We start from the raw sequence: 243,793 nt of genomic DNA, 5'->3' as shown, positions 1-243,793 counted from the left end.
CTAGATTCGATCCAAACACCCACTTCAACTACTACATGGCTGTAAACTAGACCAATTACAATACATTAAATAAAAACACCACAAAACTAATCTAGTACCTCAGGATACTCTGTGGGAAATACCTTTAACACCAACAGAATCTTTCTCATGTCTTTATTGATTTCAAGAAAACTTTCGACATAGTATGGATTGGGGGCACTCTGGGCGACGATGGAAAAGTACAATGTAAATAAAAAACATAATAAAAGTAATCCAGAAGCAGGCCATTAGTGCCATGTACTTCAACACCGATTGGAAACTGCTTTAAAACCACAGTTGGAGTGAGACAAGGCTGCCTACTCTCACCAACTCTTTTCAATATCTTTCTTGAAAGGATAATGGAATATGCTCTGGCGGGCTACGAAAATTTAGAGGAAGAAGAATTACTTACTTGCGCTTTGCGGACGAAATGCGGACAGAAGAAGAATTAGCTGACTTGGTGATATGCGTAGACAAGACTTCCGCAGCATATGGTATGCAAATCAATGCCACGGCTTTAAAAAGGAAATCAGTATTGGAGGTGAAAAGCTGACAAGTGTCTGTAGTTTTCAATACCTCGGAGCTATCGTCTCAGATGAAGGAACCAAATCTGAAGTACTGGCCAGAATTGCACAATGGACAGTAGCACTTTGCAAAACTAATAATAATCTAAAAGATAAAGACAAAGCCCTCGACACTAAAATCAGACTGATGCGCTCCCTGGTCAAGGCCACATTCTTACATGCTTGCGAAGGAGGATCCTAGCATTGAAATTGCACTGCTACAGAAGATCCAAGGTATCACTTACAAAGACCGCAAAACAAATGAAGAGATTAGAAAGCAGGATAAATGTGATGATCTGCTAACTACAGTCAAAAAACGCAAAGGTTAAGTCTATGGCGATATCACAAGGTCCTCAGGGATCGCAAAAATCTTCCTTCAGGGAACAGTACCAGGAAAAAGAAGAGGCGGAAAAAGCTATTGTAAAATATAAAAGAATAGACAGGCCTGTAATTGAAAGAAATTCTATTCTTTTGCCTTAAAAGACAGAGAGAGGTATGTGGGAAGACGGTCAACAGATCTTGAGTGGTGCCCCAACGGTTCAACAGACTAAGGGATAGGCGAAGGTGATATATATAATAAATTCACACATTACGATTTTTATTTAATATATATATATATTTTTTTTGGCTTTAGACTTTTGGACCCTGGGGGCCAAAACAGTTGAAATTTAATACTCCCCATCAGCATGACCTCTGCCATCACACCCCTCTGCCATCACACCCCTCTGCCATCACACCCCTCCCCTCACACTAAAAACTCTGTTATCAACAGAGACATAAAAATGCGTCCAGAAATCGTATCTCTTAATCTTCACTCGCGATGGAGAAATTACATCGCAATGCGTATCACTCTCAAGTTTCCGGCAATATCCCGGAGTAGCGTCCAGCGTTATCTGTGTCGCGAGCGATGAGCGAGGGGCCAGGCGAGACAAAGCCCAATGTCTACTGTGGGAAATGAAAGATCGATGCGACGTTAAGAAACGGACAAAACGCGCGCACACGCACAAATCAACATAAACATCCAGACCAAATTTGAAAGACATTTGAAATGAGTTTTTTTCAATACTAAACTTTGTGGTTGTTGAATCATGTTTTGCAATTAGATGTACAGTACTTAACGACTGTGGTAAGTAATAAACTACTATATATTCTTATTGAAATTCAATGCTGTTTCATATTATAGGAGACGCCTATTATAAACTATTTTGTTTCAAGATTTAAACATGTGGAGTAATACATTTTCAGCTGGTCAACTATAAGATGCATATTTTAATATTTACAAAGCATTTTGAAATAAAAAAAAAGGCCGCGCTGCTAGTGTAGATATATATGTCAGATGTAAATTCTGATTCAAATGTCCCACATTGAAATGACCCTGCTCATTTACCTATATACTATATTTGTATGCGGAGGCTGAAATGGAAACTTTCCTTTTGACTTTGCCATATTTGTAAGCATAAGATAATCATTAATCCCTTTGCGACTGAAGGCGGCAGTAAATCTAATTAATAGTCTAGTAAAAAAACAACACCAATTTCATTATTTTATTTGTACAGATATATCTTTGCAGGATTATAACTCAACTAGTCTTGATCAGGGGCGGACTGGCTATATGGGCATTCGGGCCTATGCCCGTTGGGACGGTACCCGATTGGGTTGGTAGTGCCACCGAGAGGGCCGCATGAATGCCAGTAACTTGTTTTAACATTTTATAATATTATTTTGAAAAGCAACACTTTGAGCGTCGTGTTTAAAAAAACAACAACAAAATTTTATACACTTTAAAGTCTAATAAAAATCTAAAACATTGTTGTAAATACCTTACATATGTATATAGTGCTTCTATTACAAGTCAATTGCTTATACATAGTAAACGATAAACAAGAAACTTAAATCTTTTATTTCTTATAGTGATCGACTTTAGTGTGAATGAATGAATGGATGGAAGCCTGATCGTGCGGTTTGCGCTCTGGACTGTCGTTTGGATTTATCGATGGTCCTGGGTTCAAACCCTGCCCGCTCCCATCCCCCGTCGTCCTGCAGGATGTTTGGACTAGGAAGTAAATTATCTTCAACTCGGAAACATGTCAAACATTTGAAAAACACGAATCTCTAAAGAGATCAACAAAAACGATTCAAGTCCTAGAGATGTCCGGTCACATACGGATTCTTATTGGCTTAGGGGAGTTGTCGCGTGATCTTGAGTTGGTCCCGCTACAAAGTCCTATAGATGACATGTCCAGTCACATACGGATTCTTATTGGCTTAGGGGAGTTGTCGCGTGATCTTGAGTTGGTCCCGCTACAAAGTCCTATAGATGACATGTCCAGTCACATACGGATTCTTATTGGCTTAGGGGAGTTGTCGCATGATCTTGAGTTGGTCCCGCTACAAAGTCCTTCATAGATCACAATTTGCCTCAATTTTTCAACATCTCCAAGACTGTTCTATTGCTACGAGATGAATTAAAAAAAAAAAGGAATGATTATAGTTTGTAATTGTATTTAATTCAAATTGTGTTTTTCTAAATATGGGGAAAATCTTTAAAAAAAAAAAGATATTTCGTTCTCAATTGGAATTAAAGAAAAAGTGTTAATATAAATTGTTGAAACCGTCAAAGACATTGTGCTCTATGCGCTGGAAATAAAACTTTTCTCTACCTTGATCTGCTTTTAGTTTTTGACGAGCTTTGGGTTAGTTGAATCACAGCTGAATGTCAAATAGTTCTATTGTTTTGTAACACCTTAAACTTTTTTTGTTGAACCACACAGCACCCTTCCCTTTCTACAATAACAACAACTACAACCCGAAAAAAAAAGGCAAAAAAAAAAAAAAGAAAAGCTACAGCAGCAACAAAAAGGAATTACGAAATGACTAGACTTAACTAGACTACATCAACAACTAGCTACAACATCATTAACAGCAAAACAAAAAACAACAAAATAATATCAACTCCAACAACTATCATCAACTACAAAATATCAGCAACAAAAAACAACAAAGCAATATCTCTATTAAAACTTCTAATACAAAATATACGTTTTGAGGAAACTATTTGCACCAGATTTCTTGTTACTTTTGGCGTTTCATTGTGAGGTTCATTTCATCTACAGCCGTATCATCAATCAATCATCAGATTTGCATCCCGTCTGCTGACACGCTGGTGTTACATGAAATCTGAATGCAATCGTTCATCTTTCCCATCATGCACGTCGCTAAGGTTTCGCAGGAAGTGAACGAAATGGCTAAGAAGAACAGTAAAATGTCTCTTTCTCTCTGCGCTGGCTCACGTGCATAAATAATGAAGTTATGGATATCCACTTTGCTGAACTAGAGAAGAAGGGCTTATAAGAGTCCGCTATTTTCTTTCCAACAGATGAGACTTTATTTAGCATGGATATATATCCTTACATGTAATTAAAAGAATAGTTTTGTACCTTTTATAAAAACAACATTATTTACATTATCGCTAGGGTTACCAGACGTCCGGCAAAAGGAGGCAATGTCCTAAAGTGTCATGAATTGTGGTCTTTTCACTGCTGCGTAATGACATAGGCCTACAATTTCGCAATTGAATTTATGGTTGATATCTTGTGGTTAAAATAAAAAAACACTCTAACATAAAAAGATTAAAAGATATAAAGCTTCACCTCAAGACGCAGTGTTCATTGTTTTGTTTTGTATATATAACCTCTCTATAAATGTCTAATCAGAATAATATGTCCAGTTTAGTTTGTCTTTTTTTGTGTGTGCTCCTTTGTAAGGCTTTGTCCTCCTTTTTGTCCCCCTTTGGACATGCAGGTGTCTTGTAACACCTAACTCTAGGGCTGTCTATAAACATTCACCATTCTGTTGGAATGTTAATTCCATTCATTTGTCTTCACTAATGTAAATAGAAACATATTTGCCAGTGAGAAAGTATATCGGAAATGATCTTTCTGTAAATCAGAAGTAGGTTAAGGTCACTTATTTAAGTTCTCAAGCCAGTAAGGAACACATTAATTAGATGCAAGCCAATTCATTTATCCTAAGCACGACCGGATTTAGATTTCAAAATGCATAAGCTATTTGAGATATGGTGCCCTTTAGATTCAGTCAATTCTTCTTTGTTCTTTCTTCAAAAAGATTAGAAATATATATGCAAACATTTTAAGTGGGCCCCAAATAAGTGGGTTACATCAGCTATAGCTTGTGCTGCCTAAGGGTCAATCTGTTACTGACTGTAAGCAAATGTATCGTTTTTTAGTTTTCACACTGAGAACTTTGCTCTCAATAAGTCCTCAATCTGGAATTGGTTAATCGTATAGAGTAAAAGAATAAAAGTATGCAATAATAAACAAGACTGTGTGTGGAATAATAAACAATACTCTATGTGCAAATATAATTGTAGAATGAAGGTTCATCTTTTTTTTGTATATTTTTGATCAGATCTTTTAAAGTTAATCAATGTGTTTATATCTTTCCAATGTCTAATAATAGTGGATGTTCAGCATACAAATTAATTTGTGAAAATATAAAAAACATACAGTGATGTTAGATCCGGGGCTTATTCGTACAGCAAAGAGAACTTAACGAAAATGACTTCTTCATTTATGACACGAAACAACGAAAAGTTTCTAGATCAAGCGGGAACTTCAATTCAATCAAATGACCACAAATTATATCTGTTCCTCAGTGTTTTGTTTTTTTTGGACATTCAAACACACAAGAGTTGTCTCTTCATTGTATGAAGGTTCGCAACTCTTATACCAAATCTTCATTGCTCTTTAATTTCCTTTTTTTTTCTTTGACTTATCCTCTCTCTTTTATTACTGTCTCTTTCCGTATATTTCTTCATTCTTTCTTTCTCTCGCTCTCTCTCTCTCTCATTCTCTTTGTCTATCTCTCTCACACACTCACACATTTCGTTTTTTAGCTCTAAATTCTTTGCATTTAGTCCATTCTCCTGTCACGCCATTAAATTTTAATATGGTCATAAATCAGTGGAGGGAAAAAAGCATCGTTCAACAAAATTATTGATTATCAAATTCTTTTTTTTTTTGGGTTTGATGTTTATAAACCGCATGCAAAACAATTTAAGTGTCTTAAAAATATGTCAGGTAGATGTCATAAAGGTGTCATATTGGCGTCAATGCCATTCGACGTTGTAAAGGCATTGAAATTTTGACATTTTCAATTTAATCAGTTTTATCTAGACAACAAAGTTACGTAGGAAAAAATCTCTGCCCTCTCTCAGTTGATTCTTGTATTAACTGACAAGTACTATACAGTAGACAGGAAATAGACTTATCATTGTTAAGTATCAGGATTAAAAAAACTTTTCTTAGACTGTACTGGAGCTATTCGGAGTTGGCAGCATGTCGTGCCGCGCAGGATTTGTTTCGCTGCCACTTTACTTGATTTCTTTCTAAACACACAACGAGTCACATTCAAAGCCCATGGTGCTCTATAATGTCCGATTTTTTCTTTCTTGCAGTGCTTCGATATTGCAATGAGTCTTTCCGGTGGGCTTGATCAAGCAAGTTCTATTACAGTCTAGCTCATTTCTGCATAAGACAGTGGGCTAAATGTTCATGAAAGTTGACATAGGTGCCTAAAATGTTCATGAAAGTCTACATGGGTTTTCAAAATGTTCTTGAAAGTCTACATAGGTTTTCAAAATGTTCCTGAAAGTCTTCATATGTTTTCAAAATGTTCGTGAAAGTCGATATAGGTGATTAGAATGTTCATGTAAGTCTACATAGGGGCGCAAAATATTTCTGAAAGTCCAGATATGTCTCAACACTACTGAGTACAAAGAAACATTGAGTCATTTGCAGAGATAAATACCGAAAGCTTATTTATAATAGTTATTTAATTGTAACTATAACGGTCAAACCAGAGTTTTCACTATGTTGCCAGTTAGGTAGTAATTGTTTTCCTAAAGAGAAAAATAAACTGTCAAATTTCAATGAAAATCGATCGTTTTCGAAATCTGTATCCAACCCTCCACGAAGAGTTCACAAACTAAGAAGAGGAATTATAAATATCAATTTATTCATTAATTAGTTGCCTAATCTGGGCAGAAAATCTTGCCCACTTTAAATCAGTAAACAGCAAGAGCCACTATTTGTTAATGTGAATCGAATTATGAAAACATTTATAGATTTAAATGCCTAATAAACAGGCGCAGAAGACGGAAAGAAAACATAAATAGACCGCCAGTGGACAACGGCTTTGTCTGCACGAGATGCGGAAAAATATGTAGGTCGCAACTCGTTACTATGTTTGCTTAGTCATGTGAAACACTGCACTCATCCTTAACCTTTGGCATTGAAGACATTGCCATTGTTATTATTATTATTATTATTATTATTAAACAGTGCCTTGAATTCAAAAGTCAAGACTAACGTTCCAGAAGCTATAAAAATGGTCTAAAATACATAATGTGATGTCATGACTATTTTTGGTACTCAGCCGCATTAGCACGTAGTCACTACCCGATGATATAACCCACTTGCGCTATAGCATATGAATACTTTATTCGCTCCAGTAGATGGCTATCCAATATATGTGTTAATGAGTGCTGGCCTCAGAGGACCTGCAGTGATCAAGTCTGAACCCATAGTTGACTCGAGCATTGTTATTACAGAAATCAAAAGATGGTAAAATATAGACTATCTAAATGATGCTATAATGAGACCATCGTTTTGAGGACTCTGTGGCCCCGTGTGACCTGCAGATATTTAGCACAAGAGAAAGTAATCCAATCGTTTCTTTTTTAAATTAGTTGAAAAGATATTAAACATTGACTGTCACTAAACTATCTTTAAAGGGATTTGAACCCTAGCACTAACCTTACATGACATTGGTTATCCTGTTATCCTTAGATGTACACAGTTGTATTGAATAGATTTTGTATGTTTCGGAGATTCGATATAAGGAATCCGTTTCTCTAAAATTTCTTCTAAGCAAAAAAAAAAAAAAAAAAACAACAAAAGACAAAACGTGTAGTCTGTCCACGAAACTACTTCAAACCAATGTGTTCAGACAGAGCTGAAAAACGGTAGAAAATGTCCAACTGACGGTCTAGCTTATATAAATAACTAACTAGAGGTCATGAATACGTTTTCTTGATTATTAGCAGAATTATTTGATTGTTTCAACACTTCTTAAAATATGCCCAAACAGCTTAGGCTGAAATTTGATTTCTTTTTAATTGCTTTCTTTTTAAATTCTTTGCCCAAGGCAAGTAACCACTTGGTCTTTCTGTTACTAGAGCTCCACTCTATAGCTCCATTTTATAGCTCCATTCTATAGCTCCATTCTATAGCTCCATTCTATACCTCCATTCTATAGCTCCATTCTATAGCTCCATTCTATAGCTCCACTCTATATCTCCATTCTATAGCTCCACTCTATAGCTCCATTCTATAGCTCCACTCTATAGCTCCATTGTATAGTTCCATTCTATAGCTCCACTCTATAGCTCCACTCTATATCTCCATTCTATAGCTCCATTCTATAGCTCCATTCTATAGCTCCACTCTATATCTCCATTCTATAGCTCCACTCTATAGCTCCATTCTATAGCTCCACTCTATAGCTCCATTGTATAGTTCCATTCTATAGCTCCACTCTATATCTCCATTCTATAGCTCCAGTCTATAGCTCCATTTTATAGCTCCACTCTATATCTCCATTCTATAGCTCCATTCTATAGCTCCATTCTATAGCTCCACTCTATATCTCCATTCTATAGCTCCATTCTATAGCTCCACTCTATAGCTCCACTCTATAGCTCCACTCTATATCCTAATTCTATAGCTCCACTCTGTATCTCCTTTCTATATCTCCATTCTATAGCTCCACTCTATATCTCCATTCTATAGCTCCATTCTATAGCTCCACTCTATAGCTCCATTCTATATCTCCATTCTATAGCTCCACTCTATAGCTCCATTCTATAGCTCCACTCTATATCTCCATTCTATAGCTTCATTCTATAGCTCCATTCTATAGCTCCACTCTATATCTCCATTCTATAGCTCCATTCTATAGCTCCACTCTATAGCTCCACTCTATAGCTCCACTCTATATCTCCATTCTATAGCTCCACTCTGTATCTCCATTCTATAGCTCCATTCTATAGCTCCACTCTAGAGCTCCACTCTATATCTCCATTCTATAGCTCCGCTATATATCTCCATTCTATAGCTCCATTGTATAGATCCACTCTATATCTCCATTCTATAGCTCCACTCTATATCTCCATTCTATAGCTCCACTCTATATCTCCATTCTATAGCTCCATTCTATAGCTCCATTCTATAGCTCCACTCTATATCTCCATTCTTTAGCTCCATTCTATAGCTCCACTCTATAGCTCCACTCTATAGCTCCATTCTATATCTCCATTCTATAGCTCCACTCTATATCTCCACTCTATATCTCCACTCTATAGCGCCATTCTATAGCTCCACTCTATAGCTCCACTCTATATCTCCATTCTATAGCTCCATTCTATAGCTCCATTCTATAGCTCCATTCTATAGCTCCACTCTATAGCTCCATTCTATAGCTCCATTCTATAGCTCCATTCTATAGCTCCACTCTATATCTCCATTCTATAGCTCCACTCTATAGCTCCATTCTATAGCTCCATTCTATAGCTCCACTCTATATCTCCATTCTATAGCTCCACTCTATATCTCCATTCTATATCTCCATTCTATAGCTCCACTCTATACTTCTATTCTATAGCTCCAGTCACTCTATATTTCCACCCATTCTAAAGTTCAATGTACTCTATAACTTCACTCACCACAAATTATATACCCCTCACACACACTTTTTCCTCCTTGTAACCCTAATCTCTGTATTTTATTTCTAGGCGTTCGTGATTTCAGAAACTCGCGTCTCATCACACACACACACACACAAAACTTCTCACGCTATTCGATTCTTTAATTCATGGGTTAGATTTAAAAAAAAAAAAAATTTACCTTATCCGTTTCCGTTAATAAATTTTTTTTGGTTTCAAATTTGTGATAATAAATCGAAACTTTTAGCACAAATACTCACATAATTGAGTTGAGCCGTTTCTTTTTAACAAATAATTGGCCTTTTGAAAAGTAAATTAACTTTTGCTATTAGTTATAGCTTTTTATATAGCTCTACTTTCATGCTTTCATAGCATGCTTAGAGTGCATTGGTCCTATCTCATTTGTGCATCAGTGGGCTATCTGGGAGAAAGCTTTTCAGTGCTGCCTTTAGGCGATCAGTAAACACAACTCTGCTCGTGTCGGGTGTCGAACCTCGAGCCCCCATCATAGCCAAGCCAAGTTGAATTGTGTATAGCCTCTCGATCAGGCATCGCACATTGTTGCTTTGTAACATTGTTGTCTCAATATTCAAAGGTCTGATGTGTGGAATGTACTTTCAGCTAATAGCTCAGATTTATGATTTTATACATTGGATATTGAAGAGGCCTCCTTAAATTGAATTAAAACAAGGTTACAAAGACAGTGGAAACACAAACTCAAAATCGGCCCCCGAAGTGGTCTACCTAGAGTCTTCACCAGGATTCGAATACGAGACTTCCGGTTCCAAGTGCTTTACCACTCAGCCACAACATCTCCATATATTCACTTAGCGAACACTTACATTTTTTAAAATAATAATTATTAACCTTATCCATACATTGAAAATTAATAACATGTTACATGTAATAAAGAGAAACTAAAAAAAGATTTATTCTTCTAACAAAATTAGATAAATTGGCAACACGAAAAACAATTCTTGACCTACTTTAGTTAGATAGTGAGCTAGTTAGAAATTACTTGAAAGACTTGCAGTAGATCTACTTGGACCAGAAATTCCCCTCGCAAAATAAAAATTAATATCTCCATTATCATTTGTCATACAAACTAGACATATTGCCATAATAATTAAAATTTGGTTCAAATTATTTATACATTTATTATAAATATATATCTAGATCTGGGCTCTATTTAGTCTTATTTAGACTGTCAAGTGTAGGCCCCTATAATAAGGATATGTCAAAACTGCGCGCTATAAAAGTAGTTCGTTATTTTTTAACCTTATAACTAAAACGAAGTTCGTATCAAATTGTTTTTTAAAAACAAAAAAAGAATCAGTATTCTATTCAATGAGTTAGTTAATAAATGGAAAATATATTTTATAATGAACCATTGACACTTTTACCATTGTGAACTTATATGCAAATTTTTTTTTACTAATGCGCGAATATATGAATGAAGCTTTAGTTATTAATGAAGAAGTCCATGACCTATTAAAAAAAAGTTACCTCCCCTGAAGTTTTTCATTGCAAAGTGATGTAATTTTTTGAAAAATCTGGTTGCATATATAATTTTAAAAATTAGATGGTTTACTTTCGGAAAAGAAGAAAGTAGCCGTTGCATCAGAACTTTGAATGATCTAAAATATCGTGATATCCGATTTTCATTTTCTCTTCTAGTTTCTGAGATATTAACGGGACGGTCGAACAGACAGGCCACACAAAACTAATAGCGTCTTTTTCACTTTCGGTGGCCGCTAAAATCATTGAGAGGTAGATGATGTGTTAATGTGTCAGACAAAAAACTTGAGACAAAACATAGGTGGCGATAAATCTGTTGCATCAGCGTCCTCCCTCTCTATCTATTGGCTCTCCTCTCTCTCTCTCTCTATATATATATATATATCTATATCTGTCTTTATTTCCATTGCCCCCTCTAGCTCTCTTCCTTCTATTTGTTTTTTTTACCACTTCCCCCCCCCCTCTCTTTTTAAAAGCATTTCTATCCCCTTGCATCTCTTCTGTCACTCTTTCTCTACATCTTCTTTCTCTTCACCCATCGTCACTCTTATCTTCACATTTCTCCACTCTCTCTGTCTCTCTATACTGAATTGCTGTGCTCTCTCAGAGTCTCTCTCTCTCTCTCTCTCTCTCTACCACGTTTTTATGTACATCTCTCGTTTCCTACTCGCCTTCTCTGTCTGCCTGTCTATCTGTCCATCTGCCTCTCTTCAGTTAAAAAAAATTAATGAAGCGTCTTACACTGATACATCACTTAACATTAATCTTACATTTGATATTGGTTGACTATTTCAGGGAAATCGTATCGAGTTGCTCATGTCAAACTTCTTGTTGAACGATGGATATCATACTAGTTCTATTTAATCTCAAGTCTCCGAGAGAAAATTTATTTTTTTGTATTTGTTGTCTTGGTCATACAATCCCCGTGTTATCTTTAGTTTCTTGTGTCAAAGAAAAAAAAGTTTCATTTTACTTACATCAGCCAGACATTTTTTTTTTGGTTTCTTTTCATCTTAATGCTATAGAGGCTTCGTAATAGTTTGAACTCCGAAGTTTTTTTTTTTTAAAGTAGTGAGAGTTATTGTGAACGTTTAAACTAGGAATGAAGAAATAGGAATAAAGAAATAGGACTGAAGAAATAGGAAGGAATAAATAGGAAGGAAGAAATAGGAAGGAAGAAATAGAAATGAAGAAATAGGAAGGAAGAAAAAGGACTGAAGAACTAGGAATGAATAAATAGGAAGGAATAAATAGGAAGGAAGAAATAGGAAGGAAGAAATAGGAATGAAGAAATAGGAATAAAGAAATAGGACTGAAGAAATAGGAAGGAATAAATAGGAAGGAAGAAATAGGAAGGAAGAAATAGAAATGAAGAAATAGGACTGAAGAAATAGGAAGGAATAAATAGGAAGGAAGAAATAGAAATGAAGAAATAGGAAGGAATAAATAGGACTGAAGAAATAGGAAGGAAGAAATAGAAATGAAGAAATAGGACTGAAGAAATATGACTGAAGAAATAGGAAGGAAGAAATAGGACTGAAGAAATAGGACTGAAGAAATAGGAAGGAAGAAATAGGACTGAAGAAATAGGACTGAAGAAATATGACTGAAGAAATAGGACTGAAGAAATAGGAAGGAAGAAATAGAAATGAAGAAATAGGACTGAAGAAGTAGGAATTCGTTCCTATTTATTATCATTAACTGTTGTTACAGAGTGTTGCGCTACGCTCAAACCATTTGTTAAAATATATTCATTTGTTAACCATTCAAGATGGACTTGTTTACATAGATCAGTGCTTAAACTAGATGCCGTGGGGTATATCCGGTCCAGGACGAGGTGATCTTCGGTGCCTCAAAACGTTTGTCCACACAATGAATAAAAAGAGGACAATATCCGCAAACATATTTTCAAAACGGGACAATACCTGCAAACAGTTTCAAAACAGGACAATACCTGCAAACAGTTTCAAAACAGGACAATACCTGCAAACATAGTTTCAAAACGGGACAATACCTGCAAACAGTTTCAAAACAGGACAATATCCGCAAACGTAGTTTCAAAACAGGACAATTCCTGCAAACACAGTTTCAAAACAGGACGATTCCTGCAAACAGTTTCAAAACAGGACGATTCCTGCAAACACAGTTTCAAAACAGGACAATTCCTGCAAACACAGTTTCAAAACAGGACGATTCCTGCAAACACAGTTTCAAAACAGGACGATTCCTGCAAATACAGTTTTAAAACAGGACAATTCAAAACTGGATAATACCTGCTACTGACGTGAAAGATTAAGCAAATCTCATGTCATAAACATTATGTCACTGAGCTAATAATTACACCTCTATTGAAGACCTTTTACAATATGGCCCTAAACTCAGTGAGATAATACTTACAAAGTCCATTTAAAATCTATGTATCTATGTATCTATGTATCTATGTATCTATGTATCTATGTATCTATCTATCTATCTATCTATCTATCTATCTATCTGTCTGTCTGTCTGTCTGTCTGTCTGTCTATTATCTAAATAAAAAGTAACATTGAGAAAGAAATAGAGTGACAAAGAAGAAAAAAGATCAAGACAAAAGTTTGTTATTTCGTAACACTTGGTTAACACAGAGGCTAGATAACCAAAGTCTGTAAGAGTACTGGGTAACCTCACACCCCGCAAAACAACAGACATCTCCTAGTCTCTCTATAATACACAGAGGACTGTTCATGAGTTTCTTGATGAGGAAATTACGTCACATCCGTCTGTCACAGCGGACAATGTCAGATAGATTTAAGATTATTGCACTCGTCAAGTACAGCTTGAGGAAAAATGTATCTAGACCTGGGGGTCAAACATATTTATTTTTGTGTGAATTTTTTCCAACAATAAAACAAATCTTTTTTTTAAATTGTCCACGCAATTATAGTAAAAAAATTTTTTTATTCATTTCGCATATTTACAAAACCATTTAAATGAGGTATTTCCTTTTTAGACATGATCTTTCTAGCCCACTTCTTGTAGTATAAAACTTCAGTTAAATTATAAATCTCTCACTTCCCTAAATCAATATCGCAAAACGCTTGGATGGATTGATAGGCTCTTTTTGAACGTGTATTCTCTGTCTGTTGATCCTGAGATTTTCTGTCTAATATTGTCTGTTGGCTGTAAATGTCCTCATGTAGACGTCTCATTGTGTTGAGCATTGCTCCAAAGAAAGATACTACTAAAGAAAAGAGTGTTGGAGTAAACACACATCATGCCATACTAATATTAAAGAGAGGATTGTAACTGAGCTTCTTTATGCAGATTGTTGCGCCCTTTAAGCGCGCACCGTGGAGGAGCTTCAGCTTACCATTAATGAGGCTGCTGCCTCTTGTGGTCTGTCTGTCAAACATATAAAAACGGAGGTCATGCTCCAGATTTCAGAAGTCCTTAAACTGAACTAATTCGGCTTAAAAAAACAGTGTGTACGGCCAAATTCTCAAGGCTGTCAACAACTTTAGTACGATGGGCAGCGCAATGTTCAAAGATGCCTCACTGCCAAAAGAAAGGGACAACTGGCAAAGACTTACATTACTTTTGATCGACTCCAAATGAGATTTTAGCGGAAAGGTTTCTTGGCTGAGACCTACATGAGGCATTTAGGGCTCCTATAACGATTCCTTCTAAGGTGTCTTTGATTTATAATGGGCATACGCTGGTAAGACTACCTCACAAATAACCAGGTTCTGCTGGACTCTGGTGTGGACAGTATAGAAGGACTAATTACCATTCATCAGCTGCGTTGGGTCAGACACTTCTATGGGGAACGAGCGCATACTAAAGGCGATCTTTTTGGTCGAGTTTAAAGGAGGACGGCGTAACAGACCTGTCCCCCGAAGTGCTATAAAGATCAAAACAGGTGTCATATTGCTCTAAATGGCATAGAGAAAAGCAGCTGGCAGCGGATGGCCCCTGAAACGGACGGCTGGAGAGGTCTCACTAAGATCGCGGGGCACATATTTGAGACTCATGGAAGGCTCCTTGCTGGAGACTTGGCGCAAACGATGAACAGACACTTCAAGTAGATCCCTCATAAAGACGACTGTATTGTTTGCATTAGATGTGGCAAAATATGCAGGTCGCAACTGGTTTCGTATGGTCATTTGACCATCCTTAATCCTCGGAATCAAAGACAATGCCTGTATTTTTGTTTACCTGTAATACTCCTTTTTCCCTACACATTAATATAAGCTTGGTTTTTTTTTTTTTTAAGTATATTTTTTAGTGTTTGTAATTTGCTTGTTTAAATTTTTAGGTCCCTCCGGTTGTAGAACATACACTACGGTCTCCGCCATGCTCTAAGGAACATTTATGCCAAATTTTATCAAGATTCGTCAAACGATTTAGATTCTTATTCGGGACCTACATACTTACCGCTTTATATATATATATATATATGGTGGAAAATTGGTCATGTATATTTTCTGATTGCTTTCATTATGTTTCCAGTGTAAACATTTCATTGAATTGTTAAGTTGTTTGCTATTAACAAATCAAAATGAACTTTTAATTTTATGCACTTTTACTATTAGAAAGGGTGTCACGAACAATAACAAGAAATATAAATGTCACACGGTGAAATGTCTTTGAAATATGACATTAACATTAATGTAATCAGACACTGACATTTATAAATGAGACAATCTGATGAAACATAAAAGAAGATGTTTCTCAAATCTTGAAGTCGAAATTCGCGCTTGGCTTTTTGTCTAACTCTAAAGTGTGAGCGGCCACACATCTTAGGTCATGATGAACGGAGTAGAGAGAAGAGACCAAAAGTGTAGGAACCAAAACAAAAGTCTCATCTCTACTTAATATCTCCAGTTTGTTCATAAACTTTTTAGTTTGATCATATAGTTCGAGTTTGAATCTATATTTTAAATTTGTTCCTGGTGGCTGAGTGGTAAAGTGCTTGGCTTCCGAACTGGTAGGTTCGAATTTTGTGAGGACTGGATGTTGAACTTTGAAAACTTGAGAACTCCTCTGAGTCCATCCAATTCTAATTGGTACCAGCCACTAGTTGAGAAAAATAAAGGCGGGCGGTCTTTGTGCTGGTCACATGACACCCTCGTTAACCGACGGACACAGAATCAGATGACATTTACGTCAAAGGCACTATAGATTGAAAATTGTTAAGTTGTTCCTATATTTTTAGTCTTTTTTTCAAATATTTTTAGATTTATCAATTTTTAAGAATTGTTCCAATGTGACGGGTCCGGTCTTACTAATTGCGGGGCCCAATGAAATGGATACTTGCGAGGCTCCTATTCTAAATAAAAAAAAAGAAACTATTACTATTAATGAGATCATTATACCAACATTTGCTATACAACAGCAACTCTAACGCAATAAGCGCCAGTGGAGTAATGAAAGTTATGTCCAACGTACGATAGGCCTACCACTAAATATGTTAACCCTTTAAGTCCTACAATTTTAAAAGCCTGTGACAAGAGCCATGACTGATAGTGATATGCTAAATGTAAATTGCGAGGCCCTGTCAGGCACGGGGCCCAGTTGGAGCAATCGGTTGAATAGGCCTAAAGCCGGCCTTGCAATGTGATGTACGCTTTCAGTTGGATTGATCTAGTGGAACTACAGCTTTGTAGAAGTATTTCTTGATTAAAATTCAGAACATTAAATAAGACTTGAAAAACGTTATTTTATGAACTTAATTTGTATTAATAATATATTACATATTTCAACTTCAATGTTGATGTATAGATAAACTCAAATGCAATAATAAGATATTAAACAATTTAGGAATATTTCAAGTCAATCCAAAACTACAATCAACACCTGTCCTATAATGCGTGTCAGACTTTAGAGTCCTAGTTCAACTGAATTTCATCATTCATTCATCCTCCTTATATCCACTCAAATGTGATAGTCTTACTCATGGTTGCATCAGAACCTATTCAGCCAATACAAACATGTACATGCATCAGAACTTATTCAGCCAATACAAACATGTACATGCATCAGAACCTATTCAGCCAATACAAACATGTACAAACATCAGAACCTATTCAGCCAATACAAACATGTACATGTATCAGAACCATTCAGCCAATACAAACATGTACATGCATCAAAACATATTCAGTCAATACAAACATGAACATGCATCAGAACCTATTCAGCCAATACAAACATGAACATGCATCAGAACCTATTCAGCCAATACAAACATGTACAAACAATCTATAACATCCTAGTTCAAAGAAAAATAATCCTGCTACGTTCAGAGAGTACGTGTTCGTAAATATTCAATAATTCATGAGCTAAATATAATGGTTGTATTGCAACGTATTTCAATAACATACACATTTATAAAGAGCCAGAACATATGTAATACTTAGTCTAGTTGTAATATTTTAAGATTCTTGCTTTTTAAGAATAACAATCGCTGTATGGTAACTTTATATCGGTGAAATGTATTTACTTAAGTCAAATAGAGTAAAACTTGTATTGCCTAAGTAATTCATATATTTGTCTTTAGGGCTGTATCTAATGGAGACACATGATCCTGAAGACCTAGCACACTGCTGTACGTGTCTGGACATACCAGTTCTATTATTGGCTGGCATCACGAAAGTCATTTAGACATCCATTAGTTCTGTCTCAGAGCGTCCACCAGTCGTTTTTTTTTGTCTCCTGTTGTCCGTAATCTCTGTTTATTTACAATGTTCGCCCTCGTGACTGTCTCGCTGGGAGTCTCTTGTGAAAACACACACAAGAAATTGAATGTTTCGTAGAGACCTGACACACAAATAGAAAGTCTTAGTGGAACTAGTGAGACACATAGTTGGGTAGATTGACACGGACATAGACAGCATAGACAGAGAGATCACGCTAAAGTCAGATGGATAGATAGGGATAGAGCATAGAGGATAGGTAAGTAGATAGATAGATGATAGATAGATAGATAGATAGATAGATAGATAGATAGATAGATAGATAGATAGATAGATAGATAGATAGATAGATAGATAGATTCAAATTAAATGATGGACACGAGGAAAAAAAAACTCAGGAAAGAAAGATAATAATTGTAGAATGAAATTGAGACATAGTGCGTGTGTGTGTCTGTGAGTGTGTGTGTGTGTGGGTGAGAGAGAGAGAGAGAGAGATGGGTAAAGAAAACGTTGGAAACACTCCTGATCAGATTAACAGAGAGGCGACTTGAAAACACAGAAAGAATGTGGGACCGAGGGAAACATTTTAAAAATACATAAACATGTCAAACGTAAACATTTTATGGCCAGCTGTGAGACTGGTTTTTTTTTCTAGAAGAATATAATGTAGCTGGATAAACAATGTAGCAGGATAAACAATGTAGCTGGATAAACAATGTAGCAGGATAAACAATGTAGCAGGATAAACAATGTAGCAGGATAAACAATGTAGCTGGATAAACAATGTAGCAGGATAAACAATGCAGTAAGTTAGTCTAAAGTTGGTCCTAAAGAGGCTGTCGCCTGCCTCAGATGATGATGAAGTGTGACTTAGAAGAGAGACTACAAGGCTTAGAGGCACTAGGTGCCGTGTTGAAATGTTTTGATTAAATGCTTTGCTTATACTTTGATAAGTTTGATCGTTTTTGCTTGTGTATTTGTTGTTGTTTTTTTGTGTGCACCCCAACCGAAATTCTATAAATTCTACATTTCCAACATACTAAGATATTAATGGTTTTTACAAAGCTTATATCAACTCCCTCTATCTGTTTGTCTGTCTGTCTGGTACAAATTTTGAACAAGTTATTTCTCCCACTTCCCATACGCTGATCAAAGTTGAGGTTTATCAGAATTTTTCATAATCCATCAAAAAAACAAAAACAAACATTAATCGATTAGTTGTTATTAATTCATTTTAAAATAGAAAAACGAATTTAAACCTTGCAGTTTTGAGATATATGACACTGATTTTGCGGTTCTTCTTTTTTTAAAAATTATTATTTTGCTTTTTTTTTTTATATCATCAAGATCCCCTTAGAAGTTCTTCTGGTAGATACGGCATTAAAATTGTTTATATTTCAGTAAAGACAACTTCTTAGAGATTGTTATCTTGTACTCATGTCATTTTTTTTTCTACTTTGCATAATTGTATGCAAGACATAACCCGGCCACGAAATTGCCGTCCATTGACATTGTAGACTATTGTAGTAGATAAATTGTGTTTTAGTGCTTGGCCGAATGTTCCTGTCTGGTACAGTTGTTCTTATTTCCAGCACTCAATCTCAATTTATTTCTTGATGCCCGGAGATTTGATGTTAGAAATGGGACGGTCTTATTGTTCTGATCTCACGTAGCCGTGTAGCTGGTTAGCTGGACTTCGTCTCTCATGGCGCCATAGTAAATTGTCTTTTATGTCGCTGTAATTCTCAAAGCAATGTTGTTTCTTTACAAGATAATTGTATTACCTGTCAGCTCACCCTTCTTTTTGATCCTCACTTGGAATTGGTCAGTGATTCTTAAAAAAATAATATACGTTTTTGTAGGGTAAGTTTTTTGTATTAAACGGCTGGCTTTTTTTTTTGACGAGTATTATTTATAGCTTACACTGACTGTAATGATTGTATTAATTATATTTATTTATAAATTAATATTTAATTATAAGGCTGCTAAATATTATTGTCTCTTTCCACCAAGATATGATGGGTACAGTGCAGTTCAATGGCGCCTGCTCCGAAAGTTTCAGTATAAACAGCGGAGTCAAACAAGGATGTGTCCTGGCCCCAACCCTCTTTGGAATACTCTTTTCAAAGCTAATACACCACGCGTTTGCTAATCCACCGATTGTGATTGGTCTGATTGTAGTAATTGTATTTAGATTAGCTTATATCAACTCACTCTGTCTGTCTGTCTGTCTTGTGTGCACACATTATATCTCACGCAATAATTACTGGTAATTAATTATTTTGTTCGATACCAACAAGGGAAACTAATACTTCAGTAATCACACATATGACTACATTTGTTGGGTTTAGTCCCCGTTAATCATTGTTATCGCTATTCTCTTCTTATGTATTCTCCGATCAGCTTGATACTTTAAACAATTATTTAATGTAACTAAACAAAAACATGAATCAATTTAAAAAATACTCAATTCGTCATTTAATTATGGGTAATTAATTATTTTTTATTTGGTGTGGCATATTTTATGATAATGTCAAGTCTATTCGTTTATAAATCAATGGGGGAAAACTTTTTCTCTTTAGTTTAGGATTCATCTGTTATTACGTGTCATTTGTGTTTTCTAATTTTTTACCAAAGTAATCCAAATGTTTTGTTTTACTCTTCAAGTAATCTTGATCTCAAGTAGCTGGCTTTGCTACTGTAAGAAATAAACATTGCCAATTTAAATTTACTTGAAAACCACGAGAATGTTTAAATCTAAATATATTTTATATCAATTCCATCATGACAATATATTTTGAAGAACTATTCCTAATACTAAAGCATACAGCTTCAAGTTGACTTGTTGTTTCGAAAATATAACCGGAGGCTGGAGAGCTACTTTGGGGGCAACAGAGCATACTAGGTCATTGGTTTTGTGAATTATAAATGGTGGGTGTAGCAGAGGTCTCGTTTTTCTTACTCACCACGGCGGGCACGTGCGTAGAACTTATTAATCAACATGTCTCCGTGAAGAAGAAAAATACTTTACATTCTTTTTAAAGAAGAAAATGTTTTGTTACCATGACGACTGTTAAGTCAATTTAGTCTGCAGGCATTTTGAGGCCAAAAACAGAGTGAAGGGAGAAAAACAGTTAAATTCCAATTCTGAACATTTGTAGGAATTCCTACGGGAAGTTTCTTGACAGTTTGACCAGATTGAGGAGACAGGAGAGAAACATGAGATTTGATCAAATGAAGTTGTTGAACTGCGTGGGTTCGTGCGATAGTCACTTCTTTTTGTTGATGTAATTACAAGGTCATATTTTGTTTTCCTGACGGCTACATGATAGAGTTCTCAAAAGTGTATAAGAGAAACTCGACGGTGTAATACTAGTGTTACTGAAAGGCTGAACTAAACTATATCTTCTTCTGTGTTAGTGTCGTATAAGTTGAGTCGAAGGCTCTAATACTCTAGGCCAGGGGTGGGCAAATTACAGACGCGGGTCACATGCGGCCCGCTGAGTCTTTTATGCGGCCCGCGAACACCTACAGAAATCGGGTGTGCTCACATGTTATAGAATGCAAATATATTAGAAATAAATAATTATAAATATCTATATAAATTATAGAGACTTCTGACTCTTATCAATTGTGATGAAGAGGCTAAAGAAACAGTGTCCTTACAAGTCATTCTAAAAAGTTTAAAGTAAACGAAGATTATTCTTATTTCAAAATATTCAGTCAAAGACACAAACTCAGGCCAGTATTTATTCAATACTATGAAGAACTGTGTTGAACGTGTTAAGTTGGCTTGGAACAAAACGGCGAGTGTAACAACGGATAGAGTCCGTGCTTTGACTGAGAACGTTAAATTAATTTTAAAGAACAATTTCGCAATCATTAACTCTAAACTGCATTGAATAGTAAACATAGTATTGACCCCATTATCTCAGTGATCAAAATTATCAGAGCTAGAGGTCTTAACCACGGGCAGTTCAGGGAAGTACTTTAAGATTTAGAAACAAAAAATTCCCATGTCCGGTACACCAGCAGTATCCGCTGGTTTCACCTGGGCAAGGTGAATTTGGAATCTGAAGAAAGAACTCGTTATGTTCCTTGAAGGACATTGACTGTGACTTTGTTACTAATATTTCTAATGAAGAGTGGAAGACAGACTACTCGTTTTACATCAGAGACCCTATAATGGGTTGTTTGCACATGAAATGTATGTGCATGTTAAATATGTTCAAACAAAGCTTTCCAATTTCTCCAGAAGTGAAAACAGTTTTTGTCATTTTCCTTTGCTGAAAGGTAATACTATATCTAGTGAAAGGGTTAAAATGTACAAGACTTATTAGGATTCCTTGATTTTGGAGTCTGAAAGCAAATTTGTAGCCGCCAATAACTTGGAACCCGATTTTTAATACCCTCAGCTCACCATTTAGTGCAGAAGGTGATTCAGCTCCACAAGACATACCTCCAAGCAAATTAGGAAGAGTTAGAGAAGTTAGAGTCAGTGTCAGTCAGTCTGTAATTTTTCACCCCATGAAGTATTACCGGCATATTTAGACATTGGATGATCAGACTTAGTTTCTGAAAATGCTAAATTATATTAACCAGCCAATGCAATTGTTATGATATTGTGTAATCTGCCGATTGAGTTTTGAATGAATAAAACCAAACTCAGAGTTGTCACTGTTATCACTTCAGAGTGTTAACCTCACGAGAGTGTTTGTATTGCTCTTCTAGTGAGGGACAATGACATTATAAGAACCATAACTCTTATTATTTTCTCTGTCCTTAGCATAGGAGGGCATAGCGACCAGATTATTGACAAATTAAAATTGCTAGTGTGAAGTTTGAGAATGTGTATCTTTCATAGGTGTAGTTGAATGATTCCGTGAATGACAGTATTCTAACCTAGACCCAAGGTACTAAGCTACATTCGGCCTATAGACTTCACAACAAATTAAAGCAGTACAACCTTGGATCGGAAGAAAGAAGTTGAACTAGTGGAGTCAAAAAGAAAATAGGAAGCAAACACACACAAAAAATGATGCCAAAGTCGAGTCTGCTGTAATCTCGAGAATAGTTCCTGCTAAGATCTCTAACTTGAAGGCAAAGAGCTGGACTTCAATAGATGAAATTGCAACGCTAGAAAAATAAATAAACTGTTATTTTTTATCGAGGGAAAAAATAATTGAATCAGATGTTTCCGTTGTCTAAAGGTGGACGCTATCGTTGTCATCATTGTCATCATTTTGTTTCCTTTTTTTTTTTTTTTTTTTACAAATATTTAAATCTGTGGGAATATCTTGCTATAATAGTATGCCACTGTCATTAGAATTTAATTAAAGCTAGAACCTAGTCAATTTAAAACGGTTATAGGAAACTTCGTTTGATCGAATGTCGCTAGTAATTTTAAGAGGCTCTTTGAGGAACAACAGTTATATAAAACTACCGCTTTTTCTAATTACTATTATAAGTGCAGCTATATCAACTTATAGATATATTAAACGAGAGGCTTAAAAAACTATTGACCTGCAGAGGTATTTAACAAAAACGAATGTACTATTAAAGTACAGCTGTATTGACTACAGCAATTGTAACCACAGATATATTGGACTAAAACTATATTGAACTAAAGCTTTATTGGACTAAATCTATATTGGACTAAAATTATATAAAACTATATTGAACTAAATCTATATTGGACTAAAATTATATAAAACTATATTGAACTAAATCTATATTGGACTAAAACTCGATTGTACTTAATTTTGAACCACACCTAAACTGATAATTTAGAACTACACCTACACTGAACATCAACTCAACTCAACTCTATCCAGATCTATATTGTTGGTCTATGGGATGTAGAGAGTAAGAAACGTGTTCCCCCTGATTGCATTCAGTGAACCAAGAAACACGTGACCCGGACTCTACTCAGGACACTTCCGGTTTGCCAAACTTTGTTCACGTGTCACAGTTTCCTTTGATCTGGATGTTAGCAAACTGAAATCTTCTGGCTGGACACGTCACTGAACGCTTCAAGTCTTTGCTGTGACGATTGACCCTAAATCAAGTCTTTGCTGTGACCATTGACCCTAAATCAAGTCCTCACTCACTCGTGTTTCCTTGTTTACCTGACAGTTCAAACTTTGTTCTGTGATACAAAGGATGAAACATTTTTTTTTAGAGATGAACTGACAAGCAGTGTTAGTGTTTTTTCCCTTAGTAAATGTTCAAATTAAGGATTCTCCGTAGATCGAGATGGTAAATGAATAAAAACTCAGAAATAATGTTTCTTCATTACATCCATCTATTTTAGACTTTGATTGTCTGTGTTATTCTTGCCTGTATACATTCGAGCTCCGGCAGACAAAGACTTGCGCCTGATGTGACTAAAATATATTTATTACACCAGACCTTTAAGTTGATGGCGAAAACACAATGTTTAACCAGATAGTTCTGTAAATAAAGTGCTATGGAAGACTTCTTGACACCATGTTGTATAGTGTGTAATTGAATGTTTGGTGGCTTTGATGAACTGATATATACCTTTTAAACTGTGTTCGGAGTCTTGAATATCACTGACTAAATAATTGTCAAAAAGAAAATGATGTCCGGTAGTTAAGACACGGACGCGAGAGATATGGAGTGAAGCACCCTAGCATGAGTAGCACCCTACCACATACCACCATTTGCTAACCAAACTAACAACTTAAATCTAATCTAAATGTGTTTATTTTCACTCCACTCTTTCCCATTCTCTTTTAATAGTTCACGTAGATACGTAGGCCCATCCATGACCTACATCTTTTGCCACAACAACGCATATAAAAACCGTTATCTGTCAGACGTCAATTTAAATATCTAGACTGGGATATGAAGTGTGTGTGAATTTATTTCATGAAACTCGATAAAGCTTTACTTGATTCAATTTCCTGGTTATAAAAAGGTGCCATAAAAGTAGATCATAAAATGTATTTCGATTCACTAACAATCGAATGAGCAACAATTTTTCTTTTCACTATAACAATCTTTACAATGTATTTGTTGACTACATACACAATTAGGTGAACCAAAATAAATCATTGAACTAGATTCTAGCTACAGGTCTATGAACACAAACTGGGTGGTTATGTCAATAACTTGTTTTTGTATCACATTTGCCAAAAAATGAAGACAAATTTGGAAGATATTTTTTTCGTGTGAGAGCTGATTTTGCACACATGTTGATCCAGCAGGGGCTCTAACTCTTCATGTCATGCTAGATTGGCAGGGCAATAAACTCCTGTAATCTACACAAACAAATCTGGTCAAGCAAATAAAGTGGGTTTTTTTTCCTCCGTAGTCTAAGAAAACTATTCGTGGTATTTTGAAAGTATATTTTGAGCTTATTAATTGCAAAGTATTTTAGGATGCTTATATTTTGTTTTCGTTTACTTTGAGAATGTTTAAATAGACCACATTTGTCTTCTGACAACCCTGTGTGTGTGTTCTCTCGGTAAGGCAATTGAAAAAGATTAACGTCAATATTCAGAAATGTTAATCGGTCGTTGGATTGTTGCTCCTACTATAACTGAACCGATGTAGGCGTATTTAATGTTTAGTTTAATACTTTAAGTAGCTTGAACAAAGTTTTTTAGTGAACACAAAAACTGAATATAACTTTTATTAGTAATATACACAGATTGAACTCTAGATGAAATATAATCTAATAGTGCTAATATGAAATGATATTTAGACAAAATCTAACTCACTACAAAAACACGTCTTTACTCTCTGGCGTCTCTGACTTGTTAACTAGCACCCACGTGACTACTTAACATCAATTATGACAGACCCTGACGTGCTTTCATCTTTCTGCACAAGGAAAAATTAATACTAGCTTTCCTAATTGTTACCTTAGAAACGCACACACACACAAACTCCTTAACATTCAGCTACCTTTTATTTAAAAATAAAGTCTTAAATATAAATGAATGGCGTCTATTTTTCTTTCAACAAAGTGAAGTTCTTATGTAGTGATGTAAAAACTAAAGTTCACCTTTCAGAATTGCGATCTATAGGGCATATGAGGTTAAGGTAATCTATTCTTTAGCCAACGGTAACGAGCAGGTTGTCATGTGGCCAGTACGAAGACAAAACTCCTTTACTTTCCCCAACTAAAGTCAGGGACCCATTAGATTTGGGTGCACTCAGGGGCGCCTTAAAAATCCAGAAATTTAAAATCCTTGTTTTCATCGAGATTCGAACCCCAGGTTTGGTAGATTCATAACGATATGCCAATAGGAATTAGTTCTAAAAGTTATACGCGTAAAAAAGATGGTTAGAGTTTAGTCGTGTGTTGTATGTCTTTTGTATCTCTATCTTTGATAGTCGACACCAAGAGTCTACAGTGTTTTGTTGTTATTTTACTTGGATACTCTCGGAGTATAAAGCACTTTGTTAATACAAATTTCATTCAATCTGTTATAAACTTTTCACATGTAAATTATGAGTGAGTCTGGTTTAAATGTACATTTTTTTAATAGTTATTATGTTTTGTTTGGAGTAATCATGGGTGTAATGCACTAATTGTAAGACAAATTTCTTTAAGGACAATAAAGATTATTATTATTATTAAATCTAATTTTAAATTTGTGCTTTGCATTCCTGCCAATAAACAGATGTTGCATTTAAATCGCTAAATCTTGTTGAAATGTAGTCGAGTTTCTAAATCGGTACATACTTCTTTTATCAAGTCAAAGTAGCTCTCCTTAAAGTACTTTCTGATGACAACAAAACTCCACCAACATTTTCACATTGTTTTGTTTGTCACTGGCAGCCATTTATTTTGCATCACGTCTGTAGGTTAAAATGTCTCCAAATAACAAAACGTAAAACCTAATCTTCAGACTTTATTGTTGACTAGAACATTGTACTCTGTAACTCGGGTGTCCATTGTGTTCAAGCATCCAGACAGTTATTATATTGATTCGCTTCATGCTAACTGGGGACAATTTCGTCAGAGTTCTGCTAGTGCCCATGTGTTTCTAAATGACGTGTGTGTGTTTGTCTGTGCGGTGTGGAATGAGGATTGCCTATTTGTATATGAGACAACAGATAGTGCTGGCTTTAAATGAGACTCGCGGTTTTTCTTTGTTGGAATAGCTCTGTGCCTCGCTATCATCGCTGCTGGCCATTTTTGTTGTCTGCTAGAGGCCTTTCAGTGCTTGCCAACTCTGCAAATGTGAAAACCGTTCTGAAGTGAGACATTTACTTGTTCCGTGAGGTTCCTTTCTATTTCTAGCTATGTACTTCTAATAGGTAAAAAAAAAATAATGTAATTCTCAGATTAAGACAGAAAATTAGAGCTATTGAAGTAAATGTTTGATTTCTAACATGTTTTCTACGGCATGGAATGTAAATAGTTGAAATGGAACTTAATGTTTTAAATCTTAGAAGGAAAAGAGCGTGTCATAATTTTGGGCAGTGATAATAGACACATATTAATAATTAGTAGTTACCCGGGTTCGAATAGTAATATTTCTCTGTATGTATGTGCACTATTAGGGTCAGAAATACGCCAAGCTCTAAATGAAATCTATCAAGTCTCTATTCCTCAAGTTTACACCATCAAGAGGAGTTTGTATGGGTAGTTGTTCTTTGCCCTCAAATGCCATCATTGTATGGTGTGAATGAGTTAATGTTTATGCTCAATGTGTTGCTTGTGACGAGTCCTCCAAGGTGAGTAGTTGATAACAACTCTCCGTAAATGACGACCTACCACGAAGCGGCCTTTCAAAAAAACTCAAGTCAAGGTTACATAGGTTGCTGTTGATGATTTGTAAATCAGGGTCATCTACTTTTGTTGAAGCGAACGATACCAATTTTTAAGAAATTTTCCTTGAATCCTGAGATTAGAGAGCTAGAAAAATGGATTATAATACGATGTAACAACGACCTATCTCTGACCTATATATTAAGCCGCAAATCACAAAGAGGAATACATTGTTGGCAGCGGCCTATTTAATTCCGCTTTTCGTCTGATGCTCTACCTAATAACAAGTCACTCGTCTTGTATGTGTTTGTGTCTTTTTTTTTATTCGACATTTCTAGTTTGTATAGAAAGGACAAACCCATAAAATAAACATTCCTCAATTATACCCTTGTTTTTTTTCAGGATTCTAGATATAAAACACTTATCTTGCAGTTATATAAAGAAGAAGTCACACAAGACTAACAAGTTTCATGTAAAACTCTTCAGTAATTAAAGCAAATAATGCCTGCCGTGACAGCTGGATCTCAAGTGTGCAAAGTATTCCTCTGTGAGTACCCACGTGAAAGATCACGGCTACGAAAATGATGACGTCATTAACTGTACTCTTGAAACCAAATGCACGCTACAGTCTCGTCTGGCTGACTGCTTTGATGTCGCTGGTGCTACAGACAGGTAAGAAAGATTCGAAGTAGATATTAAACTTGTTAATTGAATGCTATCACGAGGTGTATCTGGAGATAAAAACAGTCGTTGATGTCCTCTTTCAATTTCACCTTTTCTTAACCCTTAGTCTGTTCGATCGAAGACTATCTCTCGTGTAGTCTGTTGGGTCGAAGACTATCTCTCGTGTAGTCTGTTCGATCGAAGACTATTTCTCGTGTAGTCTGTTGGGTCGAAGACTATCTCTCGTTTAGTCTGTTGGGTCGAAGACTACCTCTCGTGTAGTCTGTTGGGTCGAAGACTATCTCTTGTGTAGTCTGTTGGGTCGAAGACTATTTCTCGTGTAGTCTGTTGGGTCGAAGACTATTTCTCGTGTAGTCTGTTGGGTCGAAGACTATTTCTCGTGTAGTCTGTTGGGTCGAAGACTATCTCTCGTGTAGTCTGTTGGGTCGAAGACTATCTCTCGTGTAGCCTGTTGGGTCGAAGACTATTTCTCGTGTAGTCTGTTGGGTCGAAGACTATCTCTCGTTTAGTCTGTTGGGTCGAAGACTACCTCTCGTGTAGTCTGTTGGGTCGAAGACTATCTCTCGTGTAGTCTGTTGGGTCGAAGACTATTTCTCGTGTAGTCTGTTGGGTCAAAGACTATCTCTCGTGTAGTCTGTTGGGTCGAAGACTACCTTTCATGTAGTCTGTTGGGTCGAAGACTATCTCTCGTGTAGTCTGTTTTATTGATTGGTGTACATTCTGTATCCATTTACATTAATAATAATAAGGCTTGATTTCGAGTCCGAAGATTAATGAGGAATGCAGTATTTCCTGTGGCTACGCAGCCCCAGCTGTGACCTACATATTTGCCACAACCATTGTCCGCCGGTGGTTGATTAAGATTTTTTTTTAGCCGTCTGCGTCTGTCCTCGGCATCGGATTTTCTTTTTGTCTCAAATGTGTATCCCGCGGCCTTTGAGAGTTACTCCAGGCTAAACAGTATTTACATCAATAATTATCCAATCATTTTACATTTATATTTTAATCAAAATAAGATCGGGGCATAATGTGGAATCGTAAAAGCTTACGCTGTTAGGTTCCTGATTCCCCGGATGTGAATCAAACTATTTCTCTAAATTTTTATCTAATACCAACTGGAGAAAAACAAGAACCACATTTTTTTAAAAGTTTTTAAACGATAATATATATTTAAAAAATACTTAAAAACAAAGCTTATATTAAGAATAGTTGTATCAATTAGTTTGGATCAGTTATGTAATTAAATTTGTAATAGATCTAGCTAGACTAACAATAAAAAAGCATGTATAAAAATTAAAGAAAAGGGGAACGACCTGAATTTGAACTCATGGCTCAACTCTTCTAAGGCTTCTCAAGCAACACGATAACCACTCTACTGGTGTAGAGCTTATGAACATGGAAGATTGTATAGTTATCTATTGTTTCTACAGTCTGGTTCAGTTTTTCATGCTGTGTTTACTAAGACTCAGACGACGACATATAAAGGGGACTAATTCAGCTTATAGCGGCATTTCAGTCAAGTACTATTTCTTTCCCTTGTTCAAAATACTAAACCAAATAATTAATTACAAATATTTAATTGAGTAATTGATTAAGTTGTTCATTGATTCTTGTGTTGTATAGTAAAGGAAATAATTGTACAAAATTTCAGCTTGATCCGAGATTGGGTGAGTGAAAATTAATATATACAAAGGGGGGGGGGTAAGAAAGAAAGGAATATAAAAGGGAACATTCTGCATTAGAACTCAATAGGAAGTGCTAACCACTCTGTTAGTGGGGTACTTATGACTAGAGAAGAGTTATAAATTGTTTGTTCCGATTTAGAGCCGCGACCAATAAAGGGGACTAATTCAGCTTAAAGTAAAATTTCTTTCCCTTGCTCGAGATACCAAAAAAAGTAATGAATTACCAATTGTTGATTAACTAATTGATTTAATTAAAAAAAATATTCTAGTGTTGTCAGGTAAAAGAAATAACTCTGCGAAATTTCAGCTTGATGCGAGATTGGGTGTGGGAGAAAGAACGTGTACAAACGTTTGACCAGACAGACAGATTGAGCTGGTATAAAATAAACACATTCCTAAACTGAATTCTATAGTGTATAATGACTGCGTTTCTCGGTGACATGGTAAGCATAAGAAGGACGCATTTTTTTTTTGTGTTTTTTAAAAAGTCCAAACAAATTTTCACTGCTACATGTGAAATGTTTTTTTACTAAACAAATATTCGAAGCTATCACAAAGAAGAGACATAAGGGCGTCTAGAGATCTGAACGTATCTTATCTCTATTCAAAGTGGGACAATGTTTAATCTCATTTGAAAATATATTTTTTTTTGTTGAAGTGTAAAATATCTGATTTCTTTACTAAGTGTGAAAACAGCTGATCTTTTTTTAACGTGTGAAATATATTTCTTTTAAAATTGTAAAAATATCTGGTTTTTGTTTTAGAATTTAAAAATATCATTCCTTTAAAATTGTCAACATATCTAATTTCTTCTAGACGTACTACAGTATGCCATCTCTTTTGTAAATGTAACATCTGATCTCTTTAAGAAGTCTGTATAATGACATAATAATGACAATTACTTTCTCTGGACAAAGACACTAATATTTCGAACAAAGTTGCACATCATATTTCAACGCGTTTTTCTGAGTGAGTTTAAACGAAACGAAATGTAGAAACACAGTCGTCGGCGAGTCAATACTACATTTACAAATAATATTTCCAAGTTACAAATAATATTTCCAAGTTACAAATAATATTTCCAAGTTACAAATAATATTTCCAAGTTACAAATAATATTTCCAAGTTACAAATAATATTTCCAAGTTACAAATAATATTTCCAAGTTACAAATAATATTTCCAAGTTACAAATAATATTTCCAAGTTACAAATAATATTTCCAAGTTACAAATAATATTTCCAAGTTACAAATAATATTTCCAAGTTACAAATAATATTTCCAAGTTACAAATAATATTTCCAAGTTACAAATAATATTTCCAAGTTACAAATAATATTTCCAAGTTACAAATAATATTTCCAAGTTACAAATAATATTTCCAAGTTACAAATAATATTTCCAAGTTACAAATAATATTTCCAAGTTACAAATAATATTTCCAAGTTACAAATAATATTTCCAAGTTACAAATAATATTTCCAAGTTACAAATAATATTTCCAAGTTACAAATAATATTTCCAAGTTACAAATAATATTTCCAAGTTACAAATAATATTTCCAAGTTACAAATAATATTTCCAAGTTACAAATAATATTTCCAAGTTACAAATAATATTTCCAAGTTACAAATAATATTTCCAAGTTACAAATAATATTTCCAAGTTACAAATAATATTTCCAAGTTACAAATAATATTTCCAAGTTACAAATAATATTTCCAAGTTACAAATAATATTTCCAAGTTACAAATAATATTTCCAAGTTACAAATAATATTTCCAAGTTACAAATAATATTTCCAAGTTACAAATAATATTTCCAAGTTACAAATAATATTTCCAAGTTACAAATAATATTTCCAAGTTACAAATAATATTTCCAAGTTACAAATAATATTTCCAAGTTACAAATAATATTTCCAAGTTACAAATAATATTTCCAAGTTACAAATAATATTTCCAAGTTACAAATAATATTTCCAAGTTACAAATAATATTTCCAAGTTACAAATAATATTTCCAAGTTACAAATAATATTTCCAAGTTACAAATAATATTTCCAAGTTACAAATAATATTTCCAAGTTACAAATAATATTTCCAAGTTACAAATAATATTTCCAAGTTACAAATAATATTTCCAAGTTACAAATAATATTTCCAAGTTACAAATAATATTTCCAAGTTACAAATAATATTTCCAAGTTACAAATAATATTTCCAAGTTACAAATAATATTTCCAAGTTACAAATAATATTTCCAAGTTACAAATAATATTTCCAAGTTACAAATAATATTTCCAAGTTACAAATAATATTTCCAAGTTACAAATAATATTTCCAAGTTACAAATAATATTTCCAAGTTACAAATAATATTTCCAAGTTACAAATAATATTTCCAAGTTACAAATAATATTTCCAAGTTACAAATAATATTTCCAAGTTACAAATAATATTTCCAAGTTACAAATAATATTTCCAAGTTACAAATAATATTTCCAAGTTACAAATAATATTTCCAAGTTACAAATAATATTTCCAAGTTACAAATAATATTTCCAAGTTACAAATAATATTTCCAAGTTACAAATAATATTTCCAAGTTACAAATAATATTTCCAAGTTACAAATAATATTTCCAAGTTACAAATAATATTTCCAAGTTACAAATAATATTTCCAAGTTACAAATAATATTTCCAAGTTACAAATAATATTTCCAAGTTACAAATAATATTTCCAAGTTACAAATAATATTTCCAAGTTACAAATAATATTTCCAAGTTACAAATAATATTTCCAAGTTACAAATAATATTTCCAAGTTACAAATAATATTTCCAAGTTACAAATAATATTTCCAAGTTACAAATAATATTTCCAAGTTACAAATAATATTTCCAAGTTACAAATAATATTTCCAAGTTACAAATAATATTTCCAAGTTACAAATAATATTTCCAAGTTACAAATAATATTTCCAAGTTACAAATAATATTTCCAAGTTACAAATAATATTTCCAAGTTACAAATAATATTTCCAAGTTACAAATAATATTTCCAAGTTACAAATAATATTTCCAAGTTACAAATAATATTTCCAAGTTACAAATAATATTTCCAAGTTACAAATAATATTTCCAAGTTACAAATAATATTTCCAAGTTACAAATAATATTTCCAAGTTACAAATAATATTTCCAAGTTACAAATAATATTTCCAAGTTACAAATAATATTTCCAAGTTACAAATAATATTTCCAAGTTACAAATAATATTTCCAAGTTACAAATAATATTTCCAAGTTACAAATAATATTTCCAAGTTACAAATAATATTTCCAAGTTACAAATAATATTTCCAAGTTACAAATAATATTTCCAAGTTACAAATAATATTTCCAAGTTACAAATAATATTTCCAAGTTACAAATAATATTTCCAAGTTACAAATAATATTTCCAAGTTACAAATAATATTTCCAAGTTACAAATAATATTTCCAAGTTACAAATAATATTTCCAAGTTACAAATAATATTTCCAAGTTACAAATAATATTTCCAAGTTACAAATAATATTTCCAAGTTACAAATAATATTTCCAAGTTACAAATAATATTTCCAAGTTACAAATAATATTTCCAAGTTACAAATAATATTTCCAAGTTACAAATAATATTTCCAAGTTACAAATAATATTTCCAAGTTACAAATAATATTTCCAAGTTACAAATAATATTTCCAAGTTACAAATAATATTTCCAAGTTACAAATAATATTTCCAAGTTACAAATAATATTTCCAAGTTACAAATAATATTTCCAAGTTACAAATAATATTTCCAAGTTACAAATAATATTTCCAAGTTACAAATAATATTTCCAAGTTACAAATAATATTTCCAAGTTACAAATAATATTTCCAAGTTACAAATAATATTTCCAAGTTACAAATAATATTTCCAAGTTACAAATAATATTTCCAAGTTACAAATAATATTTCCAAGTTACAAATAATATTTCCAAGTTACAAATAATATTTCCAAGTTACAAATAATATTTCCAAGTTACAAATAATATTTCCAAGTTACAAATAATATTTCCAAGTTACAAATAATATTTCCAAGTTACAAATAATATTTCCAAGTTACAAATAATATTTCCAAGTTACAAATAATATTTCCAAGTTACAAATAATATTTCCAAGTTACAAATAATATTTCCAAGTTACAAATAATATTTCCAAGTTACAAATAATATTTCCAAGTTACAAATAATATTTCCAAGTTACAAATAATATTTCCAAGTTACAAATAATATTTCCAAGTTACAAATAATATTTCCAAGTTACAAATAATATTTCCAAGTTACAAATAATATTTCCAAGTTACAAATAATATTTCCAAGTTACAAATAATATTTCCAAGTTACAAATAATATTTCCAAGTTACAAATAATATTTCCAAGTTACAAATAATATTTCCAAGTTACAAATAATATTTCCAAGTTACAAATAATATTTCCAAGTTACAAATAATATTTCCAAGTTACAAATAATATTTCCAAGTTACAAATAATATTTCCAAGTTACAAATAATATTTCCAAGTTACAAATAATATTTCCAAGTTACAAATAATATTTCCAAGTTACAAATAATATTTCCAAGTTACAAATAATATTTCCAAGTTACAAATAATATTTCCAAGTTACAAATAATATTTCCAAGTTACAAATAATATTTCCAAGTTACAAATAATATTTCCAAGTTACAAATAATATTTCCAAGTTACAAATAATATTTCCAAGTTACAAATAATATTTCCAAGTTACAAATAATATTTCCAAGTTACAAATAATATTTCCAAGTTACAAATAATATTTCCAAGTTACAAATAATATTTCCAAGTTACAAATAATATTTCCAAGTTGATTGTTCCATCAAAATGTCCTGAAACATTTCTCTTGGGATCTGTTCCTCTGTACGTTTTAGATATTATGAACAATGTCTGTGCCACGAGTTCTGAACTTTCAGATGTAGAAAGACACAAAGTGTTTACAACTAAATCCCAGAAATACAGATACGATCTTAAGTGTCATCAGCTTCAGTGAATTGACCTAATAGAAGGTCATGTATTTACCTATTTTACAGCACAAATACGATAGTAATTTCTGTTCAGCTTTAATAGTGTTCTGTTCTGCAGATGTTTTGTTTTGCTAATGTTCTGTTTTGATATTGTTTTGTTTAGCTAATGTTCTGTTTTGATATTGTTTTGTTTTGCTAATGTTCTGTTTTGATATTGTTTTGTTTTGATAATGTTTTGTTTTGATAATGTTCTGTTTTGATAATGTTCTGTTTTGATATTGTTTTGTTTTGATATTGTTCTGTTTTGATATTGTTCTGAACGAAGAGTGTTCAAATAACAATTTCTTCTAGTTACACGATACGGTCAGACTTTCTGGTTCCGTGTTTATTACATCTAATATTGTCTTCGCTTTACAGCCTTTACAAAAGTCTTGTCTCTGATGTGGTTACATATAAAGTAAATATCTATCTATCTATCTATCTATCTATCTATCTATCTATCTATCTATCTATCTATCTATCTATTAATCTATCTATCTATCTATCTATCTATCTATCTATCTATCTATCTATCTATCTATCTATATATATATCTATCCATCTATCAAACTATCTATATCTACCTAATCTAATCACACTGACTCTACACTCTTCATGAAACACTTTCTCATTAGCCTCGCCTTGAAGACTCCATTAGTCCTGATTTCCTATTGTGTTACTTGACCATTATGAATCGGTGTTTTAACTTAAATGTCCATGTGTGTCTGTGTCTGTGTCTGTGTGAGTAACTAAAAGGGAGGCATCGGCGTTCGACCAATGGCTACCAATTTGTATATATCACCCATTATCAGCGTTCTTCTAAGTTGAGTGTGGGGGGACGTCATGCTGATATGGGGAAGGGGGCGCAAAGTATTTTTTTTTTCAAGAGAATAAAAAAAACTGTATTTGCATTGTAGTCATAAATGCACATTTTGAATATTTATTATGTCAAAGTATGACATGACGAATGTTTGGAAAAGTGAAATAATGACATGACGAGACGTCGTTTCCGTGTGTAAGTATAAGACTTTTTAGAATGGAGACAGTTTTATAGAAATCAACTCAAACCTTTTTTGAAGTAGAGGAAGAAGAGGTCGTTTCAAAATGTCTCCACTGCACTCTATCAGAACGGTCATTTTTTGTCCGACTGTGATACATCGTTATGGCGACGACCTTTGCGTGACCGAATAAAAAAAGACGTTTTACTTAACTCTTTCAGCACTTCCCCCCCCCCCTGGCCCACTTAATGAGTTGGTGGGGAAACCTGCTGGCACTCCACTGGGGGCCTACCGGCTCAATGAAGAACCTTTTCTAGTGTACAAAAGACTTAAAAATTATCTATGAAACACTGTTTCCGAAAACAGAGACTAAACGGAATGGTCTTAATGAACTTACTTCAATTTGGGTTGTAAGCCATTGGAAATAAAGAAGCAAAGAAAAAAAAGATGTTATAATTATATGTCTTGAATTTTTTTTTCATGTTATTTATAAAATCCACCTTTGACCCCATGTACCCTAGTCGGATAAGGAGGGGGGGGGGGCGGACGAATTATTTTTTTGTTTTGGAAAATGAAAAAAAAAAAGGGGGGGGGGGTCCCAGGCAAAAGTTTGTAAATAAATATATCGAGTTTATAATTTCAAAAAACAAACAAAAACTATCCTATGACTACCTGGTTTAAGATGGTGGCTGCCCCACTTACGTCGAATTCTTTAAACTCCGAGTTTGTTTTTAAACATAATTTCAGACTACGTTTTTACCATTCACCAAAAACAGGTCAAGAATCGAGTCGATTGAGAACTTCTTATTTTGAAGGTGAAGGCAGCTCCTTGGGGCAACTCATCAAGGCTACTACTTACTACCAAAACAATTGGTGTAATGGTGTAGGCAAAGTGCAAGGCTTTCACCACTGAAAAGACTGCAAGACAGGCTGTAGGCTTTCACCACTGAACAGATAGTGTGACAACGGTTTGAAAAGTAAAATCTTGTCCACCTCTCTCCTGCTTGTCCACCATTTGAACCAGTCTCTGCTGTCTATCATCTCGGTATTCATGGTCCATGCTTTACATCTATTGGTTTGCAAATATAGAATCCTATAGCTATGATAATTCTTATTATTACAGGTGAATACATGGGGAGAAAGTATTATTTGTCAAAGGGAGGAAAATGGGGACGTTACATCACATTGAAATCTTTGTCTGAAAATGGATCTGTTCTTTGTTGTAGGATTGAACAGCAGTAAATACACATCATAAAACATGTAACTCGAAGCAGTCAATATGATTCAATGCACCCATTCTATTGGATTTGAAGACTTCCTTTCTCCCCTTTCACACTGGAGGTGATTGTAAAAACAAAACAAGATCCATTGAAATGAACCCCCCCCCCCTGATAGATAGATGTAGCGCCTGATAATAAAACTTGGATGTTAACAGACTTGCTCAATGGCAATGTCACATTTTTATAATGGAATGCAGGAAAATGAATGTCACGCCTGCAAAATATCAGTTTGAATACGATGAAGAAATGATGTTTTGTTTGTGTCGTGTCAAACGAAATCAAGGATTTGTGTGGTCTCAGTAAATTATGCGTCAACCAGGGCATTCAATCTACATTCAGAATAATTGGTTCTACGCCGTGTCTCTTGAGATCAAGAAATTTTATTGATAGCTTGAATTTTTAGTTAATATAGTGAACTTGAATTCTGATTGGACAGTTCTCACCCCCGTTTCTCCCTTTTCCCTTTCCTTTTGTTTGTGTGTGTGTGTAGGGGGGGGGGTGTTACAGTTATAATCATTTTTATGGAAGTCTCTTTGTATGTGAAGTTACTTATTTGTGTGAGCTATGGCTATTAAAATGATTAGTGTATGTTAGTTATAGAACTAATTACATCTATTGAATCTGTCTCTGCATCACATTTGCAAACCTACAAATATTACATTCTTAACTACATATCTAAATTGTGATGTGTCTTCTGTATAAGCAGTCATCTATTAGATGTGATGTAGGCGTAGGGTTACAAAGTAATTAATGCAAATATAAAAGTAGTACCGGAACCATGTTTGTTCTCAATCGTTCCGTCACTTGAGTACAAGAAAGTTATAACACAAGGTCGTTTGACGGACGTACTAATAGATCTACATGTTTATTGACAATAAAACAGTGGGATGATGATAGCGTTCAGAAAAAAAGAGATATAGATCCAGAGAGTCATTAATTCCAGTCACCAGAATATTGCTGTTAATATATTCAGAACGTGGATACTATTTGAATGCTATTTAACCTGAGTTTGGCCGATATTAGAATATACATCATCTATTTGGAATCCCTCAACTCCTCAAGAAAACACAAAGAAACTAGAACAAATACCAAATAGAGCAGTGAGATTTATAACAAACGAATATTTACATTTGATTAGAGTAACACCATTAGTAAAATCACTAAACTTAGAGACACTTCAGGACAGAAGAATAAAAAGTAAAGTAGCTACAATACATAAAACACTAAATCATAACTTACAAACAGAAAAACAAAACCTAATGAAATACTCAGAAAGACACAAAGATAAAGGCACATTTCGTATTTCATACGCTAGAATAAATTCGTACAAGTGCTCCTTCTTCCCTAGTGCCATTAGGGAATGGAATGGGCTGTCTGAAACTGCAAGAAAACCAACGACTTAGCAGAGTTGATTAATATTCATGTCCATTGACATGACATTGACACATGAAATGCATAGGACCTAATTATCTTCTTTTTTGAAATAACGTCTGTAATCTAAAAGATAATATAATAAATCAAAATAGCACAGAAGAATCGATAATAATAATAAACAGAATGCTTTAATTTCTTGTAGCTACAATGATCTCTGTTTACTTAATAAATGTTTTTCATCCAAATATCAAGGTCATTTTCAGAAACTCCACCAGGACTCTCCTATACATTGTTTTCATCTGCTTTAATTATATGCACAGGTTTTTTCATCCAGACTTCCTGAAGCTCTTGGGTTTTGAGCTTGAAATTTTTTTGGGAAAACTGAATCAGAGTGGTCGTTGTGTTGACCACAACACTCCATAGTTAACTGTTGGAAACAAAGAAAAATAAATACAAACAAAATATACAATTAAAAAAAAAACAAAGCTTATTTAAGGTAAAGAACCGCAAAATCACTGCCACATATCTCATAACTTTAAGAATAGCTGCCTTTTTCTATAAGAAAAAAATAATTACCACTAATTGAGAAACTTGTTGGTTAATTTAATTTTTTAAAATTGATTCTTGTATTGCCATCGACTAGGAATATCATGCAAACTTTCAATTTCAACCGAGAAATGGGGAGTGGGATCAAAACGTAAAATGTGGAATAACTCCACATATACAGCCACATATCTCAATAAGTAGCACTTATATTTCCCTTTTTTCGACACCAAACAATAATTAATTACAAGTAATTGATGAACTAATTTTTTTGTTTTTTTATTGGTTCATGTTTCTATGGGTAAAACAAAAACAATCTTGTAAAGTTTCAACTTGATCCGAGATTGGGTGTGGGAGAAATGAAGTGTACAAACATTGCAGCAGACAGACAGAGTGAGTTGATAAAAGTTTTGTTAAAACAAACAAACAACAAACCCGTTGAACTCGATGGCAGTCTCGCTGGGGACATCACGTGCACATAGCAATGAATGGGTATCTGTGTGTATGTGTGTATCTATTTCCATGTGTGTATCTATAAGTACGTGTGTATCTGTAATCCAGTAAATGTTTCCGGAATCAATGTATTCTGCTAGAGATAATTTCATTAAACAGGATACTTGCAGTGATCAGTCCCAATTGGAATCAATATCTGTGTATCTCTGGGGCTTACGGGCTTGTCATGTGGACATCGTTACACTACAGGCATGGTGTAGATTACGTCCACTTTATCTCTGGGGGTAAGGGGTCGAGATGGTTGGGAGGTTATGGACAAGTAAGAGGGGAGTTATGGACAAGTAAGAGGGGAGTAATAGAGAGGCAAGAGATAAAAAAGTGAGAGTTTAAAGAAGAGTAAGAAATTTGAGATGAGAGACTAAGAAGAGAGAAAAGAGAGAAGAGAGAGAAAATAGAGAAGTTGAGAGGTACAGGAGTAAGTAAGAAGTAAAATAGAAGCAAGATAATTCTTACATTTTTGACATCGTATGTGTCTTGCATTGGCGTACTAAGGGTGCCAGGGCTCCCCCTTTCCAATAGTGTACTGAATTCCTATTTGTCAGTCACTAAGCACTACAATAAACGTAATACAATATAAACGAAGTTAGCGACAGAACTATATGATATCTACTGTGGTAACCCCTTCGCCCTCCTCTCGTTACGCCACTGCTAACATGAACAAAATGTCTTTTAAATGCCGTAGAACTGTAGTCCATGCTCTTTGCCAGATTTCATTGAAAATTACATGATCTCTAGCAGTCCTAGGAAACCCTTGTGAGTGGGTATTGCATGCTATGAACTACAGACTATTCATATGTACATACCTCTAATTCTCCATGCAAAAGTAAATTAAAAGTATATTTGTCTACCCTAACTTCAATGCCATGCAGGCGGACCCGCCTCTTAGCTGTGTCAATAGGACATGTGTCAACTTTGCAGGATTTGTTTTACATATAGACAATTGGACTGATAGGCGAAAGTCAAGAGGCACAACAACTTACAATAAATGTGGTGTTAAAATGTGTAAAAGTGTGTGCATATAATTACAATGTGCATTCATTTTTTTTTCAAACGTGAGTTAACTTTTTTTAAACCTAAAATATAAAACCCGAGGTTCTAATGTGTAGAAGGAAAGGTGGGTGATTGGTAAACCGCTTGGCTTCTGAAAGAGGGGTCCTGGGTTCGTATCCTTGTGAGGACTGGTCTTGTTAATTTCGGGATCATTGGGACGCCTCTGAGTCCACCCAGCTGTAATGGGTACCTGACATTAATTATTTGGAGAAAACTATGGGCGATCGGTTTTGTGATAGCCACCTCTGTTAACCGTGGGCGACAGTAACAGATGACCTGTACATCTTCTGCCCTATAGGCTACTAGAATGTGTAATGGCTGCCTGGTCGTGCGTTTTGCGCGCTGGACTGTCGTTTGGATTTATTGATGGTCCCGGGTTCAAAACCTGCCCGCTGCCATCCCCCGTCGTCCTGCGGGAGGTTTGGACTGGGAAGTAAACTATCTTCAACTCTGAAGGAACATCCGAAACATGTAAAACATTTAACAAACAAAATTTTATTCATCTGCCTTTGAATGCGATGATCGACTGGTCTTATTAGCCATGGTATTTAATAATTATTATTATTAATTATTATGAAGTCTAAGTCTGGTCTTGTAATCGATAAAACTGTTTTATGCGGGGGTCACAGTACGGAGACAGGCAAACCCTAAAGAACACTGCCAGATCCCTGGACCGTGCTATAAGGGATTAATGTCAGCAAGGAGCGTCAGTGCATGAGGCTTACAAATGGTATGTTGAAGAAAACTGTATTTATAATGCACATCTCAATAAACGTATTCGAGATCTTCTGCATTTCATCTTCCTACATTCACAAAAGACAAATAGCTTAATAACAAAGCGCAATAAGTTTTGAAACATGTCACACAGGATGAATGATACATCTAGGCTGGACAGAAAAGCTGCCTTTAAATCACGCATACTGCCCACTGTCTGAACCACTGTCCACTGTCTGAACCATAGATTTTACAAATTGATCGAAGACAAATAACATTGACAATATATCAGCGGTTATCTGCACTTTATCATGTGACAGTTGCACAGTAACATTGTGAAAGGAATGCACTACAATGTTTCATTGACATTGTTTAGTTGCTGAAGTTTGTCCAAATGTTTAGTTATGACAACGATTGCAAATAGAAAAAACACAATTCCAAAGAGTACTAACATTCTATTGTAGGTCCCAATTTGTGTTTCCAGTATTTCCCATTTCCACCACTTCTTTTGACGTCTTGACCATGTCGTGAAGTAAATCAGCACCAGGGGTTTCAGAACCTTTTCAACAGCTAGGTTCAAATTATGATCTGGACAACTAATTTGTAGCGATAAGAGAAGTTCATATTACTTCCATTATCAGAAACAAATTTCAAAATATCCAGCTCTGGAAGAAGATTGTTGAGAATTTCAGTTTGTCTTTGCTTTTGTTATTCATGTGAAATGAATTTATTTTAAATGTAAAAATTGCACATCTTTGATTAGGGTAAGGACAGCTCGTTCGGTTCGTACCAAGCAGTTTTCAAGCTCGAGCTTGGTTCGGTTCGGTCGTGAGGTTCGAGTTAGGTTCGGTTTCTTTTCCTTTTACTGCAGGAGTTCAAGGACAATGAGAACATCTCCCAGGACTCTCCGCACGACACAGATCAATAGAGTATTAACATCTCTTTTTGGTTTACTGCTAAAGGGAGAATACATCACTATCTGTTTGTTTTTTTAAGTTGGAAGGCGAATAGGTCGACACAACCTATATATAGATTAAAACTGCTAAAACTAAACAATATAGAACTAATTAGTTTTCCGCTCAAGGTGTACAAGGTGGGTGGGGGGAGGGGAAGAGAGGATGCTGCCAAGGTTTAGAGTTACAGAAAACGTTTGCTTTGTCATCACCTCTCTCTATCTCTCTATCTGTCTCTCTCTTTCTCTCTCTCTCTCTCGTTTTCTATCCTACTGAAGATAATTAAATTTTAAAACAAATGTTAAGAAAAAAAATCTGTGGGCAACATTTTATTGACGTGGGACATTCAGTTACAAGTTCTCGCCTGATAAAAGCGGCGACAAGGGAATATTAGATCGCCGGAACTCTAGGAACGATAATTCCTCGGGTTACACATGAAAGCATCAACACTTTGTTCAATTATTCATAAACTACAATTTGTAGACATCAATTAATAAAACCTTTGTTGATAGCTGGTGGAAATATAGTTTTGTGTTTCTGTCCAACCCAAACATTTCTTTTCAAATGTTTTCATGACATGTCAGCGAAGAGATAACGAACTCCAAGACCGGAAGTTGCTAGAGATACAGAATAGTTTAATGGTGACATATTACCAAGGCACCATGACATTACATTGTTTGACATTTCAGGCTCGCGACTGAACAAAAAGAAATAAGATAAGATGAAGATGTTTCAATAAATATTGAGTCTGATGAAAGGATTAGACAAACAGGTAGAGGTCCACCTCCACTATATCTTGTAGTCTTTCATAACATGAGCGAAGCTCCTTCACATTAATATCACATTCTAGTTTTTAGAGACGACCTTTGCAACTTGCCTATGTGATTAAAGAAGCTAACCCTTGATACACATTCATTATTACAAAATAGGTCATTTGTAATCACAATGCGCTGCCGCGTAATCAACTTTGTTGATTCCTACTCTGTGTGGACCTATACTGCCTATTTTTTTAATTCTACAAATTATTGAAAACATCAGTGTTTGGAGTAGATGATCTGAAGCTTTCCCACCCTCCTGTCTTGTGTAGGTTACAAGATGATTTGCACTTTTGACATTTGTGGTGCCTTTGCGTTAGGAAGAATTGTCACACTATTGTACGTCTATGAAGGGGATCAATCTCTTCCTATAGAGATACACCATTGAGTTGTGAATCATACGTTTAGAGACAAAGTGATTGTTTCTATCATGTAAGCCAGGGGTGGGCAACCTTTTTGTATCGAGGGCCGCATTTAAAGAAAAATTGGGATTGGCGGGCCGCATATATATATAACTTTGAAAGATACGCTAGCTAACTCTGTGCAATGCCTTTTAATTCATATTTTTCATATTTACGCTGTATTTACGCTGTATTTTTTTCACGTTTCTTTTTCTTTTCCACACTCCACCTTGAGGAATTACAAGAAGAGTTAGCAATTTTTGAAAACAATTACGTTTTTTTTTAAATTGCTGTTGTCTTTTTATATCACAAATATGCAGTTGTACTAAATGTGCAGTATTTTACTTTTTACACTCATGCATAATGTTCCGGATCCGTGGAACGAGCTTACTAGTGTTGCTACCCTTTAACTGCTGTCAAATTACTGTCAGTCGACATCGACCAGTGATTATACTTGTTTAGTTTCCACAAACAACAACTTGTTCACTGAATATGTTCCATAAGTTAAATGTTGGATTGAGCGAAACTTGCCCTTGAGAATGCTGACCATATTGAAGGACATACTAAATCAAGAGACGCGAACAAGACTCTGGCCACAAGGCCCTCCTATAGAGCATAACCTATGCAGAGAGCTGCTTGATCTGGAAGCCACTGGTGAGCTGATGGTATTGAAAACTGGATCTTGGCGTCTTAAAATTTGCTTTTATAAATTGCACAATAAGGGAATCTAAATAAGTGTTGTACTTTGAATCGTTTCACTAGATACAGTTTTACCTTTCAGCAAAGGAAAATGACAAAACCTGTTTTCTTCAGCGTGGTTGTAGAAATGGGGAAAGCCTCGTTTGAAAAGATTTAACATGCATTTGCATTTCATAGGCAAAGAACCCATTGCAATGTGTCGTATGAGAAACATGAAGTCTGTCTTTCACTCTTCATTAGGAATATTGGTAACAAATGCACAGTCAGTTTCCTCAAGGAACATAATAATTTCTTCTTTGAAATTGTGTAATTGCCTTGCCCATACTAAATTAGCGAATACATTGGGTTATTCGGTTCCTTATTCGGAACTATCCGTAAACAACATTCGATACCTTATTAGATATTTTTTTTATATTATATCCAACCATACTTAATTGAAATTTTATGCAGCTTTGTGCAAAATTTCCTGTTTAGAGTTTATGGTTTCATATATATATATATATATATATATATATATATATATATATATATATATATATATATATTCCAAGCATACCCAACACTCAACACAGTTCTTCATAGCATTGAATAACTACTGATCAGAGATAGTGACTTCAATTGACTGTATTGATGTAGAGCCAATAAGCATACTCTTCGTTGGCTTGAAACTTTTTATGATAAGAAAGTTTTATTAATTTATATAGATATTATTTTTAATATATTTGCATTTTATAAAATTATACTGTGGACAAACCTGATTTTTGTAGGCGTCGGCGGGCGGCATAAAACACTCCGGCGGGCCGCCCTGATGTAAGCGAATTGTGTGAATGTTTGTAAGGAATATGTCAGAACATCAAGTTAGTTGATTCTATGCAAAGCAGGCACTCCACACATTTCTTTTACAAAACAAAACATTCAGCTTATGTACTCGCAAGATTCAAGAGACTTGCGAAACATTCTTACATAGTACAGCACCAGGGTAAAGGAGAAGAAGCAGGTAACAGAAACGAGTGCGAAACAATCTAATTCTGGTCAAGATTCATAGGAAAGAAGCCAATAAGAAAAAAATGGTCAGCATTGTTGCGCCCTTTTGTTCAAAGAGACTTGGAAGCTCAGGAAGTAGTGTTTGACTTTCAGCATGGATAATTCCAAGTCTCGCCGTTCCAGCTTTGAATCATTGGAGGAGACATAAACTCACGTAACTCTTCATTTAGCTCCCCTGAAATTCATGCCCCGAACTTTAAGCCGTTCAGCTGAGACTCTAGAAAATCTCTTTGTGTAGACAGGTTACTTATCAGAAGTTTTACAAGAATAGAGCAACAGCAGCGTCAAGATAGCTTGTCACGTGACATAAAATGTAGATGTCACAGAAATCCCTGTTTCCAACCTTTTATTTTGAAATGAATAACTACATTTCAAGTGACTGTGTACACGGCAGCCACAGATGGATTTGTTAAAGAGCTGTTGCTTGGATACAGAGGCGTAGTGGGGGGGGGGGGGGCAAGGGGGAGCTATGCCCGAGCGCCACAGGCAGACTGTATTTCTATGTGATGTTCATAGAACATACTATGCCCCGTCTCACTGCGCCTCTGCTTAGATATTATGTCACTGGACTTGGCGCCACCTAGTACTTAAAGGGAAAATAGTGTTCAAACTTGGTTTATATTTGGTAATAACTATTTGTATAGCCAGCGGTATTTAAATAGATATCATTCTATTTCATTCTTTATAGGAACGAAATGTTGTCTGCTGAAATAGTGTATCTTGGTCGTTACTGTTCTGTGTACAATATGTACGTAACGTAAGCTTGGTGAGGAGCATCTGATTTACATAGGCACGTCACTGAACTACACGCACTCTAGAACCCACGTCCCGCACAAGATATATGTAGTGGCCCCCCTCCCCCACCATCAACTTTTGTCAGAGAATTCCATTACCAATATCATCTATTCCCACCATACACACACACTCTAATACTTTGCAGTTCATCCCAAATACAAATTAAGCATTCTTAGACTTTCTGCTTTTTATGAAAAGACTTTTTGAAGCTTTCAAGTGTTGAAAATGATCTTAGGATCGAGGCAATAATTTCTGTTTCAACTTTTATGTAGATTGTAGATCGATTTATTAAAATTAAACTTATATAAATATATAAAAGTACAACATATTCGCGCGACTAAGGACTTGAACCCCTAAACCTCCAACTTAAAGTCTGCTGCTCTACCGACTGAACTAAGCGAGTGCTTTTAAAATTTGAGTAAAATTAGACACTAAAAAATGTTGTGCTTAAAAACTGAAGTAAAATCTTATACAATAGCTCTAGAACATTTAGATCTATGATATGCAACACAGTCCCTGTGAGAATTTGTTGGGTTTATATGTACGTCTATATCTAATCTTTTCTTATAGATTAAAGACGTTCCTTTTACCAGAAGAGAGTCGTCCTACATTGATATAAGCTGTAGTGAACATGAATTGCTCATTTTGTATTATGTCGTCTTTAACAAACAAAATGGGTCGAAATGACTAATAAATTTAAATGGTAACTTTAACCGCTGCGGTTGTTATCGTGAAATGTACTTAATTGTCCTAGGCTTACGGAAAATAAGAACAAATTAAATTTTCGTATGTTTTCACCCAGGGCAAGTAGGAGAACTCGTGATAGTTGAATGAATCAGTCTGTCAGGGCCCATATGTATATAAAGACTAATAGTACTTGATCAATGGAGTTTTGCATCTACTGACTCATACCCGTTTAGACACAAGAAGAAAGCTGACTTCATTACTGAACATAATCAAAAGTTGAACTGGGTTTAAGAAGTATTGGAACAAAAACTAATTCAAGGACGTCAATGCGAGGGAGACACACTACGTAAACACACACACACTTGACTCACACTTTGGCTGTTGTATTGATTCAATTTGTAAAACTTGATTTGATTTAGATCTAACAGTCTTGATTGTTATGTGTTTTAAAGAAAAACTTTAAAAAAAAACTTCAAATTTTCTATTCCCGTGAGAGAACTTGGAAATACAGCATTCTTTGAAGATTTGATCTCATATCTCTTTGTTACATACCGGGTTTCATTACTTTTTACATTTAAAATGACTTACAATGTAAAGACATTTTAATTTGATTAAAATATACTTGTGGTTTTCTAAAGTATGAAATGTATTAATTATAGAATTATAGTCATAGAATCGTCATGTTTACGTTTCTCCTAGGTGGTGTACAGTTGAAAATCTAAATGATCTCCTGCATACCTGTAGGCCTATAGAAAATTTTAAGTCAATGAATAATTATCAATGGAGATAATGATTAATTAAATAACCTTGTATAAAAGCAAGAAACGAGTTTTTATCTTAAAATAAGTCTCTGCTATAGGACACCATTGTTTTTATCTTGAAATAAATCTTTACTATATCTCATATTAGTTTTTATAGTGTAATAATTGCGCTTTTATTAAAATGTGCAGCAATTATACAAGTCAGAGAGTCCCATCAATAACTGATGCACACACTACTCAAAACGTAAACCAAACTCTGGCCAATCTAAATCAAATTCGTCAAACAAAAAAAATGACACGAGATATAGAAAAAGGATAATTGCCGCCCTAGGCAGCTCTCTATTTAAGCTTTGGCTTGCCTATTTTTTTGTTCTGCCTTGTTACTTAACTCTAACCTAAAACCATCTCAGTGCAGTCCCGAACAACTCGACTAATAGAAAATGTTCCAGTTGTCAGAGCAGAAAATAAGATTCGGATTCAGTTCAGCAGCAAGACAACTCTTAATGTAAAATGTCAGGGATACCTGGCCTTGTGAACAAAAAAAAAAAACAAAAAAAAACAAAGGAAAAAAAAACAGCATTCGATACGAACGTAGCTCTGGCTAGAAGGGTTGAGATAGTGCAACACTTCAAGCTGGATACTTTCAGTTAAATAGGCAGTGATATCTATCTATCTATCTATCTAATCTATCTATCTATCTATCTATCTATCTATCTATCTATCTATCTATCTATCTATCTATCTATCTATCTATCTATCTATCTATCTAACTATCTATCTATCTATCTATCTATCTATTTTTTAAAACATTAATGCTGACACCTTAGTTTATTTTTTTTCAAGCATTAAATGTTTGTTTGTAAAATGTACATGTTACGTATGTTCCTTCTGAGTTGAAGAAGATAATTAACTTTTAAGTCCAAACCTCCTGCAGGACGACGGGGGATGGGAAAGGGCAGGGTTTGAACCCAGGACCATCGATAAATCTGAACGACAGTCCAGCGCTCAAAAAGCACGACCGGGCAGCCATCCTGATGCTGGCAACAAAAGTTTGATCATGATCTTAGAAATAATATTTTATTGAATTATCTTTTTTTCTATCCAAGTTAAAACAATCTCTTAAACTTTCCAAACGTGAGGAACTCAACGCTGCGGCTCATTTAGGGGCGATATAGATTTATTTTTCACATTCAGAAACAGGAAAAGGAACCAATTTAGAGACTCCATGAAACTGTTCATTATTGACAATGTTTAGGCACGTTCATTTCACGCTCATTTGGAATGGAACGAAATCAAAAGTTTAAAATCTGTTCACCCGTACGTTTGGTTTTCAAAGGAAGATAAAAGACAGACTATAAAACACAGACTATAAAACACAGACTATAAAACACAGACTATAAAACACAGACTATAAAAGACAGACTATAAAACACAGACTATAAAAGACAGACTATAAAAGACAGACTATAAAACACAGACTATAAAAGACAGACTATAAAACACAGACTATAAAACACAGACTATAAAAGACAGACTATAAAACACAGACTATAAAAGACAGACTATAAAACACAGACTATAAAAGACAGACTATAAAAGAACGCCTACAACGGTTTCGTTGTGTACCGCCATATCGCTACAAGTCAACGACCGTCAGCAAGTTGTTAATGTAATTATTATTAAAACTTTTACTTTGTAAAGTTTATGTCAATGTTACTTTATCCAGTGCATTACTCTCTGGTTCTATCTCTCTTGTGAACATGTTCTGGTTCTCTCTTGTGGACATGTTCTGGTTCTCTCTTGTGGACATGTTCTGGTTCTATCTTGTGGACATGTTCTGGTTCTCTCTTGTGGACATGTTCTGGTTCTCTCTTGTGGACATGTTCTGGTTCTATCTTGTGGACATGTTCTGGTTCTCTCTTATGAACATGTTCTGGTTCTATCCTTCTTGTGGACATGTTCTGGTTCTATCCTTCTTGTGAACATGTTCTGGTTCTATCCTTCTTGTGGACATGTTCTGGTTCTATCTTATGAACATGTTTTGGTTCTATGTTATGAACATGTTCTGGTTCTATCTTATGAATATGTTCTGGTTCTATCTTGTGGACATGTTCTGGTTCTATCTTATGAACATGTTCTGGTTCTATCTTATGAACATGTTCTGGTTCTATCTTATGAACATGTTCTGGTTCTATCTTATGAACATGTTCTGGTTCTATCCTTCTTGTGGACATGTTCTGGTTCTCTCTTATGAACATGTTCTGGTTCTATCTTGTGGACATGTTCTGGTTCTCTCTTATGAACATGTTCTGGTTCTATCTTGTGGACATGTTCTGGTTCTCTCTTGTGGACATGTTCTGGTTCTCTCTTATGAACATGTTCTGGTTCTATCCTTCTTGAGGACATGTTCTGGTTCTATCTTATGAACATGTTCTGGTTCTATCTTGTGGACATGTTCTGGTTCAATCTCTCTTGTGGACATGTTCTGGTTCTCTCTTGTGGACATGTTCTGGTTCTATCTTGTGGACATGTTCTGGTTCTATCCTTCTTGAGGACATGTTCTGGTTCTATCTTATGAACATGTTCTGGTTCTATCTTATGAACATGTTCTGGTTCTATCTCTCTTGTGGAAATGTTCTGGTTCTATCCTTCTTGAGGACATGTTCTGGTTCTATCCTTCTTGTGGACATGTTCTGGTTCTATCCTTCTTGAGGACATGTTCTGGTTCTCTCTTGTGGACATGTTCTGGTTCTATCTCTCTTATGGACATGTTCTGGTTCTCTCTTATGAACATGTTCTGGTTCTATCCTTCTTGAGGACATGTTCTGGTTCTCTCTTATGAACATGTTCTGGTTCTATCCTTCTTGAGGACATGTTCTGGTTCTATCCTTCTTGAGGACATGTTCTGGTTCTATCTCTCTTATGGACATGTTCTGGTTCTATCCTTCTTGAGGACATGTTCTGGTTCTATCTCTCTTATGGACATGTTCTGGTTCTATCTCTCTTGTGGACATGTTCTGGTTCTATCTCTCTTGTGGTCATGTTCTGGTTCTATCTCTCTTATGGACATGTTCTGGTTCTATCCTTCTTGAGGACATGTTCTGGTTCTATCCTTCTTGAGGACATGTTCTGGTTCTCTCTTGTGGACATGTTCTGGTTCTATCTCTCTTATGGACATGTTCTGGTTCTATCTCTCTTATGGACATGTTCTGGTTCTATCTCTCTTGTGGACATGTTCTGGTTCTATCTCTCTTATGGACATGTTCTGGTTCTATCCTTCTTGAGGACATGTTCTGGTTCTATCTCTCTTATGGACATGTTCTGGTTCTATCTCACTTATGGACATGTTCTGGTTCTATCTCTCTTATGGACATGTTCTGGTTCTATCTCTCTTGTGGAATGTTCTGGTTCTATCTCTCTTATGGACATGTTCTGGTTCTATCTCTCTTGTGGACATGTTCTGGTTCTATCTCTCTTATGGACATGTTCTGGTTCTATCTCTCTTATGGACATGTTCTGGTTCTATCTCTCTTATGGACATGTTCTGGTTCTATCTCTCTTGTGGACATGTTCTGGTTCTATCTCTCTTGTGGACATGTTCTGGTTCTATCTCTCTTATGGACATGTTCTGGTTCTATCTCTCTTATGGACATGTTCTGGTTCTATCTCTCTTATGGACATGTTCTGGTTCTATCTCTCTTATGGACATGTTCTGGTTCTATCTCTCTTGTGGACATGTTCTGGTTCTATCTCTCTTGTGGACATGTTCTGGTTCTATCTCTCTTGTGGACATGTTCTGGTTCTATCTCTCTTGTAGACATGTTCTGGTTCTATCTCTCTTGTAGACATGTTCTGGTTCTATCTCTCTTGTAGACATGTTCTGGTTCTATCTCTCTTGTGGACATGTTCTGGTTCTATCTCTCTTGTGGACATGTTCTGGTTCTATCTCTCTTGTAGACATGTTCTGGTTCTATCTCTCTTGTAGACATGTTCTGGTTCTATCTCTTTTGTAGACATGTTCTGGTTCTATCTCTCTTGTAGACATGTTCTGGTTCTATCTCTCTTGTGGACATGTTCTGGTTCTATCTCTCTTGTGGACATGTTCTGGTTCTATCTCTCTTGTGAACATGTTCTGGTTCTATCTTATGGACATGTTCTGGTTCTATCTCTCTTATGGACATGTTCTGGTTCTATCTCTCTTATGGACATGTTCTGGTTCTATCTCTCTTATGGACATGTTCTGGTTCTATCTCTCTTATGGACATGTTCTGGTTCTATCTCTCTTATGGACATGTTCTGGTTCTATCTCTCTTGTGGACATGTTCTGGTTCTATCTCTCTTGTGGACATGTTCTGGTTCTATCTCTCTTGTGGACATGTTCTGGTTCTATCTCTCTTGTAGACATGTTCTGGTTCTATCTCTCTTGTAGACATGTTCTGGTTCTATCTCTCTTGTAGACATGTTCTGGTTCTATCTCTCTTGTAGACATGTTCTGGTTCTATCTCTCTTGTAGACATGTTCTGGTTCTATCTCTCTTGTGGACATGTTCTGGTTCTATCTCTCTTGTGGACATGTTCTGGTTCTATCTCTCTTGTGGACATGTTCTGGTTCTATCTCTCTTGTAGACATGTTCTGGTTCTATCTCTCTTGTAGACATGTTCTGGTTCTATCTCTCTTGTAGACATGTTCTGGTTCTATCTCTCTTGTAGACATGTTCTGGTTCTATCTCTCTTGTGGACATGTTCTGGTTCTATCTCTCTTGTGGAAATGTTCTGGTTCTATCCTTCTTGAGGACATGTTCTGGTTCTATCCTTCTTGTGGACATGTTCTGGTTCTATCCTTCTTGAGGACATGTTCTGGTTCTCTCTTGTGGACATGTTCTGGTTCTATCTCTCTTATGGACATGTTCTGGTTCTCTCTTATGAACATGTTCTGGTTCTATCCTTCTTGAGGACATGTTCTGGTTCTCTCTTATGAACATGTTCTGGTTCTATCCTTCTTGAGGACATGTTCTGGTTCTATCCTTCTTGAGGACATGTTCTGGTTCTATCTCTCTTATGGACATGTTCTGGTTCTATCCTTCTTGAGGACATGTTCTGGTTCTATCTCTCTTATGGACATGTTCTGGTTCTATCTCTCTTGTGGACATGTTCTGGTTCTATCTCTCTTGTGGTCATGTTCTGGTTCTATCTCTCTTATGGACATGTTCTGGTTCTATCCTTCTTGAGGACATGTTCTGGTTCTATCCTTCTTGAGGACATGTTCTGGTTCTCTCTTGTGGACATGTTCTGGTTCTATCTCTCTTATGGACATGTTCTGGTTCTATCTCTCTTATGGACATGTTCTGGTTCTATCTCTCTTGTGGACATGTTCTGGTTCTATCTCTCTTATGGACATGTTCTGGTTCTATCCTTCTTGAGGACATGTTCTGGTTCTATCTCTCTTATGGACATGTTCTGGTTCTATCTCACTTATGGACATGTTCTGGTTCTATCTCTCTTATGGACATGTTCTGGTTCTATCTCTCTTGTGGAATGTTCTGGTTCTATCTCTCTTATGGACATGTTCTGGTTCTATCTCTCTTGTGGACATGTTCTGGTTCTATCTCTCTTATGGACATGTTCTGGTTCTATCTCTCTTATGGACATGTTCTGGTTCTATCTCTCTTATGGACATGTTCTGGTTCTATCTCTCTTGTGGACATGTTCTGGTTCTATCTCTCTTGTGGACATGTTCTGGTTCTATCTCTCTTATGGACATGTTCTGGTTCTATCTCTCTTATGGACATGTTCTGGTTCTATCTCTCTTATGGACATGTTCTGGTTCTATCTCTCTTATGGACATGTTCTGGTTCTATCTCTCTTGTGGACATGTTCTGGTTCTATCTCTCTTGTGGACATGTTCTGGTTCTATCTCTCTTGTGGACATGTTCTGGTTCTATCTCTCTTGTAGACATGTTCTGGTTCTATCTCTCTTGTAGACATGTTCTGGTTCTATCTCTCTTGTAGACATGTTCTGGTTCTATCTCTCTTGTGGACATGTTCTGGTTCTATCTCTCTTGTGGACATGTTCTGGTTCTATCTCTCTTGTAGACATGTTCTGGTTCTATCTCTCTTGTAGACATGTTCTGGTTCTATCTCTTTTGTAGACATGTTCTGGTTCTATCTCTCTTGTAGACATGTTCTGGTTCTATCTCTCTTGTGGACATGTTCTGGTTCTATCTCTCTTGTGGACATGTTCTGGTTCTATCTCTCTTGTGAACATGTTCTGGTTCTATCTTATGGACATGTTCTGGTTCTATCTCTCTTATGGACATGTTCTGGTTCTATCTCTCTTATGGACATGTTCTGGTTCTATCTCTCTTATGGACATGTTCTGGTTCTATCTCTCTTATGGACATGTTCTGGTTCTATCTCTCTTATGGACATGTTCTGGTTCTATCTCTCTTGTGGACATGTTCTGGTTCTATCTCTCTTGTGGACATGTTCTGGTTCTATCTCTCTTGTGGACATGTTCTGGTTCTATCTCTCTTGTAGACATGTTCTGGTTCTATCTCTCTTGTAGACATGTTCTGGTTCTATCTCTCTTGTAGACATGTTCTGGTTCTATCTCTCTTGTAGACATGTTCTGGTTCTATCTCTCTTGTAGACATGTTCTGGTTCTATCTCTCTTGTGGACATGTTCTGGTTCTATCTCTCTTGTGGACATGTTCTGGTTCTATCTCTCTTGTGGACATGTTCTGGTTCTATCTCTCTTGTAGACATGTTCTGGTTCTATCTCTCTTGTAGACATGTTCTGGTTCTATCTCTCTTGTAGACATGTTCTGGTTCTATCTCTCTTGTAGACATGTTCTGGTTCTATCTCTCTTGTGGACATGTTCTGGTTCTATCTCTCTTGTGGACATGTTCTGGTTCTATCTCTCTTGTGAACATGTTCTGGTTCTATCTTATGGACATGTTCTGGTTCTATCTCTCTTATGGACATGTTCTGGTTCTATCTCTCTTGTAGACATGTTCTGGTTCTATCTCTCTTGTAGACATGTTCTGGTTCTATCTCTCTTGTAGACATGTTCTGGTTCTATCTCTCTTGTGGACATGTTCTGGTTCTATCTCTCTTGTGGACATGTTCTGGTTCTATCTCTCTTATGGACATGTTCTGGTTCTATCCTTCTTGATGACATGTTCTGGTTCTATCCTTCTTGAGGACATGTTCTGGTTCTCTCTTGTGGACATGTTCTGGTTCTATCTCTCTTATGGACATGTTCTGGTTCTATCTCTCTTATGGACATGTTCTGGTTCTATCTCTCTTGTGGACATGTTCTGGTTCTATCTCTCTTATGGACATGTTCTGGTTCTATCCTTCTTGAGGACATGTTCTGGTTCTATCTCTCTTATGGACATGTTCTGGTTCTATCTCTCTTATGGACATGTTCTGGTTCTATCTCTCTTATGGACATGTTCTGGTTCTATCTCTCTTGTAGACATGTTCTGGTTCTATCTCTCTTATGGACATGTTCTGGTTCTATCCTTCTTGAGGACATGTTCTGGTTCTCTCTTGTGGACATGTTCTGGTTCTATCTCTCTTATGGACATGTTCTGGTTCTATTTCTCTTATGGACATGTTCTGGTTCTATCTCTCTTATGGACATGTTCTGGTTCTATCTCTCTTATGGACATGTTCTGGTTCTATCTCTCTTGTGGACATGTTCTGGTTCTATCTCTCTTGTGGACATGTTCTGGTTCTATCTCTCTTATGGACATGTTCTGGTTCTATCTCTCTTATGGACATGTTCTGGTTCTATCTCTCTTATGGACATGTTCTGGTTCTATCTCTCTTATGGACATGTTCTGGTTCTATCTCTCTTGTGGACATGTTCTGGTTCTATCTCTCTTGTGGACATGTTCTGGTTCTATCTCTTTTGTGGACATGTTCTGGTTCTATCTCTCTTGTAGACATGTTCTGGTTCTATCTCTCTTGTAGACATGTTCTGGTTCTATCTCTCTTATGGACATGTTCTGGTTCTATCCTTCTTGAGGACATGTTCTGGTTCTCTCTTGTGGACATGTTCTGGTTCTATCTCTCTTATGGACATGTTCTAGTTCTATCTCTCTTATGGACATGTTCTGGTTCTATCTCTCTTGTGGACATGTTCTGGTTCTATCTCTCTTATGGACATGTTCTGGCTCTATCCTTCTTGAGGACATGTTCTGGTTCTATCTCTCTTATGGACATGTTCTGGTTCTATCTCTCTTATGGACATGTTCTGGTTCTATCTCTCTTATGGACATGTTCTGGTTCTATCTCTCTTGTGGACATGTTCTGGTTCTATCTCTCTAATGTAAACTGAGACCTTTCTAAGAGGTCATGTAAACTGAGACCTTTCTAAGAGGTCATGTAAACTGAGACCTTTCTACGGGGTCATGTAAACTGAGACCTTTCCATGAGGTCATGTAAACTGAGATCTTTCTAAGAGGTCATGTAAACTGAGACCTTTCTATGAGGTCATGTAAACTGAGACCTTTCTAAGAGGTCATGTAAACTGAGATCTTTCTACAAGGTCATGTAAACTGAGACCTTTCTACAAGGTCATGTAAACTGAGACCTTTCTACAAGGTCATGTAAACTGAGACCTTTCTATGAGGTCATGTAAACTGAGACCTTTCTACAAGGTCATGTAAACTGAGACCTTTCTACGAGGTCATGTAAACTGAGACCTTTCTATGAGGTCATGTAAACTGAGACCTTTCTATGAGGTCATGTAAACTGAGACCTTTCTACAAGGTCATGTAAACTGAGACCTTTCTACGAGGTCATGTAAACTGAGATCTTTCTACAAGGTCATGTAAACTGAGACCTTTCTACAAGGTCATGTAAACTGAGACCTTTCTACAAGGTCATGTAAACTGAGACCTTTCTATGAGGTCATGTAAACTGAGACCTTTCTACAAGGTCATGTAAACCGAGACCTTTCTATGAGGTCATGTAAACTGAGACCTTTCTACGAAGTCATGTAAACTGAGACCTTTCTACGAGGTCATGTAAACTGAGACCTTTCTATGAGGTCATGTAAACATAGACCTTTCCATGAGGTCATGTAAACTGAGACCTTTCTACGAGGTCATGTAAACTGAGACCTTTCTATGAGGTCATGTAAACTGAGACCTTTCTATGAGGTCATGTAAACTGAGACCTTTCTACGAGGTCATGTAAACTGAGACCTTTCTATGAGGTCATGTAAACTGAGACCTTTCTACACTGCAACGCAAACGGCGTATGTATAAGGCAAACTTTGTTTTTGATATTAGTGTTAAGTGTCAGGGGGAGGTATGGAGAAAGTGAATATGTTACTTTGATTTTTTTGTATGATATCCATATCCATTTGTTTATGTACTCCAAATTTATGGATGTAAATAGTCTTGCATGTGTTATGAACTGAATGGTTTAGTCTTCCTTGAATATGTGAGAGAGTGTGTTAGTCAGTGAGGTCTTGTTCCCGGTCCAGGAAGGTTGGACGGTGTTTTGTATTATTTCTTGAGAGGGATATAATTGGTTGCATTATTTGATATTAAAGTGTTTTTGTTATTCATGGATAGCTGGAGTTAGAGTTGAAGTGTGTTTAGTAATAATTGTTTAGTAATAATTGTTTAGTAATAATTGTTTAGTAATAACTGTTTAGTAATAACTGTTCTTAATTGTAATCAAGTAACCCCCAACGACCCAAGCAAGCAATAAAAAGAACCCGACATTAAGCACAGTTGTGGCGACATTGAAATACGAAATGAAAAACAACGTTTTTAAATTAAAAATAAATACAAAAGAAATTTGTTCAGAGTGAAATTATATTCAATAAATCGGAAAGACTTTTAAAGAAATTATTCGTATATTGGTTTCTGTTTCAGCATGTCACTTCATAATCACATGCTCATCTTAATTCTAAATATTTGAAATAATTGTATACTATTGTACGTATTTTTTTTTTTACATTTTTCATACTTTTAAATGTATTAAATTTGATTTGTATATATGTCAGTGCATAAAGGGGGGGGGGATCTTAAAATCTCATTTCGAGCTAAAAAGTGACTTTGGTTTGATTTGTTGTTTATGGAAACCGGATATTTGACATGTACTTTTTTTTTATTGAACACACACACTTATACACACACATAATCACCCACCCAAAGATCTGTTTAATTTAAAAGCAACAAGCCCCAAAAATAACCTGAAACAAAGTGCTCAAACAAAATACACATTCACTTCTGACAACGTAACAGAAGGGAGGATACCGAGTCATTGTCAACATCGAAGAAGGCAAACATAGGAGGGCCTGTTTGCAATGAAATTGTAATTCTGTGAGTCTCATTCCGGCAATTGGATGCAGACGTACGCAAGGCTTCTATCCAATCAATGATTAGTTGACATTTTAAACGAGGAAGTTTAGGTCTGCACGGTCCGTGCTCTCTTCAGTAGGCCAGGATAATTGTGGCAGAATTACTTGAGGGCTGATTTTGATTGGTCTAAAGTGAAATACCTCGGAAATTATTTTAGAGGTCAGTAATTAGTTATTTCATTATTTTCTCTTTGTCCGTGACGTGTTTCTAAATGAATCGTTCAGACAATGGCACAGGGTGTATCAAGACGGAACATGGAGTGATGTCAGTCCAACAAAGGTTTGGTTCCATTAGAGGCTGAACTCGAGGACAGAGAAGCAACAAACTAACACTATAGGATGTCATGGTGCGTGAGAGTTAGTTCCCTTAGCGGAAGTGTGTGTTGCTTCTCGTTCTCTTATATGGTGGAATAAAGCCTGTGTGTGTGTGTTTTGTAACTCGGCCTTGTTTATCTATTTCTACTTGTATTTATGAGTATTAGTAGCACTAGAGTTAATAGTATTTAAATGTAAGGGAACTGTTCTCCATCAGGTTGAATGTCATGGTCGTTAGTCCTAAGTGTACGTTTGAGGGGACTAGTGTTGCCAGATCGTCCCCTTGTTTTCCATGTATGTTCATAAACCATGGCTAGTATTAAAAGGCTGTTATTAGAATGAAGGGAGTGGAAGGAAGAGAGAGAGATGTAGAAACTAGGAATGTGTTGTACACAAAAAATAAAGAAAGGGGCGAGTATCAATGTCAATTAGGTCTAGTGAGTTAGTCCTGATGGTCAAGAATTAATATTTCGACACATTTACTAATTATTCAATTTTTTTAAAAGCTTAATCTGTTTCTTTTATTTTTTGTATTTAAAATACGTAATTTTTTTCTGATAAGCAATGCATCGGAAAAAAAAACACAGAGGCTATGATCTTAACAGACATAGTAAATGTTATAAAAATTTTTCTCTGATCCGACAAAGCTTATATTGTAAAGACCTGGAAGAGGTAGTCTTCATCATATTGTTTTGCTGTCTTCTGTATTATGTTAAAAGTGTTTACAACAGAATAAAAGTATCATTAAGCAAGCAAAAAAATCATCATAGGTCTCGTGCTTGTGCTATTACAATGAATGGCGAAACTGAATTGGAGAGCAGGTTTATAACAAAGATCTAGAAGATAGATTAATGTCCAAATTGATCATGAAAAAGTATAAACATGTAACCAATGCTTAGTATTTATTTTGGTTCATAGTTCTTAAAGAAAGTTATTACCATTATATTTATACAAAAACCTCCAATTATGCTTTACTTAAAATTGCTATGAATATTGAAATCTGACAGGAAAAAATATTTTAAGAATTTCTATGACACAGAGCAGGTTGGCATCACTTTGTGTTGTTTCCAGAGAGCGAGAAACAGCTAAAAGTTTAGAAATAGATGCACTGGTTACTGACTTTGCTACTTAGAAGGCCAGAAAAATGTTCGATCTAGTTACTGTTAAATGATGGAAGTAGAATAAGATTATAGTTTGTATCAATATTTAAAAGTTTTACACCTAGAAGTGTTTTAGGAATGTAAATGTGTAGAATGTAGAACTCATAAAACACTTCTTTATTCAGTGGAAACATCTTTAAGTCGTTTAATTCTGTTAAGAAATTGTACAAACATTGACCTTTAAGACACTAACTGAATCAAACGTAAAGACATTATTACTTATAAAAAAAAAGGCTACTCTACTTGCATTGAAATGTCTTTTGGTAAATTTACCAATACATTCAAATTACTCAATTTTTCTGTCTCACTTTACATTCATCTTATTGGGGAAGGGGGCCCACCAGTGGCGTAGCTAGCAATGTGCGGGTGGTGCGGGCCGCACGGGGCATCAAGCTAAGGACAAACAGTCAGTACAAACTAAACATGCAAGAGAAATAGTTCTAGGCTTTAGTTGCTCAAAAATTACTTTCGATCGACCGATGACACATTTACGACACACTCATTTTGGCAATTTTGTCAATTGAACAAAAGCTGATAGGAAAATAAAGATTTTGGTAAAAATTATTGATAAATTGCTAGTAAGAAAGCACTAATATTATTTTTAGAATCTTTTAGTAAAATTAATTTTATTCCGAATTAGCGATACTTTAATATTGAATGCACTTTTCTTTAGGAGAAAAAAATGGACGGTTAACTGTTTCTTTCCTTTTTTTTTTGGAGGGTATCATGAGGACCTGTCGAACCGGGCATCAAATGCCCTAGCTACGCCACCGGGGCTCACCAAAATATTCTTGCACCCGGACCCACGGGTACCTTGCTACGCCACTGATTTTCAGCATAAATACCAGAAACTATGAACTACAAACTATTAACAACCACAACCCTATCTCCGTCGATACAAAATACACACATGTAGTATCGAAGGTATTAATGATATTATGGAATTGTTGGTCCGACTGACATGATACCACAGGGTACCGAGATTTATAAATGTTATTATTACATTGTTAATGATTCTATATGGAGTGTGAAGATATGATTCAATGTAAACTTAGCCTAAATGAAGTTATTGAATGATTGTACCATTGATGGTTTTTTAAGGGGCTTATCTCACATTCAAGGCCTCAAGGAAGAAACTTTTCCATTTGGTTAAATGTAAAATGGTTTATACTATGGTACAGGGGTTCTCACCCTTTTTGCATTCAGGGACCCCTTTATATAGTCTAAACATGCCCATGGACCGCTATATGAAAAGAATACATAAGCGCACAGTACATAGGTCACAGATGTAAAAAAAAAAAAAAAAACATTTTGTTTAAGTAATGCTTATTGAGAATAACTTGACTCATTGTCTAAAGTCATCCTTCAATGTACAGTTTGGGTAGCACGAGGGAGGGGTCGTCCGAGAAGGGGCTGGCTGAGGCGTGTAAAAGACTGGACCGGCCTCTCTCTTGAAGTTCTGCTAAGGGAGGCTGCTGATTGGGGAAGGGTGGATGGATTTGGTTGCGCGAACTGTCACCTCACCCCTACGATGAAGGTCAAGTGATGGATGAGATAAGATGTGAGAGATGTATGTTCGGCTTAATGTTTGTAATTATCAATTGCAAATCTCAACGATCACCAATTTCTATTCGGTTACTTTTATTTGTGATGAGGATCAATACTGTATTTACACTATGGCATATAGCTATATAGAACACGAAAGTAGTCAACAACTTATGTACTCATAATGCTGAATATAAAATTGGTTTCTGCTTTTTAAACGAGAATATTTGGTATCCATGTTTAGACATTGATCGTTGAAGTTCCTTGTCTGAGGTTTATTTAATAAACTGCTCTTGTATTTGTATGGATTCACTTTTGATTGGGATCTGAGTTTGTCCACGCTCAGAAGGGTTCAGTACTCAGTTCGGGAATATCCAAATGTTCGGGAATATCCAAATGGTTTAGGTCGTAATAGAATAGTATATAATAAGCATATTAAACTGTAGCAAGTGGCGAGTTGATTATTATTAAAATTATCCGATCGGATAAGCTGGCTTTTAGCGGAGAAGTTATTTTAATTATCTTACTGCGGATACCCAAAGGTCGTCTCGAGGACTCCAGTTTGAGAAGCACTGCTATAGTAGATTACACTTCACTTGTATTATATGAAACACTGCTGATTAATTGTATTTTTTAAAGTTGATTTTACTTATGTACATACTAAATGCATTCTCTCTTTTAAAACGAATGTAAAAAACTTAATTAAAATAAAAGTAGCTTGTTTAAGAGAAAACACTTAATTAAGTAATACAAAGGATTGGAAAATAACAGCAAAATCATTTCCCTTACTTTTATAATTCCACCCTCCCCCCTGTTTTGTTTTTTTTACTATTAATAAGAAATGGTGTATTTTTATGAAAAAATAACTGCATGCATAGTTAAATTTACAAATTAAAATGTTTGCTTTTAGAAAAGAACTTTGAAATATCTAAAATATCATGATATGGAATTTTTATTATCTTTTCAAGTTTTAAGATTTAAACCCGACGGACGAACAGACAGATCACCCTTCCAGGGGATGCTAAAAATACTAAGAATGTACTTCGCTTTCTTATACTCCTGTCCTAGAAATAAGTATAACATCTTTCACATGCGATAAAGGTGCCATTTAAATACAGTTAACATTTCATTTATAGTTTATAAAACATAGAAACGGAGAAAGTTTGATAAAAGTGACACAAGTCTTTAAAAACACATTTTGTTTAGTGAATCAAGTACTTAAAGACATCAGACAACGTCATAAAAGTGGCTTCGAATTCAGCTTAATAGAATAAAAGGTTCAGTTGTTAACCTTATAACCTAGATTTTATTTCAAGTGGATTGTTCTGTAAATCTAAATATTGATTCCTAAAGACTCACATTGTCCTCTACTTACATCGTAACTAACTCGATTTAAAAGAAATGAGAAAAGAAACATTTCTCTGAAGGGGTCAGAATAACACAATAAGAAGTAAATCACTTTACTAATCTGGGAAGTCGCCGTGTGTTCTAGAGTGGAAGATTGCATCAATACTTTCATTATGTTGGGGGGGGGGGTGTCCGTCAACCTTCATGGGATGGCTAAAATATATAAAGTAAATGAACGATGGCAATATTTCCTGGTCTCAGTGTGGCTCCCTTGTTGACACTCTAGGAAGTACAGGCTACTAGAGTAACTAATTGGCAAAAGGAACAGTTTCTCTATTGGGGGCTTCCCCAACACGTTCTAGCGAACAGCCATAGTTGATGGAGATGATGTAAGCAAGGCTCAGCTTAAGCGCCCCATCCGCCACAGCCTTCTTTACAGGGGCCGTGTAGTAGCAACGCACCATGGCCAACAAACTTTGACCGCGACACAAATGACCGTCACAATATGATCGAGACAGTACGTGGATGAGGAGAACAGAACGATTTTATTAGCACTTCTTGGAAACGGAAACATTCTATAATAACACCACTATGAACTTTGAACTGCTCTAGATGGGACTCTAATTGAAAGCAAATATAAAAAGATCAACCATTAAATGATTTCTGGTCGAGTTTGTCTGAAGAGTACTACAATATTCTAAAACAAAGTATTGTTATCTCACTTCCCTTTCATAACCTCTATTTGTGCGAAGCAGAATTTTCTTATTGTAGTGAAAGAAAAGACAAGGTCTAGTAACAGACTTGACACACCAGATAGTGAAAGAAAGGACAAGGTCTAGTAACAAACGTGACACAAAAGATAGTGAAAGAAAAGACAAGGTCTAGTAACAGACTTGACACACCAGATAGTGAAAGAAAAGACAAGGTCTAGTAACAGACTTGACACACCAGATAGTGAAAGAAAAGACAAGGTCTAGTAACAGCGTTGACACACCAGATAGTGAAAGAAAAGACAAGGTCTAGTGACAGACTTGTCACACCAGATAGTGAAAGAAAAGACAAGGTCTAGTAACAGATTTGACACACCAGATAGTGAAAAACAAGGTCTAGTAACAGACTTGACACACCAGGTAGTGAAAGAAAATTCAAGGTCTAGTAACAGACTTGACACACCAGGTAATGAAAGAAAAGACAAGGTCTAGTAATAGACTTGACACACCAGATAGTGAAAGAAAAGACAAGGTCTAGTAACAGACGTGACACACCAGATTGTGAAAGAAAAGACAAGGTCTAGTAACAGACTTGACACACCAGATAGTGAAAGAAAAGACAAGGTCTAGTAACAGACGTGACACACCAGATAGTGAAAGAAAAGACAAGGTCTAGTAACAGACGTGACACACCAGATAGTGGAAGAAAAGACAAGGTCTAGTAACAGATTAGACACACCAGATAGTGAAAGACAAGGTCTAGTAACAGACGTGACACACCAGATAGTGAAAGACTTGACACACCAGATAGTGGAACTCACCTTACCTTAACAGATTTGACACACCAGGTAGTGAAAGAAAAGACAAGGTCTAGTGACAGACTTGACACACCAGGTAGTGGAAGAAAAGACAAGGTCTAGTAACAGATTAGATACACCAGATAGTGAAAGACAAGGTCTAGTAACAGACGTGACACACCAGATAGTGAAAGAAAAGACAAGGTCTAGTGACAGACTTGACACACCAGATAGTGAAAGAAAAGACAAGGTCTAGTGACAGACTTGACACACCAGATAGTGAAAGAAAAGACAAGGTCTAGTGACAGACTTGACACACCAGGTAGTGAAAGAAAAGACAAGGTCTAGTAACAGACTTGACACACCAGGTAGTGAAAGAAAAGACAAGGTCTAGTAACAGACTTGACACACCAGATAGTGAAAGAAAAGACAATGTCTAGTGACAGACTTGACACACCAGGTAGTGGAAGAAAAGACAAGATCTAGTAACAGATTAGACACACCAGATAGTGAAAGACAAGGTCTAGTAACAGACGTGACACACCAGATAGTGAATAAAAAAAGACAAGGTCTAGTGACAGACGTGACATGCCAGGTAGTGGAAGAAAAGACAAGGTCTAGTAACAGATTAGACACACCAGATAGTGAAAGACAAGGTCTAGTAACAGACGTGACACACCAGATAGTGAAAGACTTGACACACCAGATAGTGGAACTCACCTTACCAATATCGTGCATGATTCCAAGTAGTTCTGCTCGTCAAAGACTCAATACAATGAAGGTGATCCAACCTTAATTTGTCTCATACTTTTATGTGTATTTTAGTTTAGTTTTATGCTTGAAATTAAAATTTAGAATATAGTTAATTTTTTTATTTAAGCAAACAGGAAATAATCCAACCTAAAAAATAATTGAAGTGTTCCACAGTTCCACTCAAGGCTCAAAATTAGCGAAATGTTTTGTTTAATAAATGTCGGGAAACACTGTTCTACGTGTTAATAGGTATCTTAGTTATTGGGTTAGTGAGGACCGAACTCACAGGGATGCATCTAAGTACTCTGAAACAGTAAATACCAAGCACCTCCTGATAATTCAACATACTAACTAAACAGTAACAGGACACATTACGCTTGACTGCTCTTTCATCATTGCAGGCGGGTGAAGGGCGAATCTCTCATTCCCTGCCTCTGGGTAAAATTCTTCCCTTTGGTCAAGAATGATATAAGAGTGCAAGCTTGACCCTTAATGGACATTCTAGAGGTAAGTAAATACTAAGCTTGGTCTGACAATAAAAAGATGTACCTTGGACTACAGCTCATAAGTGCTTGGACTGTGCCCAACTTGGCCTAAAGGGCAACACAAAGCTTTGGCCTAGGCCTAATACAAACTTGACACTCTTGCTAGTTGAATTAAATAGATTTTCCAAACTTGCAGATAGTTCTACAAGTTATCATTCATCTCCGGTGGCAATAGTACCGTAATAGAGAGGACACAAGTTACAAATGAACATTATCTTTTTTTTTTGTTCACATGTGGAATCATTCACTGATTAGATGGTACCAGATTACAAGAGCTATGTGTGTCTAAAAGTGTCCTTGCCAAACGTGTTAGCCATCGATCAAAACATGACAAACGATGGAACACTAAACAGAAGGTAACCCTAGACCCCAAGACCCCCAGACCAAAACTGATGACAGCGAAAACATTCTCCTTCACGATGTAGTGTGATGTATCTATAAGCACTCTGCTATTTCTCACTGAACTAGAAAACAAAGCCAGACTACACAAGAAACAGACGGAGAGAGCAGAAGGACATGTGTTTGGATTTTGAGTGAATAATAAAAAGTATAGATCATAATGCGTGGAAATAGACTTAAGTATGTTGTTTTATATTAAAATGGTTGTTCATTGTAAAATATATCTTTTTTTTAAATAGAATATTTGGTTTCAAATGTCTTAAATGGTCTTACTGTCTTCATTTAAAGTTTAAAAAACAAAAAAAAAAAAGACAAAGAGAACTCTAAGCTGAGATTGTCTAGCGGGTCATTGTGACATGAACTGTTCTGGACGTGCCTATCAAGTGGGATCACTCCAGGTCATTTTAGTTCGCACGACGCTAAAGACTTTGTCCATTACAAGATCAATGCTTGACTGTAACTTTTACTTTCAGCAATGTCCTGGATGATTTGCTTCCTGTCAACCTTTTGGATTCTCAAGATCTTCTCTCTCTTAGACTTCTGCGTTTAGCTAAACATAGTGTCCAGACAGACGAATCGATACATTTGTTTTACAGCTCGGCCATCAGCCATTGTTCCAATGCATATGAAATAGAGAGGCTGCTGGAGAGTTCCGCTATCACCTAGTGTCATCTCTTGACCTCATGTTCAGATTTGAGGCAATTGACCTTAAAATGAGCATTGGACGTTTTGTTTCGTGGGATGCTGTTAGGATTAGCTCGTATTTTGTTTTTTTAGGTTTATGTTCACAAGAAAATGTTGATTTGGCGTAACGGAAATGGATTTTAAAATACGGAAGATATTTAGCTTTTTAAATGTGCGTTGTATTGAAGTGTTGGGACCCACAAGATTTAGTTTTAGAACATAAATTAAAGCTAGCGTCAAAGTCAAGTATTGTTGGCAAAATGGTGTCAGAAGTGCAGTTATAAAACAGCCTACTTACTTTATACTTAAAATATTTCTGATTTAAAAGGCAACGTTCAATTAAGGTTTATGTATATTCTTATTTAAAAAGGGTAGCAGAGGGTATTTTAACATCTTTGTGGTTTCTAGCAAACAAAGAGAAAAAAACAGTTTAGAAAGTATAACATTAGCAAACATATTTCTGTCTATGTAATGACCAGTAATGACTTAGTCCTAGAGCTTCAATGTTGTTTTTTTTTAAATTTCAAACTGCAAGCTTAAACTTTTCAACTTGTAGCGAGATTCCTCAAAAAGGTTCGTCAACATTGGCAATTTTACCTTTTATATATTCAATTTTCAACATCGATATTTAAAAGCATATCTAAAAGCATAGTTTTAGATAGCTCATTTGATTATAGTAAATTAACTTGAAGTTAATGCGAAATAATGATCATGGGAAATGAACGAGAGATTAAATGATAAAATTAAAAGTTTGATTACAAAATGAAACAAACAAAACAATTGTTAATTATATCCCGAAACGCCAAACCGTGAAAAAAAAAGAATTCCAACACCAAGACTTCATGTTGACTGTCTTAAATATATAGCATACAATCAAGTAGACACAATGTAGACATAATGTAGACACGATGTAGACATAATGTGTGTTGCAGAGGCGTAGTGAGGGGGACAAGAGGAGGGACCAAAAATAAAGTATTGTATATACATTCTGAGGTTATTTGTGTTATATTATTATTAAATACTTTTCAGTCATAATCATACAAGCTAAAATAAGCAAAACAAAACAAAAATAAACCTTAACAAAAAAAAAAAGCATACTAGCGTGTGATGATAGGAAAATCACTGCCACATAACTCAATACTGCAGGAATAAACTCCCGTTTTCTATATAAAAATTAGTTAATTACCACTAATTGATTAACTAATTGGTTGATATTTTTATTGAAAAATAATAATAATAATAATCTTTATTGTCCGTAAGGAAATTTGTCTTACAATGTGTGCATGACACCAAACAAAAAACATTCTAACTATACAAAAAAAGCGTACATTCACACCAGACTCACTCATAATTTACATGTGACAAAGTTTATATCACATTGTTTCTATACCAAACAAAATAAATATTACCAATAATTAATTAATTATTTTCTTTTAATTGGTTAATTTTTTTTAGTTAGTTATAGCAAATAATTGTGTAAAGTTTCAACTTGATCCGAAAATGGCGTGGGAAAGATAGCGTGTAAAAGAAATGTACCAGACAGACAGACAGACAGAGTTGATATCAGCTTTGTTACAAGCAAAATAAAAATTTGAAAACAAAGCTTATATTAATTGTAACTGTAGCAATTAGTTTGGATCTTTCATGTAATTACATTTGTAATAGGCCTAGACTCTTGACTAACAATAATAAATCTGTGTGTTTAGATATTATTTTTACCAATTGTTTTTTGTTTAGCACTATTGCAGGCTTTTAGCTTTCTCAATGCGCTTTGATCCTATCACTTGTCTGGACCAGTTGGAAAGGGGCAGCAAGAGGGGGCGTGTTTATGTTCACGTGATCGCTTTTCAACTGCAATGAATAAATGTGTAAAAAGCTGTACGACTTGAATTCGAACTCAGAATTCAAGCCTCTTCAAGCCAATACACTAGCCACTGTGTCGACGAAGTGCTTGTGAAAATAGAAGGCTTTATAGCTATCTATTGTTAGTTTCAAACCTTCAAGCGACAACTTAATTCTCTACACAAAGTATTAAGGGTTAAGTTCAATTGTTTCCCTTGTTCGATACCAAACAAAATAATTCATATAAGAATAATTCATTATCTAACTGGTTAAAGTTTTTAAATTGTTTATTGTTTTGTCAGGTACAAGAAATAATTGTGTGCAAAATGTCAACTTGATCCGAGCTTGGGTGTGGGCAAAATAACGTGTACAAATATTGTACCAGACAGACAGACAGAGCCAGTAGATATAAGATTTGTAAAACATTTTGAAACCTGATCACACTTAGAAACAGTTTAAAAACATGTCCAGATTTAGCAACTGTTTGATGTAATACGTCCATTATTCAATCTCAAGCTTTGTCACATTCGATTCTTGGCCAAAACAAAAATACAAGCAAAAACTTTTGGTCTGACTTTATCTCCAGATCTCATTGCAGTGCAGTTGGAACTTTGAAGTAATAAAATGTCCACCTGGGTCAATAGTATTTCCCTAGAAACTGAAAACATTGCCGAGTGTTTACTTCGAGATAACGAGGACACGACGAGATGATCTCAAGACCACTATGACAAGTTTCATTCTAATCAATGTCCCGAGATAGCTTTTAGTTTTAAGAAACAACACAGATTTCTGCTCATCAATGATTAAAGTGATAAAGCTGTTTTATTGAAACTCCGGGATAAAGCCCAACAGCGACCAGAGTTATCTTACTCAACAAAACCTTTTGATGGAGTTATCTTCCCTTTGCCTTTCCCGTTATAAAAATATCAATAGAAGAGAACATGGGATAGTATATTGAACATGGGATAGTACATTCAACATGGGAAAGTACATTGAACATGGGATAGTACATTCAACATGGGATAGTACATTGAACATGGGATAGTACATTCAACATGGGATAGTACATTCAACATGGGAAAGTACATTGAACATGGGATAGTACATTCAACATGGGAAAGTACATTGAACATGGGATAGTACATTCAACATGGGATAGTACATTCAACATGGGAAAGTACATTGAACATGGGATAGTACATTCAACATGGGAAAGTACATTGAACATGGGATAGTACATTCAACATGGGATAGTACTTTCAACATGGGATAGTACATTGAACATGGGATAGTACATTCAACATGGGATAGTACATTCAACATGGGATAGTACATTCAACATGGGAAAGTACATTGAACATGGGATAGTACATTCAACATGGGAAAGTACATTGAACATGGGATAGTACATTGAACATGGGATAGTACATTCAACATGGGATAGTACATTGAACATGGGATAGTACATTGAACATAAGATAGTACATTCAACATGGGATAGTACATTCAACATGGAATAGTACATTGAACATGGGATAGTACATTGAACATGGGAAAGTACATTGAACATGGAATAGTACATTGAACATGGGATAGTACATTCAACATGGGATAGTACATTCAACATGGGATAGTACATTCAACATGGGATAGTACATTGAACATGGAATTGTAAATGTAACATGGGATAGTACATTCAACATGGGATAGTACATTCAACATGGGATAGTACATTCAACATGGGATAGTACATTGAACATGGGATAGTACATTGAACATGGGATAGTACATTGAACATGGGATAGTACATTGAACATGGGATAGTACATTGAACATGGGATAGTACATTCAACATGGGATAGTACATTCAACATGGGATAGTACATTCAACATGGGATAGTACATTCAACATGGGATAGTACATTGAACATGGGATAGTACATTGAACATGGGATAGTACATTGAACATGGGATAGTACATTCAACATGGGATAGTACACTGAACCTGGGATAGTACATTGAACATGGGATAGTACATTCAACATGGGATAGTACATTGAACATGGGATAGTACATTGAACATGGGATAGTACATTCAACATGGGATAGTACATTCAACATGGGATAGTACATTCAACATGGGATAGTACATTGAACATGGGATAGTACATTGAACATGGAATTGTAAATGTAACATGGGATAGTACATTGAACATGGAATTGTAAATGTAACATGGGATTGTAAATTTAACATGGAAATGTAAATTTAACATGGAATTATAAATTTAACACGGGATAATAAATTTAACATGGAATATTAAATTTAACATGACATTGTCAATTTAACATGGTAGTGTAAATTTATTTTTTAGAAATGTAAATTTAACATAGACCTTGAAAAACAAGAAAATGAAATGGTGACACTCAAACTAAACAAGGCTATTGAGTTTTAGATTAATAGAAGTTATGATGGTATCAATTGGATTTCGATGTCAATAAATGAAGTTATAGATGGAAGATGCGATACTTCGTATGGAGGACCTTTAGTGCATTTAAAATGAGTTTATACCTGAATAATGGAAAATGTAGATCAAGATATTAATAGATTGGTTATTAAGCCGCATACAATTTATTGGAATCACTTTGAATTGAGCAGGTTAGCAGCAGGTTAGCAACAGGTTAGCAGCAGGTTAGCCGTTCAAAAAGGAAGGTTCGAACACTGGAAGCGACATTTCTCTAAGTCCAAAGTTGAGTCTCAAGTTGTGATATAAAAAACAAACAATGTAACTGCATGTCATTTCTCTTCTAGATCCTATCAATCAGTTGTCATCGTTTGATTTTGTTTTTGAGACTCAAATAAATAAATAATAATAATAACAATAATAATAATAATAATGTTGATGTCAATGTCGGTTTGGATGACGTAGGGCATGAGATTCGCCAATGGGAAGAAAAAAAAACTCCACGGAAAATTCCCAGCTTTATAAAATGGGGACAACATTGACAAGGCTGCTTCTTTAGCATGGCTCAGACCAGGTGGTCTCTACCCTGAAACAAGGCTGCTTCTTTAGCATGGCTCAGACCAGGTCATCTCTACCCTGAAACAAAGCTGCTTCTTTAGCATGGCTCAGACCAGGTCATCTCTACCCTGAAACAAAGCTGCTTCTTTAGCATGGCTCAGACCAGGTCGTCTCTACCCTGAAACAAAGCTGCTTCTTTAGCATGGCTCAGACCAGGTCATCTCTACCCTGAAACAAAGCTGCTTCTTTAGCATGGCTCAGACCAGGTCGTCTCTACCCTGAAACAAAGCTGCTTCTTTAGCATGGCTCAGACCAGGTGGTCTCTACCCTGAAACAAAGCTGCTTCTTTAGCATGGCTCAGACCAGGTGGTCTCTACCCTGAAACAAAGCTGCTTCTTTAGCATGGCTCAGACCAGGTCATCTCTACCCTGAAACAATGCTGCTTCTTTAGCATGGCTCAAAGCAGGTCGTCTCTACCCTGAAACAGAAGGCTTTGTTACAGCAATACAAGACAGAGTAATTAGGACAAAAAATTACGAGAAACATATCCTAAAACCCAATATTGTTGACAAATGCCAAAAATGTCAAAATGTTGTGAGTCAATTGAACACAGAAATAAGAGAGTGATCTTTCCTTTACTTCTTCTTCTCGTCCAAACTCTTGAGCGAAGAAGAGAAGTATATATATAGATATATAATTATGTTTATTATCCATGAGGAAATTTGTTTTACAATTGTGCATTACAAAAAAAAGTAATTAGAGTCAACAATATGTACGATAGCACACAAAGTATACATTCATAGCCCAGTCTCTCTTCAACATTACATGCGAAATTAACAACATAAAGTGACATTTTGTTCACCGATTTCATTGCCAAAAGAAGAAAAGAGTTTATGAGTCCATTTGTTTTTTGTGATCGGTGTCTTAGATCTTATCTGTGATAGTAAAGGGTTAAAGTCATGAATAAGAGGGCGATTTTTTATGTTAAGAATTTTCATAACTTTCTTAGCAATGTGTTTCTCAAATAGGTGTCCAAGAGCCATGTGTTTCTCAAATAGGTGTCCAAGAGCAATGTGTTTCTCAAATAGGTGTCCAGGAGCAATGTGTTTCTCAAATAGGTGTCCAAGAGAAATGTGTTTCTCAAATAGGTGTCCAAGAGCAATGTGTTTCTCAAATAGGTGTCCAAGAGCAATGTGTTTCTCAAATAGGTGTCCAAGAGAAATGTGTTTCTCAAATAGGTGTCCAAGAGAAATGTGTTTCTCAAATAGGTGTCCAAGAGAAATGTGTTTCTCAAATAGGTGTCCAAGAGCAATGTGTTTCTCAAATAGGTGTCCAAGAGCAATGTGTTTCTCAAATAGGTGTCCAAGAGAAATGTGTTTCTCAAATAGGTGTCCAAGAGAAATGTGTTTCTCAAATAGGTATCCAAGAGAAATGTGTTTCTCAAATAGGTGTCCAAGAGCAATGTGTTTCTCAAATAGGTGTCCAAGAGCAACGTGTTTCTCAAATAGGTGTCCAAGAGCAATGAGTTTCTCAAATAGGTGTCCAAGAGCAATGTGTTTCTCAAATAGGTATCCAAGAGAAATGTGTTTCTCAAATAGGTGTCCAAGAGCAATGTGTTTCTCAAATAGGTGTCCAAGAGCAATGTGTTTCTCAAATAGGTATCCAAGAGCAATGTGTTTCTCAAATAGGTGTCCAAGAGCAATGTGTTTCTCAAATAGGTATCCAAGAGAAATGTGTTTCTCAAATAGGTATCCAAGAGCAATGTGTTTCTCAAATAGGTGTTCAAGAGCAATGTGTTTCTCAAATAGGTATCCAAGAGCAATGTGTTTCTCAAATAGGTGTTCAAGAGCAATGTGTTTCTCAAATAGGTGTTCAAGAGCAATGTGTTTCTCAAATAAGTGTCCAGGTTTGTTGCTCAGTTAAAAAATCTGCTTCTATCCATTGTTATTTAATGCTAGGCAGAAAATATATACAAGGTCTTTAGAAGTTTGTATAAGTTGATTTAAGAGAGAGAGAGAGAGAGAGAGAGAGAGAGAGAGAGAGAAAGAAAGAGAGAGAGGGCGGTGGTGAAAAAGAGAGAGAGAGAGAGAGAGAAAATTGGTATAAAAATGTATTATGTAAAGATGTTGTGAATCGAATCTTTGGTATGATGATGAAACTAATGTTAGCCAGAAGGCTATGTAAATGAACTGACCAGTGTCTAGTTAGATCAATATGCCACCACTAATGAATGCATCTCTTGCAGCGACACGTTCCTTCACAGAACTTTGAGTTGACTTTTGTTTTGTAATTAGAGGGAAGTAATCCTTCTCTTCGTCTAATAAGAGTCACAATTCTTTACTCCCCTTCATTTCCTTTTTAGTCGTGCACCAACCTATGTATGTTTTACACTAACAAATCAATAATATCAGTGGTTCCCAAATTCATAACGGCACGTACTTTATGTTCTGCAAAATAGAAAGAAGGAAGGCAGTCAACAACTTCTGTACAATAATTTTATAATACAAAATATAGAAATGAGATCTTCTCTAACGGTGATATCCTTGTTCGAACATCGGTTGTAGTTTCTCATTTGTAAATATTTCAATAAGCTTCTACTGAATTCATCTGGGCTCATCTTTCTATGTCCGAGCGCTAAAGAGTCCAACACCCTGTCAAGTAGATCTAAATGAAGAATGTCTTCAAATATTCAGTTCAGCTCTGCACTAAGATCTATTATGTGTCAACAGTAAGCATGCGAATCTTCATCTCTATTTGAAAATGTATAAAGATTTGGAAGCTGTAAACATCGTCTAGAGTTTTGTATTTACATAAAAAGATTTACAACAAAAGCAGATAAAGCGCTTTGTAGTTTCAAATTAATTTCGTTTAATTTTGTATATATGCTATGTCATTTTTCTGAATTACTTCAATGGTGCTCCGAATAGTGTCCCAGCGCTGAATCAAAGAAAGCATAAGATAGATTTGAACGTACATTTCTAGATGGCCCACATACTTCTGTGTGAGATAGATTTGAACGTACATTTCTAGATGGCCCACATACTTCTGTGAGAGATAGATTTGAACGTACATTTCTAGATGGCCCACATACTTCTGTGTGAGATAGATTTGAACGTACATTTCTAGATGGCCCACATACTTCTGTGTGAGATAGATTTGAACGTACATTTCTAGATGGCCCACATACTTCTGTGTGAATTATAAACGTACATAGTCTTCCTCATTTTCCTAACCAAATTGAGCGAATGCTCTTTTGATGAAGGCATTCCTTTCAATTTGACTCACTACTCTTAGAACCTAATCTAGTGATTCCTACAAAAACTCACTTTTTGTTTCGGGGGGGGGGGGGTAAACAATGTCTATAGACGTCAAAAAGTAGTAAATATGTATTCGGTCCAGTAAGTACACGATGGTCATTATCCTGGTCTCAGTGTGGCACTATTGTAGAAATGTCTGTTACACTAAATGTCATTCCCAGTAGTCGAGAGGTCGGAGACAGATGTCAACAACAGATAGTCGCATTTTTATTTTATGAGTTTTCATGTCCTAGACAGGCTGCGGAGTACCCAGCAAGGCAATAGAGCCCAGTCTGACCAACAAGGCTGTAGACACCAGTCTGACTAACAAGGCTATAGACGCCAGTCTGACCAACAAGGCTATAGACACCAGTCTGACTAACAAGGCTATAGATGCCAGTCTGACCAATGAAAAAATGTGGCATCACGCCGTTATTATAGAAATAATTTCTAGGATTCCGAATTGGCGTATCGTTGCGTTTTGCCTTAATTTAAACTGTAAAAAATATTTATATTGCGACAATTAAAATGTTTGAATAAATTCTTATTCGGTTGTCCGCACTACTTATCCTCGATGGACAAGTAACAAAAAAAAAAAAACAACCTTCCAATGGAAAAACAATAGGTGAGACAGTAGACAAGGAAAAAATATTATAAAAAAATAAAATGAATCAGCTGCCTTATATGGCGAACTTTTAAGCCACACCCTCGTTCAAACTACAAACATTACTTGTAAACACACTAATTGTTACTGCATTATTTGTGTTCCTATTTCTCTTCCCAGTTTCCGGTTTGGCTTGTGTCCAGTGTGTTTCATTGAACACCCCAGATTGTCAGTATGGCGACATCCCGGCCACTCCATGTACTGGTCAGCATAAAAACGCCAAGTACTGTTTCAAGACTCGTGCAAAGATTGTCCCCACTGGCCACGGTAAGTATTACGTAACTTCCTGTTAGATAAAACAAATAGTCTATTTTTAGTTTCCTTTCTCTCCTCTTCTGGCCCTTGGGAAAAGAAGAACTTTGAAGAATTTGTCTCAGCATATGGAATAATAAATGTTCCTTTATTTGTTTATCTTTCTGAGTATTTTGTTTGGTTGTGTTTGTGTTTCTGTATGGTATTGGTAAGTCAAGCTGCTGTTAACAAACATCTGTCTAGGAATACAAATTTAGGAACTTTTGAAAACAATATAGCAATTAACACTTTGTATACAAACAAAATAAATACTTTAGATCAGTGATGCCCAACCCCCATCAGCTTGCGTAACAAATAAATTCTCCACACTCTTGTCACGGGCCACATCATTGCAAAACTAAAAATGTAATAGAACAGACGACATTTTGATTAGAAACAAGTTGTATCCAACATTATTTCTATAGCAACTAGTTGGATGTTCCAAGTTGTATCCAACATTATTTCTATAGCAACTAGTTGGATGTTCCAAGTTGTATCCAACATTATTTCTATAGCAACTAGTTGGATGTTCCAAGTTGTATCCAACATTATTTCTATAGCAACGAGTTAGATGTTCCAAGTTGTATCCAACATTATTTCTATAGCCACTAGTTGGATGTTCCAAGTTGTACCCAACATTATTTCTATAGCCACTAGTTAGATGTTCCAAGTTGTTTTATCGAAACCAAAGTCTGAATGGCAGGATGCAATGAAAAAACTCTATTGAAATAGAAATACTTTCTATAGGTTGTACAAAAAGTAAAAATCTGGCCACTTTTTAATGTTTACACTCAAAGCCAAGATTTTGTTTGTTCAGTTTACTCATTCTCAAATGTTGAACAGCAAACTACCACTCACGTTGTTACCAAGTTGACTAAAAATGTCAAGGACACGATTCGGTGATCTCTTTAATGTTATTGATTACGCATTTCCATTTATTGTATTGTGGACAATAGACCTTCATCGCCCGCAAGCAGTATTTTGGTATCACTGCTTTAGATCAAATGTTAGTTGTGTACAGACATATATAGTAATAGAAAGAGAGATAACATAGATATAGGTAGATAGACTCTTAATTCGTACATGTATTTTCTAGCTCATGGAGTATATTGTTATTGATTTTGTTTCTATGTTTCTTCTAATTAGTTCAGATTGCTGTAAATAAACACAGTGCTTACCGATACTGCCCTTCTCTTTCCAAACTCTCTCCCCAGGTGAGGTCGTTAGCCGAGGATGTACTGACCTCCTCCAGAGTAACTGTACAGAGCAGCTTGTCGGAGGGGAATTCTACTGGAAGTGCTACTACTCTTGCTCTGAAGACGGCTGCAACAGATCCCCCCTCACGATCAAGGCGGCGAACTTTGCTATGGTCTTTGTCGTCTCAAGCTTCACTGCTGCCTTACTTTCATGGGGAAAGGATCTTCTCTCTGTTCTGGACTAAAGCAATAGAGAAGAATATCTAGTCTTTTTGTTGCTATGGGCAAGATGTTTCTGAACGATTTATTATAGAAACATTGTAAGGAAATGAATGGGGAATTAGAAGAAGATCACAGAACAAGAGGAAGCATGCTTCAACTCAATTGGCATTTACATAAGCAAATGTTGATCCACTATTTTGGATACAGCTGATTCAATTCTTGTTCACAAGTAATGTTGGGCATTAATCTTTGACAACTTTGGAGTAATTTGTTATTTAGTGAACTTTTAGATTGGCTGCTAACTAACAGCGGCGAGGTGTCGAAACATGTTTTCATGTGTCTACAGAGGTTTAAGTGTCTCCAATTTAATTAAGAGTGTCCACTTCAATCAAGTATGGCCATTCTAATCAGAACTATACACTCGATCATAGAAGTTTCATCTTTTATTACCGATTACATAAGGCCATTGCATATTTGCGAATTCTTCAGAGGCTGAAAACTATAAATAGTCATAATTTGCTTTATATTTGGTCAATAGGCCGCCCCATTACGTGTAGGCTTCTAATGTACTCTAGTAACTCTCCAATATATGAACATTGTACATATCTAGCTCCACTTGGATCAAGCAAAGTTGTTTCTAGATGTTACATATCCCCACAAACTATCATTCAATGGAACTGGTTCAACGCAGCTCCATTATGTACTCTAGACAGAAATTGCAAGAGAGAAAGGCGTCACGGGCTAGATATGACCCGAGGACCGTAGTTAGATCATCATTGGGTTAAATGGTCCTTGCTAAATATACACAATTAAATTTGATATGATGAATTTATGATATGTTTGTGAAACTTGTCTACTTGTTTTTTGCAATGTTCAGTTAAACCTGCATCGCAGTATATCTTTTTTTTTTAAAGCTCATTTGTACAGTATTTATAGCATAAACAATTTCTAAAAATTTTTGCCAGAACATGTGGATAATGAAACAGACAGACAGGCAGGACAGAAAGACAAAAAAAAAAAAAAAAAAACAGACGCAAAATGATGGTGTCATTTTTTTCAAGAAACAAAATTTATATTGTATATGTTTATTAATCAATATTAATATTTGAAAACTGATAAAAAAAGGGGAACCTTATTAACAATTTTTAAAAAGTACAACTTCAAATTATGACATTGAATACAGAGTTTGCAACAACAAAAAAATCGCCTGCAGAAAATTAGCTTAAAACATTTTCTTGCGTAAAACATTTTAATACTTCTACGCCAACGCGATTCTACCCGTCTTTACTGTATCGAAATGTTTTCCCAGGCTCTGTACCATTGTTTGATGTAGCCTAAGTCTTCTACGTGACCAAAGCAGGACTGCTGCAATGCTTGTCGCTCAACTCCAAATATGATCTTGCGACAATTAGGCGCATTACAGTAGACGCTCAATCTTCAGTATCGGCATTTAAAGCTCAACTCAACATGTTGTGTGAGCTGTAGACGCCAGTAGAGTGCATTTCAGAAACTCAGAAAGTAAGAAAGTCAGAAACTTAGAAACTCAGAAATAACAAGGTCCCGAGGACGTGGTGGATGAGTGGTTAGGCGCTTGGCTTCTAAACCTGGGGTCCTGGGTTTAAATCTAGGTGAAGATTGGATTTTGAATTTCGGATTTTTAGGGCGCTCCTGGGTCCACCCAACTCTAATGGGTACCTGACTTTAATTGGGGAAATTAAAGGCAGTTGGTCGTTGTACTGGCGACATGACACCCTGTTCGCTAAAAGATGGCCAAAGAAACAGTCTTAAACATGACCTTAAAATGATCTGCCCTATAGATCGCAAGGTATGCAAGGGTTTCGCCGAAGGAACTATCTAACCTAAGCGATTGTACCATATAGTCTAGGATCTCTGAATTCTGCCGACAACTGTTGACTGCTGAATGAGATATGTCAATGCCTTGCTTGTTATTTGAAATTCTCTGTATTTACATGCCTAGATGACTAAATTTGTCCACAATTTTTAATATTGGTGAGATGATGGAGAGGTCAACCGAGTGATTATGTTCTCTCTTTTTTTTTTTACAACTAAAAACAAGCGAACATGTTTTTAAACAAACAACATTTACAGACGCATACACAGAATAATCCGTGTAATAACATGAATTCCTGTCAATATAAAGCTATCAATTTCCGTGTGCATAATGCAACAAAACTAGAAGACAGCGATTCAAATAAAGGTTGCATCCCTTTGTCAGGTTGCAAGGTTTTATTTATCTCAGTTTCTTCCCTTGTCTTCCCCGCTTCCCGCAACCCTTTCCATCCCTTCCCCACCTCGACTCCCTTTATGTTCTTAGCATTGAACTCCTCCAACCCGATCCTTCCCCCCCCGCGTATGACATCTCCCGGGACAGTAGGGAGAATAGATTAAATTAACTGTTCAAGACAAGACGCTCTCTCTCTCACTCACGCAAGCACATACACAGGTGGAGAGAAGAAACAACGTACAAATATATCGAGACACCCCAACAAATTTGTTTGTATATAAAACATCCATCTGGTATAGAAAACATCGTATTCTGGTTGCTTACACTCGATACCCGTACAACAGTAAAACTCTAAATGAAAAAGTCTGAACCTTAAAGGAACGAATTTTTCTTGATGTCAGCATCTTGTATTTTAAAATGAAAACAACAGCTGAAATCTTTTTTTTTTTAATGAGACCACTAATTGCAGTAGTTATTGATCGGTCGTTGGATTGTAGTGACATATGCCGAGAAAACCACTAGCCCTATACTATTTTTAAGTATAGAACTTGAAATAGATTGAATTTATTTATTTTGTGAACAAAATTAAATAGAATTTTTATTATAATATAGACAAAATCAACTTGTGATGGAATGTAGTAGACGTTAGTCAAAGATGGTATTTTGAACAAAATCTAATTCACAACAAACACACTCCCGTTTCTTTGGGTCGTCTCTCGTTCTTAACATAAATTATGGCAGAGCCGTTTATCTTGCATCATTCTACAAAACTAACAATTAATGCTCCCTTTCTTCATCATCGCCATGAAAACCCACACTCCCTAACAGTAATGCGCATATCAAAACGTGTGGACGTGAATCTCAAGTAGGCCTACTCTCTAACGGTATCTCTCTGAACTGGAGCAGCTCGTGCTCATTAAGAATATATAAACTAGTTTACAGAGAGCAGGAAGTTTTCTAATGTCTTATCAATCGTCAGAAATACAGAGCCATTAGTGCGTCTTGTAAGACTTATTGATTATGTGATGCCAGCTTCTCAACTTTTTTAAAAGCATTCACAAGTCTCCTTAGCTCAGCCGTCTGATGAACCTGTAGTATGTCTTTTAAATTCTAAGTCTAAGTGGTTCTCTCTGTTTTAAAGTTTCGCAATCCAGCCATATCTTTTCGCGGATATGGCTGTATATTAGCCAAGAGTTGCACAACTTACGACCCGCGGGTCACATTACCAGCACGTGACAAGATGCTATACGGACCCTCGTAGAGTCTCGGTTATTTTCGAATCGACGATTTTTTTCGGTAATGTGGCCCGTGACGTGTGTGATGGGAGATCGCATAGGTTGCAGCCAAAAACAGGTTGGCACTAGTGTTTTAGTCCTTATATTTGGTCCTCAACCATCTATCCTGGTCCTCAACTCTGTGGTCAGGAGATTTTATGGGCTACAACCCAAAACAGGTTGGCACCACCATTTTGGTCCTTATATTTGGTCCTCAACCATCTGTCCAGGTCCTCAGCTATGTGGACGTCCTATCCAGCCAATGCCATCTTTTAGGGTGAACAAAATATTTGTAGTTGTACATGTTTGATAAATCATCTGCCACTCAAACCAATGCCTTCAGTGTCCGAAAATGTCAGTTGTTAGTAAGGGATAGATGGCTTTCAGCGTCCGAAATGGTCAATTGTTAGTAAGGGATAGATGGCTTTCAGTGTCCGAAAAGGTCAGTTGTTAGTAAGGGATAGATGGTTTTCAGTGTCCGAAAAGGTCAGTTGTTAGTAAGAGATAGATGGCGTTCAGTGTCCGAAAAGGTCAGTTGTTAGTAAGGGATAGATGGCGTTCAGTGTCCGAAAAGGTCAGTTGTTAGTAAGGGATAGATGGCTGTCAGTGTCCGAAAAGGTCAGTTGTTAGTAAGGGATAGATGACTTTCAGTGTCCGAAAAGGTCAGTTGTTAGTAAGAGATAGATGGCTTTCAGTGTCCGAAAGGGTCAGTTGTAAGTAAGGAATAGATGGCTTTCAGTGTCCGAAAGGGTCAGTTGTTAGTAAGGAATAGATGGCTTTCAGTGTCTGAAAGGGTCAGTTGTTAGTAAGGAATAGATGGCTTTCAGTGTCCGAAAGGGTCAGTTGTTAGTAAGGAATAGATGGCTTTCAGTGTCTGAAAGGGTCAGTTGTTAGTAAGGAATAGATGGCTGAGGTCCAATAAAAGGAATAAAACATTGGTTCCTAACCTGTTTCGGACTGAAGCCCTTAATTCTCCTGACCAAAGAGTTACATACTTTTAATACGTTTTTTTTTTCACGCGTCACCTGTTCATGTTTTAATATTACTATTGCTTTGCTATATAGCTCAATCACTACATGGTCAGAGACTGTTACAGAACATTTGACGTCAAATTTGTTTTCTATCACCATATTTAAAAAAAAGTATTTAATAGAGATATCATTCTTATAAGACATTTTATCTACGCAATTAAGTTAAAGTTTTCTTCGAATTGCAATCCTGTAATAATTCGGTACCATGAGCAAGTTCAGAGATGATCAATGTTTACTTTAATTCAATCAAATCCTTTTTCCAGTGACATAAGTGTGTAGTCTACTACATTAAGCTAGTACTAAATCATGCTTTTGGTCACATTTGTACAACGGAACAACTGAAAAAACTAAAAACAGTCAACGCTATGTATGACTCTTTATTGTTTATGTTTTTTTTTTTTTCACGAATGCATCATAACAAATGAATATATTATATATAATAATATAATCACTGTAATTACCCTATTATTTGATTACAATAAAATCATTATGAAAAAGATTTTATTGTGAAATATAATAGGTTGTTAATAATTATAACTATATTTTTGTGTGTTCTAAGTAGACCGCTAGGAGATAATGCCAGTCTCGGCATAGCTTCTGATGTGTCAGGTTTAAAGCCACTGAGGCCAGTATTCAATATTTCTACCTTGTATATGTTGCTTATTTTGTGTATTATTTGCTAACTTATAAAAAGACCTACACTTTACCTACGTTTCGTCATTTTACAAAATATGTCAGCAAAATATGTCAGCATACTATGTCAGCATACTATGTCAGCATACTATGTCAGCATACTATATCAGCATACTATGTCAGCATACTATGTCAGCATACTATGTCACAGCGATGATTTCAGAAAGTTTGGGTTAGGCCTATCAAAATTTTGTTTTTGAATCAACAATTTTTCTTTAAATTAAAAAGTTGTCTTTAAATCACTGTTCCATCCCGAGACGTCACAATCCTCTTTCAGATTTTGTCTATATCCGAACTCTCCTATACAAGAATCACTTTAGATCATTTCTTTATGCTCTATATTGAAGAGGGTAACAAAAAAATCTGCAAGCGACTAGATTGCCCTTTGAGGACACTAGATGAAACTATTTTGTTGACATTTTCACAAAACCGGCAAGCCATAACAGAATCCCGAGACTGGCATTAAGAAAACTTGACTCCCTAATGACTTGATTGGTACCAATGGAATCCCCCCTCTTCTGCCAGTGACCTATATCTTACTGTTGCTACTGGTGTTTTAAAACATTTAATTATATCTCTGTAAACAAAGTTTATAAAGGAGAGCCACAACCTCCTCTAATGCTACTAAGACAAAGAACGTAATTCCTACGTTGTCTGATGGAGACATAGGATCCAGACACACACACAAATAAATAAATAACAAAACTTTAGTTGGAGCTGATGTCATAACAGTGTCGATAATCAGACAAGGCAAGATTTTTTTTTTCTTCTACTTTTTACAATGGAAATTCTAAATAGATAGAGCTTCTCAATCTTATCATTTTGTAATGCAATAATAAAAAAAAAGTCTATCAACAATGAGATTTGGCTTGTAAACCCTTCCCCCCCCCCCTACCAAGGGTGAAGAGAATAAAACATAGGTCATTTATAGAGAAGTTTTAATCTTGAAGATCTTTTTTTTTTCATTTGAGATTTTTCTATGAAAAAAAGGACATTGATCATTTTGATCTGTCAAACAATAAAATGAATACATTACTGTATCAATATCTCCGAACGAACCCGAGTGTGGCTCTATTTGTGTATGCGCAAGTAACTATTTGATGTACTGTCCTGCATGGAACATAATAAGTCAAACTGCACACAAGTAGATAAATGTTTTATCAGCTGGTGGAGGGTGTTGAATCATGAGGGGAAAAAAGAACACTCCCAAGTCATCTTGGAGGCATTCAGAATTGCGAATGAATTCTGCGCGACTGCAGCTAAGTAGATTTCTAAAATCTTGCAGTACGTGCTGGCGAAAGACATTAAACGTCCTGGAGCTGAGAGACCTAGACATGACAATAAAATGTGCCTCAAGAGCTGAGAAATTGCTTTTATTATTGTGTCAAAAAGACAATAACAACATTTTCATTTTGGACAAAAGGGTAGAAATGTATTTTCCCCCTTGTCTAGAATTCAGTGTTCGTGTACAAATCTTTTCCCCCACTATTTTCCTAAGGGTACCATACAAGTTTTGATGGGGAGTCTAGTCTAAATGGCGGTCTACGCGGTAGATAATCCATGTTGATGTTATTGCAATGTTTAATATTTGAAGATATAATTCATGTGATCTACTTTTGTGTGTGTGTGTGTGTTGACGTCAGCTTTCTGTGTCTTTGTTTCAAGATTAAATTCAATGTTTTCAATCAAAACATGCGTTTGTTGTACTTTCTGATCTTTGAGAACATGTCATTTTACGAATACGTAGGCCTGTAACATGTCATTCTACGAATACGTAGGCCTGTAACATGTCATTCTACGAATACATAGGCCTGTAACATGTCATTCTACGAATTACGAATACGTAGGCCTGTAACATGTCATTCTACGAATACGTAGGCCTGAAACATGTCATTATACGAATAAGTAGGCCTGAAACATGTCATTCTACGAATACGTAGGCCTGTAATATGTTAGTGTTTACAAAAAGATTTATTTGCAAAGATCATTTGTAGGCCTTATTATCATCCTTGCAACACAAGCGACCATTTTAAACAGAGTAAAGTAAAAGTATAGTTTCCCTTTCAAACCTTGCGATCTATAGGGCAGATGATGTAATGGCCATATGTTTCTGTGGCCCACGGTTAACGTAGGTGTCATGTGACCAGCCCAACGACCAACCGCCTTTACTTTTCCCCATCTAATGTCAGGTACCCATTATGATGAAGCTGAGTGGACTCAAGAGACTACAGAAAGATCCCGAAATAAAAAATAATCTCAGTCTTCACCAGGATTCGAACCAGTTTCGGAAGCCAAACGCTTTACCACTCAGCCACCGCGCCTCCATTTCAAACAGAAGCATTTAAAATCTATGCTATTTGTTTACAATTTGATCAACGTTTCACGAAGCTGTTGCCGTGATAATACAGAAGTAACACTTTTAATTCAGTTCATTTTATATATTTTTTTTAAAGTAATTTCTGCGCATTTTGTTATGAAGATAAAAGGGAAAACAACAACAACAAAAAAAAAAAAACAAAAAAAAAACTTACATCTAAAACTATTGAAAAACCACTCGGGAATGCATTAGGTTATCTTGAATGAATGTGCATTCAATGTGGCTAAACGTGTAGGTCACATCTGAACTGCGTGGTCATGTGATACACTGCACTTCTTAAATGTTTGGGCTCCAAAACAAACCTTCAGTATTAGATTGTAAAAAAAAAAAAATAACTAGCAATTTTGCTACTAACAAACAAATCATTCCACCAGATAATATTTTTTTAAAGTAAAAAGAATTTTTGTTCTATTTAATCATTTCACTTCTAATTCATGCCTACTGCTGACACCACAAAACTGTAATAGCAATGTCAAGTTCTATCACAAAACTCTCAGGAGGTTAAAAGACACATTGTAATCCCCAAGCAGGACTTTATATAATAGGAGGCCCTAGGTGAAGTGAACCTGATGGCCCCAAATGAAATAGAAAAATAAAAACTAAACAACGAAAAAATAAAAATCAAATTAATTAAAAACCTCGTGTACTTCTAGAGTAACCATGGTTACAAGTTGAGCTTTTTCTTCTCTAAACAAAAATTGATTGAGTCCTGTGCGAGGTTCCGCCAACTGGAGGCCTTAGGCGGCTGCCTAGTTTGCCTATGCTTGAGGCCGACCCTGCACCAAGACTGGAAATGCTGTATAACAACCAGATTTATAGTGTAGAGTGTATGAGTGGTTTTCTTGGCAAGATGTCGAGTTTTATGGCAGATCAATAGACACTAGGGCAAAGTGAGAACACACTAGCTTCAGAACTGATTCTACCACTAGATCAATAGACACTAGGGCAAAGTGAGAACACACTAGCTTCAGAACTGATTCTACCACTAGATCAATAGACACTAGGGCAAAGTGAGAACACACTAGCTTCAGAACTGATTCTACCACTAGATCAATAGACACTAGGGCAAAGTGAGAACACACTAGCTTCAGAACTGATTCTACCACTAGATCAATAGACACTAGGGCAAAGTGAGAACACACTAGCTTCAGAACTGATTCTACCACTAGATCAATAGACAGTAGGCCAAAGTGAGAACACACTAGCTTCAGAACTGATTCTACCACTAGATCAATAGACACTAGGGCAAAGTGAGAACACACTAGCTTCAGAACTGATTCTACCACTAGATCAATAGACAGTAGGCCAAAGTGAGAACACACTAGCTTCAGAACTGATTCTACCACTAGATCAATAGACACTAGGGCAAAGTGAGAACACACTAGCTTCAGAACTGATTCTACCACTAGATCAATAGACAGTAGGCCAAAGTGAGAACACACTAGCTTCAGAACTGATTCTACCACTAGATCAATAGACACTAGGCCAAAGTGAGAACACACTAGCTTCAGAACTGATTCTACCACTAGATCAATAGACAGTAGGCCAAAGTGAGAACACACTAGCTTCAGAACTGATTTTACCACTAGATCAATACATACAAATGAAAACCATAGTTTCCAAATTGTTCAACTCATTTAAAAACAAGACATTAGAATGTTTAAAAATATTACAGAAAAGATAACAGACCAGGTCTATATTTTTAACAAGAAAAATATAAAAATACTTTTTCAAAAACAAAACTTATATTGATTGAAGGAAGAGCACGATCCAATTGCTGCCATATCTCTCAATATTGCACGTCTATTTCCCTTTTTTCAATACTAATTTATGTGTTGTCATCGACAATAATTGTGCAAAATTTTCACTTCATCTGAGAACAGGAAGTGGGAGAAAAAAAGGTGTCAAAAAATCCATCCAGACAGATTTGTAAAACGTAATCTATCTCAAAATCATTCAATTGTAACCAATGCATTTTTTTGCACTGTCTTCAATTATTATCGCCATCTATCCAAAGGATCAAATGTTACCCTATTTCTCTGGACACACGCATTCATCAAAACATTCCTCGTCTATCACAGAGGCGTAGTTAGCAAAGCACCCCTCCCTTTTTTTTCCCATGAACACCACATAGAAATATAGGTTTATAAATAAAAAGTATTTAATAATAATATAATACAAATAACCTTAAAATGTAGTACCCAACTAAAATATTTGAATAATAATTTTTTTTTGGCTCCTCTATGTCTGTGCGTGTGGCGTCGTGTCCCCCCCCCCCCACTACACCTCTGGTCTATCAGTAGGATTAATGGCTAATTAAGTCACCAAAAGGAAGGCAATGCATGCAAACACATTTTAAGGTAATGCTGGGAGCGACCAGAATATAATGCAAAAGTTTCAAGGTCAGAGCAGAGCGAAAGGCTCAAGGTCAGAAGTAGATTCAGACAAGGCCGAATCATCTTTCGATATTATTTGTATTCATGACGTCATTGTAGAGTCACCGAGGAAGCAAACTAGCGTACGGGAAGTAACCAACAGTCTGAACAACTAATACAGAAAACGACTTGACTCACTCGACTTTTTAAGAGAATATAATGATGCCGAAAAGCAAACACTGTCTTCAATTATTTTCGCCATCTATTTAAAGGGATATGAAATGTTACCAGATTTCTCTAGAGACACACTCATTACATTTTGAACGGGTCTTTCAAACATTTATCTGATATCAGTATGGCTTATAAAGTCACCAAAATGAGGAAGACAATGTATGCAAATGCATTTTAACTTCGACTATTCAGAAACAAGCAAAATATAAAAAATACTTAAGAACAACAAAGCTTCTATAATGGGAAGAATCACACATTTGCTGCCATACCTTCAATACTACAAAATTTATTTATTTAAACATTAATAATCACTAATTAATTAGCTCATTGCTACTTTGTTGTTATTGATTTAATGCGTTTTTATCGACAATGAATAATTGTGTAAAGTTTTCACTTGATCCCGAGATTAGAAAGTGGGAGAACTAGCCTGTACAATGTTTGTACCAGACAGACAGACAAACAGACAGAGTTGATGATCTGTACAATGTTTGTACCAGACAGAGTGGATGATCTATACAATGTTTGTACCAGACAGAGTGGATGATCTGTACAAAACAATTGTGCACATTTTGAGTCCAGACAAATCTATTAAATAGCAATTAAAATTTAAAAGCCTGCATTTGAGAGTCTGTTTAGAAAAAAGAGAAAGGTCACAGGTACATGCTGGCAAGATATAAAGACAAAAGTCCCAGTACAATGAAGGAAGGACTCCTTTTGTTTTCTAGAAGCAGCCACATATATAAGACCCAGTAAGTAAATATCAAGAACAATAGTTCCAACTGTTGAACAACACTGGCATAAGAAATAAAGAGTAGACATCATTAACAAGAATGGTCTATCTGCAAATGGGCTCCTTTTTAAAAACAAAGGTTATCCAAGGGAAAAAAAACCCACTAATTACTGCAATTTATCTGAAAATTGTAGGGTTTAGCACCATTTCTGTTATATAAAACAAAATTAATTAGTACTAATTGATGAACTAATTGGTTAATTTTTGGATTGATTCCTGTATTGTCATCGACTATGAATAATTATGTAAAATTTCAACTTGATCCGAGAATGGGAAAAAGGAGAAAAAACATGTTCAATTTTTTACCAGACAGACAGACAGAAAGTTAGAGTTGATATAAGCTTTATAAAAAAAAAAAAAAAGAACAGAATAAACAATTTGATGAGATTTCTTTATTGCACACAAAAGAGAAGAGCATCCTACAGTGACCAGTGTCCTAGTTCTGTCCATTGTACACCATAGCCTCACTGTAGAAATGTTTTTAAAACAAAACAAAATCACCAATAACAAAGATTTCAAATGTTGACCAACAACAAGTTATCATTCTTGTCCATAATTGCCTGTGTTAGGATAAAAAAAAAAAGATGTGCACATTAAAATCATACAGCTGCATGTAAATCACATCCTCATAGTTGGCACCCTTTCTATATAAAGATTGAGATGTTTCTTCAATTTGACATGTATCAATATTTTATGATCTTAATAGAAGCTCTGGAATACAAGTGATTAACTGTAAATGATTATGTTTCTTTTTAATATAACTATACAGTGGTAACAATTATAGCCAAAACTAAGCTTGGCAACTGGTACATACAGTATAGTTAAAGAAAAAACTGTTCATCAATGCTCATTACTATAATTTTTGTCAATTTCAATAGTTCATTTTCTAAACATTTCTAAAAGTTAAACTGCTAAACTGTATCCTAAATGCAAAAGAAAACAAATTTCATTGACAGAGACCAAAACCTTTTTAATAATGATTCATTAAACATAGTGACAGTTTTGTTTAAATCATGTATTAGTATCTGAAACATGAAATTCTGAAAACAAACAAAAAAAAACCAACAAGTAACATTAGAAAAAAAATGACATCAAATTTTCAAGATGAAGTCTAGTGCTGCACATTGAATGTATCAAAATCATGGACAACTTTACAAGGCTTAATGTGTGGACAACTCAGAGGACTTTGGACAAACACATTATAGAATGACAAAATAAAATATTTATAAGTAATGTTAGGTTTTTACAATGTCAATCTAACTTATTTTTTTACAGCAAAAGATGAATACAAAATAGTGCAGAAATATTGAAAATACAATTGAATATATGCATCCTTCAACAGCTGTCAAAGTTAAGCATTGATAGAATAAAAACTGTACAAGTTGCGATATAATGTTACTCCACCTTGTATTTATAATAGTGGCATGTTTCACTAAAACAAATGTATATATATATTGAAAAATTTAAATGCCAGCCAAATGACAAGCTAATGTAATGTCTGTACATGTTGACATCTGCTCAGAACATCAATCACCCAACACACAGCTTTATAGTGGAAACAGAAGGGTTTTAGGGATAGTGGGGGCTTTAGTCAATTGACCTAAAAATGGTACTAATAATATATTTAAACTTTTTTAAAGTTTAGAAACTTACAGAATAAAGTGTTATCAATTTTTTAAAAAGCTCATTTAAAGTAAAGAAATTGTTACTTTAAAATTTTTAATCAAATTGTATAGAGGAACAGACACTTGAATATATGATCAAAATCTAATTTGAAAATAAACTTATTGTGCTAAAAGAATATTTATGAATTCAATGCTTCTACTTATAAACCCAGCATTCTCTACAAGTGTTTGCTTATTTTCAGAAGAACACTGCACTTGCGATATTCTAATCATAAAGTTCCCCTAAATTGGGATAGATGTCGTAGGACACTCTGAAACAATTTCTGCCAGTCTCTGTCTGTGATCCGTCTCTGCCCAGTTTGTACTTGTGAAAGCTTCCATCCATACAAATGGCTGTAGATAGAAATCAATGTGGCATTAACTAATAGTCAAACTTAAGACTAAATCAGTCGCCAATCAAGACCTTTCACAGGAACATTGATTCACCATTTCAACATATTTTAACCAATTTATTATTCCTACCTGAGTAATCAAAATAATTACAATAACAACTGAATTTTTATGTATATGGTACATTGTGTCTACAAATTTCAAACTTGGGAGAAATAAGTAAGTATTAAATAAGTATACAAACTAACTTATTTTCATTTATGATTTAAAATTTATATATATATATATATATATATATATATATATATATACACCAAGAAACTATTCAAAGCAGTGTCTTGATAGTATAATGAATAATACAACAGTTGCAAAAATTTATTTCTAGTTAAAAGGAAAATAATTCAGAAGATTAATTTAAATAACATTAAATTTTTTTCACATATTTCTCCTTCAGTTGTAAAACAAAATATATGTACTTAAATCTTTCAAATTAAAAAAATGGAATCTATGATAACTGTAGACATTTTTATAGAGATATTTCTAAAATAGCTATCGTCTGAGGTGTCTGTCCAAGTTATTAAACATTTTTTTCAGAGGTTTCTGCCAAGACATAATTAATTGAAAATTGTACTTTTTTTTTTTACCTTTTTATTGAAAACTTTAAAAGAAAAAAAAAAAAAAAAAAAACAGCTAGAGAAACAATGTCACATTTTCTTGACATTAATTTAATTAACTTCATTGAGCCATTGACAATATTCAGGGATTGGTTGTCACAGAAAAAAAAAGAAACATACATTTTTGCATTAAAAAAAAGATTTTTATCAGTAAATTTGAAAAGAAATTCCTTTCATAAAATAGGGCAAATATGGATCATTAAAATGCATAGTATTAATCCAAATATCATTTAATGTTAATAACCCTTGAAGCTTAAGAACGATGGACAGCTATGTTTGTGAGTTAGTGTATCAATTGGTGATTGGTATAAAATCTTATTAAATGTCACAGATGTTGATACATACATATTACTTAAAATGTATGTATTTCTTTCAGCACCTAGCCTCACATCTATATTTAATGTCACAGATGTTGAGCAATCTAATGTCACACACTCTCACTACAAGGACATTGCATTGTACTATAAAACAGGGCTACCATTTCAAAGAATTATTGAGGTCCTCTGCTTAGAGTTAACAATGTGTGTTCTTATGACTTGAAATTAAATGTTCCAATAGATTTTTGTTGTCTTAAGAATACTTTTTTAAAAATAATATTTTGGATCTACTATCTTTTTTTTTTTTTGTTTTCTATATAATTGTTATAAATGATAAGCTAGACCTGAAGTGCCAATGTGTTTCAATTTTTTCATTCAGGTAGTGAACTTTAAAGTCATTAGAGATGTATACTAAAAGTGCATCTATTTAGTCATTCTTGACCTCTTCTACATTTCCTAAAGACAAGCTTGGGAATAGAACATTATGTTTATGTGCATGATTTATGATAGTTCTTCACACTTTATGTATGCTATTTAGTGTGAACTTACCAAACATAGCATCCCCCACACCAAAAGAGCACAGACAAGCACACTCAGCTGTCACAGTGAAAGATGCATATGACTTGACTTCACTGGGAAGTCCCACAAGGGGCTTCAATCTGGTGAATCAAATTTTAGGTATTAAGTTAATTTAAAAAAGTAAAATTTTACACTGGGAATTATTCTTGGAAACACAAAGCAATTCTCTATATTTGAAAAACAATTAACTCAATCACTCAATCCTTACGTTGACACAGGATTCATTTCTGGATCTTTTAGTGACCAGACATGGACTGTTCCTTTATCACTGGAACATGAGAGATAACTGCTGTCTTTACTGAAGTTCAAACTATATATGATAATATAGAAAATGTTTAATTAGAAATATTTAAACTCTACAAATTTTATCCAATAAACATCAGCCAATATAAACTAAGTATATACCTATACTGATATAGAAAACTAATAAAAAAATAAATCACTAAAAAAAAAAGCACTAGTTTCACCTACCTTTTCTTTATGTAATAAGAGTCCTGGCAATAATAATTTACAAAAAAAATGTCATACAGAAATTAATTAGTTAAAATATCCACTCACCAGTATATGTTGGCTTTGTCCAAACCTCGACGCAATTTGGTGATTACTTTGGTGTGAACATTGTAGAGATGAATATTAGTTCCCTGTGAGATATTTAAAACAGGTATTACACTCAATTCACTATATATTTTTTAAAACAGAAATGGAAAAGGTTAAAAACATTGTGATCATGTCCAAAAAAATTATAAGTTTGGCTAATAACAAAGATCAAGAACTATGAAAGACTTAGTTTAAGAGGTGCTGTTTAAGAAAGTCGATGCTCACATTAATTTCTTGTTTTGTGCATCTTTTAATTAAATTGAAAAGTAAAAACAAAAGTTTCCCTTTCAGACCTTGTGATCTATAGGGAAAATTCAATTTATGTTTTCAACTAACTTTAAAAATATTTTCCTGATTATTTTATAAATACAGATATTTTAGGTGTTTATCTTTTTTTTTCTAGTATGATGTCATTGTTTAACTATTTATAATTGATTATATATAATTGCAGTGAATTTTGTTTACATCAGATTAACCAATAAGCCTAAGACTCTAAATAGCTGTTGCGCTGGAATAAAAATGCTTCAAACTTGTGTGAAATAAAATTCTATGAGAATGCGTGTGATACAGCACAGAACCACAGCTAGTATTAAATATTGAGGATACAAACTATTTTAAAAAATAACAAATTCAAATTAAAAAAAAAAAAATCATAATTGTTTAAAATGAGTTTATAGATAATTCCTTATTTTTACTAATGTTAAAAACTAAATGAATGCTGACATCTGGAAATATTACCACAACATGCTTATAAAAGTTAACCAATAGTAATATTCAACAGAATTTACATGCTCAGCACTATGTGTGTGTATAGACATATCAAATGAAACTTATAAATCAAGTTGAAAAGAAATTAGAATTAAATTGCATTTGCAGAAAATTATAATTTTTTGATGTGCACAGTAGACACATATAATAAAAAAATGTAGGCCTATAATTATAGTTTTGTTTCTGTTTTGTTTTTTCATTAACTACATTGATGTTTCTAAATATTTTATTTTATGGAGCAGAATCAAACTACTTTTGATTAAAGCAACTATATTTTAAGTATGATTATATTTTAATAATAGGATGATTTAGATAAAAAAAACAACAAATGTTAAATCTATAGACTAGCACACAAGATATATCAAAGTACCTGAGTTGAAGCTGTGGCGATACAGTCGCCAGCTGAGTTGATGGCTGCGCATATTATGTCATTGCTGTGTGCTTGGACAATAGAAGGTGGTTTACTTTCTGGTGCTGAGTCATCCTTATCTAATTCCTGAACAATAAAATGAAATTCAAGTTGAAGTTTTATATATCGATATAAATTTGTATTTAAGATTTTATTTAAAGAGATGGCACTCAGTGTTGGTTTGCAAGCTAATATAATTATACAGTATAAATTAGTTAGTGGACAGATGATTAACCAACACTCTAACAATTTAGCTAATTGGCCATATTGCCAAACCTCTAACATAAATATATAAATTGAGATAAAAAACATCTGAATGATTAAAAAAAATATCCATCGATTTAATACTTCTGTCCACATAAAAAAAAAATATTATTCAATCAATTATTAAAGCTTTTTGAAAGGTTAATAAAATGTATTCTCATGCAGCATGAGTTTTTAAGTGCAAAATTTTAGGATACTAAAAAGTAAAAATAAATTATTCAAATTTAGATTGTTTTTGCTTTTTTATTTTGACTATGATGAAAGTGTGAGCTAATAGTAGGAATGGAAAAAGAGAAAGAAAAGATGTAATATGAAGATTGTTAGAAAAATCAGTAATTGGTCAAATACTATAATTAGACAACTAGAATATAATAATGAAAATACAAGAACAAATATTATGTGACAGAAATGTATAGCTCCAAGTGACAACTACAGTTAATAGATAATATTTACAAACCTCAATTTGAATACTTCCTCGACTTTTTTTTGATGGAAACACAAGTTTTCTTGCATGGTGAGCCACAGCACAGACAGCTAGAGAGATCATAAGGTAAATATTACTTAGGGAATGTTGGGAACATATTCTTATGATGCCCCCCCCCCCCCCCCAAAAAAAAAAAAAAAAAACAGATGAAAAGGATAATAAAATGTAAAAATAATAATCCAGTCCATTACATTCATCAAAAGTTAGTAAGGAAAGAAAATTAACATGTATACTTTATTACCATTTGGGTTATCTCTAGTACAAATTTCAGAAAGTGTCTCTCCATTAGGAAAAGAGAGGAGAATGATTCTGCTTCTCAAAATGACCAATAATCTGTAAAACAAATCCATCAAAAAAAAAAAAATAAGTGATGAAAAAATATAGATTAATGTGCTCATCTGACCAAAAGCCTGCATGTAAGCACAGACTAATTAGCTTAAACAAAACTGATGAGGTCAAAATTGAAAAACTAATACAATTTAATGTCACAAAATCTGGCATTTGATATAAAGATTGACTTACTATTGAACTTAAACAAACCTGTCATTTGTCATTTTGACATCCAGTACTGGTTCTTTGACAACAATTTTAGAAACAGCTGTCTCTTTCTGAAGATCCCAGAGAATCACTAAAGAATGATAGATATGTAGACAAGAGCATAAAATAATCAAGTAAATAAATTCCAACATAATTATCAGAATACTGATAAATTTTACAAGAAATCCCAGATTTTTGTTTTTACAATTCATTATTAATTAAATTTTTTAAAAATAATTAAGGGTAATTTAACACAATTGGCTAAATTATAAGAGTATCAATATTATCTATCAATCATCATCAACTGACCTGTTCTGTCATCAAACAATGGTCTGGAGCCACCACTTACTATAGCAACTATATTTGACCTAAATCTCATCTCAGCAATACGAATACTTCCAATTTTAGAAGCATCTAAAAAAAATAATAATTATAGAATAATTAATAATTATTATTGAACATGAAAATATCCTCCTAGTATTGTTAACTCTTTCTCTCCTAACTGACAATACCAACGTTGATTTGACCTCATTAAATTAAATTAATTATTGGTTTCATAAACTTTAATTTTTGTGATATATAAAAAGAGCATGTATTCTTTTATAATTATATTCCTAACATAACATTCTCTGATTACATACAAAAAAAAGTTATTGAAGCTTAATCATAACAGGGTAGTGAAACACAATTGAGCAAAATAAATAGTTCCATCGGACGTGGAAAATAATTACAGAGTTAAAGAGTTAAAATAAAAGCTTCTAAATAGCAATATGAGAATGTAAATAACACCAAACTTATCAACCACTTAGCTACAATAAAAATGAAATGAAAATTGAGCAGTTTTATTGTATCTTGTTGATGGTGTAATACATGTTTAATTTTATTATGAAAGAATTCAACAACTTTTAAAGCAATTAATGTCATTTTTTCCATTAAAATATCTCTTTATAAAAACTTATTTTGAAAAGAAAATTTACTTAATATACATTTTATTTTTTAAATTAGCATGAAGGTGCTTTGAAGTACCCTCCCAACCTTATTCACTTTCATTCCATCAAAATTATGTTTTCAAGTGTAGTCGAAACTGGTTAATATGACCAACCAGCTATTAGGGCCAAAATGATTGTTTACATTGTGGTCCAATAAACTTATGATTACTAACCAACAAAATTGATTTGCACTAGTGGGTCCATGTGAAAAATCCGAAGTCCATCTTCAGTTGCACAAGTAAAATATTCTGAATTAAAAAAAAAAAAGGATAATTTTTTAAATGTTCATAAAGAAAATTAAAGTGGCTGCTTCCAACAATACAAAAGTTTCTGTTTGAGATCTTCAGATATTTGTTAGCAGGGGAAATTCATGAGGATATAATGTGGTAAGCAATGAACCATTTTTGTTATAACAAGTTAAGGTATGAGTGGTTCCTTTCATCAAATAATTTGGCCCTTTCTTGGACAGATTAGTTATGTACAACAGAGCAACAACAAAAAAATTATTTAATAAATATTTTTCCAATTTCTTCAATTACATCATTGCTTAAACAGCAAAACACTCCAGTAATTATCACTGCTAACACCCTTTGCTGTTCCATTCATTACTTTCTTTATAGAGCACTACCTGGTAATTTAGCTAACTAATGAAGCTTCCCCTTTCAGTATAAGACTCAGTGGCTAGGCATCAAATGAGTGACTTTGATTTTGCTGCTACTTGTCGTGTGCCTTAACTGCTTTACTCTCTCTGTTCCCCCCACAATGAAATAAAGAAGCAAAATAAAAAAAAATAATTTTTTTTTTTTAAACAAAGCTTATATTAGGTGTATCAATTAGTTTGGATCAGTCAGGTAATTAAATTTATAATAAATTATAATTACAACAATAATAAATCTGTACGTTTAGATATTATTTTTACCAATTGTTTTTGTCTAGTGCAATTTCATGCTTTTAGCTTTCTCAGTATGCTATGATCCTATCGCTTGTCTGGACCAGTTGAAAAGGGGTGGGGGAGAAAGAACGGGTGATTGTTTTTTAAATGTATTTATTAAAAAAAAAGTGAACGACCTGTATTCGAACTTGTGGGCTATAGCCTTCTCAGGCTTCTCAAGACAACACTGTAACCACTAGTGAAAAGAGCGTATAAACATTGATGATTGTGTAAGTTATCTGTTGTTTCTATTTCATGTTTGTGTTCACTAAGCCTCAGATGATAACCTATAAAGGGGACTAAATGAGCTTATACCACCACTTCAGTCAAGTACAATTTCATTCCATTGTTCGAGATACCAAACAAGATAATTAATTACCAATAGTGAATAAACTAATTGGTTAATTTTATTTTTATTGATTCTTGTGCTGTCAGGTGAAAGAAATAATTGTGCAAAATATCAGCTGTTTACAAGATTGTATGTGGGAGAAATAATGTGTACAAACTTTTTACCAGACAGAAAAGAGAGAGTAAGTTGATATTAGCTTTGTAATAAATTTGGTTAACACTCAAATGTTTTACTCCTCGCATCAGTATTTTAATGACAATTTAAGAGTGTCCTGTATAGGGGACTTCTGAAAAAAGTGGAAACTTTAACATCACACCACATTACCAAACAAAATATAATAAATACCAAACAATATAATCTACAAATTATGGCTTCCTTTCCATAAATACCTGCTAATTAACATCTAAAGAGTAAGCATGATCCATAAATAGCATAAAGCTGGAACCTAAGGCTAATCTAGTTCATCCAGGGGTGGTTAAAAATATTTTTAACTAGGTTGCAAAGACAGTTTGTGTGGAGACACAGTCACACAAAGTCAAAATCGGCCCTGAAGTGGTCCACCCAGGCAGGTAAAAAGGCAGGTTTCAATATTTTCAGAAAGAACATCAGAATGAAATTCTATCAAAGACAAATGACAGAGAAGAATGGAGAAAGAAGGTTAACGGATCTTATGTGGTGCCCCAGCTGTCCACAGACCAAAGGATAGGTGAAAGTGAATGTGAAGTTAGATGTGGACCTGGCCTAACTAATGTCTTATAATGAATATATAATTGCTCTAATTGTTTTGTAAAGGGACAATCTCTTATTCCTCAAGGAAAAAACATTTTCATAAAAAAAAAAATAAAAAAAAAAAAAAAATTCATGTGATCTAGTGGTGCTAGTGTAAAAGCGATAATATGAAAAAACTACTCATTAATTGTTGTATTAAATGATGTCCAACTTATATGCATACTGTTACGTATTTCTGAATCTTCTGGCTAGATGTATTAGTTGGCACACAAATAAAAACACTGCAAAGAACTTGACGACTAAACTCTCAGCTTCATATAACTTTATTGACTAATAACTCTAACAATTTGTTACTGTAACATGTAGCGTAGAAGACTGTACAATATCTGTCAGTTTACAGTTAGCTATACTTCGTTGCAATGCATCTCTTCACTTCGTTGCAATTCTTCTCTTCTCAACTTGCATCGAGCCGTATTCCGCAGAACAGACCAACGACACACTTCCCAGTGTCGCTCCAGGTCTCCTAAAGCTGAACCAAGTCGTACTCAAGTCTACCGAATCAGAGCCGCACACGTCTTACATCGACTGTATCGACTGTAACGGCTCAAGTCCACTGTAGTTCGCTGTATAGACTTTAACGACAGTAGTCCACTCCAGTTAACTCTACCCTAGTTAACTTGCATCGAGTCGTACACATTTCTCTTCCACAGAGCCGCACACGTCTTACATCGTCTGTATCGACTGTAACGGCTCACTCACGACTCCATACGACTGACTTTCACATTAACTCTCTGGCTTATATAGAGTCCCTAATCGCTTGTCCAAAGTTGCACAAACACTCCTAGTATCCTCTGGAAAAACATGTCAGGAAACGTCACATCCTGTCTTTATTTATACACGTAGATTCCAGAAAACACTCGCTGCAGTGTCATCAAGTCGGGGTCACACGTAGTGACCTTTATTTGTCACTATTCATTAGTAACTGTCCCCCTACTTAGATCTGTTCGTCCCCTGGAACAACACGTGTGGACACGTCACATCCTGTCTTTGTTTGTACATGTAGATTCCAGGGAACACTAGCTGCTGTGTCATCTCGCCGGGGTCATACGTTGACCTCTACCTATCACTGTTCATTTGTAACACTGCCCCCTTCTTAGATCTGTTCGTCCCGAACAGATTCTACTTCATCACGATACTGATGAAATCGATCGACGATCAAGTAGGAAGCTTTGGTGGTTGCCCCCTTCTCAGAGATGTTCTTTCAATCTGGCAGTTGTCCATCTTCTTTCCATAGAAGAATGGGAGCCAAATCCTCATTTTTCAGCAGTTCCTCACAAATGTTTTCATCAATCTTGGTATGGAAACATCGACCTTCAGATGACGACATTGGGCACTCTTGTCGAGAAAATTCATCAGCATTCTAACGAGTTCGTGCTTCACTGGCTGAGTTTTACATTTTCAAGCATCTTTTTACAGATGGGTTAGGCTTTTTCCAGAGCTTCTTCAGAGATGACCAGGTTCATTACAGTACAGCAATATTCACATGTTCTTCTTACAACAGCAACTGACTTTGGGTTTGTACGATGCCTGTTGGGTTGATCTTCTTGTACAGTTCTGTCACAGATGGTTACTCACTACAGTTCTGACATCTTAAACTATTTCTTTTCTGTCCTTCTTGCTTCTGACTTAATTAGCGTTCTTCTAAAACCTCTGTTATACTTCATCAACCTATTCTCATGAGGAATGTTCTTAGATTATTCATTAGTGGCTTCACACTTTTAACTGATTCGTAAGGCTTTCTTCTTTGGTCTGATGGTTCCGGACAGAATCTTTCTAAAAACATGGGCTGTGGAGTTTCATCAGTGCAGGTGGGGGTCTATCAGTGGGAGAAGTGGTGGGCTTGTTTTCTAACAACATGGGCTATGGAGTTTCATAAATGCAGGTGGGGGTCTATCAGTGGGAGAAGGGGTGGGTTTGTATCTTGATCTTGTTGGAGCCATCCACGTTGCACTCTGCATGTGTCGCTTTCTCCGCCTCCTCAATTTGATATTTCTTTGGTTGCGTTGATGTCGTTGTCTTACTTTCTTGTCAATCAATGCTGATGGCAGCCACATAGCACATAGGAAGGTATTGCATTTCATAGCTGTAGTCATCAAGACTGTTGATCTAACAAGTTGTTTCAGCATTATTCTTCGATGGGTGCTTTGCGAATGAGCTGCAAGTCCACTTGAAGGCAAGTTGTCAAACACGTCATCACCTTCATCCGAGTCTGGAGGACTCGATTGTGGGGCAGGTTGATAACATTCAACGTGCAAAGGTCCATCAACTTCAGCATCAGTTTCTATTGTAATTCCTTGACTATCACCAGGGCTTCTCACGCCTACCTTGATAGCTGTACAAGCTTCTGTTAAGTCTAGAGCTTGTTGGTGTATTTCTTGGCATTCACAGTCTTCTTGCATAGCTACGTACGTACAGTTCTTGTCAAACGCATGGGTGAAATAATCCAGCTTCGAGTTCCTCTCGTAGACAATGGCAGATAGACAGAAGTCTTCAAGGCCCACAGCAACAGGCTTGGACGCAGACCCAACGTTGTCTTGATCTGTTTGGCTGGTTGAGGTACTCATATCAAGTTTATCTATAGCTAAAGCTTCGGTCAAACTATAGGTCTCTTCTATTGTTTCTTCAGCGGTCTCATTCTGCTTTTCGTTGAAATAGTAACAGCTATCGTCTCTTTTCATTTCTTGTGGGCCACATTCGTTTGGTTTGCTATCACAGTCACAGACAGCACAACCATCACCAGCATCCCTATCGTAATTGTCTGTATCGCCACATTCTTGGTTGGACAATTGTTCGCTGTTCATCAATGGTGTAGCTCTTTCATCTGTCGACTCAATCTGATAATGTTGGGTGTTCAGCAGCTCGTTAATCATGATTCTAGTTTGATCTTTCATTGTATCTGTTTGTTCTTCAGTCTTGTTGGTCGTGGTAGCTATTTGTTCATTCTCATTCATGACTTTAATCAACTGGTTAAATGAAGAAAATCTAGTGTTGATTTCTGATTCTATCTCCTTAATGCTCTCTTTCACCGAGTTCATTTTGTATTGCAAAGTTCTCAGGAGCTCCATCGTATTAGGTTTAATTTCAAATTGGCAAGTGTCTGGATTCTCATCTTCCTCCAACAGGGCTTGTCTGAGACGTGCTGTTAGCGTTTCCTTATTTCCGTTAAGCTGTAGACCTCTTTCTCGAAGCTCTTGTCTAAGTTCTTTCATGTCAAGTTCATTAAGAAGTTTGATGGAGCACATTCTAGCCAGAAAGATCCCACTTCTGACACCAATTGTTACGTATTTCTGAATCTTCTGGCTAGATGTATTAGTTGGCACACAAATAAAAACACTGCAAAGAACTTGACGACTAAACTCTCAGCTTCATATAACTTTATTGACTAATAACTCTAACAATTTGTTACTGTAACATGTAGCGTAGAAGACTGTACAATATCTGTCAGTTTACAGTTAGCTATACTTCGTTGCAATGCATCTCTTCACTTCGTTGCAATTCTTCTCTTCTCAACTTGCATCGAGCCGTATTCCGCAGAACAGACCAACGACACACTTCCCAGTGTCGCTCCAGGTCTCCTAAAGCTGAACCAAGTCGTACTCAAGTCTACCGAATCAGAGCCGCACACGTCTTACATCGACTGTATCGACTGTAACGGCTCAAGTCCACTGTAGTTCGCTGTATAGACTTTAACGACAGTAGTCCACTCCAGTTAACTCTACCCTAGTTAACTTGCATCGAGTCGTACACATTTCTCTTCCACAGAGCCGCACACGTCTTACATCGTCTGTATCGACTGTAACGGCTCACTCACGACTCCATACGACTGACTTTCACATTAACTCTCTGGCTTATATAGAGTCCCTAATCGCTTGTCCAAAGTTGCACAAACACTCCTAGTATCCTCTGGAAAAACATGTCAGGAAACGTCACATCCTGTCTTTATTTATACACGTAGATTCCAGAAAACACTCGCTGCAGTGTCATCAAGTCGGGGTCACACGTAGTGACCTTTATTTGTCACTATTCATTAGTAACTGTCCCCCTACTTAGATCTGTTCGTCCCCTGGAACAACACGTGTGGACACGTCACATCCTGTCTTTGTTTGTACATGTAGATTCCAGGGAACACTAGCTGCTGTGTCATCTCGCCGGGGTCATACGTTGACCTCTACCTATCACTGTTCATTTGTAACAATACTAAATAGATTTTTTCTCTTTAAAAAAAAAGTAAACAATTTTTTGTGTAAATGTAGTAGTTAGTATAACAGAACTTACTGTACTTAGCAATACAAATGTAAGAAAAAATTTTTATGGCAAAAAAATCTAAAACCATTTACATAAATGTGTTAAAAATATGGTAAATAGTTAACTCCCCAACTAAGTAGCCTCCTGTGTTTGTTACTATTAATAGTGAATAGTTGTAAAAGTGGTACATGTATTTTTATGAAAAAACTGCTTGCATAAGTGATTTAAAAATTAGATTTTTCGGTTTCAGAAAAGAAAAAAGTAGCCGTTGCATCAGAATTTTGAATGGTCTAAATCAGTTATTCCCAAAGTGGTCTATATAGACCCCCAGGGGTCTACGAAGACTTCCAAAGGGTCTACGAAAGTGAAAAAACAAATTGGGGGTCTATGAGATGTCCACGGGGGTCTACGATAATAGATTTCATTTAAGCACGTTGTGACTTTAATATTTACATCCTATTAATTTAATTCTTCACACTAACATATAATGTGTGCATAAGTTAATCCTTTAAATATTTATCCTGCTATTCAAACGAAAAATTGTTGTATTTAATTTCAATAATTATTTAAGTAACTTAATTGTGTCTACATGCAAGTAATGTTTAGCAAAAAGAAATGTAAACTGTATAGCGTTGATTATTTAAAATTGTTCATTCCTTCCTTATCAAACATGCCAATTGCCTTTTTATGGCGATATTAAACTAATTACGCTTGAGAATCAACTGAGACAATGTCACCCTGACAAAAAAAATTAGAAAAACTTAGACCCACAAAATCTCTTCAACATCATATAGAGAAGATCATGGTTTGTGGGTGTCTTACACTATCTGTTTACTTATAGCAAAATAGGCGCTTGGCTACTGAACCTGGGCTCCTGGATTCGAATCTCTGTGAATTTTTAATTTCATGATTTTTAAGGCTCCCCTGAGCCCACCCAACTCTAATGGGTACCTGACTTATATTAGGAAAAGTAAAGACGGTTGGTCGTTGTGCTGGCCACATGACACCATGCTCATTAACCGTTGGCCAAAGAAACAGATAATCTTAACACCATCACAAGATCTGAAAGGGAAACTTCACTTTTTTATGACAAAACACGTAAAACATTAAAGGTAAAACATTGATTTTACCAGCCGTTGTAGTTGTAAACACTGTTTCACACAAACCTACACCTGGTATTATTAAAAGAACTGCTTTAAGCAACACTACAGTTCAAGGACACGTCAGTGGCATGAGTTATAAAATTAAAAGCTTATTATTATTTGCAAACGACATATACAGTTTGGGATCAGCTGTGTCACAGGCTATGACAGGGTGTAGTGATGTGTGTTGCAAACTGCATTAGAGTCGCCGGCTCCTTTCTTTTTTTTTACTCAGGATTGACCCACAAAACCTTTCCCATGTTTGAATTTAGTTGCAAGGCAGGAGAGTTTTGAATTCATTACTTCGGCTAGGTGGGTAGCCAGCCAAGGCTAATGAGCCCTTCATGCTTGACGCTTACTGGCTTCGCCCCTTCTCCTGATAGTGATAACATGTTTGCGGACTCAATATATGAGCAACACTTGTTTGTTTTGTTTGTTTTACATGTTTCGGATGTTCCTTCAGAGTTGAAGATAATTACTTCCTAGTCCAAACCTCCCGCAGGACGACGGGGGATGGGAGCGGGCAGGGTTTGAACCCTGGACCATCGATAAATCTGAACGACAGTCCAGCGCGCAAACCGCACGACCAGGCAGCCATCACTTGAAAGATCAAGAAATACGCCAGAAACTGCTCTTTGCGAAAACTTTATTAAATAATTAATATTTAATGTTTGAAGCACTACTTCATTGAACAACAAATTCCTGTTTGAAACACATCTGTAGCAACGGATGATAAACCTGCAAAAAGACATTTCCAGTTTGTTTGGTGATTCCTGTACATATTAATTTTTATTTTAATTGGTTTCAATTTGAATTTTATCAATAAAAAAAAAAGATAGATCTCTATAATTTAATATGTAGCTTTAAATTACTTTTTCACTTTTCAACTCACTACAGATAGAAATTAGTTGTAAAACAATGTTGTTGAATTTGAAAAAATTTGTAAGTTAAACAGGGGGTCTACCGAAAACCAGAAAACAAGGCAAGGGGTCTATGAGAGAAAAAAGTTTGGGAACCACTGGTCTAAATTAATATGATGTCAGATTTTCACTATCTTTTCAAGTTTATGAGATGTAAACGGGACGGATGGACAGACATTCCACACAAAACTAATAGCGTCTTTTCCCCTTTCGGGGGTCCCAGAAAATCTTGCATGCATATAAATTTCAAACCCTTCATGCCATATCTTCCTGACATAAAAAAATAAATAAGAAACATCCAAAATCTAAATGCTTAGTGCCAGTGACTAATCATTAAAATAAATAAATGTTATGACCATAATTGGGAGGGGATCTGAATCAAGTAATGAATTATATATCAAGTACCTATATATAGATCTATAATAGTATCATTTAGATTTCTAATGTTAAGTAAAGTATCCTCTTTGAGACCTTTCAATCTATAGGACAAATAATGTAAATGTCTTTCTGTTTCTAAGATTTCTATTTAAACACAAATATCTAGTCTAGTCAGGCTAGTCTAGATTCTAATATTAACTACCTTGTGTCTGATTTAATTTAGCACTCAAAACACCCCTTCTTGCCATTATATGCATCACTATTAGAAACTGTACACTTGTATTAGTACTCTGGCATTCATAGCTCTGTAAATTTAAACAGAAAATACAAAACAAAATTATAAAGCTAAAGGCTAAAGAAAACAACAATTTCTTAGATCCTTAATGATTTAATGACATCATTAATAATGTTAATCTATATATATAGTATATACTATAGTATAGTATATAATATATATATATAATTATACTTATATGGTAACTTATAGACTATAGTAACAATTCCATATAATCCATATAATAGATCTATATAAGATAGTTACAATACTATTAGTAGTAGTCTATAGACTATAGATCTAGAACAGATCTCATCTCATCTGTTCCTTGATTTTCATCATAGGCTCATAGGGATGCTCTAATTATATAAGCTAGATTCTTCAGCTAGATCATCTATATAATTATATATTAGTATATAGATATCTTAGAATATCTAGAATCTAGATTGAACTTACTAGATCTAGAATTTCTAGATCTAGATCTATAACTTAGATTAAGTTAGATCTAGATCTAGATAATAGACTTTAAATAGATTAGATTCTATTTTTATAATCATTTTTTTTATGATTATCATAACATTATCAGTTAAATTACTTAAATCATTATGATTATGTCAAATTATGATTAACATTATGATTATATCATTTAATTATCATTATCATACTTAACTTTAGAATTTTAGATGATTAGGGTTAGAGATCTAGATATAAAGATCTAGATAATATTTAGTCTTGACATCATCTAGCGAAGAATTTAAAGCATGAAAGTTTTAATCATTGTGAAAATGGAATTGTTGACATTTCCTATTTTAATCTGTTCTCTTTTTGTTTATGTTGACCTGTAGCCTACTGTAGGCTATGGTTTGTCTACGACCAAGATACGACAAAAAGAAAAGATAGTGCAAATTAAAGAATTAATTTGACTGAAAAAAATAGATTTAATGATTTTTAATAAATAAGATCTATAATAATTTCGTTTTAAAGTAACTTTTATGGAATTTGAGCAACACTTAGATTAGATTTAAATTATCTGTAATAAAAATAATCATTTTTGCAATTTATGAAATGTTTGGTATTTCCCAGTTCTGGTATTTGTTTTTGCCTTTGCTTAACCTCTCACCCAAAAATGGCGACGTCCAAGGGTGCTAATACGTATAACAGACAGAATTGGGAAGATGCTGTACGTTTGTTTATCTTTACATTTACATTATTTTACACATGAGTACTAATTAACCTAGTTATTAAAATAGTGCCGATATAGATAATGTTTATATTGATCTAGCAATTATGAGGTTTCAGATGTCAAATTTAAGGTGTCTAGTCCTGACTTACCAATTTTCGATAACTCCGACTTCGGATTTTATAAAAGATCTAGACTCTAGTATAATCATAATAATGTAATGATTAATCATAATCTAATCTACTATTATCTAGATCTAATATATATAGCCTTTCAGTCCTAAATCTAGATCTAGTTATAAATTATTATCAGTAAAATATTAACTAACGGTTCTAAGCCTTCCTTCACAATCATTCAATCATCCTTGAACTTCAAAGTAACTTCAATCAATCTTTGCTACCAAGTAACCAAGACAAGTGGACTACTTCCAAGACTAGAGTGACACTAGAGTCAAGACCCTCTATTTCTATTGAACTATTCCTCTATTAATTAAATGTACAATCTATGGCATATGTACTTATATTATATAGATTTATACACTCTATTATCTCTAAAATACTAGATCTAGATTCTACTAGTTATATCTAGAATCTAGTTAAAAACTTTATAAATAAGTTTATAGTCCTAGATCTCTATAAAATGTCTTCTATTATCTATATAAGTTTTTTATAACCATATATTGATTTAAACTGTAACTGTTAGATAATTTAATTTATAAGATATCATGGCATAATCATATGTAAGGGGTAAGTAAGGCTTACCTACTACTAAATACTACAAATGTACTAGAATCTAGATTTTACTATGCTTTCTTTACTCATGGCAGAGTGGTTAAGAGCTTGGCTTTCGAACCTGGGGTCCTGGGTTTGAGTCTTGGTGAAGACTTGAATTCTGAATATTGGGAGTCCACCCAACTCTAACGGGTACCTGACTTTAGTTGGGGAGAGTAAAGATGGTTGGTCGTTGTGCTGCCACGACACCCTGCTCATTAAACTTTTTCCAAAGAAACATATACTATATATATATATATATATATATATATATATATATATATATATATATATATATATATATATATATATATATATATATATATATATATATATATATATATATATATATCCATTCATCCATCCCAGTGACACTACAGCCCATGATGGGCCCTGGCCTGCTCTAGTACATCTTTCCATTCTGATGTATACTGCACTTTACGCCTCCACGCCCAGACTCTTAGCTGTTGTAGATCTGCCTCTACATCATCAAGCTACTTTATTCGCGGTCTGCCTTTGGGCGCTTGCCTTTTGTTTTTTTTATGTTGAACAATTTTTGCTCCTCTGTTCTGTGGAATTCTTTTGAAGTGACATGCCCATATTAGGCATATTAATCTATTTCCTTTTCACTATGGAGGGGTCTTCATAAAGCTGGTACATTTCTTGGTTGGTGCAAGTTCTCCATCCTTAGAATAGATTCTAGATATAAATTTAAGTATTGTAAGGTGGTGAGGTATAGACTTAAAGGTCTTCAGCTAGATTAAGAAAGCCTAGATCTTCTCTCAGGACTTATGTTTCTTTTGTAGGATATGTATGTATATAGATCTAGAGTATATATATACCAATTTATTCATTTCTGGGGTGGGGTTACTAGCCCCATACTGTACTCTCCTCCTTTTTCCTGACTTGGGACAGGCAGAGTGTAAGAGTGTTCTTTGTTCTGTTTGACCTCTCTAGTGATCCATCTCTAGAGCTAATTTTTTTTATTAGTCTTATCTAGAATTAGAGATTCTCAAGTAATTTATTATCAGCTGATATATTTGTGCATTTTCTTTTACTTTCGTGTTATACTACAGATCTAGATTGATAACTTGGACATTGGATAAAAAAATATATATAATATCTCAAAACTCTTCAGCTATTGAATAATTGACATAGAGTTTTATTCCTTTGCATTCCTATGCATATTAATAAAATACAAGTCAGTTTGTGTTGGGAGTGGAAAATGATTGCACATGTGGAAAAGTGGGAGGTTTGATGATCAGCCAGTATGTTAAAAGATAGAAAGAAATGGTCTCATTTTCTCTTATAGAAATCTGTTCCAGCTTTCCCTTCATTCAAAACTATTATTTTTTTTTTTTATAATAAAATTAAAGTGTATAGATGTAATATATTATTAATTTGTTAAAATTGAATAAAATAAGGAATTACAATTAAAAGTACATTATACAGTGAAAGAAAATTATAACCCCCCCCCCCCCCTTTTTTTTTTTTCAGGAGTTTCCAATTCTTTGTCAAACATGCTTGGGAGACAATCCATATATACGGATGGTAAGTTTAAAATTCAGTAAAAGCTTATAACATGTTGTTTTGTTTTTGTGTAAACTTCACAATTTTGATTTTATTAAATCAAGTTTGGGTTAGTGGATATATATATATATTTTTTTTTTTTTCCTACCTTTTTTTTAACAAAGAATAGAGCTGACTGGTTTTGCTAGTTGAGTTGAACTATGTCCAGGTTTTTTTTTTGTTTCTCTGTTCTTTAGATGAAAGAAAAGTATGGCAAGGAGTGCAAAATTTGTGCCCGGCCATTTACAGTGTTTAAATGGTGTCCTGGTGCTCGAATGAGGTTCAAGAAGACAGAAGTCTGTCAGACTTGCAGCAAAATGAAGAATGTTTGTCAGACTTGTCTTCTGGATTTAGAGTACGGTCAGTCTTTTTTTTTTTCTTTGATATTTCATTGTATCATTGAATGTGCAACTTCTAAGTCTGTTTGCTTACAATTTTCTTCTGTCATTCAGAATGTTTTGAATGCAATTGAAAGTGATAAGTGGTTCTCTACTGGTAGACTATAAAATGTTTTTTTTGTGTTTGCCTTAAACAATGTTTTAGATAAATTGTAATATTCAAATATTATTATTATGAAAATTGTTAGAAGTGTACACGTGACAGAGATCTTTTATTTGACTTCAATACCAAAAAAAACAACACTTTAAATGAAAAGTGCAAAGTACGATGTATCAGAGATATCCCCAAAATCATGATTTTGAGTGTTCCTTTTTTATTTCCTTCTTTAATTAAAAAAAAAATATTTTTTAGGTTTGTGTAAATCTTGATACATTTTCTGCCCTCTTCCCATTTTCTATGAATTATATTTCTAGTAAACTTCAGTGGTGGGAATTTTCTGAAAATTTTGTCTGATCCATGTTTGCAGACAAAAAATTCATCTCTTTCCACACCCTCCCACAATCCCTCTATTTCTCTTACTTTCTCTTTCTTTTTTTTTTCATAAAAAAAATCAGATTTATATTATTTTTCCATTTTTAAAAGAATGCAACTAGATCTAAGTCTTGATTTGCTTTATTCATGTGCACATCCGACATTGGTCTTTTTACATAGAAGGTCTAGCTCTAAAAGCTAGATTTTCAGTGATTTGAATAGATAGATAAGATGTCTAGATCTAGATCCCTTTATGCGTGGTGTGCCTGGCTACTGGTACTGCACATAAATAAGTCTATATTTAAAAAGTTTATTGTTGTTGCTTCCTTTTCATTAATTCCAATCAAAGTATTTATCAAGTCATTGTATATTTCACTTAGGTTTACCTGTCCAAGTTAGAGATGCAGCACTTAAAGTTCAGGACAATATGCCCAAGTCAGATGTAAATAAAGAATATTATACACAGACCATGGAGAGAGAGGTGTGTTGGATATTCATTTCCAAAAAAAAAAAAATAGTAATTGATGTAGCTCTTTAACAAAAATGTTGTTTACAGTGTTTTTTTGTTTTTTTTTAACGTCTCAGATTGCTAACAGTGATGGCATATCTCCAGTTGGAGCATTAGCAGGTAAAGCACAGACTCCTAGTGACATGTTGCTTAAACTGGCTAGAACAACCCCTTATTACACAAGAAATCGACCACACATCTGCTCTTTCTGGGTAAAGGGCGAATGTCGCAGAGGTCAAGAATGCCCATACAGGTAGAGTTACATGTTAGGCCTACACTGTCTAAATGTTATCATAATTTTCAATCACCATAATTAAAAGTTGAAAAAATTTCTTAGTTTTAAATTTAGAGGTACATTAAGCAGTTTAAAAAAAATATGTGTAATAATAATTAAAATAAGAAAACAGAGAAACCTTATACTAGGCTTTAAAGCTAGAATGACACTTGAGTTGACAAAGGATATTGGGAGAGCAGCACACTACATCAGCATTATGTAGAATCACATTTTTTTTGGTAAATGTGTACAAAAAAAATGTAAAAGACATATATTTATATTAATCTGAATCAAAACGATAGTATTTGCCAAAAAAATTCCTTAAATCCACTAAAGACATTAATTTCTGTCCAGATTGAATGTGTTTGTGTTATGTTCTTGAATTGACTTGATCACACAAGATTAATGACTTCATTTAACTGATAACTAATAAATTTGAGTTAGACACATTCACCGACAAACAAGTATGAGAAAAAATGATATACTTGATAAAACTTGTGATGCCATCGCTATATTTATTTACATAATGGGATGATCATCATTCGTCTCTAGATTTGTCATTATTGCATAAGCAGTCAATTTACTATGCTTCTTGCTCAAAGCCGAAACTTATTCACTCCTTGTGTACTCCTATTCTGCAACATTTATAGGTCTGTGCGATCATTTCACTACTTCTAGTGTTGCTAAATACAGTGCATAATTATTACGTACAAAAATTAATTCTCTAAACAGAACAAAACCCCTACATATTTTAATACTTTTTTTTGCTTTTTATTTACTTTGACATATTTACAGCATTATTTAATGTTTACCTAACCTATCATTGTAAAGGCATGAAAAACCCACAGACCCAGATGACCCCCTGGCAGATCAAAATATCAAGGATAGATTCTATGGTATGAATGACCCTGTGGCCAACAAATTACTTACTCGTTACAGTAGTTTACCCAAACTGGAGGCTCCTGAAGACAGGACAGTAACAACACTATATGTTGGCAATTTAGGTGATAAAGTTGGTGAGAAGGACTTAAGGTAAAGTAGTTTGCTATAATTTTTTTATCCTAACAAATGACTAACTATGATTATCTGTTGTGGGCAAGACTGCTTTAGTTTTTTCTTAAATGTTAAGTCTTTCCACCTTGAGTATCATAAATATAAGAACCAGTGAACATTCAAGAATCATGCATTTGTGTTTAGTATGAATGGGTGATCTCAAGAAGGGACATACTTGCCATATAAGCTGTTTATTTCAATTAGACATGCCAAGAGTAGAAAACAAAAATCTGCTGTAAATGACAAAGCTTATGATAGCACAAACCCTTCCAGTGTTTATTGCTGCACTTTTATTTAAATTGAAATTCAGACCAAACTTTTTATGTGAAATGGAACAACATCGTTGTGATATTTATTGTCCACAGTTAATTTTATTTTCCTATCTTTCTTTTTTTTTTTTTTTTTTTTTTTTTAAATTTTAAATGTTTGAATTAAACTTTTAAACTAATGATTATAAATTCTTAACATTGCAGGGACTATTTCTATCAGTTTGGAGAAATTCGATCCATCAACTTATCCAAACAACAGTGTGCCTTTGTGCAGTTTACCTCTAGAACTGCTGCAGAGGCAGCTGCTGAAAAGGCTTTTAACAAATTGATACTGAACGGCCGCCGTTTAAATATAAAATGGGGTCGATCTCAAGGTCAGCTGGCAATAACAAAGAAGGAAGAAACCATTTCACAAGTTCCCCTAGAGCCAGTTCCTGGCTTGCCACAAGGTATGCATGATGTTAATTTTTTTTTTTTTGTCTAACTCATGTTTGATACAAAAGGTCTTTTTTTTTTCGTTTGATGCTGTTTTATACATTTGTATTGATTTCTATTACTTAGTTTAAACTACAATTATAATGTATATTACTTTGTTAATCAACTTTAGATTTAATTTGTATATCTTTCAATTATAAGATGGGATTATAAAAGTATAAAATAAATATGTATACATTTTTAGAGCATTTTGTAATAATATAGTAAATGAACTGGAAAGGGGGGGGGACAACTCTTACTGCAAAGATTGCTGCTTTACAAGAGTAAGTCATTCCTCTGTTATAAACTTTGACTATGGTCCACTTCTGTAGATTCGTAAATGTTTTCACTTGTAATAATGTATTGTGATGTAAGAGTGGGCTGTCAGCATTACTTTACTGAAAGCAAAAGAAAATTTCATAAAAGGTTGTTTAACTAATATTGGTTCAACATGTAAATGAGTTGTCATTATAATAATATTGGTTCAAAATGTTGATGAGTTGTCATTATAATAATATTGGCTCAGAATGTTGATGAGTTGTCATTATAATAATATTGGTTCAACATGTTAAGTTGTCATCTCAACCTCTCATCCCTGCCTTTGTTTTTACAAAATTAAGAACATCAGTTTAAAAATATGATTTGTTACACCCAATCTGAAACTGTAAATATTTTCCCAGCATTGCCCATGCCACCTGAAGAGCTAACAAACAACTATTTCAATCTGACTGGGCCTGCCCCTGGTTCTCTTCCTCCCTTTGGAATGCCTAGAGCTCCACTAAGAGGTGCACCTAGGCCATTCCCACCTGCTATAAGGGGGCCACCACCAGTACCATTTGGAGGAATGCCAAGAGGTCTTCCACCACCAGGTAATAAATCTACATTTTCATCTTTCTTATCCTACACCAGACCTGCCTACTGTTACACAAAATTTCCCAAAAATGACAGTCAAATATGCATTTAACCCGTCGCGTTACGCATTTCATATCCTTTTTTTCCCCCTCTCTTGACTAGCTTACGAGCGGTCACGGAGGTCATGCTAAGCCCTCCTGTTGGGTGGGGGGGGACAGATAATGTTGGGGAACACATTGTGTCCAGATCTATACGTTGATTGGTTCTTAAAAGCAATTAGATTTAGTCTAGAAATGAAGAACGCGAGAGTGAGGGAGTGGCGGGTTGGTACCGTCAGTTAGCTCATACACCAACGTGACTTTTGTTTTTGTAAGTTCATTAGTATAAATTAATTATGTTGGTGCATTCCTGATTCCCGTATTGATTTGTATAGAAAAAAATAACGAAGTGCTATTGATTCAAAACACATGGAGTGACATTGTAGATATCTAGTCTAGATCTGGATTCTAGATCTAGACTCTAGATAACTTGTTATACAGGAATAGATCTAGCTAGAGTCTAGCTAGTCTCATTATGTTATGTCATGATTCTCTACATTACTCTACAATCTAGAATTCTAGTCCTAGATCCAATTTAGTTGTAGTATGATTTAGATTGACTAGATCGATAACATCTACTACCATCTAGTCTAGATCTAGACTAGATTCTTAGTCTTAGTATAGAATAGATTATGGATGAAGGTAGGCCTACGAAAATTTGGAGTAGACCTATGTTTGTAGCGGATCCACAGCATCAGTAACACTCTTGAGCCCAGATCTAGAGTAAATTATATTCATTATATAGACATGCATAGATCCAGATATAGTCTAGATATCATCTCTATTGTCGTTTTGATCTAGATTTAGATTGTAGATCTAATCATGACATCTAGATCTAATATTATATATATATATATATATATATAGCCTATATATATATGACAAAATAATGGATCGCTTAAGTGTTACGCATTCTGGTGCAAAATACGCATTTTGACCATCAGCGTTACGCATTTGGACTATTTTTGGTAGGCAGGTCTGTCCTACACACCTGCCCCTTAATATTTGAGAAAATATTGATGCTTATCTATGGTAGCACATGAATGATTGTACTTAATCTTCTGGTATATTTTTGTTTAGTCTAAATTAGCTGCTTATTAATCTTTATATTAAATGACTATTGTCTTTACTCTTTAGCAAAAATGGGTCCTTAAAAAAAAGTAAAGTGCCCTTTTCAGACCTTACAATCTAATGGGCAGATGATGTAAAGGCCATTTGTATTTATGGCAGATGGTTAACAAATGTCTTGTGGCCAGCACAACAACCAACTGCCTTTTCTTTGCTTAACTAATGTCAGGTATTCAATAGAGTTGGTGGACTCTCAGGTTGACCTAAAAAATCCTGAAGTTCTAATTCCAGTATTCACAAGAGATTTGAATTCGAGACTCTTCTTTCAGCCACCATGCCCCCTTTTACATCTTATTTATTGTGTGTTTATCAATTTTATGAGAAATTTTCCACCTTAGTTGAAAACAATAATTTGCATTAATTTTTTTCCAATTAGGATTGAGACTTCCTCCACCCCCACCAGGTATACTACCTGTTAGACCTCCCCCTGGAGCACCTGCTGGCCAGCCACAACAGCCGCAGCAGCAACAACCAATAAGAGGTTCACTGCATGTTCATTATCCATCTCAAGATCCCACCAGAATGGGGGCCATTCAGTCATCTTCATCTGCTACTACATAAATATTGTCCAAAAGGACTGTCCCATCATAACTGTTATCAGTAGTCACAGTTTTTAGTTGCTCCAAATGAATACCCTGTCAACATTGGAATGAAAGTTTGTGCGAGTGTGGCCTATGGTAATGGTGTCTTAGTGTTGTATGTAGGACTATTGACGTTATAGTGAACCTCTTGTGCTCTATATTATTGTTATCACTGCTTCTTACAATGTTTCTGTTAGTATAATGTTATGGTCATGCATATGTATTTGTTGGAGTATTGATAGAATTTAATTTGCAAAAACCCACTCTAATGTAATTGTGTGCAAACACTATTTTACATCGTACCTTAGCATTTTGTTGATCTTTTTGACTTATTAACATGTTGTAATTCAACAAAATTCAGTTGGTTTTTTGTTTTTATTCTGTGTGATATGAACAGTTGAGTTCATAGACTTATTAATATTTTACAAAATTGAAAAAAAAATATATTATAGAGTTTAGTCTCTTTTACTCATGAAGTCATTATTACTAAACTACCAACTATTCTTCGCAGACTTGTATCAAACATTTAATTGAATATTGCCGTTTCTGGAACTCTTCTGAAAGATGTATGAACAAATATCATAGAATATTGCGTTTGGTACTATAATGGTAGTTTGTTAGGATGTTACATACGGTAGCTAAAACTACATAATGTGTAGTTGATAAATAAATAAACTAATAATAATAATGTGGCAGTGTCTTTGGTTCTTAAGATTAAGAATGAGTTCAGTATTTCACCTGACCACGCATACTAATAATATGATAATTAACTTATGAAGTTTTCCCTTAAATACAAAAAGTAGGTATGTGTTCTTAATTCATCATAAATTTTTTTAATTATGTCCCCTTATTGCACTTGAGCTGATCTCTACATTAAACACAATTTTTTAGATCTAGATTTTGTGGGGGAAAAAAAACACTTTAAAAATGTTGAACATATTTGGGATGTTCCTTCAGATTTTAAGGATACCAGTCATTACATTCTAGCCCAAACCTCTTGATGTGGGGTGGTATAAGGTGGCATTTTGAGTCCTGGACCTTTGACAACCAAACAACACTCCAGGATGCATATTGCAGTTTTATTAGGAAATATTTTATAGCTTGCAAATATTGTAAAAGAAATGTGTTCACTTTATATGATTTCACTCAAAGATTTACAGACTTTGAGGAAAATGTAAGAAAAAAATAATAATCCTAGAAAAAATTTCTGTAAAATATTAGTGAGACTGTTTAGCCAAATAATATGTAAATAAAGTATCTGATTAAAATAATAATCTTTGTTAATTAATGTGATATTTTAACTAAATTTTAGTTTTCAACTCATTCATTAACATATTTTATTGCTGATACAGAATAGATTAAAAGTTCAATCATTTTTATTATGATAACCAGTATTTGTTACATTTGCCAATTATTTTTAATGTTGGTTCATATTTCGTTAGTCAGTTGCAGTTTTATCAAGTTTTCATTTTTATAGAAATACTGATTTTTAAACAGCATGGGCTATTCAGTGAAATTGTTGGGGGGTTTTTTTTGACAATCTCTGTGGTACAAGTTGTATTATTAAGAATGTAGCCAATGTCGCAGTCAAAATATTGTCTAGTCATTGATAGACATCTTGTAGAAATATTTGTGAGTACTTCCCAGAGCTTAGAACATAAAACAGTTAATATTAGTGTAGTCAAGTATATTCTTACTTTAAAGGAAAAACCTGTTTAAGTTCATTTGAAATAAATATCAGATATTTTATGGGTCTGGTTCTATTAATATTTAAAATGTTTAGACTGACTGGCTTGTTAATCTGCACAAAACAAACTGTTTCTTACACGCTTTTCAACTTTAGTACCACTGACTTATTACAACAATCAACACAAATAACTTGATTTCTAATATCTATGTATTGTTCATTGTCTTTTGTTTGGTCCATTAGTAAAATAAAATTTACCGTACATTTGTATTGCCGGCACTACAATTGTTAAGTAAGAGTAAGATAACTAACTAATTGGCTCATGTTTTGATTGATTCGCGTGTTGTCATCTCATCAAGAAATAATAATTGTGCGCAGTTTCAACTTGCTCTGAGAATAGGCAATGGGAGAAATAACGTGGACATGATTTGTATCTCTGTACATTCTTAGTTTCTCACGTTACAGGGTCAAAGCAAATGTTTCACCTATACAATGGATCAAGGAATGGGGCAAACACACGTTTTAATAGAGCTTAAGTGTGACAATTATTTCTCCACATTAAACTTTTTGGATTACGTACGGTAATCAAGAAAAAAAAAAAGCTTATCCGAGGTGAAGAACTCCACACTCACAACTATATGTCTCAATGATTTAGAAGTTATTTCCTTTTATAAATATATCAAAATAATTAATTAGCAATAATTAGTTATCTAATTGGTTAATATTTTAATTGGTTCATATGTTGTTAGGTTACATTGCCTTCATAACTTTCAAGATCATCCTCCATTTTCCTTTCAATGAAGACATTGAAAAGTGTTGGTAAAAGTGTGGAACTTGTAGCACTCCAACTGTGGTTTTAAAACAGCTTCAATATTATTGTTGAAGTACACTACGCTATTGGCCTGCTTGTAAAGATTCTGGATTACTTTTGTTGTGCTTACAACGCTTATATTAACTCACTCTGTCTGGTAAAAAGTTTGTACACCTTATTTATGCGACACCCAATCTCGGATCAAGCCGAACTTCTGCCCGAGGAAGCATTTTCCATGAGTTCGAATTCTTACTTACTTAGACTTAGGTCCTCCCGAGCCGTTCGGCGCATTGGGCGGCAAGCTGTCTCCATAGAGATCTGTCATTGGCAATGTCTTAAGCCTCCTCCCACCTGGTGTCCACTGTTCTGATGTCCTCCATAAAGGTGTGGTGCCAAGTAATACGAGGACGTCCCTGTTTGCGCTTTCCTCGTATTGGCTTCCATGTCATCGCAACTCTTGGTATACGTAGTTCATTTTGTTGGAGAACTTGTCCCGCAAACCTCATGCGACGCTCTGTCACAACCTCACTAAGGGGTCGACTCCCAGTTCGGCATAGGATTTCCTTGTTTGAGGAACAAACGAGTTCGAATTCAGTTGGTTCCAAATAAGTGATATGATCATAGCGTATTGAAAAAGCTAAACGCATGAAATAGCCCTCAACAAAAACAATTGGTAAAAATATTAATCGCACAGATTTATGTTAATGGCCTAGATCTATTACAAATTTTATTTCATGACTGATCGAAGCTAATTGATTCAATTACACTTCATATAAGCTTTTTTTTTTTAAGTTTAAAAAAAAATAATTTCTTGTTTTATAAACGTACTTTTTCGCTCAGATTGACCCAAGCTAGACAGTGGCGTAGCTAGGGTGGGGGGAGGAGGGGGAGAATTTGAAGATTCCCCCGGGCCCCCACTTGAGGGGGACCCCCCAAATGAGTGTCGAAATTTGTTTTTAAATTAATTAAATTTTACGCCACTGTCATGTAATCTTGCTTTTCACGTTGTTTTATAAGTTATTGGCCCTGTTGCATGCCTTCAACACAGATCCGTGCGGGGATACTCTCAATTTCAAGGATTAACGCTGACTAGTGCGTGTTACTCTCGGGAAGTAACTTAGTATATAGGGTAGTTTATTTCATCATCCTTATCATTTTGAGCGGTTCTCAACCTTTTTATGGTCGGCGACCCCCTAATACGATTCTCCACTAGGCGGCGACCCCCAACCATAAAATTTGTTTCGGCCTTAGGCCTAAAAAGGCCCTAACTGTGATTTTGCTAACGTTATAAAATCATGATCAAATTTTAAATTTATTGCAAACAAGCCAAAGTCATTGCGAATGTTGAGATTGTTTCTGTTTCACCAGTTCATGAATTCTAGGGACAGACTTTGCAAGATCACAATGAATGTCATCTTCAGCATCAGTCTATCAATCAAGTCTATTTCTGAATTGATAGCTAGCAAACTGGAGAAACATGTTTCGCAAAGAAATGTTGGAAATGGAAGAAGAAGGCGCAAAACAATCCCAGGTAGAACGGAAGCTGTCAGCAAGCACGTGATTCAGAATTGAATAAATAACATTGAAAATAAAAAAACAAATTCAGCTGCATCGTTATTGGTGTAATGCTGGTGGCAATGTATTCTTTGCTAATACATAATTATGAATCCTATAGTGAGTTTCGATGACTTTTAGAGACTCATTCAGAACCAGACGTTGAAATCAAAACGACATCCAAGCATTCTCGAAGCACCATCTGTGCAGACACCACATTTTTTTCCCAAGAAAACTTATACTTTATTAAATATAAAACGTGCTAGTTGTTTCAAGAGGTTTGTAAAATAGAAACTCGTCTTTAAAATCACGTAAACCAGTCATTGTGATCAAGTTGCAACGTCTGTGAATTCATCAAGCTGGATGCTAAATATTGGAAGCGGAGAAGATATCATTTCCTGAATTACCTGATTGATAATTTCAGCAGAACTATTCTCAATGGGAAAAGTGTCATTAGATAAAAAAAAAATCGCACTAAATTTAGTGACGAATTCGACTCCATTTATAACTTGAACAATGTCTTTGACCACTGGCAATTTTTAACTCCTCGACAATGGTGTGAGATTTGATAGATGTGTCACTTCTGAGAGCCACCAAATAAGAAGTGATAACAGCTGCTGTTGATGATGAGTTTAGATTTGTTGACTCCGTCAAAACTACCGGATGTTCTTATCGCCAAAACTTAGACGTCTCTGTTTGCTCTGACTTTATAAAACCAGACCGCAAAAAAATCGTCTTTATATTTTCTTTTCTAACATTCTTGTGTTCAAGATCAATGTTCATAGGATGTTTCGTAATGGATATATTATCTTCAATAACATGGACTAGAAAATAATTAGGCTACGTAGCAATAGTTTCAATTAATAGTTTTAAGAATAGCTAAAATCTTAATCATTGAAATAATGTTTGATTCCGCAATGGAGTTAAGCAAAGCATTTGAAACAAAGTCGCCTAACTATCAATGGAAAACTGTCTCCCTTCAAGCAATGATGCAACACTCACAAATGGTGCCCTCTGTATCGTCTGGTGATAAGTTTGTGTTTTTAACTATGTCTCCCCCCCCCCCCCCAATTTATATTTCAGTTAAATGACACTTCACAATCGTTTAATGAGTTGATATGTGTGATGCTAATCTGAGTTATATCCCTTTACATACTACATTAGATTGTAATTCTATACCGTCTATGGTACAAATGTATTTGTTACAACACGTTAGAAATGACCCCCCCCCCCCCAAAAAAAAAAAAATTCAATTTAAAATAAACGAAAAACCAAAATTTCCGATGGTCTTAGGCGACCCCTGGCAAATGGTCATTCAACCCCCAAAGCGGTCGCGACCCACAGCCTGAGAACCCCTGTGCCCTAACTGATCTCAACATCAGCTTCTTTTCCCTTTATAGAGAGAAATACTAAAACCATTTGTTCACTTCAACTTTACTTTTGTTAATTTTAACAGAGAAATGCTTAATGTATTCAATGAACATTAGCTTATAGTCATCCTTCATGTGGTTTCGAAACGCCAAATATTCTGCTATGCTAGAAACAATGGGATTCTAAGCTTTATGTAGGCCTAAAGGCCCTAAAAGATGTCCATCTTCTGTACCCGATCATAGCAAAGACTTTCCTATACTATATCATTTTTTTGTCTAGCCTAATGTCTATTTTCACAGGCTTATGTCGCCTATATGTTCTTCAGACATCTGATATTTCTTTACGTTTTTATGCTTCCAAGACATATGATCTCTCTCCCTCTCTCGCTGTCTCTGTCTGTCTGTCTCTGCAAGCTGGAAAACACATTTCTTTTTAGAAACTCGCTTATGCTGATTGGAACAAAACCAAAATTTGATAAGGGGAAAAAATATTTCTATTTTAAGATCTAAGAAAAATAGAATTCGGGAATTTCCATTTTTACACTTTGTCTATTTAAGAAATATTGTCTCTTCATTTTACTTGTTACTTAAATTTATAGGTCGATAATGGAGCTAACACCTTTTACAGACATTGATAAGTTAAAAAGAGAAATTCAACAAAGTCTTAGTCAGAATATAGACTATCGTACTGATCACAAACCTATAACTTTTAAACATGACATCAGTTTTTATGACTGCCAGTTACCGAACACGACCAAAATTACCAGGAAACTTAAAAAGAGTTTTTCACAACTAGTCATTGATGAAGCTATGACAGAGGACTTGGAAAACATACAAGCTATCAACTGGACAAAAACAGAATTTCTTTTACAAGCTATTTCTGTCCCAAGTGAGTTTGAATTATTATAGTTATTGTTATTACATACGGGACTAATTCTATGCATATAATGATATATAGATCTAAAAAAAGGCACTGGCCTACACAGCATTAATTTTTAAGGCATATTCTGTACTTAGCATAGTCTATACATGCTTATAAAATATTGCAATATTTAATAATTTTAATAGGAATTTTAGTTAAAGTTTCAAACTATATATAGCTTCATTGGTCATTTAATACACTTTAATTTAATGCTAAATTTAAAGCTAAATAATTATAAAGATTGAGGAGTTAGGAGTTATAGTGCACTTAATCTATAGATCTATTATTAAAAGGCCCTAAGTCAGGCTAAGTATTATATTACAATAGCAGTAGAAAATTATATTAAACTTAGTGAAATTTGATAATAATATTAAAGTTTATTACTCTTAATTTTGTTTTTGTTTACATCAGGAGACGGCAATTGCTTGCTACATTCTATATCTTTGTATATTTGGAGCATTAAGGATGACGCTAATATATTGAGAGAACTTCTACACATAGCAATTGTGAATGACATTGAATGTCGGTTTAAAAAAAGATGGTCGCGGCAGCATGTGGATGAGCTTAGTTTACTTGTCAAGAGTACTGATCAGGTAACCAACAGATCGTATCTTATCCGCCTGTCAAAATACAGAGACTATTATTAGGAATAATCTTCTACATTGAAACGTTCAGTTATTCTGGGAAAACGGAAAAATCCATTGGTTTATTTATAAGTTTGTTTTTTTTTTGCGTGAAAATCCAGAGAATTCTGACTTCCGTAAATTAGGCCCACAAAAGGCAGAATGTAAACAGCCTCTTAAAAATAATCTTATTTTTTTTTAAATCTATAGTCTATAGCTTCTGTATAGTTTATAGACTCTAGATCTAGCAAGATTTCAATCTATTTTAGCTAGATCATGATGTAATCTAGATCTAGGATCTAGCCTCTAGGTATAGACTATATATATATAGTGGATTATAAAAAACGGGTTAAAGTTAAAGTAAAGATAGGCCTACATTTAACATTATCACTATGATTATCATTTCATAATTCATATCATTATGATTATCATTATGATAATAATAAAAGCCTATACTCAGTATACTCATTGACATTGCTATAATAGTGCCTATAGAGTAGTTTATGCTATTCGGACACCTATAGGCCAAAATTTCAAAGTTTTACTTTGACAGCGCATTATTTGACAATGGTTCGACATAGAAAAGAAAATGAAGTATCAAAATCTTCTGAATAAGGATGACTACTTATATTTGTACCCCTAACCTATATTTGTTATTATATTTAAGGTCAAAGAGGCCATGTGTTTTCATTTAATTCAAACAAATTTGACCCACATTATTTGATTCCGAAAACACCATAATTTATTTCAGACAGTCTCTATATTTAGGCATCAATAAACTCAGATTTTAATTCTATATTAACATTAACTAAATTTTAAGATCCCCAGGCATAGCCCCTCACATGAAATCATTAAGTGTTTTCAAATTATGCATAAATACGAACAAAAAAAAAATATGAACACACTTATTCTACCAAAATTAGGTCACTGGATAGTGACTTCTATACAGACTTTTACACTTATTTTATGTTTACATGATTAGATGTGTGTTGAATATTTGTGGTTTTTTGTTTATTAATTTAATAAATTTCTAATACAGATGATCTTTTGTAGTGTAGTATAGTACAGGTTAGGATAGCCCTTGCCTAAAAAATTGAAATTGAAAACCCCAGCCTTCACTGGGATTCATACCAAGGATCCTAAGTTTGGAAGGCAATTGCTTTATCACTCAGCCACCATCATGTTTTGACTTAACTATACCCACTATTGCTTCTCTTTCAAGCCTTATGAGTATATAATGTTGAAATATGATTTCAATAGTTGTTTCTTTTTTAAATTTTTCTTATCATGACTCTTGTCTTTTAGGAGGGCAATAAAATACAAATAAATATTAATATAATTCATTAATTATAATGTTATATATATATATATATATATATATATAACCATTGACAAAATTATATTAATTTGTTCTTCTTCTATCTTCAGCTAATTGACAAAGAGTGGGAAGATATTGCAAACCATGTAACGAATGTCCTTTCCAAAAATCTGAGTGCTGCTGTCCCTCATCATTCATTAGAGGCTGTACACATATACATTTTAGCAAACATTTTGAGGCGGCCAATCATCGTAATAACCAGCAGTTTTGCTTGTTCATACAGTGGACAGCAGCTGCAAAGTAACAACTTAAGTGGACTCTATTTACCTTTAGAGTGGCAGCCACAAGAATGCTGTAAAACTCCTGTTCTACTTGGTTACCACTTGAACCATTTCGCTCCTTTACTGTCAGAAGCTTCAACAGAGAATATAAAAGATTTGTTATTTCCTCTTGTTGATAAAGATTTATGTTTTCTTCCCATCCGATTTCTTCTCAAAGAAGAAGATTGCAAAGCATGGGATCTAATACAAGGCTACCTAGCAATTAAAGAATTGGAGGTAAACATTGCAGGATCTAATGTAGCTAAAATTCCTTGGGTTCAGATAAAAGTTAACCCACCAGCTGTCAATACTTTTGAGAAAATATTTAACATGTGTGAGCAGGAACATGATAGCATAAATGCAAGGAGTAAACTATCTGCTGGTGCTAACACCCCAGCAGCAGCCAGAAATGCTGTTCCTCCAGCTGCTTTGATGGGTCCTTCTGCTCCTCTTATGTCTGGGCTTGAGAATCACCAGCCTCTCTCAATGCTGAATGAACGATGCAAAAATAACTGTGGGTATAGGTGTGCTGTAGGAACTTTCCCATTTTGCCATCAGTGCTTTCAAATTGAGCAAGAAAAAATGCATCAAATGGCAACAGCTCCATCCTTAGATATTAGCATTTCAGGAGAAGGAACTTCAAGCCAGTCCAACTCTTTTGAAGTGATTTCATGTCCACTTGAAGATAAAAACTCACCATACACTGAAATAACTTGGCAGGAAGGTGAAAATATTTACATCCTTAAAACACCAGATACACTCGAAAGTACTCCTTTATATGTTGACCCAAAACCCATCAGTGCATTGGAGCGACTAGTATCTAAAGTTCTAAGTGTTAATCCCACAAAAGACCAAGGTAATTTTTCTAAACAATCACTCCTAACTGGCAGTAATGTAAGAGATTTACAGAGAGAAAAAGAAAAAACATTTCAAAAAGAAAGAAATCCTGAACATCAGTATATTAATAAAATTTCACCTCAGTCTAGTCCTGCATTTAAATCTCAGTATTCTCGAGGCAAACCTTGCATAATGAAAGGTTGTCCTAACTTTGGTGACCCAGCAGAACAAAATATGTGTAGTTCTTGTTATCGTAACCAACTCTGCATGAGGGAAAATGATAAACTCTTGCAAACTGCAATGAGAGAAACAGCCCCACAGATTTCAGTAAAAAGTTTAAACAACACATCCTTTCTTCATGGTTCTGGAAGCAGCCTTTCCTACCCATCAAAACTTCACATGCAAGAGTCAACATCAGCCTTCTCTGAAACTGCACCATCATCTCTCTATAGTCACTTCCCTTCTTCCTTTTATAACGAGGCTGAACAAACTCATGCAAATGAGTTAGTCACTAGTGTCACCAGCATGAGACCTAGATTGGTCTATTCTGACCCACATCAAGAAAAAATTGAAACTTTTGAGAGGACATTGCGCCCAATGAAGACAGAGCCCAAATGCCAGAGGTCAGAGTGCTCCAACTATGGAAATGCAAGCAAACAAGGCTATTGTAACGCATGTTTTGATAGATTCAAGAAAGAAATTCTTGCTGCCAGCTATGGAGATGATGTACCAGACTGAGATTCTTGGTCTCACTTGAAAGTATGATATAATTCATGAATAGTATCATGGACTTAGACCTGGAGATTCTTGGTCTCACTTGAAAGTATGATATAATTCATGAAAAGTATCATGGACTTAGATCTGGCCTCGTTTACTTTGACAGCTTTCATTTTTGTGTAAATGTGTCTAAAGTCCTGGTCTTTCATTGATACATCAGATGTCAACTTGTCCTCTAGTTCACAGAATCATTAAGTGTGACCAGACAAACTACTTAGTTTCAGCATTGATTTGTATTTCATTCTTGGTATACCCAGTTTGTTCTTTTACTCTCAACACCCACCTCCCTTTTTTTTTTTAACACTGCCTATAATTTCTAAATAATTGATGTACTGTGAATATTGTAAATACCTTTTCACTTTCTTAAGCCACAAGTAACATTATGAAAATTAGTGCAATACAGTTTTCATTGAAACATTTCTGTTGTTGTATATTTCTCTCTGAAATGCCATTCATCTCAACAAAACAATGGCTAGCTCCAGACGTGTCATCTTGATGATGCTGGGTTTAAACCCAGCTCATTTCCATCCTGTAATAAATAATCTTCACGTTTGTAGAATTGCATGAAAAACTTACAACTCAAGTAGAAAAATATTCAAAAAGTTGTAAATGAACGTTTTCATTCATATTAATAGTATATTAATCAGAAAAGTATTTAGGTCATCCTGATATTTTTTGCTACGTAGAACTGTATGCTATATTTTCTTTATTATATATTAAGTTATCTTTCAGAAGTGACAGAAACACTTTTTTTTACTAAGCTTTTATCAACTTGCTCTGTCTGTCTGTCTGTACCAAAGTTGGAACACATTATTTTTTCCACACCCATTTTCAAATCAAGTTGAAACGTTACTTAATTATTTATTGTACGTAATAAAACATGAATCAATAAAAAAAATTAACAAAGTAGTCAATTAATTTACTAATAATTAATCATTTTGTTTGATACCAACAAGGGAAATTAATCCTTCAGATGTGGCTAAATATTTGTGGGTTTGTCCCCTTAGATAATTGTACATGCTATTACTCTCACACCCATTCTCAGATCAAGTTAAACTTTACACTTTTGTTTATTGTACCTAACAACACATGGAACATTAGGTAATATATACAAATTAATCTCTTCATTATTGGTAATTAATTAATTTCGTTATATATTGATTTTATTAAATACATCTTATTGTATTGATAGATATGGTTATAAATTTACAGTTGCATGCATGCACTCGGTTTAATTTTGAGTCATTATAAATTAATTACATAATGGATTGATGCATTTTCACTTAATATAAGCGAGGTTTAAAGTATGTTTTATATTTAACGTGTGGATCGATGTTTGAAAACGAGAATGTTCCACTAGCATAGAGTACCGTAATTAGATTTGGAGAAGCCAAATATTATATTTCCATTGTATCTCAGAGACAGGTTTGCATTAGAATCTGTTTACGTTTCTCTGCTTGATAATAATGTCGTGTCTTTGGAAATATCATGGTCACAATTAAACATACAGTTGATCGTTTGACCCATGACACGAATACAAGAGGACATCTGATAGGATTCTTGTTTTCTTTCATCCTTTTTTTCCCTTCTTTCTAAAGTGTACAAAGTATTTAGAAAAATAAGAATATAAAAAAAATCTGGCCATCATTCAGCTCCCTTGCTAGTGACTCCACGAGTTATCGATGTTTGAAAACTTGAGAAGAAATATGGTGGGCTGTCAAGTAGCCGCACTAGGCTTGCTTTCCCTGGGGCTGATAGATTCAACAGAGACACTACGGGATATCTTTGCGGTCTAGATCCGAAGTGTGCATGATAGTTTAATTAGGTATAACTAGCGTAGCCATTTGCGGAGGTCGTCTGCTTTTCATGAATATTTGATAGTCCACAAAATGTTGAATCCTAGAACACTAGCTATTGAAATATTGGACAATAATTTGACATGATTATAGGCCTACAGATCTACACAGCACAAGTTCAGTTGCGGAATTTCATATTGATAGTTACGGTAATGAAAACGTGTGAGTTGATAGTAGGAACGGAACAAATGAAAAACATTGTCAAACTCCCAACAGACAGTCTAAATAAATTACTGAATAAATTAATCGTAAGGCGTGGTTAATCATAGACTGGAGATCACAGAAGGTCAAAGCATTTCAATTTTATAAACTATTGATAGATCAACCGAAGTCCGAACCATCATAAATGTTCAGGCATCGCTTCCCTTCATTTGATTGGCCAAGATCATATTAGAAATAGCAAAATTTTGTCATAGTGGTCCGCTGTTTGCTCTTTAAAAAAAAAATATTAGGATTATTTTAACCTAAAAACGTTGCTTCAACCAATCATTGATAACTAAAGACACAAACACACACTCACTTCTGCACATACTTGCTGTGGTCTCGTTATCATATGGCTAATTCAACATCCGCTGAAGGTTTGTCAATTGATCAGTCAATGGCTTTCTGGCCATGATTGTCATCTGTCACTGTATACCTTTGTGTACACACACATTTTATTTTTGTGAGATTTTTATAGATGTAGATTTGGAATCGACATTGGCGACTTGTGTATTGAGTCTCATATGGCATTGAAAACTTTAAATAGCAGCGCATGCTTCAAGCGATGATATCGGTCTGATTCAGCTTTGGAATTAAAATAGAATATGATCAGAGATCATAGCTAGGTCTAGTAAGAAATAAGTAAATAAATCTTAGTGGCTGAAGACAATCTAGATGTAGAAACAAAACAAAAATTTCAACTACCACAGTTCCTTGAGAAATGTATATGTTAAATGGCAGTTCTATAACTGAGTAGGCCTACATTACAAAAATTCTCATCAGAGATTTAACTATTGGTTTAATTGTCAGTTTTTTAATGTCACTTGAAGAAACAAAGTGTCTTCTTAGTGTCAATAATTTAAGAAACACTAGCAGTAGTTCCAACATATCTGACTCAGCAGTAGTTCCAATATCTCTGACTCAGCAGTAGTTCCAATATCTCTGACTCAGCAGTAGTTCCAATATCTCTGACTCAGCAGTAGTTCCAATATCTCTGACTTAGCAGTAGTTCCAATATCTCTGACTCAGCAGTAGTTCCAATATCTCTGACTCAGCAGTAGTTCCAACATCTCTGACTCAGCAGTAGTTCCAACATCTCTGACTCAGCAGTAGTTCCAATATCTCTGACTCAGCAGTAGTTCCAATATCTCTGACTCAGCAGTAGTTCCAACATCTCTGACTCAGCAGTATTTCCAACATCTCTGACTCAGCAGTAGCTCCAACATCTCTGACTCAGCAGTAGTTCCAACATCTCTGACTCAGCAGTAGTTCCAACATCTCTGACTCAGCAGTAGTTCCAACATCTTTGACTCAGCAGTAGTTCCAACATCTTTGACTCAGCAGTAGTTCCAACATCTCTGACTCAGCAGTAGTTCCAACATATCTGACTCAGCAGTAGTTCCAACATCTTTGTGGTCACTAGCGGTCAGTTCCAAGATGGAAACGTGTGAATGTGCGGCTGGCTGAGTGGCATAAGCCGCTTCGCTACCCATCAAAGGTGCTCCAGTTCGAATCCCCGAATCGAGCTGAGTTGTATTATTTTAAAAGCAATACGGAAATTTTTTTCCCAGATACTCCTTCTCCCAACACACAGTTCCACAAAAGAGATAAGACCATAGCGCACTGAGCATAGCATGTAAGATATGCTATTCCAAAAAGTAATTCCCTAAGTAACTCATCGTAATACTTTGAACATCTCTATTGAAAATGTTAAAAAACTGTCACTTAGAATAATTAGAAAACAAACATGATTCATGCACAGCTTGTATTGAATTGAACTATTTATTTTGTTTAAAGTGTAAGGGAAAGAATACAAAAAAAAACAAGAACATCAGCAGCAACAACAAAATAACAACTGTAGTGTTTAATTAATTAATGTGATTGTATACTGTGATACAAATTGGAAATTTTAGACTGTGATAGACTAATAAACGTAGCCAAGCGCTATATGGTTCTAAAGTAATTGAGCATTGAACATGTCAAAGATTATTATTAAAAACTTTGGTTCTGCTTGGTCATGTGATATCAGTACTTCTATTTTGAACGTGACACGCCACGATCTCAATAAATACAAAATAGAATATATGATGTGTATAGTGAAGTTATATACATAGAATTATGAATTGTATATTATCTTGTATTCAATCGTGACCATTCATTATTGTAACACGCTATTGGTCTCCATTGCCCACAGGTTGTGACGTTGCAAGTCAGTGTCCAGACCTTCTCGATTAGTTTTAATGCTTAGCTAAATCATTTGACTAAATGTACTTGTATTTATAATAAACTTATCTCTATACCTTACCAATAGTTCTACTGTTTCTCGTTGTATGATATGATGTAACGTAACGGCTAAGAAGGGAAGGGGGTATAAAAATTTATTACAAGAGGGAGAGGAGGTCTGAAAATGTGTATATATAAAGCATGGGCGTAGCCAGGATTTTTTTTCTGGGGGGGTTTTGGGGGGATTTCCCCCACCGCGCCGAAAACAATTATATATATATACATATGTGAGTGTGTGTGCGTACATAATTAATCTTTATTACATTCTGACCCTTTCGGAAGACGTTTATTATGCCCTAGAATAGATTCTTCCTGGAATTAGTGGAAAACTTGTAGACTCCCCGTCCTTTGCTAGCAAGGGGTCTGGGGGAGCTCGCCGCCGAGCAGTATTTCTGGTATTGAAAGCCAACAAAATGCATATTCTGAGGTATCTACAGTGCATTATCTTGCTATTAAAAAGTTTTATTTCACAAACCTAATGTGCTATTCTTGCTGACTTAGACCCTCCCGCGCCGTTCGTCGCATTTTCCGGCAAGCTGTTTCCGCAACTCTTATTTGCGTAATTTATTTTGTCGGAGAACATGTCCCGCAAAACCTCATGCGACGCTCTGTCACAACCTTACTAAGGGTTCGACTCACAGTTCGGCATATGATTTCTTTGATTTAGACCTGATCTCTATAACTGACTCCTAAAATCTGTCTTAGCCATCTTTGTTGAGCCACATTTAGTGTTTTTCAATTTTGGCAGAAGACTATTCACACTTTATTAATGGAACCCAAGCCACTGGTAGAAATTTGTAACCTTTCTTGACTACGCTCTTGGAATTACATGCCTGTATTTCGCTTTAGTATTTATATCGAAAAGGAAAGTTTTTTCGTCAAAATCATCTGTTGAGGGGTTTTAAACTAAAAAATCTCTGGAGTTTTTTTTTGTTTTTTTTTTAATTCAAAACCCCATTTAGCTACGATCATAGAATTTGGTGACTGTAGTTTGATTTAAAATAATATTGAAGAGAGAGGTTTTCAACTCTAAACGCTTTGTAGGGGAATTTTAAACTCAAAACCATCTGGAGGGGTTTTAAACTTTAAAGAAAAAGCCATCTGGAGGAGGGGATTTAAACTCAAAACCCCCCTCATAGCATTTTGAGTGCGTAATTTGCTTTTTTTTTAATATTGAAGAGGTAGTTTTCAGCTTCAAACCCCTCTGGCAGGGGTTTTTTTTAACTCAAAACCCCTTTGGCTACGCTCATAGATTTTATAGTGTGTAATTTGCTTTTTTTTAAATTTTGAATAGGTACTTTTTAGCTTCAAACCCCAACTGGAGGGGGGGGGGGTTTAGCTCAAAACCCCTTTGGCTACGCTTATAGAATTTTGAGTGTGTAATTTGCTTTTTTTTTATATTGAAGAGGGGGTTCATCGTAAATTTTGGAGGGTGTTTTAAAATCAAAATCTTCATTAACTGTGCTGATGGAATTTGGGGATTGTTGTTTGCATTTTTTTGTTTTGTTTTATAGAAGAGGGGGATTTAACTGCGAAACCTCTGGTAGGGGGTTTAAAACTCAAAACCCCCTGTAGGGGGTTTTAAACTCAAAGCCCCTGGTAGGAAGTTTTAAATTCAAAACCCCCTGATAGAGGGATTTGTATCTCAAAACCCCCTGGTAGGGGGTTTTAAACTCAAAACCCCCTGGTAGAGGCTGTGATGTGGTAAGTGATGATTTAGTATTAAAATCTCACCTAAAATAAACAAAATGAATAAAAAATCAATCACTTAATTCCGTTCCCCCCACCCCCCCCTGGGGGGGATTTCATTTCGGGGGGGGGGGGGGGTTGAACCCCCCCCACCCCCCCGGCTACGCCCATGACATAAAGTATTGTCAGATGAAGCGGATCCTTTTTCAGATAAAGAGACTTATAACTAGAGATGGGAATCGAACCCAACTTTTAAAGTTCGGGTTCGGTTCGGTCAGATTTAAGTTCGAGTTCGGTTCGGTTCGATGACGAGTATAGTTCGGGTTCGGTTCGGTCAGGTCTAAAGTTCGGGTTCGGCTCGGTTCAATGATATGAAATTATGTAATAGCAAAATTAAGTTATAAGGTTTAATGCAATTTATAAGTTAAAACACTTTTATTTGAATTTTTACATAAAACAAATACTTTGCAATATATAATAGGCCTATGGGCAATACTTTTTCCAAAATAATGTTGCCTACATACATTTTAAGCTTTGTAAAAATTTCTTAATGGAGATAGAAATGAAGATGCGGCAGGTTTTCGCTCAAGTCGGCAAGTGGTTTAATTCAGGGCGTGACTCGGCGCTAAGCGAATTTTTTAAAAAGGCTAATATCGATGTGCTTTCTTTCAAAAAGCACTATTCATCATAATAAAAAAAAGTCGAGGGCCATATTAAATCTAATAATAAAGAGGCAGACATGGCCAATACAATTATGCAAGGGACATTCTAGGTAGGCCTACATATTGCGCACCTACCTCTATAATGGGCGTGATCTTTTTAAACAAATATTCTTCGTGTAAAGACGTCTCTATCGAGAATTTTTTTTTCACACATAAGTCGTCACTATAATAAATTGCAATATACGGAAGAAATTCGACTATTCTGAGACAAAAAAATGCAGAAGAATCACACTAGCGGAGATGTTTTAAAATGTTTTCTTCAAAATGTTTTGTCCCATATTGTGCATACGCGCCTCGCAAAAGCAGTCTTCAGTTGACAGGGTCTTATTAGAAGATACAATGACATCTCCTACTTAATATATTTTAATTTTTAAACATGTAATTATACTAATATTCAGATAAGTTACACTAAAAATAAAACTTTTTTTTCTATGCCCCCTCTCCTTGTTAGCTGGCCGTTGGTTTGTCGCTTACAAACAGCTAGTACAATTCAACCAATATAAGCGTTTTATATTTTTACCGGTAAGGATAGTATAGATGGACTTCTTATGGTCCGACAGTTACGCTGGGCAGGGCACGTGACCCGTATGGGAGCTAAAAGGTGGTCAACGTAACAGAGGCGCCCCACGGAAACGCTTCATAGACCAGCTTAGGCGTCAACTTTGCTTACCTGACATAGAAGAGAGCACCTAGTTGCATGCGGCCTTAGAACGAGTCAGTTGGAGTTCACTCCCGAAGGCCGCGGGATACACATTTGAGACCAAAAGAAAATCCGCTGCCGAGGACAAACACAGACGCGAACATTGGTTATGCTTGCCCTGGATGTGGCAAAATATGTAGGTCACAGCTGGGCCTGCGCAGCCATGGGAAAAAACTGCATTCCTCACTAATCTTCGGACTCGAAGACAAGCCTTATAATATTATATAAACTTAATAAATTTTGAAATAAAGTTCTTATGTGAACAACTCAATATAGCCTAACTGTCATTACAATATTCACATATTTAAATTGTGATAGAGATGTAAAGTTAATGAAATATATTTAAACAAAATCTAGGTCACCACAAAACAACGTCTTTACTCTTTCATGTCTCAAGATTGTCTGCCGTTTCACATTTGCATTACGCTAATTTCATCATCGTCAATGCATAAACACCAATCAATCGCTTAACCTCTTCTTACCGCCACCAGAAAACACACACACACACACACTCTATGACACCCCTTTTTGTGAGGAAGTTGCGTCTCCACATCCCCCAATTCAAGGTACTCGCCATCCCCACCTACAGGGGAGAACCCAAAGCTTGAGAAACGCTGCATTAAAAATACGGATGATCAATAATGCAAAACGGAATAATAGTAAAAATATTCAGGGGAATTTTTCATCATTTTGGGGACCGGGGAGGGGCTGGACCTCTTTGGGGACCCCTGCATTTTACGTAATATTGAGTATTTATTGTAAAAAACACTCATTTGGGGCCCCCCTCAAGTGGGGGCTCGGAGGGAATTTTACATTTCTCCCCCTCCTCCCCCACCCTTGCTACGCCACTGATAATATTCCAATATGGAATACTTCACAATTTAGTAAAAATAAATCACTTAATAGAAGATAATTAAAATTTATTTTAAACTAGAACACAAATGAACTTATTTATATCTACACTCTCTAATCTAATCTCTAAACTATTCTACTCTCAGCTAACAGCCATCTCAAATAAAAGTGACAATATTATAATGTTTACTTTCTACTTACTAGGAACTAGAGTCTAGATCTAGATCTAATTAGAGGGCGCCTATTCGACTCAAATCAATATTGCAAACAGCCCGCGAAAATTCAAGGCTAGGAGAGAGTCGGCACATACGGAAAAACCCATGAGAATCACAGCGCGCCGCTTTTTTTTCTTTTTAAAGTTTTCAAAATACCCCCGCACCCCACCGACTTCCCAAGTTTTCAAAGTATAATGGAATCATTAGAATTAAAAAAAAATATGTAAGTAATTTTTTTTATTTTTTTAAACCTAAAATATAAAAAAGGGATGAACAAATTGCAAAATTAGTTCGGTTAAGAAAAGGAGGGTTCGTTCGGTTCGGTTCGTACCAAGCAGTTTCAAAGTTTGGGTTCGGTTCGGTCATAAGTGAGGTTCGAGTTCGGTTCGTTCGGTTCGGGTTCGGTTCGTTTCCCATCTCTACTTATAACTACTTCGTATCCACACTTTACTCTAGGTTTTTTTTTTACCGTCCTGGAAGACTAATCTTACTGTCAAGTCATTGCTTAATACATTTTAAATGATCAGTTTTGGTATTGTAATTTTGTAAAAAAAAAAACTAACGTTATCTTGCAAATTAGCATAAAAATGAAATCATGGATCAGAAGCTTGAAGCGGTTCGCGCATAAACAAAGCCACAACTTCAGGTAGAAATGAATTGTCAATAACACGGGACTACTCAAAGCCAGAACTTCTGGTAAAAATTACTTGTCAATAGCTTGGCTCTACTTAAAGCCACAACTTCAGGTAGAAATGACTTGTCGATAACTTGGGACTACTCAAAGCCACAACTTCTAGTAGAAATGACTTGTCAATAACTATAGGGACTTCAACGAGAAACTGTTGACCACTACACTATAAGACACTATGTCTCGAATAATCTCACATACATTCTAGTTATCGGCGATGCTATTAGTCTCGTTATAACATACTTAAGAGTTTAAATATTGTTACACTGCCATTAGTGGAGCTGTGTAATGACCCCTCAATTACGTGACACACGCAGATTCGAACATTTGAAGAATCCAAATGTAGAAGTGCCTTGAATGCTTTCAAACTGAAAACAATAAAACAAATCCTGTAGCCATGAACAAACAATAAAACAAATCTTGTAGCCATGAACAAACAATAAAACAAATCCTGTAGCCATGAACAAACAATAAAACAAATCTTGTAGCCATGAACAAACAATAAAACAAATCTTGTAGCCATGAACAAACTATAAAACAAATCCTGTAGCCTTGAACAAACAATAAAACAAATCTTGTAGCCATGAACAAACTATAAAACAAATCCTGTAGCCTTGAACAAACAATAAAACAAATCCTGTAGCCATGAACAAACAATAAAACAAATCCTGTAGCCTTGAACAAACAATAAAACAAATCTTGTAGCCATGAACAAACAATAAAACAAATCTTGTAGCCATGAACAAACAATAAAACAAATCTTGTAGCCATGAACAAACAATAAAACAAATCTTGTAGCCATGAACAAACAATAAAACAAATCTTGTAGCCATGAACAAACAATAAAACAAATCCTGTAGCCATGAACAAACAATAAAACAAATCTTGTAGCCATGAACAAACAATAAAACAAATCTTGTAGCCATGAACAAACTATAAAACAAATCCTGTAGCCTTGAACAAACAATAAAACAAATCTTGTAGCCATGAACAAACTATAAAACAAATCCTGTAGCCTTGAACAAACAATAAAACAAATCCTGTAGCCATGAACAAACAATAAAACAAATCCTGTAGCCTTGAACAAACAATAAAACAAATCTTGTAGCCATGAACAAACAATAAAACAAATCTTGTAGCCATGAACAAACAATAAAACAAATCCTGTAGCCTTGAACAAACAATAAAATAAAAATCAATTGTACAAATAGAATAATGACTTGACAGACACATAGTACTACATTGAATAGAAAAAGCACAGTCTGTATACTGATGATTACTAAATATCCATTAACACTGAACAATGTCAGAGCAATGACTCCAATAGCTAATTCTCAATCCTTTATACAATTTGGTACCGAGAGTTTTCTAGAGTGTTGACGTCACTGTTTATCTTTTCTTCAAGCTTCTTAAACTTCTATCTTGACCTTCGAACTTTCCTAAAGATCTCTAAATTACATTTGTCTAATATTTCTCAAACTTTGTTATAGATGATTTAGTCAGGCTGTAAACAAACTGTTTCCATTTCCATACTAATAATAACCATGACGGTTTCTGCCCACGCTTGCGAACTGAGGCGTGACTAGTACGCTCTTTTTCCTTTGGCTTACCCCCTGGTCTCAATCAGAGACCATAACTAGTGCAACCAACTCCCCACACACAAATTACGCGAGAAATGGAAATTTGTAAACAAAAAGTGAAAACTTTTACAAATGTAAACTTATATAGAACAAAAAAGAATAGTTTAAATGCAAATAATTTGAAATGTCCAGTACGGTAACACCATACAGTTGTACTTTTTGACCTACAAGTTTTCTGACCTACCAGAACTGAGACATCTATTAGACAGAGGAAGAATTGGTATCTCTATAATTGACGAGGTGTGCCTGGCCAACATAGCTTACATTAAATGACTTCATGTGTCCATCTGTGTAAAAGACAATGGAAATTATGGAACTTAATTTTCAGTATTTATTTATTTGAACATAGGTTAGAAAATAATTAAGAAGCAAATATAAGTAGAACTGAAGTCACAGACACATACAGGCTACAGACAAACTGTTAGATCGACCACTTGTACGCATTTTAATATAACAGATAGGTTTGAAACATGTCTATGTGCCACTTGCTTGTATATCATCTTTAATTAGTTTAATTATCTTTAAATTTTGAATCTGCATATCAATTTCTTTTTTTTTTCATTATTATTAATATTTTAGCAAGAATTTGAGATTTTTCCCCCAGAAGATTGCTGGACATTGGCGAACCATTTCTTATCTAGCTGGTCAAGTACTCTCCATAACTCCCTTCACTCCTCAAGTGATGGCTTAATTCACATCATTGTCCCATGTGATGGTAGTCACAGATTGTTAAAAAAAAAACACCACCAGTATGAATGAGCTTTTTTTTTAAATCGGGAATCCCCGTTTCTCTGAAATTTACAGCTTTCTCCCCTTCCTCTTTTGTTTCCCACCACGCATAAATTAAGGAGAAGATGTTGCGCTATTGAAAATGTTGGGCATTCGAGTGTCTCATTGTTACCTCGGTGTAGCTTGGGCATTCGAGTGTCTCATTGCTACCTCGGTGTAGCTTGGGAATCATAATCTGGTTTGATAGCACGTGATTATTGCATGGCCTTCAGAAACAAACGTCGGGTTGAGTTTTATTTTAATGCCGTGTCCAATTTGTTGATTAGCTTGGATGGACCGACATCTGGTTGGCCTGATACCGAAGAGCCCTGAAACAACTTTTTTAGAATAAGAATTTGTCTTTGAATACTTTGTTTTCCTAGCAACAGACCAACAACAAAATAAATGTGTCGATTTCGTTCTTTTAAAAGTAGGAAATAAATCAATAAGACATCGACTTCCAGCTACCTTCGGGTCAATCATTTGTAACATAGTGTGCCACCACTTCTGTTTGACAAAATGTCATTCATATCCGTCAAGATTTGTCGGAGCAAACTCGGACTTTTAAATGTAGGAGCCATGGGCTAATTGATACTGTAGGCCTATTTCTCCTATAGATTTATGTCCCTAAACATAGCTAGTCAAGCAATATATATTTTTTAAACATTTAACGTCAGTCTCTCCTATTATAGATCCCATTAGATACAAGGGAGGCTTCCGATAAGGGCCGAGAGCTACACAGGCAGACGAGTAGACCAGACCTATAGGACGCATAGTGGGAGCTCTGCCGTGCGGAGCAGGACGTCATAGTCCAGTTCCGAGTCGGACACTGTCCAATAGGCGTGTACTTTGGACGGTGGAGGGAGAACTACGACACACGTAGCCGCCACTGCATAGAGGACGACGAGACAATACAGCACATTTTTTATGAACGCCGAGCTCTGCATGAGGGACGTTTGGGACAAGGAATTGAGAGAGAGAGTACTGGTCCATGTGTGGCAAGAGGTCTGTCCTTGTACGGGGATAAGGCGACCTTACAACTCACTGCCCGCTTCCTCTTCCGTGCTGTAAGGGAGTAATCTCAGCATGGTTCGTTACTAATGGGGTTTCTGATTCGGTACAAGGGACAGAAACTGTAAATGAAAAACGTTTTAATCTTTTAGAGCACAATAAGAGCACAATATTTTCTGAAAAACAATTCCCAGGCTTCATATGGATTCAAACGCTCCTATAGATCCATTCAGGAATATGTCTAATAAATTACAAGACTCATTAAATGCTATAATTTTAACAATTCTTTATAGTTGCCAGAATTTGTTGCAGGCATTCGGACCACACTGCGCAGTGTACGTAACAATTGTTTTAGACTTAGATTATTTTTTTTTTACGATAAACTAAACATTATCAAGGACGCCAAAGTAAACTTGAATGTTGCAAGCTATGTACCAAAACAAACAACAGAGAAGAAAAACAAAAAACTTCTATTTAGTATCAATTTGTTTTTATCAGTCATTCGATTAAGTTTTCAATAGATCTAGAGTTCTAGACTAACATTAGATCTTTGCAATTAGAAATATTTGTACTAATTGTTTTTGTTTAGCGCAATTTCATGCTATTAACTTTCTCAATGCGGTATGGTCCTATCACTTTCTCAATGCGCTGTGGTCCTATCACTTTCTCAATGCGCTGTGGTCCTATCACTTTCTCAATGCGCTATGGTCCTATCACTTTCTCAATGCATCACTTTCTCAATGCGCTGTGGTCCTATCACTTTCTCAATGCGCCCTGATCCTATCACTTTCTCAATGCGCCCTGATCCTATCACTTTCTCAATGCGCTGTGGTCCTATCACTTTCTCAATGCGCTGTGGTCCTATCACTTTCTCAATGCGCTGTGGTCCTATCACTTTCTCAATGCGCTGTGGTCCTATCACTTTCTCAATGCGCTATGGTCCTATCACTTTCTCAATGCGCTGTGGTCCTATCACTTTCTCAATGCGCCCTGATCCTATCACTTTCTCATTGCGCTGTGGTCCTATCACTTTCTCAATGCGCTGTGGTCCTATCACTTTCTCAATGCGCTGTGGTCCTATCACTTTCTCAATGCGCTATGGTCCTATCACTTTCTCAATGCGCTGTGGTCCTATCATTTTCTCAATGCGCTGTGGTCCTATCACTTGTCTCAATGCGCTATGGTCCTATCACTTTCTCAATGCGCTATGATCCTATCACTTTCTCAATGTGCTGTGGTCCTATCACTTTCTCAATGCGCTGTGGTCCTATCACTTTCTCAATGCGCCCTGATCCTATCACTTTCTCAATGCGCTGTGATCCTATCACTTTCTCAATGCGCTATGATCCTATCACTTTCTCAATGCGCTGTGATCCTATCACTTTCTCAATGCGCTGTGGTCCTATCACTTTCTCAATGCGCTGTGGTCCTATCACTTTCTCAATGCGCTGTGGTCCTATCACTTTCTCAATGCGCTGTGGTCCTATCACTTTCTCAATGCGCTGTGGTCCTATCACTTTCTCAATGCGCTGTGGACCTATCACTTCTCTGGAAAAGGAAATGAAAGGGGGGGGGGGGGGAGTAAGAAGGGCGTGTATTTTTTGTTTACTCATGGCTTAAGCCTCCTCAAGGAGACTTTTTCAACAACTCAGTTGTCAATTACGATTTCTTTCCCTTTTTCGGTATCAGACAAAATGATTAATTGCCAATAGTAATTTAACTCTTTGGTTAAATTGTTTTAATTGATTTTTGTGCTGTCAGGTAAACGAAATGATTGTTAAAAATTTCAACTTAATTTGAGATAAGGTGGGAGAAATGACATGTACAAACCTTTTACCAGATAGACAGAGTGATGGAATATAAACTTTGTTAATATAAACTTTGATTAAAAAAAAACACCAAAGTTTTTGTTTAAAGACAACTCCTTCTTTGCGAAGCTGATGACTTTTTGCAGGGGCGATAACTTTGCTCCTAATAAGTGAATGATAGATAAGCAAAAGTGCAAATGTTTTGGAAAACAGCCCTTACCCACCCCTGTACTCGAAAAATCAACCCCTGTATAAATCTACTCAGAGTATATGAAGTTCTAGTTTGGTGCTATAGACCCAAACAGGGTAACAATAAAAGACAGTAGTCTAGACTAGAATACTGGGTCTAGTTTGAGATATATTATAGAAGATTGAAAGATTTTACTTTGGTGATATAGATCCAAGCATGGTAACAAGAAGGTTACAAAGACAGTTTGTGTGGAAAAACACACTCAAAATCGGTCCCCGAAGTGGTCCACCAAGGCGTGTTTAAAGGCAGGTTTCAATATTTTTAGAAAGAATATCAGAATGAAATTCTATCAAAGGCAAATGACAGATAAGAAAGGAGAAAGAATGTTGACAGATCATGCGTGGAGCCCCAACGGTCCAGCAGACCAAGGGATAGGTGAAAGTGAATGTAAAAAAAAAGTATAAAATATCTTTATTTATCATTGTATTAAAAGTATATTAAAAGGAAATGTAATATTTGATACCGGTATACACAGATTTGAAACGTATGCATCAGTTATCAGTGACAGATACATTTTTTTTTTAAAAAAGGTACACTTAAGAAGACAATCTGTGTGCAACACTGCCAAGTAACAACACTCATAATGTAAAGGTCGTCAAGGTCAATAACAAGGAAGAATACATCAATATTAGGATTTCTAGAACAACACAATTGTCAACAACTACCAAGCGGCTATAAATACGTGATCACGTGATTTCAAGAGAACTAAAACGTCTAAAATGAAGATTTAAAAACGGAAATTCGGAACGAGGCAGAGCTTTGTGTTGAATCCCTGCCCAGGGTCTATATTTAGTTGTCGTCTGGTCGTCTTTGTAAAAGTTGATCTTGGTTGATGCTATGTAGGCATGCGATGTTCGAGTATATCATGGGTCAGCACTGGCTTGAACTGGAGAGCCTCTCTACTTTCCCAGAATACTTTGTACGTGATATTCGTCACTGCTCTCACGTATTTGTGTGAGGAAAGGAAGACTAGACTGGACAATAAATGCTCTGCTATTAAAGAGGTAGAAGAGTTGACACATAGATTATCATAGAACTGGACTTGGTGTTTGTCTCCAGACTGAATGATTCAGAGCAACACTCTTAAATATTAACACCTTTTGTAACAGTCAATGGCAGGGCAAGTCTTAGCATGAGAAATGATTAGGATTACTTAAACATGATCTCGTCAAAGTTAAAAAATGCATATACGTATGGTAAGTAACACAGACATAAAGTGGAAACATAAATCTTTGCTTTTTGTTTCTTTGGCTTCCGTCGATAGCATAGAATAAGGAAAATCCAAATTAAATACTTAAAAAAAAAAAGAAAAAAAAGTTATACAAAGTGTTTTTGTATCAATTAGTTTGTAATTGATCTAGTAATCTAGACAACAGCAATAAATCTGTGCGATAAGAAATATTTTTACCAATTGTTTTCGTTTCGCGCTATTTCATGCTGTTAGCTTGCTCAATGTGCTGTGACCCTATCACTTGTCTCAATGTGCTGTGACCCTATCACTTGTCTCAATGCGCTGTGACCCTATCACTTGTCTCAATGTGCTGTGACCCTATCACTTGTCTCAATGTGCTGTGACCCTATCACTTGTCTCAATGTGCTGTGACCCTATCACTTGTCTCAATGTGCTGTGACCCTATCACTTGTCTCAATGCGCTGTGACCCTATCACTTGTCTCAATGTGCTGTGACCCTATCACTTGTCTCAATGTGCTGTGACCCTATCACTTGTCTCAATGCGCTGTGACCCTATCACTTGTCTCAATGTGCTGTGACCCTATCACTTGTCTCAATGTGCTGTGACCCTATCACTTGTCTCAATGCGCTGTGACCCTATCACTTGTCTCAATGTGCTGTGACCCTATCACTTGTCTCAATGCGCTGTGACCCTATCACTTGTCTCAATGCGCTGTGACCCTATCACTTGTCTCAATGTGCTGTGATCCTATCACTTGTCTCAATGCGCTGTGACCCTATCACTTGTCTCAATGTGCTGTGATCCTATCACTTGCCTCAGTGCGCTGTGAACCTATCACTTCCCTTATGCGCTGTGATCCTATCACTTGCCTCAGTGTGCTGTGAACCTATCACTTGCCTCAATTCGCTGTGATCCTATCACAACACAAAAAAAAAAGGAATATCTGCGTGAATTTTTACCGTATTCGTTTTTTTTTAAAAAGCGAATAAAATCGAACTCATGGCTCAAGCCTCCTCAAGCTGACACACTGACCACTATGCTAGTGAAGTGCTTATGAATACAAGATTGTATAGGCCTACTTATCCATTGTTTGCTACAATCTTACTTTAAAGGGGCGACCAATGAAATGTACTAACTCAGCTTATACCACCACTTCAATCAAGTACAATATATTTCCCTTGTTCGAGATAGTAAACAAACTAATTAATTACAAATAGTTATTTACTTCATTGGTTAATTTAAAAAAATGATTCTTGTTGACAGGTAAAAGAAATATTTTTGCAAAGTTTCAGCTTGGTCCGAGATTAGGTGAGGGAGAAATAACGTGTACACACACACACACACACCTTTTACTAGATAGACAAACAGACAGACAGACAGAGTTGATCTAAGCTTTGTAAAAAAGAATCTCTCAATAATTATAATCTATCTAGCTACTGTATTATGCATGTCATTTTCACGGTTTAATAAAAATGAAGTTATATTATATATATTTGTGACGAAACAGTTTGGTCCATTTTTTAACTGATTTTTGTTTTTGTTTGACACATTATTTTCTGAAATATGCTTCTGTCCTATTATTAACTGGGTTAGACTGGTTCTAGTCTACATGTAATTCATAATTATGAACCAGTATTAAATTTTTATAATGCTACTATTATTGGTTTTCCGAATGCTTCTAGTCAAGGTAAAAGACTGAGAGGAATAAAGAAAGGCGGTTAACAAATCATGTGTGGTGCCCCGACGGTAAACATATTAAGGGACAGGTGAAGTCACCGTAACGGTGAATGATTGAAATTACTTGTTTTAGTTTTTAAGTCCAACTACTAGTGCGAAAGGGTCGTTTGGAAAAAAAAAAAGAAATCAAGACATCAATACAGGATGTTTATTGACAATGTTGAGTCTTCAGTTTCAGTTCTTTTCTAGTTGCTGATTCAATAGTCCATTCACCAATGTTGAATCTTAAATTGAACCAAATGTAATATACTTAATGTGTCTCTGGAGTCCCTGTGTTATCTTGATGAGGTCTTCGATTTCTGTGGGAATCTTTGTGTGTTGATGTCCATTGACTGACCAGGAGTGGACTTGAGGAGATGTCTTCAGCAACCATTAGCCGTAGTATCAAGTTTCCGTGTGATGTCGATAGATTCTCATTTTTTTTAGACTTCTAGAAATCAGAAGTATTGTTAAGAACAAGATAATTATTTTCTTTTTATATAGAACATAGTGTAGTTCTCTCTAGACATTCAAGAAACAGAGTCAAGCAATTCATGTTGTTTTTTTACAAGTTGATGTTATAAATAAAACGCCCTAATATTTCCAAAGAAGAAAAATGTGGATATTTTAAATAAATATTAAAAAGACTTTTACCAAGAAGTAGCTTTGTAGATTTCATTCCTCTCATGCCTCGGTGGAGACATTTAAATGCATGCTACCCTTGTCACGGGTGGCAACGATTCCAAATTCCCCCCCCCCCTTTCCCTTTGTTGTCGCCCTAAGGCCCAAATCATTCACTTGAAACTAGACTAGTGAGCCCTAATGCCACTGACTAAGCTAATCAATGGTTGACATATAGCTCTGGAGATCTGGGAATACACAAGTTCATAACCTGTATGGTGGCCTACTTACGCACAACAGCAGGGTTTCTGTCCACGGCTTTGTAAGAGAGTCTCTCCAGCCCCTACTCACAATGAAGTTGGATGATGATGGTGATACTATTGCTTTAGTTTGTGCACAACATAAATGATTACATAGTTCTACATAGTTTTTAAAAACTTTCCTTCAGTTTATGTCTCACGATAACAATAGTCTGTGGCATTTACGTCTTGAGAGACGATCTTTTTCCGTTGCAACTTCTTGTATGACTAAAGTGACCAACCCTTGATACCACAGGTTGGGCATCTGTAATCACCAGGCACTGTAGCCATTTCACACTTCTGTCTACTTCTGGTGTTTAAGCCATTTGCAATCCGGGAACATCATGATGTCCAATGTGCATACATCAATATACCTTAGAAGTGTACGACCAGATGCTCTCCTGCCTTCTGTTAGATGACCAAACAGAATGTGTCGTTGACCTTGTGGCATTCTGTGAGCATGTCTAAGCCAGCCAAGGCGTCTACTACGGATATAAACACGGATGTCCTAGCATCCCGCTTTTTGTTATACTTCCTCATTGGTTATTTAATCTTGACAATTTATTTTAAGAATCTTCCTAAAGCATCGGAGATGAACAATATACAGCTTTTTTTCCCTGCTAAAAGAAGGTGGACCACGATTCACTGCTGTATAGCAGAGACCTCACTCTAGACTAGGGCTTTGGTATTGGTAGTCAGCAAGGTAATGTTCCATGGCGAGGTGGCTGACTGGTTTATAAGTGCTTGGCTTCCCAATCTCGATGAAGACTGGGATTTTGAATTTAGGGATGTTGAGGGTGCCCCTGAGTCCACCCAAATTGAATGTGTACCTGACTTTAGTTGAGAACGTAAAGGCGGTTGGTCGTTGTGCTGACCACATGACACCCTGTTCGTTAACCGTTGGCCCTATAGACCGCAAGTTCTGAAAGGGGAACTTTTTTTTAAGGTAATGTACCACACGCAGATCAGGGCTTTGGTATTGGCAGTCAGCAAATTATTGTCCCACAAACAATAACAATATTAACGAAGAAGATGCAATTTTATTAATGTTTCAATATTTAAAAAAACAAGTTTAATTTTCGAATTTATTTTTGTCTGTTGTACGCACACATGTACTTAACTTTTTGAGGGCGTGAATTCTCATTGAAAGTTACTGATTACTTAAGATACTAAAACTCTAGTTTGATGCCCCATCGCATTCTGCAGCCCCCTCTTCGTTCGTCGGTGTGATCGTAATAGTTTTCAGTCCACTGATTGGCCACTGCACATAGATCTCTCGACGACGCATGACCACACTGGCCTGCGTCGTAATCCGGGTACCACACCAAACATATCTTGGCAGATTTCATCCACACTGGAGCAGTAGCTGGAACTTCCAGTTTCCAAGACATTGCGCAGCCTCCAGGACTATCATCCGAGTCGTCAAGATACACAGGTGAAAAGTCGTTGATCCCAGCACAGAGTAAATTAGCTGCCCCACCTCCGCAGCTGTCAGAACCACTCCACTGATAACATACTTGAACTGCTTGGAACCAGGAAGGAAAATCGCTCGACAGAAGGCCCCACTGCATGAAGCACCCTCCTCTTCTATTATCAGTGTTATCCTGGTAGAGAGGGGTCAAACTGTTTGGAGTGGCACATAAAACGTTGTCTGCTCCGCCTCCACATTGACCGTCTTCTGCTTGAGCTGACCACTTCAAACAAAGTCTAGTTTTCGTGGTGAACCAAACAGGCGCCATCAACTGGCTTTGAATATCATTACTGAGTGTGTCCACGTCTCCGTAGGTCAGAACTTTTAAGGTTTTTAGTTGTATAATTTGTGTAAGAAGATTATTGAGAATAGAGTCCTTGAACTTTGCCATGGCTGACGTGACCAGCCTTTCCATCTCACTTAAATACGTTTGCAGGACATAGTTTTCAACAGCTTTAGCCAACGAGCTTTTTTTCCTTTCGTCAGTAATCAAGCTGCTAATAGGTTTTAATTCCCCAGAAAACAACCAAGGATCGTTGTCTACAGTGTTCTGCCATTCCTCTATTCCATTTTGTGTTAATAGATTAGTATTCCCACCATAATACCTGACAGTTTGAGTAGATGAGTTGGTAAAATGTTCGTCTATGTTGAGTGAGCTTGATACTTTTCCCCCATGAGCTGAGATAATATTGAACAAAGTAGCTCTGGCGTAGGTCTGCACTTCATTGTCTGATCTGGAATAAAAATAATCGGTTGTTGTCTCAAGGACAAGCCTAATGTAGCCTCCAAAATTAGCTTTGCTAAAATAATGCGTTCCAAATAAGCTAATGAACAGGTCATAGCTCTTGGGGTCAGTCTCAAATGTCTCGTTGAAGTATTTGTCAATAAAGTTTTGTGCATATTTGTCCAAGGTAAGAACCCAGTTCGGCACAAAGTCTGCCCTTGTAGCCGATTCAAACGCCCCGACGTCTGAGATATACCTCGAGCTATTAGTGATTGCGTTCTGCATTTTTGTGTAAGTCTTGCTGGCAGAGAAAGCAAATTTCCAGATGACGCCTTCGCCTCCAACTTCAGTTGCCATCGCGCTTCGTACATCTTCGTATGATTTATACAGATTTACACTCGCCGACAGCCAACCTCCTGGTCTTGAAGACATATGCCAGATCTGTAAAATGTTAAAACAAAAAAAAGTCTTAACGTCTTGAAATAAACAATGTAGATTTAGTTCACGGGTTGATTTTGTGATAGCCTCTACAAATTATTGGATGGCAATACTAAACAGAAAGTTTTAATTTGAATATACTTTGTTTCGTTATTGGGTTTTCAGAAGTGTTCACCCTAAGTATATTTGAAGTATTATTATCGAAATCTTCAAGCTACCTGATCAGGTAATTCATAAACAATGCCTTCGGGGGACTTCCACGTGTTATTCTCGTCGCATGTAAACTGGAGAATGGGGCCAACGAAACCATAGCTTCCAACGACATCCAGAGGGACGAGATCCAGCCGAGTGATGTCCACTCCCATGACCATCTTCTGTATTCCTGGAGGAAGGTTCGAGCACTGTCCCGATGCATCTATCTTTTTGACCTGGACAATACTCAGTACTACTAGTGTCACATACTTACATATCATTCTGTGTCTAGAGCATCTCATCTGTACAAAAAGTACAAGTGTTAAAATCTTTATATCACTATTAGACGTGTAGTTGTTTAAAAAAATAAATAAATAAATAAATTGATAAAATCATATAGATAAAATGAGTATGATGTAAATGGAATATTTAGATTGTCAATAACAATGAAAAGTAAACATATTTTTGAATTCAAAAATAAAATTTTCACAAATTACATTGCAGTAAACTATAAAGACTATCCATAGTCCTATCACGTCAAACGCCGTTGAAATATTCTTATTATATATAATATTATATGTTTATTGAAGAAAATAATGTATCGCTGTAATGATTATCTAAGTTAAGCAGGCCTACAAGACATTTCTAAATACAATACATACACTCACTATCTGACAGATTGAACTGTACAAGCCTAATACAGTTTATGTAAATAAAACTAGTTATTTAAAAAAACATGTCCCGATATGTTCTCTTCAGAAATGCATTCGTTAGAACCAATGAACTGATTCGACGCCAAGATAAAGTTTCGCAGTATCAGTGACCTGATGAATGTAATTTTAGAAGTTGTGATATACAATTATAAAGTTAATTATTGTCTGTTCATATACTTCATGCAGTTTATATGAAATGTTTCGCAATATAGGCAGTCACTGGACCGACACTAAACAGACTTGCTTCCCAGGCGTGCCTTATGTCACTAAACCTTTACATAGCTGGCAAGGTTTCGTTATTTGTGTTTTAACCAATCAGATGATTAGAACATCTGCACGTAACATTTGGAATCAGCATGTAGTGGGTCAATATCCGTATATATCATAAGTGCAAAACCCACTCATGTAGGCTATGCAACTACCTATCAAGATATCTCTAAAAACTAACGAACGTATGCAAAAGAAATCCGTACACAGGTTCCCTGTTTCTCTTGGCTTCTCACTTTGACAGGCTTTGAAGATTCGCAACATAAACACAGCAATTTGCGAAAAACCGCAAGCTTTATACAAACCTTTTTTATTTTCGGTATTTCCCCAAAAGATCGCTCTCTATATATAGAGTGTAACTAGAAATAACACAAAATCAAGACTTCCTGCATTTGTTAGGCCAATTTGTTTTTTTACCTGTCAGCTTATTTTTAATTTACCTAACGTCATGTATTTTCACATCCGCTTCCTTTAAGTAGTTTTAGACATGGTCGAAGAACAATACTTATAACACAAAATAGATAGATCTATTCAGATTTATTTTCCCCGAGACAACATGCATTTTGTTTTCAAGGCATTAAAGACTATAATGATTTCTAGTGTGTGCATCCAACGATGCGTTACTATCATGAGATAGGCCTACAACGCTATTGGCCCCCCCCCCCCCCTCAAACTTAGAGTATGGCGAAATAGGTCTCTTCACCTAGCAACTAAATCAATAATTATAAAGCAGTGGTTCTCACCACACTTTTGTATGGCTCCTAGACCTGGGAGTTCAATCGAAGGCATTTAAAAGTCATTGAACGCTTCCATTAAAGATGTCTTCGCACCATATTGGACATACGCTGGCAATGATACATCACAAATAACTATATTCTGCTGGAGGCCAGTATGGACAGTATAGAACTACTAACTACCATTTGACAACTGCGCTGGGTCGGACACTTATCCTGCATGGGAGACGACCGCATACCAAAGGCGATCTTCTTTGGTGAGTTTAAAGGAGGACGACATAACAGAGGTGCCCCCCCTTCCCGTAAGTGCTATAAAGATCAACTCGGGCGCCATTTCGCCTTCGCTAGCATAGAGGAAAGTATCTGGCAGCAGATGGCCTCTGAAAAAGGGCTGAGACACACACGTTAGAGACCCAAGAGACCCAAAGGAAAGTGAAGACAGGTAGTAGAAGACGGAAAGAAAACTTAAATAGACCGCTGGCGGACAACGGCTTTGTCTGCACAATATGCGGAAAAATTTGCAGGTCGAAACTGGGTTTGCGTAGTCATGTGAAACACTGCATTTATCCTTAATCTTTGGAATCGAGACACTGCCAATATTATTATTATTATTATTGCTACAATTATCCTAAGACTAGAATTATTTTCCACTAGACATAGATTTAGAATTCAGAACTCAGATATGTCAGAGTTGGTTATTCAAAGACCTGTTGGATTAACGGATTTATAAATGATGAAAAAGCAATTTTTTTTCTAGTTTAAGTTCGTCTCATTTTATTTGAATCCCTAATATTTTTGATGATTGACATTGAATATTCGTTTCCGACTTTTTTTGAAGGAAATCAGTAGAGCATTATTTCCTTTTTCAGACCTTACGATCTATAGGGCAGATAATGTAAAGGTCTTTTGCTTCTGTGGCTCACGGTTAACGAGGCTGTTATGTGGCCAGTCCAACGACTAACTGCTTTTTATTTTCCACAACTAATGCTAGGTACCCATTAAATCTGAGTGGACTCAGAGGTGCCTTAGAAATAAAAAAAAAAACAAGATTACAAAGAGAGTTTGTGTTGACACACAAACTCAGAGGCGGCCCCCGTGGGAGACGGATCCCTGTCGGATCCGCATATTCGCAAATAATATCCAAGACGTGATTTTGTTTTGATTGTTAAAAGTAATAATGTTTCAAAGATTCATTTAACGTTGTAAAAAAATTTTTTAGTCTAAACCATGGCTGTCGGGTAGTGCGGTTTGCGCGCTCCCATCCCCCGTCGTCCTGAGGGAGGTTTGGACTACAACTCTGAAGGAACATCCGAAACATTTAAAACAACAAACATTCTAAATTAGACCAAGAAATTCTAGATCTAGATTCTACAATGATTTTAATCAGAACTTAAATCTAAATCTAGTTTTAAAAAATCTAGCTCTAGTGTAAAAAAAGAAATCTAGATCTAGTGTAAAAAATCTAGTTCTAGTGTTTAAAAAAAATCTAGATCTAGTATAAAAAATCTAGATTAGATCTAAATCTAGCTATTGTATTTTTAAAATGCGAGTCACATTACGAGGTTTAATAAACATTACTATACCGAGTTGTTTTAGCATTTCATTTAAAGAATTTATTCCATATGACGTCAGATGAAAAAAATCCAATACGTCACACGGCCTAGTTAGACTAAAAAATATCATCTATACGAGCAGCTTGTTGATGGTTCATAGACATTGGTGCACCGAGTGATTTCTTTTAGCATTTCATTTAACCCTTAAAGTGCTGAGCTGTTTTTCAATGAGTGCATACATAATGGAATTACAAATCTGATGTTTAGAGGCTAAACTACCACACGCGTTTTAAGGGTTAAAGAATGAACTACATATGACGTCAAAGGAAAAAAATTCCATTACGTCACACGTCCTAGTTAGACTAAAAAATGTTTTCTATACGAGCAGCTTCTCGAGGGTTCATAGACATTGGTGCACCGAGTGAGATCTTTTAGCATTTCATTTAAAGAATTAACTCCATATGACGTCAAAGGAAAAAAATTCCATTACGTCACACGTCCTAGTTAGACTAAAAAATGTTTTCTATACGAGCAGCTTCTCGAGGTTTCATAGACATTGGTGCACCGAGTGAGTTCTTTTAGCATTTTATTTAAAGAATTAACTCCATATGACGTCAAAGGAAAAAAATTCCATTACGTCACACGTCCTAGTTAGACTAAAAAATGTTTTCTATACGAGCAGCTTCTCGAGGTTTCATAGACATTGGTGCACCGAGTGAGTTCTTTTAGCATTTCATTTGATGGTTAGTTAGACTAAATATGTATATAACATATATATAAAGGGATTAAAGACGCTTTTTTTTGTTTTGTCTGTCAGTCAGTCTGTCCGTCATGTTAATAGCGAGAAAAAAAAAAGACTAAAAGTTATTGAAAATCTGATTAAAATGTAATTTCCCTTCCGAAACATTGCATTAGTTTTAAGTTTCTATAATATATTGTTCCGGGTGTTTATGTATTTATAGTGAGATACCGTTAATTAAATTTGTTGGATGGTCTGTTATGAAAATTAGATGTACCATAGCCTTATGGAGAGATTTTCAAACCATACTTTGGTGTTAGGAAGTTGTTTTCCTTAAAAATCAGAACATAATATTAACGATAAGATAAGATAAGATTTTCTAACGTTTTAGCTAGAAAGTTAAATGTAGTGTAAGAGAGAAGTGCGATTTTACATAAATAGAGTTAAAATATTTTTCATAAAAAATCCGAACAACCAATTTTCGTAAAAGAGAAATTTATTTCTTTATTTATTAGAAGAGGGATTTTAAACATTTCGATACAAAATCCGGAAAATTCTTTACCGATTAAACAACTTTTATTATGTTTCGGTAATAAAATTAACTGTAAAATAAAATAAAAAGTGATTTTCATTAATCGTTTCTAGTAAATTACTTTCTTATTTTAAAATTCTGAACAACCTATTGTCGATATTTTTGAAAAAAATAAAGTCATTTGACATAAATTTGTTTTAAGTAAAAAAATCGGAACAGTTGATATGGATAAATAAACTACAGTGACATAGTGTCAAAGAATATAAGTGTAATATTAGTTAATTATGCGATTTCAAACAATCATTTGACATAATTTATTTTTATAAAACAATATCCGGAACAACTTTATAGTTATTGAAATATAAATCGGTATAGATATTTTTATTTAGCATTTATATGCTATTTACATTAAAAAAAACGGAACAATGTATAAAAGATGATGTGTTTATTGCAACGTTTAAGGAAGGAAATAAAATCTAATATAAGTTAGAAGAGCAAAAAAATATTCGCTGGCATTGATTTGTTTTTCACAAAACATCTGGAACAATCTATTATAGATACTAAAAGCTATTGCAATATTCCTGAATGAAAAATTAAAGGTTAAATCAGATTTACAATAGCCTTCCTTTAATCGTGACGGACAGACCGACCAACAGGCAAATCGCACAAAAATAAGCTTCTTTTATTCGGATGAGGGGTACTAAACAAAAAATAAATAAAATCTGATTTTTTTAAAAAAGTTTAAGGAATTGGTTTAGCACCATAGCATGTTGCGGCGTTACGCTACTGCACGAAAGTCGCTGCATAAAAAGTCCATTTTAAAAAATGTGCGTGATATTTACATACAAAGTGCATTATTAGCCTTTATAAACAAACAGAAATGTTGTGTATTAATTTTAGCAGCTAGTTGACCAGAAAAAACACCTTTAACTATTATTTATACTGTAATAACTTAAGTGAGGCAACTCAACGAGGACATAGACGTTTATTTACATAGAGACATGACAAACACAAAGGGCATCTGCCTTGAGTACAGCATCTCCGTATTGGCTCTCTACTTGAGCGGAAATCGTTAGTCTCTTTTGTCAACATCCGACTTGTCTGGTCACTGATAGTGCGCATCTTCTTTCTGCACTATCTTGGATTGCGGTGCGCATTGCAAAGTCATAACATTGCCCCCGTCTTAGCACTTTTCGTCCCGAAAAGAAACACTGCAGCTGAGGTTTGATAGTTCAGGTGGAGGTCGATCCGTGGGAGCCACAGACGGCAAGGAGCCTATTGCCCACGAAGCCATCTGCACAGTATTCCGCGGCCGTCGCTTCCTTTTCTTCCAGTTGGCCAGTCTACGCTTGAGACGATGTCGTGGTCGCTGCTTCAACCTCATGACGATAGTCGCTGATGCCAGCCAGATGACACAGGGAGAGTTAGTGGAGGTCATGGTTGCCAGCCACGTAACACAAATGGAGATTGTGGCGATCTTTGTAGATTCCAGGGTTGTTGTTCCAAGACGCTGAGTCAGCGGACCTTTTCCATGGATGTCTCGTGACACAGTTGTAGGCCCACTGGTAGCCATGGTTTCAGGCACATAGTCTTTCTCAGCCTCATCTGTAAGGTATGCCGATGAAGCATCCTTGTAATGTTCTTCCACCGCTACATCAGGTTTCGCTGGAATTAATTCACAACCGTTCAAGTCACTCTCTCTGATGTGGGCAGAAGTACACATTTCTGTCAAGTTCAGATCTTGTAGCTGGGTTTCTTTGCATGGGCACTGTCCCCGCGTATACAGTTCAAGTCAATCGCCTGGATGCAGCTGCCTAGCATCGAGTTCTTTCTTATGCAGCTGCCAAAGTCCAATTCGTTGTTTCTGTCTCGGCCATTGTTGGGGCCCGTATTCGTAATTTCACCCGACGACATCCAAGGCAAGGAATCAGAAACGGTCTTCAGGCTTTCATGGTTTGAATTCTCGCCAAAGGTACTGACAGATAAACAGAGGTCTTTAAGGTCCACAGCAGAAAGCTTGGACGCAGACCCAACGTTGTCTTGATCTGTCCGGCTCACCGAGATACTGGTAACAGGTGCAAGAGGAACGAAAACTTCAGGCATATAACAGACTTCTCTTGTTTCTTCATTTGTTTCTTTCCTTTCGATTTGAAACATACCGTTCAGATCGTCGAAGCAATCGTCGTCACGTTTCTCGCCTTGAAAGTCACCCCCGACAGACTTGCCCACAACACAGTCACAGACGGCGCTCCAATCCCCAGCGCCTCCATCACCACTGTTTGTGCAGCCACAGTCCTGACCAGGCAACTGCTCCTTCCCTAACGAGTTTATTCCTCCTTTTGCTTGCGACACAATGTTATCACTTTGGTCTATTTGGCCTTCTACTGGCAACACACTTTCATCTACTTTGTTCCACATCATGCTCCTCATCTTATTCCTAATCATGTTCAATTGTTCCTTTAATGCATTCCCACAGTCTTGGATCTTGCCCATTACATCAACAATCCCAGGCTCAATTTCAAATTGATAGGTCTCCGGATCTTCCTCTTCATCGATCAGAGCTTGCCACAGACGAGCCGTGAGCGTTTCCCTGCTACCGACAGGTTTTAAACCTCGGTCTCGAAGCTCTTGTCTTAGCTCTTTAATTAAGAGCTGATGTAATAGCTTCAACGATGCCATAGAGATCTAATCCTACCTCCTCTCGTTGAGTTGCCTATAAATCCCACTTCTGAGACCAATTGTAATAACTTAAGTGAGGCAATTCAACGAGGACATAGACGTTTATTTACATAGAGACATGACAAACACAAAGGGCATCTGCCTTGAGTACAGCATCTCCGTATTGGCTCTCTACTTGAGCGGAAATCGTTAGTCTCTTATGTCAACATCCGACTTGTCTGGTCACTGATAGTGCGCATCTTCTTTCTGCACTATCTTGGATGGCGGTGCGCATTGCAAAGTCATAACAATACTTTTTGTAAACATTTCTTGTACATTTTATAAACTTATTTGATTTAGTGATACTAAAATACACAAAAATTGTACCATATGCTACCATTGTAGCATATTGTAACATTGCCTCCCTTACATTTACGTAATTGTTTTAGAATTGGTGTATTTTTATGAAAAAATCGCTTGCATAATTAATTTTATAAATTAAACGGTTTGCTTTTAGAAAATCAAAAGTAGCCGTAGCACCTAAACTTTTCAAGCCGCATTTAATGGTGAAATAATATTTTTCATATCTCTTCTAGTTTTCGAGATCTGAGTGTGACAGACGGAGAGACGGACAGACAGACAGACGGACATTTTGCACAAACCTAATAGCGGCTTTTTCCCCTTACGGGGGCCGCTAAAAAAACAGCTCTACTACTCCTAATAATTCAAATACCTTTCTCAAGTTTAGAAAATTCTAGTGATTTTATTTTCACAAGCTCTAGATCAATTGTAGACCAAATGTCGGATGAGTGAGTAATGAATGTATTAAAGAATGAGTATATGTAATTTGTATTAATTAAAGAATGAGTATATGTAATTTGTATTAAAGAATGTGTATATGTAATTTTTTACTGCAGCGTCCAAAGACTAGATGACACTATCAATGACAGAGACACCAGAAATGACCTCGTTCCATTGATGCTAATCAAATACATGAAGACAAAAATAAAATCGTTTATTTTAAGGCACTGACCAATGGTCTTAAAGACTGCGAGCTTCCGAGGGTCTTGAAGTGAAGGGAAGGAGACAGGTATCATTCCAGTTCCAGTACGGTCATATAATCTGTTCAAACATTCGTGTCCACAGATCTGACGTGTGGACGTGTGGACGTGTGGACGACTGACCCAGCCTCAAAAGTCGCGTGCGAAATCTGGTCACTATGTGAAGCCATTGAGGGTACCAAACGTTTTGTTTCGTAGTTGTCAGTTGTCAGTTGTTTGTTTTTTGTTGCGTCACAAACTAGAAGTGACATAATTGTATTACTTAAAATCTAACGCCGCCAGTTGACTCAGTCAATATGGATATGATATTCCGGGGTTTTGATGGCAGTAATTCCACTGGATAATACTTTCATTGAATACTATAAGGAACGTTAACATTAGCAAGAGTACGATTGTTTATATTGTGGATAATTTATAGAGTATCTGGTTGGTACTTGGTGTCTTGTTTTTGTACAGATTGGTTGCTAACAAATGCTAAAGGTCAAGAATTTGATCTCTTTTTTGTATTGTTTTGTAGAATGTAGTTTTAGGCCTAGATAGATGTGCTCATTTCACTATGTACAACACTAGATCTAAAACTCTTTTATCATTAATTTTATTTTAATAAAAAAAAAACAACAGCAAAAAATAATGCACTAATTTTATTCACTTAATTTGAATTAATTTGTCTTTGTTTGATCGTCGTTCCGACTGTTCAGTGTTGTTTAGTTTCAGAGAAGTGTGTACACATTTTATACTGAGATTTGAATCAACGTACTTTTTAAAAAAAAAAGCTGGTGCGCCGTAGATCACTTGGCCACCTTTCTTGAAAGATGAACATTAATTTTAAAAAAAAGTATTTTTATGATAAATAATATAAAATAATGTATTATTCCATTAATCTCTAATTTAGATTTTCTTATTCCGCTAAGGCAATGAAACATCAGATATGGCTAACCAAGGAAGTAAAAAAAATCTGAAAAAAAAAAAATAAAGCATATCGAATGTGAAGAACTGTAAGTTCACTGCCACATGCATATCAAAACTGCAGTAATAAACTGTTTTTTATAAATCCAAAATTAATCAATTATTACTAATTCATTAACTAATTGGTTAATTTTTTTCTATTGATTCGTGTATTGTCATCGACAATAAATAATTATGCACAATTTTAACTTGATCTGAGATTGCAAAGTGGGAGGAAAAAAAACATGTATAAATGCAATAAGAAAAAAAGTTCCACATAAAGCAAACATCTCTCAATAAGTAGTATTTATTTTCTTTTTTCGGAACCAAACAAAATAATTAATCACCAATAATTAATTAACTTATTAGCTAATTTATTATTGATACGTTGTTTTTCAGGTACAAGAAATAATTGTTTAGAAATTCAGTTTGACCCGAGATTGGGTGTGGGAGAAATGACGTGTACAAAAATTGTACCAGACAGACAGACAGACAGTACAAAATAAAGAAATAAAAAACACACTTTTATTATCTATTCTATGAAATTATATATTCTATTTTTAACAACTTTTTAAGTACAGTCAAATAAATATGTTTTAGCGGCCCCCGAAAGGTGAAAAGCCGCTATTGGCTTAGTGTAGTCGCTCTCTCTCTCAGCCTATCCGTTTGTTACGATTTGATCATTATATGTTATATCTTGCAATTTGCAAACTTCTGGTGCAAAGGTTACTTTTATTTTTGTTTTCTGAAAACAAACCTTCAATTTTTAAAATTAAATATGAATGCTCTGTTTGTTAAAAAAAATATACCACATTTTAATAAAACACTTCACGGATTGTCTCTATAATTGGTCAAAGACCTCTTCCTTTATAGATCGAGCGTTATAACAAAAGAAAATTCATCACAATCGAAAGGTCATAGTGGAAGAAAATAATAATTGCTCATTATTTTCTTTTTTAATTTTATTAACTAGTTTATTGAATAAAATACTTATTAAAAATTTTTTTTGATACGAACTTCAAAAGGTTACTTTTATGATTCCTTTTTCCAGACATTTCCTCATGTATACACTTATTTTGACTAAATAGTACTCAGATGTAGCATTAGATCTACGTTAATTGATAATTCTGAGGTGCTGAGTGGTAAAGCGCTTGGCTTCCCAATCGGGGATGCCGAGTTCCAATCCTGCAGAAGACTGGGATTTTTAATTTCGTGATCTTTCATTGTATGGTTGGTAAAGTTTGGCTGCATCGCGGCGTCTTTTGAAAACCAACCGTTACATTTTGAAAATTAAGTTAGGAAGCTGCTTTTTGTTTAAATATAGCAATTTTACAACTAGTCAAAAATGTAAAGGAGATACAATTAAAAAATAAAAATATTTATTTATATATATCTTTAATAGCATTTATGCACACAGTAGTGTCAATTGTCGTAATAATGTTGTAATACATTACTTATTTGTATTTCTGGCATTAGTGGTACTAACAGTTAACGGGAAAAGTTTTTTTTTTAAATATTTTTTTGTGGAAAAGATTAATAAAGCAAATTTTCAATAAAAAACATTTACACTGTCACAGAGATTAATTGACGGACAGTACTTTTTTCTATATTTTGAAGAATGAAATGTATAACAGGACTATCAATTATCCACACAACACACAGTTATAGACTAATCTCTGTGTCTACTTGTAGTCTTGTAAATCATGTAATGTTCAAACTTGCTGACGGCAAGCACTTTGTTCATTAGGTGATCGCAGCCAGTAATGCTTTGGCCTATTGCGAAAAGGGCGGTAGGATAATGATGTTGGAAGCTTGTGGTGAATAGCTTCAGCTATTCTTGCTGAGACATGTTGAGACATCTCTGAGACATTGCTATCTACCTGCTGTCGTGTGATGCTGGAGTTTGTTTACTAGCACAACTTTCTCTGTAATGTTTTTTCTTCTATAATTAATGCATTACAGTTCAGACTAATCTTATTTCTCCAATGGCTGTCTCTCTTGGTATATTACATGTGGCTATTTAAAGCCCTTTCTTATTACCAGAGTCAAGGGCACGGTCTCATCTATAAGGTCACGTGGCTGTATTTCAAGACACAAATGAAATAAAGTTGGGTTGCCTTCCCCTTGATGAGGTCTCGTCTAAGGCTAATGGGACATCATTCACTTGTCAAGTCATTCAGTGTTCATAACTTGTAACTTGTCACGTCATTCAGTGTTAATAACTTGTAACTTGTTACTAATACTTTTTTTTAGGAGTTACCAGTGACTGCAATGAATTGTATACTATACTCTAAATGCCACGCTAAATCTAGCTTCTTTAAATGAGGAGGGCTGTATGAAAACATACAGGGGTGTACAATATTGATAGCACAGCTAAACTTGGCAGTGATAGATACAATGCTGGTCGGCCTGGGAGGGGTGTAGTCAATAAGTATAGTTCTTTCGGGAAAAAAATATCATTAAAAGCTTTCAATCCTGATGCTTCTGTCAATCTAAACCCAACTCGTGGGGCGGCAAAGATTGACGATTTCCTAGGAAAATGTCTTCGTTTAATGTTAGCGAAAAGGCCTTGGCTATTATTACCACGCTCACACCCATTTGGGCAGCTGTTTGAGACAAACATCCATAAAAAACTAAAAAGATTCTAGAAATAAAAAATCACCCTTTGGGTCAGGATTTTTGTGATTTTACCATCACAAAAGAGATACAAGACACCGATAGTAAAGACAAACAGACACAAACACTCTTTTGTTCCCTTGGCAATTAAATCATTAAATAGAAACAATTTGATATAAACTTGTAGCATGTACATTATGAGTGAGTCTAGTCTGGTGTGAATGTCTACTTTCGTTTTCTATAATTATCATGTTTTGTAAAACACATTTCCTTATGGATAATAAAGATTATTAAAAGTGGCTTTTCTTTAAGAATGATGGACCACGTTACCCAAACAGAGATATAGTTACGCTAAATATGACTTGGGCCGCCTCTGAAGGTATAAAACATGTATTATTATTTTGTATCATTACTTTTTCAGATGTTACCAACAGAACCTGAGTTGATATTCGCCGACAGAAGTACAGAACTAACAAACTTTTCTAACAATAACACTGACCTGAACGAAACACAGTTTAAACTAGCACCATCCTCATCTCTTTCTACCGCCACGCCACTGATCGACCTAGTCACCACCGCGGCGACTTTCATCTCCTGGGGCACCTCTGAGGTCATCGGCAAAAACACAACATACGCCACCACTGCAAAACGCTCCATCTGTGGGGTGAGCTACAACATAGACGTCAGCAGGGTGCCCTACCCAAGGTCAGTCTCAGAGGCATCCCTATGGGAGGTGGTGGTCAAATGTCTGCTTGTTGGGGCGCTGATGCTGATGGCGGTGGTGGGTAACCTGCTGATCATTGTGATCGTGAGCACGTCCAAGAAGATGAAGACCACCACCAACTACTACATCGTCAACCTGGCCGTGGCCGATCTGCTGGTGGCCTGCTTCCCCATGTGGATCTACGTCATCGCCGATGTCACGGAAGGATGGATTCTCGGCGGATTTCTCTGTAAATTCAATGCATTTGTTCAGAGTGAGTCTTTCATTTACGTTTGAATATTTAATTTCTATTCTTAGTGTACTATTAAGATCCTAGGTATCCAAAAGAATTTATTTTCCTTTTTTATGTAAAACAAAATATTGGTTTATCCTCGTACCTCATTAAAGCGATTCGTTTCGTGAGGGGCTTTATTTAAGCGTAACTCTGTTGAAGAGTGGGCTGGCCAAAGCCCATGTACCTTCATGAAGATTTAAAAATCGTGGTTAATGGGATGAATTTGAAGACATCCCTGACGACCAGTCTCTGCGGAGAAAGGGAATCTATGTCTTAAGTAAATTCCTACCAGTGCAGGAAGATGCAGTCCAACCATAACAGTGACTAATTAAAAGTTCCACTAAAAGCAAATTTTGTGGCTTCATAGGGGAAAGTAAACAGAGCATAAGTCTTCTACTCTAGACACTCAGCCGTGGGTAACTATTCGATATCCTTTGAGGAGTTAGTAATATTGGCTTGCCTGCTCAAAGGTACTAAATCTGTTCATGTGGACTTGTTGCTATAATGCTGCTATTGCTGGAATTTAATCCTAAAATAATAAAAATAAATGTGAAAATTTAAGAGAACACAAAACAGAAATTAGTTGATTGCATTGTTACAGAATATAAAAAAAACAACAACACATTTTTACTTTGCAAAACAGTTGCTTGTGAATACAAGTCACGAGTCTAACAAGTGGGAAAGTGAAATGGCAAGTGAAATAAGTTTAATGAAGGTCCTTGAGTTTAAAATCTTCCAATAACATCTCGAGCTGATCTGCTTAGTAAATATCTTTGTGAAGAGAAAGTCTTTGAATTCCCACACAATTTGAAATCAGTTTGACAATCAGTTTGACAATCAGTTTGACAATCAGTTTGAAAATCAGTTTGACAATCAGTTTGACAATCAGTTTGACAATCAGTTTGACAATCAGTTCGACAATCAGTTTGACAATCAGTTTGACAATCAGTTTGACAATCAGTTTGACAATCAGTTTGAAAATCAGTTTGACAATCAGTTTGACAATCAGTTTGACAATCAGTTTGACAATCAGTTTGACAATCAGTTTGACAATCAGTTTGACAATCAGTTTGACAATCATGATTTCTTTCTCTCTTTTCTATTCAATTCCCTTCTTATTGTCTTCTTTGTTCTCTCCCTCTCCTCCATCCTCTCTCTCTCCCTCTCCTCCATCCTCTCTCTCTCCCTCTCCTCCACCCTCTCTCTCTCCCTCTCCTCCATCCTCTCTCTCTCCCTCTCCTCCATCCTCTCTCTCTCCCTCTCCTCCACCCTCTCTCTCTCCCTCTCCTCCATCCTCTCTCTCTCCCTCTCCTCCATCCTGTCTCTCTCCCTCTCCTCCACCCTCTCCTCTCTCCCTCTCCTCCATCCTCTCTCTCTCCCTCTCCTCCATCCTCTCTCTCTCCCTCTTCTTTACATCTCCTCTTTCCAACTTTCTATTTTTTTCTTTCCCTTTTTGTTTATCCTCCCTTCCCTTTTTTATTTCTTCCTCTCACTCCTTCCGCTGTTTCTATTATTTACATTCCTTCTATACATCTTTTAAGCTCCCCGCCTCGTTCTTTCTCTCCTTTTATCTCAGCCCCTCTCCCCTCAATGTCTCTCCTCCATTTCTGCCCACTCTTCCTTTTTCTACCTTCTAGTTCCTTGTTTTCTCGTATGTTTGTTTCTAACACCTTTCCAGTTCTCCTTCTTTCTTTCTTAATACAAACAAACACGATACCGAGATTTGATGTCATCAACTCAGACAATAAAGACCTGCATTAGACAAAACATATGGGACCAGCCAACCCCAGGTATTGGTGAATAATTAATGCACCACAACAAAACGCTGGCTCGTATTTCAACATCTTGATCAAACACGTAGGTCCATGTCATATTATTTATTCATTCAATTTTTGCTCAGCTCTTTACACTAAGGCTACATCTTTACACTAAGGCTACATTTTTACACTAAGGCTACATCTTTACACTAAGGCTACATCTTTACACTAAGGCTACATTTGTGCTCGGATTACGTAATGAAATCTACCAACAGTTAACTGACAGAAGACATGACAGCCATTCGGAAATTTCCGATTATCTTTTTTTCCCCAGTAAATGCAATCAGATGAAACATAGGAAAAGAAACGAATCCTTAGCTATATTTAGATATGTTGAAATCACATTCATTCAGTCGATCACAGGAGATTTCATTTTCGTTCCTATTTAAAACTATAATCTACACTATAAGCTGATATTACATAATCGAGAAAAACAAAGATAAGGCTGATACTCTTATAAATACAAGCAAACTAATAGCCTACATATAGTAGAAGTAACGTTTTATGTACTGGTACAGGGTTTACACTATTTTCATTTCTTACACTTTCTTATTCTAAACTTCAAAGGAGTATCTTTCTGCAAAATGTGGTCTAGTGGTCCTCTCACACTGTATGGCCCTGTCACTGTGTGTGTATGGTCCTGTCACTGTGTGTATGGCCTTGTCACTGTGTGTGCGGCCCTGTCACTGTGTGTGTGGTCTTGTCACTGTGTGTGCGGCCCTGTCACTGTGTGTATGGCCTTGTCACTGTGTGTGTGGCCCTGTCATTGTATATTGTGTGTAGCCCTGTCACTGTGTGTGTGTGGCTCTGTCACTGTGTGTGTGACCCTGTCACTGTGTGCGGCCCTGTCACCGTGTGTGTGGCCCTGTCACTGTGTATGTGGCTCTGTCACTGTGTGTGGCCCTGTCATTGTTAGTATGGCCTTGTCATTGTGTGCGCGGCCCTGTCACTGTGTGTGTGGCTCTCTCACTGTGTGTGTGTGGCCCTGTCACTGTGTGCGACCCTGTTACAGTGTGTGTGACCCTGTCACTGTGTATGTGGCCCTGTCACTGTGTGTGGCACTGTCACTGTGTGTGTACCTGTCACTGTGTGTGTGGCCCTGTCATTGTGTGCGCGGCCCGTCACTATGTGTGCGGTCCTGTCACAATGTGTGTGGACCTGTCACTGTGTATGTACCTGTCATTGTGTGTGCGGCCCTGTCACTGTGTGTGTACCTGTCACTGTGTGTGCGGTCCTGTCACAATGTGTGTGGACCTGTCACTGTGTGTGCGGTCCTGTCACAATGTGTGTGGACCTGTCACTGTGTGCGCGGTCCTGTCACTGTGTGTGTACCTGTCACTATGTGTGCGACCCTGTCACTGTGTGTGTACCTGTCACTGTGTGTGTGCGGCCCTGTCACTGTGTGTGCGGTCCTGTCACTGTGTGTGGACCTGTCACTGTGTGTGTGTGGCCATGTCACTATGTGTGTGTGGCCCTGTCACTGTGTGTGGGGCCCTGTCACTATGTGTGTGGGCCCTGTCACTATGTCTGTGGTACTGGAAGTGACTAGATCTATATTCACGATATAATTATGAAAACATCTGGAAGTTATTGACAAGGTGACAATACACTCACTTTTAGACCGAAGAAGTTTTTTTAAAAATACTAAGATTCAATATTTATTTCATTCACTCACTATGTCAAATGGTTCGCCAAATTCCCTTCCCTACACACCCCCTTTGTAGTGCCTTTAAAATGAGACTGTTTAACATATTAATATTAGTTTTAAATATGTAAGTTTGAATTGTGTAGGGTCTCGTTTGTTGCCATAAGTATTTAAACATGGCTGCAAAATAAACTTTAATGTAAGCATGAGTTGGTCAACTGATTTTCAGAGATTTAAACGCGTTAGTTTTTTATTGCGCTAAAATTAAATCTCACCGAGGGATATGTAGACATACGTTTCTGTCTAGAGTGAACAAAATGTTCCATTTTATCGTAAGTGTTATGTTTCTCTTTTTATTAGCGGCCCCTGAAAGGGGAAAGAAGCTATTAGTTTTGTGTTGTCTGTCCGTTTGTCCGTCAGTCCCGTTTAGATCTCGTAAACTAGAAAAGATAGTGAAAATCCGACATCATGAAATTTTAGACCATTCAAAGTTCTGATGCAACGGCTACTTTTTTCTTTTCTGAAAACGAAAAATCTAATTTTTAAAATCATCTATACAAGGAGTTTTTTTCCATAAAAATACACCTTTTTTTTTTACAACTATTCAGTATTAATAGTAACATACACTGGAGGCTGTTTAGTAAGGGTTATAATAATTTACCATATTTTAAATACATTTATGCAAACGGTTTTAGATTTTTGTAAAAAAATCTTTTGCTTGAATAAGAGATTGACCCTTTACAAAACAATTACATCAATCAGATAATCATAATAACACATCAGTTAGGCCATTGTGACAAGTCGGATTAAAGATTTGGCCGTTTTGGGTGTCTAGGGGATTTTATAGTTTGAGAATCCTTACTTGCACATATAAACTACAAGCACAGCGTTATAATGCAGGCAACAAATACTATATTTAGATGTAAAATTATGTACAGTTTATTATACAAAGGATAGTTAAAAGGTAAAATGCTGTACAGATGCTAGAATGGGATCTAGCGTATTTACATTAGGAGACTATCATCATCAGATATTAGAACCAAATGGTCTGAGTGTCATTAGGCTGGTTGCTTAGCTTTTGGTCCGGTGCTGCACTGGTGAGACTGGTGTGGCTGATACTGATGCTGTCTGCTGGTGGGCTGGCGTAGTGGATCCAGGCTCCGTGTGCAGTCCAACTTGTATGGTTGCAGAGCTAAGCTGCGTCTACCAATCAGTTAAGCCAGTGACGAGTCTGTGGCTAGCGTTGTTACTTGGACTCTTGAAGGATGAGTAGGTCTGATGTCTACAGATCTGGTGCCAGCAAATCTGCTATCAGCTTTAGGTTGCTAAGATTTCAGGCGGGTGTAGCCTATAGATAAAAGCTGCAACGATATGATGTATGCGTCGGTTTAGCCATAACGATAACACTGGGAGGTAGATGCCTTTCCGTGAAGGACATCTTCAGACTGATGTATAGAAACCATAAGCTAGTTTCATAAATATCAAAGGGAACTAACAAATGAATAAAGTGTTCCATCAAGGGAGATAACAATAATAATGGGACCCCCATAAAGGGAAATAACAAACAGTAGTAAGTGACATATGATAAGTAATACAGGTGACGCTCACCAATCACGGTGAATAGCAAGTACATACATCACTAAGATAAATGAGATGAAAGGGGAAAGGGAGATCAACGTCTGATACTCGCCCGTGCTCTCACATAAGTAAACATAGAGCATAAGTAAATACATACTCAGTAATAAGACATGTTTACATAAATGTTTGGATAATTCCCTGCCAAGGAATTAATCAATGATACTACGTTGAAGGCTCGTGCTGAGCGCTAATATATCAGAGTTAAAACAATAATAGTTAAAGAGCTAAATACATCTGGTAAGAATTGTTAATAAACTCTAGCCCAGCTGGTTTGAACATTTAGCCACAAAGGTCAATGATATAAAATATAAGTATACAGTAATCTACTTACATCATCCATGATAAGAATGCACAAATATATACATAAATAATGTAGTAATAAATGCACAAATATATATATACATTACTAAGTAAAATGGTTCTCAAGCACTTTACTAAGTTACATACCACCAATCCAAAGTGAAATAAGGGAATGAAAATAGTCTAGAGCTCAAGCAAGAGTTAGATGTGCTCCCTGTGGGCTCTCCCGCGTGAATGAGATCGGACGACGAAGTTTGTCCATATACACGTGGATAAAAGGGGGGGGGGGTGAGTGGCGGGAGATAAGTGCAAAGGTGGTCTAGACTATCTGACGTCTTTGACAATGGGGGTCCACGCTTGACCGTGACGAGAGTTTCCGGGAGATAGACATTGCGCGAAGGCGCGAGTTGAAAGCCCAGGAAATCAGCCCAGGTGGCCAGGTGGATTATGAAGGGGAGATTATCGGAGCTCGGCCAAAATCAAGGGAGATTATGCCTTGATAATGGCTAGTGCTAGACGAATAGCGTTGCCCGAGGCGTTAAGTTGAATGGGTACTTTGAAGTGACCAGCCGCTCCCGGAAGGGGGGGGGGTCAACGGATGTTTGCCACGATAGATGGAGGGAGTGTACTCTTGTCAAGGGTCTAGTGTGACACGTGTCAAGGCGGGGATAGTAACATGTGACATCGATGCCAATGGGGTGGGGTTGGATTGGAGGGGTGGGGATTGTGTTTTTAGCGCTTGATTGGCTAAATTAATAAAATTGATGATTAATAGCGAGTAAATAAATTAATTAAATGCTTAGACCTGAGTGATATCTTGAGTGAGCCAAAACGGTTCGTCACAACCCTCCCTGCGTAAGATAGGTCTTTGTTAAAAGATCTATAAAGTGCTAACGTTGATATCACTCAAGTTTCGTCTACTGTCGGTCTCAGCATTTAAGAAATTTTTCCCAGTAGTTAAGAGGTTGCCGAGGTCCAGAGGGGTGTCCGTCCTAAGGGTCCGCTGTCGCCTATGTTCTGTCCGCAGGCGGATTTCCACGTGGAAGGGGCAATTCTGGAAACCTGGGGAAATAGGCCGGGTAGATAGGACTGTGTACATCTCTTTCTTGGGGCAGACCAGTAAGTGGGATGGACGTTATGGCGGAGGGCCCAATGCGCGTATGTTGGACGGGGCTTATCTCTGAAGCCATAGTGAGGCGTTTCTTCGCGAGTGCGATTGATCGGCTTACCTCTCATTTTCCAGACACGGTCAATGTCAGGGAAGAGTGGCCTTATAGTGTGGGTGGAGCCGTGATGAGGCCCACTTTCACGAGAGTGCAAGTTCACTTTCCTCTGTGACTTCCTGGCAGGATCAGTGCCAGGCATTAGTGGTTTGATAGCTGAAGAGCGGGAGTTACAAGAACTCTCACGAGTGTAGGTATTTCGCTTACCTCGTGACTTCCTAGCAGTGCCAGTGCCAGGGATGAGCGGTTTGATTGCTGAGGAGCAGGAGTTAAACGGACCTTCACGAGTGTAGTTATTACGCTTACCTCGTGATTTCCCGGCAGTGTCAGTGCCAGGGTGGCGCGGCTTGAGCTTGGCTGAGGAGCCAGTAAAGGATTTGTTAGAGTGGCGACCAGGGCTTCCAACCGGCTGGTTGCTGCCACCTTTCTGCTTTGTCGTTCTACCAACGGGCAGAGAGAAGTATGGTTTATCGACAACTCCTAGACGTATGTACCTGGAGCCTAGAACAAAGTCGTATACTGGCGAGTCCATGACTACTGCATCAATGGTGCCATGTACATACTTGCATTCTACGTGGACCCGAGCGATAGGATACACCTTCGGAGGAATGCCACGGTCTAGAGATTGAACCGTCACTGATCCACCAGTGAGATCCGATGGGTCGACCAGTGCTTTGCTGATGACAGAGCTCACCTCACATCCGGAATCGAATAGTGCCTGGACAGGAGATCCGTTAATCAGAATAATCTCTACCCCAGGGGGTGATACGATGGGGTGAGGCGGTATCGGTTGGGTAAGGCCACAAGCAGTGGGTTCAGGGGCCACGGTCAGCGCTGATATGACGTAATAGTCCTCCTCTTCCTCATCAAGAGGCGATGGCTGATTATGCAAAGAGGGTTCAGGGAGCTCAGTCATGGCTGACACAGTACGTGGGACCTGATGCTGTCGATTGGGCCTGTGATCACTCGTGCTGTTCCGGTCACGGTGATGGTTATTGGTCTGGCCATGTCGAGGCGGGTGGCTTCGTCTGTCGTAGCTAGTAGGCGTGGCTGGTCGTTGGATTGGTGCTTTTTGGTGCTGAGGTTTAGTAAAAGGAGAGGGTTGGCTAGAAGGAGCGTGTTTGTTGGAAGAAGTGGGCTGGTCCTCTGGTTTGTCCGAGGCTGAGGTCTTGCTTTTGATGTCCTTAACGTCTTTGCGGGCAGTCGCGTACCGGTCTGCAGCTGAAGCTATGTCGGCTGGTGTAGCGGCTTGCTGCTCCCTTACAAAGATTTTGACCTCGTTAGGCATGCACTCTAGCAACTGCTCTGCGAGTATGAGGCTCACTAGGCCGTCCAAAGTCTCTGGCAGTTCGCTAAGAGTGTGCCACCTCTTCAGGTATTTGTCCAACGTGTCGCAGAGATTACCGTAGGTCTCTCGGCGCTCTAGGCGGGATGTCCTGAATTTCTTTTGGTAAGCCTCGGCAGTCAGCTCGAATTGGACGAGTAGCGCCTGTTTGAGGGCTGCGTAGTCTTCTCGCTGGCCGGAGGGGAGTTTAGAGTATACTTCATAGGCTTTGCCTCGGAGGCATTGGGATAGCCGGAAGCACCATTTCTCCTCTGGCAGACCGTAGTAGCTCGCAACTTCTTCGAAACGGACAAGATAAACTTCGATGTTCTCTGTCTTGTCGTCGAAGTGCTCCATTGGCATGTGGGGTAGGCCGTTTGAGGAACTTTGCTGGGAGGCAGGGCTAGCCGGGCGAGATCCGGAAGAAGCTTGACTGGCGGTTCCGTTCTCTTTCTCCGCGGTTATCCTTTCTCTCTCAGTTATTTGTTTTTCTTTTTCCCTTTCTCGCTCCGTGATTTCCTTTTCTTTAGCTATAGCTATAGCTATTTCAGCTTCCTTTTTTTCCTTCTCTTTGGCTATGGCTACTTCAGCTTCCCTTTTCTCTCTCTCCATAGCTATTTCATGTTCCCTTTCCTTCTCCTTTCTACTTTCTTCCCTCTCCTTCTCAAATTCTGCCCTCACATATTCTTTCTGCTTTGCCTCATCGTCATACAGGACGGCCGCGAGTTCTCTGAGTTCAGCTATTTTTTGTTTCATGTCAGAGTCCGCTTTGGAGCGTGTGCCACTGGCCATGGTGGTGAGGGGTGGGTAGTGAGGGGGAAAGGCAGAGGGTAGAGTAAGAGGTGGAGACTATGACGGAGCTGCTGAAAGCAATTACTTAAGAGTTATAGGAAAGGTGGTATTAACCTTTGTTTGGTGCTTAAGAACCTGTAAAAGAAGTACAATTACAGCAATACAAAATTAGAAAATTAAAATAGCTCTGAATGACACTCTTTAGTCTTGTGCTCTAACAATGATGATAGTTAAAATACTGGGAAGTTGCCTGCTGTGCTTGCAGTATTAGTTGGGTAAATCCCGGACGAGGCTCGCCATTGTGACAAGTCGGATTAAAGATTTGGCCGTTTTGGGTGTCTAGGGGATTTTATAGTTTGAGAATCCTTACTTGCACATATAAACTACAAGCACAGCGTTATAATGCAGGCAACAAATACTATATTTAGATGTAAAATTATGTACAGTTTATTATACAAAGGATAGTTAAAAGGTAAAATGCTGTACAGATGCTAGAATGGGATCTAGCGTATTTACATTAGGAGACTATCATCATCAGATATTAGAACCAAATGGTCTGAGTGTCATTAGGCTGGTTGCTTAGCTTTTGGTCCGGTGCTGCACTGGTGAGACTGGTGTGGCTGATACTGATGCTGTCTGCTGGTGGGCTGGCGTAGTGGATCCAGGCTCCGTGTGCAGTCCAACTTGTATGGTTGCAGAGCTAAGCTGCGTCTACCAATCAGTTAAGCCAGTGACGAGTCTGTGGCTAGCGTTGTTACTTGGACTCTTGAAGGATGAGTAGGTCTGATGTCTACAGATCTGGTGCCAGCAAATCTGCTATCAGCTTTAGGTTGCTAAGATTTCAGGCGGGTGTAGCCTATAGATAAAAGCTGCAACGATATGATGTATGCGTCGGTTTAGCCATAACGATAACACTGGGAGGTAGATGCCTTTCCGTGAAGGACATCTTCAGACTGATGTATAGAAACCATAAGCTAGTTTCATAAATATCAAAGGGAACTAACAAATGAATAAAGTGTTCCATCAAGGGAGATAACAATAATAATGGGACCCCCATAAAGGGAAATAACAAACAGTAGTAAGTGACATATGATAAGTAATACAGGTGACGCTCACCAATCACGGTGAATAGCAAGTACATACATCACTAAGATAAATGAGATGAAAGGGGAAAGGGAGATCAACGTCTGATACTCGCCCGTGCTCTCACATAAGTAAACATAGAGCATAAGTAAATACATACTCAGTAATAAGACATGTTTACATAAATGTTTGGATAATTCCCTGCCAAGGAATTAATCAATGATACTACGTTGAAGGCTCGTGCTGAGCGCTAATATATCAGAGTTAAAACAATAATAGTTAAAGAGCTAAATACATCTGGTAAGACTTGTTAATAAACTCTAGCCCAGCTGGTTTGAACATTTAGCCACAAAGGTCAATGATATAAAATATAAGTATACAGTAATCTACTTACATCATCCATGATAAGAATGCACAAATATATACATAAATAATGTAGTAATAAATGCACAAATATATATATACATTACTAAGTAAAATGGTTCTCAAGCACTTTACTAAGTTACATACCACCAATCCAAAGTGAAATAAGGGAATGAAAATAGTCTAGAGCTCAAGCAAGAGTTAGATGTGCTCCCTGTGGGCTCTCCCGCGTGAATGAGATCGGACGACGAAGTTTGTCCATATACACGTGGATAAAAGGGGGGGGGGGTGAGTGGCGGGAGATAAGTGCAAAGGTGGTCTAGACTATCTGACGTCTTTGACAATGGGGGTCCACGCTTGACCGTGACGAGAGTTTCCGGGAGATAGACATTGCGCGAAGGCGCGAGTTGAAAGCCCAGGAAATCAGCCCAGGTGGCCAGGTGGATTATGAAGGGGAGATTATCGGAGCTCGGCCAAAATCAAGGGAGATTATGCCTTGATAATGGCTAGTGCTAGACGAATAGCGTTGCCCGAGGCGTTAAGTTGAATGGGTACTTTGAAGTGACCAGCCGCTCCCGGAAGGGGGGGGGGGGTCAACGGATGTTTGCCACGATAGATGGAGGGAGTGTACTCTTGTCAAGGGTCTAGTGTGACACGTGTCAAGGCGGGGATAGTAACATGTGACATCGATGCCAATGGGGTGGGGTTGGATTGGAGGGGTGGGGATTGTGTTTTTAGCGCTTGATTGGCTAAATTAATAAAATTGATGATTAATAGCGAGTAAATAAATTAATTAAATGCTTAGACCTGAGTGATATCTTGAGTGAGCCAAAACGGTTCGTCACAGCCATGCTCACATCTAACTTCACATTCACTTTCACCTATTCCTTGGTCTCCTAGACCGTTGGGGCACCACACATGATCTATCAACATTCTTTCTCCATTCGTCTCTGTCATTTGCCTTTGATAGAATTTCATTCTGATATTCTTTCTGAAAACCTGAAACCTGCCTTTTTACCTGCCTGGGTGGACCACTTCGGGGGCCGATTTTGGGTCTGTGACCTTTGTAAACTTGTTTAAATATACTCTTACATTTCTTAGTACAAAAATTAATTTATGCAATATTTTAAAACTAGAATTATTCTATGTTCGTCAGTGAATAGTGTAATTTATTGTATATAGTAGTTGATGTAATTTATAAACTATATTGAATTGTTTAATTTATTTAAATTTTCAGCTTCTGCTATAACTGCCATCTCTCTGACCATGATGGCTATAGCTGGGGACAGATTCTTTGCCATTGTGTATCCTTTGAAGGCCAGGGTGACCCAAAGGAAAGTCCGCTTGGTTGTTTTCTTTGTCTGGGTCTGCTCCCTGGCCATCGCAGTTCCGCCTCTAATTGTTTATAATTATTACGAACGTCGGTGGTCCAACTATCTGGAAACATTTTGTCACGACATCTGGCCGGTAAGAAATATAACAATTACATTGTTATTGTGATAAAACATTTGGTTGAGAGATCTTTTATCAATTAGCACTAAACAAAATACACAAAATATGTTTTAATTCAATAGTATTCTTTGGGAACTTTTTCAAAGATCCTGACACTAAAAGGAGACAAACTCTTTTTTTTTTTAAAGATCAAAACACATTTTTATAATTACTTTTATCAGTTTCGAAACTCTTCAGGTGTGGATACTGGAACCTGGACAATGGACACTGGACAATGGACGGGTATTTTGAAAGAAGTTCTAAAGATTTTCCAAGATATCTGACAATTTATGTAGGCTATATCTTTGGGGAAAAGTATTGGCTTATTGCAACACTAGCTTGACGTTTTAATTTTTAAAGAAGAAAAACATAAAACAAAACTAAAACTAAGCTTATACAAAAGGTAATTGTATCAATTAGTTTGGACCAGTCATGTAATTAAGTTTTTTTTTATACTTCTAGACTCTAGACCAACAACAATAAATCTGCGATTAGAAACATTTTGTACCAATCGTTTTTGTTTAGTGCTACTTCATGCATTTAGCTTTCACAACACACTAGGATCCTTTCACTTATATGGACCATAAGGTGGGGGGGGGGGGAGGAGGAAGACAGGGATACATGGGAGGATTTTACAATATTTGTTTTTTTTTTAAAGCGTTTGCCTGCAAAAAAAAAATAAAATAAATAAAAGAGAGGCACCGACCTGAATGGTCGTGGCTCACCCCTCCTCGGGCCGACGTGCTAACCACTCTGCTGGTGAGGTACTTATGACAAAAGAAGATTGCAGACATATATATTATTTGTTTCAATTTAGAGCGGCGACCTAAAAAGGGGACTAATTCATCTTATACCACCACTTCAGTCAAGTACAATTTCTTTCTCTTGCTCGAGATACCAAACAAAATAAGTAATTACCAATAGTTCATTAACTAATTAGTATTTTTTATTATTGATTCTTGTGAAAAGGTAAAAGAAATAATTTTGCAAATATCAGCTTGATCCGAAATTGGGTGTGGGAGAAATAACTTTGTACCAGACAGACAAACTGAGTTGATATAAACTTTGTAAAACTAAATCTTAGAATGACATTTAGCGATCTAGAACAACAACACTTTCAGCATGCATTTCCATGTGTTCTATTGTCCCAGGCCAGGGAAAGATCAGATGGTTCGTGCGATCAAGGAATAATAGCCGAGCGTGTCTACTGGGCGGTGGTCATCTCAGTGCTCAACTGGATACCAATGGTTATGATGACCATCAACTACGCTGTGATCATACATCGCCTGCACAGTACTCGAGTGGTCAGTACAAACAGTGGGAGTCTGGGAATGTCCATCATTCAAAGACGCTCTGCTAAAAAGGTAAGGCCAACAGTGGTGGAAATTATATCCTGGTAGAAATATATGTAGAATATATATAATAATATATATATATTGTTTATTTGTTTATTTCTAACTGTATATTAATACGCATCTGACATACCCCCCCCCCCTGTTTTATCTCTTTTTTTTACAAAGCTTCTTATATCAACTCACTCTGTCTGTCTGGTAGAAAGTGTGTTTTTCTCTACCTTTTTCCCCAACTGGTCCAGACAAGTGACAGGATCATAGCGTAGTGAGACAAGTGACAGGATCATAGCGTAGTGAGACAAGTGACAGGATCATAGCGTAGTGAGACAAGTGACAGGATCATAGCGTAGTGAGACAAGTGACAGGATCATAGCGTAGTGAGACAAGTGACAGGATCATAGCGTAGTGAGACAAGTGACAGGATCATAGCGTAGTGAGACAAGTGACAGGATCATAGCGTAGTGAGACAAGTGACAGGATCATAGCGTAGTGAGACAAGTGACAGGATCATAGCGTAGTGAGACAAGTGACAGGATCATAGCGTAGTGAGACAAGTGACAGGATCATAGCGTAGTGAGACAAGTGACAGAATCATAGCGTAGGGACAAATCTAGAAGCATGAAATAGCGCTAAATAAAAACGATTGGTCAAAATATTTCTAATCGCATAGATTTATGTTTGTTGGTCTAGAATCTAGATCTATTACAAACCTAATTACATGACTAATTCAAACAAATTGATACAATTACACTTCATATAAGCTTTGTTTGTTTTTAAGTATTTTTAAAAATGTTTTCCTTTTTCTTATTCTAAAGTAAAAGAAACCCGTTCACCACAGTGCTTTAGTGTAATCAAAGAAAACAATAGAGACCTGCATTAGACAAATCATATGGATTAGTTAATAATTCATAAACCACAACAAGACGCATGTTTCGCGTCTCTTTAGACAGCGGTTGAATGGCTCCTTCCATTACGTCATGTGATCTATCAACATTGTTTAGAAAACAGAACATTCGGAAATTCCCGTTTTTTTTTTTTTTAAATAACACATTCAAATGCAGAAACCATAATACAATTTGTTTAGTTATAGATCTATTTAGATATGCTCTAGTCGATGGCGTGCGGTCGGATTGTCAAAATGGGGAGCAGCTACGGGGTCTGGGAGAGCGCTGTTATTCGATACGCGATTCTCTACAAGCTTAACTTCTTAACGCATCGTATGTAGCGTATACAATGTAAATAACAAATAATAAAGAAATAGACGAGTAGATCTCATTGTATAAGATAATGATGTATAATATTGTAGATACAACATAAGCGCGAAATATTGTTATAAAGGGGGAAATTTAAGAAACGAAATTACAGTAAGCCTACTAATACTAAAAAGAATGAACAAACAAACAAACAAACAAAAACAAAAACAAAACAAAAAGACAAAAAAAAAAAACAAAAAAAAAAAAAAACAAGCGGGCCTTATTTTAGAAGTTTTACGTGTTATCATGGGGCACGGTGGTTGAGTGGTTTGGCGCTTGGCTTCCGAACCTGGGGTCCTGGATTTTGAAGTTCGGGATTTTTATAAATATTTGCAATTGCTTGTTATGGTTATCAGAGCCGTTGTTTCAACACGCTTTTTGATTGGCTTTCTTGGTCAGTGCCTCGGGTTTGAGCGATGGTCATAGAGGAAACCAGTGATGGAGAGAGAGAGAGAGAGAGAGAGAGAGAGAGAGAAAGGGTTAGACTAAGACGGCTTTATTGATCGTTATGGAAATTTGTTGTGACTAGTAAGACTCTTTTCACAAATAACAATAACAACCAAACCATTGATATAAATAGAACAGACACAACAGAAAGAGTTCATAGAATGACTACACAAAGACGTCTTGGACACTTGATCCTTTTCACGTTTCTTTGTCAACGAGTAGCGCTGAGTCAGGAACTAACGAGTTTTTTGTACCGAGACAGACAGACAGAGAAGCGAAACAGACCCTTTCAAAAGTCCACATTTTGGATTTAATAATGTATCTACAATGAAGTGCTTTTCTTGTGATTGTATGCACCGCCGCCCCGGTACACCTTTTTCAATGTAGGGAAAAAATTGCTACTTTTCTTGTATTTTAACGTTTACTATTGATTTATTAGCTGTTAAAAAGTTAGGCTATCCATCACTGAGTACCTGTACTATTTTTGTCCTGATGTATATGTGAGTAACTATGATAATTGAACTGTATTGTATGTAATGAGATCGTGTTTCTTTTCAGGTGGTGAAGATGTTGTTTATTTTGTTACTGACTTTTATCGTTTGTACGGTACCATTCCAAGTAGTGACAATCTATGAAAATTATAAAGACAGAATTACAAAGGTAAATTGTTTAATTCTTGATCTACAATGTCAGTTTCGAAACATCCTAAACAAAAAAAAGGGGTTGATGATGTGGAGTAGAGGGCGAACCCAATCATCCTAGCACTAGCGGATCCAGAACTTTGGAGGGGAGGGCGAACCCAATCATCCTAGCACTAGCGGATCCAGAACTTTGGAGGGGAGGGCGAACCCAATCATCCTAGCACTAGCGGATCCAGAACTTTGGAGGGGAGGGCGAACCCAATCATCCTAGCACTAGCGGATCCAGAACTTTGGAGGGGAGGGCGAACCCAATCATCCTAGCACTAGCGGATCCAGAACTTTGGAGGGGAGGGCGAACCCAATCATCCTAGCACTAGCGGATCCAGAACTTTGGAGGGGAGGGCGAACCCAATCATCCTAGCACTAGCGGATCCAGAACTTTGGAGGGGAGGGCGAACCCAATCATCCTAGCACTAGCGGATCCAGAACTTTGGAGGGGAGGGCGAACCCAATCATCCTAGCACTAGCGGATCCAGAACTTTGGAGTAGAGGGGGGGGGATTTTTTTCAAAACCTAACCCTAACGCCATGTAAACCCTAACCCTTTGCATAAACACGCGTACAGCAAAAAGCGTTTTCTTACATTCTTCACTGCAGAGACGCATTCTCCGGACATCTACAGTTCATTATACATCCTATTAAAAAAGGACTTTTTGAATAATGTTTTACTTGAAAATATTCTAATATGAGTTTACAGACCCTTACTATTAAGTGAACCAATTAGATTTTACTCTAAATTATTTGCATTTTTAGGATTCAAGCATATATTGTGAGTTATACCGGCACATTTGATATAAGTTGTGGAGGTCACGGTTATAGTCCCATATTTTTTTATACCATAAAAAAATATCAGTATGAGTAAAGGTTGGAAAAAGATAACTAGTATTTGGGTTCAGAGCTCATCTCAATTACTCTTGTAATGAAAAATTTCGTATGAATTTTAAATTTTCCAAAACAAAGTCTTACTTAAAATAACTAAGATAAATTCATGTGCAAATACTTAAATTCTGTCGCCATATTTGACTTTTCTATTTTTAAAACGTCATTTTTTTCGTCTGGAAAGGGGAGAAAAATGTAATTAACGGTATTAGATTTATCTAGAATTTTCTTTTTCTCTCACTCTATATTCAAACATCATGAACAATCTATTATAGATACTTAAAACTATTGCGATGTTTCGGAAGGAATTAAAGGTTAATCAGAATTTCAATAGCTTTTAGATGTTTTATTTTTCGATATTAACATAACGGATAGAAAGACTGACAGACAAAACGCACAAAAAAATGCGGCTTTAATCCTAATATATATATATGTCTTTAAATGAATTCTATTAGAACTCATCTCCATGGCGACTGTGAACCCTAATTAAATCTCTCGTGTTAATAAAAACATTTTTTGTTACTAGCCCATTGTGACGTTATTGAATTTTTTGTCCTATGACCTCATATGAATGAATTCTTTACATGTAATGCTAAAAAAAAATTCGGTGCACCAATGTCTTTGAACCCTCAATAACTTGATGAAATTAAGCCGTGTGACGTAGTGGATTTTTTTCCTTTGAGTCATATGGAATAATTCTTTAAATGAAATGTTGAAAGAACTCACTCGGTGCACTAATGTCTATGATCTCTCGACTCTTTCTCGAATCGATGAAGATGTTCCTTCAGAATTGAAGATATTTTACTTCCTAGTCCAAACCTCCCGCAGGACGACGGGGGATGGGAGCTGGCAGAATTTGAACCAGGGAGCATCGATAAATCCGAACGATAGTCCAGCGCTCAAACTGAACGACCAGAGACAAGTTAATTATTTTTAACTTAGATGGAACATCCGAAACATGTAAAACAGAAAAAAAAATATTTTACAACGGCAAATGAATTTTTGAAACATAATTACTTTTGACCATCAAAATTAAATCAAGTCTGGAATATTCCTTGCGAATAGGCGGATTTGACAAGGATCCGACTCCGACGAGGGCTACCTCTGAGATATCACACAAACTCTCTTCGTAATCTTGTTTATTTTATTATTTTCATTTCTTACTTCCACCTAGCTGTGCACACACACATTAAATGTAAATACATGGCTCTCCGAAACATCGCTTTGTTCTTCTTGTTCCATGTTTTCTCGAGAGTACTGAAATATTTTGAAATATTCAAACGGTGTAAGCAATAGAACCTTGAAGGTTTTAAAGGTTGACTAATCATAGAGAACTCTGACAGATACTCACCAATCTTGATTTAGACGATTCAGAGTAGGTTTACGGAGAGAATAGAGGTTCTTTTTAGGAAAGATGATACAAAGTTATTGTAACAATTTCAAGCACAATGACTACTTGGGTGGAAGTTTTCTTTAACCATTTCTTCATTTTAATAAGTTAATATGAAAGACGGTCAGACATAGTCACATCAGTACAAACAACAAACTAAAATTTTAGATAGATTATAATCAGATAGATTAATAGATTCTAATCTATTTAGGAAAGAAGGACAAATAAAAATATTCGAACGAATTCTTAAAATAATACATGCATTTTTTGTGAATTTCCCAGTTTTGAATTTAATGAAATCATACTTCTTGTCTGGTGATAGAAACTCACATTTTTAGTTTAAAGCCTTTCATCTGACGTCATATAGGGCGGGTATGTTTAATGGTTTAATCTCTGGGTTTGAATCCTAACAGGTAATGAGAAAACCGGACATAAAAATTCAAGATTGTTACTAATAGATGTCTAGCTTATCTTGGGAATGAAAGGCAGCTGGGAGATAGGCTGATCCAATCCACACTCTTGTCTCGGTGGCCACAAAAAAAAAAGTGAATTTTTCTTCTGACCTTGAAAATCATACCTAAATCCTGCTGTATACTTTTTGTTCACTTACAGCTGCCGTCCTGGTACCACCCAGTGTTTTTTACAGCCGTGACCTTGATGTACGCCCACAGTGGTATTAACCCGGTGATGTATGGTGCCATGAACCAGACTTTCCAAGAAGGCTTCAAACAACTTCTGAGAAGGTCAGTACCTGGTGACAACCAGAGCACGGTTCTACTGCACGATCTGTTGAGATCAACTTTGGAACACAAGTAAAAATAGAATTCAGTAAGACGTTAACAAAACAAATAAAAACAAGATTACTAAGAGAGTTTGTGTTATCACACAAACTCAGAGGCGGCCCCAGTCGGATCCGCCTATTCGCAAAGAATATTCAGGACTTAATTTTATTTTGATTGTCAAAAGTAAAAATGTTTCAAAGGGATGGCAGCGAGCAGGGTATGAATCCGGGACCGTCGTAATAATCAGTCCAGCACGCTAACCGCACGGCCAGGCATTGATGTTAACTTAATAACAAACTGGTTACAAACTGATAGCCTATTATTGATAAAGAGATACATTACACATTACGGCATGACATCTACCGGATATGTACAATATGTCAGACGAACGATTTAGATAATCTTTCAGCATTGATTTGTAATCGAAGAAAAAAGAAGAAGAAAAGAACAGATATCCTGTTTGCACTTCAATGTCGGAGGCGCGGTTGCTGAGCGGTAATGCGTTTGGCTTCCAAACCGGGGCACTCGGGTTCGAATCCATTATTACTTTTTAAATCAAAACAAAATCACGTTTTGAATATTCCTTGCGAAAAGTCGGATCCGACGGGGCCCGCATCTGAGTCAATTGGATGGACAGTGCTGTTTGTAATCTTGTTATTCTTTAAGAAAAACAAATTGCGGTAATAAAGTAGGTGTACAAGAAGTGACAAGAAAACGGAGACTCGTGGCGGCGATGTAAACAATCACGTAAGAATAGACGAAAATGTAAATTGGGAGAGGTCTTAAAATAGACAAAACTAACAATGTCAAGGACGACCTATAGGAAGATCGCTGTTGTCAACTACTATGTCAACTATATAATATAAATTACTTCATTCGAAAGAACTTTACATTATATCTCCAGTGATTAATAGTTTAAAAAAAAACATCTAAAGACAAAAGCTCCACATTTAAAACTATATCCCATAATAATGTAGAATTTATTTCCATAATTAATTGAGTATGGTGGCTAACTTTTTGTATTGTTTTGTTAGGTAAAATAAATAATTTCGTTAAGTTCCAAGCTGATCCGAGAATGGGTATGGAAGAATAAACGTGTTCAATTTTTGTACAAGACAGACAGACAGACAGACAACGTGAATTGATATAAGCTTTTAATATAATGTCTTGCATACATTTTAAAATACCAAGCTTATCAATACTTCCAATAGTCTGCACACTGGAGACACCATATTGCTAGCTATGTTTAGTTTCCCGCCTTCCGATGTAGATGAACATTTTCCATTATTTTGTACTGTACTTTTGAACAGACTTGAAATGTTTCCACAGAATTGGAAAACATAAGCGTAAATCAAGTCAAGCTCAGGGCAAATGTACGGCTCTCCCCAGGCCTAGAATCTGCGTGGTCAACAATGGCAAGATCGACCTTGACTTTACATCCTCCATAAGTCATCTGATTGAATCCAAGAGCAGTCCGACTACACCGTACAAGACTTTCTCCACGTCTGCCTCAAGTCCGAGATAATTATCTTACTGTCTTATGTGGTGATGGCATGACCAACAACTGAATGCACCACACAGTAGATCTACCGACACCACGGGGGTTGTTTTTAAAGTCCTTGACAAATCAATGAACAAAAACTGTTTATACTTTTAATTAAATTCCTAATATTTCTTATCTTATATCTCATTAGCTTATTATTTTGGATAATATACATTTTAAAAAGGCATTTACTATAAAGTTTTATAATTGTCTATCGTTTATATCCGTTCTAAAGATACTTTTTATTTTTTTCCATGAAATGCCTAATATAGAAATAGATTAATGAAGTTTAGATTTTAAAAAATAAGTCGCATTTAGCAAAATAAAATTTACTAAGCCCAAAGAATAACTTTAAGAATAATAGAATTGTAAATACCAAAGCTGTAAAAACACAGTCGACATTTTCAAAGGCCAAACAAACTTTCTTCCCAAACACCGTTTTGTTTGTTTCACAAGTCACAGTAGTTCCAGGAGCGATCATTACATCCCAGTCCCTACACGGGGTGACGTCAGGCTGGGTGAGAACTCGGGACCATCGTGCTTACAGTCCGAAGCGCGTTCAATAAGACCAGGCAACCATCCGAAAAGACGCTATATAGTTCTTTCAAATACAAATCCTAAGTTTAAGTTGAAGATCAAGTAACAACATTAGTTCTTTGTTAGACCTGAGGGAAGTGCCCAACACTGAGGATGTTGTTACTAGTCAACACACGTTTCTGTTCTAGTAGCCTCATTTGGTAGTGTAGTAGTAGTATATTTGGTAGTGTAGCAGTAGCCTCATTTGGTAGTGTAGTAGTAGCATATTTGGTAGTGTAGCAGTAGCCTCATTTGGTAGTGTAGCAGTAGCCTCATTTGGTAGTGTAGTAGTAGCATATTTGGTAGTGTAGCAGTAGCCTCATTTGGTAGTGTAGTAGTAGCATATTTGGTAGTGTAGCAGTAGCCTCATTTGGTAGTGTAGCAGTAGCCTCATTTGGTAGTGTAGTAGTAGCATATTTGGTAGTGTAGCAGTAGCCTTATTTGGTAGTGTAGCAGTAGCCTAATTTGGTAGTGTAGCAGTAGCCTCATTTGGTAGTATAGCAGTAGCCTCATTGGGTAGTGTAGCAGTAGCCTCATTTGGTAGTGTAGTAGTAGCATATTTGGTAGTGTAGCAGTAGCCTTATTTGGTAGTGTAGCAGTAGCCTCATTGGGTAGTGTAGCAGTAGCCTCATTTGGTAGTATAGCAGTAGCCTCATTTGGTAGTGTAGCAGTAGCCTCATTTGGTAGTGTAGCAGTAGCCTCATTTGGTAGTATAGCAGTAGCCTCATTTGGTAGTGTAGCAGTAGCCTCATTTGGTAGTATAGCAATAGCCTCATTTGGTAGTGTAGTATTGAAATATTTGTTTCTTAGTCATATGGTAGGTAGTCATATGGTAGGTTTTAAATAGTGTTAAGCGCGTCCGCGCTGCGTTTAATGCAGATAAATCAAACGCGGGTAACACTCAAATAACGAAATCAACTAACACGGACGAAAGACCGACAAAATAAGTTAGTCGATGCTAGTCGCGAATGTCGAATAAGTTGAATAATATAACGAAGGGAACGGTCGAATGTCGACAAGCTAAATCTCTACGATTATAAAAAATCATCTCTCTCTCTCCAAATAGCTGTCAAAAGTAGTCTGTTAACGTTTCGCTATTCTTCTTAAAATCCTGTTCTTGTTTTTTTACTAGTCGCGTCATTGTCAAAACTTCTATTTACAACACCAATAACTGATTCCTAATCGTACCAGAACACTGGCTACTACTATAACACATATTTACCAAATACATTGTTAAATCTGTTTTATTTTTACAAACGTTGATTTTTAGCGACCCGAAAGAGGAAAAGACGCTATTAGTTTTGTGTGGAATGTCTGTCCGTCCGTAAGTCCGTCCGTCTGTCCCGTTTAGATCTCGTAAACTAGAAAAAGTGAAAATCCGATATCATAATATTTTAGACCATTCAAAATTATGATGCAAAGGCTACTTGACAAAAACTAATTTTAAAATCACTTACGCAAGCAGTTTTTTCATAAAAATACATTACTTTTACAACTATTCACTGTTAATAGTAGTAGGGGAGATCACTATTTACCATATATTTTACACATTTATGCAAATGGTTTAAGTTTTTTTGTAAAAAATATTTTTTTTATATAATTGTATTGCTAAGTTAAGTAAGTTCTGTCACACTAACTATTACATTTACACACAAAAAATGTTTACTTTTTTTAAAGAGAAAAAATCTATCGAGTATGCATATAAGTTGGACATAATTAAATACAACAATTATTAAGTAGCTTTTCATATTATCGCGTGAACTGTAGTAACGCTACATATACACAGAACCTGTAAGTAAAGGGAAAATTTTTTTTTTTTCTTGAGGATTTGAATAAGAGATTGACCCTTTACAAAACAATTAAATCAATTAGATATTCTTTATATACTTTAGGCCAGGTTCACATCTAACTTCACATTCACTTTCACCTATTCTTTGGTCTGCTGGGGCACGACACAGGATCTTTCAACCTTCTTTCTAAATTCTTCTCTGTCATTTGTCTTTGATAGAATTTCATTCTGATGTTTCTGAAAATATTGAAACCTGCCATTTTACCTGCCTGGGTGGACCACTTCGGGGGCCGAATTTGAGTTTGTATTTCCACACAAACTTCTTTGTAACCTTGTTTAAATTAATAATTGCTAGTATCTTATAATATCTTATAAGATTTCTCTAGTTCTATAACTATAGACTATGGTCCAGATTCCTCTAGAGGATCAGCCTATTATCAATGATAACAATGGATTTTTTTGCATTCATTTGATTTATTCATAATGTCCACTTGAGTTTGCAAGTCAAAGGACCAGGCAGTGTGAGAGTCTATGTTCTCGAGTGGTTTTGTGTGATGTTTCTTTGAAAGACCTTCGTCAATTGTGAGCAATATCGTTGGGGTCTTGTCAATCAGCCATGGATCGTAGCTCTGTTTGTATTGAAGGAATGATTCGTTCGTAACATTAGCGATCAACTGCTGGTCCTGCTAGCCCAGTGTTTCTCAAACTTTTTTGTCTGGCGGCACAGTAAAAAGAACTAAAAAGTTTCGCGGCACACCACGAAGAGCAACAGTTGTTTTATAATAAAAAGAAAAAAATATATTACCTGTATTTAAGTAATATATTTAATGTTAAGGGTGTGCCTGTTTTTGAGAGCAAATGTGATCTAATCGAGGCTCTAGAGTCGACAAACAAACTCACATTTCATCGTCTATTGTAAGAAGTCTCTCTCTTTTCTTAGACTTGATTTCAGTCAGTGCTCAAAATCCAAACTCACAAAACCATGAAGATGCAAATGGAAGAATTATTTTGATTGCTTTTAAACTGATTGCAGGATATAACTTGTTGATTGAAATCTAAAACACATCCAGGCTTTTCTCGGCAAAACTTGACTTAAGAACGGCATCGTTGCTTTAAATCAATGAGCTTCTCTGCTTATTCAGTTGTCAAATTTGTAGCTTCATTGTTTCCAAATGGATAACTGACCCATCCAATCCATATTCATTACTTCCAAGTGTTGAAAATTAATGCCACAATGCTGACTGCAAGTGTGTCAAAGTGTCCAGAATTTCGGGGGTGATTTCTTTAGTTGAAGCACATTCATTGTAAGTAGGAAAGCAGTCGAAGACTCCTTTCGAGATCTTACTTTGCCACAAAGACAATTTTTCACCAAATGATTCAGTTTGAGGATGCAGTGATGATGGTTTCCGATGGTCCTTGAATTTAATTTGTCAAATAAATCAGAGAGAAACGTCACATTAACCACCAGATCTCGTCATGAATAGAAAATCCAACTTGAAATCAATCCCTTTTCTGGCAGCTTTAGGTAGTTCGTAAGTGTCTTAGCTTGTTTATTTTGTTGAGCCCTGATGTTTTCAAAAGTATTTCTTCGGTTGCGCTGTTACAGCTGGATATTTAGTTTCCAAGTGTCTCTTCAATTTGCTTGAAACAAGCGTCTCATTCGACAGAGTTGCATTGCAGATCAGACAGAATGGCAATGGTTCAGAAGATATGAAACCATATCTGGTGTAATCTTCTTTGTACCTTCGTTTGGTTCCTTGCTTTTCATTTAACGCTTTCGCAGTTTCATTCTTGCTAACGTATTTCTCCATGGATAACAATGAATAAGGCTTATTATTAATTTGTTATTATTAGCATATACCTAACCAATTTACTTGAAACACATCGCTTATTATTATCGTTACCAATTCGAGAACTGCTGTGCGTCTGCTAAGGCGGCCAACATTTTATTCATTATAATAATATATGTATAGTGGACAATTCCATAGCCTGAATAGCTAACACCCCTTTCCGTCATAATGGAAAGATCCACTACTACTACTGGTCATTGCAAGTGGAGATGTCATCGCAACGTAAAATCAAAATTTAATAGTAGGCAGACCTGTGTAACGCTGCACGTGTGGCGTTCTAAAAACTCCCGCGGCACACCTGCAAATCTTCGGCGGCACACTAATGTGCCGCGGCACACAGTTTGAGAAACATTGTGCTAGCCAAACCAAGCCACGCACTAGATCTGGCCTCACGTGCCTATCTAGTGTGAAGAATGGGTTCGGTTGGTCACTGGGGTTAGTCTTCAATTTCAAAATAGGTCATGTTATAGAACTAGCTTTATGCTTCATTTATTCATATAACTTCCGTTTAACTTTTCTATTTATATAAATAAAATATTAAAAGTAATATTGGTTTACTATAGAAATACTCTGCCTTTTAAATATCTAAATTTTATTACAATAAAAAAAATTTTCTTGTAAAATTTTCGTAACGATTAATAAAAAAACACATTATAGCAATATTACGCCTTTTTGGATTATACACTTTTAAAAATTATTATCAAATAAAATGCACTATGAAAATAAAGGTTATTCCTTGAAATGTACATAACTGTTCCATATTGTGTTATCTATTTTTAACTTTTTAAAGTATTACTAAATTTCGAATTTTTAAGTTTAAATATAGTGTTTGCATTACACGTACTCTTTCTTTTGACTAATAATATTTTAAAACATATAAAATATGTAAAGTTTAACATGTTAAAGCAATATTTATGAGATAAAAAATTAAGAAATTTAATTCGAAGTACATTCGAAGTACATATAAATAACCTCTAACAAATTTCTTTGACCTTGATTGTCTCGTGGCACTTGCGTAGAACATTTGCTTTGTATACCAAAGGTTTAGGCCTAGAGTTTGATGCGCTGGAAAGGATTTTTCTAACATACATTTTTAAATACTTATTTTTAATTAATAAATAACTAAAAATTGCAATATATTGTGCTTACCTATTTTTTTTTTTTCCATTTTTTTAATACTATTTTTATCATCGTCTGTCCCTAAAATTGTGTTCTTGGATGCTGGTACTGTTAGCGATGTAAAATGTCTTCACTCTTCCCAATTAAAAGCTATCCTTAGCAGAAATCAAGAGAAGGTCAGCTTAATTGTTTGACGTCAATCATCTCGCTTTTCTTTGTCATTTTATGACTTTTGAACCTTTATAGAGATGATTGTGACAGCGAGTCGTGTCCAACACTAGGACCGAACCAGCTTTGAATGCTTTGACTTTGAATGTCCAGTACATGTATCTGTTAATGTATATGGTAGTATACATTCTTGTCTCAATAAGTGATTCACTATTCCAAGTGTTATACATTTAGTAATTGTGTGTATTAGATCATTTCAAATTCATCCAATAAATTATTCAAATTATTACAGCAAAATACTTTCGATACATTATTAAACTTTTGAGGACAAATATGAATGTAGGCCTATCATATGGCATACAATTTATAAGCCGATATGGACACCCAGTCCGCACCTACTTAATGGTTATACTAAAGGTGTAAATATTTTTTTGTTGTTTTCACAAATTTCTGCTCTATGCTAATCATTTTTTTTTTGGTTTAATTCTACTGTGCTCACAAAACGTGGATTTCAAACAGGAATAATTTATCACCTAAAAAGCTTGCCATTATTGGATATTCCTCTCTGTAAAGATTACCTTCAATAGTAGAAATAAGCAAACACGCCTCTGGCTCTTCTTTGTATGAACTAAAGAATACTTCTGGGATAAATGCATATTGCTACTGCAAGCAAATCATTTTGAACTTTTTATATAGAAGTATCTATGTAGTTCTCTTAACTGTCTGCCTGAGATTTTGTAAACAGGTTCCTTTTACCTCCTAGGCGCTTGCTAAGATATGGTTTTGACAGATTCGCAACCTGACCGCCACTATTCGCATATGTGCATCTGGGGAAGGGGGGGGGGGGGCGTTATATAGCGTGTACTTCTAAATCAAGTCAAACGTCTATGTCGAAGAAATGTGTATGTGCAGAGTGAAAAAAAAAGTGGATTTCATAAAGAGAAAGAGAGAGAGGGCCGTTAAATGTAATTGTAACAATTACATTAATTCACGGCTATAAAAGTAGTTATGTTAAAATATGACCTGTTTATTGAAATTTCAAAAAAAAAAAAATAACGAGGGAATGTTCCGGCCTCCGTAAACAATATAAAGCCTGGGAAGAAATTGTATATATATATATTAGATATAGATCCTATGTAGACTTAGATCTAGATCTATGCATCTGTTCACTAAATCTACTTGGTATCTAAAACAATCCGATAGACTACGGTGGTCATGTGGCCGTTCGTTCTAAAGAATGAGGTACATTGCTGTGAAGGCCACAAAGCTACACAAATTCATTCGCTCTCTCACCTTGTTTAACTAAGTTTATATAAGTTAGGGGCCGGCCTTAGTTTTGAGGAGGCCAGATTGTCAATCCGTTTGTCTGTCACTCTCAAAAACTAAACGGCGATAATGGAAATCCCATTCACCCTCTCCTGTATCCTGATTTTTTTTTAAAAGAGCAACTTTTTTTTTTCCATACATAGATACCGTTGTAAACACTTTTCAGGAGCAAAGATTGAGAACCTAAATATGACAATGTCAGTAAAATATTCAAATGACAAGGAGCTAGTCTTCTGTGGAGTACATCATTTTTTTTATATGTCAAATGGATGTAATACTATTGACATTTGATAGATCAATATGAATTCTGAAAGTACAGTACACATTTGTTCGTATATGTATGCATATTTGTGTCGCCATTTTTAAAAACAAAATTAAATAGCAATTAATTTTTGAAAAGTAATATGTTATAGCCTCAGTACTATATATATGTATATATATATATATATATATATATATATATATATATATATATATATATATATATATATATTCTATCTATTCAAACTTATTTTCTGTTAACATACTCAGTACGTTAACTTGCAGATGATAGTCATAGACCAGAAATTGTGATCCATTCCATCACTTGGGAACTAGGTTCCATACTTATTACGTAGACTAAACAGTTCCTATAAGTATGTTCCTTTGGATCTTTCGGCCTGTATACAACACTTACAGAAAGCTTATAACGAGCAGTGCAAGACACAGCCTCAAAAAGTTTCATTGGCTTAACAATAACCCTTATTCTTCAGGAGTAATGAACTATTACTGAATGACGTTCTCCTTGCTTTGTGGAGGGCCACAAGATTATCTATGTTTGTCTTGCGTTCTCTGCAAATGTATTACTTAAGTACTGAATTAAAAAAAAAAAGAGTTTACCTTAAAAAAAAGACCGTCTGAGAGTTTGCGCACTACGTATTTCCTTTACATTTAAATGTCCTTATTCCAAGTCATCACTTACTAATAAAGACAGCTTTTAACTTGTCGCTCGCACATACAAAATTGTCGAAAAAAACAACAACAAAAAAAATCAAAAGAATGAATGATTCTTTAAAAAACAAACAAAGGTTATATTAAGCCTAGTTGTATCAATTAGTTTGGATCAGTCATGTACCTCTAATTTGTAATAGATCTAGACAAACACTAATAAATATGTGTGGATTAGAAATAGTTGTACCACTTTTTTTTTGTTTAGTGCAATTTCATGCTTTTAGCTTTCTCAATACGCTATGATCCTATCACTTGCCTCAATACGCTATGATCCTATCACTTGTCTCAATACGCTATGATCCTATCACTTGCCTCGACCACCTGGACCAGTTGGGAAAGGGGTGGGGAAGAATGTAATTGGTATATGTGTGAATGTTAACGTCATCTCTTTTTAAATGCATTTATACAACAAAAAGTTGAAAGACCTGAATTGAAACTAGATGGTTCAATTCTACTCAACCCTCCTCAAGCCAACACATCAACCATTGTGACGGCTGATCGCTTATGAAAATCAAAGGTTTTATAGGTATCTATTGATAGCTTTGAACTTTAAAGCGGCGACCTATAAGGTATAAAGAGGAGTCTAAATCAACTTATAGGCCTACCACCAAATCAGTCAATTACAATTTCTTTCCCTTGTTCGAAAAATTAATTTGCCTATAATTAATTAACTATTTGGCTATTTTTTTTTTTATTCTTGTGTTGACATGTAAAAGAAATAATTATGCAAAATTTCAGCTTGTTCCGAGATGGGGTGTGGGAGAAAAAAAAACATTTTCCAGGCAGACAGATTCATTGATTTGATATAAGCTTTGTAAAAAGTACAAATACTCCTTCTTCCCTAGTGCATGGAATGGGTTGCCTGAGCTAGCCAGGAAAACCAGTGACTTGGCAGAATTTAAGTCATTGGTTAACATGCATGACTAGATGCATGACGCGTAGGACGTAATCATCATCTTCTTTTTAAAAGTAACGTCTGTATTATATAAGATAAGATAAGATAAGTGCTTAGCTATTGGTGATAGTGGGGTCTACAATAGTTGTAAACAAACAAATTAAATCGGCATTGTGGAGCATTTACTGTGTACATTTTTAGTGTACAAAAACAGAAAACCTTGTCGTTTGTATAACTATGTGAAAGAAACATTTTTGTTTTGTCTAGAGATATTTAGAGTTGAAAACATTTCACGTGGGTTAGGAGTACTTTATACTTAATGACTATCTAGTTTTAACACAGTCCGGCACTGACTCTGGTTTGGGTGTGTTGGTCACTTTGGTCTATGTTTATGTCTTGCTTGTGCCTGATTATATGTGTGTTTTCTCAAAAAATATGGCGTTCAGTTTTTGTAAGTGTGTGTTACCGTTTCATTTTCAGAACATTTCCAGTAAGGATTTCAGTTACGTTATACGAAAGATCTCAATAGTAGGTAGGACCTCACTGACTTTTGGTTTAGACTGACTAAAGAACTTTGGCATGTTTGTACGTTTTACGGCGTCTACAGAACCCTGGAACTTTTTCAGTGCCTGAGTTAAGTATGCGGAGGCTCTGTGCAATATATTCCTTGTGGAGGCTTACATCCTCCCGTGAAGACTTTTATGAAGATGCTCTTCATCATTGCTAAGGTAATGAGACATTAAAGTACTTATTTTACATTTACCCTATTTTTTTTTCATTATTTCGTATTTATTTTTTTTTTTAATTTTCTTTTTTTTGTGTGGATGAGGAGCCCATTTGCATGGTGGGTTACACTGTTTGCACTTTACACAAACAACGACACCTGTTCAAATGTATTCTAATGGACCTCATTCACCAATCGTAAACAAACAATATTTAGTCACGTGATCTTATTGAGAAAACAACGAAACAAACGGTCATGTGACAGCCATCATGAATTAAACATTAGATCGTAGATTATATAGAAGAGATAGAGAATCACTTGGCTAAATGTTGTTTGTTTACGATTGGTGAATGAGGTCCATTGAGCAGTTATTCTCCTTTCAGACGTTGAGATTTAGAGGGCAGATGATGGAAATATCATCTGTCGCTATGGGCGACGGTAAACGCGGATGTCATGACGTCCAAATACCTATTGTCAGGTATCCATTAGAGCTGGGTGGACACAATTGCGTCTTTAAAAGGTCGAAATAAAGATCCCAGTCTTCACCGAGATTGGAACCCGAGATCCCTTGGTTCAGAAGCTAAGCGCATTACCACCAGCCGCCATGTCCCCAATGTAGCAAAAGTAGTTTCACAAATATATAAAGCACACACATAGGACTGCCATACGATGTACACATATAGTCCTTCTGTACGATATACACACGTAGCCTTACTACAGCATGATGTGCATACAAAGGTCTACTACATGATGCACACACGTAGGTCTACTTTATGATGTACACACGTAGGTCCACTGTATGTATGATGTGCTAAAGCACCTGGTATAGTATGCACACGTAGGTCTACAGCATGATGTGCAAACGTAGGTCTACTGTATGATGTACACACGTAGGTCTACCGTATGTATGATGTGCTAAAACGTTAAAACACCTGGTATAATATGCACACGTAGGTCTACTGTATGATGTGCACAAGTAGGTCAACTGTATGATATGTACACGTATGCATACTGTATAATGTGCACACGATGGTCTACTGTATTATATGCACAAAAAGGTCTACTACATGATGTGCACACGTAGGTGTACTGTATGTATGATGTGCACACGTAGGTCTACTGTATGTATGATGTGCACACGTATGATGTGCTCAAACACCTGGTACAATGTGGCACATTGTTCTATCTCAAAAGTATTAGTGGATTTCGAAGATTGCTAGTACTATTACCTGATTGGTTGTTAGTTGATTGCCTTATCTACAATGTAACGAGTTGTTTTTTTGTTGTTTTTTTTTGCTTCTATATGGATTACTCCAAAAGTCGATGTCGTGTTTCTTGAGCCCTAAGTCATTTCAATGAACTAGACTTTGGAATCTTTGGGCGCCTCTGAGACCACTCAGCTCTAATGGGTACCTGACATAGAAAATTGGGGAAAAGTAAAGGCGGTTGGTCGTTGTGCTGGCTACATGACACAATCGTTAACCGTAGGCCACAAAAACAGATGAACTTTACATCATCTGACCTATAGACCACAAGGTCTGAAAGGGGAACTAGTTAGGCCAGGTTCACATCTAACTTTACATTCACTTTCACCTGTCCTTTGATCTGCGGGACCGTTGGGGCACTACACAAGATCTGTTAACCTTCTTTCTCAATTCTTATCTCTCATTTGTCTTTGATATAATTTCATTCGGATGTTCTTTTTGAAAATATTGAAGCCTGCCTGGGTGGACCACTTCGGGGGCCGATTTTGAGTTTGTGTTTCCACACAAACTGTCTTTTGTAACCTTATTTAAATATTTGTGTGCTCCTTAGTGCTAGAGAATAGGTCCTCTACTTCACAGTGTAACATTGTTTAAATATTTGTGTGCTCCTTAGTGCTAGAGAATAGGTCCTCTACTTCACAGTGTAACATTGTACCAAATATTTGTGTGCTCCTAAGTGCTAGAGAATAGGTCCTCTACTTCACAGTGTAACATTGTACCAAATATTTGTGTGCTCCTTAGTGCTAGAGAATAGGTCCTCTACTTCACAGTGTAACATTGTACCAAATATTTGTGTGCTCCTTAGTGCTAGAGAATAGGTCCTCTACTTCACAGTGTAACATTGTACCAAATATTTGTGTGCTCCTTAGTGCTAGAGAATAGGTCCTCTACTTCACAGTGTAACATTGTACCAAATATTTGTGTGCTCCTTAGTGCTAGAGAATAGGTCCTCTACTTCACAGTGTAACATTGTACCAAATATTTGTGTGCTCCTTAGTGCTAGAGAATAGGTCCTCTACTTCACAGTGTAACATTGTACCAAATATTTGTGTGCTCCTTAGTGCTAGAGAATAGGTCCTCTACTTCACAGTGTAACATTGTACCAAATATTTGTGTGCTCCTTAGTGCTAGAGAATAGGTCCTCTACTTCACAGTGTAACATTGTACCAAATATGTGTGTGCTCCTTAGTGCTAGAGAATAGGTCCTCTACTTCACAGTGTAACATTGTACCAAATATGTGTGTGCTCCTTAGTGCTAGAGAATAGGTCCTCTACTTCACAGTGTAACATTGTACCAAATATGTGTGTGCTCCTTAGTGCTAGAGAATAGGTCCTCTACTTCACAGTGTAACATTGTACCAAATATGTGTGTGCTCCTTAGTGCTAGAGAATAGGTCCTCTACTTCACAGTGTAACATTGTACCAAATATGTGTGTGCTCCTTAGTGCTAGAGAATAGGTCCTCTACTTCACAGTGTAACATTGTACCAAATATGTGTGTGCTCCTTAGTGCTAGAGAATAGGTCCTCTTCTTCACAGTGTAACATTGTACCAAATATGTGTGTGCTCCTTAGTGCTAGAGAATAGGTCCTCTACTTCACAGTGTAACATTGTACCAAATATGTGTGTGCTCCTTAGTGCTAGAGAATAGGTCCTCTACTTCACAGTGTAACATTGTACCAAATATGTGTGTGCTCCTTAGTGCTAGAGAATAGGTCCTCTACTTCACAGTGTAACCTTGTACCAAATATTTGTGTGCTCCTTAGTGCTAGAGAATAGGTCCTCTACTTCACAGTGTAACCTTGTACCAAATATTTGTGTGCTCCTTAGTGCTAGAGAATAGGTCCTCTACTTCACAGTGTAACCTTGTACCAAATATGTGTGTGCTCCTTAGTGCTAGAGAATAGGTCCTCTACTTCACAGTGTAACATTGTACCAAATATGTGTGTGCTCCTTAGTGCTAGAGAATAGGTCCTCTACTTCACAGTGTAATCTTGTACCAAATATTTGTGTGCTCCTTAGTGCTAGAGAATAGGTCCTCTACTTCACAGTGTAACATTGTACCAAATATTTGTGTGCTCCTTAGTGCTAGAGAATAGGTCCTCTACTTCACAGTGTAACATTGTTTAAATATGTGTGTGCTCCTTAGTGCTAGAGAATAGGTCCTCTACTTCACAGTGTAACATTGTACCAAATATGTGTGTGCTCCTTAGTGCTAGAGAATAGGTCCTCTACTTCACAGTGTAACCTTGTACCAAATATTTGTGTGCTCCTTAGTGCTAGAGAATAGGTCCTCTACTTCACAGTGTAACATTGTTTAAATATTTGTGTGCTCCTTAGTGCTAGAGAATAGGTCCTATACTTCACAGTGTAACATTGTACCAAATATGTGTGTGCTCCTTAGTGCTAGAGAATAGGTCCTCTACTTCACAGTGTAACATTGTACCAAATATGTGTGTGCTCCTTAGTGCTAGAGAATAGGTCCTCTACTTCACAGTGTAACATTGTACCAAATATGTGTGTGCTCCTTAGTGCTAGAGAATAGGTCCTCTACTTCACAGTGTAACATTGTACCAAATATGTGTGTGCTCATTAGTGCTAGAGAATAGGTCCTCTACTTCACAGTGTAACATTGTACCAAATATGTGTGTGCTCCTTAGTGCTAGAGAATAGGTCTTCTACTTCACAGTGTAACCTTGTTTAAATATGTGTGTGCTCCTTAGTGCTAGAGAATAGGTCCTCTACTTCACAGTGTAACATTGTTTAAATATGTGTGTGCTCCTTAGTGCTAGAGAATAGGTCTTCTACTTCACAGTGTAACCTTGTTTAAATATTTGTGTTCTCCTTAGTGCTAGAGAATAGGTCCTCTACTTCACACTGTAACATTGTACCAAATATGTGTGTGCTCCTTAGTGCTAGAGAATAGGTCCTCTACTTCACAGTGTAACATTGTACCAAATATTTGTGTGCTCCTTAGTGCTAGAGAATAGGTCCTCTACTTCACAGTGTAACATTGTACCAAATATGTGTGTGCTCCTTAGTGCTAGAGAATAGGTCCTCTACTTCACAGTGTAACCTTGTTTAAATATGTGTGTGCTCCTTAGTGTTAGAGAATAGGTCCTCTACTTCACAGTGTAACATTGTACCAAATATGTGTGTGCTCCTTAGTGCTAGAGAATAGGTCCTCTACTTCACAGTGTAACCTTGTTTAAATATGTGTGTGCTCCTTAGTGCTAGAGAATAGGTCCTCTACTTCACAGTGTAACATTGTTTAAATATGTGTGTGCTCCTTAGTGCTAGAGAATAGGTCCTCTACTTCACAGTGTAACATTGTACCAAATATGTGTGTGCTCCTTAGTGCTAGAGAATAGGTCTTCTACTTCACAGGATAACATTGTACCAAATATGTGTGTGCTCCTTAGTGCTAGAGAATAGGTCCTCTACTTCACAGTGTAACCTTGTTTAAATATGTGTGTGCTCCTTAGTGCTAGAGAATAGGTCTTCTACTTCACAGTGTAACATTGTTTAAATATGTGTGTGCTCCTTAGTGCTAGAGAATAGGTCCTCTACTTCACAGTGTAACATTGTTTAAATATGTGTGTGCTCCTTAGTGCTAGAGAATAGGTCCTCTACTTCACAGTGTAACATTGTACCAAATATTTGTGTGCTCCTTAGTGCTAGAGAATAGGTCCTCTACTTCACAGTGTAACATTGTACCAAATATGTGTGTGCTCCTTAGTGCTAGAGAATAGGTCCTCTACTTCACAGTGTAACATTGTTTAAATATGTGTGTGCTCCTTAGTGCTAGAGAATAGGTCCTCTACTTCACAGTGTAACATTGTTTAAATATGTGTGTGCTCCTTAGTGCTAGAGAATAGGTCCTCTACTTCACAGTGTAACATTGTTTAAATATGTGTGTGCTCCTTAGTGCTAGAGAATAGGTCCTCTACTTCACAGTGTAACATTGTTTAAATATGTGTGTGCTCCTTAGTGCTAGAGAATAGGTCCTCTACTTCACAGTGTAACATTGTTTAAATATGTGTGTGCTCCTTAGTGCTAGAGAATAGGTCCTCTACTTCACAGTGTAACATTGTTTAAATATGTGTGTGCTCCTTAGTGCTAGAGAATAGGTCCTCTACTTCACAGTGTAACATTGTACCAAATATGTGTGTGCTCCTTAGTGCTAGAGAATAGGTCCTCTACTTCATAGTGTAACATTGTTTAAATATGTGTGTGCTCCTTAGTGCTAGAGAATAGGTCCTCTACTTCACAGTGTAACATTGTTTAAATATGTGTGTGCTCCTTAGTGCTAGAGAATAGGTCCTCTACTTCACAGTGTAACATTGTTTAAATATGTGTGTGCTCCTTAGTGCTAGAGAATAGGTCCTCTACTTCACAGTGTAACATTGTACCAAATATTTGTGTGCTCCTTAGTGCTAGAGAATAGGTCCTCTACTTCACAGTGTAACATTGTTTAAATATGTGTGTACTCCTTAGTGCTAGAGAATAGGTCCTCTACTTCACAGTGTAACATTGTTTAAATATGTGTGTGCTCCTTAGTGCTAGAGAATAGGTCTTCTACTTCACAGTGTAACATTGTTTAAATATGTGTGTGCTCCTTAGTGCTAGAGAATAGGTCTTCTACTTCACAGTGTAACATTGTTTAAATATATGTGTGCTCCTTAGTGCTAGAGAATAGGTCTTCTACTTCACAGTGTAACATTGTACCAAATATGTGTGTGCTCCTTAGTGCTAGAGAATAGGTCCTCTACTTCACAGTGTAACATTGTTTAAATATGTGTGTGCTCCTTAGTGCTAGAGAATAGGTCCTCTACTTCACAGTGTAACATTGTTTAAATATGTGTGTGCTCCTTAGTGCTAGAGAATAGGTCCTCTACTTCACAGTGTAACATTGTTTAAATATGTGTGTGCTCCTTAGTGCTAGAGAATAGGTCCTCTACTTCACAGTGTAACATTGTACCAAATATTTGTGTGCTCCTTAGTGCTAGAGAATAGGTCCTCTACTTCACAGTGTAACCTTGTTTAAATATTTGTGTGCTCCTTAGTGCTAGAGAATAGGTCCTCTACTTCACAGTGTAACCTTGTTTAAATATTTGTGTGCTCCTTAGTGCTAGAGAATAGGTCTTCTACTTCACAGTGTAACCTTGTTTAAATATTTGTGTGCTCCTTAGTGCTAGAGAATAGGTCTTCTACTTCACAGTGTAACCTTGTTTAAATATTTGTGTGCTCCTTAGTGCTAGAGAATAGGTCTTCTACTTCACAGTGTAACATTGTACCAATTATCGACATGGAGTGCAATACCGTTTATAATGGCGCAATGTTCGAACGAGTATGTACTTTTTAGCCAATAAGTAAATCTATGTTTATTACAAAACCTATATGATACTTATATCAACCCAGTCTGTCTTGTAAAAGGTTTGTACACGTTATTTCTCCCACACCCCCACACCCCAACGACCTAGTGGATCTAGTCACCTAGTGGATCTAGTCACCTAATGTATCTAGTCACCTAGTGGATCTAGTCACCTAGTGGATCTAGTCACCTAGTGGATCTAGTCACCTAGTGGATCTAGTCACCTAGTGGAACTAGTCACCTAATGTATCTAGTCACCTAATGGATCTAGTCACCTAGTGGATCTAGTCACCTAGTGGATCTAGTCACCTAGTGGATCTAGTCACCTAGTGGATCTAGTCACCTAATGGATCTAGTCACCTAGTGGATCTAGTCACCTAGTGGATCTAGTCAACACTTTGCACGAATATTCATTGGCATAGACAAGACATGAATTAATAAATAAAATTAGCCGATTAAACAATTAACTACTGGTAATTATTATATTTGATGCCAAATGGGAAATTGATTCTTCAGTATTCACAGATATGGCTAGATATGTAGTGTTTGGTCCTCTTATATAATTATCATTCTTTCTTCCACTCTCATTCTCGGATCAAGTTGAAATTTTAAACAATTATTGTACCTATTAAAACATGAATCAATTAAAAGATTAACCAAATAATCATTTGGTAATTATTGGTGTGTTTGTTATCGAATATGAGAAATAGCTTGTACATTATTGAGAGATCATGTTCAAAATATTTCCATTTGTTTAGACCAATAAAATTATCTGATCTGATCTGATTCGATCTTATCTTACCTTACCTTAATGTATTTTACCTTATCATATCTTATCTGTCTGTCTATTTATCCATCCATTCGCCCATCCATCCCTACATCTATCCGTTCTGCAGACTCCTTCTGGTCATATAAATATCTTAGGTATGTGCTTGAAAGAGATAGATAGAGAGAGATGAAAAGAGTGAAAGGAGAAACTAAAAAAAAAATATTAAAAATATGTAGTTTGGAAAAAGGCTTCTGTCACATGTGTCAGCCTGAAATGGAGAAATCCCCTATGGTAAAATAATTTGCTTTCAGACACAATAGGATAGTTGACATTCATCTAGTTTACGATATTAATTTTTTTTAAATTAATGATTTTTGTTTGTTTGTTGTAAACACCAACGAGTAGTGGACAACTTATAGGCTAGACGTATCTAAACAGTGCGTCATTGTCCACCGCCGCGGCATTGTCAGCCAGCAATGGGAATCAATCAAGCGAGACGCCTGCTGCCCAAAACACAAACACAAGTGACCTCCCCTGACGCCTAAAATAAACAGACACGTGTCACACACGCGACCAACCGTATTACGTGTACCAGTGTATCCGTTTGTTTATAAATAATGGCCATTCTATTTTTGTTATGAACCTTTTTGGAATTTTTAAAAAAGGCTCTACATCTATTTCATTCATAATGTTATCTACTACATGCATCATTCATAATGTTATCTACTACATGCATCATTCATAATGTTATCTACTACATGCATCATTCATAATGTTATCTACTACATGCATCATTCATAATGTTATCTACTACATGCATCATTCATAATGTTATCTACTACATGCATCATTCATAATGTTATCTACTACATGCATCATTCATAATGTTATCTACTACATGCATCATTCATAATGTTATCTACTACATGCATCATTCATAATGTTATCTACTACATGCATCATTCATAATGTTATCTACTACATGCATCATTCATAATGTTATCTACTACATGCATCATTCATAATGTTATCTACTACATGCATCATTCATAATGTTATCTACTACATGCATCATTCATAATGTTATCTACTACATGCATCCCAAGAGTTTGTTATACGCCTTGGGACTAGCGACAGAGACAAGAGTACATTGTTGGAGTGGGTGGGTGTAGGTGTTCTTATTTGCATCAATGTATGTCTTGACTCTATTCCTACTTTCGTCATGTTTAAAGTCTAACAATTCCAATCCTTTATTTTGACCACTTTTCCTTAAAAGTTTAAATTGTTAGACAATCGCGTGGATGTCTCGGAAAATTATAAGTGCAATATTTCTGATGTATCTGAGTGGATATACTATCTCTGTGCCTTTTCCAGAACATTTCCCTACATAAACTCATGTGAATGAAAAACATAGTGTAACATTTTAGAAAGATCCCTTCATTAATTATTGAATTATTAATTGAATTTTGTTTCGTTATGTGAAAAGATTAGATCATTTAGTAAATGTTTGTCAAATGTTTGACTTGTTTCGGAATTTGAAGATAATTTACTCCCTAATCCAAACCTCCCGCAGGACGACCGAGGATAGGAGCAGGCAAGGTTTGAACTCGGGATCATTGATAAGTCCAAACGACAGTCCAGCGCGCAAACTGCACGACCAAGCAGCCCATCCATCTTGGGTGAACATTTTGTTAAAATTGTCCATTCGTTTAGATGTTGTTAAAGATCTAGTTCTGAATATTTATGTGTCACCGTATGGCCAGATAACTCAGTTGGTCAGAGCCTCATGCTAATAACGCAAATGTCTTGGGTTCTATCCTGATTCTGGCCAGTTTTTTACCTCTCTCTATTGGATTATTGGATAACACTCCAAGACAACCATCAACTTCATCAACTAGGACAAAACAAAAGCCTAATAATTGGTATGAATCATAATGCATACAGACATCATATGCAAAGGAAAATTAAAACTGCAAGGAACAGAATCGCATTCTATGTTCAATACATGTTTGTGATATTTATCATATTTCTATATTTATTGGAACTGTTACAAAAGTATGCCACATAAAATATCAATGTTTGGATTACTGTAATATTTACTGACATGGAAGACAAACGACTAAGAAGTTGTTACATTTCTTGTTTGAAACAGGATTTAAACAAATTAACTCCTTTTTCTCCCCTACTTCATTTGTTTAAAATCAAGCGACGCCTTTAATAATGTGCTTCCCCATATGATGTCAATAAGTGCTGTCTTCGTAGTACAGAACTATTTTTGGAGATTGGTCCAAAATTTAATTAATTCAATATTGAATTCCTATAAAATGAAAGATAATTAAATCAAGACATTGAACCAACACCATCTTTGCTTGACACGTGTTTGTGATGTTTACAACACTAGTCTGTCCTCAGTGGGGGTCAGTCTGCTTTGTTACCCTAGGAAGCTAACGGTGCGCCAAGTTACACACGCTTCGCCTCCCGCCCCCACCCCGTGGTCAACATGTCCTCTGACCCCGAAGTTTATGACGGCCCTCCGAGATGACATTGATTTCGTATTGACATTGCTTGTGAAGTGTCATGTCCAGGTCATAATAGACATTTATGACATGTTTAACCAACAAACTCCAGTAGGTAGACGAAGCATTCTTCCATGGGTCCGATTCTCTGCAAGTAAGAAATAGACTCATCCTTAAAGACATAGCTTTTTATGACACGACCAACATTGGTACACTATAAACATGGTCATGTCAAACACACCTTTAATTTGTCTTAGTTCATTGCTAGTTTAAGAGCTTTTTTAAAAAAAATAATTGAATTAAAAAAATGCGCACATTTATTTTCGAATGAGATTGAACCGGGGGGGGGGGGGAATAGGGTGAGTGGGGGGTAGGTATAAGTTTAAGTGAAGAGAATATTATCAGTTTAAATTGTTAGACAATCGCGTGGATGTCTCGGAAAATTATAAGTGCAATATTTCTGATGTATCTGAGTGGATATACTATCTCTGTGCCTTTATAGAAATATCATTTGTAGTGAAACGTTTCGGGATTTGTTTCTATGGCGCCACAAAAAGTAAGTACATACATTTTGTTTTGAGAAAAATAATTCCTTTCACATCTTAGCGTTTGATCGTGCCTGTCAATCGTCTTCTGTGGTACACTATGGTCACCATGCTTCCTTTGTCTGCATGTCCTCAACAACATTCTTAATGTCTACATTGTAGTCACACTACTAAGCATAGTACATCTCTTTAGTGTAAATCTTCTCTCTTGATATGCAAAAATGTGATTGACCTTCTTGATTTTAACATTTATGCACTTTTTTTGTGTTAATTTACTAGAGATTACATTTAAATAGACATCTGACGGGTTTATTAAAATTATTATTATTATTTGTTTTAAAAGCAGTTGTTTGTATTAATTGTGTAAGTCTAGAGCAGTATGACTATTTTTCGCAATAGAGACACTGCGCGAAAATGTTTTAAACTTTTATAAAATAGATTTTTTAAAAATATGAACACATCACACTAAGGGAAGTAATAGTAACACTAGGATTTAGCTCAAGAGATTCTCTATAGTCATTACTTTATACGGAGAATTTGTTTTTTTTCTAACTCTCCAATGCTTAGGAAACGGAGTGAAGGCGGAATGAATAAAAAATTATAATTATAACTATGAATAGATTTCGACAAAAAATCATGATAACAATGAGAAGTCAATCTTCTCCAAACCATTTATAATATTAATGACCACAGCATAAGTTGTATGTGTTGACGTATAATACCATGCCCCCATAGTCATCGGCACATGGATCAGAGATCCAAATCATTACATCTTCACTGGTCCACCTGTAGTGTAAGGCTGTGAAATGGATTTGTCTAAACACATTGCCTCCCTCGTTATTTACTAATTTTAAAAAAAATGGGATCTGGGGGGGGGGTGAAATAAACCCTTTAATTACCCAACAAGAGCGCTTGAGTTCGAATCCAGACGTAAACAGGTAATTGGTGTGTGTTGTGTGTGTTTATGGGGTGGGGGGGAGGTTGACTCAGGCTATTTGCTGAGCACCTAGCGACAGCACAGAAACGTTCTCCATAGCGCCCCCCACCTCCTCACTTGCCCAGAAAAGAGCCTAGACCAGTGCATTGTCAACCTATTAATTCATGAAAAACGCTCCATAGAAAACAAAACAAAACTACTCCAGTCAAAATAATAGTAAATTTTACAAAACCTCTACTCAAGCCAGAACTTCGTGGAACCTGGACAGCTGATCTCAAAACGTCTCTAACGATTTTCCTAGAAACTTAACAGTTGATGTATATCGCTGAGAAAAAAAATGACTAGCCCATTGGCCACACGGGGTAAACTCTAGTTTGACCGTTATAATGTTTCAAAGTAAAAAAAAAAATAAATGTAAATTTGGCTAGAGACTAAATTCAGGTATAGATTCAACATCGATTTTGAAGGGACTATCGTGTTCTTGAAGGGACTATCGTGTTCTTGAAGGGACTATCGTGTTCTTGAAGGGACTATCGTGTTCTTGAAGGGACTATCGTGTTCTTGAAGGGACTATCGTGTTCTTGAAGGGACTATCGTGTTCTTGAAGGGACTATCGTGTTCTTGAAGGGACTATCGTGTTCTTGAAGGGACTATCGTGTTCTTGAAGGGACTATCGTGTTCTTGAAGGGACTATCGTGTTCTTGAAGGGACTATCGTGTTCTTGAAGGGACTATCGTGTTCTTAAAGGGACTATCGTGTTCTTGAAAGGACTATCGTGTTCTTGAAGGGACTATCGTGTTCTTGAAGGGACTATCGTGTTCTTGAAGGGACTATCGTGTTCTTGAAGGGACTATCGTGTTCTTGAAGGGACTATCGTGTTCTTGAAGGGACTATCGTGTTCTTGAAGGGACTATCGTGATTTGGACATTTCCAAATGTAAGGCCTTATTGATTCAAGAGTTTAATAAATGAATGTTCAGAAACAATTGTGTGCATCGTCTTCTAGGTCTAGATTTAAAGGAACTCTCATTGGAGTTGTTCAATAATACAAATAAACATGGCGTAGTCAGCCGTAGTGTACTGAGTATGCGATAACTGAGTAAATTTCAAGTTGCTTCAAGTTTATTAAAAGAATATTGCTATTACCAATATTTTTGTACGTACATCTAATATTGATTAGATCTAAATTCTAGATCTAGCAGTAGATATTATTATGTAAATTATCACTAAATTATGCATTGCCCGTTGGTCAATTTGTTAACGACTTACATTCACGAAGCTGACGATGTCTAAATCAAGGGTTCGATTCCCGGTTTGAGCCATATATTTTTAAAATTAATTTTTAAAAATAGTATATCATATTGTAAGTTGTATAATGGAGTTATTGCCTTGTAAAAAATTATATTTTAAAATATTTTTCTTTTAAAGTTTATACATGTTTTTTTTTTTAATTGAACAAGAGTTACAAAGTGGAATCTGTTGTTTTTTTTTACTAAGCTTATATCAACTCACTCTGTCTGTTTTTCTGGTAAAAGTTTATACATGATATTTCTTCCACAACCAGTGTCGGATTAAGCTGAAATTTAGCATAATTATTTCCTTACCTGAGCACTGTGGTTGACATGTTAACTCAGGAGGCTTGAGGAGGCTACATCATTCGAGTTCGAATTCAGTTCGATCCAATTTTTAAACAATAAAATCATTTAAAAAGCGATCACGGGAGCCTTCATTAAGAGATCCCTTTCTTTCTCCTTCCCTTTACCACCTGGTCCACACAAGTAATAGGGTCGTAGCACGCTGAGAAAGCTAAAAGCATAAAATTGCGCTAAACTTAAACAATCGGTAAAATTTTTCCTAATCGCACAGATTTATTATTTTTAATCTAGAATCTAAATCTATTACAAATTTAATTACATGACTGATTTAAAATTATTGATACAACTACGCTTAATATAAGCCTTGTATTAAAAAAAAAGTATTTTTAATATTTTCTTGCTTTATTTATTTATGGATACACAGACCAAGACTCACAAGAAATGTCAAAAATATACTCATCATTTAGTCAATGTAGCGAAACAGAAAAACAGTAAGTCTAAAGTCAACAAGTCAACATTTCTTAATCGTAGATTGAAGCTTTTAGCTAACAGAAGAGTCACGAGACGCCAATTACGGGAAACGCTCACTCCAGCGACCACCAGCTTTACATCGCCACAATATACACCCGCATGTCACATTAGTGAAACTGATAAGTTGGGCATTGCTGCGGTAGGACCGCATCCTTCTGCCATTCCAAACGTTGATAGAACGCCAAGCGTTTCCCCAGTGCCTATAGTGCACCACTCAGGTAGCGACCCAACGACGCCCCCGAAAGAGCCAGCGGACCATCGCTTTTCACCTGGCTGGCACAAGAGCTTCTCCATAAGTGCCATCCTAGCCAGGGCCTCGTCCACGCCAATGAAGGACAGCTCTCTGATACAGTCATCCAGCGGTTCCAGTCAAATCACGTCTCCAGAGTGTGGCTCCACCACCTCCACCACCATGTCTGCGGAATGCGTGGAACTGAACAAAGAGAACCAGGCCAGATGTTCACATGATTTTGGGGTAAGTAGACTTACCTTTATGTAGTATCAAGCAAACATATTTTTCTTTATTTGAAACCAGACATTTGTCTATTTAAGAAATGACACAAGTTCCTTAATCAATATGCTAAACCTTAGTCTACAAGACTACATATATTTAAAGGCATAAATTGATCAATAAGTGAAACAAAAACTATTAAAAGCTACAAATAAAGATAGAAAGTGCAATAATCTGTTCCGCTTTTCTAGCTTTTCTATAAAACTCGTTACCTCCTTTTAAGGCATTTGATTATGTCGATATTACAATAACATACAACACACATTCGCGCGCATACTCACGTATTGGGAAAAACTACAACGAAATGTTTAAAGGCTTCTAAAGATCACAAAAATATATAAAAACAAATTAGCTACTGGACAGTTTATTGTACCATATACCAACATTATTTTTTTTCTGGACTATTACTTTTACTGACAGACAATGTAGATGTCATATCAGGGAGTTTTCAACATTCACAACTCTATTTGGATAGTGAAAGTACTATGAAGGATTGCATTTTCTCACCAGATCAGATTTGAGTTTTCACTTACAAACTTTGAAAATGGTGAAGACTACATATTCCAAAAAAAAGTTATGTAATTACTAAAATATTTTTTCGACAATTTAAACATGAATAAAACTTTAAATAATTATGTCATTTAAATATGTTTCTTTTTAATATTTGACATTAGTAAAGTATTACACCTGTTGTACAACAATATTTGTAACATTAAGTATCTCAAAATGTAATGTCCGATGGTATATCAGTAAGCAATAGTGGCTAATAAGAGTTACTGTGTAATGATCTGTAATCTCTTAAACATAAATAAAATAACTAATATTTATTTTCATCTTTATTTTCTTAGTCAATAAAGTATTTTCCATTGAATTACAATATGGATCAACTTCCGTAAACCTAATCTAGACCTCCCTTTACTTGACCTGATCTAGACCTCCTTTACTTGACCTAAGCTAGATGTCCATTTATTAGACCTGATCTCGAAGTCCATTTATTAGACCTGATCTAGACGTCACTCTACTTGACCTGATCTAGACATCACTTTACTTGACTTGATCTAGACGTCACTTTACTTGACCTGATCTAGACGTCACTTCACTTGACCTGATCTAGACGTCACTTGAAGTCCACGTGAACATTCCAGCTGCAGTTAATACAAATACAGAAATGTTAAAACAAGCGCTGTGTAAAGTCTCGAAAAGCTGACCAGTGAGGCAGTGACCCTATTAGTTGATCACAGGCCCAAGGTCCTCATTCTTGTATCCCCCGAAAGTGTGATAAGGATAACAATCTATACAATCTATCAGATATCAAAGTGACAAGGCGCCGATATTAGTCGTTCTCAACTGACGAACTCAATTGGGATGTACCTTTGGCCTTGAGTTGAGCTCGGACACCTACAGCCTTGACCTAAATAGACTGTGAATATTATTGAAGTCTATCCAAATATTTTGATATTTTCACGTTTCGATACTCATAATCGATGGCGCCTGATGTGTATTTAAATGGACATGAGTTGGATTTTCGTGTCTTCCATCCTTGCTTCCATCTTGATGCCGAGACTAAGATTAGGTCTACTTAACCTACAGAAAGCTAATTCAACGATTTTAAATGTTTAGTATCGTTTTCACCCCCTGTCCCTTGATTGGTATCGCAGTAAATGCTGAGATTGTTCTAGTATCCCAATCTCTACACAAATCCCAGTCAGAATATTCGTAGCAGAATATCATTGGTTTTGTGTTCATGTTGTCTAGCTAGCATTTCTTTGTACGACTCTTTCCTCTACTGTAACTTGACGGATGGTTCTGGAAAGTGAGTCATGTCTTATACTATAACTTAACCTTTCGTCTCTTCACAGGATTCCCTTTTGCCAGCCAGTGTAAAATTGCAAAGTCTTGGTTAGGCTAAAAAGTTCATTTTGTAAATGTGTTTATATTTCCCGTAGATTGCACGCACGGCTATGATTGAGCCAGCAGCAGCGTCAGGCGGTCACTGTCAGGAGTGTGAACATCTGAACAACTCCAGAAGAAAGATGGAGAGAACCAAGTTTTCCAAGGAAGACATTCAGGTTCTGACCGACTACTTCCGGAAAGATCGTTACCCTAGCTCACTTGAGATAGAACAATTAGCTAAGCAGCTGGGTTACAGAGTGGTCAAAATTAAAGTAGGCACTATTTAATGACTTGATGAGTCAAACCATATAAAACCTTCATCTCTCTCTCTTTCCTTCTCCCTCTCTCTCTCTTTCTCTCCCTTTTACACACCTTTACACATTATCCCACAGATGTATTCAGTAGGTAAATAACTATCTTTGAGCAGCCGTATATGTTTAAACATATTTTTAAAATTAAGTTAAGAACAATAAGCAGGAAGTAGGATAATGACATATTTGAGTATATTGATATTTAGATGTTATTAATAAAGTTGGGAGCAAATGATATCTTTAAGGATTCAAGAAAGAAAACTACTAAAGAAGGGAGATAATAAACTAAAAAAAAAATTGTTTATTTTGTTCCAAATTTTAAGTCATCTCTTCGATTAGTCTTTAGCCTATTAATATTCTTGTCAAACCATCTATCATCTATCTGTCTATCATCTGTTTATCATCTGTCTATCATCTGTCTATCATCCAATCTGTGTTTAGAATATGATTGCTGACGTCTTCCATTAGCTGTCAACCTTTTAATCTAGTGTGCTTTGTTATAATTTGTATTTAATTTAAATTACAGATAGAAAAACTATTTATATTTTTTTGTTTATATTTTTCTTACATCCAGACCTGGTTTCAAAACAAAAGAGCATCTGTATCAGGGACACGCCAACCAAAGAGTCAAAATCTAGCTCCAGCGCTGAACTATCCTTCTAACCCACTGGCTGGACATCACGCAGTTTTGGTTCCGATGGTCAAGTCATTAATGGAAAACATGTCTTATGGCTCTGGCCTGCTGACCAGACATCAGCCTCCCCCCGCGGTGAATTTAGTAGCCGCTTATCCCCCATACAACGCCGCTACCATCGATAGTAGTTTTGCGCCCAGTGCCAGCCACTATTTACCATCCCCCCATGGTGGCGGGATTCTTCCCTCAGCTTACATGTCTCATTATTCACCAGTACATCCGTATCACTATTTGGGTAACGGCTTCCTATAATAACAAAACTACTCTAACTGCCTTTTGGAGTAATGGAACTCAGAGTATGTCTATACCATTGATGCTATATGCCGACTGACCAACAGAGAGCGCTTGGATAGAAGAATTTAAACCTAGTTACTGAGCTATTAATAGCGAATTAGTTTCGTCATTAAAGTCTAATTGGTCTTTGACTATTCTACAGGAAAATTGATTAACATGCATGATTTAATGAGAAAAAAATAACCCCAATAAACAATTGCCAATATTTAATTACATTTCCAACAAGACGCAATTTAGAGGTATATATATATATATATATATATATATATATATATATATATATATATATATATATATATATATATATATGTGTATATAGTAAATGTAATTACTATTTCACTTAAAAGCGCCACTATTTCTAATTTCAAAAGAGAAACATTTTGAAAGAATTTGGAAGTTCTTTTAAGTCAGTCTAGATATATCTAAATTGGTCATGGACATTGCTGGATCATGTGATGATGTAACTCTTTTTTTTTTCGAAACAAAATCTCTCCCCTCCCCCCCTCTAAACAACTCATTGTGATACTAAAACAACTTGTTTCCGTGTTTTCTATTTAAATCTCTGTCTGTGTTGTACTTACAGCTGGTCTAGTTGCTTTCCAAGTGTGTTCTTATTTTGTTGGTTGTGTATGATCAAACCAAGGTTTGTCGTGCTGTTGAAACAGATAGGATAAAGTTTCTTTCCATAACTGAAACTGCATGCTAATTATTTGTTGGCCATTTTAAGACAACGAATGCTGATCCTTGACTTACACCATAGCAGTTAAAAATAGCGTTTCTTATCTTTCTGACGATGTAATCTTATATTCATTCACAATAATCAGTGGACCTTGTGTGTGTAGTGCTTTTTGATGTGTTAGTAGTGATGTGCAGAAAGTTTCCTACAGAATAACACTTTGGTCTCTATCATGTTATAGTTTCTTGAGCTTCTCACTTGTTGACATTTCTTTGTCCATACAAACAGCTGGGCAAACTTTTGTCTTCTTTTGTTCTTTGTCAGTTCTCTGTCCTCTGTGTCTCTGCTTGTGTTTATAAGCTCCTGGTATTAGGTCACCAGTTCTGGCTTTAACAAAAATGTGTTTACACTAATCATTTTATTAGAACACAACCACAGTCAATAGTTACAACATTCAATAGAAAGTATTTGCATCGGTAAATGGACAATGTTCAGCAGATTTTGTAAGATCGGTAGAAATTACTTTACATTTTTTATTATTTTTTTTGGATATTTTAAATTATGTAGTGTTTGTATGATAACCTTTGGATAATAATTTGTTGGTTTGCATATTTGATGTTTTTATTTAGTTGGCCTATTACATACCTTTAATTCAGTCTCTATTGCTTTTCAAATAGAGTTGTCCATTTTAAACAATCTTTTAGTGTATTATAATATTTTTAAAGCTTTTTGCTAAGTATACTACGTTGATTTTTGATTTTTGCTTATGAAATACAAATAGTGTCAACGTCAGATTATAATGTGAGCTTTTACTTTTTTATGGTGAAAATTTTTATTTAAAAAAAATAAAAATTTGAAATTTATTTTTATTTTCTTGTGTTTGGTTGTTTAATAATCCTGATAAATTTTGTCATAAATTATGCTATGTTTTACCACTGCAATATTTATTATGTAATAAATTTTGAATCAACCAAAGTTTTGCTTGAAATTTATTCACTTTTAGTTGATCTGTGTTGTAGATGTTGAATGTTAATCTGTTTGGAACTAAACGATCTATTGTAATAACACTTGTAATCATAATATGCTAGAACAACTTCTGCGGTGGTTATTAACAATAGCGTAATTAGAAGACACATTTTGTATTATCTTTTTCTTTAACTTTTGTATAGTTTAGGTAGGAAGTCTACTTTTATATGCCACAGGATTTGTTCAGGAAAATATCAACAATACTCTTTTAAAAACACAGTTTTTAATGCGTGAAGGGAGATCACCTTTCAATCACTGCCATATCTCTCACAATTGCGAGGCTAATCTCCCTTTATTCAAGATAAACCAAAATGATGTACCACCAATTTGTGTTACCATCGACAATGAAAAATTAGGCAAAATTTCGACTCTAATTGGAAGTGGGAATCCACACAGGCGGAGACAGTTAATAGAAGATTTGTAAAAAAAATAGCTTCATAAGGAATACGGTGGTATAACTGGCGACATGTTTAGAAAAAACTAATATAATATTTTTTATATTTTGGTACTAATTTTTACTTGTGATTAATTTCCATTTTAAATCTTATATTTCAATAGTTACCGTGTTAAGCTAAACATCTCCTATAGTAATAATACGCAATAATTTTAATAAATGACGATGATAAATTGTACATTTAAAATATGAAATACAACTAATGACTGGAACATATTTTTTTCTTCGTCAACATTGTATATAATTTTAGGAATAGAAGTCGAAGATGTTTCAATTATCAATCATTCATTCGCTCCTTTTATTTGCTGATCACATTGTTGTAGTTCTCTAGGATATTTTCGTATGGATAGCTTTATAATAGTATATTATTTATTATTATTATTTATTATTACTATTTGTATATAATAGTTATCATCTTTTTTGAAGTAACGTCTGTATTATATAAGATAAGATAAGAAAGACAAGGTAAGGAGAGTGATGTTTAGAAACTGTCAATAATTAACTGTAAGCAAAAGCTAGAAAAAAAGGGGGGGGGGAGCAAAATTGATATATCCAGAGAAACAAACGAAATTCAATAGTTTTAATAATGAGTTTATTTCTTATCTAATCTTTATAAATCAATTAAAGTACGTTTATCTGGTAATCTATACTATTTTTAAAGAATTTCAAATCCATTCAATGAGCCTTCTTTTCAGACACCCTCTAGTTACATTTTCACTGGTAAAATCATTGGCAAAAAACAAAACCCATTTGGGCAGTTGTTTGAGACAAACATCTATAAAACAGCTGGGGGACAGTGCCCGCCGACCTCCTCGTGGTGTCCTCTGGTAACTGGAGTAAGTCCACCCTTTGCTCTCAGGGTGGTCTGAAAAAGGCTAACGTTGCGGGAGCCCCAACTTTCCTAGCAGGCTCTCATGCTCTCCTGGTTCAGAGTTCTGCTGGTGAGGTCTGGGTAATGCTAAGATCTGATCGACATAACCCCTGCACGCTCGTATTGTGTAGGGATTTGTGTCTGTCGGGGTTCTAGCTAATGCTGAACTGATCAGCCGCCGCCCTGGAGACTAGTGGAGGGTCAAGCCATCAAAATTTGTGGGCCCTAAACTGGTGGCTTTAAAAAAAGGTCTCCTGCCTCACTCCACTTTCGTGGATTAAACCCTGCCCATACGAGCGAGTGGTTGAGTTAACTGATCTTTCGATCGATTCATAGTTCAATGTTCATGTCTGGACTGTTCTTCACTGCTCGCTCTAAGGGGAAACCCAAATCTCCTCCCCCTGGAGGAACCCATACAACAATGTCGAGTAAATTTACAAAGAAAAGCGGGTCTGAGCAGACCCTAACAGGCTCCGCTGGCCAGGTAAAGGGCATTAGGCCTGGCATCGAAAAATGTGCTACTAATCGCCTCGCAACGTTGGTACATAGGGAGAACGGGCCACGTTGTGAAAAAAGAGCTACCGTTCTTCCCAACACACAAACCCTGATAACATCCTTTTTCCCCCAAACAAACACTACAATTAAAAAACCAAAAGTCTCAGAAAAAATTAACCCAACACCAACACCTCATACTGGGAAAGTAAGTATCCCCCACACTAATTTAGCTGGAAAGATAAAGCAACATGATCCCCAAATTTCCAAATCTGATGCTAAAACTTTCAAAGTCCTTCAATGTAACGTCCGAGGACTTATTCCAAAGACACTTGAAATAACTAACCTGCTCCACAAAGAGTGTGTGGATGTTGCCTTACTACAAGAATGTCTGATAGGTGAAAAAAGAAGTGTCTCAATACCCGGGTACTCTGTTTTCCGCTGCTCCTGTGGGGATTGCCGAGGCCTGGTTACATTGGTGGCTAATGCTCTGGTCGCCAAGAAAGTGTCCACAGACTTGAATCAGGGGAGGACAGACACTTTGGTATTAGAAATTTGGAAAAATAATAGACGCTTCAAGTGCATCAATGTTTATAATCCACCAAGACAAGAACTGGCTTTAGATGTCAGAGAAACAATAACTGTAGACACTATCATAGCTGGAGATCTAAATGCCCATTCACCTTCCTGGGGCTATGATGACACTGATCAGTCTGGTAAAAAAGTTCATGACCTGTGCAATTCTACTAAGCTTTTTCTTTTGCAAAATAAACACTCTCCTCCTACTCTTCTGCATGCTAGCAATGGTTCACTATCACGACCAGATCTTTCTTTAGTCTCTGCTAACTTGGAATCTGTCATAACTTATCAAGTACTAGGCGATATTGGTAGTGACCACCTTCCAATATTACTGACTGCCACTCTTTCTAAAATGAACACCAAAACCACTAAAGAACCACGAAAGTGGTGCTATAGTAAGGCTAATTGGAAAGGATACGAGACAGCTGTCGACAATGCCCTTGAAAAAATCAGAGTCTAGCTCTGTCAACCTTGTGTACCGTCAAATAACAACAGCTATCCTGGGCATGGCTAAAAAGTTTATTCCTCGAACTTACCCTTGTAAAAAATTCAAAAACTTTTGGACGGCTGAAATCAACAAACTTGTTATGGCTCGGAGAAGGGCATACAAAAAGGTCCAAAAGAACCCAAACAATCCAACACTCAGGCAGAAATACAACAGACTCAGCCTACTAGTCAAAACGTCTGTTAACAGGGAAAAACGAGAACGTTGGACCAACACCTGTGCAAGGTTAAACCTAAGGGATAGCTCTAAGGCTTGGAGTCTTCTGAGAAATCTCGAAAATGCTGGGCGTACGAAAACAGCAACCCCATTATCTTCACCGAGTGGGGTAACCATTTCATCGAAAAAGAAAATTGCCACCTTGTTGAACAAATATTTTGCCAAGATCAACAAGGCTACCAAGAAGTCCCCAATGTCCAAAGCCATTGATAAAGCTCGCAAAGCTGATGAAAAAAAAGACCGAAAGGAACCACAGACCGAAAGTGCTGAGGGAACGATGAACTCCCCCTTCTCGATAGGTGAGCTTAATGCTGCCATAAGGAAATGCCAGCTTAAAAAGGCTCCCGGGCCGGATGGTATTACCCCCGAAATGCTTAAACATTTAGGGGGGAAAGGAAGGGCCGTGCTCTTGGCATTCGTAAATAGAACCTGGGCAGATGGTCATCTGCCCAGGGCCTGGAAACGTGCCACCATTATTCCTATACCAAAAAAGGGAAAAGATGCTTCCACTGCTGAGGGCTACAGGCCCATCTCACTCACATCTTGTGTGGGAAAGATGGCTGAAAAAATGGTAAATGAGCGTCTGGTTTGGTACCTTGAGAGTGCCCGTCTTATAGCTCCAGAACAGGCTGGTTTCAGGGCTGGAATGTCCGCTATAGACCAAGTCAACATCTTTGTGCAGAGCGTAGCAGATGGATTTCAAAGGACCGAAAGCACATACGCAGTCTTCATTGACTTAAAACAGGCATATGATAAAGTATGGCGGCCTGGTTTGCTTCAAAAGATAAGAGCCGTGGGGGTGCGGGGATGGATATATTACTGGATTAGAGACTTCCTACAAGAGCGTACAATAAGAACAAGGATGTACGGAGAAGTCTCAGGGGAAATGACCCTCGAGCACGGCCTCCCCCAGGGCTCCGTCCTGTCATGCGCCCTTTTCACGGCCTTCATAAATGACCTACCGGCTCAGCTAAAATGCCAAACGCTGCTATATGCTGATGATATTGTCCTTTGGAAATCAAGAAGGAGCGCATCCTCTATACAAAAAGTGCTACAGGAGGACCTCCATACGCTCTGCTCATACACACAAAAAATGGAGGCTAGAAATAAACACCTCCAAGACGGTCTATTCTCTGTTCACGCTCGGGACTGGCATTCTCGGGCAACCTTTCCAGCTCTCCCTCAACGGAGTGGCTCTCAGCATGGAAAAGCTACCCAAGTACCTTGGTGTAACTTTAGATCGCAAACTAAAAATGTGTGAGCACATCCAGGATGTTGTAAGAAAGGCCTCAGGGAAACTTTGCATTGTGCGGAAGCTGGCATCCACGAAGTGGGGAGCCCGAGCAGACATGCTCCGATCCCTGTATTTAGGAGCAGTCCGATCACAGATAGACTACAGCCTACCTGTGCAAATTTATGGCTCTAGGACTGCTCTTGAACAACTTGATAAAATACAGTCCAAAGCACTAAGATTTGTCTGTGGAACCTTTAGGACAAGTCCAGTGAATGCGGCTGAAATAATGGCTAATATAGCTCCACTAACCCTTAGGAGGGAAAGGTCAGTACTGACCTGCTATGAGCGTATAAAAGGCCGGATGAATACCTCCCAGCTAGAAAACTAGTGGATGGTTGGAGATGCAGAAGACGTATCCAGATGCAGTCTTTTATGCATCATGCCACTAGACTATCTGATGAAGCTCGCCTCTCCACCAACTGACAAAACATTCAACGCTTTCCTCCCCTTCCCCCTTGATGTCGCCCAACAACCCCAGACATACGCTTGAAATTAGTAGACCCTAATGCCACTCAGCAAAGCCTTTCATCTAACGACCTTCAAATCCTAGCTCTGGAGACCATTAATACCTTCAAGCCCAGTGCTATTTTTGCATACACTGATGGATCGGCATCAATAGATTCTGGAAGAGCAGGCTATGGAGCCTACATCGACTTTCTTGGCTCTCACACAGTCAAAATCTTTGGACCATGTGGTAGTGTTTGCAGTTTTGATGCGGAGACCATGGTAGTCTGTGAAGCCTTAAAAGTCATTGACTCTCAACTCGGCGAGGGACATTTGAGGGCAACACAGATTGTTGTGGTCAATGACTCAAAATCTGTACTACATGCTTTGCAAAGCCCCGGACCATGGCCCCCCAATATCAACACTGTCATTATGGCTTCACATAACATCAAACAACGCTATGGCACCCCTGTAATAATGCAGTGGGTACCGAGTCACATAGGTGTGACTGGCAACACAATCGCAGACTCTTTGGCCCACCAGGGAGGGCAAATTCCACCCACTGATCAGGCTGTAAGCTTTCATCAAGTCCTGGCTATAATACAAAAAACAGAAATGGAAAAGTGGTTTGAGTGCTGGGACAAGTCCCAAAAAGCCCGTGGAGTCTGGGAGCGCATGAGGCGCCCTGACCACACTTCCCCGTGGTGGAGGCTGTCCAGGCCTGAGCAAGCTATTATAGTACAGTGCAGGACAGGCCACTGTCCTGTTGGCTCATATTTCTCGCGGCTATGGCCAAATTTCGATTCACGGTGCCCTCGCTGCGGGGAAGAAGAGGAAACCGTGCCTCATATTCTGTTTGACTGCCCCAGACTTGCTGATCTCCGTCTCGACAGGTCTGGGAAACCCAAAATTCTCGACCTGTATGGCGACATTCATGCACTACGCAAGACAGCAGGGTTTCTGTCCAGGGCTTTTGCCAGAGAGGATTTGAGCCTCTCAAGCCCTCACTCTAATGGAGTTTGATGATGATGATGATGATAAAACAGCTAACAAGATCCTCGAAATAAAGAATCACCCTTTGTGTCAGGATTTTGTGATTTTACCATCACAAAAGAGATACAAGACACCGATAGCAAAGACAAACAGACACAAACACTCTTTTGTTCCCCTGGCAATTAAATCATTAAATAAGAACAATCTGGTATAAACTTTGTCACATGTAAATTATGAGTGAGTCTGGTGTGAATGTACACTTTGGTTTCTTATAGTTATAATTTTTTTTTTTGGTGTAATGCACAAATTGTAAGACAAATTTCCATACGGACAATAAAGATTATTATTATTATTATTATTATGTTAGAAATGAACGAGTAGTCATTCTCTGGCGCTGCCAGGGTCGAGTTTCGCTAAAGAGAAACAAAATTCATCGTAGTCCCTTTAACAGTTTCCACTGAGGAATTTTCTGGTGATGTGGCAGGTCTGCAGCAGTACCGCCCTCTGACAGGCAACGAAGATGTTCCTAGGAATGTTAAGGGCCTTGAAGGTGTCTGTGAGGTCAGTTGTTATTATCCCCTCGGTTGATATAACAATGGGGTATATTGTTATTTTGGACAATTTCCATAGACGCTTAATCTCCAAGCCTAGGTTCCCATATTTTCTTTGTTTTTCTATCTCAGTTTTTCTTAAATTATGAGACAGTGGTACGGCGATATCGATAATGGTAGCGGTTTTTTCTTTTTTATCGATGAACAGCAGATCCGGGCGATTGAAATCTACCGTTTTGTCGGTCAGAATAGGCCTATCCCAGTACAGCAGATGTTCAGTAGACTCGAGAACCTCTTGCGGAGAGTATTTATAATAAGGGGGAGTGTCCTTATCGATCAATTTGTAAGTCAAAGCCAGGTGTTGATGTATTAACTTTGCAACTTGGTTATGGCGACCTAGGTAGGCTGATTCTGATAGGGCTGGACATCCTGCCATAATGTGTTCAATCGACTCGCCCACATTTCCACATTTTCGGCATTTGTCGACAACATTGAGTTTCAGGATATGCTTCTCGTAATTTTTTGTCCTGATTGCTCTGTCCTGTATTGCTGTAACAAAGCCTTCTGTTTCAGGGTAGAGATGACCTGCTTTGAGCCATGTTAAGGAAGCAGCCTTGTCGATGTTGTCCCCATGTAATGAAGCCGGAAATTTTCCGTGGAGTGTTTTTTCTTCCCATTGGCGAATCTCATGCCCTACGTCGTCCAAACCGATATTGACATCAGCATTGTGTAGGTTCAGAGGGGTTGCATCGGAGTCGTATTTCCGTAGGAAGGAAACTAATTTGTTGCTGGAGTTGAGCAGTTTTGATCGTATTTTTAAAACTTGCATCTTACACAATTTGAAGATGTTCTGCAATCCACGACCCCCATCCTTCCTGAGCAGGTATAACCTTATGGTGGAGGACTTGGGGTCTAGGCATCGAAACTTGGTTAGTAATTTTCTAGTGAGTCTGTCAATGTCATGTAGGTCGGTGTCAGTCCATTTGATCACACCGAACGTGTAAAGGAGCACAGGGACGGCCCAGCTGTTAATTGCAGTGATGAGATTACTGTCAGACAGTTTGGTGTTGAGGATTTTATTAACTCTTTGCCTATATTTGCCAAGAAAGTCCTCTTTTAATTTCTTATGGTTTATCTTGGCATTCTGGTTTATTCCAAGATATTTATAAATAGAGGCGGAGTTCAATTCCTCGATGCCTTCAAATGCAATGTTGGTGTTCGTTGCCTTGCCCTTTTTAATGCTTATGATGCCACACTTATCAAGGCCAAAAGACATACAGATATCGTCACTAAAGCATTTTACCGTTTTGATTAAGGTGTGTAATTTTTGCTCGGTTTCTGCATATAGCTTTAGATCATCCATGTATAATAAGTGGGACACACATTTTGTACATTTAGTGTCAACCCTAAAACCGTTTGTAGAGTCTTGGAGTAATGTAGATAGAGGATTAATCGCTAGGCAGAACCAGAGTGGAGATAGTGAGTCACCCTGGTATATACCTCTTCTTATGTGCACAGACTTTTAATAGTTGTTTTATTCTTGGGTTGATTCTATGGATGTCCAGGGTTTTTAATAGCCAATCATGCGGAACTGAATCGAAAGCTTTTTTGTAGTCGATGTAACACATGTGTAAATTTCTCTTTCTTCTATTAGCTTGATGCAATATAATACCATCTATAGTTAGCTGTACTTTACAGCCCATCGACTCTTCAATGCAACCTTGTTGTTCATCTGCTAGTAGCTTATGGGCAGAACAAAATTTATACATTTTACTTTTTAAAAGTGAAGTTAATAGTTTATACACCACTGACAGACAAGTGATAGGGCGATAGTTTGATGGTTGGTTCGGATCCCCTTTTTTGGGGAGGAGAGATGTTCTCCCTTCAGTGAGTTCTAACAGCATTGAAGACGGTTCTGAAATTAGCTCGTTAAAACTTGATGTTAGTGGTGCATGTACGGCTGTAAGTTTTTCAGCCAAAAGTTGTGTATATTGCCCGGTCCAGGAGCAGTCCAGTTGTGGGTTTGTGAAATAGCTGCGGAGACTTCCTCAGCTGTGAAATCCTCATCAGGCATTTCTGGTATTAGGTTGTTTTTAGTTTGGATTTCCTCAATCCAGTCAGCCTGCACATTGTAATGTAGCGGGTCGGACCAAAGCGCCGCCCAGTAGTCGGTAAAGGAGCCGTGTTTAGTGCTATCAATGGTTTGAATTTTGTCAGCACCATTATCAGCTAGTTTACGGAAGAACTGTTTTCTCGTGTGCTGAAATAAAGCGTTATGCTCCTTTCTTTTGGTGGTTTCGTTGTAGCGTTATTATTATTATTATTATTATTATTATTATTATTATTATTATTATTGGTTCTTTTGACAATTGTGATTACTTTCCTAAAGGTTTAGTTCAATTCTCTTCCTACACCATTGATATCTATATCTAGATAAGTTGTAATTCTTAAATGACTACATCTAGTAGGTGGAGAGAAAGTTACAGAGCTACTGTAGTTATTTTCTGAATCGCTAAACACTGAAACAAAGTTTTAACCAATTTCACGGATGAAAGTAACAGAAAGAAACTTTGCATCGATCATTTTATTTACATCGATCTGGATCTTTCCGCATGTCAAGCGTAACGAAATTTAAATCAATACAAATAGTCATTCGGGAGAATAAAAATTTATTTCCCATTGTAAAATAGCATAGATTTTTTTCTTTGCTGCTGATGATTAGATATAACAGTCATCCATCTTGTTACAACGGCCGGTAACTCAGGTTTAAATCTCCACTTCTCTACTTACTTTTGCAAAAGATTTGAAAGTTCTAATTCTTTTTATTAAAACAATAAGTCCCGCCAGGTTTCGGACTTGTTAACAATGACCTTTCTTGTACTAGAAGCTCTCCTGTCTCCCAGTTGGTCTTCCTTTCATTTCTCCAGTGGAAGTTGTTTGTGTGTCAGTCAAAGCACGAGACCAAACAAGTGCTGCTAACTGCGAGGATGTCCTGATATCAGAGGCGTAGTGAGGGCGGGGGGCAAGTGGACACAATTTCCCAGGTGCCACATAACGAGGCGTCACTCGCAGATATTTTAGTTAGGTATTACATTCTAAGATTATTTGTGTTATATTATTATTAAATACTTTTTATTTATAAGCTTTTATTTCTATGTGATATTCATGGAAACTAGGGGGTGGGGGCGCCAATAAAATACCTTGCCGCGGGTGCTCGTTTTGCTCACTACGCCTCTGCCTGATATCCAGCTCTTTGTAAAACGTTCTAGCTGGTCATTATCTCTTGCCAAGTTATTTTCTAAAGGCATTGGAGGTGGCATTGGTTGAGGTTTCTTTTGTAGCCAAGAGTCCATGTTTCACTGTCATGTGGCAGAGCACTAAATGTACAGGTCGATAGAAAAAGGATTTAGCAGTAAATGTCAACAAAGCATTGTCCCAGACTCTTCTCTGCCAACTTGACATAGTGCTCAATCCTGTTATGTATGTCCTTGTAAAGTAGAACATCATATAAGATAATGAGACAAGGTAGTAAAAATAATCAAATCTTTCAGGACTTGAACATTAATAGTCAAACAAGGTTCGTTGATAGTATTGGGACTAGTACTTTGGTTTTGCTTTCACTAACGATTAGACCTAACCAGTATATGCATAAAACCATACGGAAAATGGCCGGCTCCTCTACCACCAAAGCGAAAGCCACCTTGACCTGCAATAGATGTGGACGGGAGTGTCTCTCCAAAATAGGGCTCCACGCCATATGACATAGTGTTCGAGATAGTCTGAAGGAGGCCAATATAGATATAATTACGAAATAAAAATACAAGACCTAAGCGGTAATCCTGGATAGTATTTGTTTAGACGGTAACACGTTTGATATATATTGAAGAATGAGATGAAAACAACATTTGAAAGATGTTTCTGTATCTGCTGCTCATCCTGTAGAAGACAAAGATGTTCACACTGGAGTGAACAGACTCCAGAAGGAAAGACACACAGTAACAGAGCCAAGCCACGTCAAAGTAAGGACCACCGAGACCGAATCCTTTTACAAATGTAACCGCTGTCAAAATGGCGGATTGTGGAATGAGGCAGACTATAAAAATCAGTGAGAGTTTGGTCAACATCTGGACAATCTTTTTCTCCTTACGAGAGATCTGATTGGACAGTGACTCTCTTTTACCAGCTACTTCTCTTCTCCAGCTGGCATGAGCTGTTAGCTGGACCGCCATGATGAGGTTATTTGTGATAAGGAGAAATAAAGTCAAGTTCGGTAAGAAAAAGTCTGTGTAGAAATAGGCAAACGAAAAATCAAAGTCTCTCCTGACATCCTCTCGATAAACTATTCCAAAGTACGATATGTTGAACATAGGCACGACCTTCCAATCTAGGTAGGAACAGTAGAACGGAATAAACACATTTGGACTGGCGATAATACAAATACAGAAGATGCCCATTAAGATTCTCTTTCTGTTTATGATGTATTTGACTTTTAATGGAAACACCACACCAAGACAGCGTTCAAAGGCGGCGAATGCAGTAATTAGACCACTGACTCGGAGGAAGTAGTTGTGGGGGTAGAAGGAGAGGAGAGCAACGACTTCAAGGGGGGAATAGTCCAGACTAGCGGTCAGTGACCAAGGGTTCACCAGGATGTTGGCCATCTGTAGGGTAAGCAGCGCCCCAAGGTCAGTGATGGCCAGGGCCATGAAGGTGATGTTGATGCTCTCACGGAACCCTTGCTTCAGGAAGATACGAATGTTGATAATGTTGGCAACGATTCCGAAAAGTCCAATAATTTCTCCAACTGTATTGAGACAAAGAATCGTGAAGATGTCAGAAACTTCTCCAGGGATTGTACGAAGCGAATAATTAACATTTACAGTTGAACTATTTGTATTTAAATGAGTCATTTTGCATCTTTGTTATTTACTTTCAAGACACTATAGTGAACAGTAAGACATTTCTGGTTTGAGTAGTTTTTAAAATAAATACAGTTGCTTTTAGAAATCATGGACTAAGAAGAGCCATAAACAATTGCAAGCGTTCTCTTCTTTAACCCCAACGTATGACACATTAATAAACCATCAATGTCAGTAGTTTGATAAGTGCATGATTATAGAAGTGCTTTAAGGGTCTTGGTAGGAAGACATACAGGCTATGTAAACTATGTTATTACATCAGTTATATAATTACACTGGAGCTGTCACATATACTTTATTATCTACTTGTGATGAAATTGTTGTTGTGTTTTAATGTTACTGTTACTTAATGGCAACATTGATTTAGTCAACAGTGTTTCCCAAACTGTGTTCCGCGGAACCCTAATGTTCCGAGAGGCCTAGATAGGTGTTCCACGAAGTGCTGGAATAATTCACTAAAAAGCCACCACGTTAAATAATTCACTAAAAAGCCACCACGTTAAATAATCAAAATGTTCCGGTAAATACGCAGAATGTTCGAAGTGTTGCGTTACGGAAAACGTTTGGGAAACATTGATGTAGTGAGTTGTTGTTCTTTGGGCATCTTTATCACTGGACGAGTCGATCAAGCACTATCAAGCCTTATAATAAGGTTCTGTGACTTCACATACATGTACTAGTAACTTCTAGAAATTACTCTCTCGATAGAGTATCTGTAATAAACTTACTTTCCATTTATAAAACTATTTTTACTCAGTTCAAGTTAATTTTACAACAAAAAGAGTCTAACGATTGATGTCCTCAGTCATATCTCCTCTATTATTATGGAAGCACCATTTAATTTCCAAGAAATCTGGTCTGTACTGTAATGGTAGACTATCAATAAACTGTATTTATCTTAACTATAGAGCTTACTTGTAATTAAATCTTTAAAAAGAAACAAAACATAATACCAATTTATATATTGTAAAGTACTACAATTGAGATTCTTCAAAGAAAAAAGTCAATTGTATAATATAGGAGTGGATGTAGTCTATGAATAAGATCTTTGATAACTATTGTTGATGGTGAGCTGGCCCAGAACATTGAATTGAAAAGAGAGGGATTTTATTGTCACCATTAATTGTAAGCTTCAGTACATAATGTAAATATAACAAAATATAAAAATTTAACAAATTTTGAGCAGTGTGCAAAAAGAATGAAGTTATGCGCTGCAACACTATTCATTGCCATTGTCGTCGTTCTAATCGTCAAGTTTTGAGGCTCAGATAACCAGCTCCTAAAACAGAGATGAACTGTGCAGTGATCTCGAGATCAAGCATATCTAAAAACAAAGGGACTTCCAGGGGCCCGTATTTTGATCAGACCTCTTGGTAACGTTTTGGACTTTCAATGTCATTTGATAGAAGAAAACTGATTTTCTAACAAAATTTTAACAAATAATTGTGTTCATAACTTTATGATAATTTTCACATTATAATGAATTATTTTTTAGAGAGATAGAAAGAGAGAGAGAGAGAGAGAGATGGTAAGAATGAGGTCGAGATAAATATGAGAACAGAATAATGAGAAGAGAAACAATGAAATACAGAAGAGAGAGAGAGAGAGAGAGGGGGAGAAAGAGAAAAAGTGAAAGAAAAAAATTAGGAAAGTAGAAAGAGAAAGAGAGAAACATTGAAACACAGAAAGAGAAAGAGAGAAACATTAAAACACAGAAAGACAGTAAAAGTTAGAGCGAAAAGGGGAGACGACATAACCACGGCTTGGTGTTGGACCAAACCGATGTTAGAAGAAGTCAAGTGCCAGTTGTTTTGTGATTGATTGGAGACAACATTCTAGGTGCACATTCTTTAGGAGCACGGGCTAAGATGAAATGATTTATTATTCATCTATTCGTTTTAATACACGTTAACAAGTAATTTTTAAACATGAAGCTTAAATACTTGACTATTAGTGTTATGTTTAATTATAATTTAGGTGACGGTCAGTGACGGTAGATCTATATATGATGCACTGGCGGATCCAGGGGGGGGGGGGCGGTAGGGGCGATCCCCCCCCCCTACTCGGCCGACCCCCCCCCCCCCGAAGGGGGGGGGGCGGACGAACTTTAGTATAGGATTCACACAATTTGTGTACGAATTTATTACTTATGTTAAAAATATATACTAATTATTTATATTTCAACCTATTTTTAGATTATTTCGCCCCCCCCCTCTAGTATGTTGGCCGATTTTGTGGGGTCGGGAGGGGGCGATGGTATCAATCCCGCCCCCCCCACTTAGCTTTCGAGTGGGGGGGGGGCGGTCCAATTTATTGGTAGAAATCACAGCCTGCTAACAAAATCAATTAAATATTTATATCCTTGTAACTTGTTATTGATATTTTAACCGATCTTTATATTATGTCGTTCCCTGTTTGCCGATTGGTGGGGGGAGGGGACGAATACCTCTTCTGCCCTTCCCACCTAAACCCTTTGAGTGGGGGGGGCGGTCCGTTTTTATTGAGAAATCATAGTTTGTGAACAAAATTAGTTGAATTAATATAAAAATTTTATATTATGTCGCTCCGTTTCTGGTATTTTGGCCGATTCGGTGGGGTGAGAGGGGGGGCGATTGCATGTACTGCCCTCCCCACTCTAGCCCTCTGAGTGCTGGGGGGGGGGCGGTCCTATTTTTGTGGTGAATCATAGTTTGTAAATAAAATTAGTTGAATATCTATATAATATAAACTACATATTGATATGTGACCCATTGTAAATATGTCGTACCACACTCTAATCTCAAATTGTATCATTAGTAAATTTAAATGAAAAAGGGTTGTACCAGGTGGGAGGGGCGATACATGCAATCGCATTTCCCCCATCGGACAAATCAATACTTTTTCTTTTTGTATTATAGTTAAGAAATTACAAAATTAAAAAAATCTGTCACTAATATAATTTATATATACTATAAATTAAATTCTTATATCGAGTCGCCTCATACCTATTCTTTAATGCCAAATGCAATCTTTAGCAGAAATTAGTAAAGGAGCGAGGATTAATCGTTTTCACTCTACCGCCATTCCCATTTCCAGACAGAGTTTTTGTAATTTCACATGAAGTTATCATAAGTATTTTAAGAAAGACTTTGCATTGGAAAAGTTAGAATTCAAACGAAATTTTTCAGTATAAGAGTCAGGATTGAGATGAGTTCTTAACTCAAATAATGTTTTCATAGTCGCCTTTTCCCAACCTTTACTCAATCTGATATTTTTGTAGCTAAATAAATTTGGGACTAAAACTCACAATTTATGCTAGAGTTTTCTTGAATACTATTTATCGAATAAGTTCTTTTTCGGCGGCGATCCTCAAAGCTAAAATCTAAATACGTGGGGTATCCTATCTTTTCAAGGAACAAATCGGTTTTATTTGCAATGTATTATGGGTCTATAAATTCAAATTAGAATATTTTTCAAGTACAACATTATTCGAAAGGTCGTATTTTAATAGTATGAATAATGAGCTTCAGGTCAGGAGAATGCGTTTCTGCAGTGAAGAATGCAAGAAAACGCTTTTGGCGTCGGGGCTTCGCCCCGAACTTCATTTATGGGTGATGAGTTGAAGATGTCAGGAGAATGCGTTTCTGCAGAGAAGAATGCAAGAAAACGCTTTTGGTGTCGGGGCTTCGCCCCAAACTTCATTGATGAATAATGAGCTGTACTTGTCAGGAGAATGCGTTTCTGTAGTGAAAAAAGCAAGAAAACGCTTTTGGCGTCGGGGCTTCTTCGCCCCGACCTACATTGTGAAGAATGAGCTGTACTTGTCAGGAGAATGCGTATCTGCAGTCAAAAAAGCAAGAAAACGCTTATGGCGTCGGGGCTTCGCCCCGAACTTCACCAGAGAACCTTATAGCGCTGCCCCAGTTGTTTTGTTTTTCGCCGAAGGTTGAGAAATGCTGCTTTTTTATTCTCATATATATATATGTGTGTGTGTGTGTGTGTGTGCGTGTGTGTGTGTGTGTGTGTGTGTGCGCGCGCACGCGCTGTATGCACGTTTATGCGTAGGGTTAGGGTTTACTGGGCGTTAGGGTTAGGGTTTTGAAAAAAATCGCCCCCCCCCACTCCAAAGTTCTGGATCCGCTAGTGATATGATGTAACCTTGCCTGCTACGCAAGTAAATATCACACTGGTATTGAGCAGACTGCGACGTTGGGCTCCAGGATCCGTGCAGAGACTAGAGAGAGAGAGAGAGAGAGAGAGAGAGAGAAGTAGAAGGAAGGGAGACGCCGATGAAATAAAAAACAACAGCTGGAGCTAGTTTAATATCGGCCACTCTACAGGGTTTGATCAAGGAGGTGTCTTTGCCCTGCAGTGTTTATATAAGAAGCGAATGAAACTTTTCACGGAAACACAGAATTAGACCAGACTACAGGTGTGTGTGTGTGCGTGTGTGTGCTTGCGTGCCATTATGTCTGTGTGTGTGTTGGGTACATTCAGCGAAGATTATAGTCTATGAAATGCCAGAAACAGTGTCGGTGTCTTCCGGGGCCTGCACTAGCTGGCACTTTGGTGAGCAGAAGTCAGAAACTATTAGTTCAATGTTCTTGACTTGTGAAATGTGTAGGTAAATGTGAACGGCACAGAACCATTTCGACGATCTGATCTTCAAGTGTATAGAAATCTATTTATAGAACTACAATGTCAACATGTTGTAAAATTGGTGTAAATATGGCTAACGTAACGTTTATTATGAGCATTAAAGTATATAATAAATACAATTATACGGACTGCTAATTTCAAAAGTGATACAACATATATCATATAATATTGCTACTAAAGATTAGATCAATTGAAGCATTACTTTTTTATTAAAATGATTATTAAAAATAAAAATATTATTATTATTTACCCTTGCATGGAGGGTAATAAGGGATACCTGACCAATGTCAGTTAAACGACTCTAATACAACATTTTTTTTATTTTATCACAATTAAAAGTGTTTGACTTAGCTCCAGAGCATACTGCATTTCGCAAATCTTGACACAATAGTAGAATACAATAGACCAGTGATGCACTAGTTCAACCTGCGGGTAATTTTAGTTTCCGACATTTGTGTTGCCGGTTGCATGACCGAAAAAAAAAAAAACCAAAACCAAAAACGAATTGAAATAATCCTGATATGGATGGAACCACGTCGTAGGCCGGATCCAACCTCCGGGTCGTATTATCGACTTTACTGCAATAGATGCAAGATGTGTTTTGTTATTCAATTAAAAAAACACATTTATTTGTTACATTTTTTATTTATATATAAAAAAGGCAGAAGATTCAATGATCCGTTTCTATGGCCAGCACAACCACCAGCCGCCTCTACTTTCCCCAACGAATGTCAGATACACATTAGAGTTGAATGAACTCAGGGACGCCCTAGAAATGCCGAAATTCAAAATCACAGTTCCTCACCGAGATTCAAACCCGAGATCTTTCGGTTTGGACGCTAAAGCACTTGACCACCACGCCCCACTTTAGTCAAGTGTCTGTTAAATGTACACTCGTAGGTGCCTATCAATTAGCGTGAGATTGGGTCTACAAAAGTTTTAGGAAGTCACGAGTTCACATTGGATGACTAAGTGTTCACCCAAAAGACCCAAGATTTCATACTCCATTTTGACTGTCAGCTTTCTTCTTCTTTTAAAAACAAATGGATCTATGTTTTGTTATGTACAATAAATAATTTTGTAAAGTTTCAGCTTAATCCTAGAATAGGAGAAATAACTTATAAAATAATCTAATTGTACATACCCGACATATTTAGCCAAATCTGTGTATACTGAAGGATTAATTTCCCTTCTTAGCCTAAAAAAAAATAATTACCTGTATATTTTTTTTTTTTTTTTTGACTTATTGGTTATTTTCATGTATTGTCTTTGCTAATAAATAATTATGCAAATTTTCAACTTGACCCAAGAATGTGTGTGGGAGAAATTACATGTTAAAAAAAAATACTTAAAAAAAAAATAAAGCTTATGTTAAGTGTAATTGTATCAATTAGTTGGATCAGTTATGCAATTATAGTTGCTACTGATCTGACATAATAAAACTGTGCGATTAGAAATATTTTTCCGTAGCTTTTAGCTTTCATCATGCGCTCTGATCCAATCCCTTGTCTGGACCCAGTTGTGAAAAGGGTCGGGAAAGAGGTTATCTGGTAAATGTTTACATGATCGTTTTTTAAATGCATAAAAAATGTTCACTAATACTTATACCACCACATCTGTCAAGTAGTATTTTTTTCTTTGTTCAAGATACCAAAAAATAAATAATTAATAAGCAATAGTTAATCAACTAGTTTGTTAATTTTTTAAATTCATTTTGTGTTGTCAGATAAAAGAAATAATTGTGCAAAATTTCACTCTAACATGAGATAGAAAAATAAGGTGTACAAACATTTTGCCAGACAGACAGACAGACAGACAGACAGAGCTGATATAAGCTTGTAAAAAAAAATGGATGTTGGTCAAAAGTTAAAACAAGGCACAAGTAAAGAGTACCGCTGTATAGTTAAGCTGATAGAGCGTGGCGCTAATAGCTCAAGCGTCACCGGTTCGATTTCCGTGCTCGCGTTCCTTATTTCTTTTTTTTTTTTACAGGGAAAGACAATTGAAATGTTTTGTTTACTATATTATTTGAACATAAAGTATGAATTAATTACAAATATATTGCATGACGCGTAGGACGTAATCTTCTTCTTTTTTTAAGTAACGTCTGTATTATGTAAGAGAAAATATATGTATTAGGTCAACTTGTCTTTTTTTGTCTAATCAATAGTCTTCTACATTATTGAAACCAAGTAGAGCACTTTATGTGCAATGCATTATGTGGTATGTAGATCTACACAGGGTAAATATACAGGGCTAGAAATCGGCCTGTGGCTCATTAGAAATTGCCTTTAATTAGTAGCGCTTTTGTGGAGTTGTACAAATAAGGAAATAGCAAGAGGCGACATGAAAAGCACGAAGCTTGATTTAAAAATGTAAAAGAAAGAGGAGGAATCAATTCACTCTGTGCTGGACTCATACAACTGTTTTAGGAAATCAAATCTATGCAGAAGAACTCCAACAACGCCAACTTTGGTGTCAGTAATGTATTGCTCTAAGACACACATTGGTCTAGCAGTTGTGAAAACTGGGAAAGTGACAATAAAAACCTAGGTAGTTTAATTTTCTCCTATACTCAAATTGCTACAGCTGAAGACCCTAGAGATAAATCTATTTTGAAAGTCAAACATCACAGACCATTTTTTTGATCCAATGACGTGTAAATATGAAACGATTGATACAATAATATTTCAGTTCTGTCCTGGATTTACATATAGGCAATCTAAGCTTTAGCTTGGAGACCTCACTTGCCTATGGGCTCCCCCAAAAAAAGTTTTGAAGAAAAAGTAAAGGAATAAATTGCCTTATTTTCATAAGACCCTCATGGAGTCCCATATCTCAAATAGCTTAGGGCTTTTTCAATTCTTAATTCGGTCCTGTTTGAGTTCTATGCTCTTATGAAAGTTGGCGTTTTCAAATATTTGTTTTTAATTGACATTTTCACGACACACTTTACATTGTCCAAGACTCTAAAATTCGCTGTTGCCAACTTAATTACAAAGAATTGAGCTCTAGTTTTAAGTATGTCCCAAAGTGTAGCAGTTAATCTTCTTATCGACATCTCCTTCAGTACTGATAAGTATTTGCCCATTCGTTTTAAATCACAGTAAATGTCTATTAGTCTCTTTATATTGTGCAACCAACGAAGAGTTTCGAAATTTTGATTCTCCAGTGTTAAATAAGCGTACTTATGTTATCATACACTGACCTTTGAAAACAACAGACCTATCAGCACTGACCTAGACCTTTGAAAACAACAGACCCTATCAGCACTGACCTAGACCTTTGAAAACAACAGACCCTATCAGCAATGACCTAGACTTTTTAAAAACAACAGACCATATCAGCACTGACCTAGACCTTTGAAAACAACAGACCCTATCAGCACTGACCTAGACCTTTGAAAACAACAGACCCTATCAGCACTGACCTAGACTTTTTAAAAACAACAGACCCTATCAGCACTGACCTAGACCTTTGAAAACAACATACCCTATCAGCACTGACCTAGACCTTTGAAAACAACAGACCCTATCAGCACTGACCTAGACTTTTTAAAACAACAGACCATATCAGCACTGACCTAGACCTTTGAAAACAACAGACCCTATCAGCACTGACCTAGACCTTTGAAAACAACAGACCCCTATCAGCACTGACCTAGACTTTTTAAAAACAACAGACCCTATCAGCACTGACCTAGACCTTTGAAAACAACATACCCTATCAGCACTGACCTAGACCTTTGAAAACAACAGACCCTATCAGCACTGACCTAGACCTTTGAAAACAACAGACCCTATCAGCACTGACCTAGACCTTTGAAAACAACAGACCCTATCAGCACTGACCTAGACCTTTGAAAACAACAGACCCTATCAGCACTGACCTAGACCTTTGAAAACAACAGACCCTATCAGCACTGACCTAGACCTTTGAAAACAACAGACCCTATCAGCACTGACCTAGACCTTTGAAAACAACAGACCCTATCAGCACTGACCTAGACCTTTTAAAAACAACAGACCCTATCAGCACTGACCTAGACCTTTGAAAACAACAGACCCTATCAGCACTGACCTAGACCTTTGAAAACAACAGACCCTATCAGCACTGACCTAGACCTTTTAAAACAACAGACCCTATCAGCACTGACCTAGACCTTTGAAAACAACAGACCCTATCAGCACTGACCTAGACCTTTGAAAACAACAGACCCTATCAGCACTGACCTAGACCTTTGAAAACAACAGACCCTATCAGCACTGACCTAGACCTTTGAAAACAACAGACCCTATCAGCACTGACCTAGACCTTTGAAAACAACAGACCCTATCAGCACTGACCTAGACCTTTGAAAACAACAGACCCTATCAGCACTGACCTAGACCTTTGAAAACAACAGACCCTATCAGCACTGACCTAGACCTTTGAAAACAACAGACCCTATCAGCACTGACCTAGACCTTTGAAAACAACAGACCCTATCAGCACTGACCTAGACCTTTGAAAACAACAGACCCTATCAGCACTGACCTAGACCTTTGAAAACAACAGACCCTATCAGCACTGACCTAGACCTTTGAAAACAACAGACCCTATCAGCACTGACCTAGACCTTTGAAAACAACAGACCCTATCAGCACTGACCTAGACCTTTGAAAACAACAGACCCTATCAGCACTGACCTAGACCTTTGAAAACAACAGACCCTATCAGCACTGACCTAGACCTTTGAAAACAACAGACCCTATCAGCACTGACCTAGACCTTTGAAAACAACAGACCCTATCAGCACTGACCTAGACCTTTGAAAACAACAGACCCTATCAGCACTGACCTAGACCTTTGAAAACAACAGACCCTATCAGCACTGACCTAGACCTTTGAAAACAACAGACCCTATCAGCACTGACCTAGACCTTTGAAAACAACAGACCCTATCAGCACTGACCTAGACCTTTGAAAACAACAGACCCTATCAGCACTGACCTAGACCTTTGAAAACAACAGACCCTATCAGCACTGACCTAGACCTTTGAAAACAACAGACCCTATCAGCACTGACCTAGACCTTTGAAAACAACAGACCCTATCAGCACTGACCTAGACCTTTGAAAACAACAGACCCTATCAGCACTGACCTAGACCTTTGAAAACAACAGACCCTATCAGCACTGACCTAGACCTTTGAAAACAACAGACCCTATCAGCACTGACCTAGACCTTTGAAAACAACAGACCCTATCAGCACTGACCTAGACCTTTGAAAACAACAGACCCTATCAGCACTGACCTAGACCTTTGAAAACAACAGACCCTATCAGCACTGACCTAGACCTTTGAAAACAACAGACCCTATCAGCACTGACCTAGACCTTTGAAAACAACAGACCCTATCAGCACTGACCTAGACCTTTGAAAACAACAGACCCTATCAGCACTGACCTAGACCTTTGAAAACAACAGACCCTATCAGCACTGACCTAGACCTTTGAAAACAACAGACCCTATCAGCACTGACCTAGACCTTTGAAAACAACAGACCCTATCAGCACTGACCTAGACCTTTGAAAACAACAGACCCTATCAGCACTGACCTAGACCTTTGAAAACAACAGACCCTATCAGCACTGACCTAGACCTTTGAAAACAACAGACCCTATCAGCACTGACCTAGACCTTTGAAAACAACAGACCCTATCAGCACTGACCTAGACCTTTGAAAACAACAGACCCTATCAGCACTGACCTAGACCTTTGAAAACAACAGACCCTATCAGCACTGACCTAGACCTTTGAAAACAACAGACCCTATCAGCACTGACCTAGACCTTTGAAAACAACAGACCCTATCAGCACTGACCTAGACCTTTGAAAACAACAGACCCTATCAGCACTGACCTAGACCTTTGAAAACAACAGACCCTATCAGCACTGACCTAGACCTTTGAAAACAACAGACCCTATCAGCACTGACCTAGACCTTTGAAAACAACAGACCCTATCAGCACTGACCTAGACCTTTGAAAACAACAGACCCTATCAGCACTGACCTAGACCTTTGAAAACAACAGACCCTATCAGCACTGACCTAGACCTTTGAAAACAACAGACCCTATCAGCACTGACCTAGACCTTTGAAAACAACAGACCCTATCAGCACTGACCTAGACCTTTGAAAACAACAGACCCTATCAGCACTGACCTAGACCTTTGAAAACAACAGACCCTATCAGCACTGACCTAGACCTTTGAAAACAACAGACCCTATCAGCACTGACCTAGACCTTTGAAAACAACAGACCCTATCAGCACTGACCTAGACCTTTGAAAACAACAGACCCTATCAGCACTGACCTAGACCTTTGAAAACAACAGACCCTATCAGCACTGACCTAGACCTTTGAAAACAACAGACCCTATCAGCACTGACCTAGACCTTTGAAAACAACAGACCCTATCAGCACTGACCTAGACCTTTGAAAACAACAGACCCTATCAGCACTGACCTAGACCTTTGAAAACAACAGACCCTATCAGCACTGACCTAGACCTTTGAAAACAACAGACCCTATCAGCACTGACCTAGACCTTTGAAAACAACAGACCCTATCAGCACTGACCTAGACCTTTGAAAACAACAGACCCTATCAGCACTGACCTAGACCTTTTAAAAACAACAGACCCTATCAGCACTGACCTAGACCTTTGAAAACAACAGACCCTATCAGCACTGACCTAGACCTTTGAAAACAACAGACCCTATCAGCACTGACCTAGACCTTTGAAAACAACAGACCCTATCAGCACTGACCTAGACCTTTTAAAAACAACAGACCCTATCAGCACTGACCTAGACCTTTGAAAACAACAGACCCTATCAGCACTGACCTAGACCTTTGAAAACAACAGACCCTATCAGCACTGACCTAGACCTTTGAAAACAACAGACCCTATCAGCACTGACCTAGACCTTTGAAAACAACAGACCCTATCAGCACTGACCTAGACCTTTGAAAACAACAGACCCTATCAGCACTGACCTAGACCTTTGAAAACAACAGACCCTATCAGCACTGACCTAGACCTTTGAAAACAACAGACCCTATCAGCACTGACCTAGACCTTTTAAAAACAACAGACCCTATCAGCACTGACCTAGACCTTTTAAAAACAACAGACCCTATCAGCACTGACCTAGACCTTTTAAAAACAACAGACCCTATCAGCACTGACCTAAAAACAACAGACCCTATCAGCACTGACCTAAAAACAACAGACCCTATCAGCACTGACCTAAAAACAACAGACCCTATCATACACTGACTTTATTCTCGACACCGGATACACCAAATAGCTAGCTTTTTTTTCCCGCTTTAAATGGAAATCTTCATTGATTACGAAATGAGTCAGTCCTAATTATGCCTGCTTTCTCTAAAGTTTATTTTAAATACCTTCAAATATAAATGGCCCTGACGTTAAAGACACTTCCGGTTTTCGGTTTTCGTGTCTACGGGGTCGGGGGTAACGGAAAACTCGCCGGGATTAGGACTCTGAAGTTGGGACTTATTATCGATAACTCTTGCTGTTTACAAAGAAGGTCTTCGAATCACGCAAGCGCCGTTATTGCAGAGCCAATGGCTCAGCGCTCACACTGTTGGTGTGAATTCCGAGTGTGAGCGCCAACAGTTCGTGCTAGTGAGTTAGGTGAGGGAGGAGGGGGGGGGAGAGGAAAGGGGGGGGAATTCAATGTCTTGAAGAAGGGAGGAACTTCCCTCTAGTGCTTGTCCATTGATTTCTCCTTGTCAATGGACAGGGGAAGGTAACTCCATGCCCATGTGAGCTAATTGTGAACGCTTTGCTTATTGCGATTACTTCTCCTGAAGGGACGGATGAAAAAAAAAAAGGTCTGTCTTGTATAAAGTGTAACTTGTCATGGCGTTCAGATATGGAAGAGAGATTTGTTGAGGGGAAGTTTTTACTGGGACGTTTCGCATTTCAACTGAAAGACTACGTCTATGCAATCAATGGTCACTTCGGTAAGTACTTCTCATTGTGGCTTATTAAAGATTGTCAATATTGTAGTTTTGGATATTCATCATTACTGTTGTTGGCATTCTTCAGTCGGAGACAAATTTGGTTTATATTAATTCTGATTTGATTATAGATATTAATCAAAAAAAAAAGGGAGAGAGAGAGAGAGAGAGAGAGAGAGAAAGAACTATTTAATGACATATGGTGAAAAGTGTGAAAATAATATAGAAAAAGGAGGACTTTATTAATTGTACCAAAGACTTACAATTTGAAAAAGTGTTCACATTTTATTTGTAAAGATCCTTCAACTTCGGTGCCGAAGTGTTTTAGACCGTTGAGGCAACACAATAGATCTGCTAATAAGTTCTTTCCCTATCTGAATGTTTCTTAACAATCTTCATTTCTCATTCAGCATAAAGCTTTTCCTGTTTCTTTTTAATGTCGTCCATTTGTTGTTTTTTTTCTCTTAACTCTAGCTCATCCATTATCCTTGCATGCTTTATAGTTTCGAGTGTTTCACTATACTTACACTCTTGTTTATCTACCTTTTGTTGAGTTTATATTTGACTTATGAAAGGTCAAAGAAAGACCTGAATTTCTCCATGGCCTGTAATATCAGTGTCCTGGAATATGACCGTAGCAACACTTTGCTATAAACATAGAACTTTCATAGAACTTTCATAGAAGTTTCATAAATTTATCTTTCCGAAAGACGTAATTATGATTCTATTCTCTCGCTATGGTCTCGTCTGCTGCTTGGTTCATCAACCAACTTCCTCCAGGCGTACTCAGTCATTTCTTTCTAGAGATTCATTTCTTTCTAGAGATTCATTTATTTCTAGAGATTCATTTCTTTCTAGAGATTCTTTTCTTTCTAGAGATTCATTTCTTTTTAGAGATTCATTTCTTTCTAGAGATTCATTTCTTTCTAGAGATTCATTTCTTTCAAGAGATTCATTTCTCTCTAGAGATTCATTTCTTTCTAGAGATTCATTTCTCTCTAGAGATTCATTTCTTTCTAGAGATTCATTTCTCTCTAGAGATTCATTTCTCTCTAGAGATTCATTTCTCTCTAAAGATTCATTTCTTTCTAGAGATTCATTGCTCTCTAGTCTCTAAGATTTAGTGGCATAATGAGTTTACGATGTGTCAATGTTGGTCACTACATTCTCTGCTGGAAAGTTTTTTAATTTCGATTTCATCCTTTTTGATGTTTTAAACGCACGTCCCACCCTGTGTTACTGTACATAGCAGGTTGGCTTTCAGAGGCTTCGGGCATATAGCCGGCAGGTAACCTTGTGTCGCTGCTAATGGTTAGGCCTTTTTGCCATTGCAGTAAGAGCCACTTTAGACGGTTTGAATACTAAATGATATTCTCTTATACGATGAATACTCGAAGCATCATAATTGCCGGCTACCCTACATTTGAAAATAAAATGTACCTACTTTACAGAGTAACTAGTAATTTCTGTCGCTGATAGTGAAAGAGCATTGGCTTCAGCTCTGGAAGATAAGCGAGCTACAATCTGTGTTACACACTGGATGATTAATTGGCAACATGAAATCTAAATATATTATAGTCAAATAGTATTTGTTTTAGCATGAACTGCAAGTTGAAATCAATAATACTAAATCAAAGAAATATCATGAAAATTATATTGTCAATCTGAAGTGATAAGTCTTTGTTCCTCTGTAGTCATACTTCATTAACTAAGTATTATAGTTTAATATCTTAACTTATAATTACAGTACATACAAAATAGTTGTATTTCTTTAATTATTAGCAATAAAATACTTTACATTTTTAGCGGCCCTCGTAAGCGGAAAAAGCCGCAATTAGGTTTGTGCAAAATGTCCGTCTGTCCGTCTGTCTGTCTGTCCGTCTGTCACACTCAGATCTCGAAAACTAGAAGAGATATGAAAAATATTATTTCATCATTAAATGCGGCTTGAAAAGTTTAGGTGCAACGGCTACTTTTGGTTTTCTAAAAGCAAACCGTTTAATTTATAAAATTAATTATGCAGGCGATTTTTTCATAAAAATACACCAATTCTAAAACAATTACGTAAATGTAAGGGAGGCAATGTTACAATATGTTAACAAAGATGAACAATTTTTGTGTATTTTCAGTATCACTAAGTCAAATATATTTTTTAAATGTACAGGAAATGTTTACAACAAATATAAATAATAGTTAAAGATGTTTTTTCTGGTCAACTAGCTGCTAAAATTAAAATTAAACATTTCTGTTTGTTTATAAAGGCTAATAATGCACTTTGTATGTAAATATCACGCACATTTTTTTAAATGGACTTTTTATGCAGCGATTTTCGTGCAGTAGCGTAACGTCGCAACATGGTCAGGTGCTAAACCAATTCCTTAAACTTTTTTAAAAAATCAGATTTTATTTATTTTTTGTTTAGTGCCCCCATCCGAATAAAACAAGATTATTTTTGTGCGTTTTGTCTGTTGGTCGGTCTGTCCGTCACGAATAGATTAAAAAAACTAGAACTCTAAAAGCTATTGAAAATCTTATTTACCCTTTAATGTTCCTCCCGTAACATCTCAATAGTTTTAAGTATCTAAAAATTGATTGTTCCGGACTTTTTTGTGCAAAACTAATCAACCCCAACAAATGTTTGTTTGCTCTTCTAATTTATATTACATTAAATTTCCATGCTTAAACGTTGCAAAAACACATTATCAATAATATGTTGTTCCGTTTTTTATGTAAATAGCATATTAATGCTAAATCAAAATCTCTATACTGACTTATATTTCATTAAGTGTAAAAATGTTCCGGATATTGTTTTGTAAAACATGAATGATGCCTAATAATTGTTTGAAATCGCATAATTTACTAATATTACAATTATATTATTTGCCAATGCGTCACTATAATTTGGTTATCAATATCAAATTGTTCCGTATTTTCATCTTTAAACAAATTTAAAAAATATCGACAATAGGTTGTTCAGAGCTTTAAAAAAAGTAATTTACTAGAATTGATTACTGAAAAGTACTTTTTAGACATTTAATTTTCTTGCTGAAACATAACATAGAAGTTTTGTAATCGATAAAGAAAGTTCCGGATTTTCTTTCTTACAAATCGTTGCCAGAAATTTCCGAATTTATTTAAAAATCTACTAACGCCAAATAATTGTTTGAACTCCCTCTTCTAATTAATAAACAAATAATCTTCTCATTTACGAAATAATGTTTTTACGGATTTTATGAAAAATATTTTAACTCACTACTCTCTTACAGTACATTTAACTTTCTACCTAAAACATTAAAAAAATCTAATTATCGTTAATATTATGTTCCGATTTTTTAGGAAAACAGAATCCAAACACCAAAGTAAGGTATGAAAATCTCTCCACATGGCTGTAGTACATTTAATTTTTATACGAGACCATCCAAAAAATTTAATTAATGGTATTACATTTATATGAAATTCTCTTTTTCTTTTACTATTTATACAAACATCCGGAACAATCTATTATATAACCTTTCAATTGTATTCATACCTAAAAATTAATGCGATGTTTTGAAACGTAAAATAAAGGTTAACCAATTTTTAATAACTTTTAGTTGTTGTTTTTTTTTATATCTAGATGACTGACAGACAAAACGCAAAAACAATGCGGCTTTGATCCTCTTTAAATAAATTCTATTAGAACTCAGTGCACCAATGTCTATGAACCCTCGTTAAATATCTCGTATAAATAAAGACATTTTTTTATGGTACCGGTACTAGCCTATAGTGAGGTAATGGAATTTTTTTCCTTTGACGTTATATGAATGGACTCTTTAAATGTAATGTTAAAAGAACGCACTCGCTGCACCAATGTCTATTAACCCTCGAAAAATTGCTCGTATTAATGAAAACATATTTTAGTCTAACTAAGCCGTGTGACTTAGTGTTTTTTTTTTCCTTTGACGTCATATGGAATGAATTCTTTAAATGAAATGCTAAAAGAACGCACTCGGTGCACCAATGTCTATGAACACTCGATAAATGGATCGTATTGATGAAGGTGATTTTTAGTCTAGCTAGGCCGTGTGACTTAATGTTTTTTTTTACCTTTGACGTCATATGGAATGAATTCTTTAAAAAAAATGCTAAAAGAACTCACTCGGTGCACCAATGTCTATGAACACTCGATAAATGGCTCGTATTGATGAAGGCGATTTTTAGTCTAGCTAGGCCGTGTGACGTAGTGTTTTTTTTTTCCCTCTGACGTTATATGGAATTAATTCTTCAAATGAAATGAAAAAAGAACTCGGTATAGTAATGTTTATTAAGCCTCGTTATGTGACTCGCGTTTAAAAAAGGAATGATATCTTGATCTAGATCTAATCTAGATTTTTAAAAATAGATCTAGATTTTTATTACAGTATATCTAGATCTGGATTTATATTCTAATTAAAATTATTTAAGAGTCTAGATCTAGAATTTCTAGATCTAGTTTATACTAAAATAGACTAGATTAAGATGTAGAATTTCAATTTCTAAACTTTAAGAGTAAAAAAAAAAGTGTAGATTTTCATTTCCAAACGTTTTGATCAATATTGCAATGTTTTAATATACTGAAACTAATCTACTATTTTTTATTTAATTTAAATTTAAATTTACGGCAAATGAATCTTTGAAACATTATTACTTTTGACCATCAAAATTAAATCACCTCTTGAATATTATTTGGGAATATGTAGATCCGACAGGGATCCGACTTCGACGGGGGCCGCCTCTGAGTTTGTGTAACACAAACTCTCTTTGTAATCTTGTTTTCTTTAATTTCCTAAATTGTCTTTTCGTGATATTTACTCCTTACTGCAACTTTCTATGTGTAGGTCTCAATCTACTTTAACTATCGTCACTGGCTAATTAAATCAAACATTCACTTTGATTGGCAGGAAAATTTTATTTAAAAAAAAATCCTCACATTTCCTATAGTACGAGTTGTTCTTTTGGGACATTTTTAAAGATGAAATTAACACCAAGGGAAATAACCCAATGAGCAGAATTGAAAATACACATCCGGGGACTGGGCGATATGTAATCTCTACTTGTATGTTTAAACAGGAACCAGTGTTGAATTATGTTTGGAGGTCCCAAGGCCTGTCTGAGTGAGTTCTGGCGTTGCATCGTCAGTGTCACGCGCTTGTGAGGTAGAATTTAAAGTGAACATCAAAAGTAATTGTCTGTTCAAGCGGGAATTTAACAGACGACAGAATGAACGCTGGCTAAATCAAACAAATTGAATGTGTTCAACTTTTTCATCATTCAATATTTATGTCCTAATTAAACTAAAAAAAAAAAAAAAACTATAGAAATTTAAAGATACAGGTCTACAAATAACTCATCAAACTGTCCATATCAGTATTACGAACGTCGGGTGGTATTCAATGCTTTAATTGATAAGGAAGCAAAAGAGTTCTTGTGTCTGTGTTTGTGATTGGTGACTTGTATCATCTTTGTATTTTCTCGGTTACTACATGGCTGCGGTGACACTGACCTAATTTCATCTCCCAAAGATCGTTGATATAAAAAGTTGAGTCTCTATGACCAGTAATGCTTGGATGAAATTAAAAAGTATGTAATACTTTTGATCAAAGTCACAGATTTGACAAGAGATGAAACCTTGTGGGCGGTCGGCTAATACAGGAAGTGACATCATCTCTGAGCTTTGAAGACGGTTGAGCTCTATGGATGACTTCAAGGTATTGGAAACAGTCTTTCAGCAACATAGTTAGAGATCTTGAGAGAAAATCATTGATTGACTTAGATCTAAACTAATGCTTGGTCTAAACTTTCAGTAATACATAAGAATAGAGTAGACACTAGAGTACAATAGAACAGACTGTGAATTATTCTAGGGCTTGTTTTAACTGAATGTCTGCTCTACGTTTCTTATAATGATGTACATTTAATGTTCTAACGATGTAAAAATTCTTTCCTAACTGTATCCTCCACAAGTAGAGTAGATGTGTTCACCCTAAATGTATCCTCCACAAGTAGACTAGATGTGTTCATCCTAACTGTATCCTCCACAAGTAGACTAGATGTGTTCACCCTAACTGTATCCTCCACAAGTAGACTAGATGTGTTCACCCTAACTGTATCCTCCACAAGTAGAGTAGATGTGTTCACCCTAACTGTATCCTCCACAAGTAGAGTAGATGTGTTCACCCTAACTGTATCCTCCACAAGTAGAGTAGATGTGTTCACCCTAACTGTATCCTCCACAAGTAGAGTAGATGTGTTCACCCTAACTGTATCCTCCACAAGTAGAGTAGATGTGTTCACCCTAACTGTATCCTCCACAAGTAGAGTAGATGTGTTCACCCTAACTGTATCCTCCACAAGTAGACTAGAAGTGTTTATCCTAACTGTATCCTCCACAAGTAGAGTAGATGTGTTCACCCTAACTGTATCCTCCACAAGTAGACTAGAAGTGTTTATCCTAACTATGTTCTGTTTAATAATGTTCGTATGTTTTTCCTGTGTCTTTTCTTCCCATTTCATTTCTTCTCATGTATTTTCTTCCTATGTATTTTCTTCCCATGTCTTTCTTCCCATGTATTTTCTTTCCCTGTCTTTTCTTTTAACATCTTCCTTTCCATGTCTTTCTTCCTTTGTATTTTCTTCCCTTGTATTTTCTTCCCATGTCTTTTCTTTTAACATCTTTCTTCCCTAGTCTTTCTTCCTTTGGATTTTCTTCCCATGTCTTTTCTTCCCTTGTATTTTCTTCCCATGTCTTTTCTTCCCATGTCTTTTCTTTTAACATCTTTCTTCCCATGTCTTTCTTCCTTTGTATTTTCTTCCCTTGTATTTTCTTCCCTTGTATTTTCTTCCCATGTCTTTCTTCCCATGTCTTTCTTCCCATGTCTTTCTTCCTTTTGTATTTTCTTCCCTTGTATTTTCTTCCCATGTCTTTTCTTCCCATGTCTTTTCTTCCCATGTCTTTTCTTACCATTTAATTTCGTTCTATTTATTTTCTTCCCACATATTTTCTACCCATGTCTTTGAATATCTTTTCTTCCCATATCGTTTCTTCCTGTATATGTTCTTATTAATTATTTATTTAAATGTTCTTAAAGAATGTTAATTAAGAATGGAGTTACCAGACAACAGATTTATTGAAACTAAAATATTATGTGTGCATTAGTATTTAGTAGGATGTAACAAGAACAACAGTCCGAGGCCATATCATAGAGCCTATCAAAGATTTGGTATAAGAACTGAAAAGCCAGACTAATTGTCTCATAGTGTAAATAAGATTCTTAAAGGGGACATGGAGAGAGGTGATACTCGAAACTACCAACCAGTCCAATCCAACCAAATATAGACTAGAAAACGCTGGCCTATTTATGGGGAAGATTTTTTTTATTATTTCTGTCACAAGTAAAGAAAAAAAAGGCAATGTAAACAATGTATAGCCTGGGAATATATTAACGGGCGTAGCCGGTGGATAATGCTTGTAAAATAATAAGAACATTTGTAATTACATACTCGATAAAATATTCTATTAATAAAAAACGGGAAAAACTGAAGTATGGGAAAAGCAAAGTATTCCAAGAGTTGACTAGATTGGAAGTGACTGAATGACAATCCTTTTATAACTTGGGGTTTACCCGATAATACCCACGGTAGTCACATTTAGGTTACTCCTCAGTAACTGAACATTTTCGGAGATTCCTTAAAACATTGGTTCTGAAATTGTTTTGACCCGAGGACCCCTTTATATAGTCAAAACTTGCCCATAGACCCTTTAGTGAAAAAGCTACACAATTGCATACTATTTAGATTAAGATTATGATTTTTTTCCTATTGAGATTATAACTTTTTTGTCAAAAAAAAAAGTTATTGGTTTGAATTAGATTGATGAAATGTTTTGAGTATATTAATGTTCTGCTCAATGTTTGTGAGTAGCAAAAGGTTTTATGGTTCTTTAATTATATGATTTTTAAATAAAGTTTACATATTAAGCACATTTAAGTATACCATTTTTAAAACAAGATTTTGTGTTAAACACGCTTGGAGCATATGCCGAAACTCTTATATATATATACAAGATATTGTTACGTATTTCTGAATCTTCTGGCTTAATGTATTAGTAGGCACACAAATAAAAACACTGCAAAGAACTTGACGACTCAACTTTCAGTTTCATATAACTTTAATGACTATTAACTCTAAAAATTCGTAACTGTAACATGTAGCGTAGAAGACTGTACAATATCAGTCAGTTTACAGTTAGCTATACTTCGTTGCAATTCATCTCTTCACTTCGTTGCAATTCATCTCTTCTCAACTTGCATCGAGCCGTATTCCACAGAACAGACCAACGACACACTTCCCAGTGTCGCTCCAGGTCTCCCAAAGCTGAACCAAGTCGTACTCAAGTCTACCGAATCAGAGCCGCACACGTCTTACATCGACTGTATCGACTGTAACGGCTCAAGTCCACTGTAGTTCGATGTATAGACTTTAACGACAGTAGTCCACTCCAGTTAACTCTACCCTAGTTATCTTGCATCGAGTCGTACACATTTCTCTTCCACTAGAGCCGCACACGTCTTACGTCGTCTGTATCGACTGTAACGGCTCACTCACGACTGACTTTCACATTAAATCTCTGGCTTATATAGAGTTGTGGTGAAATAAGTCCGCCGATCGGCTCGTTTGCACTTCCCGATGGGGACGATGGCCTGCGACTCCTAGGGGTAAAGTCTTAGAGCCACAACGTGGTAAATATTTTGTTGGTATTATATAGGCACATAGACAGGCACAAGCAAAACGCAAAGCTTTATGATTTTGTGGAAGAACAAATATTTAATAAAGATTAATTAAGAAGAAATACGATCAGCGAGTAAGGGGGGGGGGGATGTACAGAATGGTTTAGGATTTTATGATATCGTTTAAGATAATATCATCACTGGGATGTTGCTCATAAAGATTCGTGTATGGTTTGCTTATTCGGCTGTCTCTCACTTATCTGTATTCAAGGTTCTCCTTCGGGGTGGGGTAAGTTGAAGCTCCGTTGTGCTGGCAGCCAGCTGCTGGTGTCCTGCGAGTAGGCAGGCACTAGTGTGATGAATATGAGGATGCCACGCGGTGGGCTTACTCCTGCGGTAGTTGCAGACCGGTCCTGGGACTTCAGCCTGGAATGCCTTCGGTTCGGGTCGAGGGTGATGAGTGACTCACCCTCGACGGGAATGTGTGGAGAGCTGCTGAGGACTGCCTTCAGGCGACCAAAACACGCCAGCCCTGGTGTAGGAGGCTATGAAATGAGACATGAGAGGAGCCTGAATTATTAAACCATACAGGCTGGTTGGCGAGGGGCGCATCCTTGATAGGAGCGTCTCCCTCAGACTAAGATACACGTTAACGACAGTTCACTAGGTCTGATAATAATTGCTGCACAAATGATATAATAACAATATTACGGATACACATATAAATGTACAAGGCAGGGGCATAAATGAGGAGGGAAACAGGGGGACCGTATTACAGGGTAGCCCCTGTGACCTTATCGACCCACAGGTAAACAAGTCCGCGGTCACTCGTGACCAGGGGACCGTGACAAGAAGAAAAGGGGGGGGGGGCTAGAAAGGGGGCACATAATTATGCAGGCCGACAAGCCGAAAATAGTGGGGTAGACATGCGAGCCTGATTCTCGGGCCTAAGGATGCATGGTAACAGCACAGTATGTGCATAACAAAAACAAGCATAATTATAATGTATATATATATATATATATATATGTGCGCATATACGGGTACATATGCACAGGTAAGGAAATGATCTAGACCTGAGTAGGTCCAGATGAATATGGATATGAATAAATAACAAATGCATAAATAGACATTAGGATTAACAAAATTGTAAGGTGGATGTCCACCGTTGGGAGTACAATAAAAATTGACGAGTAAATGAGGAACACATATTCATAGAGATTTACAAATATAATATTTGAAAACAAACCAGTGTTAACATGGTAATGATACATGAACATAAATGTTACAGGCGAAGACACACTAAATAATAATGATAAAGTTTGTCCACCTCACCCACTTTGCCTCACACAATTTCCTAAATGAATCGTTGACTTGAGAGTCTTCTGACTTCTCAGTGATTCTGATCTAGAATGGCATTAACCTGAAACTTTCGTCTCCGGCTTTTATAGGTTTCCGAGCGGTATGTTAAGAGTAGTGACGATCCAATGGCCAACGAGTCTTTTGAGTTTAGAATTGTTAAATTGGACCAATCTTTTCATTTGGGGCTCATTCACCTGACTTCTTTAACCCGCGACCCGGGGGGGGGGTGAAGGAGGATGAAAGCGGAATCATGCAACAATTATCAGGCTGGACCATCGCTCGATGGTCGATGCAGTGTCATCTTGCCGCGGTAACAAATTGTGACCTCTATCTGTCACTGGACACTGCTAGTAACATGTACATTCCAGAGAACAACGATACGCTAATAACGCGAATGACGTGAGTTGGATTTTACTCTTATTTAGTAGCTTTTAGTATTTTTACTATTTAGTAACTAGACAAATTCTCTATCCAAGTTTTTTTTTTAATTTTGAAAGTTGTTTTTTATGCCTTCAGACAGCACTGGCAAACGTCAACACTGTTCAAATCTTTCATCTAACAAGTCATGCTAAACTTTGGTATAAAAAGTCTATCGACTATTAAAACGTTACTAAATTACTTCCTTTTTTTTCTCTCACTAGTTACGGAAGGAAACGGCAAACTAGCTAAGCAGTGGTATACACAATATTAAAGAAATCGATTCCTACTTTGTGCTAAAAAAATATAGTAAAGGAGGCGCGTTGGCTAAGCGGTAAAACGCTTGGCTTCCTAACCGGGGATCCCGGGCTCAAATCCTGCTGAAGAATGAGATATTTAATTTTAGGATATTTGGGCGCCTCTGAGTCCACCCTGCTTTAATGAGTACCTGACATTAGTTGGGTAAAAGTAAAGGCGGTTGGTCGTAGTGTTGGCCACATGACACCCTCGTTAACTGGGGGCCACAGAAACAGATTCCCCATAGATCGTAAGGTCTGAAAGGGGAACTTTACTTTACTTTTAACATATGTATTTATCCTGATTAGATAACAATTCTAATTCTAATTACTATAGATCTATCATAAGTATCACAAGACATTAGTCGCAAAATAAAAAGCAATTCTTATCCTTGCATTTCTATTTTACTTTTTATCTTATCTTATGTAATACAGACGTTACTTCAAAAAAGATGATTACGTCCTACGCGTCATGCATTCAGTCATGTATATTAAGTTATTAACCAATGCATACACTCTGCTAAGTCACTGGTTTTCCTGGCTAGCTCAGGCAACCCATTTCATGCTCTAATAGCACTAGGGAAGAAGCAGCATTTGTAAACAATTGTCCTAGCATATGGAATGAGGAATATGCCTTTATCTTTGTGTCTTTCAGAGTATTTTATTAGATTTTGTTTTTTGTATTTGAAGATTATGGTACAGTGTTTTATGTATAATTGCTACTTTACTTTTGAGTCTTCTAGCATGAAGGCTTTCTAAATTTAGTGATTTTACTAAAGGTGTTACTCTAGTCAAATGTAAATATTCGTTTGTTATGATTCTCACTGCTCTATTTTGTGTCTGTTCCAGTTTCTTAATGTTTTTTTTTAATTGAGGGGTCCCAAACAGAGGATGCATTTTCTATTATTGGCCTAACCAAGGTTAAAACACATTTTAGTTTTATGTTCTTGATTTATTGAAATTTCTTTTAACTAACCCTAATGTTTTTTTTTTATAGTTTCATCAAAATGGGGATTACATGGCAGTTTCTCATTTATTATAACACCTAGGTATTTTGCGTTTTTAGTCTGTTTACCATCAATAAGATAAGTGGATTATTATTATTATTTTGATCACTATTTTATTTTTGTTCTAATCGGTACTGTCTGCTGTAATTCATTTTGTTTTTTTTTTAAACATGACTTTCTACAAATTATGATGAACTCTTTTTAAGTTTCGTCGTAGTTAAATAAAAGTTTTTCTTTAGAGCTTTTGATCTGTAAAGCTACACAGCCACCGCGCCTCAGAGACTAATATAAATGTGAATAATTATGTTGCCTTTGAAACTTATTCTACAAACGATAGTTAATTTGTATCCCTTCGTTACGCCCTCTAGTAGTTTTGTATTTTATTGTATGGATAATTTTGTATTTGAAAAATGGATTAATTAATAAAGTGATTATTTGAGACTTTTAATTCAATGTGTTATCACACAGCTCAAGTTCATTTCCAAAATCTCAGTTTGATAGGAAAATGAAAAGTTGACAAAATATATTATTCAAATTCCAAACCCTGAAGAAAGTGTGTTCCAAATAGTAGGAACTGAACAAATAAAGTGTTTCTTAATTTTTGTAATTTTTTTAAACAGTGATTCTATGCCAGGGGACTGTGCATTCTGTCTATCATGTCTCTAGTACTTATTGGGTTCGTGATTGTGACGTGGCTGGTTTCTGTTGAGGTCATCTTGACCTTCTCTCATGGTAAGTTCTTTAAGTGATTTCTATTTTACTATTTGTCTTTTCGATAGTACAATTCGCCTCTAAATAAAGTGAAAAGGAACGTTCTCTATTATTGAACCGTTTCTAAGGATAATGACAGGAGCAATCAAAACAACACCCATAAGAGCTATGGAGGAAACCGCTGCCCTGATCTCTCTGGATGAAAGAAGAGAAATAAAAATCCTTTCCCAATTCACTAAATTGGAAACCTTGGAGAGGCACCCACTCAGAACAAAAATCCACAAAACTGGCACAAAAAACCGTCTCAAAAGGACCAATTTCATACAGGAATCTCTAAACCTAAAAAAGAAACACCAACTTGAAAAAATTACTCTGGAATCCTCGATACACTATAATGAATCTCCACCCTGGGACGAAAGCCCTCTTCCTACTATAAGGGACCATATTGAAAACATAAAAAGAAAATCTGATTACAGACCAACAGAGCTCAAGGAAATAGTGAACTGTTTTCTACATTCCAATTACCCTAGCAATCAGTGGATCAGAGTTTACACGGATGGCTCATCCCATAAA

The 243,793-nt window shown here is 36.3% G+C and overlaps 9 protein-coding genes and 1 long non-coding RNA gene across 17 annotated transcripts in view; 6 read left to right on the top strand and 4 right to left on the bottom strand.

The window, feature by feature from the left end:
- The first annotated feature begins 1,460 nt into the window (after positions 1–1,460).
- LOC106055380 (uncharacterized) lies at positions 1,461–83,552 on the top strand. Its single transcript, XR_008776633.1, has 4 exons — positions 1,461–1,707; positions 27,730–27,999; positions 75,030–75,176; positions 76,415–83,552. It is a non-coding gene; the product is annotated as an uncharacterized LOC106055380 (long non-coding RNA).
- Positions 83,553–88,006: 4,454 nt separating this feature from the next.
- Positions 88,007–105,162, bottom strand: LOC106078461 (WD repeat domain phosphoinositide-interacting protein 4-like). Its single transcript, XM_056020735.1, has 12 exons — positions 104,967–105,162; positions 104,224–104,328; positions 95,441–95,515; positions 94,588–94,692; positions 94,282–94,369; positions 93,983–94,074; positions 93,715–93,791; positions 92,955–93,080; positions 91,778–91,860; positions 91,428–91,529; positions 91,190–91,299; positions 88,007–89,652 (listed from the first exon to the last, which is right to left on the bottom strand). Exons 2-12 carry the CDS (start codon positions 104,276–104,278, stop codon positions 89,525–89,527), a joined length of 1,041 nt encoding a protein of 346 aa, XP_055876710.1. The 5' UTR covers positions 104,279–104,328; positions 104,967–105,162; the 3' UTR covers positions 88,007–89,524.
- Positions 105,163–105,352: 190 nt separating this feature from the next.
- On the top strand, positions 105,353–114,351 carry LOC106078456 (pre-mRNA-splicing factor RBM22-like). The gene is made up of 9 exons (XM_013239316.2): positions 105,353–105,475; positions 107,743–107,796; positions 108,012–108,174; positions 109,065–109,165; positions 109,270–109,445; positions 110,298–110,498; positions 110,993–111,237; positions 111,943–112,131; positions 113,717–114,351. The coding sequence occupies exons 1-9, from the start codon at positions 105,356–105,358 to the stop codon at positions 113,899–113,901; spliced, it is 1,434 nt and encodes a 477-aa protein (XP_013094770.2). The 5' UTR covers positions 105,353–105,355; the 3' UTR covers positions 113,902–114,351.
- Positions 114,352–119,876: 5,525 nt separating this feature from the next.
- On the top strand, positions 119,877–128,501 carry LOC106078457 (tumor necrosis factor alpha-induced protein 3-like). Its single transcript, XM_013239317.2, has 3 exons — positions 119,877–120,232; positions 120,677–120,858; positions 122,317–128,501. Exons 1-3 carry the CDS (start codon positions 119,950–119,952, stop codon positions 124,099–124,101), a joined length of 2,250 nt encoding a protein of 749 aa, XP_013094771.2. The 5' UTR covers positions 119,877–119,949; the 3' UTR covers positions 124,102–128,501.
- Positions 128,502–139,601: 11,100 nt separating this feature from the next.
- LOC106071000 (QRFP-like peptide receptor) lies at positions 139,602–181,373 on the top strand. 3 transcript variants are annotated; one of them, XM_056020731.1, is made up of 7 exons: positions 139,602–140,019; positions 157,718–158,273; positions 169,717–169,946; positions 171,122–171,334; positions 173,581–173,682; positions 176,604–176,734; positions 178,103–181,373. In XM_056020731.1, the coding sequence occupies exons 1-7, from the start codon at positions 140,005–140,007 to the stop codon at positions 178,296–178,298; spliced, it is 1,443 nt and encodes a 480-aa protein (XP_055876706.1). In that variant the 5' UTR covers positions 139,602–140,004; the 3' UTR covers positions 178,299–181,373. The 3 variants fall into 3 exon arrangements, with proteins under 3 accessions (XP_055876706.1, XP_055876708.1, XP_055876707.1); XM_056020733.1 differs by lacking the exon at positions 139,602–140,019 and adding an exon at positions 153,844–153,910; XM_056020732.1 differs by lacking the exon at positions 139,602–140,019 and adding an exon at positions 153,960–154,215.
- Positions 143,674–146,757, bottom strand: LOC106078460 (perivitellin-2 67 kDa subunit-like). Of its 4 annotated transcripts, none has more exons than XM_013239322.2 (3): positions 146,665–146,757; positions 145,505–145,780; positions 143,674–145,289 (listed from the first exon to the last, which is right to left on the bottom strand). In XM_013239322.2, the coding sequence occupies exons 2-3, from the start codon at positions 145,778–145,780 to the stop codon at positions 143,823–143,825; spliced, it is 1,743 nt and encodes a 580-aa protein (XP_013094776.2). In that variant the 5' UTR covers positions 146,665–146,757; the 3' UTR covers positions 143,674–143,822. The 4 variants fall into 4 exon arrangements, with proteins under 4 accessions (XP_013094776.2, XP_013094775.2, XP_013094774.2 ...); XM_013239321.2 differs by lacking the exon at positions 146,665–146,757 and adding an exon at positions 146,147–146,301; XM_013239320.2 differs by lacking the exon at positions 146,665–146,757 and adding an exon at positions 146,141–146,297.
- LOC129924620 (uncharacterized) lies at positions 162,562–167,290 on the bottom strand. The gene is made up of 2 exons (XM_056020722.1): positions 163,842–167,290; positions 162,562–163,117 (listed from the first exon to the last, which is right to left on the bottom strand). The coding sequence occupies exon 1, from the start codon at positions 167,031–167,033 to the stop codon at positions 164,652–164,654; it is 2,382 nt and encodes a 793-aa protein (XP_055876697.1). The 5' UTR covers positions 167,034–167,290; the 3' UTR covers positions 162,562–163,117; positions 163,842–164,651.
- A 6,076-nt stretch (positions 181,374–187,449) lies between the features above and the next one.
- Positions 187,450–205,217, top strand: LOC106071002 (retinal homeobox protein Rx-like). The gene is made up of 4 exons (XM_013231028.2): positions 187,450–187,757; positions 201,177–201,758; positions 203,741–203,959; positions 204,573–205,217. Exons 1-4 carry the CDS (start codon positions 187,731–187,733, stop codon positions 204,942–204,944), a joined length of 1,200 nt encoding a protein of 399 aa, XP_013086482.2. The 5' UTR covers positions 187,450–187,730; the 3' UTR covers positions 204,945–205,217.
- An 11,724-nt stretch (positions 205,218–216,941) lies between these two features.
- LOC106071003 (uncharacterized) lies at positions 216,942–217,997 on the bottom strand. Its single transcript, XM_013231029.2, has one exon. It carries the CDS (start codon positions 217,995–217,997, stop codon positions 216,942–216,944), a length of 1,056 nt encoding a protein of 351 aa, XP_013086483.2.
- Positions 217,998–230,456: 12,459 nt separating this feature from the next.
- The window catches only part of LOC106072504 (neuronal acetylcholine receptor subunit alpha-2-like), a 33,574-nt gene continuing 20,237 nt past the window's right edge, over positions 230,457–243,793 (top strand). Inside the window, exons 1-3 of one of the 3 annotated variants that reach the window (XM_056020730.1) lie at positions 230,630–230,686; positions 236,305–236,409; positions 243,130–243,241. In XM_056020730.1, coding sequence (XP_055876705.1) covers positions 243,166–243,241 — 76 coding nt within the window. In that variant the 5' untranslated portion in view covers positions 230,630–230,686; positions 236,305–236,409; positions 243,130–243,165. Of the gene's footprint in view, positions 230,687–236,304; positions 236,410–243,129; positions 243,242–243,793 lie in introns of all 3 variants that reach the window. The other 2 variants (XM_056020728.1, XM_056020727.1) reach the window with 2 other exon arrangements.

This window comes from Biomphalaria glabrata, chromosome 2 (assembly GCF_947242115.1).
Source record: "Biomphalaria glabrata chromosome 2, xgBioGlab47.1, whole genome shotgun sequence".
Classification (NCBI taxonomy): domain Eukaryota; kingdom Metazoa; phylum Mollusca; class Gastropoda; family Planorbidae; genus Biomphalaria; species Biomphalaria glabrata.
The sequence above is the reverse complement of the archived record's forward strand: the minus strand, read 5'-3'. Positions and strand labels throughout refer to the sequence as shown.

Bases quoted from the DNA above. Each gene is read 5' to 3' on its own strand.
- LOC129924620 (XM_056020722.1), bottom strand. From the start codon at position 167,033: ATGGCCAGTGGCACACGCTCCAAAGCGGACTCTGACATGAAACAAAAA.
- LOC106078461 (XM_056020735.1), bottom strand. From the start codon at position 104,278: ATGCATATAATGGCAAGAAGGGGTGTTTTGAGTGCTAAATTAAATCAG. The intron at 93,792-93,982 runs GTAATAAAGTAT...TGATCTCTCTAG, and splicing joins TACTAGAGATAACCCAAATG to CTGTCTGTGCTGTGGCTCAC. The intron at 91,300-91,427 runs GTAAGGATTGAG...TTGATTCACCAG, and splicing joins GAAATGAATCCTGTGTCAAC to ATTGAAGCCCCTTGTGGGAC.
- LOC106078457 (XM_013239317.2), top strand. From the start codon at position 119,950: ATGGAGCTAACACCTTTTACAGACATTGATAAGTTAAAAAGAGAAATT. The intron at 120,233-120,676 runs GTGAGTTTGAAT...TGTTTACATCAG, and splicing joins ACAAGCTATTTCTGTCCCAA to GAGACGGCAATTGCTTGCTA. The intron at 120,859-122,316 runs GTAACCAACAGA...TTCTATCTTCAG, and splicing joins TTGTCAAGAGTACTGATCAG to CTAATTGACAAAGAGTGGGA.
- LOC106078456 (XM_013239316.2), top strand. From the start codon at position 105,356: ATGAAATGTTTGGTATTTCCCAGTTCTGGTATTTGTTTTTGCCTTTGC. The intron at 105,476-107,742 runs GTACGTTTGTTT...TTTTTTTTTCAG, and splicing joins GACAGAATTGGGAAGATGCT to GAGTTTCCAATTCTTTGTCA. The intron at 108,175-109,064 runs GTCAGTCTTTTT...TATTTCACTTAG, and splicing joins TCTTCTGGATTTAGAGTACG to GTTTACCTGTCCAAGTTAGA.
- LOC106071003 (XM_013231029.2), bottom strand. From the start codon at position 217,997: ATGACTCATTTAAATACAAATAGTTCAACTGTAAATGTTAATTATTCG.
- LOC106071002 (XM_013231028.2), top strand. From the start codon at position 187,731: ATGAAGATGCTCTTCATCATTGCTAAG. The intron at 187,758-201,176 runs GTAATGAGACAT...ATGGATACACAG, and splicing joins TGCTCTTCATCATTGCTAAG to ACCAAGACTCACAAGAAATG. The intron at 201,759-203,740 runs GTAAGTAGACTT...TATTTCCCGTAG, and splicing joins GATGTTCACATGATTTTGGG to ATTGCACGCACGGCTATGAT.
- LOC106078460 (XM_013239322.2), bottom strand. From the start codon at position 145,780: ATGAGATGCTCTAGACACAGAATGATATGTAAGTATGTGACACTAGTA. The intron at 145,290-145,504 runs GTAGCTTGAAGA...AACATTTTACAG, and splicing joins TTTATGAATTACCTGATCAG to ATCTGGCATATGTCTTCAAG.
- LOC106071000 (XM_056020731.1), top strand. The intron at 158,274-169,716 runs GTGAGTCTTTCA...TTAAATTTTCAG, and splicing joins ATTCAATGCATTTGTTCAGA to CTTCTGCTATAACTGCCATC. The intron at 176,735-178,102 runs GTCAGTACCTGG...ATGTTTCCACAG, and splicing joins TTCAAACAACTTCTGAGAAG to AATTGGAAAACATAAGCGTA.